The 276,843-nt window shown below is 38.3% G+C and overlaps 1 protein-coding gene, 1 long non-coding RNA gene and 1 other non-coding gene across 4 annotated transcripts; 1 reads left to right on the forward strand and 2 right to left on the reverse strand.

Moving 5' to 3' along the window:
* Positions 1-1,053: 1,053 nt before the first annotated feature.
* Positions 1,054-6,267, reverse strand: LOC127528405 (uncharacterized). Its single transcript, XR_007935294.1, has 2 exons — positions 4,048-6,267; positions 1,054-4,015 (listed from the first exon to the last, which is right to left on the reverse strand). It is a non-coding gene; the product is annotated as an uncharacterized LOC127528405 (long non-coding RNA).
* A 12-nt stretch (positions 6,268-6,279) lies between these two features.
* Positions 6,280-199,217, reverse strand: ccny (cyclin Y). Of its 2 annotated transcripts, XM_028804109.2 has the most exons (11): positions 198,575-199,217; positions 78,953-79,027; positions 68,318-68,338; positions 49,088-49,122; positions 41,856-41,956; positions 39,748-39,783; positions 28,651-28,708; positions 28,428-28,547; positions 26,613-26,779; positions 19,039-19,201; positions 6,280-8,893 (listed from the first exon to the last, which is right to left on the reverse strand). In XM_028804109.2, the coding sequence occupies exons 1-11, from the start codon at positions 198,726-198,728 to the stop codon at positions 8,777-8,779; spliced, it is 1,047 nt and encodes a 348-aa protein (XP_028659942.1). In that variant the 5' UTR covers positions 198,729-199,217; the 3' UTR covers positions 6,280-8,776. The 2 variants fall into 2 exon arrangements, with proteins under 2 accessions (XP_028659942.1, XP_028659943.1); XM_028804110.2 differs by lacking the exon at positions 68,318-68,338.
* An 11,732-nt stretch (positions 199,218-210,949) lies between these two features.
* Positions 210,950-211,022, forward strand: trnak-uuu (transfer RNA lysine (anticodon UUU)). The gene has a single exon. It is a non-coding gene; the product is annotated as a tRNA-Lys (tRNA).
* Positions 211,023-276,843: the final 65,821 nt, after the last annotated feature.

Here is a 276,843-nt window from a genome sequence, read left to right on the forward strand (position 1 = left end):
GCAATACTTACAATATTCTCCAAACAACGCTCAATCACAACCTGAGGAAAGATATATCATCCACCCAGTTAGAAAGGTGAACGGAGGTCCCTCAGGTGTGAGAATCATGGTGGCCCCACATCTTGGAAATTACACCCGCAGGACATATATAAACTTAAAGACACAGATCATAAATAATAAATTATAAACATAACATTACAGAAATTGCATTAAAATAATATTCATTAAAAAAAAAAACACGAAATCAGAAAAGTACACATAAATCTGGAAATCAACCCTGGCTGAAACATTACAGTAGTGGGAGCAAAACAGGAATCAGTCATGAATGGGAAGCAAGATACATACAAACATACATCCACACACTTACACAAAGGTAAACACACTATTAACCTAACTCACACATTTGGAATGAGGAAGAATATTGATTAATCATTATCCTGTTGGAAAATTTAAAAGACTAAAGTTTAGAGACTGACTGGTCAAGTTTGCTCTGTAATTGCCATTCTAAAGCCACAGATTCATCTCAGAAAATAGCATAAAATAAACTAATGTTCTTAAAATAAATTATACACTGCACTTTCTGCTGTAACTGACATACTCACAGCACAAAATAAAAACAGGAGCACAATGAAACCCTAATTAAATTTAAATCAATAAATTGGCCACAGATTTAAAAAAAAAAAAAAAAAAAAAAAACAGAAGCTAGAATAGTCCCATGTATGGAGTCTTTGGCCCTACATCCTACACAACTAGACTGAAGCTGTGCTGTAGGCCATACAAAGGAACCCAACTTCAACACCCCATCCTTGGAAGAATGTGTTGAGGTAGGCCATGGTCTCAGCTGACTCCAAGTTTATTAATAGCTGCTTTGCTTTATAGAACAGAAATATAAACCATATATGATCATCCTTTTTCACTCTCTCGTACACACACACACACACACGTGCACACACACACACACTCAACAAACTTAAAATTTAAGTTATAGCGTTAGTAGATATCTGAAAATATATACAGTATATACTTTCTAAAATCAAAAGAATGAGAATGCAGTTTAGATAAGAGATATTTTTATTGCAAGTTTAAATTTTTTTATTGTTGTTATTTTTAAAATTTCTGAACATTTTTCATGAAATGAACTTACTAGTCAAAATAAAAACTAAAAACTGAGGCATCATGCTTCTAATCAGTCTCTAGTCCAAATGATATGGCAGAAGGATCACTTTGTAAAACAAAATACAGTCAACTAATAATATAATATCCAATACATATACTGCTGTGTATTTGGCAAACTGAGAACATGAATAAAGGCTAAGTACTGTTGTGTTTACTCCCTTAAAAGAGGAGCATAAACCATCTGCATAACACAAATTGCTTTAAATTAAACTAAGGAATCCACATTTACAGCAGTTTGTTTTGTTTAGCACTAGAAACAACCAATAGTAATCTGACATAAAATGTTTTAAGTTCAACTAATTCATAGAATCAAAAAAATAAAATACCAAAAAAAAGGTAAAAACACTCTATTGAGAGGTAGAGTCCAGTGCACAAGGCTAAAACACAAATAACCAGCCTGCATCAGGTGAACCTGGAAGGACTGAATTCACTTTTAAATCTGAATAAACATCAGGCGCTATGTACATACATACAATAAATAGCATATACAATCTTTAATCTGATACACTTCACAAAAGTACACTTGTACTAATAAATGACCAGGTTAATCTCTAACAATCGCAGCAACAGTCTTTTTGAAAATAAAACTTTTTTTTTTACTTGTTTTAATGATGTTTGTTCTGTTATTCGTATACATGGTTTGAACAGTGCAGGCTGTGAAATCCAAACACAAATGACTTAAACTTTATGACAATTAAAAAATGGTTGCTGAAATTTCATTCACAAAGTTAAAATTGACTTTTACTCAGAATAGGATAATCAACATTAATCCATATACATGGTCAACTTTGATCCACTAAAATAAAAGTTTATTTTTTTATAAAAATATGAAAGATAAGCAAATTCCCTAAGGGTTCACTTTCAATTGCTATTTGGTCCTGCACAAAGCTCTGTTTAGGACGAAAAGCCTCAGAACAGGAGCATGTAAGTTTCTGTTTGATTTTATTTATCTATGGATTCACCACAAAGAGCTGCACGTTTCTGTGTGAAAAGGTTACTGCCATTGGCTTTATTCAAATATATACTAATCAAAACCCACTATCCTGGGTGTTCACTTTTCACCCATGAACTACACCCCTTGTCTAGCCGGTCTGCGCTTACTATGAAAGCATAGTCTTCTAGAACATTTTAAAAATAAAATAGCCCCAAACCCACTTTGGTTTCTTACTCAGCCTCAAAGCTCAGCTTACTGCATTTTCTTTAGAAGTACATGAAGGATACAGTCATGGTCATCCCTAGTCAGTGTGCAGACCACTGAAACTGCATGTCCTAAAATCCGCACATCTCCAGTATCTCAAGGACTTGCCCAAAGGACAAGAGATTCCTGTCTGCAACCTCCACCCATATTGTTTGAAGTTATTTACTCCACACACCTGTAGCTTCACATCACAAGAGAGCGTGACATGTTCAAGATGGCCTTGTGGCAATGCTATTTATGAGAAACAAATTTGTATGACTAGTTTTTGCGTCAGCTACAAATGTGGAATGCACTGCAGGATATCGGATATCTCATATTTGAGACTTCTAAAGACAATGGCTGACCTAAAAGATACTATTTTAATTATGGCACAGACATTTAACAACAGCTATTCAGCTAGACTTGATTTCATTCAGTAACATTTACAGCAAGGCCAGTGCTAAAACCTCAGTCTTTTTCAGATGTCGAGGTCTATTAGTCTTTTGACCATGGCAAATCCTGTTTATATAATGTGGACAAAAGAAAACTGAAACACTTCACTGGACTGTTTCTTTATTTTCAGATGCACTGCTTACTTCAGTGCCTTCATTTAATACTTCTGAAGCCTGAAATTTGTTTTCTGCTGAACATTTTGTAAAACAAAATAGAATGAGTGCAGTCTAACTTAAAATTAGAATGTTTTTGTCTTAGGCAGGTTAATCAGAAATTTCACATACAGATTATCAGCAAAATACCAAGTCTACAAGCCTAATATGACATGAGTTGAGACAGTGACCTTGACGCTAAAATCCATGTGGACGAATTCTCTTAAAACACAGGTTATAACTTGGTGAACTTAAAAACAGGAGATGAAAACATACATAAGCTTAGTAACCTGATGTACCATATAAAAGGAAAAAGAAGAGGGCAACATGCCACAAAGTTTCTTGATACAACAACTGATTGGAAGCTATTGGAAGACTTATAAAAATTCTCTTGACACTATGAGCATGTGTCTAAGAATGATAATTCTGGATTCAATGTCAAGGAATATAATAGAAAAAAGTTCAATTTATAGAAAGTCCAGAAAGAACACATCCAATCTTTGTTTTATTATGTGATTTTTGCACTTTCACTACTACACTAAAATAGTAAAAAGCCGGTGAATCCTCTCAACTATGTTTCAGATGAACATAAACACACTTTCATTTTGACTCTGGCAATGGTCAACAACTAAGAATATTCAATGTCCACTGTCACAAGCTGTATGCCACCATATACTTTCAAAGAAAAGATCTGCAAAAGTTATTAATGAATAGGACATATTCTATTAACTGAAAACCGTAGAAATGGAGCAAAACACACACATATAAATACAGTATAGTTTGATAAAGTAAAATGAAAACAAAAGAAATACATCAACTAAAACTAACAACGATAAAATAATTTCAGGTGAGCTTTTTGTAGCCTGCCAAATCCAAGAACACTGCCTTTAAACAGCACAATTTAAATATGAAAAATAAGCACAATATTCACAAAAATTAAGACTGATAGTACTTAATTTTAATTTCATGGTAGACCACTTAGTTTAATCAAAAGTATGTAAATATCTGACCTCTAACTACAGTAATTTTGAGTCATATCTTCAGGACTTTTGCAAACCTCTAACAAAGCTTAACAAAGCTGAACAAAACTTGTGAGTGAAAAATACAACACTATAACCTTTGTCCAAAAGAGGGTAATGGGTGGTGATCGTCAACTGCAGCAACAGCCAACCGTGTACAGTATGCCAACCCATCATAGGGCACACTTTCCAGCAGACGTAATCTGTACTGCTTGGGGAAGCAGGAGTCGTGGCAGATAACCCATGTGCACATGGGCTAAGCATATAAGTATCACACAGTGTTTGGGAATGGACTTGATCCCAGGAATACAGAGATATTATGCTGTAGTACTAACCACAGTGCTGTAGATTTTCATTACATTTCTACAGGAACATTTTTCTTTCACAGAATGTCCATTGTCATTACAAATCTAAATTCGGAAACCATCATTTTGTCTTCAGAAGCTATTAGAAGAACAATAATTATAAAATCTGCTTATAAATATCTCATTTAAAATATCAGCAGTTGTCAAATATACACACTTAAGCCTTTAGCCTTGCCCATTACAATTTTGAAGGCCCACAAATGCTTATTAAAAATTGTGAATTTCTCAACTTTTCTCTGTGTTGTCAGTATATATGCACTTCACCAGTTTTCTAGCATTACGTATGCCTGGGACAGTAAGAAAAGTTAAACTTCAAAATTTATATTTCTTACAGCATGCTTAATATTATATTGATATTCACATTACGGTTGATCTCCTTTGTTACAATGATATATATGTCATAGAAAAGTGTGTTCCTGGTAACAGCAAACTAGCTTCCACATACAAATGACACCCTCTGCACATAAGAAAACAGTAGGTATATGTATGCAGTTAATTTATTTTAAAGAATCAATAGGCAGGGTTTGCAAAGAATTATTAGGAAATAAACGGGAAAAAATGCTCCTCTCTGTTAATTACACTTTTGCCAGGAGTTCTGGGAGAAAATCAAGATCCAAATAAGAATGGGATGCCAGTCTATCCTAGCACACTCTTGCTCCCACCAGACTAATTTAGAGCTGCCACTCTATCTAACCTGCAGGTGATTGGGCACACACACACACACAAGCACACACCTATTTAACAAGCTTTCAAATTAATACGGCCATCCTTTGTTTTGTCTTTCTGAAATAAATAGAAGGACTTGTACAATTAACCAAATAATGTGCCACCTAATTAAAAGGATAACACCTTTAAGCAGCTCCTTTTCTTCAATTACTAATGCGCCTTTTTATTAAAGTTTAATTGGTAAAAAGGTGTTAAAAATATGCTTCAAAATAAACACTACATAAATCAATGGTCCTTGCATATTTTTCTTTCCAGAGGTTCCCAAAAATTATGCTAAGGATGAAAAATTAACAGAGTAGTAAATTATAATGAAAAAAGTTATTTTTTAACAGAATATAAATTGTGGAATAAATACCTTTAGATTTTTGGAGTCTATAATTATTTTACATGTGTTCCCGGCATAAAGAATCTACCTATTGACAAGAACATCATAGTAATACATGACAAACTGCAAAGAAAACTATATGTACATACATCCAAATTAACTAGAATCAAAACTGTTAATATTTTTCTTAAATATCTGTTATTATTCCCATATATAAACAGCATAGAAGTGATTAACTATGAAAACATTGCACTTGACAAAATATGTTCCATGACATAGTGCATATTATATGGAACTCTGATATAGCATAGATAAATTGACTTCTACTGCAGAATTTAAATTATAATAAAAAGAACGCTAACTTTTAAATGTATAAAAAGTAAATGTTTTAAAAATTATTTTTCTTCTTTGGCTGTTAAAAGTAATTTACAGAGCAGTAAAAATGTATACTCCAATACCCTCAAGATATGCAGGACAACCAGCCAACCTGGGTGAACCAGTAAAATGGCTGTTAATCAGAGAGAGAGAGAGGAGAGAGAAGGAAGAGCATACATTACCCAGAAAGTTAACTGGCGTGAATGTCAAAATAATCACATTTTCTATTATATGCAGTCTACATCTGATATTCTTACTGATAATTTAGTATATTACCAGTAAATCTAAAAAAATGATCCTAGAATTCTTTCCTGGTGAACTAAGACTTGGTTAAAAGAATGAAAATTAAAAAATGTGGAAACATAAGATGGCCAATTAAATAATATTAATTTTTGTCCATTGGCTGCAAATCTGATTTTAGTAATAAAGACTAGGGTAAAAGATCTACCATAGACATAATTGTGCAGAAAAATAACTGGAACTAAATGTCACAACAGAATAAGTGTTATTATCAAGCCTGATCTTAGGACAAAACAGAGATTTATGGCAATTCATCCTTCAACTGATGAGTAAACTTAAGGTCCTTGATTATTTCAAAATTTTTGCTCTTCATAGTTTAAGCCTTGCTTGTTCAAAAAGATGTGTAGTTTCTAAACAAAACCATTTTTGAGTCTGTATAGTTACTAAAGTTGCATGTTCTTCCTCTAAAACACATTATAAACAATGAACTGAATGAGGACAACATATAATAACACAGTCTTATATACTTTTTTCACTATATTTTAGGACAAATATGAATTAGATGGACCATTACAGGTAAATAAATGATATTATAGATTAAGAAAGAGCCCACATCTTATGATTCTTTAAAACGAAACAGTACTTGCTGAAACTACTTACTTACTTCATTTTAAATTGTGCCATTAAAAAAAATTACTGAGCTTTTTTTTGGAATGTTTCAGGTTAAATGGTATATGAGTATATTATAATAAACTGTCATCTGAATGTGCATATTCATTTTTTAAAATCACTGGTTTTCTTGATATCTTGTAATTAATTAACAAAACTGTATTTGCAGAAGAACAATGAACTTTATCAAATAGCAAATGAAAGATGGGTTGTAATGATTTGAAAAACACTAAACATAATATTCTGCACCCTATGGTAAGGTAAAATGTGTTTGATTTCAAATTCCTACTGTACACTGCATTCTTCAATCAGAATATTTTCTGTCCGAAGTACAAATTTAATGGCCTAGCTTTTTGAATATTTGTAGCATGATTAGAAATCTGCAAACTGTCAAATATATTTAAAGAAAAGGAAAGTGCTTCAGTAATGATGTCTGAACTCAGCAAAATTACATACTGCATTTCTAAAGTGACTAAAGTTCATTTGAACATCACCTCTCATTATCTGAATATAACAAACATAATTAAAATGTATATTTCTATTATGTAAATATAATTTTAAAATTAACATTTCAATGCTGTTGATAACACCAGTTATTGAATTATCATAAAAAAATCCCAGTGACCTTAAACGAACAGTTAGAGAACAGATGGATAATAAATCATATTGTATCATTTGCTTATTTTCTTCTTAAGCAAAAAGACAGATATGTAATATTTGTATATCTTATTGTTTTTTGTTATTTAGGAGCATTACTGTTTGCTAAGCCCCTACCACCCCTGAATAGGTTAAATTATGGCTTTTTTTGCTCCTGATATTTTTAAAAAGCTATCAATAGAATCAAGCTTTTGTAGAGGAAAACTCAGTTATTCAATAATGCCCAACATGAGTATCTGCCTAGGTTAGCCTTCAGAGAAAAAAAATGGTTTTCCAAAAAAAAAAAAAAAAAAAAAGTTTCTACAGTGCTTCTACTGTAGACCCAAATAACAACCAGCATTTAATACAAGTAAAGTCAATCTTTACATAATGGTTAGAAATACCTTTTGAAAGAAGGCAAATCTGTAGGGGAAAGGGGACCAATGAGTGCCTTCACCCATAATAATATTTAAAAAATCATTTAGTATACAAAATTGCAGAACATTAATAGGCCGAATTCCAAAGTCTAATGGCAAACTTAGTACTCAGACATTTGTTGCCTAAAACCATGCCTCCTAAAATAATGCTATTCCAGTGTCAAGTTGGTAAAGGCACTTCTGCACTATGCACAGAAAAGGACATATTGTACATCCCCAAGTCTCAAACTCAGAGATATCAATTTTGACCCATGAGATGGATACCTGGAATTGCTATCACTAGGCCACAAAATAGCATTTTCTACAATTTAGTATTACTGTATGCTCTACTATAGTGTCGGAGGACATATAAAGTAAAAAAAAAAACAAAAAACCTGTCTCTCTTCAGTCTATAAATGGGAGGCAGCAAAAGAAACGTTGGTCCCAAAGCAAATACTATACTCAAAAGTGAACATGTGAGATTTGTTTAGCTTATCCAAAGAAATGCCAAAACTGAAGATTAAACAGTTAACAGTAGAACATATTGTTTGTGATGCTTGTGCTTGGAAAAAGATGCAAAATATGCAGTGGCATAACAACAATATGCATGGTTCAACATGTCAGAGAGAAATGATTAATCAGAAGAACATATAATGTTCCAGTCTGGCACCACTTCCGAGTGTGATTCATCAACCATTCATAGAACACACTTCATAAATATGTTCAGACAGAAATGAAATGGCACAGCTGCATTGTTTTATGGTCATCCTACATTTTGTTACCTTAATTTTGTTTGTTGTACAGTAAAAAGATAATTTTTAGCAGTTCCAGGGAACATAAAATAAAAATCAATGTTTATAACAGAAATTCTCTTTACAAAAGATGCAAGTTAAGTCTTTTCTTTAAAAAAATCCACTGTGCTGCACAAGATGGGAGGCACTGTAAAGGCATCTAGCTCGAAAAGGTGTCTGTTTCCCCCAGGCAAAAACTGGATGGATGACAAAAAAAGTTCCTCTTAACAAAAGCCACTTTCGACTCTCAAAACCGTTATGGTATAATGGCAGGAGACCATCTAACCACAGTCAGATTATCTGCACTGGCAGACCGTTTTTTTGCAGATTTCCTTAAGTCCTTATACTTATCATCACATAGCCGAGAAATTGCCTGCAACAGAAAGGGAAAAAAAGAATATAAATGAAAAGTCTTGTTTTTCCACATAGAAACATATATTTCATTTTCTCTACAGTGCATTTCCTGAATTAACTTAATTCACTTCAGAATCATTAGGATGCTGGAGCCTATGTCAGCAGCATAAACTGCAAATCTAGTTCAATACATGGCAGACACCAACACATATTCATGTCATGTAATTTTCTAATCCACTTAATAAAAACCATTGGTCATTTGGAAGGGGGGCTAAAGCCTATCCTAGCTAGCATAGGACTTAAGGCAAGAATAAATCCTGAACCGGACACCAATCCATCGCAGAGCCAATACGCATACAAGCCATGCTCATTTACAACAGTCAACTTATCCTACATGTCTCAGGGAGAAATCTAAAGTACATGGAGTGAACGCAGGCAGATGATAGGAAAACATGAAAATACCACACAGCCTTGGTTTGGAGCTCATTGTCCCTGTAGCTATGGAGGCAGCACTGTGTTACTCATGTTTTCATAGGTTTATAGAGCACTAATCTAAGTTAAAGCCTAAACAATCAACATATAAATATTCTGTACACCCAGTATTGTACTTAAATAAACCAGACTCTAAGGCCAATCCTCTTGTTTCCTGCAAAGGCTCATCACTTAAAAATATACATTTTTGTGGATACACATTTCAAGCATAAATATTACAGTCACTTTTTCAATGTATCTAAACATAACCTATGCTTTTTCCGTATTAATACAACGTAATGCTGATGCACTACTATAAATACATCTTCATTATCTGGATCAAGGCACTCTTTAACTAAGGGAGCTACTCTCCATCACCTGTTCAGAGGAAGCTATTGTTTTACTGGAGAGAACAATAACCTCTGATGTTTAAGTGCCTATTTTCATTCTGACCACATGCCACCTGGCTGCAAATACTTTACAGGTCAGTCATCGGAAGACAGCTCAATAATATAATCCATTAACAGCACAGATGTAAATCTCAACTCCTCAAAATGTGTTAATCCTGATCTCAAAACTGAAAGATATGTGATTGGGTAAACACCAATTGCTAATAGTTTTGCTGTACTAGTAATAAATTATAATATCATTTAGTTCATTCAAATACAAAGCTAGTAAAATGCCTTTAACTAGTTAATGCTCATTTTGCTGTTTTAAAAGTACAATTAAAGCACATTTAAACAGGATTTGTTTTTCTATTCATGTGGAAGTAACTTGGAAAATGTCAAAATGAAACCATGTATTTAGATGTCTTCAAATTACATTAAAAAAAAGGCTGAAAATTTCTTAAATTAGTATTTGTTCCCTTTGTTTAAATAACCTAATCTGGATGAGGTATTCAGTTCAATGATAGATCATGCTTCTTCTTCTTTTGACTGCTCCCATTAGGGGCTGCCACAGCGGATCACCTTCTTCCATATCTTTCTGTCATCTGTATCTTGTTCTGTTACACCCATCACCTGCATGTCCTCTCTCACCACATCCATAAACCTTCTCTTAGGCCTTCCTCTTTTCCTCTTCCCTGGCAGCTCTCTTCTTAGCATCCTTCTCCCAATATACTCAGCATCTCTCCTCTGCACATGTCCAAACCAACACAATCTCGCCTCTCTGACTTTGTCTCCCAACCGTCCAACTTGAGCTGACCCTCTAATGTACTCATTTCTAATCCTGACCATCCTCGTCACACCCAATGCATATCTTAGCATCTTTAACTGTGCCGCCTCCAGCTCTGTCTCCTGCTTTCTGGTCAGTGCCACCATCTCCAACCCATATAACATAGCTGGTCTCACTACCGTCTTGTAGACCTTCCCTTTCACTCTTGCTGATACCCACCTGTCACAAATTACTCCTGACACTCTTCTCCACCCGTTCCACCTTGCCTGCACTCTCTTTTTCACCTCTCTTCCACAATCCCCATTACTCTGTACTGTTGATCCAAGTATTTAAACTCCTCCACCTTCACCAACTCTACTCCTTGCATCCTAGCCATTCCACTGACCTCCCTCTATATAATAATCAGTAATGAGTGAGTTGGATAAACAGTATACGAATGTAATTGAAAACAGAGTAACCAAAAATAAAATAACCAAAATGCAAAATCCCCTATAAAAGGTTGAAAATACTAATTTATGTGGGGAAAAAAAAAAAGTACATTTATCTTTTTACATCAGTCAATTGTCATGAAGTGGCTGAGTTCAAAATGCACAGCTGCAAAAACACCCTCCAAAGTTGCCCACGAGAGGGGGAAAACACCATCAAAATGCCCGGACTAGAATCCCAAAGGACCAAGATAAATCTTGATAATAATAAAAAGTTTATTTTCACAAAAGCCTGTGTGGACACAAAGCTCCAAATAGCAATTGCCTGAAAGGCAAGGGTAAACACAGAAAAAAGTCCCAATATAGTATCCAAAAAAATCAAAGTCAAGACCAAGCAGAGGTTCAAAAAATCAGTTACACAGTCCCAATACAAAAATCCACAAACAAAGTCGAGGAACAAAGCACACGCTTCATATCCAGAATATCAAAAGACAATAGCAAAGACACAGATACTCAGAAGAACTCTCCACTCAAAGCGCATTCAATGAACCGCCAGAAACTATCGGAGGCCCTCCCTTAAATAGGGTGGAGGGGCAGATCCTAGTGGTGATCAGCAGGTGGCCATGTCCCTTGTGGGACCACCCACAAAGCACAAGGGACATAACTAAGGCCCTTCCCCTTTTACATACAAACAGAAAAATGTGTATAATACTTAAAACAGACAATGCGACTTTGATCCCCAGGATCTGAAAACTTCCTGAATACACTGCATATACACTATATCTCTATTCTATAAAAAAGGAAATTTATTAAATCTAAATACATTATAAAATACTGTTGGATTTCATTGTTCTGTCCCCATTAGAACTTAGTAAGTGCCACTAATTCTAAATGAACATGCACTTTTTCAAAAAATAAAAAAATCTGATTTTACTTCTGTAAATATATGCATTTTTATTAATCATTATTGAATGCATGCAGATTCAAACTTCAGACTTTTCCAGTCTTAACTTGGCATTTTCTTTTCTTCAAAGTTTTTTTTTCGATAAGTTAGAGAGATTGTTCCTCCTTTTTCTCTAAATACAGCAGCATAGAACATGAAATATATGTAATAAATAAAAAAAAAACACGCAGACTACACACATCCAATAAAAGGTGGTTCAACCCAATCAGTTCAACCTTGATTAAACAGATTATTATAGAATTATTATAGTGATGTGTCCAACTTATTCACTCTAATAAAACACAAATTGAAAATAAAACCATGTTTTCATTACTGTCAGTTTTTTAAGTGGCATAAAATAATGCTGGCAAATAATATCTTTAATTGGCAAAAGACTATAATTTTTTTTGTTCTGCCAGGGAAGATAGAATCTGTTGAAAGATCTACTCCATAGTTCTTAAGTGGCAGTCAGTCAACTGAGCAAACATTAGTGTTGGAGGTCACCACTTTCTATAATTATCTAAGCTAAGAATGATGAAAGCAGGTGGGTATTTCAGTTATTATGAAGTACATGCAGGAATGTTACACTCGATGCTTAGCACAACACAGGCAATTCAAGAAAGTTTTTTTCTTCAAGTTCTTTGCTGTCTACTTTAATCTTCCCATTTTGTTTGTGCTTGCTATATTATTAAAATGTGTATCAGATATATTACATTATGAATGAATGGATGGATGTATGACCAGATGATATATGGACACATTCATAATTTACTTATGTTTTCAAAGTCAGGAATAAAACATACACTTCTGTTGCATCCAGGGCTTCGCATACCTATAGTTAAGCAAATGCCCCAAAACATCACCAATTTTTATCTAAGCTTCAAGGTTATTATAGTTAACGAAAACTAAAATCAAAACTGAAGCTATTATTAAAAAAACATTTTCGTAAACTGAAATAAAATAATTAACAAAACTGAATTGAAAAGCTAAAACTAAACGAAACTATTAAAGTAGCTGGAAAGACTAACTGAAATAAAATAATAATTTACTAAACATAATTTTAGTTTTCGTTTTTGAATTAATTTTCTTGCTGTTAGTTTTTAACCCTAATAACTTTTAACTCTAAAACTGAAAGCCATCCACCACGAGCTGCCAGCACATATTCATCCAGTAAACGGAGGCTGGTGATGGAGGCCAGGTGTTCACACAGCATTTGCGGTGACAGAGTGAGCTGAATACACGTGTAAAGCATGTGGAATAGAAAGCGACTTACGTGTCGCCTTTCTTTGCACTTGTTGTATATCAAGATGTAATTCAAACGCCTGAAATCGGAATGTGCTGATCAACAAAAACTTTATCGTATGGCCAGATAAATCACGAGTGAGTAACTTTTCAGTTTATTTCTCAGGTGCCTGCTTTTTGTTGACAGTAATTCACCTGCCACTCTGCACTCAAAGTATATAAAGTATAGAGAAAGTATACTAATCATGAAAAAAAATTCGACCTTGACATTTTGATGAATCTTGACATTTTAGAACTCCCCGAGTCCGAAAATACTATTTTTTGGAATTATGTCTGTGTGTGTGTGCGTGTGTTTGTGCGTGTGTGTGTATAAACACAAGATCTCAAAAATGCAACTAGATAGATGGATGAAATTTGGCATGTGGTTGTTACATCAGAATTGTAGATCTGTATTAACTTTTGGGCCAAATCCATTAACCTGAAGTGTTACGTTACTTGAACACATACTCGATTTTTTTTTTTATTTATGCAGCTGCAAAGTCCAATTTATTCAACTTTACTTTTATAATAATTGTTAAATATATTATTAATTTGATTTGATTTGTTGTTGGTGGTTCTTTATTGTACATAATATAATCATTGTCTTGCAGTTTACTCCTCAAATATCCATCCCCATATCTGAGTACTCGAGAAAGTCTAGGGGAGACCACTCCCGATTTTTGAAAATAAAACTGAGAGACTGACAATGTCATCATACAAGATCAGCATATTGTTGCTGACCAATCACTTTTGCTTTAAAAACATCATTTAACAATGAAGCAATGCAAACCTTGTAAAATCCCTGAGTTGGCAATGTCTCTACTGAACTACAGGTAGGTGGGGGAAACGAGTCTGCCAAGTGGTGAAAAGCTAAACATACTAATTTGTTTTTGTATTTATTCAATATTTATTAATTTATCTTTAGTTCATATTCACAGCTCAAAATACCTGATATTGTGACAATAATCCAGTAGCAGAATTATGCTTTAAAATATCTGTTTTTTCAATGTTTCTCTCTCTCTCAAAACAGATAGCTGAAATATCATATTTTTTGTTCTTAACATCAGCCATATCATACATATTGCATACCAGGGAGTTTTCCTGCCTTGCATCTAAACCTGCTGGGTTATGCTCCAGGTTCCTGTGATCCTGCTCTGGATAAACAGGTTTAGATAATGTATATATTGTTCTTAATCTCAGATGCTGTCTCTGTCATTTTGTGCCTGTCCATACTCATATTACCTGCAACTCTTTTCTTATTTTTTTTTATATCTTTCCAGGACTGCAGGTGCAAAATTCTGTCTATAAATTGTTTGTGCCTGAGATGGAATCATAGATCAATATGGCTGGTAGAAAATAACAAAGCTCAGTGTTTTGTTTTTTTTTTTTTGAGATTTTTGAATGAAATATTGAAGGCATTCATTATAAGCACATTGTCGTTGGAGCAGGATATGTTGTGTGGTGTAGACATTTAGAGTAAAAAACTCTCAAACCTTAAAATTCACCTAAAGTTCATTATTAATTGGCCCATTCTGGGCAGTAAAAGGAAACGAAAAAAGTGCCAACAGTCAACGCAGATTTGTTCAGCACAAATGACATAAAAATATTTTACAAATTATAAAATTGTGTAAAATTGTTTATATTCAGTACCTGGTTTTGATTATGCTTGTTTTTATAAGACAAAAATAAAACCAAATAGTAAAGTGTGTTGTGTAGTGTAGCAAGCTTCTACTAACATTAAATTCATATTATATCCAAACCCATTAAGAATACAGTTTTGTCTCATTGTGACACAAAAACTAAATTCCATAGTAGCTCTTTAACCATACTATAATCACTAAAACTGAAACTAATATATATAAAAATAAAATAGAAATGTCTTTGTAAAATACAAACTAAACTAAAACTAAAAATACACGATGAAGGAAAACTAAAACTAAACTGAATTTCCAAGTAAGGTCAGAAAAAATACAGAAATAAAAACTAATATAAAAAGGCAAAACTATAATAACCTTGCTAAGCTTATTATGTTCGCACAGAAATAAAAAATGACATTCATCCATCCCATCACGAAGATAACCTTCTTGAAGGTCCAGTATTTTTTCACAATCTTGGCACTCTGTTCTTTGCCCCAGACAATTCCCTTTTAAGAGAAGCTACATGAATTAATTTTACATATACAAATATAATATTCCCTGAATAGTTTATAAATAAGGCCAATGAAGAACTAGTCCAACCCTGACAAAAGCCTTAAATGTTATCTATTATAATCAGTTTAGTCAGCAAAGATCAATGTTTCAAGAAATGTCTTTTTACATTAAGATATGGTTAAGACAACAAAGTTGGAAATAATTTTAGCACAGATCTTTTCTGAGTTAAAAATGCTAGTTCTTGCTACTAGCACGAGTGAAGTTTTCATGTAAGAAACAGCACATGCATGGACACAGATGAGTCTCTTAAAAGCTCTATGTGGTAGGAATTCACAAACCATCCAATAATAAACAGTGTGTCTTTAGCTGGTGAAAACAAAATTATGCTATAGCTAAATAGTGCATAAGTGTGCATATCTCAAAATTAAAATAATAGCATCAAAACATTTTAGGAGTTTATATCAATTATGTCAGTATTAAATCACAAAAGGATTTCTAAATCAGGAAAAGAAAAATGCTATGAAATAGCCTTTGTATGGCTAATTTGTTTACAAATATTTTACTAAAATATTCATATGGGTTAACTCAAATGGTTAGGGAGGAAAAGCATATCAGTCCTGTTGGGTACTGTGAATGCCGCCACGGGGTACTGTGAAAGTGGAGAAGCAATATAGCACAAGATTTCCACCTAGCCAGGACCGTGGCTTACAGACCACGTGGGAGGAATAGCAGAAGCACTTCCATGTTGGCCAATATAAGAGGACCTGACCAACCTCACAGGGACAAGCTAGAGTTAGGTGGACGGTGGACGAAGCTTGCTGAGAGGAGCGGAGGAGAAAGAAAAAGAGAGAGAAGAATAGTTTGTGTGCTGAGCCTGTTGTTTACTTGTGGCTGTGGTAGTGGGAAACACTTGCTGAAGAGTTTTTCTAAAAATAAATAAGCTCTTGGTGTTTTAACTTGTGTGCCCTGTGTCTGTTGTGCTGGGTTTGTGGAGCAACAGTGCCCCCTAGTGTCAAATATATATATATATATATATATATATATATATATATATATATATATACACACAGTGGTGTGAAAAACTATTTGCCCCCTTCCTGATTTCTTATTCTTTTGCATGTTTGTCACACAAAATGTTTCTGATCATCAAACACATTTAACCATTAGTCAAATATAACACAAGTAAACACAAAATGCAGTTTGTAAATGGTGGTTTTTATTATTTAGGGAGAAAAAAAAATCCAAACCTACATGGCCCTGTGTGAAAAAGTAATTGCCCCCTGAACCTAATAACTGGTTGGGCCACCCTTAGCAGCAATAACTGCAATCAAGCGTTTGCGATAACTTGCAATGAGTCTTTTACAGCGCTCTGGAGGAATTTTGGCCCACTCATCTTTGCAAAATTGTTGTAATTCAGCTTTATTTGAGGGTTTTCTAGCATGAACCGCCTTTTTAAGGTCATGCCATAGCATCTCAATTGGATTCAGGTCAGGACTTTGACTAGGCCACTCCAAAGTCTTCATTTTGTTTTTCTTCAGCCATTCAGAGGTGGATTTGCTGGTGTGTTTTGGGTCATTGTCCTGTTGCAGCACCCAAGATCGCTTCAGCTTGAGTTGACGAACAGATGGCCGGACATTCTCCTTCAGGATTTTTTGGTAGACAGTAGAATTCATGGTTCCATCTATCACAGCAAGCCTTCCAGGTCCTGAAGCAGCAAAACAACCCCAGACCATCACACTACCACCACCATATTTTACTGTTGGTATGATGTTCTTTTTCTGAAATGCTGTGTTCCTTTTACGCCAGATGTAACGGGACATTTGCCTTCCAAAAAGTTCAACTTTTGTCTCATCAGTCCACAAGGTATTTTCCCAAAAGTCTTGGCAATCATTGAGATGTTTCTTAGCAAAATTGAGACGAGCCCTAATGTTCTTTTTGCTTAACAGTGGTTTGCGTCTTGGACATCTGCCATGCAGGCGTTTTTGCCCAGTCTCTTTCTTATGGTGGAGTCGTGAACACTGACCTTAATTGAGGCAAGTGAGGCCTGCAGTTCTTTAGACGTTGTCCTGGGGTCTTTTGTGACCTCTCGGATGAGTCGTCTCTGTGCTCTTGGGGTAATTTTGGTCGGCCGGCCACTCCTGGGAAGGTTCACCACTGTTCCATGTTTTTGCCATTTGTGGATAATGGCTCTCACTGTGGGTCGCTGGAGTCCCAAAGCTTTAGAAATGGCTTTATAACCTTTACCAGACTGATAGATCTCAATTACTTCTGTTCTCATTTGTTCCTGAATTTCTTTGGATCTTGGCATGATGTCTAGCTTTTGAGGTGCTTTTGGTCTACTTCTCTGTGTCAGGCAGCTCCTATTTAAGTGATTTCTTGATTGAAACAGGTGTGGCAGTAATCAGGCATGGGGATGGCTACGGAAATTGAACTCAGGTGTGATACACCACAGTTAGGTTATTTTTTTAACAAGGGGGCAATTACTTTTTCACACAGGGCTATGTAGGTTTGGATTTTTTTTCTCCCTAAATAATAAAAACCATCATTTAAAAACTGCATTTTGTGTTTACTTGTGTTATATTTGACTAATGGTTAAATGTGTTTGATGATCAGAAACATTTTGTGTGACAAACATGCAAAAGAATAAGAAATCAGGAAGGGGGCAAATAGTTTTTCACACCACTGTATATATATATATATATATATATATATATATATATATATATATATATATATATATATATATATATATATATATTTGCAGTTGGAGATCCACAAAGGGAGAAAAAACGAATCACGTATCATAAAATAGTTTTATTCCTGAGCTTTCAACCCCACGGATCATACGGTCTTAGTCACCTCCACCCACCCCCCACTGAATGTGTTGCTATATATTGCCTTTGATTCTTGTAAGTCTAAGCATTATCCTCTGATGAAGACCCCTGACAGGGGTTGAAAGCTCAGGAATAAAACTATTTTATGATATGTGATTCGTTTTTTCTCCCTTTGTGGATCTCCAACTGCAAATATGCAAACCGTATCACAGACCTTCTCTTCCATATATATATATATATATATATATAAATATAAAATTTATATTTAATTCATCAGGTATGAACATTTCCTTGCTAAACTTATTAAAAGAAAACAAAACTGGACAACTTCTTGCTTTCTTTTACTTCTTTAAACAGGACTCTATATTAAGTGAACAAAGCTCTATAACACATGTCTGATGACAATGTTACGTGCAGTACAGGGCAGAAATTTCAATTGGCTTAGTTAAGTATTCAGCTGACCTAATGTGTTATAAGGAAGAATGCTTAAAAGGATCTAAGAAACAGTGAAGAGAATACATCTTTTATCAGTGTGGAAAATTTGCAGATGTGCCCAAGACTGTTGCTGCTAAAGATAAAGTATCCTGGCTCTTTGCCAAAGAATCCCTCAACAAGGCTATTGACTGAGAAAGAGAGATTGTCGAAAATGTAATTAAACAACCTATTTTCATTAAACTGAATATGCTGTTATAAAATTAAAAGGAAAAAAGTACGGTAGAATTTAAACTGTTTAAAAGAGAACACTCCACATTACCTTCACCTTATTTTTAAATAAGTGATCAATTCTTATACCGTGAGAAAAACATAAATAAAATTATAGAAATATATTTTACCACACAGAAAGGTAAAGAAACAAAAGAAATACAGAAAAGCCACCAGGATCTCACCTCAAGTTTCTGTGCCTTATCTCTACTGAGGGGCTCCAATGGTAAGCTTAAATTGTTAGCTTCTGCCAAGGATCGAAGATCAAAGTAATACTTTGCATAAACACTAGACGGGACATTAATGTTGAATTGCAACATCTCAAGAAATTGACGTTCAAGTTCATTCCTGTAATAAATGTAAATAAGGTAAATGAAGCAACAAATTCCAGATACATGAAAATCATATAATAAATAAGCGTGTAGACGTTGCAATTTTATTCTTAAAACAATGTCACTATTGAGATATGGTATATAGAGTATATATCATGTAGAGTAATTCTACATACGATACTGAAAGATAATGTAAAACTATCTTTGTTGACACTGCAAGATTAGTGCATACGGCAGCAGTGTAAACAATCATATTAAGAATTATACAGTATATTATATATTATTATTATATAGTATATACATAATTTCACTAGTAGAAACTTAAATTTGATGCCTTACTACCTACCAGGGTTGCCGCTGGAAATTGTAAACAGCTATTAGTTAAATTTAAAAAATACTATAAATTCTGGGCTGTGGGACAATAATATTACTCTAAGAGGAAGCTCTTCAAAAGTGCTGGCTACAGGGATTTTTGCAAGATAAAGATGGTTGTGGCAGCCTTATGTATAAGCTAATCATTTCTTACAATATCTGGCATTGTTACACAATAGAAGAACATGTTTTGGATACTGTAAACTCCTTTCACAGGTTCTTTAAATATTATAATCACTTCCACATAGTGAAGTGCATTCCAATCTCTTAACATCCAACTTATGATCTCAACAGTGACAATTTTAATCAACAATACTCTTCTTTCAGGACAATATGAGTTAATGAGCAGGTATTTCTTTAAATATGCATGGGTCTACATTACAGGTGTCTGTTAACATGTAGAATGATCTAACAGATCTTTGGGTATTGAAATAGTCCTTAACCTCAATGTAAAGAATTTTAATTATGTTTAGGCATACATTGTTAAAAAAAAAAAAAGGTTTGAATTAAGAAGTCAAACTTTACATTACCCTTTAAGAGTATATTTGAGACAAGATGTATTAAATGATAATCTCCCCTCTCTGATTTGTAAGCTGGTTTTATGAATGCCAAAAAGACTGCTCAAACAATTTCTTACACAAAACAGTTTAATCCGCTTTCATAAGTAAAGTTAACACAAAAATCAAATCAAAACTGAAATACCTTAAAAGACATTAGTGTAAAATAACTAATGAACATGTTGTTTACCACAGGGCAGCTACTCATGTAAAACGATTATGAAAACTGCCATTGTGTTTTGTCCTAATGCAACAGGCTGTAGCAGTGATTTTCTTTTTGTTGTATTGATTATATGTAGAAGCAAGTAACGTTCCATACAGTCAAGTAAAACTTAATGAGGCAAAGCAAAATTGAACCCCCACCTGAGAGAAAGAGAGAAGAGCCTATAACAAATGCTACTTCAAAAAAGGAACAAGAAAGGAGGGGTATCCTTTTCCCCAAAATGTAAGTTTATTCTAAAATGTTATTGATTAGATCCTGCCATATTTTTTAAAAGCTTTGAACAAATCCTATAAGTGAGAATTGGATTTTTTCAATTTCAAGTAGTATAGAACATCAGTTACTCATGGGGTGGATTTCTTTCAATTGAGCAACATAAGTCTGTGTGCTAGTAGTGTAGTAAAGGAATTACAGTTTGCTTGTCCTTCTTCACTTTAAGCTGCCTAGGAGTACACCAAACACATCTACTAATGGGTTTGGACTGATTGTGACACAAAGGATGTCTGATAAGCATGCAAAGATTTTTATTCAAAATGTTGTTAATTTGGTGCACACCCAGAACATGAGGCCTGAGCTAGACTGCAACATTCGCAGGTTGAATCTTGCCCTGGAAACATTTTGGACAATTTTAATCAAGATAAATGCGCTTGGTAAAAGATTTTAAGTTGAAAGATTGAGTGGGTTGCACATGTGGAGCTAAAGTGTATTCTATGCATGGCTGCCTTCCACTACTTGTCTGAAATATTAAGTGACAGATCCTTTCCCCAGTGAACTCTAGGGAGGCTTTAAATATTTTTATAAATTGTAGAGATGCTATCTGAGTCTTCAAGACTATTCAATATTTCCTCTGGAATAGAACATGGTGGCAGTGGTTTTCAAGTTCAATCCTTTATATGTGGTTGCAGGCTTTTGCTCCATCCAAATACACAATCAGCAAGCTATGTTTACTTTTTAATTAGTCTTATTGTTTAAATAACTTTCTTTTTATTTCATCATGTATTTTGAATAAAAAAATACCTTAGATATACATTTCAATTTAAAGGAAATTAACAAATATTTGTATTTTTGCTTTATCTTTAGATGTTTAACTGTCATTTACTTTTTAATTCACTTTTTCTGTGGAATTTGGCTTCTAAGTTGTACCTAAACATAGACAATTCATAACAACGACACTAACTGCTAAAGGGTAGCTATTTTAATGCTGCTCACCTATGTGCCTATTGGTAAATAACAGAATAAATAATCAGAAAGTTTAACAAAGAAACAAAATATTTAAAAGCAAATAAAGAATTCTTATGCATCGAAATTACTGTTCCATTCAGTAAAAATTTAGCATGCCCAGTTGGTAATTTCTGGAGTGATACAAAACAAATGGAAATGTGTCAGTAACACATTTATTAATGATTGAAGGAATTCAATTAAAGAAAAAATTGGTTAGGATGAAAACATGTAGACAGAGGGGACTGCCAGGATTGAACTTGAGAACCACTGGACTACAGTGTTGTGGTGGTTCAAGAAATGAAGTAACTTTACAGTGTAATTTTAAAAAGTCTAAAAATAAAATTCACATTATCAGCAGAAGGCTGTGAGGCAAGAAAAGAGGACTAGTTGCTGAGAGAAGTCTGATGAACAGTTGTTTGCAGGTAAGGGAGGTGAAGAGGAATAAAAGGAGCATATCCACTTCTTCCACATTCGTCTCAATGGTAACTGTCATTTTTATAGGAACATCAGGTAACATGTAATAAAGCATTCATGCAACTGAAAATGTACACTCAAAATGTGCTTCACACTGAGACTACACCAAAGCCAACAACGGACAATCCTGAATTAAAAAATGCTATTTACAGTGGGGCAAAAAAGTATTTAGTCAGCCACCAATTGTGCAAGTTCTCCCACTTAAAAAGATGAGAGAGGCCTGTAATTTTTATCATAGGTATACCTCAACTATGAGAGACAAAATGAGAAAAAAAAATCCAGAAAATCACATTGTCTGATTTTTAAAGAATTTATTTGCAAATTATGGTGGGATATAAGTATTTGGTCACCTACAAACAAGCAAGATTTCTGGCTCTCACAGACCTGTAACTTCTTCTGAAAGAGGCTCCTCTGTCCTCCACTCGTTACCTGTATTAATGGCACCTGTTTGAACTCGTTATCAATATAAGAGACACCTGTCCACAACCTCAAACAGTCACACTCCAAACTCCACTATGGCCAAGACCAAAGAGCTGTCAAAGGACACCAGAAACAAAATTGTAGACCTGCACCAGGCTGGGAAGACTGAATCTGCAATAGGTGAGCAGCTTGGTGTGAAGAAATCAACTGTGGCAGCAATTATTAGAAAATGGAAGACATACAAGACCAATGATAATCTCCCTCGATCTGGAGCTCCACGCAAGATCTCACCCCGTGGGGTCAAAATGATCACAAGAACGGTGAGCAAAAATCCCAGAACCACAGAGGGGGACCTAGTGAATGACCTGCAGAGAGCTGGGACCAAAGTAACAAAGGCTACCATCAGTAACACACTACACCGCCAGGGACTCAAATCCTGCAGTGCCAGACGTGTCCCCCTGCTTAAGCCAGTACATGTGCAGGCCCGTCTGAAGTTTGCTAGAGAGCATTTGGATGATCCAGAAGAGGATTGGGAGAATGTCATATGGTCAGATGAAAAAACTCTACTCGTCGTGTTTGGAGGAGAATGCTGAGTTGCATCCAAAGAACACCATACCTACTGTAAAGCATGGGGGTGAAAACATCATGCTTTGGGGCTGTTTTTCTGCTAAGGGACCAGGACGACTGATCCGTGTAAAGGGAAGAATGAATGGGGCCATGTATCGTCAGATTTTGAGTGAAAACCTCCTTCCATCAGCAAGGGCATTGAAGATGAAACGTGGCTGGGTCTTTCAGCATGACAATGATCCCAAACACACCGCCCGGGTAACGAAGGAGTGGCTTCGTAAGAAGCATTTCAAGGTCCTGGAGTGGCCTAGCCAGTGTCCAGATCTCAACCCCATAGAAAATCTTTGGAGGGAGTTGAAAGTCCGTATTGCCCAGCGACAGCCCCAAAACATCACTGCTCTAGAGGAGATCTGCATGGAAGAATGGGCCAAAATACCAGCAACAGTGTGTGAAAACCGTGTGAAGACTTACAGAAAACGTTTGACCTCTGTCATTGCCAACAAAGGGTATATAACAAAGTATTGAGATTAACTTTTGTTATTGACCAAATACTTTTTTTCCACCGTAATTTGCAAATAAATTCTTCAAAAATCAGACAATGTGATTTTCTGGATTTTGTTTTTCTCATTTTGTCTCTCATAGTTGAGGTATACCTATGATGAAAAGTACAGGCCTCCCTCATCTTTTTAAGTGGGAGAACTTGCACAATTGGTGGCTGACTAAATACTTTTTTGCCCCACTGTATATGAAGTTGTCATTTTGTATGTCACCAGCAAAGAATCATGGACATCTACAGTATTTGTTTATTTCTTTATTCTATAAAGAGTAATTTTTAAGCACATAGTAAAATAATTTCCTTAGTTGTAAAATTGAGCCACAGGAAAACTAAGCACTCTTTTTAGGTCATACAGCATGGCAGTACACAGGACTGAAAATGGCAGTATTCTGGTTTACAGGGCAAACTCTTATCCTCTAGGTCATAATGTCTGCCTTTCTGTTATTTATCCTTTCCTCTCTCTATACAAGAATAATAATAATAATAATGCCATTTTATTTATAGGGCACTTTACATTAGCAGTAAATCTCAAAGTGCAACATAAAAGTTTAAACAAAGGCAAAGCAAGATAAAAACAGAGATAAAACAACAATAATTATAGCATTCTTGTTAATAAGCTTTCCTAAATAGAAAAGTCTTTAGCTGTTTTTTAAAACAGCTCACAATCTGCTGTGTTCTTAGGCTCTCTGGTAGGGCTTTCCAGAGCCGTGGACCAGCGGCTGCAAAGCCTCGGTCACCCATTGTATGAAGTTTGGTCACAGGGGGGCGAAGGCGGTAGGTATTTGCAAAACAGAGGTTTCTTGTAGTTGATTGTAGTATAAGGAGTTCTTTAAGATATTGTGGAGCATTTCCATGGATACACTGGTGAGTAAACAAACAGTTTGTATTCGATAAGGAGATGGATAGGGAGCCAATGAAGTTGCCCAAGGATTGGTGAAATGTGTTCATATTTCCGCACCCTAATCAGGATTCTTGCAGCACTATTTTGAATTTGTTGTAGCTTTTGAAGGCTCTTGTTGGGTATCACGATGAGGAGTGCATTACAATAAGTCCAGTCTGGATGAGACAAAGGTATGAACCAGCTTTTCAGCATCACAGAGGGAGAGATAGGGACAGAGTTTGTCTATGTTTCGGAGATGAAGAAATGCAATTTTACAAAGGTGATGGACATGTGTATCAAATTACAGATGGGAGTCTAACTTGACACCCAGATTTGTAACAGAAGGGGAGAGGGTAATGGTACAGTCAGAAAAGGAAATACAATTAACAGAGGAATTAAGTTGATGGGGGGTGCCAATTAAAAGAGCTTCAGTTTTGGTGCTGTTTAGCTTGAGGAAGTTCTTGGACATCCAGGCCTCAATCTCATCCAAGCAAGAGGAAAGAGTTGATGGAGGTGTAAGAGAAGTCGAATCCAGTCTCACATAGAGCTGCATTTCATCGGCATAGCAATGGAATGAAACTCCATGCTTGCAGATGATATGACCCAGGGGTAGCATATAGATATTAAAGAGGGTCGGCCCAAGGACTGATCCTTGTGGGACCCCACAGGTGACAGTGTGGGTATGAGATTTAGCAATGCCAGAAAATCCAATTGTATAGTGAAGATGATGAAGGCGAATATTATGATCTACCGTATCAAATGCAGCTGTGAGGTCCAGGAGGATAAGGAGTGATGGAGAGCCCTGGTCAACAGCCATCAGGAGGTCATTGGTGACTCTGACCAGGGCTGTCTCTGTACTGTGAGAAGTTCGGAAACCAGATTGAAATTTTTCAAACAGATTGAATTTTTTGAGGTGATCCTGAAGCAGAACCAAAACAACCTTTTCCAAAACCTTAGACAAAAATGGAAGGTTGGAGATCAGACAACACAATCACTTCAGGATCCAAACAGGATTTTTTTTAAATGAGGTCTAATTTTTGCGGTTTTCAAGGCCAGTGAGACTAAGCCGCTCTGATGAGAGTGATTAATGATATCAGCAATAAGAGGCTTATATCTGATACATTAGCTTTTAACAGAGGAGTAGGAAAAGGGTCCAATGAACACGTTGAAGGCCTCATCCTCTTTATGATGCCCTCAACTTCTTTAACTATGGTACAGAGGAACTGGGAAAAGCAGCCCATTGGCTTTGATGTAGAAACATCCAGCAATGGAGGGCTTGTGGCAAACAATGAGGAGCAGATGATGTCCACTTTAGAGGTGAAATATTCAATAAAATTATTGCACTGCTCATCTGTGAAACTATTACAGGCATAGGTGTGAGAATTGAGTAAATGATATATCACGGAAAAAAGTTCTTTGGAATTTCCAGGACTGTTGTTGATTAAATTTAAATAGTATTGAGATCTGGCAGTGGTCAGGGCCCTGGAGTAGTTTTTTTGGTGTTCCTGATAAGCTAATTTGTGGACTGTTAAACTGGTTGCAACAAAACACAGCTCGAGGGCTTTCATCTGTTGAAGCTCACTTGTAAACCACGGGGCAGATTTTACAAAAGAGACCACTCGTGATTTAACTGGGGCATGGGTCTCAAGGATGTTGTGGAGCCCATTGTTGTAATAATCGACTAATTCACTGACAGAAGAAAGGTGGGGAGTAATGGAGAATTCATGTCATTTCTAACAGTTTAGGAGCCACATACAAAGTTATCTATTAGTATTATTTCAAAAAAAATGTAACCGGCCATATATACCTGAAGATGTTCCTCCACTCATCTAGGCGGCTTTTTCAGTTCAACTGAATGGTAGGGAAATACCCTAGCATTCAAAACCTTATGGGTAATCAGTTCTTTAAATGCTAGAGAATTTTACCTACCACTTAGATGTAGTCAAGAAACCACTCAGATGAAGGGAGAAATAGTTTGATGTGGGCTATTGAAAATCTACACAGATAGATACTGTATAAACATGGCAAATTAAGGGCATCTCCATTATATCACCAAACATTTCTATTACTATTATTTATTTATTATGGTACTGTTTCTTTGTTTAAGTATATTGAATTCAATCAGAAAAAGAGCAAAAAGTTAATTTGCAACTGACTCACATATCTTCTACTGTTATATCTTTGAGGATCTGGCAATAGTCCACATTCCACACTGCCTGGTCATCCCATACTTTAGATGCCAGTAAGATTGCACCTAAAACTATTCGCTTCCAGTTTGCTGGGCAGATGTCTATCTCTGCATAAGTTAGTAGTCTTTCAAGATACACCTGTGAAGAAATTAAGCAATTATTAACAACAACAAAAAGAACTGAAAATTAGAACAAAAATCCCTTTTCACCAAAAAAGAACTGACCTGTGTAGTGCACAGTATTTCAAAGAGAAAAGATACTAAAATAATTTTTATCATTTAAGAAGTTAATTACGGTTTATAACTTTGTTCCACTATGGTTTGCTAAAGGGTACTTTATTTTGTACACAGCCATTAAGATTGTATAATACTTTCCTCAGTTTTAACAGATGCATGCATAGACACCGTATTTTTTAAGAGGCACTATACATAAAATGTACTGTACATTAAGCCTATTGTTTGTACAGTTCTAGGTTGTTGCTGTAGTAAGATTGGTTAAAAATAAATGAACAAACGAAAAATATCATGAAAGTATATCATTTTAATATAGTCATATACAACAGAAAGAAATGTTAAATGCTGAATGTACTGGAAGCATTTTCTCAGTAATATTTCAATTAAAGTAAGTAATTATCAATATACTAACACAGCAAAATGCCTGTTTAGTAAAACTGGGCACAATGGAAAGTCCATCTGTTTCAATCACGTTCTGCATTTGGGAACCTCTGTTCACCAGATATGCTAACTCTTATATCTCTCTTTCTCTGAGACACTTGCCTTTGCTCATTGACATTCTAACCCTTACATCTCTCTTTCTTTGTGCATTGTCTTGCCCTTGTTCATCAGACATTCCAGCCATCTTGTGAACGATGGAGAACATTATGCCTAACCACAGACGGACGCTGGACATTTTGTAATTTTATATATAGAGTTATTACTGGGTTATCTTAAAAAATCACATTCAAGATCGATTTAAAGCATGCAACTCTAACATACAACAAAAAGGACCGAAGTAGTAAGCTTTCCAAAAAAAGAACAGCTTCTGATTTTACTAAAGCCTGCTTCCTAATGGATACAGCATAGGATTAGTCTTTAAGGATATTCAAAATGCAAGTGAAAAAAAGATTTTATTTAGTTACAAGATAGCACCAAATTTGATGCAGCACTTATATTTTTTTTCCTGCTTTTTGGTATATTATTTTAAAAAAATCATACTTCGCCTTTTCCTTGCTATAAATTGTTTTCATTTATGAAAGTAAAACTTTATTTCACCACATCTGTGTTAGGATCATTTTTTTAATATAAATGATTAGGCATATACTGGAATGCTACAGTCTGCGTGGGTTTCCTCCGGGTGCTCCGGTTTCCTCCCACAGTCCAAAGACATGCAGGTTAGGTGGATTGGTGATTCTAAATTGGCCCTAGTGTGTGCTTGGTGTGTGGGTGTGTTTGTGTGTGTCCTGCGGTGGGTTGGCACCCTGACCAGGATTGTTTCCTGCCTTGTGCCCTGTGTTGGCTGGGATTGGCTCCAGCAGACCCCCGTGACCCTGTGTTCGGATTCAGCGGGTTGGACAATGGATGGATGGATGGAATGCTACAAACACAATGAAAACATGCATCAGCTCTTTTCAATGTATTTCTTATTACCTTACATATCAATTTATAATTGAACTATATTAGCAGTGTCAACTGGCTTGACATTCCTTTCATTCTTGCTTAAAGAGTAGGACTAATCTTTCATTCCAAAAATCACAAATTTAAAAACCAGCATCTTTTCATATACCCACCAATGTAACAATGGCACATTCTGCAGTCAACTGAGCAGCACTAAAGAGTGTTCGGACAAATCGATAGATCTGTTTCTGTTCGGGATCGTGTTTATCATAGTCTGAGGGCACTTCTGATTTCTGGAAAGGAAGAAAAACAAATAACATAATAAAAAATAGTTCCAACTTTAAATCACCTTAAACACAAATATAATAATTCAACACAGATGAGAATAAAAACTACCGATAGAGGATGAAGTTTCTCATCAAAAATGTCTAACAACATTCTTCCGTCGGCATCCCTAGAAGAAAGGGAAAAATAAAGTGGGCATAAAAACATAGCCATAAAGAAAGCACTAAAGCATTTGTGAACAAAAAACGGTTGGATGCAGTGCTGTAAGAATGCACAACACAAATTTCCAATCAAAAATATGCTGGCAAATAGTACCAAATGCATCTAATTTTTCAGGAATACATTTTATGTATAAGAGAGTCATGGTTTAAAAATTGCAAACTAATCAGAACAGCTTTTTTACTAAAATAGTACACATCTAGGCTGTATCTAAATTTCACCAAAACTAGCAGTAGCTTAACAGGACATTTGCAAGTCAGATAACAAAACCTAAGCTGTTGATTGGTTACACACACACACAAATATATATAATTCTAAGAAGGCAACACCATTATGCTCCATGGCATTTAAAAAATGAAATAAAAATGCTATAAATGAAAATTGAATAGTGAGCTCCATCTAGTGGACACTAATAGTAGTAGATTTATTCTCACTGCTCTCTTAAAATTAAATTGTCTTTCTGTATTTGTCCTGATGAACTTAAAAAACATTTACAACTATATTCCAAAGGAAAGATGCGGACATTGAAATTTGATTTTGCTCATTTCCGTCTCCATAAAACAATTCATAAATGCTCTGCTACTGGGCTTCATTTATTTCCAGACATATGCTTGACTACTCTGGCTTGCTGTTTACTCTGTTTTAAATGGTGTCTTCCTTTCTATTTAGTTTTCATGCTCCCAAGTCCATAACATTAAAATAATCTCTCATCCTTCCTAATGTCTTGCAAAAACATTTTAAGTTGTGACTTATTTTTCCAACTTGGTTGTTATTTATTCAAACATGTGGATTGGTAAACAACATTTCCAATTCAACTGCTTTGAGTCTGATCCATTTTTTGACTACAGTGCATTATGCACGGATTTTTAATTTTTCCAAGCCACTTGTGGATTGAAGAAACCACCTCCATTCCAAAAGCTACATCTAGTGTTGCATCAGTTTCTTTCAACAAACTTGTTCTGTCACATTCTTTCATGTTTATGTTTTCTTTCCTTTTGTAATTGCTGCAGTTTTTTGACACTTTATGTCATTTCCTCTCTGGACCTTGACTGCTATGCTTTTTCACCATGGCTCTGTTCACTAACCACAATTTTTTCCCATTCTGGTTGAGCCTTTGGTTTCAACTTATGCCTTATTATTCTTAATCTTACCTTATTATTCTGCTTCGTTTTCACTCCCTAACATGACCCCATAATGTACCTTCAGCAAGATGTGTCTCACCTTTCATTGCTTTAATAAATACTTAGAGTGACTTTGTGTGCAGTTTGCAATAGGTACAAGAATGGATGGCTTAATCATATTGAAACTGTTTACAGTTGCATTATGACAGTTTTCATAAGAAATGTGCTATGTTGAATAAAGATTGTTATTTGATTTATTTTTGCAGACTCCATAAGGAAGATCAAAATATGCATATTTCATCAGGTGTTATATATCTCCGACTAGAAAATTTTATAGTCAGGGAAATAAGCAATTTGTGAATTATGTCTCTCTCAAATGAAAACAAGCAAACAAAATATAGCATAATGAGGCAATCTATGTTCCATCTTATGTTATAGTATGGTTGGCAAGAAGACTGACCACTTTAAAAAAAAATGAAAAACTCCTAAGCCAGAAAAGGCCACTCATTATTCTTGTTCTCTACTTTTTACTTTTATCAGTGAGGAACTGTAACAATAAGTTCCACCTTTAAAGGAAGCCATTGAGAATGGTTTAGACAGATTTCCCTGAATACAGTACCAAAGTGCACTAAAGACCCCATTCCAAAAAGTGATTAAATGCCTTTTTAGAAAGACAATTAAAACCCTTAAATTCAATCTATTGTATTTAACTTTTTCACTTTATCTCGTTATTGGTGTACATCCCATTATTTTATATTGATTTTGGCCATAATGAAAATTCTATGTTTTGCTGATCGTATAACTCCAAAGGATACTTTCTAAAGCACTTTTATATATCAGGCACTATGAAAAAAAAAAGTGTGTAAAGCTTGAGTGAGTGACTGGGATAGTTCAGAATATGTATTGCAATTACATAACTAAAATGTATAAAAATAAGGCAACAATTTTGGCAAAAAAATATTCACTAACAATTAGCCTCAGGATCTATGTTGAAAAGTTTTGCCCTTTGCCTCTTTGACTTTCAGCTGTCTTTTACTGACATGTGGAATGCATCTTTAATTCATACTTTTTCACTAGTTAACAAGGAGCCTGGAAAGAAAATAGCTGAGCTAGATGCTTTCCTTAGTTAACTAGGTTCATATCGTACAGAGAAGAATTTTATGGTCAAAGCCTTATTTCACTGTCCAGACAACTAACACTGGGAGCTAGCAAGTACAAACATGTAAAATTCATTAAGGATATACAGTATGAACCTACTTTACAAGTGGTTAAATGATTAGGTCCTTTCATGGGAAAAGCATTTGATGTGACAACTGTACACAGGATATCAGTTTCAGCACTATTAAGACAGCTGCTTTATTTCTATAGTATCAAGTACAAACACAAAATATGCATATTGATTATAGCACACACTACTCAAAAATGTAACATTTTAAAACGGCTTAATTCAATAAGGGCGGAGTGGTGGCTCTGAGGCTAGAGATCTGCGGCGGGAATCTGAAGGTGAGAAGTGACTCTATTTTTTTTCCTTAACCTGCAATTGCTTCATCCTGGATATGATGTTAATTTGCATCCAGCCCTGCAAGCAGGTCCTCCAACTTGCAGGGAAAACTTGGGGGTTGGTGACAAGATTGGCACTTCAGCCACCATAAAAAAAAAAAAACCAAAAAAAAAACCCTCACACTGTTCCAGTGTGGTGCTGAGGTGCCACCCATTGCATGGCTGCACTCGGGTCCCAATCCGGGTGGTTCATTGTGTGCCTGGAGCAGCAACATGCTGTAAAATTAGCGCATGCTCTTAATTCAATGCCGAGTGGGAATTACCCAGCATAACTGAGCACAAGACAGTAACCAACAGGGGGTCCTATAAGACAAGTCAGGTCAGGTCAGGGAGCATGCACTGGTACAGCGTGTTGCTGCACCCACCACATGACGAAACAGCTCAGGTTCCTGGTTGGCAACGCCCCAGGCAGACACACGGTCCATGTCCCACCCTCCGGAAATGGCCCTCTATCTGCCACAGCCAGGTCCAGATCCTGGTCCTGGTCCTGGTCTAGCCTCTCAGGTCTTCAACAATGAGGATCCTGCGAGCCAAATCATCCTTGGGAAATCGCGCCACATGGCTGTACAACAACAACATTTATTTATATAGCACATTTTCATACAAAAAATAGCTCAAAGTGCTTTACATAATGAAGAAAAGAAAAATAAAAGACAAAATACAAAATTTAAATAAGACAACATTAGTTAACACAGAAAGGAGTAAGGTCCGATGGCCAGGGTGGACAGAAAAAACAAAAAAAAACTCCAGACGGCTGGAGAAAAAAATAAAATCTGTAGGGGTTCCAGGCCACGAGACTGCCCAGTCCCCCCTGGGCATTCTACCTAACATAAATGAAATAGTCCTCTTTGTAGATAGGGTTCTCACGGAGTCACTTGATGGTGATGGTGATGGTCATACAGACTTCTGGCTTTTAATCCATCCATCATTGTTGGAACATCATGGTGCTTTGGGTAGATGGTGGTGGCGCAAGCCACCACCAAAAGGACACCGGAAAAGGAAACAGAAGTGCCGTAACTGCTGCTCCCTCACAATGCAGATAATGTATCTCATTCAAAACTCCATGAGCAACTGCTCAATCGACACAAAGTGAAACCAGCGGTACCCAAGGATTCTCCAAAGACACATAGTACCAAAGGAGCCCTGTCTTCATCTTAGGTTACTGGATAGCATCCTTGTCTTGTAACCATATAGCAAGACATGAAGCACCAGTAAGACTTGGACCTTCGTTCTTCTGTATAGATATCGGAAGCACTACAATCCCCTTTCCAATGACTTCATGACCCCCATGCTCTCACAATCCATATACCGACTTCATAGGAAGAGTCACTAGAGACATGAATGTCACCGCCGAGGTAAGTACTGTAAACCTCTCTATAAGGTCGATACTCTCTCCGCAGACAGATACAATGCTGATGGCTGTGCCTAAGAGGTTATTAAAGGCCTGGATCTTGGATTTTATCCAGGACACTCGCAAGCCCAGACACTTAGACTCCTTGCTCAGTTTATTACGAGCCCCAATCAGAGCCTTGATTTACTCCGCAAAGATCAAGCATCGTCAGCAAAGTCAAGATGTTGACTTGACAGTGAATCTTTCTTCACCAACAGATGCCTCACAGTCGCTGGACCCCACAACCATACCCAATACCCAATCCATGCAAGGATTGAACAGAGTAGGAGCAAGAACACACCCCTGACGAACCCCAGAATCAACTGGGAAAAATGGAGAGGTTCTGCCTCCACTTTGCACAGAACTCGCAGTACCAGTATACAGGCCAACCATGATATCCAACAACCTTGAGGGGATCCCGCAAAATCTCAGGATGTCCCACAGGGCAGCTCGATCAACTGAGTCAAATGCTTTACAAAAATTGACAAAGGCTCCAAAGAAACTCTGCTGATATTCACGTTTGCTCTGCATAAAAACCCTTAGTGCCAGTATGCGGTCGACGGTAGACTTCTTAAGCGTAAAATTAGACTGCTAGAAAGTGATCACAAATCCTATTGAGGACAACCCTAGCAAGGACCTTATTCAGCACCGACAGCAGTGTTATCCCCCTCTAGTTGTCGCAATCCAGGCAGATCACCCTTCCCTTTCCAGATAAGGACGACAAGTCCTGTTTTCCGGTCAGTTGGGATGATCTCCATCTCCCAAAAGGAAGCAAAGATTGCTTACAATGCAAGGAGGACAACCTTACCACCAGCCTGGAGAAGTTCACCTTGGACACCACAGATCCCTGCAGCCTTCACTACCCTCATCTGGTTCACCACCTGTGCGATCTCAGTGAGACTGGGTGGTTCACAACTAATTGGAGGATCAGCCTCAAGAACCACGGACCCAGATATATTCAACGTGCTAGCTGGAGGATAAGCTTTAAACAACTGCTCAAAGTAGCCAGCCCAGCAGGTCACAACTGCAGTGCCATCAGTAAGGACCGTTCCATCGGCTGCCTTGACTACGACTCTCCGAGGAGGAGATTCAGAAGTGCGTAATGCTTTGATTCCACTGTAAGCAGGATGTAGTCACTAGACAATAGATAGTATGTCACATGCTCACAGATTCCTCTAACAAATACCTCCTTATCTGCCCTTAGAGCCCTCGCAGCCGTCCTACTCAGTCGCTAGTACAGTCCGCAGCTGCCATCAAGCCGTGCGCTGCAACTCCTCTCGATGATATCCAGAGTTCCCTGCGAGATGAAACTCCTCTTTCTGAGAACACTGGTAACCCCGACAAAACCCTCAGCAACCTTCAGGGTCTTATCTTGGAAGGTATCCCACATCACTTTAGGATTAGAAGTTGCACCCAAATCTGTAAGTTTCTCACACAAACTGTGTGCAAACTCATCAGAAACAGCCTAATCTTGGAGTCTGGCCTGCTCCAGTCTCATTTTCCTAGTAGGTGGTAACCTACTGGACTTAAACTGGATCTTCACAGTAGCAACAACAAGTCTCTGTGGTCAGAATTCACAAACTGGCACTTCTGTAGACCCTGCAGTTTTGTAAGAGCCTCCAGCGTCTGCCCATGAGGATGTGATCAATCTCCTTCACTGCACCACCAGTATTGGAGTACCAAGTCCAACAATGTGGCTGAGGCTCCAGCAATTCGTAGCCCCTGACTTTGTGCAAAGTCAAGGAACATGGAGCCTCTTTCACCACAGTCACCAGACCCATGGGGACCGAGACAATCCTCATAGTCAGCTGTGTCAGTGCCAGTGGCTACACTGAAGTCACCCGTGACAAGAGGAGTGTCACGTCGCGGTCACCCATCAACCACCGAGCAAAGCTGCGAATAAAATGTCTTCCTTACCAAGACATCACTCACCGAGGTTGGAGTATACACTGAGACAACAGACAAGCACCCAGAGAGTGGACAAAAAGGAAGAAGCCACCAGGCATAATATAAATATTGGTAACGCACTAAAGAAGGACCTTGAGAAGAAAAAAGGATACTAAATTGAAAAGAGTAAATAAAAAACGCACAAATAGGTAAGGATATGAATTTCCAAAGTGTAATCAGAGATAACCTGGAAATAATTCCAGTAGTAAAAGGAAAACTATAAACAGCAATGTAAGACCTAGTACTACAAACTGTTCTGTAACTGCTGCATTACTGAAAGATAATCATAAACTAATCTATTGAGTCTGAATTAATTAATTATGCACAAGATCATCTATCATGCCGCGAACTATAAGTGGCATTTTCCTTTTAATCTTTAATACATTTTTTGGGGCTTTAGGGATGATGTTTGTGTCCTTTCTGAACTTTTTTCCCCCTCAAAGATTTACTTCTGATATTATTTATTCTCTATCATTCTCCATTTAAAAGTTTTTTTCAAATTATAACATTATGCCATTTTGTTTGCATATGGGCAGCACCATTTTAGACTTCTAGCATACCCGTTACTATGACATTTTACCCCAAGAACCTCCTGGAGTGTGTGACACCTGACCTCTTCAAAACAACAGTATTTAGTTAATGCATATAATTTCTTGGTGTGCAATTTATTTTGTGTGTTGTTTTCTGGATTGTTAAACCTCTGCTTTGTTATTAGGAACTTTAATTTTTGGCTAGTGTTCAGGATTTGATGACAGATCAGTTTAGTCTTTTGGTGAAAACCTTGTTATGATCATTTTGACCACCTTCTTTTCTCCAGGTCTTCCTCATAAAATCTTCTCTGTCTCATTCAAGTTAAAAACATGCCACAAGCCAAGACTCAGCTCTTCTTGCTCTGGTGCCCTTCAGGACATCCATCACAGTACTGATACACTATGTGGTAGACCTCTCCTTTTGCCACCAAGGGTCTTGGCAATTTTTAATTGCCAAATAACCTATTGTGTTTGTCTTTGGGATTTGGGAGGAAAACCAGAGAATCTGTAGAAAAGTCAACAAAGATACAGGGAAAATGTTCAGATTTCTCAATCATAATAACTGGGATAGGTTTTAAACACAGCAAATACTATACCACCACACTGCCACTAGCAGGGAAATGTTGGAAGCATCATTCCAGAAACTTTATTACAACTACAGTTAATAAATTACACAGTAAGGTTGAAATTCTTTATAGAATGGTAATAAAAAATTAAATTCAGCTGCCGTTCAGTTTATCTGTACATTAAAAACACAACACAGTACTAATATGTTGAAATGTGTCAAGTGAAAAGGAAGAAAGACATAAAACTACTAAACAGTATAAACCTTTAAAATTTGGACTAAACAATATGTAGTTGCTGCACTGGAAAGTGGGACAGAGAACAATGCTCACAAAATGAACAACTAAGAACCTGTGTAGATCACCTAGTGACTGTGTGATGTGTGTGACAGAGAGGGATATAGGGAGTGAGAATGAACTGGGTATAAGTTAGTTACATGAATACTCACACTCCCATCTTAAAAACCTATTGAAAAACAGTAGCTTCTAATATATTAGTCTTGCATGTGTCATTTATAGGATATAACGGCAGAATATTTCATTTATGTGCATGAGCTGGTAACAGACATGATATAAATTTACAGAAGACATTAGGCTTTTTTTCTAATATATTATGCTCCAGCTTTAAGGCATTATATAAATTTGCCTCAAACAATGCAGTACTGATAAAGCTGGCATATGAAATGCAAATACCTTTTTAAATACTTATTTATAAACTTGTAAAGCTACATACATGCACATCCTACAAGAAATGATGGTAACTGCTGTTTTTACTCATGTGTTGGGAACATACTCAAATTGTTTGCAGAATGTGACTTAAACTCTGCTTCTTTTAGCAACCAATCCTGTATGTCACTTGTGCTTTCACAAAACTCTGCATAAACTGGAAAGTCTAATAAAAATGACTGGAACCTGAGAAGATATGCAAAATATATAATAGATGCATGACGTCATAGATAGGAAAACACACAGAAAGCCCATGTTCCCACTTCTGTCAGTTGATTTAGAGATGCAAGAAATACAGCTGGGGTAAATACAAGTTATTGTGAAACTACTGTTATTCAGTAATGACAGTACTCAAAAGCAAGCCTGAAGTAATTTTAAAATCAACAGGATTAGAAGGAAGCTGTCAAGGAAAAGCGCCTCAGAGTAAAAAAATGTTGAGCAGAAACCAGACAGCCTGCAGTGCACTGTGAGAAACAATTGTAATTTAAAATACAGTATATATAAATAGTATGCAGGGTTAGTTAGTATGGTAGCAACGTGGTTACTGTTGCTATCTCATAGCTTCATGGAACTTTATTGAATCCTGGCTTGGTCACTGTCTTTGTGGAGTTGGGCATCTAGACAGTAGGTTTGTGAGTGTGGGATTGTGTAAGATTTTGTCCTGGAACCGTGTACTGGAAAATAATATCTAGAATACACTGTAGTTTATTTTTTTATTATTAATATCTAACTTTAAAAAAATGCACTTACAGCTTCATATCAGATAATAATTTTAATTTTTAATTAATTTTTTGCATTTATATAGCGCTTTTCTCACTACTCAAAGCGCTCAGCAAGTGCAGGTTAAGGGCCTTGCTTAAGGGCCCAACAGAGCAGAGTCCCTAATGGCATTGACGGGATTCGAACCGGCAACCTTCCGATTGCCAGTGCAGATCTCTAGCCTCAGAGCCACCACTCCGCCCTAGATAAGAGCTTTTGTTATAGGGAGTTTCATTGATCAGAAGAGCACCTGGGCCAATTTATGACTTTCTTCTTCATCAGATACTGCATTTGAACATTGCTTTGAAATGGAGGAAAATGATGACAAGAATAAACTTGGACTTGTGGTGAGGGCTATTTCATTGGTGAATAGCCCAGGAGGGGTGGGTGTGGGTGTGTGTGTGCGTCAGGAGCTGCAGAGCAACAACTAGAGGGAGGCTTGCAAATGCAGGCTCTCACTACCATTTTACATCTATGGACAAAGCTGCAAAAAATGACTAATCAAACAGTGCCACTTGGGAGTCTATGTGAGATGAAATGGTTCTTATTATTATTTTGGAAGCACTCAGTTCAACTCTGTTTATTGTTTTTGGGCATACTATAGTATAATAATAAATGTGAAAGTGCTACCAGTTCTTTTACTCTAACTGCATGATGTTATAGATATAAAAATGGAAAAGGATGCTAAATTACAGTACCTGAGAGTGTGGTAGATGTAGGAGATTTGAGGCATTTTCATTAAGTCTACAAAATAAGGAAAGTAAAATTCGAAATAAAGTCACCTAGGAATCTATCATGACAAAACAGGCAGACTGACACCCAGGTATGTTTCCTAACTCCATCGCAGTGCTGCCCAGACAGACCACAACTAGCTAAAATCCTATAAATGAAGTATGTGGATTGCAAGATAGACTGATGGCTAAACAATGTGTATGTTGGTTAACAATTTTGTCTTGTTAATAAGCATTGAGAGTGTCTGCTGGAGACAGCTTTATTAACTAATGTACTTATCATGAAGAAATATGTACAGACAAAATGTATTATATATTTTTTCATTTTTAATGTGATGAATGTATGTATAGTAGTGCTTCTTCTTTTCATTACATTTGATTACAATAACATTGGCACTACATTTAAACCAGTTATCTTTTCTGATCTCATCCCTATGGAAGGTACCTGATGATGAGTTAAGCAGCAGGTTTTGATACATTCAGGATGTCAGAAAAACAACAAGCTTTGAACCCCAGATGTTTATTTCTCTTTTCTTTCTTTAATTTTTTATTTCTGTCCTCTCTCACTTTTATTACATTTTTTTAAAAAGTCTTTACAAAATTTGCAAAAAATATTACCAAAAGTTACTCTGTAGTGCACTGCATTTTGTTTGGTACTTTTCTATTAAACAATTTTGAAAAACAAAAGTGTGGAAGAGTGCTATCCCAGGTAAAGTGAGAATTTGTCATTCCTTTGCAACATTAGACCTAATGTTACACTATTAATAAAACATATTTTAAGATCACAAATGTGCATTTACCATATCTGACCAGGAAAAAAGTAACAGAATACAATGAAAATTTCACTTACAATATTTGATCAAGACACAGTCAAACTCTTTTACTCTTGTTCTGGATCTCAATGGCCTGAGCCAATCTTGGCAAGATTAGTCATAAAGTAGTAAACCATCTTAGGATACAATGACTTTACAAAAGTATTTTTCATTGCTACAAGTGAGTGGAAAGAATGATGGAGCAAGCAACTTCATTACCTCACAGAAACAAGGGCCTATTTTAGTTCCTAAATGAGACACATTTTGCACTGGGTGCATTTTCTCTCCATACTCACACAGGTCTCATACTAATCCCCCCCCCCCCCCCACCACCACCACCATCCAGTTGCATGCTATTATGTTTATTGATGATGCTGGATTGTCACTGTGTTAAAGAATGCGGTTGTTGTATGTATGAGAAGTGTGGCCTGAGATTAAACCATATACCATTTAGGGCTGACTTCTGGTTTGCCCTTTTAGAATATACCTAGTCTCTTCATAATCATATTTCACTATATAGATTCAGAAAGTGAATACAGGAAAGGTTGCTCAAAATATCCATTATTATTTTAATTATGCATCAGCCAATTATTACCAATTTTTCTAGCATGCAACACTAGAATATGCTTGAAAATTAACTAAACTCTGTTGGCCCCAGGAATTTTCTGAAGGACTCTCATTTATTCAGGAGAATTTGTATCATTAAGTTGCATATAACAAAAAGTTACTAAATAAGCAATAACAAAGGCTACAAAATATGAATTTATAATTTTGGCACACCCCACCATTTCTAGATAGCCAGTCTGAACTTAAAGACATTCAAGATACAAATTATGTAACATGCACATACCTGTTTTTGATGTGGTAATATATTGCAAGAGCTACACTGTAAAAAGAAACAACAGTCAAAACCACAAAATAAATCATTAACAGTTCATAGGTTCTCTACTAAAATTTAAAAGGAAATTTCTAAGGAATGACTTTTTCACATGTTTAAAAACAATTTTATTAGATGGACTATACCTGTGACTTTTTGAAGTACCACTATAAGCACTGACATGATAACTCTTACTCTTACAAATATAGTAAGAGTATATGTTTCTAAGGCCTGCTCACAGCAAGACAAACAGTTTTTAATATAGGAATGTTACAAAATTTTAAAACAAGCAGATGCCTTTTAATACTTCATATATATATATAATAAGTAATAAGGTTAAAAGTATTAATATAGTCTTAAAATTTGTAAAATGGCACAGCCACTGTTTGCATTTTACATTCAAATCTCTGTGATTTCTAATTTTACCAATCAACATACAGTACTGTGCAAAAGTTTTAGGCAGGTGTGAAAAAATGCTGTAAACAAAGAATGCTTTCAGAAATATAAATAATGATTGTTTATTGTTATCAATTTACAAAATGCAAAGTGAGCGAACAAAAGGAAAATCTAAATCAAATCAATATTTGGTGTTACTACCTTTTGCCTTCAAACCAGCATCAATTCCTATAGGTTCACTTGCACAAAGTCAGGGAATTTGTAGGATTCTAGTCAGGTGTATGATCAACCAATTATACCAAACAGGTGCTAATGATCATCAATGTCACACGTAGGTTGAAACACAGTCATTAACTGAAACAGAAACAGCTGTGTAGGAGGCTTAAAACTGGGTGAAGAACAGCCAAACTCTACTACCAAGGTGAGGTTGTGGAAGACAGTTTCATGTCATGGCAAGATTGAGCACAGCAACAAGACACAAGGTAGTTATACTGCATCAGCAAGGTCTCTCCCAGACAAAGATTTCAAAGCAGACTGGGGTTTCAAGATGTGCTGTTCAAGCTCTTTTGAAGAAGCACAAAGAAACGGGCAACGTTGAGGATCGTAGACACAGTGGTCGGCCAAGGAAACTTAGTGCAGCAGATGAAAGACACATCAAGCTTATTACCCTTCGAAATCGGAAGATGTCCAGCAGTGCCATCAGCTCAGAACTGGCAGAAACCAGTGGGACCCAGGTACACCCATCTACTGTCCGGAGAGGTCTGGCCAGAAGTGGTCTTCATGGAAGAGTTGCAGCCAAAAAGCCATACCTCCGACGTGGAAACAAGGCCAAGCAACTCAAGTATGCACGAAAACATAGGAAGTGGGGTGCAGAAAAATGGCAGCAGGTGCTCTGGACTGATGAGTCAAAATTTGAAATATTTGGCTGTAGCAGAAGGCAGTTTGTTTATCGAAGGGCTGGAGACCGGTACAATAATGAGTGTCTGCAGGCAACAGTGAAGCATGGTGGAGGTTCCTTGAACATTTGGGGCTGCATTTCTGCAAACGGAGTTGGAGATTTGGTCAGGATTAATGGTGTTCTCAATGCTGAGAAATACAGGCAGATACTTATCCATCATGCAATACCATCAGGGAGGCGTATGATTGGCCCCAAATTTATTCTGCAGCAGGACAACGACCCCAAACATACAGCCAAGTCATTAAGAACTATCTTCAGCGTAAAGAAGAACAAGAAGTCCTGGAAGTGATGGTATAGCCCCCACAGAGCCCTGATCTCAACATCATCGAGTGTGTCTGGGATTACATGAAGAGACAGAAGGATGTGAGGAAGCCTACATCCACAGAAGATCTGTGGTTAGTTCTCCAAAATGTTTGGAACAACCTACCAGCCGAGTTCCTTCAAAAACTGTGTGCAAGTGTACCTAGAAGAATTGATGCTGTTTTGAAGGCAAAGGGTGGTCACACCAAATATTGATTTGATTTAGATTTCTCTTTTGTTCATTCACTGCATTTTGTTGATTAATGAAAATAAATGATTAACACTTCCATTTTTAAAAGCATTCTTTGTTTGCAGCATTTTTTCACACCTGCCTAAAACTTTTGCACAGTAATGTATGTGTTCTTTGTATTTCATTATTTACTTCTATTTGCATTGTAAATCACACTTCATAAATCAAAACACTCACCATTTAATGGTGTATTTGAGGTTAGGTTGACTGACTGTACTGTCATCCAAGAATATAGTTGAACAGGAGCTGTATTTTCTTCTTATTTGCCCTGGTGGGTGCTAAATTAAACATGACATCAACAAATGCAAGTTAACCACCACCCAAGGTCACTTCATGTACAGTGTGTATATGTATACACACACATGTACACAAACACACACACACATATAGATATATAAACACATACTAACAAATATGTATTGTATAGAAATAAGATGCATGCTAAGCATCATTTTTGTGTGTGTGTATGTTTATTGGTGTGGTATTATTATTGTTCTGTGCGCATGCAAGTAACAATTTCAATGTATTATGTATACAACACAATAAACTTGAACTTGATTGAACTATTCCGATTCTGAATCAGATTTCTTTCCAACAATGCTAGCTATTTCTTAACTGAATGAAATTTTATGTTTTGAGAAACATATTCAGCTGGCATAAATAAATGAAAACATTGTCAAAATTAGGCAGGTTTAGATGTCTTATGTTTTCAAGAGAGGGTATGGACTGACTGCTATCCTTGCTGGAATGGACAGAACTTTACCCAGATGAGAGATCTTTATAATGGATGGATAGGTATCCTACCTAGGATCAATGTTTTTTTTTTTTTTTTTTTTTGCTGGTTGGGATATCTTTATTATGGGTGGCCCTAATGGATGGAAGTCTTGCATGGTATGGGTAAACCCTTGCCTGGCCAGGAGGCCATAATAATGAATGAATGAATGGAAGAGGACTGACTCTTGGGGTCAAGTACATGCAAAATGCAATAGTTGTGGAGTATTCCATATGATGGTTATCCTATGGACATACTCACCAGGCGGCAAGATAGTTGTAGTCCCAATGTGTAACCCCTGCTGGGTTTCACTGAAGCTGTCTTGGGGTGGCTCCCTTATTTTAGGTAGGTTCTGCCTGGCCCAGAAGTGTTTCCTATATGTGAGGCTCTGGCACCTGAAGTACTTTAGGGTCTGACATAAAGTAGGGCACTCCGCCTAACAGTCAGTTGTGGAGGAAGTATGACCAAGTATTATTGCACTTGTGTTATTTGATAAAGGAGCCTCTCTAATGGTACTGCATCAAATAAATAAGTTTATTTGAATTTGGGACAGTGCATACAGGGCATCCGGAAAGTATTCACAGCGCATCACTTTTTCCACATTTTGTTATGTTACAGCCTTATTCCAAAATGGATTAAATTCATTTTTTTCCTCAGAATTCTACATACAACACCCCATAATGACAACGTGAAAAAAGTTTACTTGAGATTTTTGCAAATTTATTAAAAATAAAAAAATTGATAAAGCACATGTACATAAGTATTCATAGCTTTTGCCATGAAGCTGAAAATTGAGCTCAGGTGCATCCTGTTTCCCCTGGTCATCCTTGAGATGTTTCAGCAGCTTAATTGGAGTCCACCTGTGGTAAATTCAGTTGATTGGACATGATTTGGAAAGGCACACACCTATCTACAGTGAGGCAAAAAAGTATTTAGTCAGCCACCAATTGTGCAAGTTCTCCCACTTAAAAAGATGAGCGAGACCTGTCATTTTCATCACAGGTATACCTCAACTATGAGAGAAAAAATGAGAAAAGAAAATCCAGAAAATCACATTGTCTGATTTTTGAAGAATTTATTTGCAAATTATGGTGGAAAAAAAGTATTTGGTCAATAACAAATGTTCATCTCAATGCTTTGTTATATACCCTTTGTTGGCAATGACAGAGGTCAAATGTTTTCTGTAAGTCTTCACAAGGTTTTCACACACTGTTGCTGGTATTTTGGCCCATTCCTCCATGCAGATCTCCTCTAGAGCAGTGATGTTTTGGGGCTGTCGCTGGGCAACACAGACTTTCAACTCCCTCCAAAGATCTTCTATGGGGTTGAGATCTGGAGACTGGCTAGGCCACTCCAGGACCTTGAAATGCTTCTTACGAAGCCACTCCTTCGTTACCCGGGTGGTGTGTTTGGGATCATTGTCATGCTGAAAGACCCAGCCACGTTTCATCTTCAATGCCCTTGCTGATGGAAGGAGGTTTTCACTCAAAATCTGACGATACATGGCTCCATTCATTCTTTCCTTTACACGATCAGTCGCCCTGGTCCCTTGATGTTTCCACCCCCATGCTTTACAGTAGGTATGGTGTTCTTTGGATGCAACTCAGCATTCTTTCTCCTCCAAACACGACGAGTACAGTTTTTACCAAAAAGGTCTACTTTGGTTTCATCTGACCATATGACATTCTCCCAGTCCTCTTCTGGATCATCTAAATGCTCTCTAGCAAACTTCAGACAGGCCTGCACATGTACTGGCTTAAGCAGGGGCACTGCAGGATTTGAGTCCCTGGTGGCGTAGTGTGTTACTGATGGTAGCCTTTGTTACTTTGGTCCCAGCTCTCTGCAGGTCATTCACTAGGTCCCCCCGTGTGGTTCTGGGATTTTTGCTCACTGTTCTTGTGATCATTTTGACCCCACGGGGTGAGATCTTGCGTGGAGCCCCAGATCGAGGGAGATTATCAGTGGTCTTGTATGTCTTCCATTTTCTAATAATTGCTCCCACAGTTGATTTCTTCACACCAAGCTGCTTACCTATTGCAGATTCAGTCTTCCCAGCCTGGTGCAGGTCTACAATTTTGTTTCTGGTGTCCTTTGACAGCTCTTTGGTCTTGGCCATAGTGGAGTTTGGAGTGTGACTGTTTGGGGTTGTGTACAGGTGTTTTTTATATTGATAACGAATTCAAACAGGTGCCATTAATACAGGTAACGAGTGGAGGACAGAGGAAGAAGTTACAGGTCTGTGAGAGCCAGAAATCTTGCTTGTTTGTAGGTGACCAAATACCTATTTTCCACCATAATTTGCAAATAAATTCTTTAAAATCAGACAATGTGATTTTCTGGATTTTTTTTCTCATTTTGTCTCTCATAGTTGAGGTATACCTATGATGAAAATTACAGGCCTCTCTCATCTTTTTAGGTGGGAGAACTTGCACAATTGGTGGCTGACTAAATACTTTTTTGCCCCACTGTATATAAGGTCCCACAGATTGACAGTTCATGTCAGAGCACAAACCAAGCATGAAGTCAAAGTAATTGTCTGTAGACCTCCGAGACAGGATTGTCTCGACGCACAAATCTGGGGAAGGTTACAGAAAAATTTCTGCTGCTTTGAAGGTCCCAATGAGCACAGTGGCCTCCATCATCCGTAAGTGGAAGAAGTTCGAAACCACCAGGACTCTTCCTAGTGCTGGCCGGCCATCTAAACTCAGCGATTGGGGGAGAAGGGCCTTAGTCAGGGAGGTGATCAAGAACCCGATGGTCACTATGTCAGAGCTCCAGAGGTCCTCTGTGGAGAGAGAAGAACCTTCCAGAAGGACAACCATCTCTGCAGCAATCCACCAATCAGGCCTGTATGGTAGAGTGGCCAGACGGAAGCCACTCCTTAGTAAAAGGCACATAGCAGCCCGCCTGGAGTTTACCAAAAGGCACCTGAAAGACTCTCAGACCATGAGAAAGAAAATTCTCTTGGCTGATGAGACAAAGATTGAACTCGTTGGTGTCAATGCCAGGCGTCACGTTTGGAGGAAACCAGGCACCGCTCATCACCAGGCAAATACCATCATGCTGTGGGGATGTTTTTCAGCGGCAGGGACTGGGAGACTAGTCAGGATAAAGGGAAAGATGACTGCAGTAATGTACAGAGACATCCTGGATGAAAACCTGCTCCAGAGCGCTCTTGACCTCAGACTGGGGCGACGGTTCATCTTTCAGCAGGACAACGACCCTAAGCACACAGCCAAGATATCAAAGGAGTGGCTTCAGGACAACTCTGTGAATGTCCCTGAGTGGCCCAGCCAGAGCCCAGACTTGAATCCGATTGAACACCTCTGGAGAGATCTTAAAATGGCTGTGCACCGACGCTTCCCATCCAACCTGATGGAGCTTGAGAGGTGCTGCAAAGAGGAATGGGCGAAACTGGCCAAGGATAGGTGTGCCAAGCTTGTGGCATCATATTCAAAAAGACTTGAGTCTGTAATTGCTACCAAAGGTGCATCGACAAAGTATTGAGCAAAGGCTGTGAAAACTTTATGTACATGTGATTTCTCAGTTTTTTTATTTTTAATAAATTTGCAAAAACCTCAAGTAAACTTTTTTCACGTTGTCATTATAGATGGATGGATGGATGGATGGATGGATGGATGGATGGATGGATGGATGGATGGATGGATGGATGGATAGATAGATAGATAGATACTTTATTAATCCCAATGGGAAATTCACATTTTCCAGCAGCAGCATACTGATACAATAAATAATATTAAATTAAAGAATGATAATAATGCGGGTGAAAAAAAGACAATAACTTTGTATATGTTAAATGTTAACGTTTACACCCCCGGGTGGAATTGAAGAGTCGCATACTTTGGGGGAGGAACGATCTCCTCAATCTGTCAGTGGAGCAGGACAGTGACAGCAGTCTGTTGCTGAAGCTGCTCTTCTGTCTGGAGATGATACTATTTAGTGGATGCAGTGGATTCTCCATAATTGATAGAAGCTTGCTGAGTGCCCTTCGCTCTGCCACAGATGTTAAACTGTCCAGCTCCATGCCAACAATAGAGCCTGCCTTCCTCACCAGTTTGTCCAGGCGTGAGACGTCTTTCCTCTTAATGTTGCCTCCCCAGCACACCACCGCGTAGAAGAGGGCGCTCGCCACAACTGTCTGATAGAACATCTGCAGCATCTTATTGCAGATGTTGAAGGATGCCAGCCTTCTAAGGAAGTATAGTCGGCTCTGTCCTTTCTTGCACAGCGCATCAGTATTGGCAGTCCAGTCTAATTTTATGGGGTGTTGTGTGTATAATTCTGAGGAAAAAAATGAATTTAATCCATTTTGGAATAAGGCTGTAACATAACAAAATGTGGAAAAAGTGATGCGCTGTGAATACTTTCCGGATGCACCGTATACAGGTATAGTTGTGTCTGGGGTTTTGGGCTCTGAAGTACTCCCTTTGGGCTACAGTCTGAAATTTATATTTTAATAATAATAACTAATGAAATTTGACTAGTGTAACAATGCCTTAGCTTATGTGTGCTAATGATATAGAATAAGCACAATCTTCAGAGTTGTTGTTCCATGTCTATTAAGTATGGGGTTCAAACACGGGCTAAGGCAATGTCTGTGTTTTTCCCTGTAACTGCACAAGTTTTATTTATTTATTTATTTTTTTTAACTCTGGTCACTCTACAAGCATGTATGTCAGGTTAACTGGCAACATCAAACAAACCCTGAATGCATGGAAGTACAAGTGGTAAGTGTGTCCTGGCACACCATCTAGGACACTCTGCAGCAAAGACCCCAAAATGGATCTCGTTAAATAAATAGACAAATGGCCCCACAGCAGACTACTTAAGAGTTTTTAAATATATTTTCCTATCAGGCCCTGAAAGTTACCAAAATTTTAATTGGAGTACCAATGACATTAAAAAAAAGGTTCTGTAGTATTTCTAATTTTCAATAATTGTAAAAATAATTTGGCTTATAATTTACAGAATATCTTATAATAAGTATTTAGTTTTTTTTTTTTTTACTAAATACATTTTCAGTACACGTGAGCAAAATGCTAACTAAACATCCCAGTTGTTAGGCAAGTTCTATATCCCCATTTCATAATATTTCGTTAGAAAATGGCTAAAGATTTCTAGTTTGAACTTCAAACATTATGAAAATTCCAGTTTTCTGAACAAAAATAGCCTACTAGAAACCAAATCTTGGTAAAGGTACTGTTACTGGAAAGAAGCATGGGCCCTAACATTTTCATTGATTATACAGTATTCTGATACTCTGCTACACAATGCAAATAAAGTATAATATAAATATGTGTTTATTAAATGTTATTGTTAATATTATTGATTCTTCCTGTATTATTATTATAGATCCTCAGAAATGTTCACCTTATGGTAGCTACAAAGAGGCATAACCCATCTTAATGAACTGTGTACAGTCCTATGTTCCTATAAAAGACATACCTTCACAGTACAAGCCACCAGTCGTGGGGCAGGTTTTAAGATGGCCTGCAGATTCATAATACATTTCAACAAATACTGTTTTTAATGAATGCATGACAATGTAGGGTGGCATGTTGGGGCTGTGGTAGTGCTGCTGCCTCACAGTATGGAGACCACAATTCAACTCCCAGGTCCCTCCTGCATGGAATCTGTATGTTCTCCCCATGTCTACACAGGTTCCCTTTGGGTGCTCCAGTTTACCTTACTGTCCAAAGACATGCAGGTTAAGTGAACTGGCAATGCTAAATTGGCCCTAGTGTGTATGTGTTCGCTATGCGATGAACTGGTGCTATATCCAGGGTATGTTCCTGCCTTGCACCCTGTGCTAGCTTTGGATAGGCACCATTCCCACACTGTGCAATCTTAGTCTGAATTAAGTGGGTTAGAAAAGGACATTACATGACAAAATTTTTATTAGATTTTATATATTATTTTATTATATTTTGGAAGTGTGTGATTTGTTTATTCACATTGTTTTTAACTATCATTGTGACTTAGAAATTAAAATTATCCACAATTTAGATGGCACTCAAGAATGACATTTTTTTCCTCACAGCTTTAGTGGGCACTTAACTTCCCCCCACCCCCTCAGATCCAATACCCTGGGGTGTGACTGTAGTATTAATCTGAACCACCTATAGATAATTTCCAAGGAACCATGTTTGCTCAAGATACTAATTGTTAATGAGCCCCAGTCTGGCATCTGAGCAAATGTGAGGGCTTCTAGGAAATTCTCTATTGCTCTAGGATAAGCAGAGAGAGAAATAATAATCCATAAAGTATGTGCTGAGTATGCCACTGACAGTTTATGTAAATATTATAACTGAGACCTTGTAGAGCAGCTAAATTTAACCTAAAATGTAGTGGAAGGCTGTTTCTTTCACATTTCTTCTTTATAGAAGGGTCATAAAGATGACAAATAAATATGAATTTACTTCATGCCACTGACTAATAATTCCTCACCTGTATTAGTCAGTTAAAATTTAATTTCACATGGCTAATTCACTTCAAATAAATGTAACTAATTAGACATGTTAACTAAACATTAAAAGCAGTTTATACCAAATTCATGCTTGTCACGAAAACAAAAATTAATAATTGAATCCCATTTTAGATGTTCAGTTATACTTACATGATTAATGTATAGGCTCTTCCGTTTTTCTCTTACTATAAAAAAAATAAATACAATTATTTAGTACGGTTTCCTTGTTATTTTACTTTCAAAAATTTAGAAAATCTGTTGACTTACACAAACATTTAACAAAAGACAACATTGCTACACTTACTATATACAGCTGTACATTGAGAAATTTGGTCTTTCATTAATCTGAGTTATCTGATTATAAACACTTTTACCAATGAAAGGAACATCTTTGACACGTTTTTCATTCTTTGCACCTGTAAACGTTAGTTGATTTAACTAGAAAAAGCAAACTTCTAAATGCTACTAAACTTTCAAAATCTATAAAATGCAGAGTTCTGGCATAAATGTGTTCATATTTCATACCTTCTTAAGAAATATAGGAAATAGAACAGTACAGAAACAATTACAGTTACAGTAACACAAATGTTCATTACTTCAGTGAACAATTCCAAGAAAGCTAGTTTAATGTTAAAGCCTTGAGGCAATCGGGACACTAATCATGGCATTAGCGGTCTTCAGCACAGTGAAACTATTTTTGTTTGTAATATACTTAAAAAGATCTTGTCAGAAAATACAGATTGTTGAACAAAGTAAAAAAGAAATACAATTTTAAAAACAAATAATAGAAGATGAAACTTCAGTCTTTGCAATAAACATGGTAAGAAAATGTCTGTGCTTATGAATGAACCAAAGAGAAACCAGAAAGAATATATTACCAAAGACGCCTGGACCAAATGACTCTAAGGAGATATTATAGGTTTACGGGATCATCACTGTAATGTGTATAGAGTATAGTGATTTTTTTTACTCAGAGACCAGTTTAAAATAAGAATTAAAAAGTTAAACAAAAAACAAAGCCAAACCTCCACAGTATGGTTAAAACATATGAAAATATATGTTTTAATACCCAAAAACACATGAACAAGTAAAAGCCATCAGAGATGGAATTGTAAACAGATAACTACAAACATCATACTACATACCCATTCTAAGAATGGCTTTTCAGTATCCACGTACACATTAGAAGCTGTGTTTGTTCTACAGAACCAATGTCATGCTTCAAACCTGAAAATATTTCTCAGTTCAGAATGATACCAAAGCAAAGGAGATGAGGAAGTTCCCCACAAAGCTATTCTTTTTTTACTTTACAGTATCAGCAGTAACTAAGGCTGAATTGTCTTTAAAATGAATTAATCGGTGCTTTTGGAACAATTTACTGTCAAGGAGAACACCCTTTGGAAATACATGTAATATATAATCAGAAAGAAAGTCAAAAATATAGCAAAGAACAACATATTCAACATCATGCTGACAGCCCTTCAGGGGACTTACTACATCTTCAAAGCTCTTTTATTAATTTATACAAAATGTTAGATAAAAACATGAATAAAATCCATGAAACAAATGAAGTCTTCTAAAGTCAACCTATTCCAAATTATAAAGCTCCAGTGAAATTCATTCAACTACTGGATGTGGCAACTGTTCTGTGCAATTCAATCCCAAAGTCTAACAAAGAAACCTACTTCTGAAGATTTTACAATTAGGAACCTAACACTTATTGAATTTTGAATATGCAAACAATCTTAAAAGTATGCAATCAAAAATTCTGCACATTATCTATAATAATAAAAGGCAAAGTCCTCACTGACTGACTGACTCACTCACTCACTGACTGACTCATCACTAATTCTCCAACTTCCCGTGTAGGTGGAAGGCTGAAATTTGGCAGGCTCATTCCTTACAGCTTACTTACAAAAGTTAGGCAGGTTTCATTTCGAAATTCAAAGCGTAATGGTCATAACTGGAACATATTTTTTGTCCATACACTGTAATGGAGGAGGCGGAGTCACGTATCGCGTCATCACGCCTCCTACGTAATCACGTGAACTAAAAACAAGGAAGAGATTTACAGCACGAGTCACACGCGGGAACGAAGGTAAATGACGTTAATTTTTGACTGTCTTTTAATACTGTGTAAGCATACATATTAACACATGTGCAATTAAACGTGTGCATTTACGGGGTGATTTCTCAGGCTTAAAAGCTCACCTTTTATCAAACGCGGGAACAAAGGTAACTGACGTTGTTCACTGTCTTTTAATACTGTGTAACCATACATATTAACACATGTCCAATTAAACGTGTGCATTTACGCGGTGATTTCTCAGGCTTAAAAGCTCGCCTTTTACTAAAAAGGTAAATGCAAAACTATTTTCAATCAGTTTATTGAAACGCTCCCGTTAAGGATTGCAATAACATATTCGCGAGATAAAACAACGAAGTAGGGGGAAATGGAGGAACAGCCGCAAACAGCGAAGAGCAAAAAATTTATTAAACAATTGAGAACGGAGCGAGTTAAGCATACAAGCATGTTCATAAGGGAAACAAAGCACGGTGTAAAACGTAAGTTTAAATTAAGTTTATAGAAACGCTCCCGCTGCGGATTGCAATAACATATTCGCGAGATAAAACTTTAATGAGAAGACACGAGGTATAAACGAACCACACGCCATGGCGCAACGTTAGGGGCAACAGTTTCAACCATTCTATGATCTGCTTCTCGCAACTGAAAGACGGCACATGGCGGATGTTAGCCAACTTGCTGACCGCAACGTTAGGGGCTTCAACTATGGCGCTGACGCCACATCTCAGTGCCAACACTTTGCAGACTGTACTTAAAAGACACGCCCCTCCTCACTGGACAGTTAAAAACACCAATCAAACTAACGATGACATCAAGTATTACCCAATCAAAACTAGGAAAGGAGGCATCTTCATAAAATGCGTGTGGGATGATTTGCATGAGACGCTGCTTTAAAAAAAAAAATGATAAAAAAAATACGGGATAAATCCCGTCCAGTATTGATTCAAAACGGGACGCGCAATTTCATTCTCAAACGCGGCACGATTCCGTATTTTAAAGGACGGGTGGCAACCCTACAGTGCCAGGTAACCACCCATACAATCAGATTGTGATTCAGACTAGGAATGCAATGAATGTAATTACCCCGATCTACATACAAGGCGAAAGTCTTGCAACATTCAAAGATGATGGTTTGGGATAATTAGTACTTATTAAGTACACCATGGCACATAAAAGAGCTTATGAAGCCTTGAACCGAAAAAAGCAAGATCTCTGAGATCGTAAAAAAAAAAAAAGGAGGTAATGTCGTTTTACTCGCTGTACATTTTAGTCAAACATTACCAGTTATTCCACGAGGGAGACCAGCAGATGAACTCAACGCGTGTTTAAAATCCATGCTTCTCCCACGCTCGGTTATATGTCGCGTGTTCTCGGGTAGGTACACCAAAAAATGTATACATTTAAGCATGTAATGGGCAAACAAAAAATGAGGTATACCCGAAGGCACTGCAGTAGTACTCAATGTAACTTTACTTCTTAAATGTTAATGTTTTACTGTTTAATAATTTATACGCTTCTTATATATTGTTCAAATTCTTTTATCAAAATACCACTGACAGCGCAATGCACGATAACATGGAGTCAATACACCATACGCATCTGCCCACGGCCGCCCTGGTGTGCGCAGATAGGAGTTGATTCTAAAATAAAATAAACATAAAAGAGTAATACAATCATCACCCATAAAGCGGATAGCAGACGTGACGTATTATATGTGTACCAGATTTCAAGTCAATAGGTGAAACGGTTTGCAAGCTACAGGTGATTTAAAATCCTGGACAGACCAACGAAAAGCCACGGTAGCAAATTATACAAGAAGATTTTACTCTTTAATAATTTATATTTATATGAAATGTGCTTCTTATATATTACTTCATATTCTCATATGATAATGATGTTAATGTTGTTTATATTGATTTCTATGTTATTGTAAGTGCATCTATGTGTGTATATGTATGTATGTATGTATGTATGTGTATATATATATATATATATATATATATATATATATATAAAAAATATATATATAAAAAATATGTGTATATGTATATATAATATATCTGTATATGTGTGTATATGTGTGTGTATATGTGTATATGTATATATATATATGACAGCAACACTCATAACAATGACAACACAATTACATTGACAATCATGTTACATTATTTTTAAAATGTTTCCTTTACTTTTTCATAACCTCTTTAACACACTACTTCTCCGCTGCGAAGCACGGGTATTTTGCTAGTAATCTATAAGACACAAACCCACTAATTACGCATTTCAAAAGAGAATGACACAGCAAACGTTTCACTTCATTTTCAGAAAATTCTTTCATTTGAAGGTGTAATGTCAAAAATGCACTGTAAAACATTATTGATGTACACCAAATAAAAGAAATGTGAAACCCAGCCACAGAGGATGCACAAACCAGTGTGTTTCTTTGTGCCGGTCCCAAGCCAGGATAAATGGGGAGGGTTACGTCAGGAAGGGCATCCGGTGTAAAATTTTGCCAAATCAATATGCGGACAATACAAATTTCCATACCGGATCGGTCGAGCCCTGGGTTAAAAATGACCACCACTAGTACTGTTAGCCAACAGGGTGCTGCCAGAAATTGGGCTACTGTTGGCCGAAGAAGAAGAAGAGGGAGAAGAAGAGGGGGGAGACGTGTCCAGAGGCAGGAGGAGAGGAGGAAAGTAAAGAGAGTGGAACTGAGGGAAGGAACTTTGAATGTTGGCAGTATGACTGGTACGGGGAGAGAGTTACAAGATATGATAGAGAGAAGGAAAGTTGATATATTGTGTGTGCAAGAGACTAAATGGAAGGGGAGTAAGGCCAGGTGGATCTGAGGTGGATTCAAATTGTTCTATCATGTTGTGGATTGGAGGAGAAATGGAGTAGGGGTTATTCTGAAGGAACAGTATGTCAAGAGTGTTTTGGAAGTGAAAAGAGTGTCAGGCAGAGTAAAGATTATGAAGCTGGAAATTGGAGGTGTGATGATGAATGTTGTTACTGCATATGCACCGCAAGTTGGGTGTGCAATGGGTGACAAAGATGATTTTTGGAGTGAGTTGGATGAAGCGATGAACAGTGTACCCAAGGGACAGAAAGTGGTGATTGGAGCAGAAGGGAACAGTGGAGACAAAGAGGTGATGGATAGGTATGGTGTCAAGGAGAGGAATGAAGAAGGTCAGAAGATAGTGGATTTTGCCAAAAGGATGGACATGGCTGTGGTGAATACATATTTTGTAAGAGAAGGGAGGAACATAGGGTTACGTACAAGAGTGGAGGAAGATGCCCACAGGTAGATTACATCCTATGCAGAAGAGTTGGTCTGAAGGAGATTGAAGACTGCAAAGTGGTGGCAGGGGAAAGTGTAGTCAAGCAGCATAGGATGGTGGTCTGCAGGATGACGTTGGAGATCAAGAAGAGGAAGAGAGTGAGGGCAGAGCCAAGGAATAAATGGTGGAAGTTGAAAAAAGGAAGACTGCAAGGTTGAGTTTAGGGAGGAGGTGAGACAGGCACTGGGTGGCAGTGAAGAGTTACCAGACAGCTGGGAAACTACAGCAGATGTAGTAAGGGTGACAGCAAGAAGGGTGCTTGGCATGATATCTGGAAAGAGGAAGGAGGAAAAGGAAACCTGGTGGTGGAATGGGAAAGTACAGGAGAGTATACAGAGGAAGAGGATGGCAAAGAAGAAGTGGGATAGTCAGAGAGATGCAGGAAGTAGACAAGACTACAAGGAGATAAGGCGCAAGGTGAAGAGAGAGAGGTGGCGAAGGCTAAAGAAAAGGTGTATGATGAGTTGCAGGAGAGGCTGGACACTAAGGAGGGAGAAAAGGACCTGTACCGATTGGCTAGACAGTGGGACCGAGCTGGGAAAGATGTGCAGCAGGTTAGGGTGATAAAGGATAAAGATGGAAACATACTCACAAGCGAGGAGAGTGTGTTGAGTAGATGGAAAGAGTACTTTGAGAGGCTGATGAATGAAGAGAACGAAAGAGAGAAGAGGTTGGATGATGTGGAGATAATGATAGTGAAAGTGGAGTTTTTAACCAGATTGTTTAATGGAATCTTGGAAAGTGAAAGGATGCCTGAGGAGTGGAGAAAAAGTGTACTGGTGCTGATATTTAAGAATAAGGGGGATGAGCAGGAATGCAGTAACTACAGGGGAATAAAATTGATGAGCCACAGCATGAAGTTATGGGAAAGAGTAGTGGAAGCTAGGTTAAGAAGTGAGGTGATGATTAGTGAGCAGCAGTATGGTTTCATGCCAAGAAAGAGCATCACAGATGCAATGTTTGCTCGGAGGGTGTTGATGGAGAAGTTTAGAGAAGGCCAGAAGACGCTGCATTGCGTCTTTGTGGACCTGGAGAAAGCATATGACAGGGTGCCTCGAGAGGAGCTGTGGTATTGCATCCGGCGCCGCCGTGAGTGGCAGCCTTTTCAGCAGCTCCGTGTATGACTGTATATGTATGTGTACTTTTCTACTTTTATTTTTCTATTTTTATTTATTGATCACTCCTACCACTTTATTTTATGTGGATTCCTTCCCTGGACACACTTACTTTTTACAACGTGGGCATGGATTTTAACACGCCGAGACTCGCCTATTCAAGTACTCAACTTCGGGCGCTGAGAACAAATGCCAGTGCCGGTGTGGTTCCATATTTACCCGACGAGGTAAGAAGGCGGTATCGTGGCAGCAGAGCCGGCACTAAGCTAAAAAAGAAGCGGCTTGCGAGAAAGTGGCGTTTCAAGCCTTCGGTGCCTTCTGTGATTCTGGGGAATGTAAACTCAATCTCAAATAAGATCGACGAACTGGCTGCGCTGGTGAAAAATGTAAGGACCTACAGAGAATGCAGTTTGTTGTGTTTCTGCGAAACGTGGCTAAATAACACCATTCCAGATGCCAACGTGGAGCTATCCGGGTTTAGCACAGTTAGAGCGGACAGAGATGCAAGTACCTGTGGTAAGCACAAAGGAGGAGGACTCGCTCTCTATGTTAATACACGGTGGTGTCACTCTGGACATGTTAACGTCAAAATCTCCACTTGCTGCAGGGATATCGAACTGTTGGCCGTAAGTTTACGTCCCTACTATTTGCCCAGAGAGTTTGGACACGTCATTGTTGTTATTGTATACATTCCTCCTCGGGCAGACGTGGAGTCAGCGAGTGACATCATCCATTCCGCTGTTGCTAAGTTACAAACGCAGCACCCTGAGGCACTTGTGCTAATCGCTGGAGACTTTAACCATGTGACGCTGGACAAAACATTGCCTGCTTTTTCCCAGTATGTGGACTGTAACACCCGGGGAAATAAGACTATTGATTTACTGTATGCAAACGTTAAAGATGCATACAGTGCCACCCCGCTGCCTGCGCTTGGGAAAGGAGATCATAACCTGGTTCAGCTTCAGCCTCACTATAAACCAAAAGTTAGAGTCCTACCTACAACCACACGATCATTCAGGAAGTGGACCCCGGAGGCTGAGAATACTCTGAGAGAACTTTTTGGAACTACAGACTGGGATATCCTGCAGGGATCTCATAATGAGAACATTGAGGAAGTTGTTGACTGCACTACTGACTACATCAACTTCTGTATGGACATTGTAGTTCCAGTAAGAACAGTACGCTGCTATGCTAACAACAAGCCATGGATTACAAGTGACATCAAGGGCCTTTTGAATCAGAAGAAAAGGGCTTTTAAAGACGGTGATCAGCATGAGCTCAAGCGTGTGCAGAAGGAACTCCGAGTCCAACTCAGGGCGGCGAAGGAGCAGTACAGGAGAAAGCTGGAGCAGAAGTTGCAGAATAACAGCATAAAGGAAGTGTGGGATGGGATGAAGATCATCACTGGCTGCAGCTCGAAGCGGGGTACCACCATTGAGAGAGACGTGAAGAGAGCAAACCAAATGAACAACTTTTTTAACAGGTTTGACCACCCTAACCCACTCTCACTCTCACCTCGGAGTACTGCACCCTCCACACATCCTTCTGCTGATACCAGCATAGGAAAAACATCCCCACCCATAATAACAACAGCGCAAGTGAGCAGAGAGCTGAGGAGACTTCGTGCCAGCAAAGCAGCGGGTCCAGATGGAGTATCGCCACGACTGCTGAAGGTCTGTGCATCGGAGCTGGGGGGTCCTCTACAGCGCATCTTCAACCTGAGCCTGGAACAGGGGAGAGTCCCGAGGCTTTGGAAAACATCTTGTATCACCCCAGTCCCAAAGGTATCACGTCCTAGTGAGCTGAATGACTTTCGGCCTGTTGCTCTGACATCACATGTGATGAAGACCATGGAGAGGCTGCTGCTTCACCACCTGAGGCCACAGGTTCAACACGCCCTTGACCCTCTGCAGTTTGCATATCAGGAGAAGGTGGGAGCGGAAGATGCCATCATCTATATGCTACACCGATCCCTCTCCCATTTGGACAGAGGCAGTGGTGCTGTAAGAATTATGTTTCTAGACTTCTCTAGCGCCTTCAACACAATCCAACCTCTGCTCCTTAGGGACAAGCTGACAGAGATGGGATTAGATTCATACCTAGTGGCATGGATCGTGGACTATCTTAAAGACAGACCTCAGTATGTGCGTCTTGGGGACTGCACGTCTGACATTGTGGTCAGCAACACAGGAGCGCCACAAGGGACTGTACTTTCTCCGGTCCTGTTCAGCCTATATACATCGGACTTCCAATACAACTCGGAGTCCTGCCATGTGCAAAAGTTCGCTGATGACACTGCTATCGTGGGCTGTATCAGGAACGGGCTGGAGGAGGAGTATAGGGACCTAATCAATGACTTTGTTAAATGGTCCGACTCAAACCACCTACACCTGAACACCAGCAAAACCAAGGAGCTGGTGGTGGATTTTAGGAGGCCCAGACCCCTCATAGACCCAGTGATCATCAAAGGTGACTGTGTTGAGATGGTGCAGACCTATAAATATCTGGGAGTGCAGCTGGATGATAAATTAGACTGGACTGCCAATACTGATGCGCTGTGCAAGAAAGGACAAAGCCGGTTATACTTCCTTAGAAGGCTGGCTTCCTTCAACATCTGCAATAAGATGCTGCAGATGTTCTATCAAACAGTTGTTGCGAGCGCCCTCTTCTACGCAGTGGTGTGCTGGGGAGGCAGCATTAAGAGGAAAGACGCCTCACGCCTGGACAAACTGGTGAGGAAGGCAGGCTCTATTGTTGGCATGGAGCTGGACAGTTTAACATCTGTGGCAGAGCGAAGGGCGCTCAGCAGGCTCCTATCAATTATGGAGAATCCACTGCATCCACTAAATAATGTCATCTCCAGACAGAAGAGCAGCTTCAGCGACAGACTGCTGTCACTGTCCTGCTCCACTGACAGATTGAGGAGATCGTTCCTCCCCCAAACTATGCGACTCTTTAATTCCACCAGGGGGGGGTAAACGTTAACATTTAACATTATACAAAGTTATTGTCTGTTTTTTTTTTTTTTTTTTTCACCTGTATTATTATCATTCTTTAATTTAATAATATTTACTGTATCAGTATGCTGCTGCTGAAGAATGTGAATTTCCCATTGGGATTAATAAAGTATCTATCTATCTATCTATCTATTGTATGAGGAAGTCGGAAGTGGCAGAGAAGTACGTAAGAGCTGTACAGGATATGCACGAGGGAAGTGTGACTGAGGTGAGGTCTGCAGTAGGAGTGACGGATGCATTCAAGTTGGAGGTGGGATTACATCAGGGATCGGCTCTGAGCCCTTTCTTATTTGCAATGGTGATGGACAGGTTGACAGACGAGATTAGACAGGAGTCCCCGTGGACTATGATGTTTGCTGATGATGTGTGATCTGTAGCGATAGTAGGGAGCAGGTTGAGGAGACCCTGGAGAGGTGGAGATATGCTCTAGAGAGGAGAGGAATGAAGGTCAGTAGGAACAAGACAGAATACATGTGTGTAAATGAGAGGGAGGTCAGTGGAATGGTGAGGATGCAGGGAGCAGAGCTGGCGAAGGTGGATGAGTTTAAATACTTGGGATCAACAGTACAGAGTAATAAGGATTGTGGATGAGTGGTGAGAAAGAGAGTGCAGGCAGGGTGGAATGGGTGGAGAAGAGTGTCAGGAGTAATTTGTGACAGACGGGTATCAGCAAGAGTGAAAGTGAAGGTCTACAGGATGGTAGTGAGACCAGCTGTTATATGGGTTGGAGACGGTGGCACTGACCAGAAAGCAGGAGATAGGTTGGGAAACAAAGTCAGAGAGGCGAGATTGCGTTGGTTTTTTGACATGTGCAGAGGAGAGATGCTGGGTATATTGGGAAAAGGATGCTAAGGATAGAGCTGCCAGAGAAGAGGAAAAGAGGAAGGCCTAAGCGAAGGTTTATGGATGTAGTGAGAGAGTACATGCAGCTGATGGGTATAACAGAGCAAGATGCAGAGGACAGAAAGATATGGAAGAAGATGATCCGCTGTGGCAACCCCTAACAGGAGCTGCCGAAAGAAGAAGAAGATAAAAGAAATGTGAGTGATGTGATGGTAAAGCTAATCTCTCATTTTCACCATACTCTCCCGCCTCCCGAGTGGATCCATGTTGTCATCACTATGAATTCTGCAATCCACCCTAACAGTTTAACAGACATGTGTGAAAGTCAGATGGAAGAGAGGTAAGAAATCTGCCACAAACAGCATCCCATTCTCCAATGTAATTAGTACAACGGTTGCCCCGAACATTACAGCCACTGCTCCAGCTGATCTGGTATGTATAAATACTTACATGAATTGTGATTTAGCAATATTCTTCGGTGTAACACAAGACACCCATGAAAACTCAATTACTAAACATTTTAAAATATAATTTTCCAAACATTATGACTACCCAAATAAGAGATCTTTACAGTTACGATCAACTTGTCTCACAGTATCGCATCACATTAGAGGCACTAAAGGTGCTTTAACTGATGTTTACAAATTTACCAATGAGTCCCTGCTTATCAACTAAGTAGAGTGCACTATTCAAGACACATTTAACCTTATGCCAAGAAAATTGTTTGGGATGGAATGAAAAACCCACAAGCAACTTCATTTGAAATATAGGTTTCTTAGAAACAATGTGGTGTGGCTGTTTCAGCATTCACAATAAGGAGGTACTTGAACAAAAAATGGGGGAGCATGGTACAGTTGCCAGATAAAAAGCAATTGCTTTGGCAATGAAAGAAAATAACCCACTTACAATATGCCAGTCTCCACCTAGCGAAGCCTCAAAATCATTTGGAGTATGGAATGTGACATTCCATGCACTGGCACCCCTGCATACACTTGGGTTCTGGGTGTCTGTAACATAACCAAAGTGGTGTATTTGGAGGTGCAGAAATAAAAATATTCAAAAGAAAACAAATCTTTATTAAAGTGCCAGTAAGAAAACAAAAAAAATTCCAGTGCCATGCACTTTAATTAGGTGCAGTATTCTGCAATGACACTGTTTGAATATATATGTACACAACAATAAATAAAAATAAGTGAAGGTGGATCTGCACAGTATTTACACGGCTCAAAAATAAAGTTGATGAAAAAAGGTAAAATAACAAGAACACAAGATTAGAGAACTTTTCTTCTTCCTCCTTCTCACAGGACAAAAACCAAGAGGACAGAAAAGCAGTCATCAAAATCAAAAGTGAAAAAAAACGCATAAGCACAAAATACAGAAAAGTCAGTGAAAAAAAATCAAACCATGCTTTGTATACTTTCTCATTTAAAGTTTTACCAATGTTGTTTCTTGTCCTAGAGTGTGTATATATAAACACAGGGAACTCCAGTTTCTGTATTACATCTTACCTGAAGAACGGGCCTGAGTTGCCTCGAAAGCTTGCATATTGTAATCTTTTTAGTTAGCCAATAAAAGGTGTCATTTTGCTTGGCTTTTCTCTATATTCATAATGGCTAACACGGTACAACACCCTAGTACTACAGTAATGTTAGAAAAGGATCGCTCTGTCACAATCGCTCAGCTACCTTTTCTCTCCTATGCCAGCTGGTCAAAAGATGACCCCTTCTGGATACTTCTCAGTTTTATCTGCCGAGCAAAACTACTTGGCCAATCATTAACTCCGGCCCAACACCAACCTGTCAGTGACACCGCTTGTGACCTTTCATCCCTTATAGCCTCGATCTAGACAGAAGTCTCCCTATATTTCTGGCATCTCGTTTTCTCCACACGTGCGTGGCTGCTGGCAACCACACTCTCTCACGTGCATGCAACTACAATTTCAGGGCAGCTTCTTGAAGTTGCTTTCATTTTTCTTTTTTTTTCTCTTCCTTCAGGCCTTACAAATTTTTTTGGCTACTTTGCACGCCCATCTTACATGCCTCACTTTTCAGTAGATTATTCTGCCGTGGCTCCTGTGGCCACAGAGACGTCATTCCCCAGTATGGCATAAAGTAACAGTGGGATGTCGCCATGCTGGCGCACATGTATTAAAGTAAATGAAGGCCTCCTCACCCACATGTCAACAACGTTTACACCCATAGCACGCCTCAATTCCACCACCACAGCTGTTTGCTCCCAAAGCCTTATCACCTTCCCTTCATGTAAGTTCTCTAAAAATCAAATAACTAACCTTTACAAAGATTAAATTGCTCAACTTAGTTATTAGTCTCCCAAAGTCCTGTGATACACCTTATCACATAGAATTCTGCTGTTTTGGGGTGTGTAAGCTACAGCAGCATTGGGAATTTAGTCAGAATTGATGGCAAAATGAACGTAGCATAAAAATGTTGGGAGGAAAACCTGCATGATTGCACTTTTACAGTAAATTTATAACATGACAATGATCCAAAATATAAGGCCAAATCAACTTTTTAGTGGCTGCAGGAGAAAAAAAAGTGAAGGTTTTGGAGTGGCCATCACAGGCTCCTGACCTCAACATCATTGAGCCACTTGGGGGAGATCTCAAACATGCAGCTTATGCAAGACTACCAAAGAATTTACAGAACATGGAGGTTTTTTGCCAAGACGAATGGGCAACTTTACTAGCTGAGAAAATAAAGGGCCTCATTCACAACTATCACAAAATAGTGTAAGCCATCACTGATGATGAAGTGGGTAATACATGATATTTAATAACTATGAAAACTTTTGAACGGGGCCACTTATTACTTCCTTTATTGCGTTAGTTGGTTTAATCACTTATGCACCACAATATTACAAAGTTGTTTGTGTACACTGCAATAACGGTATTTTTACATACCCAAGTGTATCTTCTTTATCTTCTCTTGTTTACTCTCTTTCATTATTAAAATTTATGAGTTTCATACATATATATGCTGAGGTGAGCATTGCATCACTGCTGATTGAATCTGCTTTTATCTAAGATCTCACTTACACCGAGCCACACACAATGAAAGGCTCATTACCATTGGATAGCTGAGTTTCACACCTCTCCAATGATGTATAGTTGTCTATGATTGATAATTTGTACTACATATCACTGCTGTGCATAAAAGGCAGAAAATAAGTTGCTTGTGTGAATACTTATCTTTATGACACATTACACACACAACACTGGAGTCAGAGTCTGACAGTGTTGACTCTATTGAGAACACTGCATTTGCTGAAGGATTCAGTGCTGCACTTGAATTGTAAATACTGCTTATAACTTTTAAGTGTCGTGGAATGCAGTTTTACAGTTCAAGAATCATGGTGTCAGTTGCAATACCAGAAAACTGTCAGCTGCACATTCTCTACTATTTCCCTATGTCAGTTTTCTGAGCAGTGATCTTTCAATTTCAACTGATATTATCTGCAACATATCTTAGCGTACCAGTTAGTTCTGTTATGCTAACCTGTGCCTCTTTAGTAGTTCCACATTAGTCTCCCGTTACATCGAATGTCACTGGCTAGAGCGGGGTGGGCATTTTCAGCTTGTGACTTGTTCATTGTATAAATGTTCACAGTTCACTTGATCATGGCACTTGCAATTACAAAGGGGAAATGAAATCAGAGAAGCCATGGCTTGAAGGAAGCACAATTACTTGTAGAAACAGAATAAATAACACACAGCCTTATCAAATCCTTCAGTAATATAGGCAGGGGAGGATTATCCTGTAAGCAAGTCTCATATCCTCGCAATGCAGCAACAGATGCATAAAACCAAAAGGTGGCTGAGTATAGGTGTGTGAGTGTGTGCTTGGTGTATGTGACTAGCTCTATGGGGCAACTGTAACAGACATACTATATGTAAAATAATCCAGGTGATATTTTTATATTTTATTATAGTATATTTTAATTGTACCAACCTGTATCTTTAAAAAAAAATATGACCACAAAATGCTGTTTATACTAGTACTACAGTGTATCAGCAGCACATCTAACAGAATGTTTAATGATCTTCACTTGGTTTGTGATTATACACTGAATCAAGAAAAAATGAAGAAAAATACTGGTAGATAAGATTAAAAGATCAGCATCTATGCTTTTTTTTAGAACTGTGATTTTTGTGCTTATTATTTCATCTTACTTTTAATTCCACTGGATGTTTCTAAACCTCAAACTCAAATGCCAATTCTGGTGGATTTAACCTTATTGTGACATGGAAGAATAAAACAAGTAATATAAATGCAAAAACAATTTTATTTAATGGTGGATCAAAAGTGGGCTGGTATCTGGAAGTTTGCCAGTTCGAATCCCATTACTACCAGAAGGAATCCTGCTACATTCTTGAGCAGGGGAGCTGCACACTGGCTGACCCTGCACTCTGACCCCCAAAGGTCATGCAAAAAGACAATTTCCCCTCTTGAATTAAAGTATATCAAATCAAAAATTAAAAAAAGAGTTGGAGGTGATCATTTAGAGATTTAGTTCATATGCTTTACCTGTTTTTAATACGTAAGGTAATGTATTCAAGAGAATAGGGAAGAACAGAGGAGGTACTTCTCCAAAATACCAGAAAATACATACGACAATACTACTAATAGTACATCTGCATGTGCACAATTGTTTGGGGCACACTATATATAATTATGGGAGTGATATCATCACAATTACAAACTCCTGCAGTGAGCAGCTCAAGGGAGAGGCTAAACAACACACTTCCATCTATATTACTCCAGAAGGACAGTAAGAAAGCAAGAAAAAAGAGCTCAAGGAAAACATGCAAGTCATCCTATTGTATATCAACAAAACTATGTTAATAATAAAAAAAAAAAAGCATTTAACACATAACAATCAGATGGTATAATAAAGTAATTTAGTTTGTAGTAGCAACAATCCAACAAAGCTATGCCAAAACCTTTCAAGCTGTTGTTGACATTCAATATAGAAATAGTAAATAAAAGAGATACATTTAGATACAGTATACTACCTTGAAGACGGGAGATAGTATTTTAACGAGGGAGGAGACAGACGTTAAGTCAGGATTCATGGCAAGTGCATTAACAGGAGGTCACACCAATCTTTTCTTAGTGTCCAAAACCCAAAAATCAGTCAAGAGAGAATGACGGTCACGTCTTATGCTAGGAACGCTACAAAAATAAACCTGCACAAAATGTCTTTATCTCTGCAGGTTTGGATGACTAAAAATTTCACAGCTTGACCTTTACAACATCTAGATGGTGACATAGTATCATACATAAACTATTTCTTTTACATGGCTGAAGTCATCCATTGGACACAAGGGAAGAGATGTGGACAGAAAAACATTACTAGTTGAATACCCCTGACGTATGGAAATCACCCAAAGCTAATAAAGCATAAAAAGGATCATTTTAAGCAGACTGAAAAAGTAAAAATAATGGAATGCCTAATTCCTTTTGGTGCATCAATTTTTATAACCAAACATGCTGGAATTCCAGACAAAGACAAGGAAAAAAAATCACAAAACTTCCAATAGAAACTAAATATTCAATGCAAACTTTCTGAAAGATATTCTGATGAGATCCTGACTAAGGTACAAAAGTATTTGCATGATATCAAAAATAGGCTATTGTGTGAAAACGGTTAGTTACCTTTATATCTAACACAACTTGTTACATTTCATTATTTTTAATAACTTGCACATATCTCAGAAACACATGAAATTTGCAGAACATTTCACTATAATTTCAAAAATAGCCTTGGGATAATCAAAAAGTTATCTAAATTCACTTAATATGGTTCAAGCGATTTATGGATTATACTAATTTTTATGTGTTTGCTTTGGCTCTAAAATTTTTCTACTTAAACCCTGTCTTGTACCAGAGTGAGAGTGGTTGCCAGTCTCAAACCTAATTAAAGTAGGAGGACAGATGGTAGGTTGCTACATTATTGTAAATGAGTAAAACAGTATAACAATCGGAAGTATGAAAGAAAGATATACCAGCTTTGTCATCATCCTGAACAACAAGGTCCTCAAAAGCAGGCAATCTTGGGGTCTAGGGGTTGTAGCAAAAAGTATGCTACGGAGTCCCAAAGTGGAAAGGAGGAAAACTTGAGGTTGACAAGAAGAAGGGAAAAAAAAAAGGACTTACGATCATTGAATGGAATGTAAGAACATTCTACCAAGTCATCAAATATATCTTATTAAAAAAAAAGCTAGAGAGACTGAGATCTGATGTGATTGTGCTTGTAAAGTGAGGTGTACAGAAAGTGGTGAATTGAAGAGGGAAGGATGATATAGTCAGGGAGACATCAGTACAATGCTTAAATGGTATCAGGAAAGAAGGCAGTGAAGGTGCTAAAGGGTTACAATCCAATTAAGTGGAATTCCTGGACTATCTAAGGAATATGATAGTGACAGGTTGCACATGCATGTACTTGTGAAAATGATAAGAAGATTTTTAAAAGCAACTACAAGGAGTCATGAAAAACATATCAAAGAGTAATGTAAAGTTAATTACTACAGAGTAGAATACAAAGATATAAGACATGACAATGGTTAATGAAGATGTAAGAGGAAAATACTGAATTGGAAAACAAAATAAGAGAGGTGAGCGGCTCCAAGACTTTGCACAGCAAAACAGCTTATAAACAGTAAACACTATGGTTTTAGGATATAGGACACTGCTAGTGGATATGGTGGTCAGGTGTTCTGGTGGACAGACAACAAATATGATGGGTTTAATTCTGGTGGATTTCACTGAAATTGTGACATAATGTCAAAGCATAGCCTGCGTCAACACTACATCTGATCACCAAATACTCTTGCACGAAATCAAGAATGGGATGAGGACTAAAGTAGCAACAATGTGAGGAGTAAGAACCATGATACTGTATATGACAGGATTAAACTGTTGGAAGAAAAAAAATGATGAGGAAGTGTGTAGTTGAAAGCATGGGAATGGGCGACGACATAAACCTGGAAAAAAGAACTCATAAGGTTAACAGAGCACCTGTGATAAGTTGCAAAAGGAATGGATGATGTGAAAAAGCAAAGAAAACAGTGGATAAGGAGAGAAACATAGAGGTTGGAAGAAAAGAAGAGATAAGTTAAGAAGAAAAAGAGAGACAAGCATTCAAAGGTAGAAGAATATAGTCAATTGTGCAAGGATATTAGGAGGAATGTAAAATTTGACAAAAGACATTAGATTTCCCAGCAGTGTGATGCAACTGAGATGCCAATTTGAAACTACAAACAACAAGGCCTCCAAGCTAATCAAACACCAAAAAGGAGAATTCAAAACAGGCCACAAAAGCCATTAAAAATAAAACTGAAAACGTTATCACAGGTGGTGATCAAATATCATAAAGTACGCCTGGCTACATCAAAGAGTTGCTTAGAGATATCAATATATACATCATCATTATACAGGAGGAGATGAAGAAAACAGCTGTTACAAAGGAGGAAACAAGTTGAGATACAGGCAGACTCTAAATACTTGAGGAGGTATGGAAAATCTGCAGTGAAACATGGGAAACAGTGAGAATGCCAAATGACTAGTGCAGATTCATATGATCATATGATCCTATATTTACGCAAAATAATGCTGAACATTATGCAGTACACTGAGGTGTGCACTCAAAAAAATATAAGTGAGGAACAGAAAGGTTTGAATAGATTGAATGGATAGAAGTATCATTCAAAAGATGGATGATTCAATCACTGCTTCAATGATTTTAAGAAAACATTTGACTTGGTTTTTTCACAAAGGATTGTGGAGCTCATTGGCAAGTACCCTAATCAGTTTTTCTGATGCTTGCGTAATGTATACACATTAAGGATCTGCAATTTGCAGATGACATCAGGATGGCAATGACATTAGATTTTACATCAGCAAAGATAAGACCAAAGATATAATAACAGCAATGCACATGTGTACCTGTAAGGTGGGGAACTGGAATGTACAGAGAAATTTGTACCTGATTAGACTGATAACATTATACAGTATACAATGATTTCTGTAAGGAAGTATGAATGAAAACTGCCACAGAAAGCAATTCTTTCAGAGTATGGAATGGAACAGCAGGAATATCAACATGACAACTAAACTGTATGTACTGAAGGCATGCATGATATCTACTTTGCTACCACGTGTGAATCATGGACAAGAAAAAAGGCAGATATTGGTAAGTAGTAAAATGAAGTGTTACAGGAAAATAAACAGAAGAAGTTGGAGAGACATGTTGAATAACAAAAAGATCTAAGAAGATTTAAAAAGACAGCACTGTTTTCCTTGCTTATTGGTTAGACAAAAGCAAGGAAATTAGGATTGCTGGGGCATTTATGCAGGATCAGTGAAAACAGATTAATAAAAATAGTGATGTTTGGAAGAATCAAGGTAGTGAAGAAATAAGGACAACAAAAAAAAAATGGATAGATGATATCCAGAAACAGAGAGAGCATTCAAAGAGCAGTCCAGATGATCCAAAATGGAATATAAGCAAAGAAGAATGCTCCCCCAAATACGTATAGGGATTATGGAGTTCAATGATCATGATGAAAACAAAACAAAAAAAAAATCAGTTTTTGTTTCCCAATATTCACTAAAATTCTCATCAACACTGATTCATATTGATCATGAAATACATACACTTACATTAGACACAATTTGTGAACAGAAAATCGCATTTGAGGTTCAACAAACATTCAGTATATACAAGGCACCACTATTTTGCACATGTATGACTTAACATGAAACACATTCTTTAACTTTACAGCAAAGACAGCCATACTATTGCTTAAACATCACTGATAAAGCAAACAAAGATTTCAGACTTACTGAACTCACACAGCCAATTTAGCAACTCCAAGCAGCACATAATGGAGACAGTCATAGCTACAATTAGAAGCGCTCAGCCTCATGACACATTGCATCTAGCCAAGGTCTTACCTTTTTTGTGTGGAACTGCAACTGAAAGACAAAAGGTAGTGCTGTTTCTTGTCTCTTATGCAAGCAAAATAAAGATGACTCACCAGTCATAAACATGGTAAACATTATGTCTCCAGTATATTAAATATGATCACATCCTACAACAGATCTTTCTTACTTATGCAACCAAAGCACACATTTTTCAAGCACTTTATGAGCTTCTTCTGAATAAACTTTGTCATACCCTGCTAAACTACTGGTATGCACACCTTTCTAATGTAAATACATTAGTTCAAATTACTGAATAAAGAAACACTTTTACCCATATTTCATTTCCAGGTAAAACAGTGAACTGTAACATGAGAAAGAGGTGTCTTATGAAAATTAATTATACAACCTGACAATGAAAATATCTACTCAGATAGCACTTTAAAATGTATCATTTGGTACTGTCATTTAAACGTAGGCATAATTATTTTCCTTTCATTTACAAAAATTTTTAATTTGAACAAAAATTGGGGGCTATTTTTTTTTTGGTAAAAAATACCAGTACACTTGGTTGTTTAGGAAATAAGAGAATATTCTGGATGCAATGAGGAAAAAGGCCTAGACAAGTAACAAACAAGCAAATGCAATGATGAATGACATGGGAAAAAAATAAGTTTCACAACCAATGAATGACTAGGCCCATGGAAAAAGCAACAAGGGGATTTACATTTTAATTAGTTTTAATCCAGTGGGTAGGTGCTGTCTTTCCAAACTTTTACTGAAATTTGTTTGTTGCAAGCTCATACCTGCTAATCCACTGGTCAAAAAACAATCTACTGAACAGAAAAATTACTGTTTTCTATTCCATGATTCATTTCATTCACTAATGATGCTCCACAAAATCATTTAAGGCTTAGGTTGGGACAAAACTGGTCTCAGATGTGATCAGAATTTTGTTTGGAGACTGACATTTCTGATTTGTTTATGCTGAAATACTTGTTTAAAAAAAGAAGGAATTGTTTAGGCTAAAAGCCTGGGGAACTAATTTAACAGTCTGTGAAGTCTGGTTGAGATGCAACAAGTTAAAAAAATACCACACAAGCATGCAAAGCACGTAGACCATTATTGTTCTTCTTTTTTTTTTTTTTTTTTTAACCAATGTACCATGAATTAATAACTAGCTGCAAGAAATGTATCACAATTATAACTGCTTGTACTAGTGGCTTTGAATTTAGGAAAAATACTTTGTTTATTATACAACATGATTGCATGGTCATTCCATTTTAATTCAACAAATGGTTGCATCACCATTCCTGATTTTCATGAAACTTGGACATGGCATGTGAATTACACCTATCTTCTAGAGCTGAGAAAAACAGATGCATTTTATAAAACTTCCCCTTGAGATAAAGGCACCTTTTCACTGTGGACAGCATACAATTACAATTTAGACTGTTTTCTGACTTGTAACTTTTTTTCCTATCAGAACTACATAACTCAGCTATAGCTCATTAGAAAACTCAAAAATGTACTTTCAAATTGAACTTTTGCCTAAGTCTAGGTTTCTTTCTTTAAAGCCAAAGTTTTTCTCACAAACCAAAGTTTTTAATTACTTTTGGCTATTAAAAAGCAATGAAAGGCTTGGAGTAACAAGTCAGTTTTTCAAACCGAAATACATATGCAAGTGTACGATTTGCATTTAAAAACATTGACCTGCTATTTAGTCCCTTCATCAGATAACCTCCCCAAAATTGTTTAAGTTAATTAAACTTGTGGGAGATGGCTGGCTGTTCATCCTGGCCAATACCCCCAGGCCACTAGATGGAGCCCTCCCTGTAGCATAGGAGTGCCCCGAAGACCAGCAGGGAATCATGGACAATGGAGTTTTTATTCCCAACCCTGCTGGACACCGTGAGGCCCACCAGAGGACGCTGCAGGGAGGCTCAAGGACTTATACGTGCCCTATAACCTGGAAGTACGTCCTGATCACATGACCAGAAGGAACGACGTGCTTCCGGGATTAATAAAAGGACTTTTAATCTGACCCAGAAGTGATAACAAGTCATTGACTGCAGGGTTGGAACCACTTCTGGGTAAGGGACTATAAAGGACTGTGGGAAACCCCAGACGAGTGAGCTGAGCTGGGTGTAAGGGTGGCAACGCGTCTGGGAGTGGGGGATTGATTGATTGATTATTGATTTATTATTGTGTCTATTTATGAGTATAGTGGAGTGGAGTGTGCTTGGTGCACATTATTATTATAAAAATAAAGTCATATTGGACTTTTATCTGGTGTCTGACGTCTGGTCTGAGGGTTCAAGGGGTCGACAGTGCCTCTATCTTTCACAAACTTTTAGTTTTTGTGCCTCAAAAAGTGCACTTGGGGAAGAAAGTACTATGAACCTGCTTTAAAATAAATCAAAAATTGTGTTTTTCTCAAAGGGGTTTAGGAGCTACAAGGCTCTGAACTTAGAATAAAATTCACTGAAACAACATGCTAATCTCAATCTCTTAATTCTCTTATTTCATAAAAACAGCATACAGTGTAAATATGTTACACTCTTTTTGAGCTTTTCCAAATCTATTGCTGAGCAAGCTTTGATAGGAAAAAAAAGTTACAGTTGACTGTGGGCAATATATTTCAAGTGATTCGAGAAACCTCTTAAGGAGCTCCCTTGTTAATTATTTGTGGGAAGTATTTGGTGATTAAGGAATATGGCCTGCAAGACAACTGTACTGCTTTCCTGTCATTAGATTAATAAACACAAATATCATATTTCAAAAGAAAAATGGCAAATTGGAAATTTAAGAAAACTTTTACTATTTTATCCAGAATTGAATTTGTTTGAATAAAAAATGTACATATACTAATGTTATTAGTAGGAAACATGTTTTAATTGTTTTATAATGCAGCTTCAGTTGTAAATCCACACCCAGATAAGCTTGTCAATGTACAATGGCAAGCTCTGCTTTGATAATAATCCAGCCAAGGTCCTCTGTGTAAACTCTGACACAGAAGTGACGGATCATTTTCCTTTGCAGTCGCCTTTTTTTTTAGTTAGGGTTGCATATGATGAATGTCACCATAGCGCACTCTGTCAAAGCTAAGAACTTGTCCCGTCTATCATAAAAGCTTAATTCTTGCTCTCTGATTTGCTCTTCAAGGTGAAATGTTTGTAAAACTGGTATTAAAAAGGTGGTATTGGTGCTTAAGAACAAAACATGCTCAGATGTTTTAGGATCCTTTAATGAGATTGAACTGCTGTTAAAGAAAACAAATTGCCAAAGGCCTTGAAACAATTCTTTATTATCTTATTCCAAACTTTTAACATTGTATAGCAGGATAATATGTTTAGAAATAAGATATTTTAAATATAGTTCAGAATTAAGAAAGTGATAAAAAATAACTGAAACAACTGCTCTTTTCACTAAAGATTTTTGAAAAGTAAAGGTTTATAGAACAAGGGAATAGTAGCCACTAGAAGTGAACTTGCTAAATACAACTTTACATGATTAAGATAGGTCATTTAATTTACTTTTGAAATGTGCCAGACAATGAACTAATACAGTGAACTAATCATAAAAAACAAATCTCAACACACTATTACAAAAGACATGTATTTATTTTAGTCAGTCACAGGGTAATGTAAAACACTGTCTTGAAAAAAAATGCTGAGAAAACTAAAATGTAACAGATAAGAAAAATGTAAACACCCTTAACATTACCATTTTAGGATTCAATATGAACTTCCAGTAGAAGATGGCATAAATTTAATAAATACATTAATTCATTTTCAACATAAGGAAAAAGGAAGCCTATCCAAAAGGAACCCTTTCACTTACTCGTATGTTTATGCATACCCCCACATTCATTGAAACTGGGACAATCTGGAGTCCCCAATCAAAATAACTATACATCTCTGAGATGTAAGCCTGCAAAGGCACTTGAGAGAAGGTACAAATCTCCCACCAGCAATGTCTGAGCAGGGATTTTGACAAAAACTTTGGAGCAGTCTGGTTGACACACTTAACACTGCAAAACCTAGTCACCTAGCATTCGATTTAGTCTTTCTTTATTTCCCTCCATTCATCCACTATAAAGATGTTTTTATTTTGTATCCATTAACCGACAGCTCAATCAAGAGTTCAGCAAAAAAAAATGATTCCTGTTTTGAAAAACATCTATTTCCACCTCAACTCATCATGCACTATGCACATGTGAATGCTTTGAATTTAACCAACTTGATATCTTAACTTAAACTTTCCCTATGCTAATATGATCCATATAAGGTGTTAAACTTGTCACTAAAGATGACTACATTACCAGTCAAAAGTTATAGAACACCTCAGTTTTTACAGTTTTTTTCTTCAAATGTAATCAGTTGAAATGTAATGAATGACCTAAAGAAGTTTAAAGGCAGGCAGTAAACTGCCAGAGGTTTAAATGTAAAGTTTAGGTTTGCAAAACCTGAAAAAGGATATTTCAAAATATTACAAATGGGCCTTCTTTGGAGAACAAGTAATAGGTTACAATCTACAGATTTTCTACAGCAATTAAAGTAAGTGAAGCCTTGCAAGTTGAGACAAACATTTGCACAGTTGTCAACTTCTGTTGATTACTTAAACCAGCGGTTCTCAAACTGTGGGGGGGCACGAAGTAACAAAAAAGGGGGCGCGAATGTTGCCATATGTGGCGTAATTTCGCTGTTCGTAGGGAAATTTTAAACTTGTAGTGGTGTATCGGCAGCAAAAAATATAGGAATAAATTTTATTAGGGTTTCAAAAAAACATTAGGGGGGCACGATTAAAACTGTTATGAAAACTCGGGTCACAAATACTTAAAGGTTGAGAAACGCTGACTTAAACAAAACCCCAGGTCTGTTTTATACCAAAGTAGGAACAGAATGTGTTATTACACGCCGTACACCATAGAAAGTTGAATATTCCAATGTTGATGGCCATAAAATGGCAATAGAGTGTGTAGTAACATACATGTCTATAGTATACATGAATGGTGACTACATGATAGTCTACTGCAGGCATGTCAAACACGCGGCCTGCAACAGAAATTTGTGCGGCCTGCATGACAGATCCTAGTTAGCACTGAACTTGTACAAAATGATTACTATCGTTTGTGATTGAATCATTCTGCATCTTCGGTGTTACTTATTGACTTTTCATACTTCTGCCTTCTGACTACCAAAGCTACCAAAACCCCACATCGCTCAAGACTAACCGTCGAGCACCTTTCATCCCTCATAAAAGTTGCAGCTGCACAAGATTTCAAGCCTGATATTGACGAACTGGTTACTAACAAGAGATGCCAAGTGTCGGGACAAAAGAAATAAATCTCACACTGTAAGGCTCCTATATAAGCAAAGAATATAATATAATGAATATCAATCATCAAGACACTATAAAAAAAACAGTCGGGATTGTCCTTCCATCCCGTGAGTGCAAAGCGTAGCGGTATTCCGCTTATCACAGACTTACTACTTGCGGCTTGCAGTACGAAGCGACACGATGTGAGCAGAGTTCTGGTGCTCCCATCGTTGCCTTGCTTTTGTGCGCGATGCGCTGGAAAAATAGACAAAAATTATGTCTCTGGAAATAATTCATGTTGATGGAGTACAAATGCCTCACCGCGTAGTAAATATCAGGGGAGATGGTGCTTGCTTATTCTCATCTATAGCTTATTTAGTGCATGAAACTCCGTCTTTAGCGGTACAGATTTGGGCTGACATTGTACGACATGTTTTAAGTAATTGGTCAAGGTTTCAGCCATTTACAATGATGCCGTCAGGAATCTCTTATACAAATGAGCTTTCAGTATCTCACTGAAATGTCAAAGTCTCAAACTTATAGGTACCATTTCTGAGCTAATGGCAGTGGAAGAGTTGTTCCCCAATGAGTTTCAAGTATATTATAATGGAGTCCTACACTCCAAGTTTGGACAGGCACTCGAGGGGATAAAAAAACTTAGGTTTTCAGGAGATGTTTATGAATGGGCACTTGATGTTCTCATTCCCTACACTTACATGCCTGATGTACACATGGAGCGCACACAAATTGAGGATAAAAGTCGGTCGCATTAAAAGGCGGGTGAGCCTAGTAATATAATAAGGACCTAGCTAAGAGGTTAAGACTCTAATTCTACACTGTTGTATGGAGACTGCATTGAAATAAATTGCTTTTCTTTAAACTTTAAGTGTTACATTTTTTAAAGTTTCAGTATTGGAAAGAAAGCTACAGTAACTTTGTATAATAGTATAATAGTATTTGTTACAGTATGGCCCGCTGACGCACGTATGGCAGTCGAAGCAGCCCACCAATGGTAGTGAGTTTGACATGACTGGTCTACTGTAAACAAATAAAATTAATGGAAAAAGGGAATAAAGCTCAGACACCGATAAAATTACATTAACAGAAGACGGTGATCAGAGAAACTTTCAGCCATTCTAGAGTAGAATTTGACTGCTCAAATACAATATACAAAAGGGACATGTGCCATGCATTCACCATCACTAAAGAGCAGGGATATCAGCCTATTAGCTTCCACTGACTGTTCCAACCCAATACTTTATATGATTTTTATTGAAATTAGGAAGAAAAAGTAAAAAAAAAAATTTTAAGTCAATTATCAAAAAAAGTCATTATTTTTAATACACACTCAATTCAACACTCTCCAAAATAATAATATATTCTGCACATTTTAAAACAAAAGACAATCTTGATAATTATTCCAGTTATTCCTGTGACGAGTTCATTGAGTGTGAAGTAGGCCACAAATATCCTGCATGTGTTTTCTTCACCCAGACAATGGGAAATTTAACTAAGCGTGAACTACACAATGCACAGTTCAGTTATCACAAATCAGCATTGGTAATGAAGACCACTTTACAGGTTCAGCCATCCTGAACTGCATAGTTATTACGAAAGTGACTGCATTCTCTTCAATCAAAACCTTCTGACATAGTGAAGAAGAATGAAGCTATGTTAAATTAAATGACGGCATACTCACCTTACTCACAAAACAACATAAGCATCTTTTTGAAAAACAAGGAAACAATTTTTAATATGTACTAAGGTACTAAGATTAAGGTCCAATTGAGTTAGAATATCTACAACAGCAAAAGTAGGTAAAGGTCCGTGCTGAAAAAATAGAAAATAATGCAAGATACACAACATTTTGAATATATAATTTCCATCATGTTTGTATTACCATGGAAATAAAGTAATCCTTTTCCTATAATTTAGGTTATGCTGACAAATTAATGTTTACTAGGTTGACTATGTTTCTATAACAGACATTAAAAGCACAATACCATATACAGTGGTGTGAAAAACTATTTGCCCCCTTCCTGATTTCTTATTCTTTTGCATGTTTGTCACACAAAATGTTTCTGATCATCAAACACATTTAACCATTAGTCAAATATAACACAAGTAAACACAAAATGCAGTTTTTAAATGATGGTTTTTATTATTTAGGGAGAAAAAAAAATCCAAACCTACATGGCCCTGTGTGAAAAAGTAATTGCCCCCTGAACCTAATAACTGGTTGGGCCACCCTTAGCAGCAATAACTGCAATCAAGCGTTTGCGATAACTTGCAATGAGTCTTTTACAGCGCTCTGGAGGAATTTTGGCCCACTCATCTTTGCAAAATTGTTGTAATTCAGCTTTATTTGAGGGTTTTCTAGCATGAACCGCCTTTTTAAGGTCATGCCATAGCATCTCAATTGGATTCAGGTCAGGACTTTGACTAGGCCACTCCAAAGTCTTCATTTTTTTTTTTCAGCCATTCAGAGGTGGATTTGCTGGTGTGTTTTGGGTCATTGTGCTGTTGCAGCACCCAAGATCGCTTCAGCTTGAGTTGACGAACAGATGGCCGGACATTCTCCTTCAGGATTTTTTGGTAGACAGTAGAATTCATGGTTCCATCTATCACAGCAAGCCTTCCAGGTCCTGAAGCAGCAAAACAACCCCAGACCATCACACTACCACCACCATATTTTACTGTTGGTATGATGTTCTTTTTCTGGGGGGGGGGGGGGGGGGGGGGGGGGGGGGGGGGGGGGGGGGGGGGGGGGGGGGGGGGGGGGGGGGGGGGGGGGGGGGGGGGGGGGGGGGGGGTGTTCCTTTTACGCCAGATGTAACGGGACATTTGCCTTCCAAAAAGTTCAACTTTTGACTCATCAGTCCACAAGGTATTTTCCCAAAAGTCTTGGCAATCATTGAGATGTTTCTTAGCAAAATTGAGACGAGCCCTAATGTTCTTTTTGCTTAACAGTGGTTTGCGTCTTGGAAATCTGCCATGCAGGCCGTTTTTGCCCAGTCTCTTTCTTATGGTGGAGTCGTGAACACTGACCTTAATTGAGGCAAGTGAGGCCTGCAGTTCTTTAGACGTTGTCCTGGGGTCTTTTGTGACCTCTCGGATGAGTCGTCTCTGCGCTCTTGGGGTAATTTTGGTCGGCCGGCCACTCCTGGGAAGGTTCACCACTGTTCCATGTTTTTGCCATTTGTGGATAATGGCTCTCACTGTGGTTCGCTGGAGTCCCAAAGCTTTAGAAATGGCTTTATAACCTTTACCAGACTGATAGATCTCAATTACTTCTGTTCTCATTTGTTCCTGAATTTCTTTGGATCTTGGCATGATGTCTAGCTTTTGAGGTGCTTTTGGTCTACTTCTCTGTGTCAGGCAGCTCCTATTTAAGTGATTTCTTGATTGAAACAGGTGTGTCAGGCAGTAATCAGGCCTGGGGGTGGCTATATGGAAATTGAACTCAGGTGTGATACACCACAGTTAGGTTTTTTTAACAAGGAGGGGCAATTACTTTTTCACACAGGGCCATGTAGGTTTGGATTTTTTTTCTCCCTAAATAATAAAAACCATCATTTAAAAACTGCATTTTGTGTTTACTTGTGTTATATTTGACTAATGGTTAAATGTGTTTGATGATCAGAAACATTTTGTGTGACAAACATGCAAAAGAATAAGAAATCAGGAAGGGGGCAAATAGTTTTTCACACCACTGTATCCATACATGCACACACAGTTTTATATAATAAATATCTAATATATAGAGTAGATTTTACTTTTAGCAAATGTTTCGTGTGACTAACATGAGATTTCTTATATGAAGATTGTTCAGAGGTTGAAAGTTAGCAAAATTATGAAAGCTTTATTTTTTTTTATCAATACGTTTGTTAAATATACTGTAATTGTATCATAGATGTTGTAAGTCGCCTGGGATAAATGTGTTACCCAAACATGTAAATGTATTACCCTTGTTTGCTGTTCCCAATCTTTATATATAATCTTCATTTGGATCTTGATCTTTGTTTGTCCGTGAATTCACTGCCTTGTGTGGTGTTCCTGCTGTGTTCAGTAGAGGGCAGTAGTGATGGAGGAGGAGAGGAAGTGAGGGGGAGGATCGTTGGATGAGGTTGGAGTGTGGTGATAAAGAGGATTGAACTAAAGGAGACTACGTGCTGTTTGTACTGGCTGAATACACAACACCTTGGTTGTTTCTTTTGTTTACAAACACTGTCGATAGCACTCTTTGTGTTTAGATCTGGCGTCGACACCGTGCTTTGTGTTTAGATCTGGCGTTGACACCTGCTTAGTTGTCGAGACTGTGGTATTTTGTGTTTCTATTGACCGTCGTTGGCAGCACTTTGTCCAAATCGAATGTTCACCCACTTCTTGGAGTCAGCAGTCAGAGTATATAAGTCAGGCACACTTCTGTGATTTTCCATCAGTCGGCGTTTGGAGTTCAAGGAAGAAGCATTGGTTCTTCCTTACTCTTTGGATTGCCACAAAGCAACCTGCGAGATTGGAGAAAGGTTGAGAAGAGATCGTGAGAGGAAACGACAGCGTCATGAAAACGAGATGGACTGTGAACGGAGAGAAGCAGAAATGCTCCTCCACCACCACATAATTACTATTCGGACAGTGATTCCGAGTAGGCTGTTCCTATCGAATCAATGTCCAAGGGTTTTGTTTTGTAATTTTGTTTCCCTTATAAAAAATCATAATGCTGTGCAATGAAGGGCCCAGTTCACGACTGGCAGCCACGTTTAAACAGGGAACCCTTCACAGACAACTTTAACACGCGCAACGTAGTTGGGCGCACATGGCTAGTTAACTATATAAAAGTACTGGAACACACATCCTGGTAAAGTTTTAAAGAGAAGGTAAACCTCCCTAGCAATTAGGTGGCTCTGAGGCTAAGGAGCTGCGCTGGTATCCCGAAGGTTGCCGGTTCGAATCCCCGTCACTGCCAAAAAAAGGCCACTGCTCTGCTGGGCCCTTGAGCAAGGCCCTTAACCTGTAATTGCTCCAGGGGCGCTGTACAATGGCTGACCCTGCGCTCTGACCCCAAGGGGTATGCGAAAACTACCAAATTCCTAATACAAGAAATTGTATTATGCGAAATAAAGAACAAACAAAAAAAAAAATTTAAAAAAATTAGTAATTATCTTGAGCAACCATCAGCTAATCAGCTGAAAGGAACTTGTGTTGTTTATCCCCCAGCTATACACATTGTTCTTACTTTGTAAGCAACAGTTGATCTATAGCATGCATGGATTATCTAGGCAAAAAAGACAAAATAACCAGAGTTTTTTGCCCCTCCAAATAATCTTAAAATGTAATCATACTCACCATCAGTTTGTGATTTGCTGAGAAATATTGTACTTGCCCGTGGATGATCCGATGGGTTAAATTCCATGTTCAGATCTGTATTAAAAATGGATAGAATAAAAATTATATAAGAAATTGCATATAAATTATCAAAAGAATGTAGAACCATAGAATGACAATTGTGTAACATTTTATAAAGCCTGTTCCAAAAAAGGTCTACAATTCTTTCCCTAAAATACTGCTTGTCACCCATAATGATTTCTGGATTGGTATCACTCTGCCCTACGTCTTTCCTAAACAATAGCTTATTCTTATTTTTTGCCTTCCTGGTGCTGACCATGGCAGGATTATGATAAACATCCATAACATAAGCGTTTCTACATCATGAGGTTAAATGAATGCCTTAGGCATTTTGCTTGCTGCTCATATTTTCCAAAATATTTTGTACCACAAACATGAATCAGTTTATCTATGGTGTGTTGTAAACTACCACTTCTAAATGTACTAAGGTTGAAATGCACAACTCACAAACTATTTAATGCATCTTTCATGCTGTGCTATATTGTAACAAGTCTTCTTGTTATTCCCCCTGAAACAAACTTACCAACTGCTGTTCATTATTTTAAAAAACAAACAATAATTCCAAGTGGCACAAATACCTTTTTTTCTTCAATTTTGAAACATTTTAATATGAGTCTTGGCTTTTTTAAGTGCAAACATCTGTCTCCAAAAAAAAAAAAAAAAGAAGAAGCTGAGCTGAGTTCTTAATGGAGTAGTTCATAGTAATTTAGTCCCTTTTTGTAGTCACTCCTGAAGAATGAGTTCTAATAAGTTAGTAACAAAGTAGTAATGTGTGATGACTCCTAATACTGAGCAAAATGTTTTCACGTATTTAGTAGTAAATTTGCTAAATATGTGAATATGTGATATCCAACATGAAGTTAAAGTAAAAAAAAACACAGTATGTGCATGGCAGTGGTTAGTTGCTGAAAACAAAAGCTGCAGCCAACCAGATCTCAGATCACTGATTTTTTTTTTTTTTAATTTTGTAATTATTCATTTTCATGCCACATAATCTATTCTTAATGACAGTACATTAAATGAGCCATGTTAGGTGCATGTCAACAGAGAAAATATTTTTTCAAGCTATACCTGATCATGAAAATTACTACTTGCCTTTTGGCTTGTTCATGATAGTCCTGCACTATTAAACCAAATAAAATTCTAGAGAAATATAAGTAATTAGATGACATTTCCATAGAATAAATACATGAAACTGGCTTCAACTTTGAGATCCTTGCTTTCAAAATCAGTTTTGATTTGTATCTGAAATCAAAGGTATACTATTAAATTAGAGGAGTGAGTTTAAACCATTCCATCTATTTACATTGTTTTCTATCAGCTTTTAAAAATTTTACATATTGATTTTAAATTTAAATCGCAGGTGACTTTTCCATAATTCAACACTTTGAACTAGACTGCAAACATTCAAATAACACCCCCACCCTAGGAATCCATACTTGTACTTCAGTAGAAAGGCTGAATGCTGTTTTGAAGAAATAAATATAACAAATGGAAGAAAGATCTGGTGACTGTTACTCATCCTTTGCATCTTATTTTAAGTGTGACTTTAGGCTACTAGCAACACAAGGGCTTCTATCAATTCCCATCTGCTTGTTTGTTTAGTTGGAATGGGAAAAACTACAGCTCATCAGAAAATAAGGGCTGTTACCACCGTGAGAGAGAAAAGATTTAGCACGGTATTCTCCAACCTTCAATTGATGATATGAATATTAAATTTTTCATTCACCAATTTTTCATCTTGGTCAAAATAAAAAATAATAAGAGGAATACGTTTCAAAAGTTATTTTACAAGTGGATCAATTGCTGCTCTTATAAAATATAAGAAACTCCATAGTAATATGACAGAATTCCAGCTGAATATTTTAATGAATGTTCCATAATTGTATTTTTTTCACCACTCAATAGACAGTGTAAAAGTGGTCAGCACAAAAAAAAATAATAATGAAACAAGTACATTTTTTATGTTTTGTAACTTCCAAATATTTACAGCAGTGTCCTTCAAAATGCTTCTGCAGCACTTTCCAGGTCCTGTCAATCTGATTAGCCCAAGTTTGTGTAGTCATTTCAACCCAGTGTTTCCACTGAGCTTCAATATTCTTTAGGTCAGTTCTTGAAATGTCCTAATCGTGAGATATTAATAGTCTTGCTTCAAAAACTCAACTTCTGGACCATTAGGGTTACAAACCGCTCTCCTTATTCTGATCACTCTTGTTGGTGGATACATCTATGCACCAAGGTGCAAATTCATAAATAAGCAAAAGATCTCAACTGACAGGAGTAACAGATCACAAAAGTGGATTTACCATGTGACTATTGATCAGGTCACTAGGGTAAATGAAGATAAACATCACGTGTGAGCTGAAAACTACACAAAAATAAGGTTGCTCTGTTCTCTCTATATAGCAATAGTTGTAGAAGCAAGTTTCCTGATTTGGTCGATTTTTTTTTTCACAAAGCCTCAAGTATACAGCTGAAGTTTACAGCAGCAGTCACATGTTCTGTTTAACCATGGTTCACCAAAGAGGTAAAGTTTTTCTGAATTTATGCAGTTCAACATTGATCAGAATATTTTTCTTAGAGACATTAGCTGCTGTGTTCAAAAATGATAGCACCTGCTGACTCAGCAGTCCTATAGTTAACACGCACAGGACCAATCAAGGGGAAACCTGAAGGTGCACAATTGGGAGGAATGGCAAGCCTGATTTTAAATCCAGTTGGTGAAATTGGACTACATTTCTGTAGCACCTTCACCCAAATGGCAATGTCTGACTGAGTAATCATGGTATCTGATCTAACGCGTAACGTTATAAGCACTTATGTAAAAGGAAGTAATGAGCCAGTAACTGATTACCATTTAGTAGCAATCTATTTCAGACAATACAAGCATTGGCTACACTGACCTAGGACATTTTAACATGTAGTAAGGGTGTTTCTGTTGGGACTTATTTCAAATACCACCCATAGAAGACCTTCATCCTCATTGAAATGAAGGTCAAGGACCCCATGTCTGTTGCACAGTGTCTTCTAGACCTCAACCATTTAACGTGCTTCAAATAGCTTTTGCTAAGAAGAAAAAAAAAAGGTTAGTAACTTTCATGGCAGCAAACATATGATACGCTGGTTAGAACTTGAAGGGAGACTGACTGGCACAGGTGTTATTATGTATGACTTTATCTTTCTACCTTTTTATCTATTTCACTGATCACTCCTTTACCTGCATTTTTATCACTCTTTAATTTAATATTGTTTTTTATCAGTATGCTGCTGCTGGAGTATGTGAATTTCCCCTTGGGATTAATAATCAATCAATCTATCTATCTATCTATCTATCTATCTATCTATCTATCTATCTATCTATCTATCTATCTATCTATCTATCTATCTATCTATCTATCTATTACCCAAGGGAAGCAAGAGCATGGTTTTATTTATTATGGAATTACAATATGCTGGGGTGCTTGAACAGCAATTACATTGCAAATTAATACTCAGATTTTACCCTTTCTTTACAAATTTAATTGAGGGATCACTTGTGATTGTAAATTCTACTTATATATGTTTAGTGTACTTAACGAATACATACTGTTAATGGAAAGTGCCACAGGAACATGGGATTCTGTGTTCACTGCTGTGTGTTATTTAGTGCCTATATTCCTAAGGCGGAAATTGCTATCACATTAGTTTGGGTAAGGTGGAGTTAATCTGAATCAATTTAAGTTGAACAGAAGATTTTTCCAATGATTCTTGCATATCCAGTTTGGCAATTTGAAGACTGAATTTTTGAAATTTGTGAATAATATTTTCCTCTTTGCATCATTTCATTTAAAACATCTGTTATACAATCTAGCAGTGTGATTTACTCATTCTGGTCCTTTACCAGAAAGGAGTTCTCTGCATATCTTAGTGAAGCAGAGGCCCCATGTGAAGGAATATAAGTGCTTCAGGGCTGACATGGGAAATAGTAAATATAGGCGCTTTTACATTGTAAGAAACTTGTTTTCAGAAACCAATCACTTACTGTACGATGTAGGCCCCTGGGCTACTTGTGGTCCTTAGCCAATTTTGTGTGTTGCATTCCCACTGCACAACATAAACTGATGCCTTTATGCAAGATATGTGAAGTGCAAAGAAGAGTGATGTGGCATGAAGTGAGGTGCTTTGGGGAGTTAGGGGGACCTAATATTGCTTCTATGTGGTGCATAGTGCAAGCTCACTAAGGAGACAGTTATGAAGAGTGATATCTTCACTGATAACTCTTAAAACTCCGAGCTACTAACAAATGTGCAAGATGGTGCCAGTGGTTGTCATCAACCAATCAAGCACAATTCATCACCTGAACCCCACTCGTGGTAGTTCCTTATTGAATGAAAAGTAAAAACTCTGGGGTAAGAGCTATAAAAAAGTACCTAGAGATACAAATGGCCAGAGCACCTACAAGTAAGAATGCCACAAAAGGTCCTCAGTCTCTGAAATGTACCTGGTTCCTGAAAGAAATTCTAGTAAGAAAGTGCCTTAAGAACATACGAGGGGGGACACAAAAATAACTGGAATTTTGTTGTTGTTAGGTTGGTACTTGTAGTACGTGGTTGGGCCGCTAGGGCCTCACAAGTCAGTCTGCCAAGTGCCATCAGTCTGGAAGGTTGTGCTTGTGTTCAGTGAATTGTTTTGTAAAAGTAGGTTGCGCAACAGTGTGAGAAGGAAACGCCCTGATTAGTGGGAGTCAGGTGATTGGTTCTTTCATCATGACAACGCTCCATCTCACACTGCTCTCAGCATTCGCCAATTTTTGGCAAGAAACGGTATGACAACCCTGAACCACCCACCCTACTCACCAGATTTAGCTCCGTGTGATTTCTTTTTGTTCCCTCGGATGAAAAAAGACTTGAAAGGAAGGCGTTTTGCTGACGTCGAAGAGGTAAAACAAGAAACAACCAGAGCATTAATGGGCATTACTTCAGACGAATTTAACAAATGTTTCGAACAATGGAACAAACGGTTAGATAAGTGTATTTCCGCCAATGGAGAGTACTTTGATGGAGACTAATTGTAGTTTGTACAGAAAATTAAATTAAACACGTTTTAAAAATATTTCCGGTTATTTTTGGGTCCCCCCTCATATGACCCTAATGTGGTGCCTATACTATAATATGCTGGTGGATTAACAACAGCAACATTTATTTATATAGAATATTTTCATAGAAATAATGTAACTCCAAGTGCTTTACAAGATGAAATAAAAAACACAAGTTACTATAAAACATAAACAATAATATTATACATTATGTAACAAAGAAAAAAGGTATGGTCAGGTGGTCAGGAGGACAGAAAAAAAAACCCTCCAATTAGGCTGGAGAAAAGCAAAATCTGCAAGGGTTCCAAGGCCAAAAGACCTCCACTGGGCATTCTACCTAATCAAGAGTCAAGTTCCTGGTAAAGCACATTTCAAAGTCAAATTTCAATGTTCGTGAACTAATTACTGTAGTAATGAAGTTCTCTCAATACAGCTCCCCAATGCATAGACTTAATGGTAAGTGTCTTAAGTGTATTGCCTATTTTTAAAAAAGGAGAGCTATGCATTATAGAATATAACGCGTAATGGCACCAGTAGCTGTTTTGGAGGATATCACCAATGACAGGCTCATGATGATGACTGGCTTAATAAGCCAAGTTAGACTTCATAGAGCCATCCTCTTGGAGTTGTGTGCTGAATTAGGATTTACAGTACAGAAACCATTATGCAGAAATTTTGCAGTCCCTGTTACGTTACAGGTTTTACCAACCATAGGGTATTTGGCAGCCCAAAAAAAATAAAAAAGAAAGAAAAATTCCAACTTGTCTGTCACAGTGAGGCACTATGCAGACTTATTGCTGTTGGTATAAAGGAGCTCCAGTAGCATTTCATGACACACTTCTGATGTGATCAAAAGGCAATTTTCAGTGATTGCTTATTTTCCTAATGTAATCAGTATAATTAACTGCACACATGTTGCGAAAAAGGCACCAAAACAGAAAGAACTTTAATACAATTATTATACAACTAATGTGTCATTCTGGGTGGAGTGGTGGCTCTGAGGCTAGGGATCTGCGCCGGCAATTGGACGGTTGCTGGTTTGAATCCTGTAAATGCCAGAAGTGACTCTACTCCATTGGGCCCTTGAGCAAAGCTCTTAACCTGCAATTGCTTCACCCTGAATATGATGTTAACCTGCATCCAGCCCTGCAAGAAGGTCCTCCAAGTTACAGAGAAAACATAGGGGTTGGTGGCAGGATTGGCACTTTAGCAACTGTATAATACCTCACACTGTTCCAGTGTGGTGCTGAGGTGTCATCCGCTGCACTCGGGTCCCAATCCAGGTGGTTCATTGTGTAGTGGGTGAGGCAATGCACTATCAGCGCATGCTCCAACTTTTAATATGTCATTCTTAAATGTGTTCCTTGTTCTGAGGTGGCCCAGCTTAACCTACAATTGCTTCATTTTATCAAATAGTGTTGGAAGCAGACTTCAGGGTCATGCTGTGTGTGATGGTTGCCTTCTTGGTAAGTAGGCCTATTTGCTATTAAGTTTAGTAAATTACAAACAACTTATATAATCTTTCTTTCAGGTGATAGTGGGTACACCACAAGAAAGTAGATCTAATGAAAGGAATTCCCACACACAACTGGCGATAGAAATGGTATGTATATATAAGTTATATTATATATGTAAAGATGTTATGCAGGAACCTTAGAAAATTTATACGGTGATTAGATTGAGAATAATTTTAAAAAAAGGTGTTTCTTAAGCCATACCTGGTCGCTGACACTATTAATCACCATTGTTTGGTTAAGAGCATTAACAATAGCAGTAATTTATGTAGTCACTGAGTACAAAAATAAAAAATGAGCCAGTAACAGATATCAAACATTTTTATACAACATAATGTTTTAAGATCCACATGTTCCTAAAGATTCACTACAAGGATGACAGCAAAGAAAGCTGTATATAAAGTATATCAGTTATATAACATGAGTCTTTTGCTCTGATCACATCTTTCAACTGCTGATTAATGTTTAAATGAAAACGTTTACTGATACCTTAATAACAATTTATCCTACAATATGTCTCTCACAATTAAAATAGAAAAAGAGCAATAAATTGCAAATAGCAACCTTCAAGATGAAAATCATCCATAATCCTTTCATATCATTACTTAAGGACATCTGAGTAACTGGACCAAAATATGAAAAGTGATATTAATACTGTAGTCACTCACATTGCCATTTGAAAGTGGTAAATGTCAGGATGATGCATTTAATTTTTTTTTTTTTATAAATAAAGCCATCTGCTTACGTTTAATACAGCACATCTTACATAACTGGCCAGCATCAACATTGTGGGTGTAAAGAGACTATTCTTCTATGCCATCTATTTTAACTAAATTATTCCATCATTATCCACATCAGATGTGATTTAACAGCATACAGTTTTGATGAATAACATTTTTGTCAACATTTTTTAAAGATCTTTCTGTTACACAGTCTGAAATAAAGAACAGCTAATTACAACAAAGAAATAGCACTTAAATAATCTCATGCTGCAAAAGGAGGCAGTTATTTGGATATTTTTGTTCTTAGCCAATGAAGAGCTATTTATTCACACATCTGACACTCTAACAGTGAAAATGAGAGGCTCTAAAAATTCAGTAGGCGTCTTGTCTGAGGAAGGCTTTGGTTTTCTGATGATGTGATATTGCTAACGATTATGGATCAAGCAATTTTAAAAAACAAAGTAAATTAAGACAATGGAAGTAAAGTGATACAGGAGCTTAGTCTGGGGAAAAAGCAAAAAGACTACACTTCAATGGGAACAGCTGCTTTATATGCTCTACTTTTATTATGTTAAAGAGAAATTTAAGGAAAAAAGGGCAATTCATTAGTAATTCTATCTAAAAAGCGCAGAAGGGTGCCTAACCTTAACAAAATAGCCACTCGGTTCACACATAGACAAAGTATGTGTATATGTGTGCATTCAGAAAATCTAGAGAAAAATGTGACATTAACAGAAAGCAATAAAGATTCAAATCAGCACCATATTTTTGCTTGCATTAACCAATTTTACAGATATAAAATAAAAAATAATTATTATTTTTCTGGCCTGAAAAACATGCAATCCACTCCCAAACTTCTTATTTCATACAGAGTCATGAGTAATCACTGTTTATCTATTTGACAGAAAGATGAGACAGATAAAAACTGTCCTGTGTGTGTGGATTTAACCCTATGATGAACTTGCAAACATTCAGAACAGAGAAACCATCAAGATTATACAATATTAACGTTTATGAATGTACATTACAGACATGGTGGCACAGATGTGCATAGATAGGTAGTGCTGCTGTTTTGAAGTAAGGAGACAAGAGTTCACATTCCAGGTGCTCCCTGTATGGAGTTTGCATGTTCTCCCCAAGTCTGCATGGGTTTCCTCCAGGTGGTCCAGTTTCCTCACACACTCCAAAGACTTGCAAGTTAGGTGAGCTGGAGATCCTAAATTGGCCGTATGGTGGCTAGGGTGTGTGTGTGTTTGTGTGTGTGTGTTTTCACCCTAAGTTGGCTTTGCGCCCTATGCTAGCTGAGACAGGCTCCAGCACCCCTCCCCAGCCCTGCCCCAACTGCAACCCTGCTCAGGACTAAGCGGGTTAGAAAATGACCAACTGACATTATACAATAGATGGCACTGAGAAGTTTTATGATTAAACAAAATTTTACACATTGTTTAATTAAAAAAGCATGCCTTATACCTAATAACTGCATCAGTTTATGTTAAGCTTTTATACTTGTTTTAAATTTTGCACAATGTAAAAAAGTAAAAGCATTTACTTTGGTGACTAAGATACATGTTATTTATATACTCTACCAAGTCTATCTTACTGAAAACTAGCAACTGACCCCAGTACTGCCCGTTTTGGGAGCTCCAACTAAATGTTTGAAATACAGGTAATTCTGTAGTGATTCCCCTGGAGAATCTGTGTTTTTTTTGTGGAAATAAGTTAAAAGAGTGAATCTGCATATGGGAAAAACACAAGCAGAGTACCCGGTGCTGCCCAGGGAAGGGGCACAGACAAAATTTTACAACAGAACAAAGCCTATGGTCTCCCCTTGTACAAATGGGGAGTCTGTACAAAATTCATCCATTGCTCAAAAGTATGGATTTGCATACCAGACAAATGCACAAAAGCTCACATTCAGCTTTATATTAAAAATCTAGTGTCATCAGAAAAGAACTTGGGGAATCAAGGATTACAAAATGGTAAATTAAATATGGAAAATTAAAAAATATGACACAGATCTACTAGATTGAGACTGTTAGTTGTGAATCAACCTCATAACAGAGAAAAATAGGAGGACCCAAAGCATTTTCTAACTCCTTCACCTCACCCTCTTTACTTACCCACAACCTACCACCACTATGGAAAATGTGGAAGTAGTTGTTGGCAATAATCCCTATATGTTTTAATGTTTTTTTTTTTTTTTTACCGATAGGAGGGTGTGAATATCATTTACAACCGATTTCTTCATTCAATCCCCTTTTGAATTGTGAATGGCCTAAAACAATACTATATAAAGAAGGGGTCATCCTCCTTGTAGTACTGATTGCTACAAAGCACCAACACATGAACTGATTGGGAGGTTGCTCCCATGGAGTTTTTGGAGATGTGGGTGAAGGTCAAGATAACAGCTGCGCAGGGTGGAGAGTGAGCAGATTGATAATAACTGTGTGGCACTCTGTAAAAAGGTGCGCAGCTTAGAAGGAACATAGGTTGTTGGTTGCTATATTCAGCCCATGCTGGGTATATAAATTGTTTTTTGAGCCCTCAGTAAAACTCAGTTTGACACCTCTGCTGTCATTCAATATCCAGTGTACCAAAAGAAAAGTAATTTCCAACCTGGACTGAACAGTTTCTGACCCCATCTTTGGCAGCAATAACTTTTACCAAAAGGAGTTACTGAATCAGAATCAGTCTTGCACCAATATATTAATGAAAGTTTAGCCCAACACTCCTTGTAAATCTGCTCAAACACTGAGACATTACAATATTTCCTGTGCAGTAAATATTTAGGTTGGGTCATGCCACAACACTTTAATGGGAATTAGTTTGAGACTTTGACTAGATCTTTCTTCTGCCTTCAAACACTTGGACAACACTTCTCTGACTCAATTTGATAGAACTCCAGTTTCAGTTTCCTTCTATAAAATAGAGGAACACTAGCATAAAGAATCCTGGCGTCACTTCTGCCCTATCTTTCGCTCTGGCCCTTCACCTCTGGACAAATAAAACTTATTAAAATAATAAACGTGGCAAATAAGAACAGACAATTTTCTTCTGCAAGCTCACTTATTCAACAACACATGGGAAACAGAAAACCAACAATTCACCAGCAGAGACTGCAGTTTGAAGATGGCCCTCCTGCTACTCTGTCTAAGTGGAGCTCTGACGGGTATTCCCCAGTGCTAATCACATCTTCATCAGTGAAACTTTTTTTAAATCTATTTTTGCCTCAAAAACCTGTCAATTAAACAGTGATCTTATGGATGGAGGCCCAGCACATCTTTGTCTTCTATTTACACATTATACTGATCCTTTTTCAGAGTCAGCTTTTATTATTTCTGTACATTTGTATTTATAGGCTTAGAATAATGGATCCTAAAGCCATTCATTCTGCACTGCAAATACAGTACCTGTAATGACTGTTCATTAAGTGCTCACAAGTGTTTTAATTTGACATTGAAACAACTGAATTTGTTTTGCAATTTTTAGAAGAAAAATATTTCTATTCATTTTTAAATATACCGAGTTATATATTGAAATAATTGTAATAAAAGCATGGATTTTCCAACTTATTGCTCACAGGTTATTGCTCACTGTTGCAATACACATTGCAAATGGCTGTGTTTCTATGTCTTAATCATGGGTTGCAGTAATTCTTCAACATACTTAAGTTAATATATTATGTTATTTTACCATAACTTTGAGTTGCTCGCCTTTATTGCGGAATGGTGCCGAATCCTCTTTTGAAGTGGTACAGTAAGCTGAGATTGGGACTGTTCTTAAACTTTTTAGTTGGCTTGCATGTTCTGAAGAGTTCAGTGCTCAGCAATAATTGTCAAGGCAATGTCAGTAATGTCTTATCCTGACTCAGTGCTGTTAGACAAGAGTGTGACAATTACAAATACCACTCAGAATGAAATGAGACTGTTGGCTGGCTTGCATCTAAAGGAACAGAACACAATCTGATAAAGAAGTAAATTGCAAGAATCTAATTTATCTCTTCTTTTAGCTGATGCTAATGCACCCAGCAATACTGCTTTCAGCCAAGAGCAAAAATATCTTTAGTCTGTACAGCACTGTTTGAAAGTTTGTTATAGTCAGCTTACTAAATAACCAACAGATTTCATTTTTTTTTTATAATTTGAAAGTCCAAAGACTGGAGTAAGGCTTTTACGGCTAAACACAGTTTACATTGTATGTGGATGAATAAGATAAAACTGTAAAAGGTTTAGGAGCACAGGTATCTATTAGACCCATTTATTGCTTAAGATGCAGATTACAGCCTGACAAATTGTTGTTTGTTTTTACTGATTTCTCTAATATATCTGCTGCCCATTACTAACCTGTAGAAAGTAAACCTTGTTTAGAAAAGTGTGCATTTCAGTTTTAAATGGAGAGAAGTTGTTATTTACTTAAACTGAATCACTGAGATATAGTCACTTACAAATTGTATGGTACAATCCTTATTATTTAAACCCTTACTAACTCTTTTCGCCTTTGGATACTTTAGTAATCATGTCTATTATAATGATACCTGTATCTATGTCAATGTTTTCCTGCAGTGGCAGATAGATTCAGTGTTATTTAACATTACATTTAATTTTTGCAACTAAATCACTTCTAAATTTGGTAGCCTCTCTGAAGAACTAAGTGTAACAGAGCAAATCATATGCAAAACAATTAGGCTGTTAAAAGTATTTGTAGATTAGGTTATAAAATAAATGGAACTTTTCAAATCTGGCAAAATTTAAAGATATTATATTTGATCCATAGCCATGTACCTCACATACATTTGTTCATAAAACCTACAAGAAAAACATATAAGCAGTGAAGCTCATATGTTTTTTATGTAAGGCATCATCTCACAGTCAACACAAAACAAAATTTAGGTTTAAAGAAATCAATGAGCACACAAAAAATTCATTAGTCCCTATAAATAAACTATAAAATGCATAGTTACTTCAAAGAATCCTTACTTTAACATACTGTTAAGCTTGCTGACAACTCAATCACAAAAGTTTGCTTTCAAGGCTGCAATGCAGGCCAAATTCTACTATTCAAAAAGGTTTCTCAAGAATTTTACATTCTAACCACAAACAGCTACAGCTGGGTTTCCCACTATGTAGCTTGCGGTTATATACAAAGAAATATACTCAACAATGAAAGAAAAAGGTATGCAGCTTCTTATTGTGTTATAAAGGCAAAAGTGTTTAATAGATACAGACAAGAGTCTTTTTTTCACAAGCCTACACCTTAAAACATTCTGAAATTAGTTGTAAGTCTGCTGAGTGATACACTGCATATACCATTATCATGACAAGGATTCCACAGTCATACACAAGAATTCCATATTATCATCTCATCAAATAGAACCTATGCAAAAACCTGAATCAGTCTATTTGGGGGAAACATACTTCCTGTTGGTCTGAAATGCTGCATACCCATCTGTCTGCTGGCAAAGATCCTTGGTGTGGATGAACTTTCCAATACCTAATCCCATCCCACAACTAGCACATCACAGGGTAAGAACTTTAAAGTATGGGGGGAGTGATAACCAACAGTTAAATCAATGTATTTGTTTCAATATATATCATCAATACACTTAGAACAAATATGAACCCTTTTTTGATATAAATGAATGTATTGGGATCTCTGTTGCAGTGCTAATGTTTCTGGTTTTCCATCTGTAATGATATTAAAATAATGCATATTGTTGTTTCTTGAACTGTTAATACAGTGCCATGAAAACGTTTGGGCACCCCTACCTAAAATGCCTGTTACTGTGAATAGGTAAGTGAGCAGAAGATTAACTGATCACCAAATGGCATAAAGTTAAAGATGACAAATTTCTTTAATACTTCAAGCAAGATTATATTTTTATTTCCTTCATTCAGAGGACAAAATAAAAAAAAAAAATGAAATAGGCCTAAAGCAAAAGTTCGGTCACACAACATGGTCAGTATTTAGTAACACGTCCTTTGGCAAGTATCACAGCTTATAAGTATTGTTTGCAGCCAGCTAAGAGTCTTTCAATTCTTACTTGGGTTATTTTCACCCATTCATCCTTGCAAAAGGCTTCAAATTCTGCAAGATTCGTGGAACATCTTACATGCACTGCTCTTCTAAGACCTTTGCATAGATTTTCTATGATGTTTAGGTCGGGGGACTGTGGCAAAACCATCAGCTTGCTCATCTTGAGCTATTCCACTGTAGATTTTGAAGTGTGTTTCGGATCATTATCTTGTTGCAGGAGCCATCATCTTTTTAATTTCAACCTTTTTAAAGATGGTGTGATGTTTACTTCTAGAATTTGCTGGTATTTATTTGAATCCATTCTTCCCTCTACTGATGGCATGTTCCCTGTGCCACTGGCTACAACACAAACCCAAATCATGACCAACCCAACCCCATGCTTAATAGTTGGAGAGGTGTTCTTTTCCTGGAATTCTGCACGTACCTTTGCACATTGTGACCAAAAAGTTCTATTTTTACTTCATCAGTCCAGAGGACTTGTTTGCAAACACATCAGGCTTGTTTAGATGTTCATTTGCAAACTTCAGGTGCTGAATTCTGTGGCCATGATGATCAAATTTGTTCAGCAGTCACTGCACTATGGAAGTGTGCACCACCACTCCAGAGTCTGCTAAATCATCCTGAAGGTCTTCTGCAGTCAAACGGAGGTTTTATTTGCTTTTCTAGCAATCCAATGAGCAGTTCTTTCAGAAGGTTTTCTTGGTTTTCCAGACTTCGTTTGACCTCCACCGCTTCTGTTAACTGCCATTTCTTAATAACATTACGAACTGAGGAAACTGCTACCTGAAAATGTTTTGCTATTTTCTTGTAACTTTCACCAGCTTTATGAGAATCAATTTTTTCTATTTTTCAGAGTACTAGGCAGCTGCTTAGAGGAGCCCATTTTTCTGATTGTTGGGACCAGGTCTGAGGAGTTACAGAATTTATACAGCTTTGCAATTTGTATCACCTGGGGTTTCCCAATGATGACTGTGACCAAGCCATAGCCCTATTAAGGTCTGAGGCCTTGATAAAAGTTATCTGAAACCTCAGATATCTTGGGGTGCCCAAACATTTGCATGGTGCTCCTTTCCTTTTTGGTGATTAGTTCATCTTCGACTCACTTAACTATTCACAGTAACAGACATTTTAAGCAAGGGTATCCAAACTTTTGCATGCCACTGTATATTACCACAGATATAGCACCACATGTTAGTGGTGCCACAGAGACTCTTTTACCAAATGCTGTGCAAATTTAAGCAAAGTGTTGGGGTTCAGCTTGGTTCTTACAATATTACAGCAAAGAAAGAACACGAAAAACACAGTTTGCAAGTATAATTACATTAAAATCAAAGTATTTCCTGCTCACTACAAACTAGGACAGTCTCTCCTACTACTGCTGACAGGAGTACTGGGAGACTGATTTGTACTGAATTTATCATTATCAACAAGCACAAACTAATATAATCAGGGGGGATGCACAGAAGAAAGAAAGCTCCACTAAAACTGCTAATTATATTCCAGTGTAGTATTGTCAAACTTTAGTAGACACTATGCTTATTCCATACGTTGTTCGCCAAGCTCATCTCTGAATGAAGTGTTTAACCAGCAGGGCTGATATTAAAGCTACACAACTAATGTAGCTCCTTAAGGAGGCTAATTATCATAAAATAATAAATAAATAAATAAATAAATAATAAAGGAGCATGTAAAAGATATTGAAATGGCTAAAAATAATTAGAACCAGGCAGAATCTCCTCCCTGGCCATCTGACCATGGCATATGTTATCAATACACACACTGACTTTCACCATTACAACCATAAGAGACTTACAAACAACCTACTGTAAATTCAATTCTAATCTATTTTCAGTTTGCATAGGGTTAGGGTTAGGGATTAATTTATTTTTACTTTTTGTTTTTGTAATTGTCATTTTTAGTTTGCTACTTGTAAACCAAATGGAGCCACACTGTTCGGAAGTGTGAAGACATTTATGCATATTGTAAAAAGAACTTAAGATATTCTCCAAAAAAAAAAAAAAAACAAACAAAGCATTGTTTTCATAGCAAATTTGAGAGAAATACTACGCTCATTGACTACTTTATCTGATGTATGTATTCAAAGTATGATGACAGGCTTTATTATTTTACACAAAAATGTAAAAGAAGGAAACATCTACAGAAGTAACAGAAAAATCTGATACTATTTAATTCATATGTCAAGAAATGTCATTTTTTTCCTTCCTCATGCAATTGTTCAGACAGTCAAACTACAATGGTCAAGGATTTCTTGAAGAAGTGTATTATGTTAGTACTGGCTTACAGGCAGCCTCATAGGAAACAACATAACTATTCTGGGCTAGGGCCCAGAATTTCTATGCATTTCTGTAAATTCCATAAATCACTGTAATCTCTATTACCTATCCTGTTAAACTAAAACAAATAAAAGTATACACTTTTATAAACGTGGCTAGCAATCTGCTATAATATTCATTATTAATATTTTCAATTAAATATTTCTGTGATGTTTTTAATAATTAATGATAGCAATCCATTTTGAATATGGATGGATGTTTCATAAACATTTACTCTAAGAGGTTATTAAGAGGAAGCAAACAAAAGGACAGCCGGGAACAAAACCCGTATGCCTTAAAGTACAATGATAAGACATACTTGTATGAACAATTGCACAATATGATTCTTGACAAAATAATACTGAGGCTGCTGCAAATACTTTTACAGAAAAAGAATAAAAACCAAATTGTAATCATTCAAATGTAATTTTATGAACATCTTAGAAATGTTTTAACATAAGAGTAAGGAAGCACTGCAACGCAGCACTTTTTCTACATGAATTACAATTAAATACTATGAATTTGCTATGAAATACAATAGCAAACCAATGAAAATAAAGGAATGTGAACTATGAGGTCATGACTTTATTCAGTATTTGAGCTACAAAAAAAATTAACAAAGTAAACTAAAAATTTTGCAGTTACACTAGTATTTGAAAGTTTGAAATAACCCAGAAATGTCAATGGTTTTGAAAGAAATGAAAACATTTTTATCAAGTGTCAGGCATGTGCGAATAGGAGGCATCCTCAAGTCTGTATTCAGGTAAGCCCTGATTAAACGTCATTATTTTGTATTAATTCAAATTCCAGTTTTAATTAAAAACCTTAAGGGAAGCAGGTTACAGTACTAATTCAGTTGTTATCGCACTGAGAAGGGATGTTGAAAGGTAGGCTCACCTGTACAGATCCGATGCTGCAAACACAGCTGCATCATGGGCACTTCCAGGAGTGCCAACGCAAATGTCTCGTATCATGCACCTGTCATCAACAAGGGCCTGGAGAACAATAGATGGCCACCCTTTGCAATTAATGTAATCGCGGTAGCCTTCCGTCGGGGGAAGAATAGGCACATGCGTGCCATCCAGCGCACCGTAAATCTGTGGCACAAGATGCACCAAGGAATTGCGGTATGCAATTTCATTGGCCTCCGCTACAGTCGGAAGTCTGATATAACGCTGCATTAATTTTTCTTTAATAGCGGTGCACACAGCATATACACATCGATGGACGGTAGTTTTACTAACCCCGAAAGTTTCTCCAACTACTCTATACTCGGCGCAGGTTGCCAGCTTGTAAAGGGCGATGGCAATCCGCTTTTGGGTTGGAACCGGTGGTCGGTGGCAACCTGTGATGGGCGCAACATCAGGACTGATGAATCCACACAACATCTCAAACGTCGGCCGTGTCATTTTAAAATGTTGCAGCCAGAGATTTTCTGTGAAGTGTCTCTCCACCACCTCCTCCCAGAAGGTCTTATTCCGTCGTCTCTCCCATACCCGTGGGTTTCGTCGCACTGGGCTACTTTCTTTGAGCTCTAGGGCTATCAGACAAGCAACTGCTTCATTCTGCTGTCGTCTTCAGATATTATGTACAATTCCAATTATTTGTGAAACTGAAATAACAGTAAGCTGGCAAATTTCAAAAAACTGTCTGAATAATCTCTCCATTTCTTTGTTTAGTGGAGGGGGTGTAACGTGGAAAACAAAAGGTAGATAATTTGCGACATACACAAAATTATGTATGGAAACGGCTCAAGGGCAGATTATTTTCGCGATACAACAAAACTTATGCGACAGTTCGTTTTGGGGGGGATGACATCATCACGCACACCATTTTATCGATAAAAAGCCAGTTGGATGGAAACAGGCTGGAGACAGCAAATTTCGCACATTTTTTTTACGTATATTCTGTTTGTCGATAACAAAACGTCGCAAAAAACTGGATGGAAACTTAGCTAGTGTGAGATGAGAAAGGTGAGAGATTCCTATAATTACACAGACGGTTTCCGTGATCTGATTCACATAAGGTTGTTTTAGAAATTTGTGCAGTAAAACTCAAACTAATGAGTACACATTCAACCAAGTAAACAATATTCGGCTTGCGGTACATCTTACAGTTGAATGAAGAGTTGCACTGTAAAGCTCAGCAAAAGTTTTCAGACACCTTTAATTGCTGATACACAGATGGAACACCTCTGCTTAACCCCTTCACCGCCCTCTGCCGGATATATCCGGCACCGCTGTTTTAATGCTAACGCCATACTGCCGGAATTATCCGGCACATTTGCCTGTGGTTATATGAATGCCTGGCAAGTAGTATAACTGACGGTTTGGCGTGGGTATTATTACTACTTGTATTTCGACAAGTCTGTGGTTGTTTTGGCCGGTCATGTGACGTGATTCGCATGTAACAGCTATGAATATGGCGAAACGTAAACTGACTTCAAGTGAGGCTTTGCAGGCGATTTTGGACAGTTCTGATCATGATTGTAGCAGTTCTGAAGAAGATTTTAGTGACAGTGATGAGCAGCAACGTGCGCTGCATGATATTGTGAATGAAGACGCATCGGATGACGGCGCTGAGTGGGTGTATCCCCAGCATCTCAGCTGGGCTGCTGCCCGTGGTGAACTACCTTTTCTGCATTCGTTTGAGGGAACGTGTGGCTTTATTGTTGATGTAAACAATTACACTGCTGAGCAGTTTTATGAGCTGTTTGTGTCACCTGATTTGATTAGACATTTTGTTCATCAGACAAATCTGTATGCAGCACAGTTTATTGAGAAAAATCCCAATTTACCTCCACATTCCCGTGTTCGTGCTTGGTTTGACACTGATGAAAACGAAATGAAAAAATTCATTGGGATTTTGATGTTGATGGGAATAATCAGAAAACCAGATATTGAGATGTACTGGTCTACAGATCCTATGTATGCAACACCTATTTTTGCAGCTGTCATGACACGTAACCGATTCTCTTTGCTGCTGAAATTCTTTCATTTGAATGACAACAGAAACGAGCCAGATAAGAAAGATCCAAACCGCGACCACTTGTTCAAGCTACGTCCTTTGATTGATCATTTATTTGAAGCATTTCAGTTGCCCTACATGCCAGGACCGTCAGTTGCAGTTGATGAAAGTTTATTGTCGTGGAAGGGCCGCTTACAGTTTCGACAGTATCTACCATTGAAAAGGGCACGGTTTGGTATCAAGATGTTTTGCTTAGCTGAGAATTCAGGTTACATTTATAGATTTCGTGTATACACTGGCAACTTGCACAACATTTAGTGGTCAATACTGCTTGAATAAATGTAAAAAATGTAAAAAAAATGTAAAAAAGTAAAAAAACAAAAATTGTTCAGATTTCGCCTGGCTTGGGGAATATTTAGAGAGTTGGCGGTTAAAGGGTTAATAAACTTTGGAAAGTTGAATTTTTTAAATATTTCATAGAATACAAATATTTACTGTATTTTAATGCATATGAATTACATTATAGAAAACAGAAAATCTCTAATAAATAATTTATCCCACAATTTAATGTGCTTTGTACTAACTTTCACCAAGTCTCTGTGTGCATTATTCTTTAGTGTGTACATTAAAGTCAATAGCATTCATATAGAAAAAGCAATTTTGGTTTCCCTTTTGGTACTGTATATACCTGTGTCAACAATTTAAGTACTTGAACTCTTATTGAAGCAACATAAAAATGATTTGTCTATATGCCCAAGGAAGATCATTAATGACAAAAATTAAATGCAATCCAATGTGTTAAGTACATTGCAATGCAATACATATGCACATGATGCATTTAACTTTAAACACATATGGACTACACGAGCGATTAACTTTCACTATAGCACCAGATTTTTGTATCAGTTTAAAATGCAATCAAAGTGTACTGCATTTTAACTCAAGCCTACACATTAATCATGCCAAAACAGACCAATCAGTGTCAAAAGGTGGGGAAAGAGGAGTCAACAGTTGAGGTAAGATAACACTTTATTAATCCTTGAAAGGAAATTTATATTGGATGCATTAAGTTGCTATGATAATTTTCCTAAACAGGATTAGTGACATCATACCTTCCTATTTTGTTATGTTCACACAAATCTGTTGTCGGAGTTTTGGGAGAAATACAAGACTGATGTTAATTTGCTACTCCATATTTACAAAAGCAACAATCTGAGTCCATTTATTGTAAAAAAATATTATATTAGCCAAATTCAACATCTGGCAGCAGATACTACAGTCAGGCACTCATTATTTTAAAGAAAAATTAGTCAAGGCTATATCTGTAGTGCTGCATATTCAAAAAAATCAAGTCCTGTTCTTCACAAAATAAGTTAATGCCTCACATACATTTATTAACAGATGCTGTATAATTAAAGGTCTACATGGGTTCTATTTCTAGGAACCACAATTAAACCACTCACAACCTGTGACCCTCAAATAAGAATTAATTTTAAATAAATGTAAATGTTGTTAAATAATTCCACAAATCAAAACAACCTGTTGGATTAAGAACTCCAATAAAAAGACTTCACATATTCAAAGTAAAATTTATCTATTTGCAAATGTGTACAGATGCCAAAATATAACCATATCCATTTCCATGGAGAAGGATGAGAGGTAAGATAATGCAGCATTCCTGTGCCTCTAGATAAGATCCCTCCTCTTTGTTGCTGCAAGCCACAGGTTTACAGTTATTTCCCCCTTGTGAGACATTTTGATATACTGTGGGACTTTCTTTCAAAGTCAGCTAACCATTTTGGGTCCTACTCTAGCTGAACCCAGCAGGTAGTAGTTGGGACTAGGTCTGTCACTATTCTTACAGAATCCCCAGATTGTGATTGTTTGAGTGGACTGCAATTACTTTGCATAATCATTAGAATTGGCTCCATTCATCTCTATAAAAATTGCTGGATGAAAGAGAAATGTCATACTTCTATCACTATTTCCACATTGTTTTCCACCATCTAATATTTGACTGGTGCTCATTTAATGACACCCAGTGTTGAGGAATGCTACTTCTGAAAGCAACTTACTTAACAATTCTCGTTACTAAGAAAAAAAGTAACTAAATATACATTACCAACAGTGTGTTACTTTTGCATTACTCTTTCTGCTTTTGTATGAAAAACTGCATATTTCACTGGTCGTTACTTGTTATTAAAAGCTTCTTTTTAATGTTGAGATTCTAATGTGCAATCTTAAAAGAAGAGCTTTTGAGTGAATAAATATTGACTTGAGTTATATCGTGATAACTATCGATATTGGCTGATATGAAAAAAAAATATTGTGATACAGTTTTTTTTTTTGCCATATTGCCCAGCTCTACTTTATGTTCAGTAACTTTAATGCCATCTGCATTGTTAATCTCTGCAATAAAATTTTTACTCCTTTTTATTTATTTACTGAAGTAAAATCATATTAGCCTTTTCTCTGAGCTCAATAAAAATGTGGTGCAATTTAAAGAGTAATTGCTCTGTTTTTCCTTTTGAAAGACTAGGGGGCTTCGCCCCCTGCTCACTTTGCTCGCCAACCCCCGTGTTTGGTTTTCTGGATACACACTTTTAAGATTTTTTTTTCTTTGAATTGTTGCTATTTCATTAGTTACACTTTTATTTCGGAACTTCTGTAAAAACAATATTTGTAATCTTGCGAGTCCCAATATGCTGAATCTTTTTAATGAGGTCAGAAGAGGTTTCTCTGTTTGGAATTTCAGCACAGACAAAACGATCTATATCATAGGCAGTTAATAATTTTTTTTTTACAAAGTAGTACAAAGAGTTCTGCATTGGACTCCTGTCTGTAAAGTAGTGCTATTTTCCTCTCACAGTTCCAAAAGTAAATGGGGTTACCAAGGTGATAACCCAGCTTTTGTCTAAGTTTTTGTACAAGGGCTAGACAGAACGTTTTTGACTCCTGGGGTAAATTTAGCTTTTTAAATAAGCAGACAGATAAATATATATACACTAACAAAGTAACCAATAAATGCATGTGTGGTTAACTCCGTTTTTGAAATTCTCAAGATTCTTTATTTGTCACATGCATAGTTATGCAGAACAACACGCAGTGAAATGCATCCTGATCCGCTTATCAAAAACTGTGCAAAGTTAGAAGAATATCAGTTAGATTTACAAAAAGTCATTGATTGAAAGATAACAGTATAGTAGAACATAATAAATAAGTAAAATTATGTGAATAAAGTAGAATTAAGTGTTAAGGTGCAATAGTGTAGTAATTATTGTGCAAAACCAAAGTTAGACTGGTGCATAGTTAAATGAGGCAGTTTGTTTGTTTGCGCTACTGCGATCTTTACTTTCTTTTTTTATATTTTCTAATTTTCCTATTTTCATATCCTTTAACTTTCTCCTCATGTGTATAGCGCCTTTTTTTTTTTTTTTTTTTTGTGCCTTTCTAATTTCACTGGCTTCATAGTCTCTAACCTGCTCTGCATGTGTTTAGCGTTAACGTTTGTAAACGTCTTTATGAAGTTCAACTTTGTCATTTTACTCATTGTCTTTTAATTCTGAGCTGTACAGTACAATACATAGAACAGAATAAATCCTCAATACAATATAAAAATAAAAATTCTATAAAAATAAAAATTCTAGAAGTACGGAGTAGAATTTCACATTAGATGATATCACATAATATGATTTGGATTTGTTTTAAGTCCTGGAGACCTCATTCATCAAGCTGCCTCCCCCATTTTGCCATTCCACATCTGAAATAGCACTAATACGATGAAAGGACCCCTCATTCCCACGTCCCCATTCATCAGGGATGACTTTACCTTAGGCAGGCAATCTACAAAAGATTGTTATTTTCTTGTAAATTGTTACATATGCATTATTTTCACTTTTACTTTAAAAACTTTTGTAAAAACAATAATTGTCCTTTATTTTCAGCCATTAGCCTGGTTACATCTCTTTCTTCCCAGACGCATAATACTGCTCGTGTTGTGAAGGGTGTTGCGGCTGAACGTACGCTATGGATATGCCTTTGGATCATTTGCTGTCTTTTTGCTGCTTGCTAGCTGCCTCTTCTGCCTGACGCATGTCGTTGTTTTAAGAGCTCGGAGCACATGATGCTTGCCTGCCAAAAGCAATCCAACACCTGCTAGCTTAGAGGTCTGTTGACTTGTTTTAAACGATGGCTCACTGCCTGGTCTCGCGTGATGTTGTTAAAGCAATACCTGTCTTTTATTACTGGCCCCGGGCGTTTTTGAATTCTTTCTTGCAGGATGTATAATGCTGCTCGCGTTCGGTGGGTTTGTTATAGCTGCTGTCGCGCTGCCCTTCGATTTCTTTAAAGCCTGTTCAGCCACTGTCCTTTTTGCTACAGCCATAGGACAATCTCTTGCCACCAAGTCTCATGTTTACGGTCCCCGCAAGACGCACCGTGGCAAGTCTCCTTGGTCTCGCGACTCTTTTAAATGTCTTTCGAGATTATCACGTATCGTAGCCTTGCATTTGCTTTCCATTCCAGGATTTCCTTTTATATATAGAGAGATTAAATTCTGCTTGTAGTGACAGCTATTTTTTACATAACATCTCATTAAGTGAGTCTGCTTTTGCTTTATCATTCTTGGAAATCTCATTAATTAATTCTGATGTCCTTCTTGTTTGCAATTAGTTTTTATGGGACAACTGTGAAATAATTTACCCCTTTAGATATGCTTCCAAAGTGTTCACACAGATATATGTAAAGTTCAGCTGATCTCCATGAAAAAATTAATTTATGATGAAATGAATTAAATTAATTCTTCATCCCCTAAAATTAGAGAATTTAATTGCCAAAAATTAATTGTCAGTAGAGCATTGTGATTAATGTTCCAAAATAAGAGGAGCAATACCTACGATAAAAACCACATCATATTTATGTCAAACAAGATGGAGAAAACTCCATGGGTCTGAGAGGTTAAGACTTTTCATTAAATGTATGATTATTGCAGCAATTTTATATAAAGTGGTGGTGGTTCGTGTTGACTCATTTAAAGCACGACATATACACAGTTAAAATCTCTTGCCATTATACATTGGTTAGAATTTTAGTCATTATTTTTTTATTATCCAAATTTGGTGTGTAAATGGTGTCCAAAGTTATATTACATTAATTTAATTTCTTGTCATCATAATATAACACCCTTCAGGGTCCCCTATTGTCTTAGTAGCAACAAAACGGCCTGTCCCATGGATCTGGATTCTCACTCCTTAAGTTCTCCAGTTATAGATGAAGTGAAACAACTGACTGATCCAATCTTTCTTTTCAACTAAAACTGATTCCTGGTAGTTACATTTGCCTCATGCAAAAAATGTATATATGGCCTCAGAAAGCTTTGTCTCTTTTTTATTAAATAAACATCTAATAATATTATCACCTTTGTAACTTTTCATTTCTTCAGTGCACAAGGCTACCTAGCTGCCTTTTTAACAGTGTTGTGTTGCAAACTGGTTAATCATTAACTTAGGTCAATCAGTTTTACAGTGCTAAACTCTGCTGGTATCCATATTTTCTCATATTTAACTTTTTTCCTCTGCAGGCAAGTATTCTTTATCTCCCCAAAATTATTTAAAGTACATAAAGAAATGACCATAAAATAAAAAGACAAAGACTCTTTTTTCTGTGTCATTAGGATACAAGACAAAAAATTATTTTTCACTGTACATTTTCTGCATTTCAGTTGGTCATACAAAATCCTTTATAAAAACATATACTGTAACTGCACAGTGAACATAACAGCTCATAAAATATATTATTATCAAGCCTGTCTAATGTAAAAGGTAATTACAAGAAACTTTTAGCTGTAAAGCCACAGTTCGTGGATCCTTTCCATGGCCATTATTAAAAAAAGCATCATCCAGGTCAGAAATTCTGTTTCTATCAGTGAAGGAAAATGCAGGCAACAATGAGGCAACAGTGGTATGATGGACATGTAGTACTCATGGGTGTAAAATGTGCTTTGGTCAGGTATCAAATACAGTAAAAATGCCCTAAGTGCATATCATTGGTAGCTTATCCATTCACATAAATAGGAAGGAATTTAAAGGAACTTATTTATCTCATTAAACTTCACCTTCCTTGAAAGAAGTACAGTAATGTACAAGTGGAAAGATCTATTACTGTTGTAATACATGCAATAAAATGTACTAATTACTCAGCTGGATCTGCAAATGGGCTTTTACTCCCTAGAAAAAAAAGCATGTTATGCTATTTCACAAGATTAAAGCTGAAAACGTCTGCACACAAGTTATTTTCCTATCACTCTTAAGATGCACATCAGGGTTAATATTATATATCTGCTGCTGGATTTGACGGTAAAGCTAGATGGTAAAACCCCCTGGTCAGCATTTCTGAACATTTCAAATAAACAACGAAACATTTGTCACAGGACATACACACAGTTAAAAGGTTCTATTAATTTGCAATGAAGTAATTCAATAAACAGAAAAATGGTTAAAGCGCTCAGGGGATCTTTTACAGCTGTAGGCTAACTTAATCAAACTCTTGAGTTACTGACTGATATATTCATAGTGTCTGCTATAATGTGACCCAATCCTAAAAAGGCCATAGAACCACTGCATCCTTTTAAAGGCCAATAATGATGCAGAAGCTTAAGACAAGGTAATAAGTGCGCCAAACAAAGTAGGTAACATCAGTGATGTCAAGAATCATCCTTTATTCAGTAACCTTTATTTTACTATGCTATACTGTCTTGACTAACACAGTAACTCTGTCTAACAATTAAAAACTCTTTTATAAGTGAACAACCCCTTTTGAATAAAAAACTGCTCACTCCACTAAAAGGCACAAAGTACAGTCTAAAGTAGTGCTGCTGGTAGTAAAAGGAATGTAGATCACCAGGATAGCAGGTATACTTCAACATTTTTAAAGGAATGTTGCATGTAAATGTTATAAAACCAACATGCATTGAAAGGGAAGAAAAAAATAGATCTTTGTTACATGGATAAATCCTCAGCTTGCCTAAAAGAGTAGTCAAAACAAGTTTCTCTTATCATACTGCCTCAACAGATGTGGCACCCTCAATCCTAACATTTTCCATATATTTGGGTATTTGTGCATCACCATATCACCTTGGGATAAAGAATGCAAAATTATAAATATGAAAAATTCTGTGTTGAACTAAAACTACACAGTCTGTATTAAATAATACCTCTACAAGTTAACTATGACTGGGGGCCATGGAAACTGGAAAAAAATGAATAATTTATTAATATTACATACAAATTGTAAAATAAGAAAATTGGTATGATTTTCAAACTGAAAAGCTAGTCAGATGTGCACAATATAATATGCATCATACACTCTATTATGTATGTACCAGTAAGCCCGCGATTCTCGAAAGAAGCGCAAATCCAAGAATGGCAATCAGTTTCTGTTCCCTCCGATATTTAGATGGATGATAGGTAAATGCCCACTTTGTCCATGGTTTGTCCTTGGGATTTGTTGATGGTCATGGCAAATGCAGCCTTAATGGGAAATTGCCGTCGTTTAAGTTTAAAGGGTAATTCCAGGTCAGAACTTGTAAGGTCAATTCCGCGAATCAAAGCAGTATTGGTAGTATGGGATCCCGTTAGCACTTGTGTCTCAATAACATGTTCTGTCATGGTGTTCACGACTAACCGTGTACCGTTGCATAAACCATGTTTAGTATTAAGGTTTCTTAATAGCATGACTATTGTCCCCACTTTAAGGTTAAGATTGTGATGTGGTAATCCGGCCGGGTTAATAGTGTTTAAATATCCATCCATCCATCCATTGTCTCCCGCTTATCCGAGGTCGGGTCGCGGGGGCAGCAGCTTGAGCAGAGATGCCCAGACTTCCCTCTCCCCGGCCACTTCTTCTAGCTCTTCCGGGAGAATCCCAAGGCGTTCCCAGGCCAGTCGAGAGACATAGTCCCTCCAGCGTGTCCTGGGTCTTCCCCGGGGCCTTCTCCCGGTTGGACGTGCCCGGAACACTTCACCAGGGAGGCGTCCAGGAGGCATCCTGATCAGATGCCCGAGCCACCTCATCTGACTCCTCTCGATGCGGAGGAGCAGCGGCTCTACTCTGAGCCCCTCCCGGATGACTGAGCTTCTCACCCTATCTTTAAGGGAAAGCCCAGACACCCTGCGGAGGAAACTCATTTCAGCCGCTTGTATTCGCGATCTCGTTCTTTCGGTCACTACCCATAGCTCATGACCATAGGTGAGGGTAGGAACATAGATCGACTGGTAAATTGAGAGCTTCGCCTTGCGGCTCAGCTCCTTTTTCACCACGACAGACCGATGCAATGCCCGCATTACTGCAGATGCCGCACCGATCCGCCTGTCGATCTCACGCTCCATTCTTCCCTCACTCGTGAACAAGACCCCGAGATACTTGAACTCCTCCACTTGGGGCAGGATCTCGCTACCAACCCTGAGAGGGCACTCCACCCTTTTCCGGTTGAGGACCATGGTCTCGGATTTGGAGGTGCTGATTCTCATCCCAGCCGCTTCACACTCGGCTGCGAACCGATCCAGAGAGAGCTGAAGATCACGGCCTGATGAAGCAAACAGGACAACATCATCTGCAAAAAGCAGTGACCCAATCCTGAGCCCACCAAACCGGACCCCCTCAACACCCTGGCTGCGCCTAGAAATTCTGTCCATAAAAGTTATGAACAGAATCGGTGACAAAGGGCAGCCCTGGCGGAGTCCAACTCTCACTGGAAACGGGTTCGACTTACTGCCGGCAATGCGGACCAAGCTCTGGCACCGATCGTACAGGGACTGAACAGCCCTTATCAGGGGGGCCGGTACCCCATACTCTCGGAGTACCCCCCACAGGATTCCCCGAGGGACACGGTCGAATGCCTTTTCTAAGTCCACAAAACACATGTAGACTGGTTGGGCAAACTCCCATGCACCCTCCAGGACCCTGCTAAGGGTATAGAGCTGGTCCACTGTTCCGCGACCAGGACGAAAAACCACACTGTTCCTCCTGAATCCGAGGCTCGACTATCCGACGGACCCTCCTCTCCAGGACCCCTGAATAGACTTTTCCAGGGAGGCTGAGGAGTGTGATCCCTCTGTAGTTGGAACACACCCTCCGATCCCCCTTCTTAAAGAGGGGGACCACCACCCCGGTCTGCCAATCCAGAGGCACTGTCCCTGATGTCCATGCGATGTTGCAGAGGCGTGTCAGCCAAGACAGTCCTACAACATCCAGAGCCTTGAGGAACTCCGGGCGTATCTCATCCACCCCCGGGGCCCTGCCACCAAGGAGTTTTTTGACCACCTCGGTGACCTCAGTCCCAGAGATGGGGGAGCCCACCTCTGAGTCCCCAGGCTCTGCTTCCTCATTGGAAGGCATGTTAATGGGATTGAGGAGGTCTTCGAAGTATTCCCCCCACCGACCCACAACGTCCCGAGTCGAGGTCAGCAGCGCACCATCCCCACCATATACAGTGTTGACACTGCACTGCTTCCCCTTCCTGAGACGTCGGATGGTGGACCAGAATCTCCTCGAAGCCGTCCGAAAGTCATTCTCCATGGCCTCCCCAAACTCCTCCCACGCCCGAGTTTTTGCCTCAGCAACCACCAAAGCCGCATTCCGCTTGGCCTGCCGGTACCTATCAGCTGCCTCCGGGGTCCCACAGGACAAAAGGGTCCTGTAGGACTCCTTCTTCAGCTTGACGGCATCCTTCACCGCCGGTGTCCACCAGCGGGTTCGGGGATTGCCGCCACGACAGGCACCGACCACCTTACGGCCACAGCTCCGGTCAGCTGCCTCAACAATAGAGGCACGGAACATGGCCCATTCGGACTCAATGTCCCCCACCTCCCTCGGGATGTGGTCGAAGTTCTGCCGGAGGTGGGAGTTGAAGCTACTTCTGACAGGGGGCTCTGCCAGACGTTCCCAGCAGACCCTCACAACACGTTTGGGCCTACCACGCCTGACCGGCATCCTCCCCCACCATCGAAGCCAACTCACCACCAGGTGGTGATCAGTTGACAGCTCCGCCCCTCTCTTCACCCGAGTGTCCAAGACATGTGGCCGCAAGTCCGACGACACGACCACAAAGTCGATCATCGAACTGAGGCCTAGGGTGTCCTGGTGCCAAGTGCACATATGAACACCCCTATGCTTGAACATGGTGTTCGTTATGGACAATCCGTGACGAGCACAGAAGTCCAATAACAAAACACCGCTCGGGTTCAGATCAGGGGGGCCATTCCTCCCAATCACGCCCTTCCAGGTCTCACTGTCATTGCCCACGTGAGCATTGAAGTCTCCCAGCAGAACGAGGGAGTCCCCAGAAGGTATGCCCTCTAGCACCCCCTCCAGGGACTCCAAAAAGGGTGGGTACTCCGAACTGCTGTTCGGTGCATACGCACAAACAACAGTTAGGACCCGTCCCCCCACCCGAAGGCGAAGGGAGGCTACCCTCTAGTCCACCGGGGTAAACCCCAATGTACAGGCTCCAAGTTGGGGGGCAATAAGTATACCCACACCTGCTTGGCGCCTCTCACCGGGGGCAACTCCAGAGTGGTAGAGAGTCCAGCCCCTCTCAAGGAGATTGGTTCCAGAGTCCAAGCTGTGCGTCGAGGTGAGTCCGACTATATCTAGCCGGAACCTCTCAACTTCGCGCACTAGCTCAGGCTCCTTCCCCTTCAGAGAGGTGACATTCCACGTCCCAAGAGCCAGTTTCTGTAGCCGAGGATCGGACCGCCAAGGTCCCCGCCTTCGGCCACCACCCAACTCACACTGCACCCGACCTCCTTGGCCCCTCCCATAGGTGGTGAGCCCATGGGAAGGGGGACCCACGTTGCCTCTTCGGGCTGTGCCCGGCCGAGCCCCATGGGTGCAGGCCCGGCCACCAGGCGCTCGCCATCGAGCCCCACCTCCAGGCCTGGCTCCAGAGTGGGGCCCCGGTGACCCGCGTCCGGGCAAGGGAAAACGCCGTCCAAAATTGTTTTTCGTCATAGGAGGTTTGTTTAACCGCTCTTTGTCTCATCCCTCACCTAGGACCAGTTTGCCTTGGGTGGCCCTACCAGGGGCATAAAGCCCCGGACAACAGAGCTCCTAGGATCATTGGGACACGCAAACCCCTCCACCACGATAAGGTGACGGTTAAAGGAGGGGGTGTTTAAATATTCTAATGGGAAATGAAGATGCTCAGTTTCGTCGTCAGAATCAATACTGTCAGTACTTAGAAAGACGTGTCTTTCTCCAGGAAGTAATGCAATCACTTGGTTATTTATGTGATCAACGTCAATATTCTTTGGACATAATATAGCTTGGTGCGTCAAACGTGGTATCTGGTCTAATGATATTGATTCACCAAAAACCTCTGTTACCAAGTCGTCGAGGTTAAAGGCGTGAGGAATTTGAATAATATCTGGGTGAAGCTGATACACATTGGTAAGGTTTCCATTTCCTAGTTGGTTGGTTCCATCAGGACGTAAATGCATGACAATATCACGGTGAAACGGAGGCTCACCGTCTTTACTTTGAAACACAATTGCCACTTCATTAACGATGGGAACATTGTATCGTCTCGGATCGTGTTCTTTGTCCTTTATTAGCACTAAGGCAATTTTAGTTGGTGCTACACCGTCCGCCTGTGCTTTCGTATTGGCTTCTTTTTCAACCTCATGTAGCATCTTTACAGAATTTGCTAATGGGTGATTGTTTATAACTTCAGCTACGTTTCTCATTATGAGCTCTGTGCATTGCTTGTTTTCAGGAAGGTTCATTTGTTGATAAACTGCGTCATCTAGATCTAACACGTACATTTGGGCAAATTTGCGTTGGTGATTTGGCTCAGGGTGCACTGTTCCAATCCGATGCAATATTTGTCCATACACGCGAAAGCAGTATGGGCCATTCCCAGGTGGTGGCTTGATATTTACCCCGGTAGATGCAAAAGCAAATAAACTATTGTAGGATCTAATGCATTCCATAAAGCTTTTACTTTCGGGTACATTGTTAGTCAAAAGCTTACGTAAATATTCAGGATATTCATCCAAAGCAGGCAGCTTAACTTGACCTTTTTGACAACAACGTGTAAACTGAGTTGTACTGCCAGTTTTTTCTTCAAGGAAGTTAAGTGAATGACAATGACTGCAAATGACAGTCATTAATCCCAATGAATTTTCATGAACAGTGGACTCATTATAGAATGCATTCTCAGCTAACTGGCGGAATTGTTCAGCATCTGTCCGTCGTTCCCGTCTTTGGCTTTTTCTTTGTTGGAATACTGAACGACTTTGTAGCCCTTGTGCAGTTTCTTTTTGGATCCGTGCCTCTCTTGCAGTTACTTGAGGTGTTTCGTTTTGGAGCCGTGAGTTCTTTGCTTCTGGTGTTTGTGAAGCGCGTTGCAGGAGCCTCCGTTTATTGTTTTTATCCATGCGGTCTCGTTTTTGTTTCTCTGATACTGAATGACCGTTATGTCTTTCAAACATGCCACACAGACTGCTGGCACAGTGGATTAGAGCAAGTTTAGTTTACTGGTTGTGTTGTTTGGGCGCCACCTACTGACTCTGGGAAGCCGCTGCATTTGACTCTGGGGCGCCACGGCGCAGTGCGCATGCGCTTCGGTGCGTCCGCCGTGCATAAATTAAACTGTGGTTTAGTAATATAGATCATACAATTTGTTGCATTTTAGTTTGTGAGGACACAGTTACGAAAATAATAAACTTTTTGTGCCATGTAAAATGTAATGCAATATACTGAAAGTTGATCAAACCTGACATTAAGTGACCTACAGTAGAAACATCTGGGATAAATGCAAAGAATCAGTACATTGTAAAATTGACACAATGCTATCATTTACCTTACACAATAACTTTTCGACCTGTGACTGTGTTCTGGTAGACATGTGAAGGTGCAGGTCAGTTGCATCCTGGGAGCCTCTTGAACCTGCTACTACCAATAACATACCCAAGGGATGAGCCACCATATGAGGATGCAAATACAAAAACATAGCAAGGGGTAGGTTCGAAAGTGCTCAAGTACTTTTATTAAAACCAGTAAAAACACAACACAGACAACCTTCAGTTCTGGCTTATGTCCCTGCCACCCAGCCCATAGCAATGACGATCCACGCTGCGCCACCAAGCCTCCACTCCCTCGGACTCCATTTGTCATCTCCAGCCTTGCAGGGAAGTCCCTCCAGAGCACTCTGATTGCTCCTGCTCCCTAACTTAGCAAGGGCAACCTTCAGCGCCCTCTTGAGCACCAGCCATGTCCCCCATCCTGTTGCTTCAATCCCATCTGCCTGTTTCCAGTCTTTCACTGGCTCTCTCTCGCTCGCTCCTGCTTTCCTTTAAGCCTTTCTTTTAACCTCTCTTTCTCTCCTGTCAGTCCTTTTTCTTGTGTCAACTCTCCTCTATATGCCTCTGTAGGCGCAGAACCTCAACTGCGCACCACAGAAAGCCAATGAAGCAACTAAGACAGACCACTCGCTCACACGGAGGTGCGTCTCTCCCCAGCTACTTCACCAACCTCCTAAAGCTGCGCAAGCACACACATCCATGGAGATCAATCCAGCCAATTAATTATGTAATAATCGGACACCTTTTTCTGAGCCGCGGACTCACTATACCACAACACAATTAAGATTTTTTTAAGAGATGTTTTTTCCATATGTTTCACAATAAAAAATAAAGTTTCCAAAAGTCAGGGATCCAAAATATTAAAGTACATAGAAACACAGATTAGGCTTTCTTGCTTTGTAAATGAGCATATGGTACATATACACATAACATTTCTTTAATACTGATAATGGTTTTTAACAGTAATTTTAAAACTATCATTTATGTCACTAAAGTTAATCATCAGCAAAACAGAACCCAAACTTTTCAAAAATATGTATAGATTACATTGTATCTTTTCATGATGTTTTCTACCTAATGGCACACATTTTAACTATATGATTTTCCGTTTGCTAACCTGTTGATAGATAATGTTAATGAGAAAGAACTTATACCCTTGTCATTCACATTTCAATCATTCATGCGTGGCTGAAGATTTTGACTTTACATTGTAGAAGCTTAGTTGTGGATTATAAAATAACCTTACTCTAAAAATGTTATAGCCAAATGCAATAACCAGAAAAGACAACGCATTAAAATGACATCTGTGTTATAAAGTGCAATGGCTGTTTGTGAAAGGACAAAAAAAAAGAAAAAGAAAACACGATTTCACTTAATCATGCCTGCTTAAAAGACAAAGACGTTTCATAGTTTGTCCTCTAGAAAATGTTTACACATTCTTTACAGAAGTATGATCAAGATTCTAGATGCTGCACTTGTTTCTAATTAAAATTTCCGATGTTGAAATAACCTTCAGAATTTCTAAATCTGTCTTTTGGGCCAGTCACCAAACTGTGTCATGTATAGATTTCATATGACAGCAGTCTGAGGTGGTATAATACAAAGGACAGCGGAGACAGCAGGACAGGTTGAATCTGTGGTTATGTTAGTCTTTCTGTCAGATTTAAGTAACATTTACGTGGCTTACAGAACTTGCTTAATGCAGTTGGTAGATGACAAACAACAATGCTTGAAGCTTCACCAGATACTCTAAACCGGTGATTCCCAACGTGGGGCGTACGCCCCACTAGTGGGCAATTTGATTTTTTAGGAGGTCAATTCGAGAATTTAGGTATGTTCAACAATTTATAAAATGTAAAAACAGAAATTGACTGTTAAAAATGATAGAAAAAAATAAATATTTTTTATTTTTTACAGAGACATTTATATATTTACATAAACATAGAAGGGATGGTGAAGAACCCTTTAATTTATGATTTTAAAACCGGCTTGGTTTTTTTCTACTTAGAAATCATTTTTACCATTAAAATAATATGAATTATAACAATGATTATAAAATTTTGCACTATAACAAAAATATAAAATGATCAAAATATTACAGAAAAAGCTGTCATTAAAGTTATTTTATATTTATGAATATCACATATCTTATTACATGTTTTCAAAACTGTATTTGCTGTATTTTCACATTACTTCATATTATATTATTTTTTTTAACAATTTCTTAGTGATTTCTTTGTCAGTACTTCCAACTATCCTTTCCCTCTTTTGTTTCCATGTTCTTTAGAAGCTTGTTTAGACCAAGTTAATGACATAATGGGCTTCCTCAACGTGAGTAGGAGTTCACTTTTTGAATAGGTAATAACAAAAATAAGGTATAGGTTACAGTGGGGGACATCATGATTTTAGAGAGGCCTAGGTGGGGCATGGCCAAAAAAAGATTGGGAACCACTGTTCTAAACTGAGTAAGATATACTACTTAGTAAATTGCCCCTCTACCTGCCATTATTTTAAGCATCCTAGGAATTACAGCACATCTTTTGAGATCACATACTACTTTCTGACAAATAAGTAATAACGTCACAATATGGTAGGGGTGAGCAAAACTTTTGCAAAATTCTGATCATGTATATTAAAAATAGATTTGAACATCAGTTCTATACTTAAATGAATGAAGTAATCTATCTGAAATATTTCTTTGTTCTTAATATGACAGTTGCTGCTTTTGTTGCCACATTTTTATAGATACAGGGTGAAGAGAGGACACTTTGAACTTTCTAAAACTAATCATTATAGTCAATTCTCCAGTAAACAAATGCCCGTATCTCTTTTTTCTGAATCCTCAACAATAAGAAATCATTTTTTTTCTACAGTGTTACTCAACTACATAAATACTGCTTCAAATACATTAACATGCTATCAAAGAACAGTTATAAATAGTTTAGATTTGATAAAAATGCGCTGCTACCCACAGAGCTTACACCCACTAGCATAATTCACTTTTTTTTCAAAGCTTAACGTAGGAAAATGTTAAAATCACTGACACCACTGGCCAAGGAAATTAAACCAAGCATATTGTTATATCTTATAATCAACTAAATAAAAAACTGTTTAATATATCATTAAGGGTAAAGTATAAAATTAAAATGCCTGGCTTCAACTAAAGTCACTTTAGAAGTCCAGCAACTACAACACATTCACTTTATGTTAAATTATTTAAATTGTATTCAGGTTTTTCTCTTCAGTAGATAAATGCCTGTCATCACCACAGCCTGCAATGAGACGATTCTTGAGCTTCCAGTATCACTGGCATTGAATATGCTTCATTACGCTCACTTGTTGTCAGTTTAAAAAAATCACATTTGTTGACTATAATAATTCTGCTTAAAAATTGCCTCTTCACACACATACAAAAAAAACTGGCCACCTGCTCATCATATCAAGTTTCAATAATGAACTCATTCTGAACCACAAAAGTAAAACTGAAAGTGCAGTACAGTACTGGAAACTCATCTTCATTTTAAAAACATATAGCTAATTAAGGTATCAACCTGAATGTTTCCTAACCAGTCTTAATTCTCATGATATAATCCCATATTACCCCACCATCCTGTATCTCAACCATCTTCTTCTTCTTTCTACTGCTCCATTTAGGGGTTGCCACAGCGGATTGTCTTTCTCCATATCTTCCTGTCCTCTGTACCTTGCTCTGTTATACCCATCGTTCTCTCTCACCACCTCCATAAACCTCCTCTTAGACCTTACTCTTTTCCTCTTGCCTGGCAGCTCTATCCTTAACATCCTTTTCCCAACCATAATTGTGTAAATTAGAAGGAGTGGAGTGTACATGAAGAACTTACTGAACCCACTTCCAATCAGGTTGTGAATTTAAACCACTTTTTAACCTCAGCTTGCTTATAAACATACAGAATCCAATATGATAGACTCACAATGCTGTACTCTTCCAACAGGGAATATTCTGCATGACCTGAAACAATTCATTTTCAGTAAATTACTAGGTTGAAAATAAATCCAAGTACAAACTGTATTGTTTAATGCAGTAGTTCATGGTTCTTGGTTCACAAATAAGTAGTGTCACACATGTAAAAAAAAACACACTACTTGCTCTTTAAAGCAGGTGATCCACCTGACGCTAAGCCTGTTTGGACATGGCCAGTACTTGGATGGGAGACAAACCAGGAAAAGCTTGGGTTATTGATGAAGGAGGTGTCAAAAAGGCGAACGGGAAGTGATTACCCTGTGGTCTACAGGTTGAAACCAATGCCTGAGTGCAGTGGTGGGGACACTGCGCTGTATAAATGATACACCTCCGATAAGATGTAAAATTGAGGTTCTGTCTCTTTATGAATTCATAAAACATTCCTGGTATCTTTCAGAAGAGAGACGTTTTTTCCAATGTCCTGGCTAAACTACCCACCATGACCTTATCCATTTTGGCTCCCAAATCATCCCCTCTCTCTAAATGGCTAACTCTTCCACCCCTTACCACCTAATAGCTAGTGTATGGTGAGCATACTGGCACAAGAACGTCTGCCACTGCATCATGCAGGTGGATGCCGCAAATTAGTGGTGGTTGAGTTGACTCCCCTTCTGTCTAGGTAAAGTACTTTGAGGTACATAAATGTCAAAAAACTCACTCAAAAAAAAATTATTCAACTCCTATACTGCAATAAACAGGATCTTTCTATGATGACTACTTAACTAATACAAGGTTTACTATGTTTATGGTATGTTCACTTCTGACTTTCTTTAATAAGTGCCTAGGCTCTGTTACAGGTGAACTTGCCTAAATCATACTGAGCACTATCATTATCTAAACCAAATCTGTAAGACCACAGCATAGACAGAGTCGACCGGTTTTTAGTTTCAGCTGATCTCCATGAATTGCGTGGTGGCAAAAGGGAATATGAGCAACCAGAACAACATTGTTAAATGAATCAGACAGACACGTATGCATTTGAGAAACTGTAATTAGAGCCAATGTCTAAAACTCAGAATGCTAAACCAAGGAGCTAATCTGAAAGTGAAGTTGAAAACAGAATTCTGAGGTCTTGTTAACTAGAAGGCAAGTTATCACCAAAACTGAGATGCTAAAACAATAAACAAAGCTGAGAAGTGGAATGCTATGAGCCGTGAAAAGGAAAACATAAAATACCTAGAGCGCAAGACTAAAGCTGTTTGAAGGATAAATACATAATCTCAGATGCTGCCTCAAATGCCATGCAGGGCTATAACTGCAAGCATCCTTTACATGACTAGAGGGCAGCTTCTAGCAACAGTGCAGTGCATTAATCAAAACGCTGAAACAACAAAATGGCAATGTAACAAACTTAAACATAAATTACAGTAACATTATTTTAATTACTAATTAAGTTATTAACACAAAAACTCATATGTTAATATTCTCTAATACATGAAGCCTGCAAGAACACGTCAAGGTAGTAGAAAAAAAAATATTTAAAAGAAAAGAAAAAAAATTAACATGGTCTCCTAAATCATAACAATACCGTATGTAGTTATGGTCCAAAGTATTTATTACTTATTTGCTGAAAAAGAAACAATGTAAATACAAACAACTAAAGTAAGTATCTAACTATGAGAGCAGAGCTTTTAATATAGAATTATTCTAATAAATATTGATAAAAAAGGTTGAAAACAATTTCTACCCATGAGATAACCATGGGCTGCACATAAAAATGTGAAATCACAGAAGCAGCAAAATTTTACAGTTGGTTCAAAAAAAAAATTAAACAAAATTGGGAAAAGGTTATGTCTAGTTCCTTCGGGTTCCTTTATTTCTTTTAATATAATTTTTATATCAAACTAAATGTTTTCTAAAGCTTTACACCTGCATTTTTTTTTTACTTGGAAAATTCTGATCTTCACGTATCAAATACATGTTCTCTTTTGTTAACAAACTTTAATCTATCCAGCTGGGCAGTAAGCACCAAGGCTATAGCATACAATGTGCATGGCATCATTTGTACTCTTAAATCCAAAGTGTTTTCTTAACTGTTTGTTCACCTGCGCATGCATTCTCATCCACAAACTGTGGAAACTATAACAAAATTCCAGTGCTTCAAAATTCACTGACCATTTGGTTTCCATGCCTGCAGAACATTAATTCAGAGTGAATCATGAATATCCTTTAACAGAACTGTGTTTTTCCCCTTTATCAGAAACTCCTACCTTTAACCTATGGCACATGCATAATGTTTAAATCCTGAAAGACTTATAAATCAACACAATTATGCAATACTCAAGCAGCTTTCAGAGAAATAAAACTTATTTCAAACACAAAAACATGTATTCCATTACCTGAAAAGTAAATACTTTTGAGTATTACCAAGAAACTACCACAAGAACACTTTCAGACAGAGTAATCGAAAACCTATAATCAAGAAATCTCAGATTTCATAATGCAGCATTAGGTTTAGGATCTCATAAACACATCTAAAGACAATCAGTGCAAAGTCATTCTACAAAAGCCCAATAGCTTAATCTCTGGAAAATATAGATTAACAGCTGAGGTGGGGGGAAAAATCAATTTAATATGAAATCATGTCCCTTGAGGGCAGCAATTCTTAGATGATCAAGTTGATCAAAAATTTGTACTGACTTATATTTTGGAATTAAGAAATTTGGGAAATTGATGAATGTAAAATATGTATGTACATAAAAAGTGTATGTAATTTATCCAACCCAATTACAGTGTTAAATTAGTATAATCACACAAATTAAATATGTGGTTGCAAATTTGTTACTTACTGTCGTATATGGCTGGGGGTCAGACCCGGCCGGGAGGGGCAACCGCCCTGGAGCAGAAGAGGGCCACGGAAGGAGAGCAGGGAGGCTCAAATCCGTGGAGGCCCGTATCCACCACCAGGGGCCGCCCCGAGCCTCATGGAGCCCGGGACTTATTTACTTCCAGCACACCCATGGAGGATGATCCTTCCAGGGTCACCTGGAGTGCTTCCAGGTGCTCTCCTGACGCTTCCGCCACACCAGGACGTGATGTCAGGTAGAGCACCTGGAGCTCATCCGGGTGAGGATAAATGGGGCCGCCTTCCTCCTATCAGGGAGCTGGAATTGGGAGTAGGAGCAGGACGAAGCTCCTGGAAAGAGATGACAGGTGGCCCAGGGACGAGGAGAGAGAAGGCCCAGGAGAAGGGTGACTGGGGCTAGAATCACTGTGAGTTGTGTGGGACTGAGTTTGTGTTGTGGAAAAGTAAAATAAACAAGTATCTTGTTTAAAGATGTGGTCTTCGACTGGTGGTGTCCAGGCAAATATCACATTACATATCACATAATTTATGTTTTTGTTGCACACAGATTTTGTTGATGGGATGCACATATGCTGACTTCAACTACTGAGCACTTAAGTTCCTACCTGTTTCACAGTTAACAAAAAGAAACCCCAGGTTCTGCCAGTGCCTTCTCATTTCAAATTGAATGTATGGACTCTCTCTTTGCATTTTACAAAGTCAGTGAAACGCTCAACATGAACACAGCTATATGCAAGATCTGTCATGGTAAAATAAGCTACTTTGGAAATACCACTAATATTCAAGCACATCTTACTGGTCACTAGAGCTGGGCAACATGGACAAAAATATAATCACAACATTTTGTTCTGTATCGATCGATTTTATCATGATATAGTTTCATATTCTTGTTTCAATTTTTAAAGAGTATCCATCCTAATATATTCTGAACAAACAAGTTAAAATAAAAAAATATTAATAAGCAGATAAGATTAATTTTTAAGAAATGGCACAACTATATATATATTGAACATTTCCTTTAAAAATTCTCAAATGTTATTGATTTTCAAGTTTTCAAAATGACTGCACTTACAGTATCTCAAATTAACAAGGCAATGTATCATTGTAGAAAAACAGTGTGCAAAACAGTTTAACATTGCAAATATGTTAAATTGCAAACATAACACAATGCAAACCAAATCTGTATTACTAGCTGCAATAAACACCTCTATTCTCTATCACTTAAATATCTCAGGTAGAGCATTATCAAAAATAATTTGGGATCTTTTCTTGTTTTCTTTCTATATAAAATCAGCACACATTTTCACTTGTACACTACAGGTTTTTTGTTAAAAAGATTACCTATTCACTGTTTCGGGCTTCACGTATTATTAACTAACAACTAGCCTAGTAGTAGAAGTAACTTAGTTGTAGTATAAAGTAATGTTAGTTACATTTAATATAAGCAACACAATATCAAGCATATTCACAATGGTAAATTAATTAACTAATAACGTTCACTTATCGATTGCTAGGTGCAATCTTATATAAAAGAACTGAAGGTAACTCCAATTCTTCAGCGACACAGCCCTGACAATGTTCGCTATGTTGTCTGTAGTAATACACACCTAGTGGTCCTCTCTAAGCCCCTGGGATAATAGGGAATCCATGAGCACCACTGCAATAGTTTCTGCCATGTGATTCACGGTAAAATATGAAATTTGAGCACATTTGCTCTGTAAATTCCATTCTGTGTCAATGTAGTGAATATTAAGACTTGAGAAAGGCTCCAATGTCCGACTTGATCATAAGTCTGTCGTAGTGGCCAAGTATATCACATCTTTTTACGCAGCCTCCAACTTCGCCAGACATTCATTATAAAGCTATGGAAGCATCGTTTGAAAAAAAATGTGGTTGATTACTTTCAAAAGTTTCCTGAAGCCTTCATTTTCGACAACACTCACTGGCATCTTGTCCTTTGCTATCATGTAAGTGACAGCGTCTGTGATGTCCTGATGCCTGTTTTTCCCTACTATTTGGCGTCATAACGGCAAATGACGACACAATCCACTGCTTTTTAGGAACAGCACCACTGCTCAAAGTCTTGCTAACCACATCACTCAAGGGATCTTTTTGACATTCAGCATATTTAACTGGATGATATTTTTTAATGTGGTGGAATAGGTCTGTTGTCTTTGTTGGGACCTGTCAGTGGCATATCTTGAATACTAGCATTATTTGTGGTTGGTCTGATTTGAGGAAGCCGAACCACTTCCAAACTTTTGATGACATGTGACCTTTCTTTAGTATTATGTCTTCCTGAGCAATTATCAGATTTTCATCCTCGGCTTCACCTACCCTGGATGTCCTTGTTGCACAATATAGTTCCAAAACACCCAACCACACTGCTAGTGTTTACAGCCCAGCTTCCTCATAGGGGATGGGCAAATTTTCCAAAGTGCATCGTGATTAGCTGTTGTGCTCGCGTTTCGCCAAGCCTACATGCTGCATGATAGACCACAGCCACTGTCTGTCGCAACACACTGTCTTTTAACAATTAATACAAGAAAAACAAGTTTTATCAATTTTTACAGGCTACATTTATCATTGTTATTGTCAAGTCTTTATCTCCGATCAAAAATCAAAATCGTATTATCGCCCAGCACTACTGGTCACCACCCAGAGTTAAGCTCTGATGAAGCCATACCTTTAGCAAAGTTCACTGGCCACCACACACTGGATGCATCTTTAAATAAACATCCCAGCACTTGTGACAAGGCAAAGTGGATAATGAAGTCCTTTGCATATTTTACATCCAAGCACTTAATTCTTGCCTAAGGTCCATGATCCAGCACAAGATTAGCAAAACTGCTGACACTGCACCAATTCATAAGTCAAGCTCACAACCACTTCTTTCCAGAATATGAGGAGACACTGTACTGTAAAAAAAAACACTGACATCAGATTAAGCAATCCCAATTTTCAGAGAATGTGATCACAAGTCTGATGACACCAAGAATATAATATAACCTGAAAATAATACTTATGAAGTCTTTAAGGGACCAAAGTGGATATTCTCCATACCCTGTCAGCACTTTGATATCCATGAAAATCATGAGCAGGAGAGAAAAAATTGACATGGACCACCTTTGGTGGAGTCCAACACCCACAATGAAAAGCAACAACTTCATATCAAGCACGTGTACGCAATTCTTGCACTGCAAATACAGGGAATCCAGTCTCTCTAAAATGGCTAATCACCCAGAATAGCTGTTAAGATGCTCAAAATGTATTCTCTCTGCAGCTCAAGTTAGTCTCAATTGGAAAGAAGGGTAGAGTAGTCAGACTGAGGTAAGGGAAAGAAAGCAGGTAACTGCTAGGCTTATTTTAATTTATAGGTTCCAAAATCTGTATACCTAAATACTATGCAGAAGCTATGGTTTTCTTTCAATTTAAGTGCCATTACCTTGTGCTCTACCACTATGTATAGCTTGCATTAGTAAATTATTGTTGTGGGTAAGTGAATTATTTTTACATCTCTTTGTTGAAGGTTAAACTAACAAACAGAGACACACTCCTCAGCCTCCCTGGAAAAGTCTATTCGGGGGTCCTGGAGAGGAGGGTCCGTCGGATAGTCAAACCTCGGATTCAGGAGGAACAGTGAGGTTTTCGTCCTGGTCGCGGAACAGTAGATCAGCTCTACACCCTTAGCAGGGTCCTAGAGGGTGCATGGGAATTTGCCCAACCAGTCTACATGTGTTTTGTGGACTTGGAAAAGGCATTCGACCGTGTCCCTCAGGGAATCCTGTGGGGGGTACTCCGAGAGTATGGGGTACCGGACCCCCTGATAAGGGCTGTTCGGTCCCTGTACGATCGGTGCCAGAGCTTGGTCCGCATTGCCGGCAGTAAGTCGAACCCGTTTCCAGTGAGAGTTGGACTCCGCCAGGGCTGCCCTTTGTCATAATTCTGTTCATAACTTTTATGGACAGAATTTCTAGGTGCAGCCAGGGCGTTGAGCGGGTCCGGTTTGGTGGACTCAGGATTGGGTCACTGATTTTTGCAGATGATGTTGTCCTGTTTGCTTCATCAAGCCGTGATCTTCAGCTCTCTCTGGATCGGTTCGCAGCCGAGTGTGAAGCGGCTGGGATGGGAATCAGCACCTCCAGATCCGAGACCATGGTCCTCAGCTGGAAAAGGGTGGAGTGCCCTCTCAGGGTTGGTAGCGAGATCCTGCCCCAAGTGGAGGAGTTCAAGTATCTCAGGGTCTTGTTCACGAGTGAGGGAAGAATGGAGCGTGAGATTGACAGGCGGATCGGTGCAGCATCCGCAGTAATGCGGGCTCTGTATCGGTCTGTCGTGTTGAAAAAGGAGCTAAACCGCAAGGCAAAGTTCTCAATTTACCAGTCGATCTATGTTCCTGCCCTCACCTATGGTCATGAGCTATGGGTAGTGACCGAAAGAACGAGATCGCGAATACAAGCGGCTGAAATGAGTTTCCTCCGCAGGGTGTCTGGGCTTTCCCTTAAAGATAGGGTGAGAAGCTCAGTCATCCGGGAGGGGCTCAGAGTAGAGCCGCTGCTCCTCCGCATCGAGAGGAGTCAGATGAGGTGGCTTGGGCATCTGATCAGGATGCCTCCTGGACGCCTCCCTGGTGAGGTGTTCTGGGCACGTCCAACTGGGAGGACTATGTCTCTCGGCTGGCCTGGGAATGCCTTGGGATTCTCCCGGAAGAGCTAGAAGAAGTGGCTGGGGAGAGGGAAGTCTGGGCATCTCTGCTCAAGCTGCTGCCCCCGCGACCCGACCTCGGATAAGCGGAAGAGGATGGATGGATGGATGGACAGAGATAGCCCCAAACACTCTATATAAAAAAGGTGCGAATCTTACTAACATCAAAAACTAATAAAGCTGTAGCATGCTATTCCATAAATGAATATATTGTAGATGTGCTCCACTGCCCTTGTTCGCAAAAAGTATTTTTTGTTAATCTTAATTCTGATACATAGATAGCTTTCAAGACAAATCTTTTTGTTAACTTGTTTCAGTTAAGTACAATATTAAGAACTTGACAGAATCCTGAATTTCAATCTGTTTCAAAAGAGCATATGGGGAAAATAAATCAGTAAATCTAATCTTACCAACTTGTTTGCTTACTTATTTGTGTCAAATCCTTGTGCTCTTATAACAGTTATTCTAAATTGGTATTAAATGTTTCCAACTGTAAATATCTAAAATTATATGTGTTACCTTTTGGAGGAGGTCCAGTTTGAGATTTAAAAGCATTAAACAAGAATCTAAATGGCTTACTAGCACATAGCTAGTTTAATCATACTTCTCACCTTCAGTAACTGTATATTGAACATGTTGCATAAATTATCCTGGGGGAATACAGCACGCCAGTAATGTGCTATGAAGCAGTAAAGACATAGGATGTCTTGGATCACTTTGTCAAGAGACTGGAAAGTGAACTTTCCACTGTGTTTCAAAATTAATTCTCAGTCTTCTCACATTCCAATTTATTCCAAGCTGCACGTGACAGAGGCGGACAGCCACAAAAGCACCATTTAGGTAAATTGGCAACTGAATATTGCCTCCATATTGGTCGAGCAATGTATATAGCACACAACATGCTTAGTTCTCATAACTCACCCTTATATTGAAAGAAAAATTACCTGTTTTTTCATACAGCAAGACAACCTTTGAATAAGAAAGCTAAAAAGCTAGATTCAGAGTGTCTAGTTTTACTTGAACAGATCACTAAACAAGCTAAATTTGATCAATCACTATTTAACATGTACATCCTTTACCAAATAACAATAAAGTTAAGCAAACCTATAACAGACACTAATTTCTTTAAAAACACACAGGCAACCACTTTTGCAAACAAGGACCATGCAGTAAAGTTCAAAAGCACTAAATGTCTCTCTAGCGACACGTTTTCCCTCCCACTGGTTTAATGGCCGGCTCCCCACCAAGCTGCTCTTTTAATGGTTATTTAATTCACTATTCCATTAAAAGGGTAATCTTTGACCTTCTCTCCTCATCTATTTGTCTACAGCTAAAGCAACACTTAACCTTTAGAAGGCTCCCCAATGTATCTTGCCTGAAAAACAAACAGTTAAAAATAAATAAAATTCCTGCTAATGTATACAACCAGCAAGACTTTTATTTTGTAAGTTTATACTGTGTATGAAAAAGTAAGAACAATCCTTAACTAACATAAAGCTGGTTCTCATATATCTTAGCACTTAAGTACAATAAATGTTTACATCAACATAGCACAGAACTGGTGGCTATCTGGAAAACAATCTAGACAAAAAAAAAAAAACGAATAACTGACTAAATAAAATATCTGCAATCCCTAAGAGATACATTTTTGTGTGTATTTTTAGAACATGAGTAGATACATGTGTTGTCCAAATATCCTGGACTGAACAATGGCTGCCATGAATGTATACCAATAAGGAGCTATACTTTACTTTAATATTATCACCTATATAACAAAGATAACTGGTCCAAGAAGTACTGGGCATAAGGCAGAAACTAACCCATTTTAATATTTTTCTATATACTGTACTTCCAAAATGTTGGGAGTAGAGAAATTATATGTACAGAACAGGTCATTATATGAACTTTTAACTCACTTATGATAAGCATACTGTTAAAAGTGAATTAAATGACTGAAACAGACAATCTGTGGTAAATAAAACATGTTAGGCAAAAACCCTTCGCTCTGTAGCTTTTGCCATAACTGAAGACAGATAGCACACTAACTGGTCCTAATAAGCCAGGTCGTCAGATGACTTAGAAGAAACCTTCCAAGACAATATTTTCAGTGAGTACGCCATAATTTAAGCATTTTAAGCAATGTTTTTAATGAGAAAAGAAGGTGAATAATTTCTGCAATTTTTTGAAATGAGAAACAGTAGATTTAACTGATGATTGTTTATGGATAAAAGTAGAAGTACCATTATTTGCCTTTTAAGCTTTCTTCTTTGAAAATATTTTTAAAAATATATATACTTCTAGTATTATTCATTTCCTGAGATACAGTCAAAAACAGAGAGAGAAAGAATATAAAAACACGAGAGGGGAATTCCCAAGATATTACATTTTACACTTTTTAAAAAATAAGGAATTAAATTGTTTTTAAACAGTGAGTTGGGCAAAATGGATCACTTTGTATCAGTAAAGAGATGACCTGAAAACTTCAAATACTGAGGCTTAAAAATATGATTCTCCCATTTGAACTCCCCATTTAAATATACTCAAGAATGGATATGAAAATTCAAATGCTCTTCACTAATGTGCACCAGTTTTATTTTAACACTTCAATTCCAAAGGGCACTAACGTGAACTGATTTCAGAGATCACACATTCAAAAAGACATCAGCTTGAAATGTCCAATTTCTAGTTGAACAAAGACATGCATAACTTTCTGAAAATAAAAATGTTTATTCAATAGATGTAACACCCATGAGAATAAGAAAAAGGCAAATATAGACAGTCAAGAATATTAATGGCAATGCTGTATTTTATCTGACTCAACTTCAAAGCAAGGCTATGTATGTTTTACTAGTAGATTGTCTCATAATAGTTAGCTGTAACATTTTCATCAGCAAGGTGATGGACTCGGAAGGCAAATGAATTTAAATTCTTTTTCCTGATACTTTCCTGATATTTGTGAAAAATACATTATACTAGTCCTAAATTCTGGTCCATTTATGGAATGGGACATTTTTATTATAAGGGTTGTCCTTTTCAAATAAATATCCTCCAAGTACAGAAAGATGCATCATGATTTAAGGTATTGTTCATTCAGATAATGATGCACGCAAACTAATCTGTTACTAATAGGGATTTCAAGGCTCCTGTAATATCGTTTCCTGTTCAGTAACAAGCCAGACTACTGTATAAGCAGGCTCTAACCTCAAAGCTGGCAGCAATCTAGAGGAGTAAGAAGACAATGATCTGATAAAATGATTGCATGATTAAGACTAAGCTCTTTAATAACCATGCCTAATGGATCTCAAAGGCAATGGAAGAACCACAAATCTCCCTGTAATCATAACAAGCAGTTAGTCTGCACATAATGTAATGGACTAAACACGGCACAGTAATCACCTGCTGGATGGCAGACACAGCAGCAGCGCCTACAGCACTAATAAACATGTGCCATTCACTCAACAAGCCAAACCCCCAACACCACAAAAAGAGGGAAAAAAAATTAAAACTCTTCTCTGAGCACCACATTATTCACAGCTCAAAATGGGTTAGAATAACAGCTGATTTTTGAACACTCGTATTTGTAACATTCATCAGAAAATGTAATCTAAACCTATTTTCAAATAGGTGCACAAAATCAGGTACACATTTACAGCTAACCAAAGATCTAAACTTTATAATATACCAGTTAAGAGATATGGTGGGCAATGCAGATATTGAACATTCACAGCCATACGCTGCTTTTAAGACCTTTTATTTAACAATGTGGAATTTTGTTAATAATGCACATCTTTATTTCATTAGTTTTCTTAGTGTTTTTCTATGAGGTGATATCTCCTTTTTTCATGACAACAATCTCAATTGATGTATACTTCAAAGCACAAGGATCTTTAAAAATCTCCTGAAAGTATCATGGACCTCTATGCCCTGAACAGGCAAACATTCACACTTGCCTCTTTTACCATCATGATTAGGTGTTAGGAGCAGCTACAGAGCTGTTCTTGCGCCGCTGCCGTTACAGATGATGACTCACTGGCAAACCGGTGAAAGTATACATAATTTCTCCATATTCATTATAACAAAATTTCTGTTATAAGGGAATATTTTTATGGTTCTATGAATTTCATTAGAACAAGATTCCACCTGTGTGTGCGTGTATGTGTACATATATCTTACATATAAACATCTATGCGTGGAAGTGTGTCTGTTTGTCCAGCCCGGAAGTGCGAGGCTACAGCATGAAGCTCAAAGAAAGCAACTCTATCGCCAAAGTGAAACCGCCGCAAGAATAGACTGGAGAAATGAAAGAGGTTTGGGGCAGCAATCAGTATTTTATTTCCTGGCTGCATAATTAGTTTCAAAGGATGTACAGTGCCTACAGGTTTGAGTCCAAGACAGAACTATGGTGGCTTTAGAGGAAAGTTGTGGAAGTGACGTTATCACTGGGGTTGGAACCGGAAGTGGTATCATAGAGGCCAGAACCGGATGTGACATCATCATTTGGCCCCATGACCGGATGTGACGTCATTGGGCCCGGAACCAGAAGTGACGTCATTGGGGCCAGGCGAAATATCTCATAACTGGTCTGCAGAGAAGCGAGAGAAAGAGTTAGTGCACTCCACCACCCCTTGGTCTGGCATGGAATTACCCTCACTCAGGAGGCAGCTAAAGGGCTTGAGTAAGGGCAGTTCTGAGGCATGCCGGGATGTGGCAGAGTTCACTGACTCTTTTTCTCCCTTTCCTGTAGACCATTCACGGGAGATTCCACCTGGCTCTCTTGACGTCACTTCTGGGACCGAGCCTAAATAAGGAGACCTTGCCAGCTCCGGCCCCTGTGATGTCACGTCCGGGCTCGAACCCATGGCTGAAGACATTCATGAGCCCGACCCCTATGATCTCACTTCCTGTCCTCCCCTTTAAAAGCCTGCACCTTTTCCCTATTCCCTCAGTTCTGTTTTGGACTCGGTTTTGTGCACAGCAGTGCTGTATTTATTTATGCAACTTTGCAGCCAGGAAACCAATTATACGGGTGGCTGCCCCAAACCTTTTCATGACTCTGTGTCAAGTTTCTGACAATATATATATATTAGCCGATGCCTGCTGTAGCATACGTCGGTGTAAGAATAGGAACGGAAGACGGTGAGAAAGGAATTCAGAAATCACGAAGAAATAAACACTTCTTGAAAAACGCAGTTGTGCATAGGTATTTCGGTGGAGAAGACAGATAATGAGTCAAAAGATCTAACCCTAGAACAAGACACGTACAACTGACCGTGGTTGAAGACTGGTATCAGGTCTGTGCTCTGGTCTCTGGGTATCCGACAGTGCATGTAGAATTTCCGGCCAAGCAGGATTACATGTGAAAGTGATAAATAAATCAGGCTTTCCGAATTTACGTACTATGGCCATAACATCCTGATAGTTTTGTTGCATGTATCTTGGACTTCTTGGAAATGTGGACGGTAATATGATCATTTTGCCTACATGTACGTTGTTATTTTCAGCGTTTGCTTGCAGTGCGTCTAATAGTCCTTTGTATTGTTCCACGCGCAGACCTTGTTGCTGTAATCTGAGATAGTTGAGACGCACGCCTTCTATTTTAACATACGCATCTACGATGTACTGTTGGAATAGTTTGCTGCTGGATTACAAAATACTAAATGTATTCCTCATTGCTAATCTGTACGCGTAAAATTGGCACTGAGTAAGCCTTATTTGCTTGGTGGTTCTTTTATCGGGAACATGTTGTAAATCTTTGTGCCAGCCAATGTCTCCGTAAGGGAATAAAAGTGGGTAAACCACAGGATCGCAATTCATAATGAGCGTGTAAATCTGTTTACAGGAGTTTACTATGGGATAGATGCAAATGTCACTTTCGGCAGGCAGTTCGCCATCTTCTCCGACGAAAATCGCTGCAACATCGGTGTGACATGTCGGGGCATTGTATCATCGTAAATCCTGCCTAGGGTTTTCCTGGAAAACCATTCGTACAGATGCTGTTGGATTGGACTGGGCGATTTCCTGCATGTGTTTGTATGATTTAGCAAAGGGGTTGATGGTTCTGAGCATGGGATCTAGCTGGAGAAGTAAATTTTCGCTGCATGCAGAGTATGCTTTATTTTGTAAGCGTACTTCAGTAGCTTGCGCTGTGCCAAAAACATACAACTGTCCATATCCTGGAGAGGTAGAAGTGTTAGCGTATAGTGGAGAGATTTGGTGATAAATTTGCCCGTGTATTTTAAAACAGTATGGTCCGTGGCCAGGAGGTTGAGTTATCTGTGCACCCATGGAAGCAAACGCTAGAGAAGAGTTGTATTCTCAAATGTGTTCACGATAATTTTTAGCTTCTGATGTTTGCTGTGTAAGATGCTGTTGTAAAGACACAGGAGCCGCAGGCAGCATGGGGAAGGGTTTGGAAGAGGACGAATAGGAATCGAGAAATGCCGTGTCGGCTGCGTGTGGGCAGGACCGGTTTTGAAATGGAAGCAGGACAAACAAGAAGAGAAATATATATAATATATATATTAATTTTTAAGTCTGAGCCGCAATCTGATTATTAAGTGGTTACCTACCAAGTAACACTTGGTCAGCCAGTTGGCTAACATCTGCCACCTCCTCTCAGTTGCAAGAAGCAGCTCATAGATATGTGATACAGTATCTGCCAAATTATACAAAGATTACACAACATGTGTTTTGCCCTTATTGGTACTCATCAGGTGTACACACTTTTGCACCCCCTTATGAGGATCAAATGGTATGGAAGAGTGTTTGTTGTAAATAAAATTATAAGCTACAAAAATATCCCATTACAGTATTTTTCTCTTTGTTTCTATTATTGCATTATTAAGCTAGTCTCATTAAATGTGGTTTAACATCTCATACTTGTGGTCCATCAGCAACTGAATTCACACATAAGGCACATGAATCTACAATGAAATTAGCAGTGTTTCATTTCAGTAAATATACAATGGAATCAGAAAATATTCAGTCCTCCTCACTTTCTGCACAGTTTATTGTGCTATAAATTTCATTTTAAATTATTACATTTGCATACCAGAATGTGGGCAGTTTATCCCATTCTTTCTGCTAGATCCTCTCAGGTTCCACTAGATTGGAAGGGAAACATTTATAAACTGCCATCTTCAGGTCTCCCCAAAGACACTCTAGGCTTTGGTTGGGCCACTTGAGGACAAGCAGAGACTTGTCCTGAAGCCACTCCAGTGCTGCCTTGGCTACTGAGTCTTTGCTGCGCTGCAAGATAAACCATCGCCTCAGTGTGAGGTCATATGCAATATGGAGTAGATTTTCTTGCCTGTATTCATCCTTTCCTGAATTCTGACTAGTCTTTCTGTCCCTTCCACTGAAAAATACCCCCACAGCATGATTCTGACACCACCATGCTTCACTGCAGGGATAGTATTAGGCAGGTAAACAACAGTTCCATCCATCCATCCATTTTCCAACCCGCTGAATCCGAACACAGGGTCACGGGGGTCTGCTGGAGCCAATCCCAGCCAACACAGGGCACAAGGCAGGGAACCAATCCTGGGCAGGGTGCCAACCCACCGCAGTAAACAACAGTTCTTTTGTTTGAATTCTGTCCAGTTACATTTTTGTCTTATCAGACAAAACAGTCTTTTTTTTCTCATGTACTCAGATTGCTTTAAATGTCAATTTGCAAACTGCAAGTGGACTGTAATATGCACATGATTGATGAAATTTTGCAGAGAGAATTATCATTTCAACAGGTACTCTCATCTCAGCAGTGTAATTCTCGGTTACAGTGATCACTGTGGTCTTGGTTATCTCCTTTGATCAAGAACCTTCTTGCCTAGAAGAGTCCTGGTGGTTCTAATCACTTACCATTTTACAATTTTTGAGGCCACTGTGCTCCTGGGAACACTCAAAACTTTACAAATGGTTTTTATACCTTTGCCCTAATCTATGCCTTACCATAATTTATCATGGAGTTCTACAGAGAACTTCTTACACTTCATAGCTTGTGTATGCTCCCAACATGCAGTGTAAATAGTGCAGCCTTATATACTAACCTTTCTAACCTAGGCACATGTTAAAGAAAATTAAATCAAACAGGACACACTAGACCACAATTACAGTCTGAATACGTATATAAATGAGAGACTTCAAGACCTTTCTGAAAACATGTTTTCACTTTGTCATTATGGGTTATTGAATGCAGACTGGTGGTAAAAATGGAAAATGAGTCCATTTAAAATTAAATATACAACACAGTAAAGTGAGCAGAAAGTGATGGGGTCTAAACACTTTTAGAATCTATTATAACTTTCGTTCAGTTTGTGCTGAACATAACACAATTAACATGATACCATTAGTAAATGGTTAAGGGTTATTAAAAGGACCATCTCAGGTAAGAGATATAGCATTAGTGTCTTACCAATATTTTAGTTTTTGAAAAAAGTGAGAAAAGATGACCATGTTCCCTAGTTAAAAAAGACAATGATCAGTGAATGTGGCATATTTGCCTTTGACTCAAGTTAAAAACACATCTCTCTATTATAAAAAAAAAGTCTTGGGAGGGAGACGAGACATGATCTTCTCGGAAGAAAATTTAACGTCCTGCAAGAGACACTTTAACGTCATGCGAGACAAGACAGTGATACAACACATGGACATCTAACCTAGCAGTTGTTGGCATCTCCTTAGCGTGTGTTCAGCAAACCCTCCTTCACAACACGAGCAGCATTATATGTCCTGCGAGAAAGAGAATTAACCACGCCCGGGGTTGGAAATAAAGGACAAATATTGTTTTTACAAAAGTTTTAAAGTAAAAGTGAAAATAATGCATATGTAACAATTCCCATGAAAATAACAATCTCTTTAAATTGTATATCTGGTAAACAAAACCTGGGAGTGGGCGAGCGAAGTGAGCAGGGGGTAGAACCCCCTAGCATCTATTAATTTTGATTATCACATATTGTCACGAGCACTGCATTTTGTTCTAGTAGTCAAAAAGAAAGATGGGATCTTTCTCTTGTATTGTGGCAGATTTTCATATCTGATAAAACAGAACAATAGAGAAATAAGCTACATTTGCAACATACATCTTGTATTAAGCTGTAAGAGTAGTTACTTAGTACAAGAGATTTTACATTCAGTAGCTCACCATTTCTGTTATCATCAGGTCTCGAATCTGGCACAGAAACACCATGATGCCATCAGCTTAAAAAAAGGTATATTTTATTGCCTTTTCTTTTGTAGATAACATGCCCAATTTTCTGCATTAAGTGCTTACTGGATATGTTTATTTAAAGACTTAATTAAACAAAAAGTATTCAGAGAACCAGACTGTGACTGAAATTGTCTCAAATGCGAACAAAAATAGGCTTTGGCAATTATTATTTCTACTTAGTTCACTAGTGGCAAATTAAATCACTGAAACTTTAAACTAATTATATTGTAACAGAAGCAAAAGGCCATTTTTTATTGTTGAGTGGATGTGCTATTAACATAAGTGTCAGTACAGGCAGAGATTCATGAAACTGCATTCTACTAAAGACTGGTTAATACTCGACGTGTGCATGCTGGAATCGAAGGTCACGCAGGGAAATTAAATTTCCCTAACTGTGTATACTCTGGCATTATGTCCCATCCACTGGGAGACACTTATTTCTACAACTGAAGCAGAACTATAGAAATGTGTGCCCCCTACCTGCTGCTTGCATGATGAATAATGGGATTATAAAATTGTCCAAAAATTATTTAAAATGATTGAAGGAAGTCTTCTATATCAATTTCATTTCTACAAGGACACAATTATTTCTATGCCAAAGGCCTAGCTGAGGAAATGAGTTTTCCAAGTTCTTCTGATTTCAAAATGAACACTTGACAGCTAATGATTGAAAAAGTCTGTGACTTAATACAGCTGATATGGAAAACATACCAGCCCCAAAATCAATTGTGACCTGTGAGCAATCGGCATGGAATTAGGCTGGTTCTATACAAACATCTTCAGCAGTGAAGACCCAGCTTTGGTTGCCCCACATTTATTGAAAACTTACAGTTTTTCTGAATTCAGATCACACAGTACAGCTGTGCATAACCATATGGAACAACTGACTGCAAGCTCAAAACCCACCGACATTAAAGGGAGAGCAAATCATATTGCACAGAAAACGAAGAGATTACCTTTTGTGGCAATTTGTCACTTTTCCATGACTTGTTTGGGGAAATCTCAAAGTTAAGTTTTACACTAACACTAAGTTTTACACAGTATTCTTTGATTTTACCTCAAGCTATAGCAGCTATTGACCGTTGTGTTTTCATAATCAGGGACATTTCAGACAGACCGTTAAGGAATTTAAAGTTTCAGGAGTTTCTGCAGCACACTAGGCTAGAATCACTTGCTCAGCATAAAAATGTGGTGCCCCACAGATCAAAGACAGACTGAAAATTAAAAAGCATGGAAAGTCAGTGAATAAACCCAATACAGGTATCAGAATATCCAACTCAAAGGCACAAGTCTCACCAACTTTAGAGATGACCTTCAATTGCATGTTGAGAAAACAGTGAAGGTTACATACAGTTAAGGAACTGGAAGGCCGGTTTGAAAATATGAGGAGTAATACACAGCAAGAAAGCTCACATGGGTCTGTGATCATTTGTTGCTTCTCAATCTTCTATCATGATTCGTGGCCAATGATTTAACAACTTTTGGAGAAAATGAGACTAATACTTTTAATTAACTGGTATCAAGAAGTCTTCTTGAAGAATGCATGTGATGTCAGAGCTGTAGAAATGGAATCGAGATTGCTAAAAAAATCTTATTAAAGGCAAATAATCAGACAAGTCTTATAACAGTATGTGGGACGTCTTTCTGTGCAAAGTTTTCCACAATATTCTACATCTTGTTGAGATCATGCTTGTTGTGCCTGTTTCAACAGCTTGGTGTGAAAGTGGCTTTTCAGCACAGAGTAAAATAAAATCAAAACTGCTAAACTCACTCAATGTCTCAACCTTGGAAGATTTAGTCAGGATCAGTACAGAAGGCCCATCCCTTGAGCAGTTTGATCCTAAGCCCCGTGTCAAACACTGCCTCATATCAAACATGAGTAAAAGACCACCAAATTACAATGGACGGCCCTCTGACACTGACATTCTGATGTTCAATAACAAAGACTCATACATGGTTTTTAATCGTTGTACATAGTATGCAAGTTATGACAACATTCAATTACCCAAATCAACAAGACGAACACAAGAGAAGAATGCACTGAAAAACAGAAGGAAAAGAATTTGGCACATATACATGGAGGTTAGAAAGGTAAGAGATTGAAAGGTTTATATTTCACAAATGTATTATTTGTCACCTAAATCAAAGCTATTCGCTTCTATTACTTTTTTTCTTTTAGGAGCCATTGGCTCCTTGAGGTGAATTTTTGTCTGGACAGCTAGGTAATAAAGTGACACACATTTTGTAGCAATTTACTGGATTAGAAATAAAGACCAACACTATGTTCCTTCTTTCTTTTTTTTGTATATTTTGTAGAAGCTGACAGGCAAGGGAACACTCCAGAACTGAGATAAGAGAGTCTTTGAATCTATATCCCCATTTTGTCGTTTACTGAATTTAACAATAACATGTTGAATCATTTAATTATTCTGCAAGACTGGTAAATACAGTATAATCAATTGCACTTAGGAATCAGTGATGGTCAAAAAACATCTTATTAACCACTATAATAGCAGCTGCCTAATAATGCATTTGGCAGCAAGTATGTGGTAAGATCAATCAATAAGGGAAATGCTGTTCATTTAATTAGAAACTCATTTTGTTCTCAGATATTTACAATTACAGTACATATAGGTCTTCAGCTGCGGAGAGTCTTTGTCACTCATAATGTACCCACATTTAGTATATAAACACATGCACATTTTATATCCATCATATACAGGTAGAGGCTGTAGAATGACGAATATGTTATATTTGAATACTTTCTAGAAGAGTAACTAGTAGACCCCTTTCTTATCGTGCTAATAAAATATGTAACAAATTATTAAGAATTTAAATTGTCTTATACTACAGGATGTTTTCTTGTTGCTTTGTATCATAGTCTATTGCATTTTATTAGTGATGCTTCAATTGATCGGCCATCAATCTAAATCGGATATTTTACACTACAAAAGACTCAATCAGTGATCAGTAAATTGGCTGATCATAAAAAAATATTTTTTCAGCATCTGCTTTTCTAAGCTTAATAGTAATTTAGTCATATTGCTCCTTAGTGTGAGGTTTTACAGCAGTTGAGCTATTAATGTCATTTTTGCTGAGAACATGCTGTAAACAGAAGTTACAGACATTGCCAGAGAGAGAAGACTGGAACATTAGCTTTTACATTATAAAAAGTGGAGTAATAAAGTGAGAAAAAAAGAATTGGTGGAGCCATCTTGTGTAATATGACAAAATGAAAGAGAAGCTACTTTAATAAATTGACACCTTTTAATTTCATCTTTTAATTAAAACAGGCACTGCTTGTCTGAGTTTGGACGGTGAGCAAGCTTGTGTTAAGTGTAGCAGCTCACATTTTCAATTAGGAAACAAACAGATAAAGAAGACTTTGAAATTACTACTTAGTAAACAATAACTTGTTAAGCATATTAGTCTTGTATCTTCTTGATACACATCTTATGAACATTTGACAGATTTGAAGCTTTTTGAAAGGTTTCTAGAGTGATCTTTGGTTGTGCGTCTGTCATACAGTATACGTTCAGCAAGAAACAAGTAATGAATAAATAAACTGGTAATAATTATTTATAATTATACCTGTTTAAAAAGAAAAAAACACCTGTATAAATATAGTAAATGTATAATAAGTGCATATATAGTTACTAGGGCTCAGCAAGTTAATGCGTTATTATACCGTTAACGCATTAACGCAGACAATTATTTTATCGTGCGTTAACGCAGTTTTTGTTATTATTTTGAAAGCCTCAGTCTCACTACCGATTGACAGAGATCAGTGATCTTCTTGTTACAGAACTTTTCAATACACTTTTGCTAGAAGGAAGGTTAGCTTTGTTGATTTGACCTCGATTCCCTGCACATGCATGAGTAGCGAAGAGCAAATAGCTTCTAAAATGGCATGTGGAGAGATACCAAAGTGAATGCTCAAAGCAAAATAATCCGTCGATGACTTTTTTCATATTATCACTGAATCGGACTCTGATTTGTTGGACTCCGATTTTGATGCAAGTGATCTGGAGATGTAGATCGAAAATGAAAGTGAGGTACCGGTATTAGCAGATCGTTCCCAGCTGATCGTGGTGCTGAACACGTTCATGTAGCTGACGCACCTATGGCAACGATGGCCTGGAAGGACAGACACGATGACAGGAGATACAAACCATATTGCATCTCACTGCAACTGCCACCCCCGCGCACCTGTCTCGCAAAGACAGCCAGCCCAACGTGCATTCCTGTTGGCCATCAAACTGCCACCCACACAGCCGCTGCTGTCGCAAACTGCAAACAGGTGCCGACAGCAAGCACAACAGGCAGCAACAGACGTCTTATGTTGATTTATGTGAGTTTTTTGGAAAAAATATTAGCTCTCAAAGAATTGCTACTGAACATAGACTGTTTATGCTACTCCCTAAAAAAAGAAAATGTTTCTGCTGGTATCTGTTCAGATAAAAAAGAAAACAGATTTGGAAATGTTAACTTACTGTTGCTAGGAAGGTGCCTGTTATAATGTTGTGTTCATGGCTCTGGACTCTGAGGGTAACTTGTTTTTCTATAACAAACTACATAAATCATTAATGCCCTGGCAGTGGGAAATAGCTTTGGTTTTATATTTGATTTGATTACATTAATGTTTAAGTTGAGATTTACAAGAAATATTTTAACTGCTATTATGTAAAGGGAATATTGCTGTTAAAAAGAACCTTATTTGTTTAAAGTGTTTGCAAACCAAATACTTGCAATACACTATTTTGAGTTCATTATTGAATTTTGCACATAACAATGTGATTGTTGTGATTGTCTGCAATTATTCACGATTAATCATAGACAATCATGCGATTAATCGCAATGTAAAAATTTTATCACTGCCCAACACTAATATTTACATTTAGGCACTGTTTAATTACCAGTACCACTTAATTGAATCAATGTGTGAGAATATATATTTGTTTGTTAAGGAAATGGTGAAAACTACTTTTTTAATTAAGTTTGTTTCAGATAAGTACATTACAGAAGAGCTTAAATAATGCAATTAATAAAGGAGTATTTTATTTTCTTTTATTCTATATATCTCTCTATTATAATAAAAAAAACTTGGAACCAGACGTGATCTTCTCGGAAGACACATTGACGTCCCGCGAGTGACACTTTGACGTCCCGAAAGAAAAAGCAGTGAGATAAAAGGGAAGCTGCTGTACAGACTTTTAAATGATCGATGTGTTGCGCAACAAGCAGAACATGCAGCTCGGCAGCAGGAGCAGCAGCTGATCCGTCCACATCTCCTTAGCTTGCATTCAGCCACCCAAACCCCCCCCATTCACAACGTGAGCGGCAGAGGCACGAAATGGCTGGCGCGAAGCATGCCCTGGGGGGTGGGGGTGGGCGAGCAGGGGGCTTTGCTCCCTAGTATTATAAATAAATATTTTCTGCATATATTTTGTTACTTAACTATGAATGTATTTTAAGGGAATTTTCTTTATATCACTGTTTCTATGGTCCTTGAATAATAAGCCAATGGAATTTCATTTGTTTCAATAAAAATGAAGAGGTAACACTTGTGCTTTATAGTTTAATTAGAATATAGATAATAGATAGAATATAAGGGTTGTATGCATCTGGTTATGCAGGAGCTTATTGCAAAGTTTTGTTAAAGGGATAAAGAAAAAAAATTATAATCTAATTGAAATCAGCCATTTCAGCAACATGTTTTCAGTGATCTGTATCAACCCAAAAAAAAAAAAAAACCTGATCAGAATATCCCTAAAATAAATTTTGGCTGTGCTTTATGAAGTAAAGAGTAACTAAATAAACATTATTTAGCAGTCAACATATTTACTGCTAAGAAATGTTTAATATATTAGGTACTTTAAGTAAATAAAGTAAAACTGAACATTTTAAAAATCTGCATCCACATATAATAAATAAGTCATCAGTAAACCCTATTCATTGTTTTATATGGTACTGTATTTAAAAAAGGAAAAAACGGGCAAAGTAATCACATAAATATAATAACAATTAATATTGTAAGCCCTAGTCAAATAGTTGGTAACATGAATGGGGTGACAGTAAGCTCACCAGAGAAAAAAACATGCATACTTTCTACTTCTCCTGCAATACCACAGGAGGCAGTTGTGTAGAAGTTAGTGGTCGGCATTCCGCATTCCAAGTCTTACCTTCGGCTTAATAGAGCAGGTTTTCAAAGTACAGCACGCTCACTTCGCTCTTTCCCCGGCAGCTGAAGCAATCCACACACAGTGCAGTTCCATTAGCACTCACAAGAGTGTTGAGAGCCCATTAAGAGAAAAGCCAAGCAAAATAACACCTTATATTGGCTAACTAAAAAGATTACAATATGCAAGCTTTCGAGGCAACTCAGGCCCCTTCTTCAGGCAAGATCTGCCTGAAGAAGGGGCCTGAGTTGCCTTCGAAAGCTTGCATATTGTAATCTTTTTAGTTAGCCAATAAAAGGTGTCATTTTGCTTGGCTTTTCTCTACATTCATAATGGCTAACACGGTACAACACCCTAGTACTACAGAGCCCATTAAGAAAGCTGTTGTTTTAAGGTGAAGGGTTATGTGCCTCACTACTCTAAGTTTGTCTTCCTCCACAGCATCATTTCACTTATAAGACTGATTGATTATAAATTAAACCTCCACAAAATACAATAAAAAATATTTATGTAGTTATACAATGTGCATGCTGGTCATGCAAGCAAGAAAAACTGCAATAAATTGCTCAACCTCATGACAATAACCAAATCAATCATTTTTAATGCCTACTGAAAAACAATCACAACACATCTTACAATAAGAAGCATATATGTTAGCAAAACTTCAGCTTCATTTGAAATATGTGCAGCAGTTAAACTTGTATAATGTTAGACAGAGGCAAAATATTCATATATTTTGCATAATGATCATACTTTTATCTATCTAACTGACATACTGGAGGAGGAGTATAGGGACCTAATCAAGGACTTTGTTAAATGGTGCGACTCAAACCACCTACACTTGAACACCAGCAAAACCAAGGAGCTGGTGGTGGATTTTAGGAGGCCCAGACCCCTCATGGACCCCGTGATCATCAGAGGTGACTATGTGCAGAGGGTGCAGACCTATAAATAACTGGGAGCGCAGCTGGATGATAAATTAGACTGGACTGCCAATACTGATGCTTTGTGTAAGAAAGGACAGAGCTGGTTATACTTCCTTAGAAGGCTGGCATCCTTCAACATCTGCAATAAGATGCTGCAGATGTTCTATCAGACGGTTGTGGCGAGTGCCCTCTTCTACGTGGTGGTGTGCTGGGGAAGCAGCATTAAGAAGAAGGACGCCTCATGCCTGGACAAACTGGTGAGGAAGGCAGGCTCTATTGTTGGCATGGAGCTGGACAGCTTGACATCTGTGGCAGAGCGACAGGCGCTCAGCAGGCTCTTATCAATTATGAAAAATCCACTGCATCCACTAAACAGGATCATCTCCAGACAGAAGAGCAGCTTCAGAGACAGACTGCTATCAGTGTCCTGCTCCACTGACAGACTGAGAAGATCGTTCCTCCCCCAAACTATGCGACTCTTCAATTCCACCCGGGGGGGGGGGGTAAACGTTAACATTATTCAAAATTATTGTCTGGTTTTACCTGCATTTTTATTACTCTTTAATTTAACATTGTTTTTTGTATCAGTATGCTGCTGCTGGAATATGTGAATTTCCCCTTGGGATTAATAAAGTTTCTATCTATCTATCTATCTATCTACTGTATGTGTATAGTCATTATACACTGCATACGTTTCAAGTTCTTCAAAAGTAAGAAGGAAAACAAACATTTTGCTTCCATTTACACGTTAGTTTATTAGGCAACTACCAAAAGGAAGTATTTGAAAGGTATTCAAAATCAAATTACCTCATAGAATGAGCTTAAGAAACTGTCCAGTCAAAGCTGGCATGAGCTAACCAGTCTGCTTCAAGATTTATCAAAGATGTACGTATGCATGATTTTTCTTTCTTTTGTGCAGAATCTTAGTCTGGATCTCAAGTAAAGCGAATAAACCTACAGGTACAGATTTTACTTTTCCTTCAATGACTGCAAAACATTAGCCTAAGCACCAACTGATGTCAAAAAAAAGATAGCCAGGAGTATTAACAGATGCAGTTTCATAGCTCCATAAGCCTCTTTTCACACCACTGCCCAATAATTCCATTAAGTGATGTTCACATATTCTTCCTGCACTTACATGGATATTTCTCAGAGTGAAGTTTAGGTTGACTGCTGACTCTAAATTGGGATTATATGTTTTAGTGATGGGTGGCACAATACTTAGTGCTATCTCTTCAAAACTCCATAGTCCTGGACTCAGAATATACATAGGCACAATATAAGCTGCTGTGAACTGCAGGTTCTGCAGGTTTTTAATGAATATGCCAAAGATGTGTATATTAGGTTAAGTGTTGACTGTACATTGGTCTTGTATAAGTGACAGTGGACATTTCAGTAAATGTTCATTGGTCACACAGGGTTGATTCATGCCTTACAAGCAATGCTGCCAAGATAGAATATGTGACCTTAGCTAGACTAAGTGAACTTGGCAACAGACTAATGGATTGATCATCTGTATTTATATTACACATGGCCATCATTACTATTTATAATAGAACTTTCTTCTGCCTATAATATGCTTATGATTTGTACATTTACTTGATTTCTACATCAAATAAATTTACCAGTAAATAAAATACAAGAAATCACAGTAATACATTAAGGTATGCATAAAGATTTACTAAGTGTTAAGATGTACCATTGGTGATTCATGCGGCTAATGATTTAAAGTTATCCCAACTGCAAATAACACAAGCCCATGTCTCTTTTAGCAATGCTTAACAATAAGGCTAGACGAAGCAATTCTCAGGGCTTCATTCATGAGCAAGAGTAACTGCATTTCATAATTAATATTATTTTATGATTTTCTTCGTCAGAGGCATACTTTTAATGTATCCCTCAAGATTTTCCTCTGTTTACGGTCTCTCATGAGGCTCAGATCCCGCTAGAAAGTGCAGCCAACCTGTGCTAAAACTACAAAGAAACTTAATGACTCATGATGATTAATGATTCTGACTTCTACAAGCAGTTCCTTAAAAAAAGACTTCTTCGAGCTTTTTAATGTGTCATACCACTGACTGAGAATAATTACTTTAAGTGGAGAATTTAGAGAGGGTCAAGGAGAGGAATATTACTCTCTCATGGTTTTAGATTATTAGCAAATTCCTTTATCAGTAATTCTTCAACATGCACTGCAGTATTACATTATGTAATAGGTTTATACTGTTAAAATTTTTAAAAAAGAATTACACCTATTATTTGAATGATTTTCTTTAATACTACAAACATTATGTACATAGTGTTCCTGAAATGCAAATGTGAAATCTGCAATGTCCAACAATATTCATCACGTAAACCAAATAAATTAAAAAAAATAATCTGCATTTGGTATCATAATAAAAAAAATGGAGCCAAAATATGTATACGTAATATTATTTGGTGACCAACTCTAAACTGAGTCAATGGGAATAAGTATGTCCTGTGATTGAATGGCGACTAATGAATGGACTGATGAAGTGAACATGCTGTTACTCATAAGATAATCTTACTTTAGAGATCCTCGAGTTTAACTGCTAAAATAACAAGTAAACTCAAATTTCTTAGTATTTATTTTGAAACTGTATAAAATTAAAGAAATGTATTTATTATTTTTATGTAAGCTATAATTCAAGCATTAAGCTTAAGTTTCAAATTTCTAATGAGATCTTATTTCTCCTAAATTATTAAAAAATGTGCAAACTATTTGTATAAACACAATACTACTTTTATTACTACTACTATTAATACTATCACTAATAATAATAATACCATATCATAAACATTTCTTTTCCCTATGCCAAAATCACTTTTATTACTAGCTAGGGTGAACAAGGGAATGATGGGAATGGGTTTTGTATCTGACACGATGTTAGAAAGTGTTAGTACCTAAAGGTGGGCTAAATTAACACATCGCAGACAGCATGGATAGTATTAAACATTAACCATGATGAATTCAAATTATTCTATCATCCACTTTTTTGCCAATGTCTGTAGTGAATCCAAGGTTAGTCTGGAAAAATAACCAACCTTCTCGATCAGGCATTTAACATCCCATAAGTTATTGCGAAATCCCCAAGCAGATTTCTAAAATTACATTTCTAAAAAACAGGTTTTACTAATATTAATAACACATTTCCAAAATACTGATCTCTCGATTATAAAAAAAATCCTGGAGAGAAACAGTAGGGTGTTGAGACATGATCTTCACGTTAAGATCACGGAAGACAGTTAAAAGACCCGCGAGGACCTTAAACATGAGACACTGTGCCAAGAGATTGACCCAGGATCGTCTCGCAATGACGTAGAACATGAAAGTCTTGCAAGACACGCCCTACTTACAATCAATATCAAATAAGACAACGGGGCAGCAAAACATTCAGTCTTGTGAAGGATTTGAGCACATACAGATCCAGGGTCTCAGCGTATATAAAGCGTATAAGGACAATACGTTATAAATGAAACATCAACGACTAAGCGAAGAAGAAAGCAGCGCGGAGAAAAGAGACTCAAAAGCGTTGGAGAGAAAAAAGAGCAAAAAAGAAAAAATAATCTAAGTGCAAATTCAGAAAATAAGGAAAGTAATTATCAACCCGTAACAAGTGGAATTGAAACAAAGCACGTCCAATCGGGCTCAGAATTAAAAGACAGAGTAAAGACAAAGTTGAACTTCATAAACACGTTCACAAATGTTGGCGCTATACACATGCAGAGCAGATTATGAAAGCAGTGGAATTCAAAAGGCTCAAAAAAAAACAAAAAAAAAACGTCTGCGCTATACAAATGTGGAGAAAGTTAAAGAATATGAAAATAGGAAAATTAGAAAGTATAAAAAAAAAAAAAGAAAGTAAAGATCGTAGTAACACAAACAAATGGAAATTATTACTCGAAAAAGGGAAAATAATCACCACGGACCAGGTGTCATTGAAAAAAAAGCAGGACAAAGTGAGGTCAGAAATAAAAGACAGAGTAGAAAACAAAGTAAAACATCATAAAGAGGTTATAAAACAATGGGGCGAAACACATGCAGAGCAGGTTAGAGATAATGAAAACTGGAATTCAAAACACTCAAAAAAACGTAGGGGCGAAACACATGCAGAGCAAGATACAGAATATGAAAGCAGAAAAAAAACGACAGTGCCAAAAAAGTAAAGTAAACATCACATTAGCGCAAAGAAAGAGAAATTATTACTCGGAGAAATAACTAAAAGGCGAATAGAGATTGAATATATGGACACAGGTGATATGTCAGAAGTATGTAAATACTGTATTATAAGGCTTTGAAGTTTAAGTCAGAGAATTTCAAAAACGTGGTTTACATCACATGCATTTATTGGTTACTTTGCAAAAAAAATTATTAACTGCTGATGATGTAGATCACTTTGTCTGTGCTGAAATTCCAAACAGAGAAACCTATCCTGAATTATGGTACAAAGTCATTAAACACGTCTCACTGACCTCATTTAAAATATTCAGCATATTGGGACACTAAAGATTCCAAATATTGTTTTTACATAAGTTCTGAAATAAAAGTGAAACTAATGAAATAGCAACAATTCAAAGAAAAAAAAAATCTTAAAAGTGTGTATCCGGAAAACCAAACACAGGGGTTGGCAAGCGAAGCGAGCTGGGGGCGAAGCCCCCTAGTACTGAAAATAAAGCAGTGACGGCTTTTAAATCAATATAAGACTAAATACAAGGCAATTATTATGAAACAACACTCTCACTGCTTCATACAACAAGATATCATATGGAATGCCTAGGTCTTATTTCCAACAGGTCAAAATGACAAAGTGCTTAATTCTGTTTCTACGCTCCAATTAACACCCTTGTCACAAAAATGCAGAAATGTTTTCTATGCTTAAATGCAACAATAAAAAATATATATCAGCCAAGCTCCCTGAAATTCCTTTATAATTAGCATTTCATTAAATAAGTAATATACAGTGGGGCAAAAAAGTATTTAGTCAGCCACCAATTGTGCAAGTTCTCCCACTTAAAAAGATGAGAGAGGCCTGTAATTTTCATCATAGGTATACCTCAACTATGAGAGACAAAATGAGAAAAAAAAATCCAGAAAATCACATTGTCTGATTTTTACAGAATTTATTTGCAAATTATGGTGGAAAATAAGTATTTGGTCAATAACAAAAGTTCATCTCAATACTTTGTTATATACCCTTTTTTGGCAATGACAGAGGTCAAACGTTTTCTGTAAGTCTTCACAAGGTTTTCACACACTGTTGCTGGTATTTTGGCCCCTTCCTCCATGCAGATCTCCTCTAGAGCAGTGATGTTTTGGGGCTGTCGCTGGGCAACACGGACTTTCAACCCCTCCAAAGATTTTCTATGGGCTTGAGATCTGGAGACTGGCTAGGCCACTCCAGGACCCTGAAATGCTTCTTACGAAGCCACTCCTTCGTTACCCGGGCGGTGTGTTTGGGATCATTGTCATGCTGAAAGACCCAGCCACGTTTCATCTTCAATGCCCTTGCTGATGGAAGGAGGTTTTCACTCAAAATCTGACGATACATGGCCCCATTCATTCTTTCCTTTACACTCATCAGTCGTCCTGGTCCCTTTGCAGAAAAACAGCCCCAAAGCATGATGTTTCCACCCCCATGCTTTACAGTAGGTATGGTGTTCTTTGGATGCAACTCAGCATTCTTTCTCCTCCAAACACGACGAGTACAGTTTTTACCAAAAAGTTCTATTTTGGTTTCATCTGACCATATGACATTCTCCCAATCCTCTTCTGGATCATCTAAATGCTCTCTAGCAAACTTCAGATGGGCCTGCACATGTACTGGCTTAAGCAGGGGGACACGTCTGGCACTGCAGGATTTGAGTCCCTGGCGGCGTAGTGTGTTACTGTTGGTAGCCTTTGTTACTTTGGTCCCAGCTCTCTGCAGGTCATTCACTAGGTCCCCCTGTGTGGTTCTGGGATTTTTGCTCACCGTTCTTGTGATCATTTTGACCCCACGGGGTGAGATCTTGCGTGGAGCCCCAGATCGAGGGAGATTATCAGTGGTCTTGTATGTCTTCCATTTTCTAATAATTGCTCCCACAGTTGATTTCTTCACACCAAGCTGCTTACCTATTGCAGATTCAGTCTTCCCAGCCTGGTGCAGGTCTACAATTTTGTTTCTGGTGTCCTTTGACAGCTCTTTGGTCTTGGCCATAGTGGAGTTTGGAGTGTGACTGTTTGAGGTTGTGGACAGATGTCTTTTATACTGATAACGAGTTCAAACAGGTGCCATTAATACAGGTAACGAGTGGAGGACAGAGGAGCCTCTTACAGAAGAAGTTACAGGTCCGTGAGAGCCAGAAATCTTGCTTGCTTGTAGGTGACCAAATGCTTATTTTCCACCATAATTTGCAAATAAATTCTTTAAAATCAGACAATGTGATTTTCTGGATTTTGTTTTCATTTTGTCTCTCATAGTTGAGGTATACCTATGATGAAAATTACAGGCCTCTCATCTTTTTAAGTGGGAGAACTTGCACAATTGGTGGGTGACTAAATACTTTTTTGCCCCACTGTATATTATTTATCAAATAGAAACAATCTTAAATCCCATGCCTGGAATATAATTAGCATTTGATGGAATAATGAAAATATCCTAAGAAGAATAATCTTGAATTCCAGTAGGTCTACTGTTATCATCCAATCATCTCAATTTCACATGTAAGTGGGCAGTTTATTCTAAGTAAAACACCTAAACATACACAAATGATACATAACTGAACCAAAATCTAAGTATCATTAGGTAGATTTGCTAACCTGTATCTTTTGAATCAATCTGCATATTTCTTATTATATGCATTTCAATGTTTTAAATTTGCTATTTTGCCTGAGCTGATGAATGAATGAAAATATAAATGCTAGCAATTTTCTTCATGTATTTAACTTCAGGGCAATGTTCTTTTCTACTGCAGACATATTCTAGTATCATTCTACACTTGAAAACGGTATTTCTAAAAATGATGGATGCTTGGCATAGACATTTAAAATAAAATCTATACTGTATTATGTATGTAATGTATTTAACCATCTCAACCCACTTTCTCCAATACAGGGTTGTGGCGAATAAGAAGCTAATACTGCAAAACTTGGCACAAGGCAGGTGCCATCCTAGGCCACAGCACGGAAAACCTACAGACATATCCACATTCATTCATACAGGGACAATTTAGTGTCACCAACTAATTTATCATGAACATCGCTGGGATGTGGGAAGATGCCAGAATACTTGGTGAAAACCAATGTGAACATATAGAACAACAAATAAATGCCAAATGTTCCTGGTGGAGCTATAAAGCCACCACCATGCTACAGCTTTTTCTTTGTTATCTGGTTGTTTAAAGAAACACATACAAAATACTACAATTAATTTCACTTTAGACTGTCTTTTAACACTTCATTAATAAGCAGGTCTGACCCAGCAAACAGTTATTTTAAATAAATATTTTTATTGCCTTTTTTCAAAATTAGCACCTGGTAATTTTGAGAAACAATTTCTCACGTAAAACTGTCAAGTAAACCTGTAAAAGTTTTTAACAATTTGAATTGTTTGCTAGTATTTTTTACAATGTACTGTACCGTATTCCACACAATCCAATTGGACTTCAGTTGACTAATGCTCACTTATGAGAGGATAACTAAAAGTGAAAACAAAAGTATTGATTCAATTTATTATTTACGTCTCCCTTCATTTTCTAACCCACAAATTCAAGCTCAGTGTTATAGTGAACAGATTCCAATTTCAGTAGCACTGGATAAAAAGGCAGAAATTAAACACGAAGAAAGTGCCAATACATTGAAGTGCTTACTTACATACAGCCATACATAAATTTGGTTATACGAGGGTAACGTATGGTTTTTGATCACCCTTTCCCGCATCACTGTGCAGCAAAGCCAATGTAGATGCACCAAGAACATGCAAACTCCACACCGACAGTGTCCTAGCCTGAGTTTCAAACCTGGCACACTGCAGTGCCTCCCTGATTCAAGTAATTATGTAGCTAACAGCCCCAGTGCAATACTATCAATAGATTCTGAGTGTTTGTCCTTTCAGTAAGCTAGAAAACACTGTCCACTACTCTTATATGTCTAACAATTCTTTGAACAGAAAAAAAAACCACATACATGGATTATTTTACTTATCTTTGAATGTTTATCTAAAAGTAAAAAATCCAGGCTTTTGGTAATACAGCATTGAAAACGTGTATGGCATCAGATTGTTTATAAGACTCTGTACAGTTGATTCAACAAAAAAGCTGCTTTAATTTCTGCATTAACATGAACTGGTGAGGAGACGGCAAGAGATTTCTGCTGAATATTGTGTTAACATTAGCATTTCAAAGGTGTGCACTTCAAATTTCTTAAATTAGCATATTCTTTATTCCATTAAATATGAACCTTGAATATTTGAATTGTGATTATTCATTATGTCTACTTTCAATAATGGCACTGTGCTAGTTAACAGGCAAAAATGGGAATTCTCCTAAAACATATATAAAGTGTTTTGTCAATTCCCATTCAACAAAAATGTGCTTAACTAATTTTAACTGAAGGCATTTATACAATATAGCTAATAAGAAATATATAGGACTTAGAAGAAATGTCTCTTTCCTTTTATTTCCAGTTTAAAGAACTTTAGAAAGATAAGCAAAAAAATTAGAGCATGTACTGGTAATAGATACATTATTGATGCATTTATTCACAAATGAGATAAAGTGTCTGTTACAAGAATGTGTAACTGTAATCTGTAACACAAAAATCTACAAATGTATTAACATCATTGCAGCATGTCCTTATAAAAAATACTAAATCCAATGCCACATGCCACCAAAAAAAAAGAAAACTTGCTTCATGTCTACAAGCTGTGCTAAATGGCTTTACAAAGAACACATACAGGTTAGAGAATATTCAGGTCATCTACTGTAGATAACTCTTGGTTAGCTGGAAGTTTGTTCATTTATGCATCTTAATTCAGGAATTTCCGGCTAGATGGTCAGGCATTGGCATAAACAAAATGACTAGACAGTTTGAACCAAACACCCACCTCCATCTGTTCAAAGAAGAGCATTTTGTGCTTTTTCCTAAATGTACTTCCTTCTACAGATTTCCTCAAGAGTGTATTCTGCACCACTACAGAACTCAAAAAAAATGTAATTAATGTGTTCATTGCTTTTACATTTCAGTTCCTGCAAACTTTTTATCTACTCAGAAAATAAACTTTTTAAAGTAAGAGTTAGGTCCTTTGGTTCTAAAATGCATCTGACTGTTTTCTTTTCTGAATCACTAAGTACAGCATATGAAATAAAACATAATGAAAGAGATCTAAGAAATGAAACAAGAAAGCACGGCATTCCTAATCTTCAAACTAGCTGCTCAGTTCAGTGAAGAATTTGGACATAATCCGATTTATTTTTCTTTAAAGATGAATCGGTTTAGAGGGTTAATGTGTTGAAGTAAATCAGAACACTTAATAAGAAGAGTGGATCATGGAAACCATATACCTTAGAACAATCTGCAGGAAAACAGGCCATTCAGCCCAAAAAAGCTTGCCAGTCATATCTACTTAATTTTTCCAAAAAACATCAAGTGTAGGAGAGTGAACCCCAGCGTGAGCACCCTGGCCATTGGGGAACCTAAGTCTCAGTCTGACGGAGCCAGGGACCGAAAGGCAACTGGACATGAAGAAAGACAGCTGCAGGTATGGCAGCTCCCCTGGTGCAAAGCCTGGATGGGAAAAGCAGGGGAGCCGCCAGTAGAAAGAAGGCACCGGGTTTTATTTTTAGAAGGACTGCTTCTAGCCATTGTTTTAACCTCGGTTTTTAAAGGATCTATTTATTTATTTCAACCACCACTTTTTCACTGGTTTTAACAGATCATTTATCTGACATTTTAGGAAACCTGTGTTGATTTTGTTGCTTTAAATAACAGCACTTCTGCACCATGCCTTTACTTCGTTGTGTCCTCACTGATCAGCTCATCCGGTTACATTATTGACGGAGTCGGGTTCAAGAGCTCCCAAAATGGAGATGGGAGCATGAAGCTGAACCTGCATCGTCACAGTCCACTCATACAGGGCTAACCAATAGGTCTTTCCGGAGGTACAAGAAAAACCAGAGTACCCAGACAAAAACCCACACAAAAACAGGAATAATATGCATCCTCCATGATGAATGTGACTGGGTGCTAACATTCAGATCTAGGATGCTGGGACAGGGCACCAGTTCATTAAAGGTCCACAGAGACTATCTGAAATAAGCAATTGACCAGACACACAATTCTGGATGAAACAATTATGATAATTATGATTAGTATGTGTCTTTAGAATTTATTTTTGTCCTTTGTCATTAAAAAGCCATTCCCCCAAGGCAAAATGAATGAAACACGGGAATAAATATTAACATATGTAAAGTGCATATAAAAGTTTGAAGTACAATAAGATAAGAGAGCAATGGTTTGCTGTTATTACTTAATGATACACTTTAGAAAAGTGTGTCCCTAAAAAAATGAAAGATATTAGAACAGGGCCAATATGGTAAGACACAGCAGGTTAACTAGGATTAAACTAATATATACATTTTATACAGTATATAAAAATCACACAATTCCCCTGATCTTAGATAAAAGATGTCTTTACATAAGCATTTTATTACTTGGTGTGTCTGAATCAGTTGTGGACATCCAATTTTGCAAAAAGGTTGAAAATTTCTTAAGAAACTGCAACTTCACCACAATCTTCATCATACTCTCACTGACTGGAAAAGTTTTTTTCAGATTACATAAAATTCAATCAAAAGCAAATAAAAACCTAAAAATGAAACACCACCTTCCCAGGTTGCATCTTTTCCACTCACTACACAATTTACAGTTAAAAGTGAAAATGTTTTCCATGTTGTTGCTTCTTCCAGCCTGATATTACCAACATACCTGAACATTACGGTACATATAAAAATAAAAGGTTCATCTTTTAAATTTCACCCATTCATTTCTAAAAATATTCCAACTTATCTATATTCTGTCAAACCAGCCTGATCTCATCTAAAGTGGAGCCTTTCAAATCACACACAAAAGAAATGATGGCAATATGTTTTGTTTTAACACTAATTATGTTAAATGTTACCATTTAACAGGGTAAGAACTGTATTTTTGTTAAAACTGCTGTTTGAAAACACTGCTTTCCTAAGGTAAAAGCTGCCTCAAAGTTCAGCTGGCAACACCCAAAGATTAGATTGCAGGATAAGGAAACCTCAATACAGAGAATACAGAGGACATATTTGTCCAGACTGCACATTGACACAAAAGGACAAACTTGCCGTTATCGGTTTCTTGGAGACACAATGACTATGGGCAGACAGCCAGGCTGACATAACCTCACTTTACTTGGGCAGTCCCTGTTGAAAAGGGCAGACCCTCTCTCACACTTGACAAATAAACAATGTACATTCTTGTGTTAATACTGCAGGACAGATGATCTCATTTCCTCTGGAACGATCTTGGGAATTTTAATGCCAGCAGAAACGCACAACACAGTACTAACTGACATTAATAAAACAAAAGTCATCACAGACAAAACTGAAGGGAAGAAAAAAGCCGTGCTTGGCTGAGGAAGCTAAATAATGGAAATGAAATATTCTTGAAATTCCTTTTTTTTCAGACAGATTGAATATTACAAAGTGCACCATCTGTAGTAGCCCAGAATTAATATACATTGAGAATTTCTTAAAAGAAGAGTGAAGACATAACATAAACTTCTAGAATAAAAACATATAAAACACTAAACTACTGGCAAGATGCACATTGCTTTCTTGTGTATACACAAATCCTAAACATACCTAAATGATAAAGTATATGCATACCTTTTCAACAATTTGCCGACTTGCACAAAACAATATAAGGTTGCTAGAGGTCACAGCCAGTCATTCATATACAACAATTATAATAGCTATCCATTCTCTGACCAACCTAAATCCAATTCAGGGTTGAAGAAGTCTATCATGCCAGAACTGAACACAAGATAGAAACCAACCCAATAAAGGTTTCCATTTCAACTCAAGACATACTCTAATCAGGGCAGCTTAGAGTTGACAACCAGTCCAACTGCCTAATACTGGGATATATGGGAGTAAAGCTGACACACATGTAGAACATGTAAACCTCATATAGACAGTGACCGGCGCACTTTTCAACCCAACTTCCAGTAAAGCGCCAGTACAAACAATTATACTGTATGTGTATATCACCGTGCTCACTGCTAAAAATTTTGACAAGCTATGTATAATATACATTAAATATACGCATACAAAATACCCTATATTTACAATGTAAATGTTGTAAATAGATGTGACCTAATGCCATTCACTCAAAGCCAAAACAGATGAAATGCAAGTGTTTTAATTTAACAAATGCCATTGCCAGTGTAAAAAGGAAATTACATAAACACAATATAAAACAATAAACACCTCAGGAAGCTTTCTCCTTTAGCTGATCAATACTCCTAAGATTTGTTAACTGCTTCTATACTTCTCCAATTACATTTATTGTCCTGTGTTTCTGGCCAACCTTAATCAAACAGGTCTACAATGTAAATCCCATTCTTCAGAATCTAGGTGCACCTCAAATTTACTGGGTCTCTTTGAGTTAATTACATTCATACCCTATAATTTCTGTGATAAAGTGAGAAAATAGACAGTAACAAAAATCAACAATGTAATAAAATTGATCCTAGTATTGGATATTCTTCCGCTTATTCTTACAGTTCATAAAAATCAACAAATAGCTGTGCTACCCTTCTAAAACAGGTTGATATCTAAGTAATCAACACAGACCTCAGCATTAACGTTTGCAGTGCTGCATGACCGTCTGGTTGCTATATGTGTTGCACACCATTTGGTATAGGATAAGTAACAGCACTGCTAATATTTCTTATGCACCATCTGTTGGATGGTACAGACATAGCAACCAGAAAGAAACATAGACAGACACCGCACCGATCCGCCTGTCGATCTCACACTCCATTCTTCCCTCACTCGTGAACAAGACCCCGAGATACTTGAACTCCTCCACTTGAGGCAGGATCACGCTCCCAACCCTGAGAGGGCACTCCACCCTTTTCCAGCTGAGGACCATGGTATCGGATTTGGAGGTGCTGATTCCCATCCCAGCCACTTCACACTCAGCTGCAAACCGATCCATGTTCCAAGTATGTTGACCTCCATAATTAAAATGACTTCATTATAACACCAACAGCCCACTTTGTAATGAAATTCAATTTTCAATGACAGTATATAGTCACTCCCCAAAATTAAAAAACAACACAGATGGCGAGTTAGCATTAACCTCTCATAAGAAGGGCTTTAAAGTGAGTTACTGAACTGCTGAAAGCTGACAGTGGATATAAAAAATGTCTGCAATAAATCTTTATTCCTATTTAGCTCACAGAAACTACTTATTGCAATTACACCTGAAAATCTCAAAATCCCCATGCCACTGTGCAAGTACAGAGCTGAGAAAACGGTCCAGTAGGGGACAGGCTAATTTCATTACCCTGTATTAGGATGATCTACCATAAGCAATTTAAGTAAAAATCTGAGCTGTTTTGCGCAGGCAATACAACCTTAAAGGAAAGACAAGAATTTCTCAGGCAAAAAGGTACTACACTTTTTTTTCATAACAACATCTGGCAGGCACAGAAGCCTTTGTAAATAATTTAATAATATGTATATCTATTAAGTTCAACAGTTATATATGTATATTTAGTACAAAAGGGTACCATGGTAATGTAGTCTTTAATACTGCTGCCTGTCAGCTCCAGACTCCCTGTTTCAATTTCCAGACTAGACTATCTGTGTGACCAAATGAAAATTTCTCTGGGTACCGTAGGTTTCCTCCAACAATACAAAGATAGAGAAGATATGTTAACTTGTGACACTAAATAGTATTTATGACTGTGGGTATGTGCATGAAGGTGATCTCTAATAGATTTGCACTCACTACCTTGTGCCTGGTGCTGCTGGAATAAGCACCACCTCCCAACAATACTTAACTGGATAAGCAGATTCGAAAATAATATTTAGTAAAATACACTGACTTTACAGAAGAAATGGAGTGCATCCACAAAAAGAAGTTTGCATGCACTGTCAAAATGTAAAACCATTTCAATTACACTGCATGGGGTAAATAATTCTAAATGCAAATTCATCTTAAAGCTACATCCCCTAAAATTCCTATATTAATATATTAACTTACTAATGCAAAGATAAAAATAAAGAAAACAAATGACTGAGAAGTAACAAATTGGGATTATGATACCCATGGAATTGCATAACCATTGCTACATGAAAGTGAAGAGGATATTACCAGTGGCTATGGCTAAAGAAACCATATTGAAGTAAGCAGAAGAAAAGGTATAGCGTGACAAAAAACAAACAAAAAAAAAAAAGAATAATAAAAACAGCACACTATTTAATGAACTAAAACATATATGCAGCAAAGATGATTTTGAGATTTCATTTTGTCATTCAAACAGAAACCCTTGCTAGAAAAAAAATGAGAAAACTGAAATCAGCCTTTGAAAATACACAAACATTGTATACATTAAAAGCAAAGATGTAGGTTTTACAAAAAGAAGACTTATCTGAGTTGAGAAAAGACTTTGAAATAAAGAATGCGAAAACAAAATACCTTACTATAATAAATAACAGATGGTCTCACTTCAGCGAAACCCTGGGTCCTATGTCTAATAAATATTTTCCTGTAATAAATAAAACAAAAAAAATTGCCTAAGTGGTTTAATAAAAAGTAGTAGTAAAAGACAATTTTATATATCCTTTGAGACAAGGGGACTCTGCCCCCTGCTCGCTTCGCTCGCCTACCCCCGGGGTTGGGTAACCCGAAATACATTGATGAATGTATGACATATATTGAATTGTAAAGGTGTAGATGACGAACAAAGGAAGTAAAGAACCCATAGCATGGCACATTAGAAGGATCTATTGGAATACTTCTTTATACACAACATTTGTAGTAAAATCGTTGATAGAGTGCGTCATCTGGATCTAACACGTAGATCTGTGCATATTTGCGTTCGTGATTTGGCTCAGGGAGCACTGTTCCAATCCGATGTAATATTTGTCCACATACGCGAAAGCAGTATGGGCCATTGCCAGCTGGTGGCCTGATATTTACCCCGGTAGATGCAAAAGCAAATGAACTATTGTAGGATCTAATGCAGTCTATAATGTTTTTACTTTCGGGTACATTGTTAGTTAGAAACATCTGTAGATATTCAGGATATTCATCTAAAGGAGGCAGTCCAACCTGACCCCTTTGACAACAACGTGTAAACTCATTAGTTGTATTGCCAGTTGTTTCTTCAGGTTCTGATGATTAATCACATTTTGTTTGCAGTAATGCAATCATTTCTATCTTTTCTTTGATACTGTAGTAACTGACATGACAAAGTGTCACAAAAGTTTTACCTGAACAATCGCTGACTTCCTAACCCCAAACACAACTTTCTAGCACCCTCTCCAATGCCCCCCCTATTACCGCTGAAATCAATACCCCGCTATCAGTCCTCCGTGTTGTACTCCGCCTTCCCTCAATCGGACCTAACAGTCACTTAAAACCAAAAAGCCCTCAACCTGGGTGGGACGCTACAATACTTTCGAATTTTACTGCTTCCATATTCTGTACCTTTGTCTGCATGTGTATCGCGCCATCGTTTGTTTGAGCCTTTCGAATTCCACTGTTTTCATAATCTCTTATCTGCCTTTTTTTGTCTCCAATGCCTTTGGGTCTCTATTCTCCGTATTGTCCTTATACGCTTTCTATGCGCTGAGAGCACATGATTTGTGTGTACTATGTGCTTTTACACGATTGATTTTTTTTTTGATCGGTGTGCTCTTATATATTCCGTACTATCTTTGTGGACCTTTGCGGACCCCGTAGTGTCTTAACTCGTGCCTGCTTTGCTTCCGCAGTTTCTGACGCTTGTTGTAGGCGCCTGCGTTCATTGATCTTATCCAGGAGGGCTCGTGTGTGTATCGTTGAGCTGTATTGTGTTTGAATTTGGTGTAAAGCATTCAGCGGTTTGTACAATCCCAAGCAGCACATTATTCCTAACCTCACTCCGCAGTAGTGCCACTCACAATATGGCGGTTGTTTTATGTGCTATTTCCGTTAGTTGAGCTGTACGCGCCTGCGCAGTACGTCTCATGGCCATGCGTCCATGCCATCCGGTTTACCATTCTCGGTTAGTAATATGGATGATTACAATAAAGTCATTGAAAATGAGTAGAAAAAACAAATTATCTATCTAATAGTGCTGGGCGGTATACCGGTTCATACCAAAAACCGTTTTTTATTTTTTTTATGATAAGGATTTTTCTTATACCGCAACACCGGTTTAAATTGCCTAAACAACATTCGGAACGTGGCGCAGCGGGAAACTGTTCAAGTGGGGACCTTTTTCACTGCTACACCGCTAAACACAGATTTGTTGCACAGGGGCTCTTTTTCACTGCTACTCCACTAAATAGGCAGTGGTAGTGTAGGTATTGCGCAGTGAAAATGGACAGAGAACATTCCGAAACTGAAGCTAACGATAAACTTGAACATAATGACACAAAAGAACTTTTGCCGAAAAAAAGGAATCACGTCCGTTTCCTGGAGATACTTTGGTTTTAAAAGGTCGGATGTGGACCAATTTGTTCAAATGTGTAAATACTGTATCTATGCTACTGGATAATACTGCAAGCCAAGTTGTACTTGTTTTATTTGTTTTCAATACAGTGTAATATACCTGGGTACTGTATAATAGTGTGATGACGTTGACTTTATTCTCTTCATTTCCACTTTAATCTCGACGCTTATGACGAGAATAAAGTCGACATGTTGACTTTATTCTCGAAATTTGTCATTAAACTAGAACATCGAAAGCTAAACTTCATCATAAAATGAATATTTAATTTACTAGATTTTCTCAAACCCCGTCATAAGTTATATAGTACATTAAATGCTTTGTGTTAAGTGTTCCCAGAGCTTCTTAAACTGACTTCCTCTTGCACTAAGAGGAGGCGCAGGCAGCAATCTCCACACAGAATACATTCACTTCATGATATTCCTGCTCTCTGACCATTTAGAATGCTAAGATAAATACTTGATATAATTTTCATGGTGAAATTCATTAAAGCATGCATTAATCATGTGGGGGCACGGCAGTGTGGAGGTTGCACTGATGCCTCACAGCAAGGGTGTCTCGGATGTACCCTGCCTTGCATTTGCATGTTTTTCTGGTGGGTTTACTCGGCGTGCTTCAGTTTCCTTTCAAAGTCATGTAGGATGTGGGGTTTTGTTATGCTATATTGACCCTGCTAGTGTATGTTTTGCTCGTATTCACCCTGCGATGTACTGGCGACTCGTTCAGGGATGGGCGCAACCCTGAATGGATGGCATAATTAAACATGTATAACGAAGATATTTTTTAAGTTCTGAACACTCCGTGTGCTAAGTTTATAACTGGTTTTAATTTCACAAAGACGTTTATCGTGTGGTGATTGGTTATGTGGAGAAAGAAAAAGGAAGGATAGGAACTGGGGTTTTGGTACGTCAGATACAGACAGCATGCGTGCAATAAAGAAAGCCCGCTCAGAAGAACATGCATTGAATTCTGTGTTCGTGTCTCTGACCACCAGATGACAAACCCAACATTTACACAATATTTAAGTTAAACCTGTGCGATATCCATTCATACATCCAGTTTTTTGGAGCCTCGTCACACCTGCCATAAAGTTCTCTACACTGAACATACACCTGGGGACTGCGAGGGAGCAGCACTACCACCTCACTACTGTGCATGTTTAATACCTGCTTTAATGCATTTCATCATGAAAATGATATCAAGTATTTATCTTAGCATTCCAAATTTTCAGAAAGCAAGAATATAATGAAGTGAATGGATTATGTGCGGTGATCGCTGTCTCATCTTAGTGTGGAGGAAGTCAGTTTAAGAAGCGTAGTGATTAACAACTGGATTGGGGAACACTTAACACAAAGCATTTAATGTGCTGCATTAACTTATGACGGGGTTTGACAAAATCTAGTAAATTAAACATTGATTTTGGAAGAAGTTTAGTTTACTACATTCTACTTTAATTATGAAGTAAACTATGAAAATAAAGTGGAAATGTCGACTTTAATCTCGACATAAACGGCGAGAACAAAGTGGAAATGTCGACTTTATTCTCGACATATAGTTTGTTTTTTTCTTCCCCGTGTCCGTATTTTTTTTTCTTCACCATGGCCCTAATATGATTCTGTAGGGCTATACCACAAATAGCATTATAAATGCAAGTTGCAGTCCGTATTAATGCAGTTTGCCTAAATGATTAAATGATGGTTTAGTTGGTAAAGATGTCATCACCAAGTTGCACTTGTTTTATTTTATTTTAATTTGGTGAATACTGTGTAATGCATCTGGGCTTGAAGCCTTGAAGTAATAGTGCAACTATCAGTAATAATTCTATTATTGATTTTATTGTTATTATTTATTAGTTTAAATATTATGCAGTTTAATGATGGTGAAGTTTTTTAAAAAGTCACTTTAACGTGTCAGTGAACAGAGATTGTTAACATTAACAGAAAGTGTAGTTGGTTTACAAAAAATATTTACTATTTATTCCTTTTCTAAGACATGTTCAGTGCAATACAACTTTTGACAAGCACTTCTGGATATTTTACTAAGTCTAAATGCCTCTTTGGATGGTTGAAAATATGTTGTCAAAATTATAGTTTAAGTTTTTGCAAAATTTGTTCAATAAAAAGGTTCTATATTTTGACTGCACCTGCCATGCAACGTGATTCCTTCTCTTCATTAGTGCCACCCCCTTGAAAACCATCATTTTATGGGGCCATGCAAACCTGTATTAATACTTGTGTGCACATTAAAATGTATTTTTTTGTACAATGTACAGTGCTCTTGACAGTGGAATAGGTTATTCTTAACCAGTAATTGCAGTGGAAAATGTGGTTAACATCCACTCATGCATGGGGAAAAAAATACCGTCGAATACCGTGAAACCGGGATAATTTTGAAAAATACCATGATATAGAATTTTGGTCATACCGCCCACCCCTACTATATAATCACAATGTTACAAAAGTATTAACTTGGAATGCCACTGGCGTAAGTAAAACCAAAATCTGTGTTAAAAGATTCTAAATTAGTAAAATCAGAATTGCTACCTTTAGGCAATAGGTGTGTAGAAGAATACTACAAATCTGAAGACCCGATGGCAGAATTTGACACTGAAGATTAATTCTGCAGCTGAAAGCCAATGACAACGGAGGAAACTTTTAAAACTAGATTTCAAGTTTGTTAAAAGGTAAAAAGGTAGAAGAACAACTGATAATTGGACAATTCTTGTTGTGAGATTTGTTCCTCAGTAGTATTCTTCAGTGATCTCTACAGAACTAGAATGCTTTCTAATTTACAAATCTTTAAGATATAAAAGAAGCTGATAACAGCAGTATGTACATTACTCAAACACTAGAGGACAGTGGTGGAAATAAAGGGAAAATGTATTCAGGACAAAAACTAGGAAAAAAATCCTTTACAAAGAAGATGACAGAAATATGGGACAGATTAGCAACAAAAAAGGGATTTAATAGTTATAATCTTATGAAAACACTCATATTTATTATGCAGCAATGGACAGCTCCACAACTTTCATACTATTAACACCAAATGAACTGTAAAGTCCTAAACTGGTTACTGCTGTAACTATGAAAACATTCTGATTTATATATTAAACAGTATAAACTGTTTTTCTGTTAGTGATTAAACAGGATAACAAACCAGTCACCTTGTCTAAGAAACACACATAAAACTAGAAAGTTGCAAGCAAATTTTATGATTTTGAGGTAAATAGGTAATAGGTAAAATTAAGCTCAATAAAGTATCAGCCATTTCTCTTAGTATATAGTACATAGCTGAAAAGATTTGTAAATCTATAATTGCAATTACATTTTTCTTTAATATGTAAGACATGTAATCAAACTGAATACTAAAAATGATAAATTCCAGCTTCACTTGGATACACTGAATTGTTGAGTTTATCTCACTTGTTTCATGCTAAATTACACAGAGAGGACATATATAGTAAAATAGTTTACATTTAGCTTTAAAGAATTAAAAATGTTTAATTATTATTTTTGGTTTATTCTTCATTTATGTCTGTGAAAAACAAACAGGACTCAATCCACATTTTCACAAAGGAAAGGATTCACCCACAATGTAAAAACAAATGGTAGTGGTTTTATATTCTTAAGGAATTTTTAGAAAGAATCATACAGCCATACTAATAAAACATTTTTAAACCCACTTAATATAATCCAGAGTCACGGGGGACTAAAGCCTGGACACACTGCTCTAGACACACAGAGCAGTAAACAGTCCTATGTAGTATCCAAATGAGATACACAAACGATACCCGAACACTTGAATCAAACAAAAAAAATCCTTCAGCGAAGCATTTAACTACCGTAGGGCAGGGGATTAGCATGACCAATGCAGCTATTCACCTGCTATAATGGCCAGCAGGACACAGGCAGAAGACACTCTTATTTGCAGTCCATTGTATGTAAGATGTGTTTGTGTTCATGATGAATTTGTGTGTACATTTAATTTTGGAGTGAATATGGCATGCAGAAGCACATATTTTGTTACACTGTATAGACTAGCTACTATAATTTGATGTTTGCCTTAACATAGCAGTATATTCATTAGTGTCAATGGATGAATGCAAAGATTATGTTCGCTTATCAAGACAATGTATTTTTTTTAATTAATAGCTAGTACTAGATCTATTGATCACTTGTAATTTTTCATTCATTTCCACTTACTAGCTTTTTAATTGCAAAGTGCTAAACATGAGATGGTTAGCCCTTACGGCTGATTCCTGTTTCAGGAAAAACAGGAAACATATTTTTACTCTTTAACTTACACTATAAATGGGTGAGATTATCAACAAATGTGTCCTTTTATTTCAATCTGTCTTTAAACAGCAGCAGGACTTTCCAACTTTAATAAGTCAACTTTAATAAATAGGAATTTATTACTCATGGTTTTTTAAGCCAAACTTAGAACTATAAAAAAGAAAATATGCTTGAATTTACTGATTTCTGAAGTCGCAGCTTCAACAGTTGTGACAGAATTGCATTTTTAAACGTGTAAATAAGAAAATAAAGAAAAACAAAGGGTAATAACCATAATATAAAGGCTTCGCTGTATTTTTAAAAGTTTCTAGTATAACACAAACATTATCAGGTATTAAAAGACATTCCTTTGAATAAGCTGTCTAAACTTCATTAAGTTGAATTGTTTGTAAAATACAAGCAATCAACGCTATGAAAGTTACAATGGTTTAATAAAGATACTGTATGCACAAATAAACTTCACATTGAAAAAAATGGTCTAATAAGACATAAAATAAGCCAAGAAAAGATACAAAAAATACGTTTTAGGCTTTCAAACCAAAATAGTCCACTGCAAGATCATTTTAAAGTGTTTCTTCAGACTGAAACCAATTATAAAACCCTCACTGAGGCACTGGCTATTTATCTTGTGAACAATCCTTTTTGTTCCCAGACCTGTCTCTGACAATGACACTGTGGTTTATCACATGACCGCTATCCGTTTCAACCCATTAACTCCAGCTGAATGCAGCTTTGAACAACTAGAATGGGACAAGGGAAATCTGCCACAGATGAAGTATTCCACTGAAAGGCACTGCAAATTTTCCAGTGGGGCCACGTCAGTCCAGTTATGCAAGACTATAAAAACCTTTAAACAGTTACACTTTGAATACTGCAAAATAGTACAGAAGGCTAGAATTCTGTTCATCTAGTATTATTTCTACATATATTTTTATCATCATACTAAAACACCATCACAAACAAGGAATGCCTGCCTGAACACATACACAAACTTTTTTTTGCTTCTGCAAACACATACTTTGGAAAACTGAAAATAAAACTGAGTAACACGTGTTTTAATGAATTTAATATAAACTAAAACAGACAATAAAGTAAAATATATCAAAATATATTAGGGACATTGGCTTGGTCAACTGCAGGATAATTAGATAGTGTGCAAATGAAGAGATATTGAGACTCTGTAAGTATCTTTCTATAATTATCACCACTGCTTTTGTTCAAAGGAAACCATCAGCTCCTCTTTTCTCAGTTTCACTTTTCACTTGATGTCTGCATGTGAGTTCATCCTTTTTATATTATTCAGCCACACTGTTCTTGGTTACCCCCTTGATCTCATTCCTTCCATTCTGTTCTGAAGTACTTCTCAAATTTGATATTCTCTCCTTCAAAGCTGTCAAAAAAATCCTTTACTTTAGAGTGCTGCTCAGTAGTTTACAATTTTTGGCTGATGTTTGCAAACCTTATTTTTACATCACGATCTTCCTAATCCACGTTTCAAGCCTTGTAATTCACATTTTTTCCTTGATCATTGCTCACAACAATTTGTATTACTTACGGAAGATAATTTGTGCCAAAATTAAATGAAATTCAATGTGTTATATAAATTGAATTGTAATACACATGCATGTGGTGCATTTGATTTTGGCAGGATTGTGCCATAATTAAAAACAAATGGGGAGTTTAAAATGCAATACAAAAGAGTGTTGTATTTTCATGTATGCCCATATTTCACATGTTCTAACTAAAAGCAAAGCAAACATATTGCATTGCTCTTAGCAGTAGCTCGAGTGTATTGAATTTTAATTTGAGACTATGCATTAATTGTGCTAAAATTAAATGTAAACAAATGACCAGTCAGCATCAAGAGGTAGGACAAGGGGTGTCAAGAGTTGGGCTAAGGAGCATTCCAATCACATGTGAGTTCATGAAGCAGGGGATCCACCATCTCATTGAACAGGTGGAAGCTTGCGATGTAAATGACGATTTCCTCTTCTTCCATATCGAAAGTAGGGAAAAATATATAATACCTGATTTTCACAGAGAATATGAATAAAAAGTTATGCAGAAATGAAGAAACCAAACTTGGTGATACTAACAAATGTTTCACTATACAGTACACCCCCAAAATTTGTGGGGGTCACATTCCTAGTGCACCCGCAAATTGTGAAAAAACGCGAATTTTGGATGTGGTTTAAAAAATGCCAATTTTTATAGTTTAAAACCTAAATATGCTCCCAAAACACTTTCATTTAATTTCACACTCAGATTAATACATTACCTAAAAAAAAGAATGCAAAGGTAAACCTGTATACTGTACTGCTCTGTCTCCCGCAGTGCTAGAATGTAAAATACCAATGTTACCGCTATATGTACTTGTAATTCATGCAAGCGTGTTTTCATTGCCAGAAGCCTTAGAAGGTGCAGGGCGTTTCGGAGGAATCTTGGGGCTTTAACCCTTAAACTGCCACATACTTGGGGGTTAATGTATCTCTGGACGCCAAATACTTTTTTGCTGCACTTTAAGTAACGTCACAATTCACAAAGAAAAAGTGAAATTTTAGTGGAACACATTTTTTTTCATGCAAAGAGCATCACAATTACTGCAACACTGATTATTTTACACAATATGTACAAGGTGCAACTGACGCCATGAATGAAACTCAGTAAATCACTGAGCCAACTGTGCTTGACCTGGCTGCACTCACGCACACAGAGGTAAGCGCTGACGCTGGCAGGCTAGTCTATTGCAGCGGCTCAATCCCAGGGACAGTGAGGCTGCAGTGCTGCAGGGTGTCATGCAAGGGTCACAGAATTGCAAAGAAACACAGGAGATTGTAGAGACAGGAACTTTATTCAAACACTTCAAACAAACATGTCTCTTTCAGAAGTAAAACAAGCTCAGTATGCAGTTAGTTCTCGATTAAAGAATAGACAAACATCATAGGGGAGCACAACGGGAGAAGGACCCCCAACAGGAGCAGAGGATGTCTGGAGGAAGAGAGAAACAAAGTAATCAGCCAAAAAGGACAGGTGCTGTTCAGGCTTTTAAGTATGTGTAGCGTCGCACGAGAAGCATATCACACAACAGAGCAGCCGCAAGTAAGCCCAGCAAGTAAGGAAGCAACGTGAAAGTAGTCTATCACCGTTTTTAAGAGGGGTTTTTTGAGGAGCGTCCATATCTTCTAGGGGTGCATTCAGCCCCCCTGCTCACAAGGGGCTGGCAGTGGTCATGAGCTGGCTGCTCAACGAATGTACGGCACTGACTGATCAGCTCCTGCGTGCTCGCAAATGACACTGGGAAATGACTATAGTCGGTTGTGGCGGTTTAAGGGTTAAGAGGAACAAAACAGAAAACACAAAAACACTCAGCTGGAGATGCATCACAGTCAATCAATAGCAAGGAGAAATGAATAACGCTGTAGCGGTCCGGTGCCGCTAAGATTCACACCGTCGAGATACAGTGATTTATTTATTTTTATGGTGGAGATTCCAGGGACGCACCCAGCCTTGGACCAACCTGCACGCACTCACAAACAGAGACAAAAACAAAGCAAACTGGTAATCAAACAGCAAATAAAGAATGTAATGAAAACAAATGAAGTAAATGAAAACAACGATACCAGCTCTATTCCCCTTAAGGCGATTACACATTAAATACAACAAATACAATCAAACAAAACACACACAGTAAATCATGAAAAACGTTCATGAAAAACGGCAACGGATGAAATATAATGATGAAAATAGATAGTCCAGAGATCCACACGTTGAATGGGAATGTAAAGATAGTCCTACCGCTAGTTCCTGAAATCGTGAAGACAGGTGGACAGGTTCAGGAGCGCTCCTTTCTTTGCAGAATGGCCATGAATCCACTTACAGTTCTCGTGTACACAGGCAGACGACAGACAATCCAGACGCCAACCACGAAACGATTCAGGACAAAACAAATAAGTACAGGTAACCCAACAGAAGGCAGACAGACAGGAACTTGAATAAAACACAAATTACAAAAACTTTTATTTTTTGTTTTTTGTCACCGGCCCCCTTTTAAAAAGCCGCGCTAACATCCTTTGACCCCAACAGCCCCAGCACCCTCAGCAGAAGACCAATCAGAGCTACTGCTGGGAGTTTTACTTTCAAAAAAAAAAAAAAGGAAAAAACCGCGAATGACTGAGGCCGCAAACTCTGAACTGCAACTTCAGGGGGTCTACTGTATTTAATATTTCGTTAAATCCAGCTAACAACCCACACCTCAAAAATGTAACATGTATAAAAATAAAACAACTTAACATAAGGGTTTTCAGCGAGTCCTAAAACATACTTTTCACCATTTCAGTTAATCACTCCACAGTCCACACCGACAAAACGTAAGCCTGCCATCAAAACACATAAATGTTTGGAAGTGGAACGCCTCATCCCCAACTGTTGACAACCCTTGCCCCATACCTTATGACATTGATTGGTCATTTGATCACATTCGGTTTATGCCATGATTAAATGTGGTCTTGATTCGAAATGCAATACACTTAAAATGCTGCTATGCGAAATGCAACATGTTTGCTTTGGTTTTAGTAGTCTATGGACATGAATGAAAATGCAATATGCTTTTTGTATTGCATTTTAAACTGACACAAAATTTGCCTGACATAGTGAAAAGCAATTGATCATTTAGCTGATATGTTTTTCATTACGACATAATAAAGGCGCACCAAAATTAAATGCACTATGTGTATACACATTACATTTCAATCTAGTTAACATATTGGATTGCATTTAATTCTGGAACAAATAAACATCCATAATTACTGCACCATTTAGTATCTTGGGATTTCCTCTGGCTTACTTAACAGCTCTTTTCTCTGATAAACATTCTTTTTGCTAAAATAATTTGAACCTCATCTCAAATTTCTGTCATATACTGAATAACAAATGAGAAATTACACCAACAAACTGTTTCACCTACCCTCTGTATTAGCTATAATTAAGCAAATTCTTTGTTCTTTTTATCAATACTTTCTAAACATTCAGAGGATTTCCTTCAAATAATCACTTTTTGATGAGGAAAATGGCTTAATAATCCACCAATTTTATGCCAAAGACAACAAGGACAATTTCAAATATGGCTACAACTTACTCACTCACATCATTACCTGAACATGATTTAACCCTATCTATTGTGAAATCACATAAAATGACTTTAAGCATTTTACCAACAGAAGTTACAGTGGTGAAAATATAGTGAAATACAGTGGTGACAGCAAATATCTATTGGCAGCAGCAAGCTGGAAGGACGGATGGATAGAAACCATTTTTCACTGAGAGACTGGATGTTTGAGTAATTAAGTAGCCTGTCTCAGCTATTAGTGAAATCAGAACAAATAGTGTTTCTTCTCCAAGAAAAATATAGATATATATGCTAAAATGCCAAAGTGGAGAAAAATAAAAAAAATAACCAGGTTGATTTAATTACAACCCATCTTTGCATGCCTCTTTCAGCTCTCAAGGCTGTCCAAAGTGAAGAAGAGATGTTCAAGCTAGTGAAAAAAAAAAAACTGTCCAGATAGCAGAATGTGTAAGCATACTCTTATTACAGTGCTGTATTTTTGTCATGAAAAGAGTTGTCTCCAGGAAAACTGTTATATTCGCCCATCAAAGATGAAAAGAGTGGGCTCTAGCAAGTACTGTTTTTTAATTGCAGAATAACCAACAGAGTACAAGTAAATCTTTAGCCATCCAAGTTTTGGTTCAGAGGTTTTTCAATTAAAGTAGCTGCTTTCTGTAGCAATTCTGGGCAAACTCTTCTTGCACTCATATCCACCATAAGCATGTGTAGTTAAAACTTTGAACATGCGCTTTGCTTGACTTGGATATCCTGTGACTCAAAAGCATGTGCAAAGTTTCAACTATGTGCATTCCCTCTACTTAGGATTCCCCAATCAAAAAACCATATTCACCAGAGCATGCCCTCTCAATTTTGACAGGTAAAAAAGACACATTCATGTCAAAGTGTATTTCATGTTGCATGTGATGCCACTGAAATAAACAAATGGAAGAATTTATTAAATAAATATGCAATAAGATATATTATATTTTTATTTTGGCGGCATGGTGGCGCTGCTGCCTCGCAGTAAGGAGACCTGAGTTCGCTTCCTGGGTCCTCCCTGCGTGGAGTTTGCATGTTCTCCCCGTGTCTGCGTGGGTTTCCTCCCACAGTGCAAAAACATGCAGGTTAGTTGAATTGGCGATCCTAAATTGTCCTTGGTGTGTGTGTGCCCTGCGGTGGGCTGGCGCCCTGCCCAGGGATTTGTTCCGGCATTGCGCCCTGTGTTAGCTGGGATTGGCTCCAGCAGAACCCCGTAACCATGTGTTAGGATATAGCAGGTTGGAGAATGACTGACTGACTTTTTACATTTATTGTCACATTTCACAATACATTTATTTATTTGTGTATATATGTGATGTGCGAGTTGGTGTCTTGCACCCCAAAGACAAGGCTGAGTGTCAGTACATTAGCAAAACCATCTTTATTCAATTCGAAACAGGAACAGCAAGGTTATTTATTGTAGTGGGATCTACTATTCTACTATACACAGACACAGCAAACAGGCAGGGTCGGGGCCAGGTCAGCCGCCGAGTTATAATGTTCCCTGCATCACCCATCAGGCAGCGGTCAGCTTGTAGTTGTTTCTGTGAAACTGGAAATCTGCAGTTGCCTCGGTAATGGACAAGCAACCTTCAACAGACACGGCAGTTGCGATTCTGCATGTCATCGTGTTGGGGAGGGCCTCAAAAGAGGCAATTGTGCTTGTGTGTGTCATCCCATTGGTGAGGGTCTCAAAAAGAGTTTAGAAGTCTCATAATATTTATTACATTTTGCCAGAACTTTTCAACTAAATTAGAGGCGTTGAATCAGTTTTGTGTAGCTGAGGCTCAGAAGATTGATAATCATAAACCTTTTAATTTGATAATAAACAATCAAGTTCTGTTTGCAAGTTTTCCCAGGAGGCCACTGACTCCAAAATAAGGTCAAATTGACTATGCCTAATTAGATAAACTTGTTGTAAGGAGCAAAGCAATAGTTCATTAGGCGGAGATGATGTAAATGTAAGAAAGCAGGTCAAATGCAAACCACTGTTAAAAGTACGAAAATGCTGTTTAGTAAAGGAGTAAAGTAAAACAGAGAAGGCAATTATCCATTGTTTTACTGCTGCTTTCTTGGTTCCTGATTTTTGATAAAATACATGCCACTTAATCATGTATGATTAAGTCTTACAACACTACGTGAGGGTTAGTGACATTATGATCTCATTAGTTAGTCAACAGGAATCAATTAACTCACTTCCTTAAATGTTCTTCCCCTTTTCATGTTCTTGCCTGTTAAGATATAATCTGAACTGTTCTATAAGTGCTTTAAGCAGTCTAAAAAAAGTTACAAGGAGTGGCAAAGTGGCTAATGCTAATACCTCACATGATCTAGCATCCTGTGTTGTAATCCTGCACAAGGGGGATTATAAACAACAGTTCCAAACTAGGGTATGTGCATTTATGGGCCCTGTGACAGATTGATACCTAGTTCAGGACTGTGTTCTGCCTCTGCCACGGTGCTGATTGGATAGGCTCCCCACAAGCATAAATTAAGTGAGCTTGAGAATGTGAGAAAAATGTGAGTAAAAACTACATATGAAAAAAGGTTACAGTAGTGATGATACAGCACCGCATTCAACACATGTCGAAAAGCAGAAGTCATGTCTGGCAATGCTGTGTTCGAGAATTTCGGCATGCCATTTGGGAAAATGTGCTTATTAATGAAAAAGAACACCAACACACAGACACAAACAGGAATTTGTAATTGCCAGTTTTATCTCTTTTCGAGTTACTTCAGAAACAGATTTGTGCAGCTTTGACAGCGCAATCAGATGTGATCAGGGTCAGATGTGAGTTGTAACAGTTTAGCTTGTAGTGTCACATATTTGATACAGAAGATGAAATGAAATGATAGATTACTCATTTTTAATACAGTGTACTACACAGTCCCAATAAAGGAACATATGCTTTGCAGTTATTCTTTGATTGTAATGAACAGATCTACATGTGTTCATCCACGAATCCACCCATTTAGGGTTGTGAATGAAACCACCTTGCATGCATCCACTTAAACATACGACATATTGCCAGTGACGACAACAGTCATAGCAATTAAAAATTTAGGCAAGTTTCAAATGAAGTGGCCATTTGGCTTGTCAACATCATCGATGAAATGAGCTGTTCCATTTGTTAATACTAACATAAAATTAATTTAGGATTTCAGTGCTTGAAATGCTTCTCCCAATTAATCTGATGTGTACATGTTCTGTTTGGAAAAACAAGACTGCTTCAATGCTGAATATGAATCTGCAAACACTAAATATGTGTTATCATTTTGTTTTTGAAGGCAAACTAATGTTTATGAGCATAGCCCCTAAAACGTGAAGTACGTAGTAAAAGCACTTAGTTATCCTGCTAGAAGATTTCACCTAACACATGTTGAAGGCCAGTATAACTGTGATGACAGACCAGAGCTTCCATTATCTGACCAAGACCTTTTGGAGTAAATCCTTTCTACACCTATTCTTCATTTTAGGTTCAATAATCACTACATGTGGTTTTGGCTCATTAGTGTACAGTATATGTTAGTATAATAGTTTAAAGGTATAGTAAATTTTGTACATATTCATATGTTAAACAAGATATTCCTCTGATTTTGACTATTTGACTAATTTACCTTTAGTCAACTAAAACTGATTTACTTTTTCTCAACTGAAATTAGACTAAAACTAACAATAATTAAATTCCTAAAATGTGACTAAAACTAAAATGCAACTTGATCATAAGACTAAGACTAAATCTAAATCTAAATGTATTGTCAAAATTAACAGTGATCAATAATGAGTAACTTTACAGTAGCAATCAAGTGTTTAATAGTAGTTTTAAAGACACAGTTAAGTATGAAATTGCCCCTTTGTGTAAGAAGCAATACATTCTAATGAACATCTTAAAAGGTTAAGCACTCTGTACTGGATTTTTTTGACTATCCACATAAATAGTGGAAACAAGCTGTCTGGTTAAGCAGTGAACTCGGTGACAGCCTATAACTGGCCTTTGGTAAACCACCTAATATGATAAATGACCCATTTGAAGTATTAAGAATAAAACAAGTTAGTTGGTATTATATGTATCTCTATATAGTTATGATGGTATAGCAATAATATGAACCTGGCTAAATTAGAGGGATGGTGATGAGTATAAAAGCAATGATTACACCTAATTTAGGAAAGACAGACAAAATAAGTTGCAGAAGTAGCCATTAATGCAAAAGAGAAACTGAACATTAGTCTGAATGATAACGGTGAATATCTGGATACAACTAGGATAAATGCCTAATAATACCAGGAGGATGTTGTAGACCCTGAAGGCTGATAGCTTCAATACACTTTTTGAATAACATTTAAAAAGAAAAAAACAAGTTTATCAGAGGTATAATAGTAATGGGAGGACTTAATTGACCCCAAATATTAACTGGATGACTTTACAAATGACAGACCATTAGACCAGGATTTCACAGATGTAATCAGGGTCTACTTTGAAGAACCAACAACAGGACAAGACTCTCTAGATGAATTATTGTATAAAATTCAAGACATAATTCTAGAAGCCAAGGTGGTGAAAACATTATGAACTTGAAACCATAATATAATACATTTCACAGTGCTCTTACAATTTTTACATTTAATTTTAGTAGCAGTGGGGAAGAACAATGTCCGATTTAACCAGGTGTGGAAAACTGGGACACATTTTTAAGTATGAAGCTAGTAGAGGATCAATGGAGTAGATTAAAATGTATTTTACATGCAAATCAGGGCAGCTTCATTTTGAAATTTAGAAGTGCCAAATTAAAAAGAACTCCAAACTGGAAAAATAAAATCTTAAAAATAAAAAAAACAGTAGAACTAACCACTAGAAGTAACCATAAGGCCTATTAGCACATGGCAGCAACGGATAAGAAGACATTAAGAAAGCTGAAAAGTATGTGGAGAAAAATACTAGAGAGAATGTGAAAAATTACCGAAAAGCATTCTACAGTAATCCAGAAGTAAATTAATGTTTAAGGAGTAGGGTGAACAAAACCACTGACAATGAAATGGCAAATGTGCTCTAAATTCACATTTTTCTGAAGTTTTCACATGTAAAGAAATTTATAACATCTCAAAAGATGCAGAAACTACTATGGATGTGGTTAGTGATTTGGGCACTTTAGCAAGAGAATTTCTACTAGGATCATAAAGGCTAAAATTAAACAAATTGCCAGGGCTAGAAAACACATGAGAGCATATACAAACCCTTAATGTGTATTTTTCAAAATTCACTGGGGACATACCTACAGATTATAAACTAGCAAATGTTGTCCCATTATATACAAAAGAGGATTCGTTTGTTTCTAGTAAATATAGGCCATTAAGATTAGTATTACTCCAAGCAGTGATAAAGAAAAATGTCAAACATCACATATGAAAAACAGGTGTATTACTGGACAGTCCACATGGGTTTAGATGGAGGTGATTGTGTTTGATTAATATGTTGGTACTGTGTGAGAAAGCAACAAAAGCATATGATCCAAGTGGTGCATATGGGATAACTTCTGTTGATTTTCAGAATGTTATAGGGTGAGGTCCTGTATGGGAAGCTTGAAATCAAACTAAACTAACAGGGTTTTCAAATCGCAGTGTTTAGATAGAGTAGGTGCCAGGAAGGAAGGACAGGCATCCTGGCTGGAATGAAGGGAGGATTCATGCCCAGCCAGGAGGCCATACTGGAAGGATCAGGCAAAGTGGCTCAACAGGAGCAGTTCATTACCCATAAAGCAGGTGGCAGTGTCACCCAGAGCTAAACCCGATCAGGTCATCTGCAGGATGACATGGAAGTTGGAGTCTGGAGAGACAGTCTTGTCGTGGTCTATAGGGACCACCAGAGGGCACTGCCAGGGGAGGAATGCCATGGTTTTTGTAGGTTTTTGTATGACCCAGAAGTGATTCAGAGGAATTGGACAGGAGACCAGAAGGAGTTCCTGGGTCTAGCTTATAAGAAAGCCCACTGATCAAATCAGAGGGCATTGGGCAAAGCTCTTTTGGAGGAGCAGACAGGGATGACTCACCAAAAGAATGAGCTGGCATTACATCACTAATAGTAGGGGCACCTATAAAAACGGCACCTCTGCACAGTCACATGTGCTTTTCCCAAATAGTGCAGAAAAAGACAAGCAATCCTTTTTAAGGATAGCGAGCTACCTCAAAAAGCCAATTGAACATCAGAGAATCCATCTATTGCAGCACTTGGCGCCAATGTTACAATACATAATAACATGAGTTTGAGTGATAAAAAGCTAATGTCTCTGTCTAAGCCAGCATCTGAAGGATCACCCCTCTGAGGGACATGTTTTCATCAAGTGCTAGGTTGACAACTGCTGGATCCGGAACCGATGCGTAGTCCTGGTCCGCAAGGATTTTATTGTATGAGTGCAAAAGTTCTACAGTATAGTTGCTGTAGTCTTTTACACCTCCTTTCTTTGGAGTAGGAATAAGCACAGATCTTGTCCAGTCTTTCGGCCACATTCCGGTTTTCCATATATGCTGCCATAATTTCGTGATTGCTTTGACAGCCACTTGTGAAGGCCTTATGGGCTCTGCTGGAATGTTATCATATCCAAGCCCTTATTGTTTGAAAGAAGTTTGACTGCAGCTGCAACTTCTTCTTCCAGAAAGTTTGTTTCATAATCAGAAGTAACAGTCATGTCTTCTTGCACTGCTACATTGTTCTTGTAAGGTTGCATACTCTTTCCACCTCTCTTTCAGCAATAGGTGAAAATCCACAATATAGAAAGACCATATACATGAACATTTTTTTTTTATAGTTTAAGCCTTAAAATACCCCTCCCACACGCTTTAAACACATGTAAACTTATTAAAACACACTTTGTAAACACATATGATATGTAGATGTCGGGCTAAGGATATGAGTAACATCTCTCAATTATAAAACATTTTAATATCACGCAAAACAAGGCAGTGAGACAGAAGTACTGCTGTACAGGCTTTTAAATGATGGACGCGCAGAGCGACAAGCAGAACAGGCATCTTGGCAGAAGCAGCACAAAGCCAGTAGCTGATCCGTCCACTTCTGCTTAGCGTGCGCTCAGCTCCCCCCCCCTTCACAAGACGAGCAGGAGAGACGCGAAGTGGCATGAGCATAGTGTGCCTCCGGGGGGGGTTGTGCGAAGCGATCAAGACCAGATCATCTCGGAGCGACACTGACGACACGCAAGAATTCTTTTGACAGACAAACTTCAGGTGCTCCCAGCCCTTAAAACAACGACAAGCAGAACAAGCAGCATGCAGCAGCTGCAGCAAGACAGCAGATGATCCGAGCACTTTTCCTTAGCGTGCGTTCAGCCCTCACACTCCCACCCCCCTCCTCCTCCTTCAGAACACTAGCGGCAGAGATGCGAAGTGGCAAAAGGACAGTTGCTGTACAGGCTTTTAAGTGTTTGACGCAAAACGTGTCAACCACAACACACAGTTGGCCAGCAGCAGCAAGACACCAGCTGAACCGATCGTGTCTCTTTAGCGTGCATTCAGACCCCCTCTTCACAACGCGAGCAGCATTATAAGTCCCGCGAGAAAGATATGTAACCACGCCCAGGGCAGGAAATAAAGGACAAATACAGTGATCCCTCGCTATATCGCGCTTCGCCTTTCGCGGCTTCACTCCATCGCGGATTTTATATGTAAGCATATTTAAATATATATCGCGGATTTTTTGCTGGTTCGCGGATTTCTGCGGACAATGGGTCTTTTAATTTCTGGTACATGCTTCCTCAGTTGGTTTGCCCAGTTGATTTCATACAAGGGACGCTATTGGCGGATGATTGAGAAGCTAGATTGCTTACTTTTCTCTTTCTCTTGCGCTGACTTTCTCTGATCCTGACGTATGGGGATTGAGCAGGGGGGCTGTTCACACACCTAGACGATACGGACGCTCGTCTAAAAATGCTGAAAGATTATCTTCACGTTGCTATCTTTTGTGCAGCTGCTTCCTGAAACGACATGCTGCACAAAAGCTCGAAGGGCACATATTGATTTTTGACTGAAAAACAAACTCTGTCTCTCTCTATCTCTCCCCCTGCTCCTGACGGAGGGGGTGTGAGCTGCCGCCTTCAACAGCTTTGTGCCGCGGTGCTTCGCATACTTAAGCCAAACAGCCCTATTGATTTGTTTGCTAGAGATTGTTTTCTCTATCTATGTGACATTCTGTGCTCCTGACACGCACTCCTTTGAAGAGGAAGATACGTTTGCATTCTTTTAATTGTGAGACAGAACAGTCATCTCTGTCTTGTCATGGAGCACAGTTTAAACTTTTGAAAAAGAGACAAATGTTTGTTTGCAGTGTTTGAATAACGTTCCTGTCTCTCTACAACCTCCTGTGTTTCTGCGCAAATCTGTGACCCAAGCATGACAATATAAAAATAACCATATAAACATATGGTTTCTACTTCGCGGATTTTCTTATTTCGCGGGTGGCTCTGGAACGCAACCCCCGCGATGGAGGAGGGATTACTGTATTGTTTTTACAAAAGTTTTAAAGTAAAAATGAAAATAATGCATATGTAACAATTCCCATGAAAATAACAATCTCTTTAAATTGTTTATCTGGTAAACCAAACCCGGGGGTGGGCGAGCAAAGTGAGCAGGGGGCAGAGCCCCCTAGTAATACTGATAATATTAATAAATCCGCGATGTAGCAGGGGTGCAATAGCTGAACAGCAATATAGTGGGGGATCACTGTAATGTAGGCCAGATACATACCTAAATTTGGAATTAATTATAAATTAAAAAAAACTCCACGGTGGATTGATACAAATTTAAAAAGAAGTTCCAAAGGAAAAAGCTGCTTTATACGGCATATAAGACTAATGACTGCAAAGTCATTCATAGAGCGTATGAGAACATGAGGGCGACCATTAAGAAGGATATCAGGGAGGCAAAAAGACGGAGAGGAATATAACAAATAAGGCGAAAGAAGACCCTAAGAGATTCTTTCAGTATTTTAGTAGTACAGTGATCCCTCGCTATATCGCGCTTCGCCTTTCGCGGCTTCACTCCATCGCAGATTTTATATGTAAGCATATTTAAATATATATCGCGGATTTTTTGCTGGTTCGCGGATTTCTGCGGACAATGGGTCTTTTCATTTCTGGTACATGCTTCCTCAGTTGGTTTGCCCAGTTGATTTCATACAAGGGACGCTATTGGCAGATGGCTGAGAAGCTACCCAACTTACTTTTCTCTCTCTCTTGCGCTGACTATCTGTGATCCTGACTAGGGGGTGTGAGCAGGGGGGCTGTTCGCACACCTAGACGATACGGACGCTCGTCTAAAAATGCTGAAAGATTATCTTCACGTTGCTATCTTTTGTGCAGCTGCTTCCTGAAACGACATGCTGCACGGTGCTTCGCATACTTAACAGCTCGAAGGGCACGTATTGATTTTTGACTGAAAAACAAACTCTGTCTCTCTCTCTCTCTCTCTCTCCCTGCTCCTGACGGAGGGGGTGTGAGCTGCCGCCTTCAACAGCTTTGTGCCACGGTGCTTCGCATACTTAAAAGCCAAACAGCCCTATTGATTTGTTTGCTCTATCTATGTGACATTCTGTGCTCCTGACAAGCACTCCTTTGAAGAGGAAGATATGTTTGCATTCTTTTAATTGTGAGATGGAACTGTCATCTCTGTCTTGTCATGGAGCACAGTTTAAACTTTTGAAAAAGAGACAAATGTTTGTTTGCAGTGTTTGAATAACGTTCCTGTCTCTCTACAACCTCCTGTGTTTCTGCGCAAATCTGTGACCCAAGCATGACAATATAAAAATAACCATATAAACATATGGTTTCTACTTCGCGGATTTTCTTATTTCGCGGGTGGCTCTGGAACGCAACCCCCGCGATGGAGGAGGGATTACTGTGTAAGAATAGTCAAGGAGGAAGTGAAATGCATCAGAAATAGTAAAGGGGAATTAAAAAGATAGAGACAATGAATTAGCGGATGCCCAAAACTTACATTTTTCTGAGGTGTTCACAAGTGAGCAAGTGGATAACCTCCCAGGGGTGAGCACGACTACTAATGAGGTACTGAGGGATTTGGAAATTGTAGAGGGAGAAGTGCTGCTCAGATTAAATAAGCTGAAATCAAACAAATCACCAGGACCAGATAATAGTTATCCTCGAGTTCTTAAGGAGGCTAGTGAGTACATATATAAACCCTTGACACATATTTTTAGGAAGTCATTGCGCACTGGAGAGATTCTGAAGGACTGTAAAATGGCAAATATCATCCCATTATATAAAAAGGGTGACAGGGCAGATCCAAGCAACTATAGGCCAGTAAGCTTAACATGCATCACAAGAAACTTAATGGAAGGAATTATTAAGGATAAGATTGAGCAACACCTGTCAAGGACAGCAATTATTCTGAACAGTCAGCATGGGTTCAAAAGAGGGAGGTCATGTTTTACTAACATGCTGGAATTCTATGAAAAGGCAACAAAAGGATATGATCAAAGTGGAGCAAATCATATTATTTATCTTGACTTTCAGAAAGCATTTGATAAGGTGCCACATGAGAGGTTGGGCATCAAATTAAAAGAAGTGGGAGTTCAGGGTGATGTTTTTAAATGGGCGCAGAATTGGCTCACACAGGAAGCAGAGAGTGATGGTGCGAAGAACTTCTTCAGAATTGGCCGATGTTAAGAGTGGTGTTCCACAGAGGTCAGTGCTAGGGCCACTGCTATTTTTAATACATATAAATGATTTAGATAGGAATATAAGTGACAAGCTGGTTAAATGTGCAGATGATACCAAGACAGGTGGATTAGCAGATAATTTGGAATCCTTTATATCATTACAGAAGGACTTGGATAGCATACAGGCTTGGGCAGATTTGTGGCAGATGAAATTTGATTTCAGTAAATGTAACATATTACACATAGGAAGTAAAAATATTGGGTTTGAGTATACAATGGGCGGTCGGAAAATTGAGAGTACACCTTATGAAAAGGATTTAGGAGTTATAGTGGACTCTAAGCTATTGACTTCCCGACAGTGTTCAGAAGCCATTAAGAAGGCTAACTGAATGTTAGGTTATACTAGGGGGCTCCGCCCCCTGCTCGCTTCGCTCGCCAACCCCTGGTGTTGGGTAATTACAAATAGCGTGATGAATGTATGAGATATAGCATAGTGTGAAGGTGTAGATGACGCATATAGGAAGCAAAGAATAAACTGCATGGCACAGTGTAAAGATTTATTGGAAAATTTCCTTGTACACAACATTAGTAGTAAAGATGGTGTCTTGTCCTTGAATGAGTTTTCATTGGCATGGATCATTTATAACCTTAACTATAACGTCAGATGAACGTCGAACTCGTGAGAAGGCCACATAAAGTTGTCCATGTCCAAAAACGGGCTCAGAGAGGTAGATGCCAACCTTATACATGGTTTGTCCTTGTGATTTGTTGATGGTCATGGCAAATGCAGGTTTAATGGGGAACTGTCGCCGTTTAAGTGTAAAAGGTAATTCTAGGTCAGAACTTGTAAGGTCAATTCTAGGAATCAGAACAGTATTGTTAGCATGTGATCCTGTAAGAACTTTTGCTTCAATAACATTGTGTGTCATGGTGTTGACGACTAAACGTGTACCATTGCATAAACCTTGTTTAGTGTTAAGGTTTCTTAATAGGATGATTATTGTTCCGATATTAAGGTTAAGATTGTGTTGTGGTAATCTGGCTGGGTTAATAGTGTTCAAATATTGTAAGGGGAAATTAAGATGGTCATTGTTTTCATCAGAGTCAACTTTGTCAGAGCTTAGAAAGAGCCGTGCCTCTCCAGGAAGTAATGCAATGACTTGGTTATTTATGTGATCAACATTAATATTCTTTGGACATAATATAGTCCGTTGTGTTAAAAGGGGTATCTGGTCTAATGAGATTGTTGTTCCAAATATCTCCGTAACTAAGTCGTCGCAGATAAAGGCTTGAGGAATTGTAATAATATCTGGGTGAAGTCCATCTGTATTGGTGAGTGTCCCATCTCCCAGTTGTAATAACCAATTGTTATATTCTGGATCTGGACATCGCATGTTTTGTACCAATTGTATCTTTTGAAAGCAATGCCAAATGTCCGCGTATTTTAAGGTGGACTGAACAATAGCTGAGCGCATGGCATGTGGAACAATAGCTAAGCACTGTCTAAAATCTCCTCCTAATAAAAGTACCTTTCCCCCAAAGGGAATATTATTATTCATCAACGTTTGTAGAAGTTTATCAATGGTGTTGAGTAAGTGACTGGATGCCATTGTACATTCATCTATAATTAACAGTTTTGGAAGACGGATGTCACGTGCATTGTTACTGTTCATTTTCATAGTGGATACCGATGTTTCTGTGATTGGGACCGGTATTTTGAATAAGGAGTGACATGCGTTTTTGGAGCCGAGACATTTTTTCTTCCGCGGTTTCAGAAGCGCGTTGTAGGCGCCGACGTGTATTGTTTTTTTTCATGCGGGTTCATGTTTGTGGTCCCGTTACTCGAGCCGTATCGTTTTGTACCCGTGATCGTGAATTCATGACTTGTTTGTTCTTTATCGTTAGTAATATGGATAAGTAATAAGGAGGATCGCACTCACTGTTAATATGGAGCCTTTTCTCTGGTTGTACGGTTAATAGTGCATCATTGTAATGAGATTCACCTATGCTGTATAGTTTGAACGTGTTTAGATGACGTATGTTTAATACGAACTGTTCGTTTCTTCATATTATTACCCATCAGGTGTCGCGCCTGTATATGTATTGTAGTCCGGTCTCTTGTTGTTTATGTATGATGTCGTTTGTCGGCGTGCGTCTTTTTAGAAGTGCGTGGAATGTGCTGTATAGTCTCTACGTTGATTTCAGATGCGAGTTGTAGGCGAATGCTTCTATCGTAGTATCTGCCGTTTTCCGAAACACAAATCTCTTTCTGTAATATGTTGGGTTTGATGTGTGACCCTTTGAGGACTCCGTAGTCTGTCCCGTTTAACTGTGGTGTGGGGGTGTGAGTCCTCTTTTTCAGTACTATCTCGGGCTTGATTTGTGAAGTTTTGTGGACTCCTTAGACTGTCCCGTTTCACTGTTAGGTGGGGATAATCTGATTCAAATATGTTGTGTTGTCCGTATGTGTGGGGTTTTTGTATGATCTCGAGTGTTCGTTTTTGGTTGCTCTTCCGTTTTTGAGCCTCAATCTCGGGCTCGATGGGTGACCGTGTGTGAAATCCGTAGTCTGTCCCGTTTCGTGTGCTATGGGCTTTGTGTGGCGCTTGCGTGTGACTCCTTGTTTTTGTGTGCTAGGGGCGCGTTGCCTCATTATTTATTTCTGTTAGTGGAGGGGGGCTTTGTGTGTCGTGGTTCTGAATCCTCCTTTTTGTGTACGTCCCGTTTCGTGTGCTATGTCCGTAGTCTGTCCCGTTTCGTGTGCTATGGGCTTTGTGTGGCGCTTGCGTGTGACTCCTTGTTTTTGTGTGCTAGGGGCGCGTTGCCTCATTATTTATTTCTGTTAGTGGAGGGGGGCTTTGTGTGTCGTGGGTCTGAATCCTCTTTTTTGTGTGCGTACCGTTTCGTGTGCTATGTGGCGCTTGCGTCTGACTCCTTTGTTTTTGGTGTGCTAGGGGCGTGTTGCCTCATTTCTTATTTCTATTAGTGGAGGGGGGCTTTGTGTGTCGTGGGTCTGAATCCTCTTTTTTGTGTGTGTCCCGTTTCGTGTGCTATGGGCTTCGTGTGGCGCTGTGTGCCATGGGTTTGTATGGCGCCTGCGTCTGACTCCTTTTTTTTGTGTGCTATGGGCGCGGCGCCTCATTTCTTATTTTCCGTTGCTTGGAGGGGGGCTTTGTGTGGCGCCTGCGCACTACATCTTTTGCGTCCACGGCCCATGTCCCTGCATCCATATCCAGTTTACCATTCTCGTTTAGTAATATGGATAACACGATGTGTGGAGTACAAGTCCAAGGATGATATGCTCAAGCTTTACAAAGCACTGGTGAGGCCTCACCTTGAGTACTGTGTGCAGTTTTGGTCTCCAGGCTACAAAAAGGACATAGCAGTGCTAGAAAAGGTCCAGGGCAGAGCGACTAGGCAGATTCCAGGGCTACAGGGGTTGAATTATGAGGAAAGATTAAAAGAGTTGAGCCTATACAGTTTAAGCAAAAGAAGATTAAGAGGTGACATGATTGAAGTGTTTAAAATTACGAAGGGAATCAGTACAGTGGATCGAGACTGCTATTTGAGTTCATCAAGAACACAGGGACACAGTTGGAAACATGTTACGGGTAAATTTCACATAAACATTAGGAAGTTTTTCTTTACACAAAGAACGATAGACACTTGGAATAAGCTACCAGGTGATGTGGTAGACAGTAAGACGTTAGGGACTTTCAGAACTCGACTTGATGTTTTTTTGGCAGAAATAAATGTATACGACTGGCAAGCTTTGTTGGGCTGAATGGCCTGTTCTCGTCTAGAGTGTTCTAATGTTCTAATAACTTAGACACAGCTTATGAAAACTTATGAAATGGTCTTTATGCCTGTCCATAGTTCTTCAAGTTCTTTTTCCTCAGTGTCTAACAGTGAGAAGTGATTCTGTAAATTGTTCCAGAATGCTTGTGGGATGTTAACCAAGTCTAACTTTGGAGCTAGCTGTTCTTGTGTCATTTTTCATAATTAGACATTGATCTTACATGTCAAAAGTTCATGATCAGTAGCACAATACTGCATGGAATATCACACTGGGCATCACAGGGTTATAGAAGATGTTGAAGGATGTTACTTCCCACATTAAAGGAATGCAGTCTCCCAAGGAAAAACAGCCTACTCTGCCCTTTCTTGAATAGTTCCTCTGTGTTCCAAGACCAATCCGACCTGTCATTAATGTGGACCCCAAGAAGTGGACCACTTCTATATCCACTTCTTGAATAGTGACCAGACATCGAGGCTCTTTGGTGTGTAGAAAGTCAATAACCAGTTCTTTGGTTTTGCTGATATTAAGATGCAGACATTTCTCTTTGTACCAAGAAACAAACTTTTGTCAATAAAAAATGAGCATGCAACACCAGTGCTCTATAGTTTTACTTAAAAAATTACCAAAATTAACAGTTTAATATAGAACAATAGGTTTTTCATGTCTGGTCATGCAAGAGAGAGAGGAGAGAGTTTGGGAGCATGTGCGGAGAGTGCGTTGCTGCACACACCATACTACGAACCAGCTGGAATGGGAAACGTGTGCAGCAGTGACACTTCAGCACAACACTGGAACAGTGTGAAGTTTTTTAGGGTGACTGGAGCTTTGTGTAAAAAGTTTTCTAAAGGGATAAAGAAAAAAATTCAAAATTGGCATTGAACTCGATCGTCTCAGTAATGTGGATTCAGTGATCATTATCAGCCCTAAATAAACCTGATCGGAGCATCCCTATTTTTCACTCAGTCCAGGTTTTGTGGTCATTTACGAACCAAATGATACCCAGGGTTTAATCTGTGCTGGGTTTAAAGAGCATGGGGCATTTAGTCTAAAGCCCATCAGAATGTACATATACACACTACCATACTCAAAATAAATGGGCAATTTAGTGATTACAATTAATCTAATATGTATACTTATGAATGTTAAGGAGATGGAGAAACTCCTCACAGACAAGAGATGAACAAATAAACTGCGCAATTACAGTGACCAGACCACCTATGTTCTTACCCATTTTGAGTATTTCAATAACTGAAGTTTCATTTTGAAAGTGTAGAGTCTTTTTTTTTTTAAGTATTTAAACAGCAGAATGAAAAAAACTGAGTAGAGACACTGATTAGGCACTGCTTAAACATTTATTATACTTAAAGCATGTTACTTATTCCAAAAGCTCAATGTGAAGTTAAAAATAAAACTTTCTAATGTAGACATTTAAAACTTTACTTTCACAATGTTGGTGCCACTTCTCTCATATGTCAGACTCACTAGCTGTGTGTCTGCCAAATTAAACTAAAGCCTTACAAAAGACAATTTTTCTTACTTGGGTTAATGTATTCTCTTTTAATTTTTGTAATCTAAAGCCTCTTTATTTTATTTAAAAGCAGTTAATGTGGAAAATAACTGTGACTTAAGACACTACAGATTTTCAAAAGACTGACTCAGCTTACTTCTTCCATATGCCAAGAACAGACTACGCATTTTCTGTTTTGTTCCTTTCAGAGGAGAATTGACCACACTGGTTGGATACATGATCAATGGGAATGCGTATTAGAGCAATGGACTGGTGGTCTCAAACTGTAAAGAAGCAGAACAAAGAATGACCCATGTCATGATCTAAAAGCACATAAATTCTGACTGTAAGGTAGCAGACCCATACAAAAATTGTAATTATGCAGAACTGCCAAAACTCACCATTTTATTGCCAGACAATTTTAAACACAAACAAATGTGGTGAAATTAGGCAAATAAGTCTGACAAGATTTGTTGGGCTGAATCGCCTATTGTCACTGAACTTCAAGCTAGGTGGTGAAACTAGGCCAGTCGCAGAGTGGACTTGAGGGTATGGCCAACAAGCCAGAGGTCACACTAAGCAGTCTATAATAGCTCTGTTGCATCATGTAAATTCCTAAACTGTGTCCAAAGGCCCCAGGGTAGACTCTGTCTCCCAAAAACTAGATAGACATTATACACTAAATTGCTCAAGATATGTATTTTATTACATTTTCAAAACAAAGTGTGTTAAGTGACATGCTTACAAATAGTGAACAGTTAACAGAACAATTTGCACTTGCAGCCTGGAAATTTCAGATATGTGTCTTCAACTACCAGCTATACCTTCGACTTACAGGTTCTTAAGGTCGCTGTTATGACATGTACAAAATACAATAAAACTGCATGCAATAATCATTATGCCACACATCGTCATTCTCATGTGCCAAGATTAATGAGTATAACAACCTTACCTAGTTTTGAGCCCACCTTTGGTCCTTGTTTTCTTAAAATTCCTATTTCTTTTTTTCTCTTTTTAATTATTTTCTTGACTTCAGGGTTTGTTTTTGTACAAAGCGTAACAGATTTGTAAAGGTAGTGTCAAATTACTCAACTTTTCCAGTGATTTTCAGTTGCACACTTAGCAAGTGGCGGATTGGTGGCTCTGAGGCCAAGGATCTATGCTGGCATCCAGAAGGTTGCCGGTTCGAATCCCCGTCACTGCCAAAAGAGATCCAACTCTGCTGGGCCCTTGAGCAAGACCCTCAACCTGTAATTGCTCCAGGGGCGCTGTACAATGGCTGACCCTGTGCTTTGACCCCAAGGGGTATGCGAAAACTAACAAATTCCTAATACTAGAAATTGTTTAAGGCGAAATAAAGAACAAAAAAAAAAAAGTTGGGAGCAGTGAGGGGCACATGCTCATGCCCAGCAGTTGTATAGTGTGGCATTCACAGTGACTCAGTCTAACAAGTCAGCAACTCGCTCCTGCAGAATCAAAAAAGGTTTCATTTTGTCTTAAGTCATGAGGTGCAGTCTGTGTGTATGAGTGCAGTCAACCAATCAGCACTCACCTGGAAGTACAATCTATACTAATAAAAGGCAAAGCCCTCACTAACTCACTCATCACTAATTCTCCAACTTCCCGTGTAGGTAGAAGGCTGAAATTTGGCAGGCTCATTCCTTACAGCTTACTTACAAAAGTTAAGCAGGTTTCATTGTGAAATTCTATGCGTAATGGTCATAACGGTCGACAACATCTGCCATGTTAAACTTTCTTATTTATGGCCCCATCTTAATGAAATTTGGTAGGCAGCTTCCCTGCACTAACCAAAACCAATGTACGTACTTATTTCGGTGGTATGACGCCATTGTCGCCCGCCATATTGAACTTTCCAACGGTCTTTGTTAGTTATGAGCCCATCTTCAAGAAATTTGGTATACGGGTTCCCAACGCTAACTGAATCCTACTTACGTACATTTATACATCCATAGCCTGCAGCTCGGTCGCCGTGTGAGGCGGTGTTGGGTCCCCCATCCCCATGCATACCCACGTAGCTGGCTGCCTGCCTATATAAGCCTGTCCGTCGCTCCGGTCTCTTCATTCCTTTCCTTGCTTTGCCACGGTATTCACGTCTCCCTGCTGATAACTGCATCCCTTTTATTTAATCCACGGCTTCTCCGCTGTTTTATTGTTCGTTTATTACGATTATAGTTATTGTGTAGGTATTTTAGACTTAGTTTACATTGTTCAGGTACCCATTTCCTTTATCGTTCCAACCATACCCCCAATTACATGTCTATCGAGGTGATCACCATCGATCAAAGAACTGTCACTTACCGAATGGTTTCCATGCCCGGAGATGGCGACTGCCTTTTCCATTCTCTGTGTTACATATTGCATGGCCATATCAGGCTCACTCTTGATATCCGGAGGAACATTGTGTCTTATGTATTGAATGACTGGGACAGATTCAAGGTGTGGACTGATGACGGTACAGGAGATAATTATACTACACAGGAGCACTATAAGAGTGAAATGCTTAAGCCCTTCACCTATGGTTCTGCATGTGAGTTGATGGCTGCTGCTGAATTGTTCGGTTGTCGCTTTCAAGTGTACCGAAATGGGCAAATATTTTACACCTTTGGACAACCGCCAATGCCTCTTAAATATCTTAGATTCACATGTGACAATTTGAGTAGTGGACACTTTGATGTTTATGAATGTTTAAACTCTGAAAAGCTGGATGCGAAGTTATCGATGAAACCCATTTCAATTCAAACGCCTCCAATTTCCAGTAAGGCTCTGCTTCGCAATGACAATAAGTCTCAGAGACAGACCCTACAAAAGGTTGTCATTGATTTGAGGCAAGATTGCTTTTCACATGGCCAACTATACGTTGCATGCTCAAGAGTAAGCTCAACACACAGCTTGGTCATATTACAACCGGAGGGCCGAACTGACAATGTGGTATACAAAGAGATCCTTAACAAATAATTATTGGTATATTTTCCCTCAGTTTAAAAAGGTTTACTTTTCTTCTTAATAAAAATTTTAAAGCAGTACTTCACCACTGCGAAGCGCAGATATTTTGCTAGTATATATATAATACAGCAACAAGGAATAAGGAGCACAGGTGTTTTGGAGGTCACAAAGAGAAAACAGGCTCATCTGACTGACATCCTCTTTTTCTATGTACCACAACATAATGGAGAAAATAAAGAAAAACAGACATAAGTTTTTCCTGAACTCACAATAACTGTGACCCATTCACATGGACACCAGCAACATCATGCAGCATATTATTGGCTGTCAGAAAAAGGGGTGAACTTGTGATACACTGCAAATGTAAAATTGTGCTGGAAAGTCGTTACACAGTCATCTAATTTGTCATGACCTACAAACTTCTAGTCATATAGCAAACTGACATGCTCAGATGACAATATCAATAACTTCAGTTGTGAAGTTTGACATTCCCTCTGACTATAAGTTGTGTAATGTGACATCAGGGATGCACTACTACATCATCCTCATTTCAGATTTACTCAGCTTGATGTGCAATTAAGTTAAATACCACACAAGTCTGTTCTGAGCAGTAATTGTTATTCACTTTCCAGTTAATGTTGTACAATTTAATAACTAAATAAAAAATGACCTGAAAGAGAGACAAAGACTAATGAATCCTGTACCCATGCAGCTAACTTGGTGTAAATGCATCATTAAATAACCGCTTTTAGACACTTATAAACATTTAAAAGGAAATAACAATGTAAAATTTTAACAAGTAAGCACAGAAAAAATAATTACATATATAGCAGAATATATACAGCAGCAAATAAAGCACACATATACACTATCATGCCTGTTTAATGCAACTCTCAGTCATGGTGGCCAAGGCATATACTGGCAACACCGAACGCAAATTGAAAAACAACCCTAGGCAGGGTGTCAGGCACATGGGGTCAATTTAAGGTCACCAACTAGCCTAGCCTAGCCTAGCCTAGCCTGCACGTCTATGGGGACAAAGCAGGTTAACTATATAGAGTATCTGCAGAAAAACACACAGACACAGGAAGAATACACAGACTTCACAGTGACAATAACCAGTCACAAGGTTCAAATCTATAATAGATCTACTACGGCTCTGTGCTAACTTGTCAGTCTAAGGGAAATCCCACTAGTACGACAAATCCTCCCCTTTTTTAAATTATGTATTCAGTGACACATGTAAATTAATAAAATCTGCATAAAATGTTTAAGCAGATAGATGTGTTCTGATTTAAAACAGGAATTAGCCTCTGTTAAAACAAAAGTTGGCTCTAGAGTCATACACCACAAGGATGCTTAAGGGCTAGGGGCCCCTGCAAAATATTGCATAATTTATAAGTAGTAATTGTTGAAAAACATTAAATACATTGTCATATGGTATCTAGAGATTAAAACAGTTGACTGTTTCTCAGTCTTGGCCCTGATAAATATGCCCTTTTGTCTGTGACTTTTCTTTAAACTTGCCTCCCAGTAGCAGAAAAATGCACTGAATTAACATGATAATTGACTCAGTAGAGACCTGAAAATTGGTCTTAATTATCTGAAATCAAACAACAGCTCAGAGCAGACCAGTCGTCCAACAGGAAGAACAGAGGTTGCCAGTAATCAAGGAAGCACAAAATTCCCTATTACTGTTAGTATACCTGAAGTAAGAGACACCTCTTACACAGGCAGAAAAGGGTGAATGGAAACACTATTTAATGTTGGGATTTAATGTTGGGATGAATAATTAGTAGTAGTACTGTCACCTAAACAGAGTACAGGATCCTCAGTAACACATTTTAGGAAAACAACAGACCATTTTTGATTAAGCATTCCATGTCTTTCTTGGTTCTGTGATTCTAAGCAGATTCTGCATTCAGAGATCAGTACATAGACTTGTTTTTTCTCTTCTGTTTCATTTGAGATCTCACTATAGAGAACTACAATAAATACCAGCCATTATCAGACTTTCCATTCTATGCTTTTCCAGGTCCAGATGGTAGCTTTATCTTTTCTCTCACTGGTGATATTTGAAACAGCCATCAGTCATTTCAAAATGTCTATCCTTTTTCAATATGAATTTTTTTCATTCCCTTATTTTTCTGCATTAATTGACTCCTGGGTGCACTTAATGTTATAACGTAAAACCACTTCACAACATTCTCAAACCCACTTTTTCAACATATTCACCTCCTGGGGATTCCTAAGCCAATCCTAGCACCACTAGGCAGAAGATTGGAACCAACCCTGGATGGGATACGAGTCTATTGCAGATAATATTTATGCACAAACCTACAGTCCTTGAGCCAGGGGACAGTAACAATTACCAAATAATCTTAAACACAAATTTTAGAATGTGGGACGGAAGTTGAAGTTCTCTGAGAAAAAACGCATACTAACAAGGGAAGAATATGCAAACTCCAGGCATAGATGAGGAGGTCAATGCCAGGATTGCCAAAGCCAGTACCACCTTATGCCAACTCTGTTCTTCAGTGTGGAAGTAGTGAGGAATCAAGCAGGCAACAAAACTCAAAATATATGTTCCTGCAGTCTTAACTTCACTCCTATATGCATGTGAGACATGGACAGTCTACAGCTGCCATACCAAAAAGCTCCCCCATTTGTATATGAGATGCCTTAGGAGATTCCCTAACATCAGATGGGCCAACAAGGTTACAGACACTGAGGTGTTTACCCATCTTGGCATTACAAGCATTTACACCATGCTATTCAAGGCTCAGCTAAAATCAGCTGGCCATGCTGGGCATATGCCAGAGGAATGCCTGCCAAAGATTTTGTATGGTGAACTGTTGTTTAGCAAACAATCTATTGGTGGACAGCCTGAAGATCTCCCCGAGGAATTCTGGCATCAGCACAGATAGCCGGGAGACACGTGCCTTAGACAGTGACAACTGGCACACCAAGATCAGCATTGGCGCCTTAACTTATGAGAAAAGAAGGCAGTAACAGCAAATCTCAGCACAAAATCAGCCTCCCAATCAGAGCTGCCTACATTGTGACAGAAACTCTAAATGGTAACATTATGGTCCTCTTCAATGGCGAGGGACAAACTCTATACAAATTCCACATTGGCAGCAAGTAGTTGTATGATTTAAAGTCAGGATTCTGGATATATAAGGCTGCTGCACTAACCACTCCATCACTGTACCACTACATTGAAGTGGTTTTAATTATGACAAAAGCTTACGTAAGTATATCAAACGAAATACTAAAAAAAAAAAAACTTTCCAAATCAAAATCCACCTCTTGTAAATGATCATTAATACTTCCCACATGAACTAATAGACATGCCAAGGATAAGTAAAATAAAAATATGAATACAATGAACACTGCTGACTACAGTAATCCCTCGCTATATCGCGCTTCACTCCATCGCGGATTTTATATGTAAGCATATTTAAATATATATCACGGATTTTTTTGCTGGTTCGCGGATTTCTGCGGACAATGGGTCTTTTAATTTCTGGTACATGCTTCCTCAGTTGGTTTGCCCAGTTGATTTCATACAAGGGACGCTATTGGCAGATGGCTGAGAAGCTACCCAACTTACTTTTCTCTCTCTCTTGCGCTGACTTTCTCTGATCCTGACGTAGGGGGATTGAGCAGGGGGGGCTGTTCGCACACCTAGACGATACGGACGCTCGTCTAAAAATGCTGAAAGATTATCTTCACGTTGCTACCTTCTGTGCAGCTGCTTCCTGAAGCGACATGCTGCACGGTGCTTCGCATACTTAAAAGCTCGAAGGGCACGTATTGATTTTTGATTGAAAAACAAACTCTGTCTCTCTCTCTCTATCTCTCTCTCTCTCTCTCTCTCTCTTTCTCTGCTCCTGACGGAGGGGGTGTGAGCTGCCACCTTCAACAGCTTTGTGCCGCGGTGCTTCGCATACTTAAAAGCCAAACAGCCCTATTGATTTGTTTGCTTTTCTCTATCTCTCTGACATGCTCTGCTCCTGACACGCACTCCTTTGAAGAGGAAGATATGTTTGCATTCTTTTAATTGTGAGACGGAACTGTCATCTCTGTCTTGTCATGGAGCACAGTTTAAACTTTTGAAAAAGAGACAAATGTTTGTTTGCAGTGTTTGAATAACGTTCCTGTCTCTCTACAACCTCCTGTGTTTCTGCACAAATCTGTGACCCAAGCATGACAATATAAAAATAACCATATAAACATATGGTTTCTACTTCGCGGATTTTCTTATTTCGCGGGTGGCTCTGGAACGCAACCCCCGCGATGGAGGAGGGATTACTGTATACTTTATCAATAAAAGATTAGAATTACAACTCAGTCACAGCAGCATTTCCACCATTCATTTTCTGAAGATGATTCATCCAGTACAACTCAAGTGGTGCTCAGAACACAAGGCAAGAACCAATCCAGTATGAGATACCAGGCTGCTGCAGGTCACATTAGTATACATACTGACTTTCTCATGTTAGAGCCATCTTAGTATCACCAATCAACTTTGCAGTTTGTTTTCAAATTGTAATAAGAAACCAGAGAACCAATATACGTTACCCTAAAAGAAATAAAACTAGAGCTCAAGCATTTTGAGGTAACAAAAGTACCATAGTACCACCAACAAGTCAAAGTATACTGGTAGAGAACAGAAAATTGGCTTAAATTTGTCCTTGTAATGTGCCAGAGACTCTCTGATTGTAGCAGCAAAGGGAGCAAGTCAAGAACTAATAATTAATGGGCTGCCAGGAAATATTTACACTCCTCTCAGTCCAGTTTAGAATGGCCAACTAACCTAATGTAACACAAGTTTAAATGGTCATTATTGAAACATGTACAGAGCACAGTGATATTCTCACTGCATGTGCTAATCAGCAGGCAACACATTGACACACTCTGGCACCATGATTAGTGAATACAACTTGTTCATCTTGAAACTTCTGTCTTCCTTACCTTAACCAACCAATTAACACGTTTGGTATGTAACCAAAACTAAGAGTAGCTGGAGAAAAGTAGTGTTAAAGAGTGTGCAGACCCCACAGAGACAGTAATCCTACTCCTCAGAGTCAGTTATTTATTGGAGTTAACCTCTATGCCTCTCCTTCCTGAAAATGTGTCCTGAAAAATCTGTTCCTTCTACCCAGAAAGCATCCACTTAAAGAGTGTTGCAACTCAGAAATGTAAAATTATTCTACAAGACAAGGCCCACAACAAAGAAGAACATCAAGTGTGTCATTTATGTTTCATTGTGCAGTCTGCACTTTTTCCCATTACAAACAAATAAATAAATAACAGAACGTCCAACAGCTTGCAATCAAGTACTTAACTGTCTGGTGGATTAACCAGTGCTTTCATGTCAGCTTTACATTTCTAAGCTCTGCTGCTATTTTTTAAATGACACTCAGCCTGCCTTCTGTTGTAGCTTTCCAAAAGGAAAGGGAAGCGTCATTACATTATGTAAGCTCCAAAACTTCTAAAATGACACCTGTACAGCAGGTATCTGTACATATCAGGCAGGCAGAACTTGTCCTGTACTGCTGTGCCCCCTGATGATTTGTACAATTACACATGTACTTATCCTTCCAAACTACAAACATTTCTTAACAAGCATTGTGCATGTAAGAGCATTTTGTTTAATTTAAAATATCTAATTCAAATAACATAAGACCAGTTATTAAGCCTAATACCAAAAAGAATGTTTTACTTAAAAAAGCACCACTATTTTCAGCTCTACTGAGGAAGAGTAGCAGGACTAGTGTCTGTCAGACCATTGCAGGCTGCTTAATATGTGTTAACATTCATCCATTTCAAGATTCATTTCTTATGTCTAGATGTTTTTACTTAAGTAGACTAAGGGGCTTGCCCCCTGCTCACTTCGCTCGCCAACCCCCCCAGCCTGCGCTACGCACCTTCGACCCCTGCTCACTTTTGCTTGCTGAAACCCCCCCGGCTTGGTCTACGCGCCAGCCACTTCGCATCTCTGCCGCTCGTGTATGTGGGTTTCACTTTCCCCAAACAACAAATCTTTTAATTCTCGTGGATACGCCTCTTCACTGGGAAGAAACACTACTTTTCCCTAATGGCAACACGAATTAGATGATCTACAAGTCTCTGACTTAACGTTTAAATCCAAACAATATATTCGATCTCTTTTCACTGTTCCATTATTTCACCAAGTAATAATTTCCATTTGTTTGCACTAATGCAATCTTTAAAATTATTTTTTTGAGACTTTTTAATTTTAGTACTTTCATTATCTCTAACCTGCTCTGCATGCATATTGCGCCAACGTTTTTGAATTCTTTATGACGTTCTACTTTGTCATCTACTCTTTACCTTTTATTTCCGGCCACGGGTGTGGTTAAATCTCTTGGCTCAAAGTCCCATCTCATGGGACATGAAAGTATCCCTCTGAAAATGTCACGTCTCGTCTCAGGATTATTTTATTATAATAGCGAGATGTAGTTTTAGAGGTTTTTTTTATTGCAGTGCATTCATCCATTCCCTCATTTCTGAACCTGGTTTCATTTTCTAGTTTAGGGTAGTGGGGCACTCTCAAAAGGCAGGGACCAACTCTGGGCAATATTCAAGCCCCTCTCCCGGGTGTTCTATAGCTTTGACATTATGTAATCTCACTCAGCATTAGTTCATTATTCTGTTATCCTCACTAGAGTTTTTCTCAGGTTCAATCATCTAACATTAATTTTCAGTTTCTATGGTTCTGTAAGGTGTCTATAAAAATCAGCCACCCTACCATTTTCTGAACCCATTTTTCCACTATTGGGTCCCAAGGATCTGTGGCTCTTCTAGCAGCTTTAGACACAAAACAAGAAGCAACAATGAGCGAGTTGCCAGACCATTATAGGGTACATCCACAAACAGTGACAAATTCCGGATCAATGTTTAAGTTTCGGAAGAGAGATCAAACCAGAGCACTCAGTGAAACCCAAGAGACAAGTCAGGATTCAAAACACTGCATCCTACATAAACCAACTGCAAAGAAAAAATAAATTATTATTAAATCTAAATAAAAGTGAAATTTAACAGAAAGTTATAATGTATTTTGTTTTATACTAACCTAAGGTCAAATACCTCTAGGGAGGTGGCACAGAGCCTCTCTGCACTCAAGAAAGCCAATCTGTTTACACCTTTTGGTTTGCTTTATATCTGGCAGCAATTGACATTTAACCACTCAGCATACTAACACATTTCAAAGATATGTCCCTAACCACTTAAGAACCACCCCCCCCATTTAAGTGTCTAACAATTTCTCACTATTGCCACTTCAACGACCTATTCCTTAACCTCCAATATTAGCTTAAACACCCTTTATTCATTTGGCAAGTCTTTAAAAGCTCTGCTTTGCATAATTAAGCTCTCTCCTATTTTAAATACCATATGTGCCTACTGAGCATGACATAACAAAAGGAAGATAAAAAAAGATCATGGTAATTAGTGAAAGAAATTGTAATCATCTAAGAGAAAGAAACAATGATATTCTGTTCTGGAAGATAACTAATAGTTCAGCACCTTACTGGGTCAGTATAATCCTCCCACAACAAAACTGTTACCCAATTTTGAATTTCATGAATGCAAAGCTAAAACAAAAATAATGTAACCATTGTGTCAAACTACAGTAACTATAAAGTGCACTTTAAGAAGGAAAGAAAAAATTTAATATGGTATCAGTGTGCCATATTAATTCATTTTTATTCTTCAAATGCTAGTGAAAGGCAACTGCTAGGTCAGGCTTGTTAAAGATCTGGATATCAAAAAAGTACATAATAAACAGAATTTTTTTGATCCAAAAACAACTTAAATCCACTGAATTTCTGTCATGATAAAAATTTAGATAAGTGACCATATTAACACAAAAATAAATATTTGTTCACCTTTTTGTTTTTAATTCAGCTTCTGTAATAGTAACATTTTCAATTTAAAAATCTGCAATCAGATCAATGTGTGAGGAGTAACATGGTGGTCTACTGGTTTTTAGAACCATAACATTTAACACCATTACTGGTCTCATTTCTGGTCTCAAGTTATATTTGCTGCCTTTTATCAAAAATGCAAAAGGATTTGAAAAAGAGTTGAATGTATATAACTTAATGCCTTTTGAACGGTTATCTAACCTGTTTCAAGGTTAAGCAAGTAACTACTTTTAACTAGAGCTTGAATAAGGAATTTTTTTCTGATATTCTATGAAATCTACAAATGAAAGGATGTATTAGTAGGTGAACATTTTTATTTATATTATGGAGCTGAACTAGAAACCACAAGAAAGTAGATTCAAGCCCTAGCAGGGGCTTGTGGGACCATGAGCAAGTGTGTCTAGTCTTATACTTTATAAAAATGCACTATGGCAAGAAACTGTACTGTACCTGTGACTGTGTCATTAGAACAGGCACTATATGCAATATCAGTGTACGTGTGCAAAGGCTGCACAATCCAGCTGCTTAATGCTATGGGAGACTTCTTCCTTGTTCATCAATAAAAAACAAACTGACTTAAAACAATCAACCTGCTAGGATAATCACAGCCCACACCAAGAGGATCCAGACTCATCATCTCATGAAAGAAACCGTAAGAGGCGCTGACAATGTGTCATAATTAAACAAACTCCACATACAAGCCAGTTTGTCAAAACCTGTGTGCTGTATACATATATATTTATAAGGTGCTACAAAAGCGCTCTTCTTGACTTTTTCCTACTGTTTTAAGTTATTTTAACTTGTATTTACCTGTACACTTCTCCTTTACTCTGTTCCCATGGCAGTGGACCTGTTACTCTTTTTTTGCAAAAATATACGTGCAATTTTTTAGGCTAGTAAAGCAATTCTCATTTGACTTTCATGCAGACAGGGAACAGAATTATTTCCCATAGTGGAAGTAAACAATCCACTCCCTCACAGTCACCTCAATGTGAATTATACAAGCATAGTTATCTTTTTAAGCAGCGTACTGCATACAGTACAGGATCTGTGGTACAGGAGCAAATGCAATGCTAGTAATTCATTTCTCAAATGCAACTTACTGTCAGAACCACAGCACATCGTTAAATCTGCTTGTGGTTCAACTGTAAAAATACAGTAAATATGTAAGCAATTGCAATGTGTCCTGCCCTATTACTAACTTTAGAGAGCATGATTATAAATATAATTGTATTAACATAAACTGATCAGTGAAGGGCTTTGTGAGCATGCAAACTTGGAAAGGTGAAAGATAAAATAATGTTTAATTCCCACAAGTGAAAAGCAAAAATGTTTCCCAAATGACTGCAGACATTTAACATGTATTGGGATAATGGATGGATGGATGGATGAGAGATAATCAACAATTGCACAAGCAAAACTTAACTGAATTTCTGCTGTTGTGATATATTTCTAATCTATATTGAAGTCACCAACTACAAGCACTATGAGCAGTAACTACAACCACCAATACAAGATGACTTTTTAAACACCCTTAATGGGTGTGTACTGAAGTTATGGGCAAGACCATTAAGGGCATTAATGGTACTAGCAATTATATAAAAGTTTCATATAAAATCTATGTACTTGTTTCAAGATAAGGAAAAATACCAAAAACTAAAACAACATTCAATTAACAACAAAAATCACTAACAGGGCTCTAGGGCCAATGCTAATCCCATCAGCATCGGGCACATGGTAGGACAGGGGTCTTCAATTACAGTGCTGGAGGGCCACGGTGGCTACAGGTTTTTGCCTCAACCAATTTCTTAATTACAACCTATTTATTTTCTGTTAAAGCCAGATGTTTTTTTAGACAGAACATTTAAGCTGACCCACTTGTTAAAATTCAATTCCCTTAACTGCTTATTATATTTTAAACAGTTGTATTTAAGTTTTAACTGTTTCCTTAATCAGCCACTGGTTAATATGTACAAATAAATGACAAAGGACCCACCAGCTTTTCGGTTAACCTGGCTCCATTTAAAACTGTGTATCATGATGTATCTGTGTTAATAATGCATTTAAATATATATAAATGAGTGAGAAAAAGTACAAATGTGGTTAACTGCTTATTATATTTTAAACAGTTGTATTTAAGTTTTAACTGTTTCCTTTTCCACCCACCAGTTAATAAGTACAAATAAATGACAAAGGATCCACCGGCTTTTCGGTTAACCTGGCTCCTTTTAAAACTGTGTATCATGATGTATCTGTGTTAATAATGCATTTAAAAATATATAAATGAGTGAGAAAAAGTACAAATGTGGTTAAGTCCATAACATACAGATACTGTTCTCAGAAAAGGAAAAATCTACAAAGTGATTAGGATTTGTCTTGGAAAAATAAAAGCACCAACAAGCTACATAATTAAATACCATGTTTATCATACACTAGCTGTCCCCCGCGACTCCACCCATGTAGTAGTGAAACAGGACACGTTAAAAATCAATAAAAAAAATTTTAGGAAAAAAATGTAATAATTTGTATTGAGAAGAATTTATATCGATAACTTTCGTATCCAAGGGCCTTTTGTTATACAATATTTTTGATTTTGCTATCAGGGGCAAGAATGTCGCTGTGATCGCTTTCTGAAAAATGTAAAAAGTTGCCATGATATCTCCAGCCAAGCAGAAGGTAGGTACAATTTAACGTCAAACGTTGCCACTAAATCTGATCAAGTTCAGCTCTGATGGGAGAGCGTCCCCCGCATGGGGAGAAGAGCACGGAGTCATGATATCTCTGCCAATCATAGGCTACCCTCTAAAACACACGTAGCTGTGATTTTTCTTTCAAAAACGTCAAATGTTATTCTTTAACAATCTCTAGATGATAATGTCTGCTGAACAAACAGGTATCGCTAGTTAAGCTGAGGCAAGGTACACTCCAACACATGGCGAGAGGTAGACCGACATGAACGGAGTCTGGCGTGTGAGTGAGGATGGCCCCATCTGGCTCCCTACAGCCAAGGTTCCGCCTCCCCCTCTCCCTCTCCCCGGCCCACAGCCTGTCTCGTAACCAAACTATGATACTTAGTGCAATGAGAGAAGTCACAAAATCAACCGGAATGTTCAAGCAAATTATAAAAAAAAAAAAAACAGATCTAAATATATTAAGTAGTTCTCTCATGAAAAGCGGAAAGACATACAGACGTTGGATTTTATAGAGAGAGAGAGAGAGAGAGAGATGTGTGCAGTTGAAATAATTCCAGTAGTACCCCGTACTTTGAACGATTCTATCTTCTAACATTCCAGAGTTCAAATGCCAAATTTGACAGAATTTCGATCTAGAGTTTTAAATATGCATCTACATTCAAACTGTGCATAGAGTGAAAAAGCAGCAGCAGATGGTGTTTACATGTGGCCAGGTTGTCTCTCATTCTCACTGTGAAAGCATCTCTTGTGCTACACTTGTGTGCTTTCAGTGTTTTTTTCACTTTTTTTTGGAGTGTTTTATATATGTAGGGGGAGGAGAAAGAGATCAGACCCAGAAGGAAGGACTAGAAGAGATGGATGGACAGCCTACTAAAGATGGACAATGTCGCTAGGGGCTCTTTACTCCCCCAAGACGCTAGATGGCAGCAGCCCTCCATGAAGGCACCTATTCAAGAACCAGCAGGGAATGCTAGGAGATGTAGTCTGGCAATACAACCCTGCTGGGGACCATGGGTGCCACAAGGGGGCACTGTAGGGAGTTGCGTTCCCCAATTTATGGGACTTCTGTATGATCCGGACATACTTCCATCGGGCAATCGCCCTGGCACAGGAAGTACTCCCGGGTCCATAATAAAAGGGGCCGCACTCCTTTATCCAGGCAAGTCGGAGCTGGGAGGACATAAAGCAACACTCGACTGGAGGAGGGCAGGTATAATGGAGAGAGAAAACTACTTTATTTGTGCTTGTGCGACTTTGTGGAGGAATTGTATAATGAATCTTCCATTATTTGAACCCGGGGCTTGGTGTCATCATGTTTAGGGGTTTGGGGTTCAATCACTATATATATATTAAACCCCTATCTATTAACCATGGCATCTAAGAAGTATATGTGTGGCATATCTGGCAGCCTTCAACCAGTATTGCTAAGATGCAGAAGGGATAGAGAACACCAGAAGTACAGTTATTTGGTGAGTTTATGGAAGGTGACTCCCCTTCCAAACAGCAACCTTTCTCTGCCTCACTAAGGTATAGTAAATGCAATTTTCATTTTATACCAGTATTTATGAATTTTATTTATTGTTTTCATACTTTATTATTTAAGGCCTTTAATGGTGTTATTTTTACCTTAAATTCTGCATATTTGCAGTTTATCAAAATGGGTATTATGCAGGGTCTGGGAAACAGATTAATTCACTTTCCATTATTTCTAATGGGGAAAATTGATTTGGATTTTGAACAATTCAGAGTTCGAATGGCCACCGGAATCCATTTAAATTCGAAGTACGTATCACCACTGTATTTTGATTATTTCACATGATATTTTCGGGTGCTGAACTCCAAAATGAGAACCATTTTTCTCCATCACATAACATTTTTCACAAAAACACACTGTTTAGCTGTCAATTATAATTTTTTGTAATCATTTCATGCTATAATTTATTACCAAAACTATGTTAATGATAATTTGTTTGAATTTAATATTTTCTAATATTAAAATCTAAATTTAAAGCAAAAAAAAAATTAAAACAATTATTAAATACAATATAAGTCGATCTATGTTCCTACCCTCACCTATGGTCATGAGCTATGGGTAGTGACCGAAAGAACGAGATCGCGAATACAAGCGGCTGAAATGAGTTTCCTCCGCAGGGTGTCTGGGCTTTCCCTTAAAGATAGGGTGAGAAGCTCAGTCATCCGGGAGGGGCTCAGAGTAGAGCCGCTGTTCCTCCGCATCGAGAGGAGTCAGATGAGGTGGCTCGGGCATCTGATCAGGATGCCTCCTGGACGCCTCCCTGGTGAGGTGTTCCGGGCACGTCCAACCGGGAGGAGGCCCCGGGGAAGTCCCAGGACACGCTGGAGGGACTATGTCTCTCGACTGGCCTGGGAACGCCTTGGGATTCTCCCGGAAGAGCTAGAAGAAGTGGCCGGGAAGAGGGAAGTCTGGGCATCTCTGCTCAAGCTGCTGCCCCCGCGACCAGACCTCGGATAAGCGGGAGACAATGGATGGATGGATGGATGGATGGATATTAAATACAATGGGAACTAATGGTTCTTATGCACGTACTTGAAAGTTTTGTATATCTTACTGGGACAGCAGTTAGGTGCCAAAAACATCTTCAGACCTAGCTTGGTGAACCCCAATAAAATGCTACTACCACTACTTCATATTAAGATTGGTTTAATGAAGCAGTTTGTCAAAGCCCTATCAATAGATGAAAACTATTTTATGTATTTGTCTGAAAAGTTTCCAGGTTTGACTAAGACTAAATTTAAGGAGAGCATTTTTGATATCAAAAAACTGATTTCTGATGAAGAATTTGATGGTGCGATGAACAACCTGAAATGAGAGGTTTAGGTATCATTCAAAAATCAAAATTATAAAGAAATTGTGAAAGATCTAACAGTTAACATTTAGGAACATGGGTGGCAATATGACTCACTTTTTGGATTTGCATTTGAAATTTTTCCCTGAAAATCTTGGAGTGGTGAGTGAAGAGCAGGGTAAAAGCTTCATCTGAATATCAAATACGTGGAAAAAAGGACCAGGACTTTGGGATATCAGTATGATGGATAGCAGACTACTGTTGAATGATTCGGGCCACCAAACAGAGTTTAGACCAAAAAAACTAAGAAGTAACAAAAACTAGAGAAGTTAGTGAATATGCATTATTGCTTTCTTTACATATATGTATGGCTGTCTGTTTGCTGTGTCTTTGTCATTCCAACAGATGACACATCACAAACACTTGTAGTAATAAAATGCATTGTATTTGTCATTCCAACAGATGGTGCATCACACATCTGTAGTAAAGCCTTTTATTACTACATATGTTTGTGACATGTCATCTGTTGGAATGACAAATGCAATTCATTTTATCACTACATGCATTACAAAATACATTTCGGAAGATGTTGTACTGCAAAAGTTACTTGATTACTTTTCAACCTTTTTGTTAGATTTCACCCGGTCTTATTACACTAATAAATAAAAATTACAATTTCTTTTCAATTTTGTACTTAAAGGTGACAGGAAGAAATCATTTTAATTATATTTTTCGTTTTCATAAATGCACAAAAAAAATTATTCACAATTAAAATAATTTTTTTGAGTTAAATTTTGCACACTTGTGTTATTAGTAAGGAATGGCTTTGAATTATGAAGTTGGTTGAAACAAAAACCTGCAGCCACTGTGGCCCTCCAGGACAGTAACCATGGACATCTTACAGTAGGAAGCAGCCACCCAGCCAAAGGCCAAATCAGAATCACCAGTTGGGCGGGCAACAAAACATGGACACCTGAGGATCTAGGAGAAAAACCAGAGCACCCAGAGATAAGCCATAGTGACAATCTCCAACATCGAGAATACTGGGCATGGGATTGGAACCCAAAATGCTTGCAATATACATACAGTATATGCACACTTCTCCTTATTGACTCCTCCCAATGACTATCACCCGTGTAATTACCTCGTATTTGAATAACCACGTAGTGCACCTTGAATTCTGGACTCTTGCGTGCTTTGCAAACCCGAGGAAGGCGCTACATCAAATAAATCACAGTATTCCATATTGTATGAGCACTGACAAAATGGCAATACACAATTCCGAAAAGGCTCGGTTTGTCTTGTCATTGAGCATATGGAGAACCATGAAACTACCACGCACAGGATCAGACAGACTGACAACCAAGAGAGACATATCGCCATGGTGACTGAAGCTACTGAGCGCGAGGGCGGTTTCGGCAGAACTTTTTATGAATGCATTTTTCCCTCCAGGGTCGCATTTGCTTTAGTTCTGATCTCTACTATCTGCTGTACATGAACATTTCTCTGTCAAGTCAACTTTTCCACATTTAGCCCTGCCGAGACAGTGCTCTCTAGGCGTCATAAACGGGGTCCCCCACGCCCTAATCTCCGTCTCTTCTTCCGTCACTCACCATCAATGTTCTCCCGATCGCTGATGTGCTGCAGGTTGCAGCCAGTGTCCTCCCTGCTCAGCTCTGGCTCCGGCCGGTACGATTCCAGTCTGGAATGGGCATTTCTGCGCAGCTTGGGGCTCGAAGAGACGCAGCACGACGTGGTGTTCCCCATTTCTCAGACTTGGGGGAGGGGGCGGTGTCCGTCGTTTACCCGTCTTTTTTGATATGACTCTTTTTTTATTTAGCAGCACAATCCTTGTTGAAATGATTAGCGACGCGTGCGTGCCCAACGAGCCAGTATCCAATCTGCTACACACCCTCGTCCGGTCCCAGTTAGTAATCCCAAAGCAAAGCCATCTGCATTATACAAAAGAAAAGCAGATCTCCACAGCTGCTTTTCCGTTTTCCTCCCTTTCAGAAGAGCCACCAAACAAATTCTCTGACGGCTACCCCGATTGTCCTCATGAACAAAATAGTAATAACTGCGAAAAAAGAAGAAGGAGGAGGAGGAAAGCGAATGGGCGCTGCTACAGTATCCTTGTCATCCCCTCATTCTCCCATAAATCCGCCCGCGCCAAGTGAAGGAAACGAGAAAAGCATCGCAAGCTGCGCCGCTCCTGGCTGTGCACATCGCCAACCTCAGCAGCCTCCCACAGAAACATTTCCGGGTTACACAGGGGTCACAACTAAAGTCGCATGAACACTACAGCTTCAAACCGAATCTTCGAAGCGAACTCTAGAATTGTATGACCGAATTTTTCCAGCTTCTAATGGAGCATTTTTATCCTTTTATAAGTGGAATGCCAAATATACTGTAGACTAAGAACTACCAAAATGACACAAAAGACATGAGAAATAGAAAATAAATGTTTTCGTTTCGACTAAAATGCTTAAGCAGGACTTCATTTCCCGTTATGCAATGGTTTAGGTTGCCGAGCAACGGCGCAGACGGAAACGTTCACTTGCCTACAGCAATTCTGCGTTTTCCACCAATAACATTAAGACTTCCGGATTTTTCGGGCCTACCTCCTTTTAATTGATGGCTCAATTGACCTGTTAAAATTCCAAATGTCAATAAAGGGTTGTACAAATCGGATTGACAGCTCGTATTCTTGGAGATGGTTAGAAGCAGTTGGTATTATTTTACGTATGGTGATAGTTTAGTGCAATTAAACCAAATATGAAACGTTCTTACATAAATCTGTTATTGTTTTAATTAATGCCCCCATTTAGTGTTTCTGCTTAATTCATGAAATAATTTGCTGTTAGCAACATCGCTTGCACGTGTTTTATTGGTTTCATCATTTATTTTATGCTGTAATATCGTATATTTCAGTGACTTATGTTTCATGATGGTCAGTTCCAGAAAGATCATATACAATAAATATGATGTATTAGTTTTACCTTAGGAAGAGAAGAATATGATTGTCAATACGAGGCAGAAAATGCCCTTTTTGCGTAGTAATATTCGTTACAAAAATACGAAAAATGCATAAAGAACGGTGATCTTATACATCCAAGGTGTCGAGGAATAAATACACTAGGGAGACCACAAAGAATCCTGTATCAATGCTATATTTTGTTAGAAGACATGTGTAGACACTGCGACCAAGTGTACTAAGGTTTTGCGGTCAAATTAAAGATAAGGTGTTACCGTTACGTTCAGAACATGTGACATCACACAACTTCCTAAGAATGCTATTCCCATTTCGAACCATGGTGGTTGCAACCTCAGCACATAAGTGTGAACGACAATATATAAAAATCGGAATGAAATAGTCCAGAACCTCCATGTACATTTAACTTTTATGTTACTGCAGAATCAAGTGCATAAACCTATATAAAATGTATTATGTACAGAATGAAATGTGCAGACTGCAAAAAATCAACTGTTCTATTGGATTTAGGTCAGGCGAGCGTGGGAGCCAGTCAATGGTATCAATTCCTTCATCCTCCAGGAACTGCCTGTATACTCTTGCCACATGAGGCCAGGTATTGTCATGCACCAGTAGGAACCTAGGACCCACTGCACCAGCATAGGGTTTGACAATGGGTCCAAAGATTTCATCCCAATACCTAATGACAGTCAAGGTGCCGTTGTTTAGCCTGTATTGGTCTTTGCGTCCCTCCATGGATATGTCACCCCAGACCATCACTGACCCACTATCAAACCAGTCATGCTGCATGATGTTACAGGCAGCATAACATTCTCCACGGCTTCTCCAGACCGTTTCACGTCTGTCATATGTGCTCAGGGTGAACCAGCTCTCATCTGTGAAAAGAACAGTGGTGCCAGTGGTGGAGGTCATTTTGTAGGGCCCTGGCTGTGCTCATCCTGTTCCTCCTTGCCCAAAGGAGCAAATACCGGTCCTACTGATGACTTAAGGACCTTCTATAGTCTTGTCCAGCTCTCCTAGAGTAACTGCCTGTCTCCTGGAATCTCCTTCATGCCCTTGAGACTGTGCTGGGAGACACGGCAAACCTTCTGGCAATGGTACGTATTGATGTGCCATTCTGGAGAAGTTGGACTACCTGTACAACCTCTGTAGGGTCCAGGTATCGCCTCATGCTACCAGTAGTGACACTGACTGTAGCTGAAGGATAAGTACTGGACCAAATTGAGCTTGTAAGAAGAAAAACACGATGTAACTCATTTGAAGAAGGTAGGTCCATCTTTTGGCAGCTTTCACTGTTAATATGCCTTGATGTTCATAGCAGATATGCCAGAAACTTTGTTCTACAACATTCAGTTTTTGCTGGGATGCAGTAATCCAGGACATCCACGCAACACAAAAAAAATGCATTTCTCTAATTAAAACTGTAATTTCAAGAAATTAAGATCAATTTTGTTTTTCCACAGACATCATCTTAAAGTCAGTTTTTTTCAACGCTTTGAACATTGTAGAATTAGAATTCATTCTAATAAAGAATATGTGACTGAAGTTGAAAATTGCTGTTCACAAGCAGACTTGAGTAAAACTTGAGTAAAACTTACACTGTACTTACACTAGACACATTTGTTCCTTACCATACCCAAGCGCAATTGTCCCCCCTCCCTTCTCCCCCAGTGGCCTGCACTCACACCGCGCTTAACGTTCTGGGCCCAGGCACGCTTTCGTCATGACCATGAGACTTTTTGTAAAGCCAAAACAAGTTCCGAACATGGAGTGACAGCATGCATGTCAAAATGATTTTAATTAATTTGTGGTTGTTTCACGGCCGTCTTAAAAGCATTATAGGCCCCCGGGCAAAGCAGTGCACTGGGGCACCTACCTACACAACCACTCAGCAAGTCACAACATACATAGATTAGCAACTACCCAGCGTGCCCATGCGTTAAGATGGCCCTGGGTTGTTTTAGAATCATGTAGGGCAGGATAACACTCTACCCTATTACAGATTTGTTTTGATGTTAATCATGATGATGTTTATGGCGACAAATGATGTTAAGGAAAGACTTTGCAGCTTTTTTCCCCAACTACAATTCACATTCAAGTTGTAAGGTGGGAATAAAAACCTGTTTTTAATTCAAAAGATATTGAATGAAGTGAGATTTGCACTATCCAGCCAGATATTTCAAGCATAGTCCTCTCTAAGAAAGTCTTACTTACCTGCACCATCTAACAGTTCATCTAGTTTCCTTCTATCTCAATATAATGTGAGATTATTGATTTCCCACTGAACATTCAATGCCTTCTGAAAATATTCAAAACCCTTCACTTTTTATACATTTTTTATGTTGCAACCTTTTGCTAAAATTACTTGAATTCATTTTTTCCTTCATAAAGCAACATTCAATAGCTCAGAATGACAGTGAAAACAGGATTTTCTGAAGTTTTGCAAATCTATATATATAAAAGCCAAATACCACTGACCCACACATCACAAAATCTCCCGAACCTTGAGGACTTGATACTTAAAATTTGGAATGTAGGTTACCCTTGGCCCATAGGTTCTCGCTATGAAACAGTTTTAAAAATTTTGTGGTCCAAACACTAAATTGCTTATAGTTTTTTAGACCCATTTGTATGTCTGTCCGCCTTTCACAAGAGAACTACTTAACGGATTTAGATTGGGTTTTTTTCTATAATTTGCTTCAACATCCAGTTGCTTTTTATCATCACGATAATTATCATAGTTCTCTTGCTGTACCTACTTATTAGCACAAATCTGAAAGAGACTCATCAGGCTGTGGGGCCCTTCTCACTCACATGTCTGCCTCGGGGCGTAACCTTAACTCCGCTTAGTTAATGAGAGAACTACTTAACAGATTTAGATCTTTTTTTTTCTATAATTTGCTTGAACATTCCGGTTGATTTTGCGACTTTTCTCATTGCGGTAAGAATCATAGTTTGCTTGCAGGAGCGATTATATTTGCGCTGATCCAAGACAGAGGTTGCGGGCCATGGGGAGGTGGAAGAGTGACATCAGGAGTAGAGAGCCGGGTGGGGCCCTCCTCACTGTCCTATTTCACTAATATGCGGGCAAAGCCGCAGGGGATGGCTAGTGTATTAATAATAATAATAAAAAAGTGTTCAGATCCTTTGTTATGACAATTGAAAGTTCGCTTAGGTGCATTCTATTCTACTTATCATCGTTGAGATGTTTCTACACATTGTTTTCAGTCCACCAGTGGTCAATTCAGTTATTGGCCATGGTTAGGAAAGGAATACACATGTCTATATATGGTCCCACAGTTGAATAATATGTATCTGAGAAAAAGACAAACCATTAGGTCGGAGGAACTGCCTGCAGAGCTAAGAGACATTGTTATGTTGAGGCAAAGATCCAAGAAAAGTTACAAAAATATTCTGCAGCATTGAAAGTTCCCAAGAGCATACTGCTGTCTATAATTCTTCAATTGAAACAATTTGGAACAAGCTCAACTACTTCTAGTGCTGGCTTCCCGGTCAAACTGAGCAGTCACAGGGAAGGGCTTCGACAAGAGAAGTGACCAAGAACCCAATGGGTACTTTGGCTGAGCTTGAGAGAACCTCTGTGGAGATGGGAGAAATTTCCAGAAGGACAACCATCACTGTAACAATCCACTAATCTGGCCTTCATGGCAGAGTAGCCAGACGACGCATGAAAGCTCACTTGGAGTTTTCAAAAAGGCACCTAAAAGAGTCTTGGACTATGATAAACAAGATTCTCTGCTGTGATGAAACTGCGATGGTATTGTTTGGTCTCAGTTCTAAGCATCAGATCTAAAGGAAACCAGGCATATCTCATCACCTGCTCAGTACCATTCTAACTGAAACATGGTGATGACAGCATCATGCCACTAGGGTTGTTTTTCAGTGGCTGAAAAGCTGAGGGAAAGATGAACAGAGAAACTTACACAGATATCCTTAATGAAAACTTGCTCCAGAGTGCTCTGGAAATCACATTGGGCCAAAAGTTCACCTTCCATCAAGACAAAGACCCTAAGCACAAAACAAAGACAACACATGAGTGGCTTAGGGACAGCAAAAGCCCAGACTTGAATTCAATTGAACACCTCTATAGAGACCTGAAAGTATCTATCCACCGGTGGTCTCAATCCAAACTGGCAGAGAAGAATGGCATAAAATCTCCAAATCCAGGTTAGCCAGGCTTGTCACATCATAACCAAGAAGACTCCAGGCTGTAATCTCGGCCAAATGTGCTTCAACTAAGTACTGAGTTAAGGATCTGAGCACTTGTGCCAATGTGATATTTCAGTATTTTATTTTTTAATAAATATTAAAAAATTCCTAAAATCCTGTTTTCACTTTTGTGTAGCATTTGATGAGGGTAAAAATGAATTTAAACAATTTTAGTGTAACGCTGGAACATAACAAATTGTGTTAAAATACTTTCTGAAGGCTCTGTATAATTGCTATCATCCTGTGTAATCTCTTCATGATCATATGGTTTTTAGATAATTTATTTGAGGGCCACCGTTCTCAGTGGTTGTCCAAACTCTCTCCACACCTTGGATTTTGCTTCAGAAATGTACAACTGCCTAGCTCAACAGTACCTTGCTTTACATGGAAGGATTGTAGTTTTTACTTGATAGTTACTGTATTACAAGACATGTAATCACTGATAATGTTACTCCTTTATTCACAGCTCCTTATATCTCCTTCATCTACCAAAGTCTTGAACATTTTTTCACTTAGACTCTTCACCCCCGGTTTTGTAGGAGATGCATAAGAAGCTCTTTGTCAGGTGAGCTGAATGAACTTTTAGTGGAGACATAAATGGTAGTAGGTGTCTCCAGAAACTTTGCACTTACCTTTTGGGTCTCCTAGGTGTGTCCTGCTCTTGCCACAAGACATGATCAATTCATAGCTGTTTACCTTTGCGTCCAAAGCATACAGGTAAAATGTGGATGGCAAAAGTATAAAAAAACAATTAAACAACTATTCACATATGGACCACAACACTATGATATTAGGTACACATATAAGCAACCATCTGTTTGAACAGTTTTTGTACTCACAATTAAAGACTAGCACAGATGTCTAATAACAACAAACCTACCAGATTCAAAGTTGCCAAATCAGACAGGTCATTCTTCCACGCATGCTCCACATAAACACTGTAGTCTCCTATTAGGATTGCAAAGTCAACCTTTCAAATGTTGAATATACAGTCATAGAGAAGGAGTAATCTTCTATATATCTAAAATGCTAAGGTCTGCCCATCTGTCACGCAATTACTCCCAGACAAATGTGGCTAAAACCTTGATCTTGGTCTTATTCAAAAGCATATGACCTGGTATATTCTGGAAATTTAAAACAATTTAGATAAGAGAACCCTGGTGATCATACAGGAAAGGTGATTTAATAAAATCTATTGATAACCACCATAATAGTAGAAAGAAAAGAAAAGCAGTGGTATCTGATGAGTGTCAAGCACATTGCAGAAGGCATGTTTCTGATGAAGAATAAGAAAGAAGAAATAGACAAGGTGCTGAAGCACACAAACAAGCAAGAAGTTATCCTGAATATACCCTAATATGTTCTGCATATTCAAATAAAATGTAGGTCATAGCAACTTGGTGGCCAGAAAAGTATATCATAGTAATAAAAAAACATGGCCCCTGCAAACCCACCTATTGATAATCCCTAAGGACTCAGTACATACGTGTTCAGAATTCATAATCAAGTGTAGTTATTGTGTTTATTGCTCATCAAACTTTATTAGACATACTGTAAGTAAAGGATGGCCAATTGTCCTGTTGTCATGTGTTTACAGCAAAGTGAACACTCAGCCAATTGATAACCAACATAGAGGAAGACAAATAAAGAAGAGCAGCAACATCTGCTGAGCATCAGGTAAATAAAAAAAAAGCAATTAAGTAATGAAGAACAAGAAAGAATAAGAAGACAAGATGTAATCCTAAATACTGAGCAATTGATCAGCAGACAAACATGATGGCTCATAGGGATGCAAGACAAATTCCCAAATACAGAATGCAAGAACACTCCCAAGACAGAACTCACAGCGATAATCAAGAAGATCGTCAAATAGTGAAAACCTACAACCACATCAAAACATTGCTTTTACACCCTTGATGTTTTGTTTTGAAGACCACCACTTATCAAAGTTACATCAGCAATGTGATAATTGTGAAGTTGTATTTTTTAATGTTGAAAACCAAAGAATGCGTTTCCAAAATAGAAAAGTTCTGTTTGTTCAAAATAAGCTAAAAGAAGTAATAAGGTACAGTATGATTTGTAGTGGAACTAAAAGAAATAGCTATTTAGGAAATATAAGAAGTACGAGCAGCTCCTTATCTTCCATCCATTTTCCAACCCGCTGAATCCAAACACAGGGTCACGGGAGCCAATCCCAGGGCACAAGGCAGGAACCAATCCCAGGCAGGGTGCCAACCCACCACAGGACACACACAAACACACACTAGGGCCAATTTAGAATCGGCCAATCCACCTAACCTGCATGTCTTTGGACTGTGGGAGGAAACCCACACAAACACAGGGAGAACATACAAACTCCATGCAGGGAGGACCCAGGAAGCAAACCCAGGTCCCCAGGTCTCCCAACTGCAAGGCAGCAGCGCTACTCACTGCGCCACCATGCCGCCCAGCTCCTTATCTTTAACTTGGTAATCACTTGCATTGTATTTTAGGGCCAAGGGGCCACTATCTAATCAATTGATCTAATCAATACTAATCAGTCAGTAGAATCAATATTAATCAGTAGTTTTTAGAAGCATACATACTAACATCAGCCATAGGTTTCCAGTCTGTAGCTCAGAATTGAATTGAACTACAGTACAGTATCTCTTTCATCCGGTTAGTACAACCTTCAAAGGCACAACCCGGGGCTTTATGCCCATACCCACATGCTCCCAGGATCTTTATTTCCAACATGAGTCCAGAGAAAGAGAGAGACCATTAAAGGAAAAGAAGTCTAGTTCTAAAGCCAACTATGACCATAACGGTGAGTTTGATCTCTCTGCCCAGAATTTTTTAATGTTGTAAACACCCCAAAGTGTTTCTAAGTTTCCCAAGAGTCAAGCCTTAAGACAGTGATAAGGTCTAGACTAGGAGTGTCCAGCTCTGATCCTGGAGGGTCTCAGGGGCGTGCAAGTTTTTATTAGAACCAGTTTCTCAATTAGTAACCAATTTTTGCTGCTATTTAACTTCTTTTGCCTTAATTTTGATTGACTTGCAATTTAAAACTCTGACTCCTTATTTGTTACTTTATTTGCTAATTAGCAGCCATATCTCAATAATGAGATACAAAAGAAGTCATCACATGACCAGCTAACCCATCCCATGGAACGGCTGCTGCTTCACCACCTGAGGCCACAGATCCACCACACCCTTGACCCTCTGCAGTTCGCATACCAGGAGAAGGTGGGAGCGGAGGATGCCATCATCTACATGCTACACCAATCCCTCTCCCACTTGGACAGAGGCACTAGTGCTGTAAGAATTATGTTTCTGGACTTCTTTAGCACCTTCAACACCATCCAACCTCTGCTCCTTAGGGTCAAGCTGACAGAGATGGGAGTAGATTCATACCTGGTGGCATGGATCGTGGACTATCTTAAAGACAGACCTCAGTATGTGCGTCTTGGGAACTGCACGTCTGACATTGTGGTCAGCAACACAGGAGCGCCACAAGGGACTGTACTTTCTCCGATCCTGTTCAGCTTATATACATCGAACTTCCAAAACAACTCGGAGTCCTGCCACATGCAAAAGTTCGCTGATGACACTGCTATCGTGGGCTGCATCAGGAGTGGGCAGGAGGAGGAGTATAGGGACCTAATCAAGGACTTTGTTAAATGGTGCAACTCAAACCACCTACACCTGAACACCAGCAAAACCAAAGAGCTGGTGGTGGATTTTAGGAGGCCCAGACCCCTCATGGACCCTGTGATTATCAGAGGTGACTTTGTGCAGAGGGTACAGACCTATAAATACCTGGGAGTGCAGCTGGATGATAAATTAGACTGGACTGCCAATACTGATGCTCTGTGTAAGAAAGGACAGAGCCGACTATACTTCCTTAGAAGGCTGGCACCCTTCAACATCTGCAATAAGATGCTGCAGATGTTCTACCAGATGGTTGTGGCGAGTGCCCTCTTCTACACGGTGGTGTGCTGGGGAGGCAGCATAAAGAAGAAAGACGCCTCACTCCTGGACATACTGGTGAGGAAGGCAGGCTCTATTGTAGGCATGGAGCTGGACAGTTTGACATCCGTGGCAGAGCGACAGGCGCTCAGCAGGCTCCTGTCAATCATGGAGAATCCACTGCATCCACTGAACAGTATCATCTCCAGACAGAGGAGCAGCTTCAGCGACAGACTGCTGTCAATGTCCTGCTCCACTGACGGACTGAGGAGATCGTTCCTCCCCCACACTATGCGACTCTTCCATTCCACCCGGGGGGGTAAACGTTAATATCATACAAAGTTATTGTCTGTCTGTATACCTGCATTGTTATCACTCTTTAATTTAATATTGTCTTAATCAGTATGCTGCTGCTGGACTATGTGAATTTCCCCTTGGGATTAATAAAGTATCTATCTATCTATCTATCTATCTATTAATACAATATTTAAAATTAAAGAATGGTGAAGATCTCAATAATGCTGATCTGCTCAGATCCACAAAACATTTTAATGGTGCTCTTAGAAAAAAAGAAAATGAACAGTTTTGGAAATGTCTGCTGCGGCAAAATAGTAGCAGCAACAAGCCACAGAATTAAACAGGTTCAATTAACAGCAAGAATCAACTTCTAATTGAGAAATTTGTTGGAGTGAAATTGTTTGGAGTTTGAGGCCATGACTTAGTTGGAAAAATCTGTTGGCTCACTTTTGTTTGATTTTGACTTTGACTTAATTTGATGTACTTTTTTAATTTCAGAGAAAATTGTTTGGCAGCCTTTTAAAGAAAAAAGAAGAAATTTAGAGAATTGAGTCTTAAAAATCAAAGGGAACGAAGGGAAAAGAAGGCAGTTAAAAGCAGAAACCTGTCAATGATGAATGGCCCTGAAGGATCGGAGTTGGACGCCCCTCATCTAGACCGGGGTGGGCAGAGTCAGTCCTGGAGGGCCACAGTGGCTGCAGGTTTTTCTTCCAGCCCAGTTTCTTAATGAGAACTCAATTACTGCCGATGAAGCACTTATTGCTTAAGTGACAATTTGATGCTTCATTTTAGTGGTCTTGCTTGTTAAGGTTCCCCACCCTTAATTGCTTATTTCAAACCTAAAGAGCTGCATTCACTGTTTAATGGCTCCTTATTAGCAATAAGATGTAAATGACAAAGCAGCCAGCAGTTCCCCATCTAGCTTTTTTTCCAGTTACATCTGTGTGTGTTCATCTTGCATTGTTTGATTTAATAAAACATTTAATACAAAAATGTGAATATTATCCATTTTAGGCTTCAAATCATTTGGATGATATCTTTGGAAAGGAAAAAATCTACGATATAAGAGCCTTACATTGCGCAGACTAACAAGCCATAAAATTAAATAAGGTCTGAGATTGGCAAAGATTGGTTTCTAATTAATCAATTGAGTTGGAAGGAAAACCTGCAGTCAATGGCCCTGAAGGATCGGAGTTGGACAGTCCTTATCTAGACCATTCAGAAGTGTCATCTGACTCCCACCCTTTGCCTTGCAGCCAGCATTGCAGTATCTTGCAACTCCTTTGGAGTTAGCCAAACCAGTCTACTGTCTGTACTCAGGGGTGGGGGTCCTGATCACCATATGATTGCTGGCAAATTCCACCCCTAGGCCTGGCTTCCAGTCTTCCTCTTCAAGGCTAGGTTCTCATTATACTTGTTTTGAACCATCATGAAACTCACTTCTTGAATTTCTCATACTTTTGGCCCTCCCATTAAACAGATTAAATGCAAGATGGCTATAAACATCTATGGGACAGACAAGGTCCCCTGCCATACGAAGGACACAGTCCTAAAAGGTTATGTAATGTTGAGCAAGCAATTAATTTATTCAACAGAGATGTATAAGGAAGGTTGATCTGCAACGGTAAACTGCCGTCATTGTGAGTGTGAGTATGGACTTGCGTGTGTGCTGTGTGTCGCGCCTTGTGTCCAGTGCTGCTGGGATAGGCTTTGTCACCCTTATCACCCTGAACTGAATTAAGTGGGCTGGAGAATTTATGCGTGTATGTACATTCAAACAGTAGTGTGTTGTTTTGAACAAGTACCAAGTAAGAAAGAGGAAGAAGAAAAAAGAAACCTATACAATTAGTTTCCACGTGAATCTGCATGGTATTAAGTGAGCAGTAACACATGACAGATTGTTACTTGTGCTGAAGCGCTCCAAGGCAAATCACAAGGCTAAAGGCGTGAATGAAGGTTATTTTGGTGCAAAAAGGCCCTTGTGTTGTGATAGCACATTTTTAAAATAATGACCTATTCATTTTCAAATTGATAAAAAAATGAGGTACATGGTTTTCACAAATGAGTAAAGAAATTACTGTTTGGTCGGTGTAATGATATCTGTGAACAAAGCCACATTTATGTTTGGGACAGTGTTTTATGATACAACAGCTTCATCTTGAAGATATAATTTATAAATCCCAGCCATCTAACAGTGTCTTATTTGTTTAAAAATCCTGTCCATCTAACAATGCCTTATTTTTTTTAATGCCTTTCATAAAATTTAATCTGCATGGATACAGCATCCAGTATTGATTTTTGTAGCTTGCTGATGTAGTTCAAAGTAAAAGGAAGCTGATGCCTACCCAGTAGCCTTGGGTGTAAGGTAAGCTGTGGACAGGATGCCAGTTACCTTCAAGGTAAATCCACAAATGCACCGAGTAGGTCAAATTAGAGTTGCCACTTCAGCTAAAATGCCAGTCTTGATATCATGCACATCTTTTGAACCTTACAGGAAATCCCATATAAGCAGCACCTATGAGCCCGGATAGCTCAGTCGGTAGAGCATCAGACTTTTAATCTGAGGGTCCAGGGTTCAAGTCGCTGTTCGGGCGAAAATGCCAACTTTTTGGAGGCGGAGTGGTGGCTCTGAGGCTAGGGATCTGCACTGGCAATCGGAAGGTTGCCGGTTTGAATCCCGTAGATGCCAATAGGGACTCTGCTCTGTTGGGCCCTTGAACAAAGCCCTTAACCTGCAATTGCTGAGTGCTTTGAGTAGTGAGAGAAGCGCTATATAAATGCAAAGAATTATTATTAGCCCCAGAGTTTTAACCCAGGACTCAAGGCCTGTGAGGCAGAACTGCAGACCACTCTACCACTACACACTGGACTTTCTGCACACTTTATTGTTAAAGATTTAATTTTAAATGGATATATTTGCCCTTTTTTGCCCACCAATCTATGCTCAATAACCCAGAATGACAAAGTGAAAACATGTTTTCAGAGACGTTTGCAAATTTATTAAAATTTATAAACTGAAATTTCTCATTTATATCAGTATTCAAACCCTTAATTAAATACCTTGTAGAAGCACTTTTGGCAATTACAGCTTTAAGCCATCTTGGGTAACTCTCTACAAGCTTTGCTCAACTGGATTTAAGCAATTTAACTCATTCTATCTAGCAGGCCCTCTCGAGCTATTAGGTTTGATAGGAAGTGTCGGTAAACTGTCATCTCCAGGTCTCTCCACAGATATTTTCATGAAGTTTGGGCTTTGGCTCGGTCATTCAAGGATAGTCAGAGAGTTGTCTCAAAGCTACTCCAGTGTTATCTTGGCTGTTTGCTTCAAGTCATTGTTGTGGCCAGTCTGAGGTTGCATGCACTCTGCAGCCTGTTTTCTTTAAGGAACCTTCTTTATTTGGCTGCTTGTGGTATAGTGGGTCCACAGCTCCCGTCAAAGGCCAGTTTTAAATAAATAATCACCACACTCGTGGCTTAGTGAGGGGGCATGGTTGTGTGGCTGAAGCAGGTCCTGGGGAATTTGTGATGTGGGCGTTTCTCACCTAAGTGCACAGGTGATAGGCGGTCCGCATCCATAATTGTTCCCAGGAGTTGCTGATTGCCACAGCTGCCACATCCTCTTCATAAATAGAAGCACGAGGCGGTTAGAGGGGGAAGAAAAAGGAAGAGAAGAGAAAAAGAAAAAGAGCCAGAGGTTGCAGGAGAGCAGGAAGCTGAAGGAGAAAGCCGGTGCAGAGCGAGTGTGCGTGTGATCGCAGGCAGGCAAGCAGCTGGACAGTGAGCCCTAGCTGGGGTGTTTGGCCAACACCTAGGGCAATTTGTGGTGGTCTCTCCCGCTGAGCATTTAGTAGAGAGCGGGAGTGACCGGAAGAAGGACAACTGACCGCGTAAGGCCGAGAAGGTAGCGGGAATCGGGAGGCTTGGGGGGTGAATTCCCTGGTGTGAGCGTCCTGGTCGTTAGGGAACCTAAGTCTCAGTCTGGAGAGTGCGTGACCAAAGCCAGGGATTGGGTGGCCTCTGGACTAGATGAGCGGAGAGAAGGTCAGTTGCTGCAGAAGAGCGACTCTCCTGTTGCGGGGCCCAGATGGGAGAAGCAGGGGAGACGCCAGGTAAAAGACACCAGGCTTTATTTTAAAGGACTGCTTCCAGCGTTGTTTTAACCTCGTCGTTGTTTTAAAAGGATTTTTTTTCTATGGTGTTTTTAACCTCCACTTCAGCACTTGTTTTATGGATTATTTATTTAATGACTTTTTGGAAGGCACTGCACTATTTATTGGGATTTTGTTTTGATTTGATTTTAATAAAAGCACTTTTGCACTAATACACCATCCCCTTGCTCCATTTGTTATGCCTCACTGCCAAGCTCATCTGTAACATTACTGATGGTGCAGGGTTCAAGGGCTCCCAGAAGCTGAAAGGGAGCATGGAGCGAACCCGCATCATCACACTGCTTGCATCCTTTGGTTAGTACTAACTGGTCTCCCTGTCCCTGCTGCTGAGAATCATCACAATATCGTAATGATGCCACCATCATGATTCACCATAGGGATGGTATTACGCAGGAGATGAGCAGTCCCTAGTCTTTACCAGACATACTACTTGGAGTTCTGCCCAAAGAGTTCAATCTCTGTCTCATCAGGCAAGAGAATTGTTTTCCTCATGCTTTCAACAACAACAACATTTATTTATATAGCACATTTCATACAAAAAAGTAGCTCAAAGTGCTTTACATAATGAAGAAAAGAAAAATAAAAGACAATGTAAGAAATTAAAATAAGACAACATTAGTTAATATAAAATAAGAGTAAGGTCTGATGACCAGGGAGGACAGAAAAAACAAAAAAAAACTCCAGACGGCTAGAGAAAAAAATAAAATCTGCAGGGGTTCCAGGCCACGAGACCGCCCAGTCCCCTCTGGGCATTCTACCTAACATAAATGAAATAGTCCTCTTTGTATTTAAGGTTCTCACAGAAGGACTTGATGATGATGGTCATGCAGACTTCTGTCTTTTAATCCATCAATGTTGGAACATCATGGTGCTTTGAGTAGATGGTGGTGGCGCAAGCCGCCACCACAAAGAAACCGGAAAAAGAAACAGAAGAGAGAGTAGGGGTTAGTACGGATTTTAGAGCCACCATGAATAGTTATTACAATGAATTGGATATACAGAGTATCAGGATTAAATTACAGTGAAGTTATGAGAAGGCTATGTTAAAATAATGTGTTTTCAGTAGTTTTTTAAAGTGCTCCACTGTATTAGCCTGGCGAATTCCTATTGGCTGGCTATTCCAGATTTTAGGTGCATAACATCAGAAGGCCGCCTCACCACTTCTTTTAAGTTTTGCTCTTGGAATTCTAAGGAGACACTCATTTGAGGATCTAAGGTTACAATTTGGAATATAAGATGTCAGACATTCCGATATATAAGATAGGGCAAGATTATTTAAGGCTTTATAAACCATAAGCAGAATTTTAAAGTCAATCCTGAATGACACGGGTAACCAGTGTAGTGACATAAAAAACTGGAGAAATGTGCTTGGATTTTCTTTTCCTAGTTAAGATTCTAGCAGCTGCATTCTGCACTAGTTGCAAACAATTTATGTCTTTTTTGGGTAGTCCTGAGACTCCAATTGGGTGGTCATATACGTCTGTCTAGCCACTCTGCCATAAACACCTGATTGATTGCGTGCTGCTCAGATGGCCATCTCCCCAACAGGTTCTCACATCTCAGCAGAGGTCTTCTGAAGCTCTATTAGAATTTCCATTGAGTTCTTGGTTACCTTCCTGACCAAGGCCATTCTTGCTCGGTTCCTCTGTTTGGCCTGATGGTCAACTCTAGGAAGAGTCCTAGTGGTTCCAAATTTCTTCCATTTCACAATTATTGAGGCCACTGTGCTCCTGGGACCACTCAATGTCAATGTCAATGTCAATTTATTTATACAGTACATTTAATACAACATAGGAAAGCTGTGGCCAAAGTGCTTTACAATAATAGAAGAAAAAAAATACAAATAACATAAATAGAAATAAAATAAATGAACATAAATAAAATAAATAATAAATAGAAGTAATTTTACATAATCACAATGAGGAAAGCATCAGTATTACTGAAGGTCACGGAATGCAAGTGAATAGAAATGAGTCTTTAATCTTGTTTTCAACAGTTCAATTGTGGGCGACTTCTTTATGTAATGAGGTAAAGAGTTCCACAGGCGAGGAGCAGCAGCTGCAAACGCTCTGTCCCCCTTAGTTTTACATTTGGTATGAGGGACAACAAGAGACAACTGACCAGAAGATCTAAGCATTCTCGATGGCTGGTGTAAAGCACACAATTCAGATAAATAGGCAGGAGCAAGCCCATGTAAATATTTAAAAACTTGCAACAAGATTTTAAAATCAATTCGAAAACTGACAGGCAGCCAGTGTAAAGAAGCTAATATTGGAGAAACAGAATCAGACTTTCTTGCCCCAACAAGAAAGCGAGCGGCAGCATTCTGGACAAACTGTAACCTGCGTATCAGGGATTTGCTAATATCAGAATACAGTGAGTTGCAGTAATCAAGGCAAGAAAAGATAAAAGCATGAGTAGCTTTCTCAAGATCCCTAGAAGATAAAAAAGGCTTGATCTTACCTAATAGACGAAGCTGGAAAAAGCAACTCTTGACTACAGAATTAATCTGTTTCTCAAAAGAGAGGTTACTGTCAAAGATAACACCAAGATTGCAGACTTGAGGTTTGAAAAAGACAGAGAAAGAGCCGAGAAGTCCAAGACCAATTTGGGCTTTAGCTGATGGACCCACTATAAGTACCTCAGTTTTATTTTGATTCAGATCAAGAAAATTATTAGCCTCAAAGATTTAGAATCGGTTTTATACCTTTGCCCTGATCTATGCTTCACCACACTTTGGTCACAGAGGTCTACGGAGAGTTCATTGGCCTTTATGGCTTGGTTTTTGTCCTGACATGCAATGTGAATTGTGGGACCTTATATACACGGGTGTATGCCTTTCTAAATGATGTCCAGTCAATTCAGTTTGACACAGTTGGACTTCAGTCGTGTTCTTGACACATCTCAAGGACAATTAAAGCAAACAGGATATGCCTGAGTGCAATATGTAGTGCCACAGCATAGGGTCTGAATGCTTACTAATAATAAGTAATAATAATAATAATTGTTTGCATTTATATAGCGCTTTTCTCACTACTCAAAGCGCTCAGCAATTGCAGGTTAAGGGCCTTGCTGAAGGGCCCAACAGAGCAGGATCCCTTTTGGCATTTACGGGATTTGAACCGGCAACCTTCCGATTGCCAATGCAGATCCCTAACCTCAGAGCCACCACTCCACCCTAAGTGAGAGATTTCAGTTTTTGATCTTTCATAAATTTGCACAACTTTCTGGAAACATGTATTCACTTAGTCATTATGGGTTATTAAGTGAGATTGTTGGGCAAAAATGGCAAATTTATCAATTTAAAATTAAATCTACAGCATAATAAACTAAACACACAGTGAAGGGGTCTGAATACTACCTGAATTCTCTGTACACATGTTGACAGAACAAGGTCTTTTATGAGGCTCCATAATTATTATTATTCTGGATGTCAGGTACTTTTCCCTTTAAGTTCATATTTATTTTTCAATTTCTCCTATCATCAACTAAAATAAGATTTATCAATATTTTGAGCTGGTTTGAAAATATAACACATTTTCTATTTCATTACCGCCGTAAAAGACTAACACAGTGGTTAACACATTCACATAACAGCTCCAGGGCTCCAGATATGCATCCCAACCTTGGTTACTGTATCTGTAGAATTATCATATTCTCCCCTTTGTATTTTCTCTATATTTTCTAGTTTCCTTCCCCTTTCCAAAGATGTCCATATTAACCCATCCATTGACTCAATATTAGCCCACTTGGATATGTACTTGAGTGTGACTAGCATCCTGTCTATTATTATTTCTCAAATAATATAGTATAGTTGGGACACCCTGTGCAGTGGCAAGGTTGTCATCAGACTACTTGTACTTTGGAACTGACTGGGATCAGACTTGAGAGATGACAGACATGGAGACACAAACACAAAAAAAATAGTAGCTCCAAAACAATAGTGGATTTTATTTACAGGTGCACAAAAAAACACAAAAAAAAACCCCACAAAAAGCAATGTCCCGATCAAAAATAGTGAATAATATTATAGTGCTTCTTGCCAGTCCCAAAATGAAAATAATCAAAGACAAAAAATGTATGTACACTAAAACAGTAGTCTTCCTACATAACGAACAGGAAGACACTGCATAAAACAATCTCAAAAACATTTACAAGATTTAAAAAAAAGCAGCGTACAAAAAAGACAAAAAGTGCACCACAATCCCAACCTACACAAATACCTCCACAAACAATACTACAACTACTAGAGGTTTAATCTATACTTATATACACAAGAAAAACATTTACAAATAAGGCATAAGCCACTATGCTTGGTATATTTTGAAAGATAAACTACACCAACCACACTTTCCACAAGACTGTGTTTAAACATGACCCCTAGAGGCAGAAAGTGGGTTTAATACCTGGGCACAAAAATTACAGCCAATCCTGCGTCATGCCGTTGTCTTTCTCCAATACCAGTTGACGCCGTTGCGTTCTGTATATGTACTATGCTTAACCCCTGAAAGGCATGTAGAACATGGGGTGGTGGCCCTGCATGAGCGCAGGCGGGCTTGAGTACACTTACGATGAACTTCACTTGGACAAGCTGATGCCTTCTCCAGAAAGTAAGTTATTTTTCTTGTAACTTTACCTTGGGACTTTCTCTTGGGATCCCCTTCTCAAACTAATGCATGCATGCTCGAACTAAAACACACCACACTTATTGTTTTGTACACAGCAGGTGCTATGGAGATGCTCACCTTTTTGACAGGCAGACACATACCATCCACCAGGCCTGGAAATGAACGCGTGCCCAACCCATAGCCAGCATCACACCTCGTGATTCTGACGCAGCCAAAGTTAAAAATCTTTGCAGAAGCACACCCCTGCTTTTCGACGATATAAATAGGTAAGTGGTTTGACTGTACTAAAAGTTAATCAATGGTACACTGTTTTTAGCCCTTTTTTTTAAAGTGGTAATGCCTGGCAGGCAGATTACCATAAGGGAGCGAACCCCCGTGATGAAAGATTCAGATTCAAATGGATAAACTACTGTTAGAGCTCCTTGCATTTTTCACTGGCATACCTTGTATATAAGTTTTTGGGGTTCATTATTGACAAAGTACAGTAAAATTCTTACTTGTATATGCTTGTCAATGTACAACACTTCACCACTCTCCGATGCCTTCAGTATCACTGAGTAAATACATCTTGTGATGCTTCTGGCCTCATCTTCAGTAATGCTCATGAAATCATCAAGTGTTTCTGGTCTGACAACATCATACACTCCCCTCCAGGTGACCCAGCTAAAGTTGATCAGGCATCATTTTGTGAACAGATAGCAAAAAGTGTGCTTCACTCACTCCCATGGCTCTCTTCTCTTGAGCCACAGCCATCTAAAGGCTTTCTGTGCTAATTCAGTGGTGTTCATGGATTATTTTTCTTTTCTCTTCTTCCATACCCAATTAGCTGAGGCATGGCCTGCAAAACCCCTCCATCCTACCTCTACTGATACGCACCTCGCTCTCCCAACGTCTTGTCTACAACCACTTACCAGCCCCTCATATTTGGTAAGTTTTTTTTCTCAAAAGCCTCATCCTTCTTCTCATGGGACCATCACTCCAGCAGAGCAACTTGTTTGGCCTTAGGGTAGTGACTGCAATATGCTGGGGGACCTTCAACTTTCTCTCCAGGTCCACCATTAGCTGCCAGTCCCTTGTAGAGGCTAAGATTCCTGCAGATTTTGTATTCTGGGGATTTTAACTGCTTGCCAACTTTAATGAAGTTTTAGATTGACAAAACTGTTTGTTCCACTTGTTGGAATACCATCCATCCATCCATTTTCCAACCCGCTGAATCTGAACACAGGGTCACGGGGGTCTGCTGGAGCCAATCCCAGCCAACACAGGGCACAAGGCAGGAACCAATCCCAGGCAGGGTGCCAACCCACCGCAGGACACACACAAACACACCCACACACCAAGCACACACTAGGGACAATTTAGAATCGCCAATCCACCTAACCTGCATGTCTTTGGACTGTGGGAGGAAACCGGAGCGCCCGGAGGAAACCCACGCAGGCACAGGGAGAACATGCAAACTCCATGCAGGGAGGACCCGGGAAGTGAACCCAGGTCCCCAGGTCTCCCAACTGCGAGGCAGCAGCGCTACCCACTGCGCCACCGTGCCGCCTTGTTGGAATACTCCACCCAAAAACTATACATTTTTTTAAATGTTACTTATCCCATGTGGTTTGTAATGATGGCTGAGAAAAAAAAATTCATCTCATGTTTTCAAGCAGAATGGAGCTAACAAACCTTATGCTTAAATTGAAATGTACAGTGAACAATGCTGGGTAACAGCAAACAATATCAAAATGTCAATGAAAAAAAGACTCACATTACTCGGGTCACATAATCCACCTCAAGTCATCCAGTCATATACTGAAAATGTGCATAATGCATGCATTGTTAAATCAATTCCTCCAGTAAAATGAGAGCAGCCCACTTTTGAATTGAAGACCGACCTCATCATGCCCTTATACATTAGACATGAGTCCTGTCTTCCATTCAAGAGCACATAACGAAGAGACAGTCACAGGGAGATCATAAAATATTTAAATGGTCTGGAGTATTCTACGCACTGTAACCTTCCAAAGAACCATGAAAGCTCTTCTGTTCTCACCGTCTCACCAAATACGAGATAATCTTCCTTTCACCAGTAACTTTTTGATCAATTGACCTTCAGACTGTAGAGACAGAAATTAGATACCATTAGAGGATTACTTCTCCACTTAGGGTAACAAGTAGAACCTACAGGCTGTATCACACAGTGACATCTGGCTGTCCCTTAGCTTAGCCTTGAGCACATTGGTAAAGGCCAGATGTGCAAGGCGTTTTATGGGCAGCATGTTAACCTTAGATAGCAGGTACCCCCTTGCGCCTTTTCAGTGATCTTGCTACTTCATGCAGACGAGCTAGAAGAGCTGTGCTGGCTTTCCACCAGTTTCTTGAGGCCTCATTTAGTCTATCGGAGGGCCATTTTCTCTTAACACATGCTGGGTTGTCTGTCCACTAGTGTCCTAGTAAAGAATTACAGGCTTTCCTTCAGAGCCTAATGATTGCTTTCTCGTTCAGTCTTTCTTTTCCTTGTGCCCTTGGAATATTTACTTCCTGGGCGCCATTCACAAGAATAAGTCACTGTGTGTCCACATTGGAATTTGCAAAGCAAACAAGAATATAATACAAAGCAGCACATGATAGCAAGGAACATTTACATTTACCTATTTGGCTGACACCTTTATCCAAGGAGACTTACAACATTCATGATACAATTGGTTACATTTCTTTTGGTTTTCCAATTAGAACACAGGCAGGTCAAATGACTCATTCATGGTCACACAGTGTCAATAGCAGGATTTGAACCCACAACCACAGGATTTGAAGTCCAAAGCCTTAATTACTACACCACCAAGTTCAAATGCATGATCACACAGAATTGAGACAATAACAGAATGAGAATTGTTTGTAGATATCCTGGCAGCCAATCAGAATAAAAAAGGAAAATAAACAGGAGTTGACTGGCAGAAATTTTTGATTGACAGGATAGCAGAGTCAGCATCAGTATGATAGGAGCTGAAGATCTAAGTGATAAATGGAAAGCTGAAACATTTCAAGTACATCCAAACATATTCCTTAGAAACTTTGATTTTAATTGCAAGAATACCACAACTTATTTTTGCAATAACCACAGATCTGAAATAAACAGTTTGTGATCAGTTTAGTTCCAAAACAGGAAACAATAATGATTATGAAAATGTGAATTTTAATTTGGATCATAAAGATCTTGAATCATAATATACTGTATACGCCAATCTTTCTCTAATTATTGCTTACTGATCTTTGTTTATGTTTGTTTCCTTCACTTGTAGTAATATCATAACATAATATATAATTCTGCAATCTGTTTAATCCAGTTCAGAGACAAGAGGGGCTGCTAACTATTCTAGCAGCATCAGACACAAGGCAGGGAGTAACCCTGGATGGGGTACCATGCCATGGCATTTCCTCCCTCACACCACACCCACATGGAAATGACTTGAAATGGATCAAGTGTTTCTGGTCCACTTTTCCAGTGTTCTGGTTGTTTAAATTATCATTTGTTAATGAGCATACTGATGGGTGTGACACTGAAGTAACTACAGCCTTTCATCATCCATCCATTGTTGTTTGCCCATGTGTCTTTTCTGTTTGCCATGAACTGTCATAATTAATTAAATGGGACAGAAAGTTTGAATTACCAAAAAAATGGCAAAACAGAGTTAAACACTATGGCAAAAATGCCAAGACTTCTAAACTCCTTATGAATGCAAATTTCACAATACTGCTGTTTTTTAAATGCATAATAAAAGGAGAAAATAAAGACCCATTAATTACACAAAAAGGTCATTTAGGTCATACATGACTCACCGAGTGTGAAACTGGTTGGAACAAAAATCTACAACCACGGGGACCTCCAGAACTGAATTTGGGAACCACTGAATGAATTTTCTCAAATCTATGGAGATTTTTGAGCTCAAGTGGATGTGGCCAAATGTGTGCAAAGGTTTGTTTTTATGGCCAATTGCAGTGGGGTAAGGGGTCAGCTTCAGAGACTGATAATAAATGTTTGTGTGCTTTTTATGCCAATGGTTATCAAATGTATTTGGTTCAACATCATTTTACTTTTGAAACATCTTAGAAGAAAACATAAAAGTGAATTTTTTAAACACACACTACAGGTTATCTAGTATTAAGAAAAATTCAAACTGTGTCTTTCTAAGCAGGTTTTGTCTTTTCTATTAGGTATGATTGCTAGTTTCTTTGTGGTTTGTGAATGTGCTATGGAACCATTCATTATATGTGAGTAAACACCGATTACAATTTGATAGTTGTTTTTCATTCTCTTTGTTCCCAGGTAATACTAATGTCACAGCTGTATAAAAGGTAAATGACGAGAGTCTGTTACAACTTCGCACCACAGAGAAAAGCCACAGCTGGGTGAAGTGAATTCTCTTGTTTTTGTCCCTAAAGGAAGGCTTCAAGATCTGGGTTTGTAGCAACCTGGGGCAAGTGAAACAGATGTCTCTTATATGCTAAGAGTATACTACATTGTAAAATAAGGACACAAACACCATCAAAGGTTTTGGGGGGATCCCCCATATACTGTAGCACAAGCAAAGGACATGACGTCTTCACAGTCAGTTCAAAACAGAACTGACAAAAAGAGAAATAGAGGCAGAATGTATAGTAGGTTGCAGGAAGTGATGTCATGGGTGAAAGGCATTCTGGAACCAGAAGTGGCGACATGAAGAGGTGGGATCTTGAGGGTTGGAACCGGAAGTGATGTTATTGTGTGGATTCTTCAGTTGTTCTGCAGGGAGAGAGGAAAAAGAGTTAGAGGGCAGCGCCAACCCCTTGTTCGGTGGGTAACTGCATCTATTTGAGCCTGTAAACTGTCTCCCAAACGCACATGTGTGACAATATATATATGTGTGTGTGTGCGTGTGTGTGTACAGTGCATCCGGAAAGTATTCACAGCGCATCACTTTTTCCACATTTTCCTCAGAATTCTACACACAACACCCCATAATGACAACATGAAAAAAGTTTACTTGAGGTTTTTGCAAATTTATTAAAAATAAAAAAATTGAGAAAGCACATGTACATAAGTATTCACAGCCTTTGCCATGAAGCTCAAAATTGAGCTCAGGTGCATCCTGTTTCCCCTGATCATCCTTGAGATGTTTCTGCAGCTTAATTGGAATCCACCTGTGGTAAATTCAGTTGATTGGACATGATTTGGAAAGGCACACACCTGTCTATATAAGGTCCCACAGTTGATAGTTCATGTCAGAGCACAAACCAAGCATGAAGTCAAAGGAATTGTCTGTAGACCTCCAAGACAGGATTGTCTCAAGGCACAAATCTGGGGATGGTTACAGAAAAATTTCTGCTGCTTTGAAGGTCCGAATGAGCACAGTGGCCTCCATCATCTGTAAGTAGAAGAAGTTCGAAACCACCAGGACTCTTCCTAGAGCTGGCCGGCCATCTAAACTGAGCGATTGGGGGAGAAGGGCCTTAGTCAGGGAGGTGACCAAGAACCCGATGGTCACTCTGTCAGAGCTCCAGAGGTCCTCTGTGGAGAGAGGAGAACCTTCCAGAAGGACAACCATCTCTGCAGCAATCGGAAGCCACTCCTTATTAAAAGGCACATGGCAGCCTTCCTGGAGTTTGCCAAAAGGCACCTGAGGGACTCTCAGACCATGAGAAAGAAAATTCTCTGGTCTGATGAGACAAAGATTGAACTTTTTGGTGTGAATGCCAGGCATCACATTTGGAGGAAACCAGGCACCGCTCATCACCAGGCCAATACCATCCCTACAGTGAAGCATGGTGGTGGCAGCATCATGCTGTGGGGATGTTTTTTAGCAGCAGGAACTGGGAGACTAGTCAGGATAAAGGGAAAGATGACTGCAGCAATGTACAGAGACATCCTGGATGAAAACCTGCTCCACAGCGCTCTTGACCTCAGACTGGGGCGATGGTTCACCTTTCAGCAGGACAATGACCCTAAGCACACAGCCAAGATATCAAAGGAGTGGCTTCAGGACAACTCTGTGAATGTCCTTGAGTGGCCCAGCCAGAGCCCAGACTTGAATCAGATTGAACATCTCTGGAGAGATCTTAAAATGGCTGTGCACCGACGCTTCCCATCCAACCTGATGGAGCTTGAGAGGTGCTGCAAACAGGAATGGGCGAAACTGGCCAAGGGTAGGTGTGCCAGGCTTGTGGCATCATATTCAAAAAGACTTGAGGTTGTAATTGCTGCCAAAGGTGCATCGACAAAGTATTGAGCAAAGGCTGTGAATACTTATATACAGTACATGTTCAAAGTTCAGTTCCGGCGCCACCGAGAGTGGCAGCCTTTTCAGCAACTCCGTGTATGACTGTATGTGTATGTGTACTTTTCTACTTTTATTTTTCTATTTTTATTTATTGATCACTTTTGTGAATTTTCCCTTGGGATTAATAAAGTATCTATCTATCTATCTATCTATCTATCTATCTATCTATCTATCTATCTATCTATCTATCTATCTATCTATCTATCTATCATGTGATTTCTCAGTTTTTTTATTTTTAATAAATGTGTAAAAACCTCAAGTAAACTTTTTTCACGTTGTCATTATGGGGTGTTGTGTGTAGAATTCCGAGGAAAAAAATGAATTTAATCCATTTTGGAATAAGGCTGTAACATAACAAAATGTGGAAAAAGTGATGCGCTGTGAATACTTTCCAGATGCACTGTATATGAGTGTGTATACATATAGTCAGACACACAAGCATAAGGCATTGGAAATGGCAAAAAACACAGGGAAGACTTTAGCCCAATTTCCGTTTACCTCCGAGTGAAGGAGTATTTATTCAGGGGGCGCTGACATCACTTCCGCCCATAAACCCACCTCTTCTACTTCCACCTCCATAAAAATCACCTGATCAGAGAAGAAGTCATCAGTCTTAACCTGGAGCTCATAGAAGACAGACATCTGTGAAAGAGCTTCCAATATCTGCTTATCACTTTACCTATTTTTAAGCCAACCTTGCCTTTTATTTCAGGACATTAAACAGAATCACTCCAGTGACCCAACTCTTTTTCTCTGTTTCAGAGGTGTATTTACAATATATATATAGGGAACACTTAATCATCACATTTATTACACCAAGTCAATATCAATCTGTACAGTTAGGTAGCATATGCAATTGTAAATCAACTTCACTTGTTTAGGTGCAAATGAAAGTAACAACAGGTGCACTGGAGACACAACAGCAAGACAAACCCCAAAAGGAGTTGTTTTTACTGGTGTTGGCCACAAACAATTGCTCTCTAATTATCCTTCCTGACTGATTCTTCTCTAGTTTTGCGTTTGACTATTGTCCTTCTAACTACTGGTATCATGAGGCGGTACCTGCAACCGATTCGGGTTCCACAAGTAGTCCAGCTCCTCCAGGATGGCACATCCATACATGCCATTGCAAGAAAGTTTGCTGTATCTATTAGCACAGTCTTAAGAGCAAGGAGGAGATACCTGGAGATAGGCCATTACACGAGGACAGCTGGACTGGGCTGTAGAAGGGCATCAACCCAGCAGCATGACTGGTATCTGCTTCTTTGTGGGAGGGGAAACAGGAGGAGCACTGCCACAGCCCCATAAAATGATCACTTGGTGGCAGCTAGTGTGCATGTTTCTGACCAAACTGTTTGAAACAGACTCCTTGAAGGTGGCATGAGGGCCTGACATCCTCAAGTGGGAACCTATGCTCACAGCCCATTGCCATGCGACTTGATTGGCAGAGAGTACAAAATTGGCAACCTGATGAGAGCAGGTTGACACTTAGCACATGTGACAGATGTGAAAGAGTCTGGAGACGCCATGGTGAACATTATGCAGTCTGCAACATCATCCAACATGACCAGTTTGCTGGTGGGTCAGTGATGGTCTGGGGAGCCATACCTAGGAGGGTCACACAGACCTCCACATACCACATACTTGGCTACGGTATCCTGATTGTTGTTAGGTAACAGAATACCACTCAGTCCCGCTGTCAGACTTCATGCTGGTGCAGTGGGCCCTGGGTTCCTCTCGATGCAGGACAATCCCTGGCATCATGTGGCCAGAGTGCATAGGTAGCTGCTGAATGATGAAGGCATTGATGCCATTGACTGGCCTGCACATCCCCCAGACCTGAATCAAATTGAGAACATCTGGGATGTTATGTATGCATCCGATATATATACAGTATATAAGTATATATATTGTGGCTCGATGCAAGAATGACAGGCCTCCAAAGAAAATCTGAGGTGCCAACTGGGTCCTGCCTTTTAATTAACAGAAACTTCAAAATCAAAAAAGAAGACTCCAGAAGCATTATAAGTCTTGCCCTAGGGCTTCAAACAACAAAGAAACGGTTCAGCTTTGGCCATGGATTATATTCAGTTTGCTAGGGGTCTCCATCCAGTGGGTCACTCTTGCCAAAATGATGCAGTGTTCCAGTCAGTTTGTGTTCTTATGGTTGAGGAACCAGAAGTTGCGGAGTTAGGTGCCCTCACTGGGTACTTTATCAGTGCTGCAGGGACAGAAGGAGAAGACAATGTTAGTAATAGCTGTGACAGTGCAGGTCAGCTCCACACTACTGGTTCCCTCCAGGAGCCTCTGGAACCTTTATCGCCTGGATCATAACCGAAGGATGAGCCAATCAAAAGAAGACACAAAGCAAGGGGAAGGTGTAAAAAGTGCTTCAGTGCTTTTATTAAAATAAATCAAATAGTGTTCAAAACGTACAATTTAAAGATCAAGAAATAAATAATCCAATAAAAGAAGAAAAAGTGGAGGTTAAAATTCAAATAAATAGGTTACGCATTGCCTGTACCGTAACCGAGGGAGGGATGATCCCAGCAAATGAGGACACCACATAAAGCAATGTTGGCCCAAAAGTTAAACCTTCTTCCAGCTGATGTCAGAGTATCCATGTGCCTTTTGGCAAACTCTGGTGAATTCATTCATTTCTTGTATGCACAGTTTCTCTGATCACAGTTAATGTAGTTTGTAAATCCTTCAGAATTATTCCAAGTCTCTTGATGGTCTTCCTTATTACTCTTCTTCATGCATAATTCAGTGACTTAAACGTTTTCTTGTATCCATCTCCTGACTTGTGTTTTTCAATCTTTTCACGAAGTTGCTTGGAGTGTTCTTTTGTCTTCATTGTGTAGATTAGGCCACCATACTGACTCACCACAAGCTGGACATTCCACATGCTGGTGCATTTATACTGCAATCATTTAAAACCCCTTGAGTACAGACGGATGATCTCCATTGAACTTATTCTGTGACTTCTAAAACTTAACTGGCTTCCCCAGCGATGATTTAGGTGTGTTACATTAAAAGGGATGAATATTTATACTTATTAATTATTTTGTGCTTTATACTTTTAATTAATTTAGACCACTTTGCAGAGATCTGTTTTCATCTTTTCATTGAAAAGTCTTTTTCTGTTGATTAATCAAACTGTTAAGGTTTGGCTCATATTTAATATTGAATTTTTTGATTTGGCAGTATATGTTATTGTCTGAACTCCACTTTTCATTCCAAGTGTTACTTTAATTCCCAGGTGGTATAAGGCAATACCACCCAAATTTGCCATTGTGTCATTGTTATCTGTCATAAATGTCATTTATAGGTCTCACAAAATATGAAATAATGAAGACCTACACATTGACAGGCATCATGGTAATGCACTCTATACAGCCACCAGCTCACAGATACAGCATCCTAGGTTTAAATCTTATGCCTAGTCACTGTCTGTGTAGAGTTTGCATGTTCTTCCCATATCTACAAGGGCCTTTCAGTTTTTCCACCCATATCATAAAGATGAGCATGTGAGGTTAATTGCCCATTCTAACTTGTTCACATGTGAATGTGAGAGTGGGTGGGCATGAGTGAATCCTGTGATATAAACTGAGGCTACCTTTCTTTTGTTGTTGCCAGAAAAGGCTCCAGCTTGTCACAACCCTGAAATTAATTCAGCAGGTTTGAGAGTGTTATGCTATGCAGTTTAGTGTATACTGTATGTTGTTTACTACAGTCTACCACACTGCTTGGAAACTTTTTCAATGTATCTGTGCTTCTCTATATTAAGAAAAACTTATAAATGTTTGTATGAAATGCATGCATTTAAGTTCTTATTAAAAAAACTAAATTTAAAATTAACAGCTGGCATCCACTGTACAAATTCCATTCATATTAATGAGCAGTTTAATCATCATCATTTGTTAATCTTCGTTTGCTTAAACTACTTTAGTCTCTCTTCATTGCTCAAAAGTCTCAGTCCCAGATTCATCCTGGTCATTCTCCTCTGGACTTTCTCTAGCAGTGCTTTGATTTTTATTTATTTATTTTATTTTTTTTGTAATATGGAGACCAAGACTTTACAGCACTCCAGAAGAGGCATCACTATTACGTTATATAGCTTAAGTGTAACCTACCTTTAGCTGTTGATGGAGGAACTCATCACATGTTAATTATGCTAAAGTTTCAATAATGTAGGGGTAAGGAGCATATCAGGGAAGCTGATTCGTGTTTTGTTATTCAATAACATGAAGATCTGTGTTTTACTACATTCTTGCTTATACATGCAAGTAAGACAATTCTGTTACTATATATGGGCAAACTGATTTAAATTAATGTTGGCATGGGTTAAATAGAAATGGTAAGGTTGAATCATGTTTTTGGTTGGTCTCCAGAAATTAAAAAAACTCACACTATTGTAAATACACCTTGATTTTGGGGATATCCAAATTACAAAGCTTAGTTTATAATGGGCATGAATAGGATTTACCTTCAATGTTCTTCAGAAAAAAGCATTGTCATTTTATCATACTACCTAGCAATTTCTGGAATGAATAGGGTATTGCTACTGATGAAAAAAAAATCCAGTGTTAATTCTGTTCACTAAAGCCAAAGTATTTCCCTCTGACCCTGAATCAGTAAATGAATACAGATCAATGAATTACATTTAAATAAACTGTTCATTAAATCATCAGTCATCACCAGATTTTAAAATCGAAAGCAGCAGCAGCAATTAATTTTTTTACAAAATGCCCTTCACATTACTGTATTATTTGGCACAGTGCTCCGTATTCCCACTAAGCAAATAGATAGATAGATAGATAGATAGATAGATAGATAGATAGATAGATAGATAGATAGATAGATAGATAGATAGATAGATAGTCGTAGCTATATTCATGAATATATTACCTGCAATAATATGTATTTGAAGTAAGTAATGTGTCACACTCTGTCAAAAGGACTACTATTAAGAAAGCTGATAACAAAGAGCCACAGAAGATGCAGATTTCAGTACTCAAACCACCTGAATGAACAAATCCTCCTAACAAACTGTAACAAACTTCCTAACAAACAGTAGATGCACAGAAGAGGCTGCACAACATTCGCCTTCTGACTAAATGTCAAAATTAATAACTAAAGAAATTTAACATTACAGTCTAACTGGAAATGAAAACATGCCGTGACAAAATGGCTACAGCGTTTTAATACCTTATATATCCATAGACCACAATGCTTATCTAAACTCTGTTTGTTGATGTTATGCCATAGAGTGATGCAATAGTATCGTAGATATCATAGCAGACAGAGGTACTTCTTAAATGTGTGGAGCCCAGTAACTGCTGTGGTGTATGTGTATGTCTGTCTGTCTTTACTGTCACAGCACTCATTACAACATACAAATTCATTATTAAGCCTCAGTTGCCTTGTGCTACTGAGCTCCTGAATGAATAACAGCAATTTTAACTTTTTATTTTCTCACAGCGTCAAGTCTTTTGTGCACTATCTTTTGCTCTATCACTGAAACTTCGGTGATGGTGTAGAATACATGGACTGAAGGAATTGGGGGAAGATATTTTAGGAAGGTGGCCTGTGGGTGTAGCGTTTGCAGTGCAGGATTTCACTACTATTCACTATACACTTTTCAATGGGTTGTCCCCAGATATGTATTCTCATTTGAGAATCACATCTGGCCCCATGAGATGAAGAGGAAGTGGACGAGACTTTGTAGGTGGTGTGAAAGGAGAAGGAAAACATGTTACTTTATTGTGCAGCCTGAAAAGGAGGAAACTGGAACATTGTGAAGGTACTGTGTAGAATAAATACCATGTATTTGAAACTAGGATTGTGTTGTGTGGTTGTATATGAGGGTTTGGATCACAAACATTAAGCCATATCATGAATTCAAGGATATTATACCCTGTGACCAGTAGGGGGTGCTGCAGCCTCCCCACCACACAGACACAGTCCCGGGCTCAATTAAATGATTTATTTAACAACTAATTCCGTCACAATGGGTTTCTAATGAGCACAATACTTTTCTCTTTCTTTCCTCTCCTCCACACCTCCAGGCAGACTTTATCCTCACCAACTCTGACTTGCTCAGATGTGGCAGAGCAGTTCCTGTTATCTCTAACCTGGGAGTACTTCCGGTGCCAGGGAATAGCCTGATGGAAGTAATTCTGGGTCCATCAGAAGTTGTAAAATGACCCGAAGCACAGCTCCTCACAGCACCCCCTGGTGCAACCCAGGGACCCCAACAGGCACTGCAACTCCCAGCATTCCCTGTGGGTGTCCACTGGTGTGCCTGTCTTCCAGGTTGCTGCCAACTAGCATTTCAGGGGGCATGTAATTTAAATAATGCACCTCTCTTTCTTTCCAGCTGGCTGGGTAAGGAATTAGAACCTATCCTGACCAGGACACCTGCACATACATACTGACCATCACAACCCAAACACCTCATTTGGAGTACTAAGTTGTCTAATTTACCTATGCTATAAGAAAAGAATGGTTGTATTGAAAATAGTCTAAAGGAGAGTAAACAAGAGTAGTCTTAAGTGAAAGGAAAGACTAAGCAGAATTCATGTCTTTAGCAAAGAACACTTCATAGGAAGTTATTCCAAGCTTTGAAAATACTTATACACAGATATAAAATTAAACATAGAGGCTAATAATGAAAGGCATTGTCATGGACATGAATACAAAATTAGGTCAAATGCATTGAATATGGAAACCAGGAAACACCTGTCCATGCAGGGGATGGTGGGAGTTTGAAACAAAGTCTAAAAGTAGCATGCTGCCCTTTAGGAATTCAGTCTGCCACCAAACGTCTAGCTGTAAAATGCACATAAATAATACAATTGATCTTTAAATTCTGCCACCACAACTTCAAACCATTACAGCCATCCATCCATTATCCAACCCGCTATATCCTAACTACAGGGTCACGGGGGTCTGCTGGAGCCAATCCCAGCCCACACAATAAACAAACCCCAGGCAGGGCACCAGCCCACCGCAGAGCATGCATGCGCACACACACACACACACTAGGGACAATTTAGGATTGCATGTCTTTGGACTGTGGGAGGAAACCGGAGTACCCCCATGCAGACACAGGGAGAACATGCAAACTCCACGCAGGGAGGACCCGGGAAGCGAACCCGGGTCTCCTAACTGCGAGGCAGCAGTGCTACCCACTGCGCCATCGTGCCGCCCACAAAACATCACATTGTCTTCAAAATATGTTTAAGCAGAACCATATCTTGTTGATTACCAACACTGAACAAAGTGCAAAATCTAATGAATCTGTTATGAAACCATGCAGCCTGATAATTTAGAATGAACTGTGACCCCGTTTTCTACTTTAAAATGCTAAAGTGATAAATTTACGTAGTGTTTTCTGAAAAAGGTTCGATCTTCCCCAAATGTCTAGATATACAGTATTGTACTAGAGCACTATATTGTAAGAGAAGCTACAGATGTCAAACAATTTATTGTAACTAAATACAACAGATACATTATTGTGTATTATGAAAATGAAAACTTATTGAAGATCAATTACTTTACAAATTAACTAGTTTTCTTTATATCAGAAACTCAACTTGAAGGTTTAATGTATCCAGTGTCAAACATGCAAGAGCAGGGAGTGTTTTACAGGCTTCTATCACGCTGTTATAGGGAAGGTTTTGAGTTTGAGACTGCCCATAACATTTGCTCCATCTGTTTTATTGTACTGGAGGAAGAGAAATAGCTAGACAACTGCTGAGGTCAATTCCTGGAACCATGAAACACCACAGCTTCTGGTCCCAACGATATTTAACTGATGTGACCACTGGAAGTCAGCATTGATTTTTCTACCATCTCATAGGAACATGGAGCTCTGTGGGTCTGAGGCATATTTTTTCTTCAAAAATCATCAAGGCAATGAGCTCACTTATGCACAGTTGTGCAACTTAATTCACTTTCTAGACTTTGTAGACACATTTAAATGGGGAATCCTCCAGGACACCAGCATTTCTTAAATTGTTTTTTATTTGCTTTCATACCAGCCACTTCATATCATAATTAGATACATTTTTATTGCAATATTCTGAAGCCACACGGTGATGTTAGATTTGATTCTCGGCCTGACCAGTGTGTATTTTTTTTCTTATGTTCCAGTTTTCTCTTTCTTCTGTGGCGAGTGGCTGGCGGCAGTACCCAGCCGGGACCCCTGGACTACGCCTCCTCCAGACCACGAGAGGGCAGCTGCCCTGGTTGGTATGGGGACCACGGGAACAGAGCATGGAAGCTCAACCCTATAGGGGCCCGTGGTCACTGCCAGGGGGTGCCCAGATGCCTAAGAAGCCCTGGACATCAGGGACATCCGGGACAGGACACCAGGGACACCTCTCTTCAGTGGTGCAAGAATGGCTGAGTGTGGGATGAAAGCTGTCAGTCACACTTACTAACCTAAGCACCACCATAATATATACTGTATATAAGATGTCTGCAATGAAATTAATGAAACCCATGTTTTATGGCAGTATACAGTCCATACCTGCCTAGAAGTTTGTTATTTGATTGCACTCAGACACAACATGACTTGTGGCAACTTGCTTCATTATTTACAATATGAGTAATCGTGAAATAACTTACAGTATGTTAGACAGAGTTAGATGGATACCTTTAGTCATCTCTTACAGAGAGTTTTTGTTAGCAGATACACATATGTCAAATAAGTCTTTTGTGTTGGATGGGTTTCTGGTGTATTCTGTTATCATTAGTATTAAGAAGTGTGCTAAATGTTTTTTATGTAGAGAAATGCAAGTATACTGGAGTTTTTGTTCTGCATTTTTCGATAATGTTTCAGGAACAGGGAGCATAACTGATGTAATGGATGGACTGGCGTCCTGGCTGGAATGGACTCCATTCTGTTGTCCGGCCAAAACACCAAGAGAAATGTGGCTCATTGGGAGACTTATTCCCATGGGCAGATGGTTCCCCCATACACTGGGTGCTAGTATCCCTTATGATGAGCTTTGGTTTGGACACCCTCAAGGCAGCATGGTAGTTGTGGTCCCATAGGGCTACCCTGTTGAGTTTCGTGGGGGGTCACAAGGGGAAGCTTTTGAGAACTGACCATTGATCAAGGGGTTCTGCTTGAACCAGAAGTGCTTCCTGGGGACAATGACTTGACCAACGGTTGGGGTTAAAAGAGGGATTTTCACTTTGCCCGGCAAGTCATATTTGGGAGAGGAGATGGGCAACACCCGCCTAGAAGGACTGGAGAAGAAAGAATAGAATTATATTGCTGTGCTGAACTAAAGAAAAAGAAGACTGGGACTGGTGTTTGTGGAGTTGTGTCTGGGGTTTGGGGCACCCTGTAATGTTCACACTGGACAGCGGGAAACAGGGGAAAGGAGTACTTTAGATAAGTTGAATGGTCTTTTCTAGTATATAATATGAATGTATATATTTTAATACATTGCTTTTTATAATGGCACACAAGACTGGTGACATGTTGCATGTTGTTCGGACACGCAAGTAAGAATTTCACTTCATGCATTTCATACTACTATTATTATTACTTCTTCTTCTTCTACTACTATTACTATAAAGAAGCATACCTCATGAAGGACTGGGGTCCCTGACTTCACTTGGATGTTCTCTTTCTTCCCGCAATCCTGGAATAAAAAAATACAGACATGTAGTAATGGCCTGTATCTATGACTATATATGGCTAAATATATACATATATATACTGTATATTTACATACATATCAGTTTATCCATTTAAAATAAATTAAAACATGTTATTGAAAAATTTTAAAATGTATGAAAAACAATATTTATGTAATGGAAAAATATATACAAAATAGTATATACTGTAAATAACATAAACAAACAGCAATAAAGTTACTAGGTAATATTTGCTAACAGGTTTCATTTCTCTTAGATATATAAATTTATAACAGCATACCTCATATAAATAAATATCAGAATTCAGCAATTCAGTTTGCTGAAAGGAAGGGAAATCATAGCACGAGGGTGTCAGCAAAAGAGAAGAACCTACATTTATGGAATAGTATCTGAATATATATATAGTCACACACTTGCGTATGGGAGACAACTGAAGGGCTCTGGTGACGGTAGTTACCTGCTGAAGCAGGGGTTGCCACTGAGGACTAATGCCCTCTCTCTCTTTTTCCCTCTGCAAAACAGAAATCAGACAGCCACTCCACTGCTGGCGTTACTTCCGTTTTACACCCTCCTGGACTTGTCATTTCCTGCATAGTCACAACATATCCCGTGTTGGCTTCAGTTTTGTTTTCAGCTCTAATCTGAAAAGATGCATCTGTGACTTTGTTGCATGAATTTTTGTGTTTTCCATTCTTTTAATTATACAGTGTCCCAATTCTCTAACACTGTTGTGTCTTTTCTTTAATATATATATATATATATATATATATATATATATATATATATATATATATATATATATATATATATATGGTTGAAATAGTTTACTGTCAAATAAATGCAAAGAGTACGCAACACGTGTTTCGCCCTCATTCTGGGCTCATCAGGCGTACACACTCCACTGCACTCTCTCTCGGGAATCGAACCTCGGACGTCAGCGCCAGAGGCGATGCCCCTAACGTTGCGCCACGGCGTGTGGTTCGTTTATTTGACAGCATGTAGATCGGGGTAATTACATTCACGGCATTCGAAGTCTGTGTCACAATCTGATTGTATGGGTGGTTACCTACCAGGTAACGCTTGTGGTTGGCCAGCAATCTGCTAACATCCGCCACGGTGCCCTCAGTTTGTGAGGAGCAGATCATAGAATGGTTGAAATAGTTTACTGTCAAATAAATGCAAAGAGTACGCGACACGTGTTTCGCCCTCATTCTGGGCTCATCAGGCGTACACACTCCACTGCACTCCCTCTCGGGAATCGAACCTCGGACGTCAGCGCCAGAGGCGATGCCCCTAACGTTGCGCCACGGCGTGTGGTTCGTTTATTTGATATATATATATATATATATATATATATATATATATATATATATATATATATATATATATATATATATATATATATATATATATATATATATATATATATATATATATATATATATATCCATCCATTATCCAACCCACTATACCCAGACCCACAAAGGTTGCAGTTCAAAATAATATTTCTGTTAAGCAAAAACACCTTCCTACAGTACTCCTCCCAGGTGAACTTTGTTCATCTCCTGACTCTGACTTCCTAAAGTGAGGTGAGGCGACTCTCTTTATGACAAACTCAGGATTACTCTGGTGCTACAACACTGCATGGAGGAAGCACTTTCTGGTCAAGAACATAGAAAAGAACACAAGAAATCTGACAAATGAGAGGAGAAATTAATGACAAAGGTCCTTAAGTCCTGGAATGCACTTAGTTGCTCTCCTTTGCATAGTTTCAAGTTGTCTTTTTTGAAGCATGGTGACCAGAACTGCAAACAATACTCCAGATAGCTGAGATCCAAGCATACATTTAGCATAATTAGCATAATTGCTACCTTTCCTGCCTGTGGTTGGGGTAACTTAGTGGTGGCTTCTCCTTCGTTGTTTGCAGTCATGTCAAGCTTGTGGGCCAGAGCATCATGCCCTAGGGTAAAACCTTGTTCTTGAGTTCTCTTGTCCCAGTTTAAAGCAGGGAGTGATACACAAGGCTTGAATGTTCCAACATTTACCTTTTATTATACTAACTTACACAGTGCTTCTTTTAGTGTAACAAAGAACATAAAGGGAGCACAAATCAACCAATGACTTATCAAAAAAAATAAGAACTGAATTCAAGATCCCTCATATTACTTTCCTTTTCACACCTCCACCTACACCCCACCTTCAGAATGATCTGGATGTTGGGCCTGTTTTTTTGCAGTATATTTACATTCCAACACTATGTCCCTTGATTTATATTTAACATTTTTCACAACATAACCTGACATTTTATTTGCCTTTTTAATCACTTCTGCACATTGCTTAGATGGTGAAAATGTTGTGTCAACATAAACCTCTATATGCTTTTCAGAGGTTGGTGGTCTGTTTCAGTCAGGGTACACCCCTGCTTTTCAAATGCTATTTTTATGTCTGTTTTGTTCATTTTGATTCCTTTGTTTATGTTGTATTTTTTGGTGATTTAATTTCTAAGTATATGTGTATCTTGTCTTATGTACCATATTTTTCGTTGGTGGTGGCCCAAGTCATGGGACACTTGTTCATCGCTGTCAAGGGACTGCCCACAGCCCTATAAAGGCAGGGCAACCCACAGTCTCTTGTGTCTCTTGGTCAGTCTCTTGGTGTGGAGTGTTAATTGGATTTGTGATTATTCTTGTGCTTTGTGAATTACTGGAGGTTTGAACCCTGTGCTCTGTTTTTCAACCATTCTTTGGATTGTGATTGGGACTTGTTTGCCTTTTCAAGGATTTTCTGCTGTGCCTTTAGTGCTCTTTGGAACTTAGTTGTTTAACAGTGTCCATTTAGAAAAAAAATACGTATTTTTATTTTATAAAGACCCTTTATTTCCTGTTTTGTTTCTTGCTGGGCTTGAAAGTAATTCCTCCTCTAGAGTATTTTTTCAGGACTTTATGCTTTTGGACTTTGTAGTTGAGGATACCAGTAGGACAGTGTCTCCCATATTTTATTTATAATTGATGGTAATTCTAAATTGACCCTAGTGTGTGATTGGTGTGTGGGTGTGTTTGTGTGTGTCCTGCGGTGGGTTGGCACCCTGCCCGGGATTGGTTCCTGCCTTGTGCCCTGTGTTGGCTGGGATTGGCTCCAGCAGACCCCCGTGACCCTGTGTTCGGATTCAGCGGGTTGGAAAATGGATGGATGGATGGATAATTTGCCTGTGTGTAGCAATTTACACTTTTCTCAGTCAAGCTGCATTTTTCCAAGTGTTTGCCCAGTTCTGAATCTTGTCCAAGTTTTTCTGAATTGTTTTTGCTGCCTCCTCTGTGCCTGCCATTGTTCCAATGGTAGCATCATCTGCAAATTTCACAGTTTTACTAACTGTACCAGAATCAATGATGTTAATATAAATAAGAAAAAGTAACAGACCCTTAAGGACTCCACTGATGACCTCATACCACTTTAGAGCATTCTCCTCTCATTTGTACTCTTTGTCTCCTGCCGGTTAACCAACTTCTAGTTTCAGAATTAATCTTTGGTGTGGGATCGTGTCAAACACTTTATCATAGTCTAAATAAAGTATGTTGTACACTTTGCTTTCGTCAGTTATTGCAATTGCCTGTTAAAAATCTAAAAGATTGGATGGCACAACCTTCCTCTTATAATCCAATTCTGGCAGTCATTTAGTATGTTATTTTCATAAAGGTACTTTTATAATTTATTTCTTATTATATTTTCCATAATTTACCATGGCACATAAGAAAGACTTGATGATCTTTAATTACCAGAATCCATTTTGTCTCTCTCTGTTTGGAGTCCATAGCCTGAAAGGTGGTCACCACTGTCCTTCCATTATTCTTCCGGGCACGTAAAGGTCCATCTATACTATTCAGGAAATCCATCCAGACCATATATATATATATAAATAAAGTCAGCATCAGAATATATAAAGTCATTCCCGAATATATAAAGTCAAAACTTGAATATATAAACTCAGCGTTGGAATATATAAAGTCATTCCCGAATATACAGTATAAAGTTATTGTCGGAATATATAGAGTCAAAACTTGAATATATAAAGTAATTCCTGATTATATAATGTCAGCGTCGGAATATATAAACTCATTCCTGAATATATAAATTTAAAGTCAGATTATATTGATATTGATTGAAACGACTCAGGCACATTTTAAGTAAACTCAATGAGTTCCTAACACAACGTAATGAAATAAGTTAACAAAAACTTCTTCAGAAAAATATATATATAAAAAAAACACTGTTCAGTTAATGTATTCAAAATGATTTACAGTATGTGCCTGGCATTTTGAACCCTATATTTATTTATTCTTTTTGTATGGGCGCATTTTTGGACGAACCTCACAAGCCCGATTGACTCTGAGTGGCTTCTGTCGAAGTTTACCTTTCACTAGTACGAGTGAAATGACAAGCACAGAAATTAGAGAATATTGGACCATTTTATTTGTGAATTGTCCTAATTTTATATATTCGGGAATGATTTTATATATTCCAATGCTGACTTTATATATTCAAGTTTTGACTTTATATATTAGGGAATGATTTTATATATTCCAACGCTGACTTTATATATTCAAAAATGACTTTATATATTCCGACGCCGACTTTACATATTCAAGTTTTGACTTTATATATTTTGCCGCTGACTTTATATAATCAGGCTTTGGTGTTATATATTTAGAACACTGACTTTATATATTCCGAAAATCATTGTAATTGCCTGTTTGGCACCCCATAATATATATAATATATACAGTATATATATATATATATTTAAACATATGAAAAAGTATGGTACCAAATCAGATGCAAGTAAATCAAAACAACTACGGCAGAGCCAAAGCAACATTAAAAAAGGAAATAGTTTCTTAAGCTTGAAGCTAATTTTTTTGGTCTTATTAATTGCAAAAAAAGTAGCCTGCTGTCACATCATCCATGATTAATCTAACTAAGGAAGCAGGGTCATATGTAGGCACAGACGTCTCAGATGAATATGGGAAGATTAAAGCAGCTGAAAAATTTATTAAAGGATAGATTTAGATTAATGAGACAGCCAGAGTACATTGAGACATTGTTTATAGGAGAAGGTCAGTACCTCAGTGTAGAACAAACTTGGTACGTGAGAGCATTCTGACAAGTGTAGGCAAAATGATCAGAAACCTATCAAGCAATAATAGTCAAAGATCAGACCTAATATAGTAAACACTAGACTAGGTATAATTAAAAAGAAAAATTGGAAAGGATAAAAATCCTATTTAAATAATATGGCACATGGGCACTTGTCGTTACAGTACAACTAAAACTGGGGCAGTCTGGCCAGATACATAGCCAAGACATGGTGATAGCTTATCTGAGGGCATGGGATAAAACCTGCAACATGTTCTTCTGCAGATCCTCCTTTAAGTTAAGCAGGTTTGGCCTGATGTTTCCACGTGGACAGCAGGCTCCCATGTGTTTGAGAAAGTGCTGCCATATAAACTTTCTTGAAAAATGTACAAAAAACGAATTATGCATGCATTATATACTATTTTCATATATACTGTAAATCACATTAAACAATAAATAAACAGTATACAAGATCAAAGAACTTAGAATACAGTGCATTTTCCACTGATGTTTGCGGACATTGTGGAAGAAATTACCTGTATGTAGACAGAAAATGTTTGGAGAATGGATAAAAGGTCTACACGGCTCATGCCATTATCCAAGGAAGCTTACATTGCAGATTACAATTGATATATATATATATATATATATATATATATATATATATATATATATATATATATATATATATATATATATATACTGTATATATTTTTTCCAATTCGAGCACAGGTATGTGAAGTGACTTAATCGTGGTCATACAGTATTAGTAGTGGGATTGAAGTCTACTACCTCAAGGTTTGAGGTTCAAAGCTTAAACCACCACACCTCACTGCCTTCACATTGATCTGAAAAATACATATCTGTGGTTTTTCCCAAGAGGGAGCAAAGAGTGGGACTAAGGGTGTGTTCCAGTGCTATGAGAGGACTGACAGGAAATACAAGTTTCTCTGTCCGAATTTTCACTTGACTGCAACATTGAAATTGGATATATAGATGAGACAATTTGGAGAAAACAATACCTAAAAAAACCTAATTAACCAGAAATTGCATTTCTGTGATTGAATTGTATTTAGAGCAAATTAATACACCTTTAATACATTTACTTTGTTCTTTGTATCCATATATAAATTAAGCTCATCTTTAAATGCTTTTTCTGCAGACCAAGTAAACCAACAGGTTCCCCATGTTTCTCCAAAAAAATCTGTCTGGAAATTTACATGAATGCAATAAAGTACACATCACAGGTGGGGAACTCTGAAAATTCTCAAAGCCTGTGAATTCAGCATAAAAATGTGGGTCATTGTGTACAATGGTTTTATTTCTTCTGGTTGGAGAAAAAACAGACCCATTAGGGCTCTAGTCAGATAATTTGCCTTTTTCTGAATTACACAAGAAACATTGCTCTATGGAAAAAAAAACATTGTTCACATTTGTGATTACAAATATAGATGGGTAAGTGTATCTTCCTTTTTTGATCACTTTTTCAACCCCATGTTCCAAGGTTGATATCTCTTGTGATTGCTTCTGAAGTGCTCATACTACTGACTTCACTTGACCAAAAGAAGTCAACCACCACCTCCTTAAAAACAAGTAATAACAGCATTTTCACTGTAATACACACTATCACAATTAATACTAATCATAAGAGAATGCTGAGAAAATAAGAACAATAAAAGCAAGTAAAGTAATAGAAAGAAAGAAATGGGGTTAGCCAGGAATTCAATCCTAACAGACATTCAGTGGCCCTTTTCCACTAGGAACCAGCAGAATACGTTGGCTCTGGCTCTGTAAGTGGAATTTGTGCTGGCCTGATAACTCCTCACTGATGGCATAGCAATGCAAATGATAAGCCTATACCTAAATATTTACTTCTCTGCATGAAGTTCGATTTAATTATTTGGATTTGTTTTGCTTTTAATGAATATTACATTTACATGCAAAATGTAACTATAAGGTGTTGAACCAAAGACAGTATAAGTATTTATTAACAGTGGCCAAAATAGACATGCTACTTAGAATACAATAATGTCAAAAAATTAATAAAATTCAGTCAAGAGTAATAAAAGCAGGAAGATAATCACTGTAATCTCTCCTTTTAAGTTGTTTCTTGTAATGGGAATACAACTGGAAGCAGACTGTAAGGCTTGATTTGATTCCTGATGCTAGTGGAAAAAGGGGCACAATATACCCAGCTGGTGAGTCCAGGGCAGGTCTCAAACTTGTAACATGTATTGCCAATGCTAAAACAGGATTAAGCTGCTTCATGTAGTGGCAGTGAATGTGTGTCCAATTCCACATATGAGACAAGCACAAAAGACACAAAGTTCAAACATGGTCCCTATTACAGTACATTAAGAACTCAGGGCTAAGTAAGATAAAAGTAAATATAGGATTCTGGGTATGTTGCCAGTTGTTGTTATATATTTCTCTACACCCTTACTACATAGCAAATAGCATTACAGTAGTTCTCATTTAGTTGCATAGCTGTATAAGTCAGTGTTTATATTTCTGGTGAAGTGTGGTATGTGGTGAACAGGACTGACAAGATCCAGGACTGCCCAACGCATTCCTTCATGTAGAGTTGTTAGGACGCAGATAGAGATATTGTAAATAGCTGACCTAACATTAGTATTTGATTTGTACATACTCTCATTCAATCATGCAGAGGCTGAAATGCGACTAGTCAATGCTAATGCTGAACTTTAGACCTAGAACATTATGTATAATGTGACATTCATGTCATGCACTCTTTGCTCCCATTTTTTTTCTGATCTTGTGACTGGTGAAGTTTGCAGTGAATCTTTTTTGCAGTTCATACTGGATAACGCAAGTGCTGCCCCACTACTGAGGTAAAATGATTCACTTGTTTGATGTGGTTTAACATTTTAAACAGAACAGAACAGAATTTCCTTGAGAAAATATGTCTCATCACAAGCATCATCAAGACCTCAATGTTCACATTTAACGCTGTGTTCTTTAACAGACAGTGAACATCACGACAGAATAAGGGGACCTTGATGAAGCAGATATCCATTCTACATTGGATCTGATACTGCTGTCCCTGGAATTACATCAACGTTGCCATTCACCTTCAACCAGCTTTTTTTCCCCTTTATTTATCTGATAAAATAAACACAAAGTTCACTCTAAAGTACATTCACTTAAACAATGTAACAGTACAATTATTGTGTTCAAAGAAAAAAATCTAGCTAAAAAACACAAGCCAACCTTCTTCTCCTACCCACATTAAAGAAACACATGACAGAAAAGTGTAAGGCAGCTCCTGTATGTATCAAAACAGCAACAAAGGTCAAGCAGAGAACAGCAGGCTATTTCATCATAACATCAATGTGTCCTTGCCTGTCAGGGTCTCGCTGGAGTTTCTCCCATGACTTGTTATTAGTTTTCTTCTTCTTCTTTGTAAGTTGCTTTGTCAATTTTGCTCAAGTATTTGTCTTGGGTAATTGTTTTTTGTTAACTTTCTTTTAACGTATGTGATTACTGATTCTGTACTAACTAATGTATTTCCTTCCTTTTCTCATTAATTGAATCAAGGAGGCAGAGCCGCACAATTATTCAGATATGCTGTTGTTAGGACAGTCACATGAGGCTGCTCCTCTCCTTAAAGGTTTTCCTGGCTCAGTCCTCTCACTGGGGGATTGGCTTTATTTACTCTCAGCAAGTTTTTGCTCCTTGTAAGCTCATTGCTATCGGTATTGTTCTTTTTATAAGAGAAATATAGTGTCTTTAAATTATTTGGGATTTGCCTTTCATTTTGGGACGTCACCCTTTCCTTTTTATTCATTGTAATAGTGCTTTGATTATAAAAATATTTCTTACAGTATTTGAAGTTTAATTTTTGTTTTGTGGTTCGTTCCGTTATTCTAGTATTAAGAACATCCTTTATTCTATTACACTTTGGAGTTATCTTTTATTTTATCTTATTTATTGATTGTTACTGTCACATTTGTTCCTAATTAAGTCTATTAAATTTGATGTAAGTTATTGTGTTAAACAACTGTGAAAGTGTCTTTTCATTTTTCCCTGGTTCCTATTCATACTATTGGCAAATTCTAAAAAAATTTCAACCCTTACTTAAAGTAAGAATTTCATTTTCTCCAATTAAAGATTTAATAAGAAAACACTTCCAGTTCAATTCAATTTAGATCAGTTTATTTTTGTAAAGCGCTCTTCACTGAGTGCAGGCACAGAGTGCTGTGACAAATTCTCAGGTAAAATGCAATTACAAACTACATACAAAAAATTGCATAATGAGTACACATAAAGATGCAGACTTGTTTAAGCAGACAGGAAAACAAAGTAGTTTGAAACTGATTATCATAAACAGAGCCAAGAAAAATCTGTAATAAATAACTTATACAACTATGGCCAGTTGACAACAAAGGGGAGGAAAACAAAAACTCCAGTCATCAGACCAGAGACTTAGGTCAACTGGCCACTCACCCTCCTGGGCATTCCACAGTAAAGACTGTGCTAAGCGGTCTAATTATTGGGACTGATGTAGAAGATTTGGTAAGTTCACCATGGAAGACCCAAAGAGTGCCTGAGTTAAAGAAAACATGCCAGAGAGCTGAGCGTAAATGGAGAAAAACTGAAATGAATGTCCACTATGAAATATTGAAGGCTAAAATAACAGAATACAACATAATCCTTCTTGAGAGGTGGAGCTACTTCTCTAAAATTATAAATAACAATGCTAGTAATCCAAGAGTTTTATTCTCTACTACTGATTGTTTGCTAAACCCATGTCATTCAATGGAATGCCTCCATCACTTCTAGTGAAACTTGTGAAGCTTTTGCTATATTTTTTAATCACAAACATTAATAATATTAGAAATAACATAGTACATCTCCCAAATATCGATCCTATTAAATCCCGGTATCCCATTTTAAGCAAATTAAATTCTTTCACCAGGATAGATTTACCCAATCTATATAGAATCATTGGGCGGCACGGTGGCACAGTGGGTAGCGCCGCTGCCTCGCAGTTGGGAGACCTGCATGTTCTCCCCGTGTCTGCGTGGGTTTCCTCCGGGCGCTCCAGTTTCCTCCCACAGTCCAAAGACATGCAGGTTAGGTGGATTGGAGAATCTAAATTGGCCCTAGTGTGTGCTTGGTGTGTGGGTGTGTTTGTGTGTGTCCTGCGGTGGGTTGGCACCCTGCCCGGGATTGGTTTCTGCCTTGTGCCCTGTGTTGGCTGGGATTGGCTCCAGCAGACCCCCGTGACCCAGTGTTCAAATTCAGCGGGTTGGAAAATGGATAGATGGATATAGAATCATTTCTCAACTGAGACCCTCCACCTGCATCCTTGACCCAATACCTACAAGCTTTTTCAAAGTAGTATCCAACATGCTAATTGATAGTGTGCTTGACATAGTAAATTCATCATTAGATACGGGGTTCTTCCCAGACTGTCCTAAGACTGCTGTTATTGAAACCCCACTCAAGAAAAAAAATCTTGACTCCTCTGTTTTTGATAATTTTAGACCTATTTCTAACCTGCTTTTCTTAAGTAAAATCCTTGTAAAGGTCGTCATTATGCAGCTAAATGATCATTTGAGTAAACATTCTGTGCTTGACAAGTTTCAGGCAGGTTTTAGAACAAATCACAGTACAGAAACTGCACTCATTAAAGTAGTAAATGACTGTATTTATCAATAGCGCTTGATGAACCCAACTCTCTTGGTTCACTGACCCAATGTCTTACTTGTGTTTCTGAATGGATAAGTATTACTTTTCTCAAACTAAATAAGGAGAAAACAAAAATTGTAGTGATTGGCAAAAATGGATATAGTGAGGGTATTAGAAATAAACTTGATTTATGAGGCTTAAAAGTCAAGACAGAGGTAAAGAATTTAGGGGTAATTATTGACTCTGACCTGAATTTTAAGTCACATATTTAATCAGAATACCAGGACAGCATTTTTTACTTAAGAAATATAGCAAAAGTTAGATCCCTCATAACTTTGCAAGATGCTGAAAAATTAGTTCACGCTTTTGTTTTCAGTCGACTAGATTACTGTAACACACTCCTCTCAGGACTACTAAAAAAGGCATCAATCGGTTGCAACTAGTGGAGAATGCAGCTGCCAGAATCTTAACTAGGAAAAGAAAATCTGAGCACATCTCTCCAGTTTTGATGTCACTACATTGGTTACCCATGCCGTTTAGAATTGACTTTAAAATAATCCTTATGGTTTACAAAGCCTTAAATAATCTGCTCCATCCTATATTTCAGAATGCCTGTCACCTTACACTCCATATCGCAACCACAGATCTTCAAATGAGTGTCTGCCTATAATTCCAAGAGCTAAACTTAAAAGAAGTGGTGAGGCCACCTTCTGCTGTTATGCACCTAAAATTTGGAATAGCTTACCGAAAGAAATTTTCCAGGCTAATACAGTGGAGTACTTTAAAAAACTGCTAAAAACTCATTATTTTAATATGGGTTTCTTGTAGCTTCATTTTAGTATAACCCTGATATTCTGTATATGCATTTAATTATTGTTTTTATCATGGCTCCACAATCTGTACTAATACCTACTTTCTCTGATGTTCATTTACCGGTTTTCTGTGGTGGCGATCTGTGCCACCACCACCTGACCAGGGCACCATGCAGTCCCTACATTGATGGATTGAAGGCCAGATGTCCACATGACCATCATCATCTAATCTTCCACGTGAAGCCTGAAAACCATGAGGACTGATTTAGATCATTTATATTAGGTGGAATGCTAGTGGGAGTGGGCGGTCTCGTGGCAACCCCTGCAGATTTTGGTTTTTATTTTCTCTTATTTCTGTCCACTTGGCCATCGGACCTTACTTTATTCTTTGTTACTTAGTATTGCCTAATCTTATTTTTATATTTTTATTTTTTTCATCTCGTAAAGCACTTTGAGCTACATCATGTGTATGAAAACATGCTATATAAATAAATGTTGTTGTTGTGTGTCAGAGGACAATGCTAGAGAAACTGAAAATCGCCTCAACTCAAGGCAGATATCCATTACATGTAGAACTTAATTCCAGTAAATCAGGAAGGATTGTTGCTTTGAAAACCCACACAAATTGTTCCAGAAATTCCTTTCTTCCTAGTTCCATACAATATCGGAGAAAAAGACAGAGATCTGATATGTATCCTGTAACTATTTGTGGGTAAATATGCACTATGAAAACAGCCTTACTTTAACCTGTCTTGTCGCTATTTATTTGTTTTATTTTTTTCTGTCTATTAGATGCAAGTGAGAAGGCAAATTTCATGTTTTCTTGTGTAAAAATGACTAAATTAATAAATCTTGAACCTTGTGTTCCAAGGCACCCAATTTCTATGATGTCTTTTCCATAGAAAACATTTTGCCAGTGCCACAACAGGATCATGAGAAGAGAAATACAAAAAGTAAGGGTAGTAGCAGTATATAATTGTAATGCTTAACTAAGCAGCACACTAAAGCTGGAACTAAAGTAGTGAGTCTTCCGCCTGGATTTAATAGCTGTGTCCTAAGGGGAACCTCTTAGATAAATAGACTGGAATCACTAGGGGGGCAACACACATTGGGTGTCACTGTCGGAGGGGGTGACACCCAAGTGATTGTATATAAAATGTTTATGCAATGTTTTGGGCTGAAATTACCAAGGGGGATCTCCCACCACTTGATGAGACGATCGAGTCCCAGTGGGCTGAAATCACCAAAAGGGATCCTTTTAATGCTTTATATGTAAGAAGAGGGATTTTGAAATCAGCTCTAATCTTAAAGACTTAAGATATGGAGTTATGTGTTCAAACTTACTAGTTCTTGAAATGATTCTTGCAGTAGTGTTTTCATTTAAATGAACGATGCATTGCAGAAGTCAATTTTACCAGAAATAAAATGCATGAATAAATTTCTCGGTATCCTCTATAGTTCTAAATTGTCTTTCAGTTATGAGATGTTGGTTAGAATTTGCTATTAGTGAAATAGGTATGTTTCGATTTGCATACAGTTTTGCAAAACTGATAATAAAATTAGATTTGCTGGAAATTTCATAATTGCAAAATGTGAAAATCACTAAAATAGGTTTTTAAAGGTTTAAACAGTTTTTCTTGGAAGGGAAACAAAAAATATTTTATATGTAAAGTCTAATTCACATTTCCGTGATTTTTTATGCAGCCGTGTAATAATTGTAATTTGTCTTACACCAGTAAAATCAGTTTTATTTATGCCTGTCATTCACATCACCATGGAGGAGTGCAGTGCAGTCTTTAAAAACCAGTAACGGCACACTGCACGATAACGTGCAGTAAATACACTTCATTTGGGCATTCATAGTTTTCATACTGTTTCTCTGTACGTTTAGCATTTATTTTTTTCAGAGGTTGATGCGCTTGCTGCTTCTCCACCCTAGCGGCCCTCTACTTCTCTTTTTTCTTCGACATCTTTTCGTGTTAAAACTGATTAAGTCAGTGTTTGTGTTGCAATTACTTAGTACGTTTTCCTTAATTTTTCACATAAGCTGGCACTTGAGGTAGATTGAAAACTTAAGAATGATGTAAGATATGAAGAGGTAGAGGAAGTGATGGTGAAGGTGGTAGGGATGAGAACACCGCCTGTACACATGCACTGCACGGCCACCTTGCTGGCTGCTACAGAGAGTTGATTCTACAATAAAATAAAATAAAAAATAAAAACAGGAATAACCTTAGAGGTCAATCATCACGCTGAAAGTGGAGAGTAGATGTCACATACAAAACGTGTACCAAATTTCAGGTCAATAGTTAAAACAGTTTGCGAGCTACAGGTGATTTAAAATCCTGGACAGACAAACGGACAGCCACGGTTGCATATTATATAAGAAGATGTGACATGCTACATATTTCCCATGTGAAGACACACTAAATTCCACCATTATTTAGTTTTCTCCACAGGAAAATCTTTCAGCTGGTTCCTGCTTATCAATTCCTGCAGAAAAGGTTGAGAATAATCACTCTCCAAGCACCATACAAATACAAGGTTCTTATCTGTCTCCAATGCAAGGCCTGTCAATATAACTGGCAAAATGGGGATTGTATGCTAGAGTATATCTGGCAGCTAAACAAAATGTCTACACTTAACAGGAAAGGAGTCCATTGATGTTTTTAGAGATCATTATTTAAATACTAAATGATCAGCAGATACATGAAGAATTAATACATGTAATGGCTTCCAGACAGGTCTAAACACCTTTCAGTTTTTGTCAATGGCATAATATTTGCAGGAAGCTAAATGCTATCTGATTTTTATAATTAAGCAAAATAAATACATCTTTATGCAAGCAATATCACTGTCATGATTTGGTGTTAGTGCGTAGCGCTGCTGCCTCACAGTTAGGAGACCCGGGTTCGCTTCCCGGGTCCTCCCTGCGTGGAGTTTGCATGTTCTCCCCATGTCTGTGTGGGTTTCCTCCGGGCACTCTGGTTTCCTCCCACAGTCCAAAGACATGCAGTTTAGGTGCACTGGCAATTCTAAATTGTCCCTGGTGTCTGTGCCCTGCGGTGGGCTGGTGCCCTGCCAGGGGTTTGTTTCCTGCCTTGTGCCCTGTGTTGGCTGGGATTGGCTCCAGCAGACCCCCGTGACACTGTAGTTAGGATATAGCGGGTTGGATAATGGATGGATGAATTTGGTTTTATGCTAATTTTTTAGTATAATTTTGTACTTGAATTGGGGGTTTTTGAGGTTGAGGATATTATTTTTTATTAATTGCTTGAACTACTTAATGGTTTATAAACATCATTTTAGGTCTTTAGTCACTGCCATAACAATTCCATTGATAGGTCCGTTTCACTGCGTTAATAAGGACATGGCCTCTGAGGTTCGTGACATGTTCGTAATCTATGTGACGGGATAAAAGGAAAGCTAGGGACTAATTCCCTTATCCGATCTGTTAATACCAAAACTCTCAAAAAAAGCCTTATGGAAACTCAACTCAAGCGTTTCTTTCAGTTTTGATTTCTCTTGATTCAGCCAGTTTGCTGACAGAACAATCAAAATAGGTTTTTCCTTACATAATTTTATCTTGTCAGGTGTTAAAATACAGTATTTCTGTTAAGGGGTTTGGAATAATTTTTAGGTCTAAAGCCACTTGAGAGACAAACCTATTACCTAGTGAGGTGGATGTCATAGGTTCTATGGTTTTGGCATGCGTAGAATTAAACTTTTTACTCACATTTTGTCTATCTGCTCATTACGGTATATCAATAGATGTTAGCATTATAATTTTGATGTTCTTGTGACCATTTTGTTTATTGCTGTATTTATTTATTGCTCTATTTTATTATTTTTTCTGTGATGCCAGCCATGTTGTTGGTATTAATAGTTCCTCACTGCTACCGTGTGACGGCTGGAAGTGTTTCATATGATGTCATCACTGTCAGTTTTGAAGATGGTGATGCGCAAGGCCATTTGTACAAGTTTGTGGATATTGTGCAAAAAACTTTGTGTGTATTAGTTAATTAAAATCTTTAAGGGAGACAGACCTTTATGTTTATTTTGACTGGGAGTTTGGGTAACATTTTAGGCTTTGGCATTTTAGTTAAAGTTATTTTTTTGCTTTCAGATTAATGGAATTTACTAGCTAGTTTTTTTTCTCTTGTTTGTTGGTCTCTGTGCTTAATTTTTCAGACTGCTATTAAACAATGTCAGTACATTGGTAAGCTCATTTGCTACCTTTTTATCTCTGAGTGGCCTACTATGTGTGATACAGTTAAAATACAAATATTCTTATATATAAATTTTGCTATGTGAGTGATTCAAGATGCATGAAGGGTTCAGCTAACCTATTGCATTTGCATTTTATGCTCAGCTAATTTTTACTTACTGTTTCCTCCCACAATCCAGAGGTATTCTGATTGTTCTGCCATGGCCATGGCGGAAAATAAAAACTTTACTTTTAAATTACAGAAAAAAAGCAAGAAGTTCAGTTTGGTCACACCACAGGCAAGCCAAACTGTTTTTTAAACTCACACTTTCCTGCTTCAAAAAGGTACTGACAAAAAGGATCAGGATATGGACCAGAAGCAAAATGAAGTACAGATCAATACCAGGTGAAACAAGAATCAGTCATCAAAATGAAAGTGCTAAGCAACCACATCGTCATAATTGACAGCAAAGAAAAACTGGAATTCAATCTGGAACTCAAATTTAGTCTCAACAATCTTGGATGCTAAAACATTGTGGTTTATAAAGCATCACATCACTGACATCATACAATGCAACTTCTGTGACCAGGTGCCCTAGCAATTGGGAGCAGATCTCAACAACATCACTATCAAAATTCCATAGTGGAAATGCAAAAATGTAATAATAACAAAATATTTTTAATTCCAGAATTTACCTATGAATAAATCACACATTCAGAAATTATTACTAATATCTAAAACTCCCAAAACCACAAAGAAGATTCACAGAAAAAAATAATTACACACACTGAATTTTTAGTGTTGCCTAACTTATGTCACTTCATTGGCATGCCAGGTTCATTGCTGATTCTGTGTTGGCTGAGTGTTCATTATTGTAAAATAAAAAGGACTGATACAGTATCTTGTCCAATTATGATTTTTATCTTATGATCATTGGTCCTGCGGTTGTGCACTAGAAAACGGTTAATTGTAATGTGTGTGTGGACTGAAAGTAATGTTGTATACAAAGAAAGAAACTAAGAAACTAAGTGTTCAATATCGGCAGCAAAAGTCAGAATTGAAGTCTGGTTTTTCCTGCTCAGCCTGTTACCACCCAACCCTCAACCTGACAAAGCACAGCAGAAAATAAGAATGGATGAGATGAGGTGAGACACATGTCACAGTCAGCACTGTTTCAAAACAGATCAGAGTTATAACAATTTTAAGCCCATTTGTGCACTAGTGCTTTAAGTCAAATGTAACAGCAGACCTGAAAGAGACAAATACCCAGACACCTTCAGCATGAGCTGCAGGTTCAGCCAAGCAAACTTGTCAAACATGCGGTAACTACATCATAGTGCTGCTCTAGAAACATACCTTTAGTTTTACTTGAATGAAGTGTTGGTAGAAATCAGCATAGTCAAACAACACTTTTGGAACCCAATGTTTATCATGCAGACCACTGAGTGCTTCAAAGTACTAAGACCACCTTGGAAAAATAATATTAAGATTAAATTTCGATAAATTATTTATTGGTTTGAATATAATGAGTATTACCTATCTTTGTAAAAACGCAATTTCCCATTGAGAACAAAAAAAGTTAGTCATTATCTGACCCATTTATCCATCCCGTTTAGAGATGCGGGGGTGCCAGAACCTACCCAGTCCATCGCAGAGCGAACACACATGCACACACTAGGGCTATCTATCTATCTATCTATCTATCTATCTATCTATCTATCTATCTATCTATCTATCTATCTATCTATCTATCTATCTATCTATCTATCTAACTGAGTAAAAACACTGCTTATAATAATTTCACTCATTTAAGTCAAAATTTGTTTTTCAGCAGTCTCATTTCCAATGCCACAGCCATGTAATCCCCTTATAAACACAGCTTCCTTTTATTATTTTTGATTTTTAGCAGTGTCACTTACTGTATCTGCACTCTATTTGGCAGGTACAGACACCCTGGCCATCTGCATCCAGTTTGTGTTTCTTTTTCAGGTTTTGTGCATTTCCTGTTTTTTATCATCTTATCTGAGACAGATTTCTGCCCATCAGCCATTCCACCTGTTTTTGTTTAATGAAACAGTAATGATCTGTGGGGTCATAAATCATATTACAAGGTAGTAAATGCAGTTACAGTAAGCACTGGCCGTCATCACTGATTGATACTTCACTTTGTAGGCTGTTGTTCAAGCTGTCCAAAACCAAGCTGAAATTAGTCTAAGTTCTATGTGTTTTTTTTCTCAGGCTACTCTATTTTTTTCTACAATAGCACAAATATGTGCACATTAGGTAAATTGGAAATTGTTAAGTAAGTGTGGCTAAAGGTTTGTGTGTGTGAAAGAGGAATCATAATTCAAAAACGAGCCAAAAGCCAGAAGATCAAAATAAAACAGACCACCAAAACCCAAAATGCTTGCTAAGCTAAAGAGACATCTTTTTAGGAAAAAATGACAGATGAACTAGATGGTTTGTTCTAGGATTTATTTATTTGTATCAGAATTATATCTTTGAAATGTTACTGCTCTTTTGGAGGTATGTTATTGCCTTACTGTTGCTAACACTTGCATACCCAACCTTGTTTCTTTTTATCTTGCTTATCAAACTCCTTCTGTCAAGAAAGTAGGGAATTCCGCCAAACCTGTTATGATTTCTGTCACAGAGAAGCAAAAAGGGGAGCAGGCCACAATAAAAAAAAAAAGAAACACACTCACACACAAAAGGCCACATCTGTCATCTTTACAGTTCTTAGCCAACAAGATAGGCCTCAACCCAGGCAGCCTAACACCAAACTCAAATGGCAAGCTTCTTGCCTGACCAGGCCCAAAAATGGGGCTAAGGCTCTTTCAAAGTTTACGAAATAACTTGTGGAAAAGCACTGGTTCCAAATAATATAAAACTTCTTTAAATGTAAAAAGTTTAGTAAAGACAAAAAGAATAACAAAAGGCAAGGCAGAAAAAAGGCAAAAAGTTGAAAGCAAACAAATCTAAATATTGCAAACAGAACACAGTATTGTAAAAATAAGTATGAGACAATACACATACTGTATCCCACAATACAATTCATATTCTTGCAATATGAAATATTCATAAAAGAATTGTACTATATATTTAATGTCACTTACTATTTGACATTAATAAATATAAATACTCCAACATAAATACAAATACACAAGATGTAATGCATGTTTTTGTGATCTTTATCTTTTTTATACACATAAAATAAACTTAAATATTAACTAAAATATTTCCATTGTGGTAACATGAGACATGTATGTCAATTAGCACCTACAAGTAGGAATTACACTGTACTTTGAACACATGACAATGACCCCCATAAACTTATAAAGTTACAGAAGTGCAACATCACAGAAATTTAAATGTATTGTTTTGTTTCCTGAGATAACATCGAACAATGCCCTTCTCCAACAATGGCTGGCCTATGAAGGATCTATGAAGAAATTATAAACTGAGAATGTCAACCATGTGCTTGCAACTGAGGCCTCTCTAGTGTGACAATATCACCTGAAGTTGAAACACTCACTTACTGACTTACTGGGTACAAATAAAGCAGGAAGAGATGTATGATTTGAACAAAATAGGGTGCAAACTTTGGGAATTTTAGTGTTTTCTCTCTCCACTATGCTAAGAGACTACTCTTAAGAGCAAAGCAATATCCACTGCTCTATAATTTCTCCATTTTGTAATGTACCCAACTTTCTAAATCAGTGTCAGTGAAAATAAATTATTGTCTCCATCACTTGTTCTGACATGCGTTGCTCACAAGAGCTGCAGTACCTACAGCTATTGGTCCCAGTTCCATTTTAGTATATCATGAGAATCACTCCAATACGATAAGTTTGTGCTTTGCTGGTCCTGATATGAAAACAAGCCTGTGGATGCAGTGGTGTATTTATGAAACAATGCTGTAATTCACCACACTCGTCTGAGGATGTGACTCACTAAATTAAATGTATGTGCAAAACACTCAACCTGAGGACCAAGCCAATTTTCTTGTACGATGATGTTTGTGGCAAAAATTTTAATTTTGATAAAATTATATAGATTGTGAATAACAGTTCTGCTAAAGTTATACCTCATTTCTGTTTTTTCAATCAGATTTTTAAACTCCATGTTTTCAATGAAAGGCTTTTACGTTTGCCTTTGCATTTTATTTCAGTCATGTAGTAATATCACATTTCATAATGACATTATTTTGTATAGAAAAATTTGATACAATGAAATTTTGTCTCATGCCTACTTATAAACAAAAGAAGGGGTTAAAGTCAGTAAATCCAATAATCATATTAAACACAGAAATCCCAAAAGAGCAATACTAAAGCTGAAGTGAAAACTGTTGCTCTACCTTAAATAATAGCTAGAGACCAGAAACCCAGATTCCCTGCCTCCTTAGGCTCGCATATAAGAAACTGGGCAGTAAACAAAGGGAAAAAAAATGACATATATTACATAATACCTAATCACAAAAAAATAAACAACACAATATTACATAAGTATAAAAAGAGAGGGAACAAAACCAAAAGCCAGTAACATGATCTGTAAAATTATTTTTAAAACACAGCAAGACTGAATAAACAAATAATAACTTAAGCCAGTGCAATAACCCAGCAGGAACATAACAATACTCGTTCCAGTTACTTGGTACCTGAATGTGGTTTTTTCACCTGTTGTAGTTTGACCTGTGAGCGCTTGCCCCTTCCATACTGATGTCATCTTATTTTAGCATGACATTATGGACCAGTATCAGAACTTTCTTATTTGTTCTTTAGTTAAGTGATTGGGACTGGAGGGAGACAGACATGTTTAATGTCAATTTATTTATATAGCACATTTAAAACAACATAGTAATGCTGTGGCCAAAGTGCTTTACAATAATAGAATAAAAGAAAAACAAAACAATTAACATAAAACATACATAGAAATAAAATATATGAACATAAAAAAATACATAATAAATAGAAGTAATGCAATATATATAAAAATAGAAGTAATGTTATATAATAACAAAGAGGAAACCATCAGTATTACTGAAGGTCACGGAATGCAAGTGAATAGAAATGAGTCTTTAATCTTGTTTTGAACAATTCAATTGTAGACGACTCCTTTATATGATGAGGTAAAGAGTTCCACAGGCGAGGCGCAGCAGCTGCAAAAGCCCTGTCCCCCTTGGTTTTACACTTGGTAAGAGGGACAACCAGAGACAGCTGGCCAGAAGATCTAAGCACTCTAGATGGTTGACGTAAAACACACAGTTCAGATAAATAGGCAGGAGAAAGCCCATGTAAAGATTTAAAAACTAGCAGCAAGATTTTAAAATCAATTTGAAAATTGACAGGCAGCCAGTGAAAAGAAGCTAAAATAGGAGAAAGAGAGTCATACTTTCTTGCCCCAACCAGAAAGCGAGCGGCAGCATTTTGGACCAACTGTAACCTGTGTTTCAAAGATTTGGTAATCCCAGAATACAGCGAGTTGTAGCAATCGAGGCGAGAAAAAATAAATGCATGAGTAGCTATCTCAAGATCCCTAGAAGATTAAAAAAAGGCTTTATCTTACCTAATAGATGAAGTTGGAAAAAGCAACTCTTGACTACAGAATTTACTTGTTTCTCAAAAGAGAGGTTACTATCAAAAGTAACACCAAGATTGTGGACTTGAGGTTTGGAAAAGACAGAGAGAGAGCCGAGAAGTCCAAGACCAATTTGGGCTTTAGCTGATGGACCCACTATAAGCACCTCCATTTTATTTTGATTTAGATCAAGAAAATTATTAGCCATCCAGGATCTTAGTTCAGATAGACAGTTGTGGAGTTGATTTGTTGTAGAGTTGCAGACAGGAATATAAACCTGAGTATCATCAGCATAGCAGTGAAAAGAAATGTTAAATTTCCTAAAAATCACTCCAATAGGGTTAATTTTGATTGAAGTTTAATTGAAAAGATCATATTTAAAGCAAAATTCAAAGATTTTAATCAAGATGTCAAAAGATTAGTTGAAGTAAATCCAGTAAGCCAGTCTGATAACAAGTGAGCTAAACATGCCAAGAATGCATTCCATTAAATAATGGGTAAGTGGTCAAAATCACATAAAAAAGTTGAAAATATGAACTTATAGTACACAGCAAAAATGATAGTACAAAGTTAATAAATAAAATTTTAAAAATGAAGATGAGTTATACATGGTTAATGACAAGATGTAGGATGCAATGATACAGAGCACTGACTAATGGTCAATAAATTAAATTTAAAAAATTAAAATAAAAACAATTAATAACATGTTGTATGATGCAGTGATAGAGCACTGAATAATGGTGAAATACCTGTTAAACTTTGATTTGCAGATTATTTTTCTGTTTTTGATCTAGTCCATCTCTTTATTAATCATAGTTCTGTAATGTGTATAGAGTGCAGTGACATTCTTACTTGCATGTCTGACCATGCAACACATCACCACTCTCCAGTGCCATGATAAACAAAATTAATGTTATGATTTGACTTATTTTAACTCATACTCGAATAAGTTTTATTGCAAGTATTTATTTGTGATCACTTTGTAATTATGCAGTTCCCTTGACAAACATTTTGGCAAATTCTGTAATAATGGGAAGCTTCTTTAAAGAAATAATATAAGTGCTTTTCGAAAATCAGTCAGTAATAATAATACTGTATAAGATTTCCATGGAGAGTGGTTAGGTCTGTGATAAAGTCAAAGAATATTTCCTCTCAAGGTCACATGGGGATAGGAGAGGTTAAAGTAACCATAATAGGAGAATAACAGGGTTTTAATTATGTGAAGAGCGTGGCTGAGCGAGGGTCCTAAGTAAATGTTGGATGGTGTGGTAACGGTGCTGGCAACACAAAAATAAACAAACACATGATGGCACAAACAAGAGTGAAACAGTTATTAGGCTGTAGAGCCTCCAAAACAGAGGTTAAGGTAGCTTTGAAGAGTGCTCACTGGTGAAGTCATTGTGCATCTTCTTGGAGCTGTCGGTGGAGAAGAGACAATACCATTGGCGACAGTGCCCCCTCGTGTCCCAGCGTGGTAGTGCTTACCTATCATGAGCCTGGATGGTGACTCTCTGACATGTTTTTGTGACACAACATTTCTCCGGATAAAATGGGCCACCAGAAATTATTCCTGCATGGCAAGACAAGAGGAAATAATGAGCTCATCTTTGGACTTCTTGCCAAGAAGAGCCAGGGACAAAATAACCCCTTCTGAGATAATAGGTGGAGGGTAATATTGGAAAATTCACTTAGTTTTTCAGTAGGTTGATCCAGCTCAATAACTGCAATTAATATTCCAGAGGCTATAATGACTTCTGTTTTGATCTTCATTTTCAAAATGTCTAGACAGGGTGTCTGCCTTTTGAAGGCTGTGTGCTGAGCAGTACGAAGTTTTGAAATTAAAATGTCTAGAAAATAAGACCCATTGATACTGGCAAGCATTGAGCAGTTTTTAAATAAATTATAATTGTGTAATCAGTGTAAATAATGAAAGGGTGTTTATCATTCTCCAGTTAGTGTCTCCACTCTTCCAGGACAAAACTGATTACCAGTAACTCAAAATTACCTCCACCAGCTTAGAAAACTAGGCACAGGAATTAAGTTATCTACAGTATATCCTTATAATGTTGATAAATCATGGCCTCTACTCCAGCATCTGGGGTGTTTGCTTCAAATTTGAATTGTAAACTAGTATCAGAGAATCACAGAAGAGATCCCAGAAGTGAATATTTTTTTTTATATTTAATTAAATATATCCTGAGCATCAGTTGTCCAAAGAATTTTCTCAGAGGTTTGAAAGGTGATCAATGTGTTAAGTTCTACAATGGAGCCAACATTCTTGACAATCCTCTTATAATAGTTAAATCACTGAGTCTGTTTTACAGAAGTGGACGTCTTCAAGTCACACATTGCCTTTATTATGGTAGGGTCACCCTTCTAAAGATATGTCTGATGATCCATCAGTCTTCTAAACCCACTTATTCAGAGCTGGGATGTGGGGAAGCTGTTGCCTATCCCAATAAGCATCAGGCACAAGACAGTAACAATCCTTGGACAAAGCGCCAATCCATTGCAAGGTAAACACAAATGCACACTAGGACCAATTTAGCATGGCCAATCCACATAACCTGCATGTCTTTGAACTGTGGAAGGTAACCAGACCACCCACAGGAAACCCACAAAGACACAAGGAAAACACAGAAACTCCAGACAGGGAGCATCCAGGACACAAACCCCAGTCTTCTTGTAGTGAGGCAGCAGTGTTATCACTGTGCCACCCAAATACTGATGATGTTCATCAGAGATAATTTATTATAATTAATTTTGGTCCTGTTTATCTTCTGAATTTGTGGAAATATTATTTTTATTGTGTTAACATAATCATAATATAAATAATAAAAAGAATCATCTAACAATGAGCAAAGGATCAAAAGCCAGCCAAGTAACAATCACAATGTCAAGCCAAAACAAGTTCCAATAAGTTAGTTATGCATGGCGTAGCAATCAGGCAATATTAGAGGATTTGCATACGTGGCAGCCTTCAATGAACTGAGATCAGTATGAAGTTTCCTCAACCTTCTCAGTCCATTTCAGGGTTGTGGAGACCAAAGGCTGTCTCACCAGGATTGGGCAAAAAGCTAAAAACAGACCTGGACAGGACTCTAGTCCATCACAAAGACCACTCTCACTCACACACACATAAACTCACACACAGTGGCAAACTGCAGTTGGCAATTAATATAAACTAAATTAAAAAAAATAAATAAAAACTTTTGTAATTAACTCCTTATTTGCTTGAGTTTGTATGGCCATAGTCATTTTCATGAAAAGGACCTTAAAAAGCTATTCAGTTATGACAAATATTAGAGTACAGTACTGTGTACTGCACAATATACTGTAAACTGTATTACAGTAACTGATCAGTATGGACATCAGGTGAATGTGGCACTTTGATGGTAAATTATAGAGTGACCCGATTTTCAAAGGCCCAAACACTTGTGTAGTGTGTATGCCCATGCATAAATCCTATCTTCATTTGTTTATTGCCTGCTTTATCTCATTATCATCAATTAGGGTTCAGGGCACAGGCAAAAAAAAAGAAACACTTTCACAAATGAACACATGGGATTCCCACACATTTCTTGATGTGGAAACTAGTGGCATAGGGAGAGGTGGGCCTGGCTGGGCCCTGGACCATCCTGATTGGCCATAGGTCCAGCCAATCATTTAATTGAATATGAGATTTTCCATTAAATTTAGTAATTGATTGGGTATTTGTTATTTTATCTTTCCTTTGGTTTCGAAGTTGTATGTCCCATTGGTTTACTGAATTTTCAATAAATAAATGGGGCAATGTTACGATGTATGCGTAACCTGATTTGTAGTAGTCATTAGAGAGTTAACAAAACAAAAGTTTCTTAATTGAGTATTTTCAACGAACACCAAGAGAGAGTTTCTTATTTTGAGGGATTACTTCTGACCTGGCAAAACAAACAGAAATATCAAGGTTTTTCAAAAAGCCTCATTTAGGTGAAGAGGAATGCCCAGGCACAAAGGAGACACACAACATGCATCAGTGTGTGGCTGAGGAAATGGAATAAATATCCAGGCTGCAGCATACATAGTGTTTGTCTAACAAATTAGCAGAAAAGTGGAAACAAGAGAGCAAAAATGGTCATTTGTTTTGGAGGTGCTTGATAACTGACTTGCGTACATTTTCTTAATGTTAATGCTTTGTTGCGAGTAATGGTCACACTTCCAAGAACAACTTGCAGTGTTGCAGTGCTGAGAGTTTTTTTCATCCATAAATCAGATCAACACACGTTTGAGATCATCAATGTCATCAGTTTGTCTCAGCAACTTGACTATCTTAAAATCTAGATCGTGACAAAATCATCGACCAGTTCAATCTAAAGCCCCAACGCCTGAGTCTGGCATAAAACTTCAGAGGACAGGTAGGGACTGATTTTGTGTGTCTGTTGTGGCACAACAATGTTTGATTCCCTTGATAATTTTTGCTCAACATTTGCATGGTCCTAATAATTCAGTTATGTGAATGTACCACAGTATGAATAGATGTATTTTTTGGAAAAATGCCCTTATATATCCTACTAAAAACTAGAACACCCATTTTTACACAGAAGTTGGGAGCATGCGCTTGTAGTGCATTGCCACACCCATCTCACAACTAACCACCTGGATTGGAACCAGAGTGCAGGATGTGACACCTCAGCACTACACTGGGACAATGTAAGTTTTTTTTTGGGTTTTTTTACGGTGGCTGGCATGCCAATCCTGCCACCAACCCCCAAGTCTTCCCTGTAAGTTGGAGGACCTGCTTGCAGGGCTGGATGCAGATTAATGTCATACCCAAGACGAAGCAACTGCAATTTAAGGGCCTTGCTCAAGGGCATTTTTACATTAGGCCCACACGAAAATCTACTCCTGGCTACACCCCTGGTTGAAACAAAAAAATGGCAGTACTGTACGTTTTTGTCCTCTTCTTGGTCGTCCTAGCAATGCTTTTCAAATTTAACAAAAGTTGTCAATTAAGCTTCCCTCTTTTGGAGATTTGACCATTCTGTTTTAAGTATATTACTTGTAACTGGGATCTGGTGCATGGGGGTACTAATTGGAGCTTTGTATACGCTGTTCTAAATGTATTGTAAGGATGTTTAAATTATAGTGACAGTAAAATTGTGAATCATTACACTGTAACAACAAAGATGAAAGCTTGGTTTAGTGCAAGATAAATATACTTCTTCTTCTTCTTCTTTTGGCTGCTCCCGTTAGGGGTCGCCACAGCGGATCATCTTCTTCCATATCTTTCTGTCCTCTGCATCTTGTTCTGTTACACCCATCACCTGCATGTCCTCTCTCACCACATCCATAAACCTTCGCTTAGGCCTTCCTCTTTTTCTCTTCCCTGGCAGCTCTATCCTTAGCATCCTTCTCCCAATATACTCAGCATCTCTCCTCTGCAAGATAAATATACTGTACTGAGTAAATGTTGATTTACTGTGTGCACAGCGGCTTACACACCACTATGTAATTCATTCAAATGTGGATTACCCTTTATTTTCCTTGCATGCATTTTATACTTTTATGGTTAGTCAGTTCATTTACAGTAACTTACCTGTTACTAATTAAAGAATTGGGATGCAGGGCGATGTATTCAAAGGTGTCTGCACGCGCCAAGCAGGTCTTGCTGATCAGAGGACTGCAGACCTGTGCACCCACGCAAGCAGCCAGTAACAGCGACTTCCTACTCTGCTCACACTGTCTGCTGGTTTATTCATTAACCTGTCCTAAGAAAACTGTTTACTGCCAGTAGCATCTATGTCAAAAACAAGAAAATATACAAGTTGGCGTGACTGCTCTCAATGGTAAAACTGAGACAGAACGTTTCTGTTTTAAGTTATACGAGTTCCCAAATTTGGCAATGGTTTTCAATCGGATGTTTTGAGATTTTAAAACTGTGTACAGCGCAATCCGTTCAAGATATCTCAACAAAACATGAGCTGTCTCGACAAAGCTCCTTGAAAAAGTAGTGTGCCACATTTCAACATAATTTTTTCACGGGGTGGCCAAGATTGTTCATGCGGACAGGCAGACATGACTATTGAAACAGGATTAATGAGACAAAAGTTGAATTCTTTGAGCAGAACTCCTAGCACTATGTGTGGCAAAGACAGGCTCTGCTCATCATCTTCCTAAAGCAACCCTACTGTGATACATGGTGGTGGAAACATCATGCTGTGGGGATGCTTCTCAGCAACATGGGCAGGGAGACCAGTCTGAATTGAGGAAAAGATGAATTTAGCAAAATGCAGAGAGGTCCTTGAAGAAAACCTGCTCAAAAGCGCATGTGACCTTAGACTGCTGCAACAGTTCACCATTCAGTCTGACAATGACCCAAAGCAAACAGACAAAAGACAATGCTGGAGTGGCTTTAAGATAAATCTCTGAGAGTCCTTTTGTAACTCAGCCAAAGCCCAGACTTAAACCACTTAGAACATCTGTAGAGAAACCTGAAGATGAACATTTACAGATGTTTCATGTTTAATATAACAGAGCGTGAGAGGATCTGCCAGGAAAAAACCAGGATAAACTGCGGAAATCCAGGTGAGCAAAGCTTACAGAGACATACAGAAGATCACTTGAAGATGTAAGTCCAAAGGGACTTCTACAAAGGTCTGTATTAAGGGTCTGAATGAGAGATTTCAGTTTTTGATTTATAACACATTTGCAAACCTTTCTGAAAACATATTTTCACTTTGTCATTAATGGGTTATTGAATGTAGATTGGAAAAAATGGCAAATGAATCAATTTAAAATTAAATCTAACATATTACAGTGTGCAGAAAGTAAGGGGTCTGAATACTTTCTGAACCTACTCTATATATCCATTCACATATACAGTACTGTATGTGTGTGTAATTTTTATTCAAAACAACAGGTCTGTTTTTGAAATAACAGCAATACAATACTGCAAAAGAGTAAAAAGTAATGCTTTATCATTAAAAAGTAGGTTAGCTTACAATAAGTGAAAACAATCAATACTCTAAGAAACAAAATCAGACTAACTGTCCAGGGATGTTGTGTTTTCTTACTGCTACATGCTGGGCAATAGAAACCATTCATTTCACATACTTTTCCCCCTGTGGTGTAGCAGTCTGCTGTTTTATGACTTTGTATCATCTACAGTATCTTTTAACAGTGCATTGTGGAGCTACTGTATGTCATTCAGTCTCAGTAGTTATGCTATTTTTGTTATGAAAATGTAGTCAAAGAAATGTTTGTATTCCTCTTTGCAGTGTTTGCTGATGAAAAGATCCTTTGCACTTTAAGCTCTTAATGTGTTTCTGCAGAAGAAACAAACCAAAATATGAAATTCTGCACTGTGAAAGTCTCTATAGGTGACGCTCTGTGAGCCATAACAGGCTTACAAGTTAAGGGCTATTGTTAAAGCAAAGCATTTATTTAAGAGTTAGACCAAAGTGGGTTTTTGAGGTGTTCAGGTCATAGTTTTCAACTTCAGTTAAGGTGCACCCTGTACAATTTGCTGTTTGGCATGACGGAAAGTAATATCTGATATTGTAATTCCGGCAGAAATATGGCAACTGTAACTTTGACTTAAAGCTGAATATTCACAAAAATGCATTGAGGAAGTTAGTCCATGAATTGTTTAAGTGCCATATACAGTATATGTGTGTTAAAGTTGGTTTGTTCTTCCTGTAATTGGGTTGTTTTAATACTTACTCATCAAAAGTTAATTATTTAGACACGGTTGTAAAGGGCACATGTTCATCATAAAATGTAATTACACAAATTATATGCATTATTAGGATGCATACAGTATATTTAAGTCACTGGAAGACAACCATGCTGTCCTTTTATCATGGACTGATTTCAGTCTTTTAAAAAACACTTGCTTTGATCAGCTTCAGCTCATTCACTCACTTTCACTGCCATAATCCAATTATTTGTTCCAGTTTGCAGACATCTGTGCATTTTGAAAGGAAAAACATCATGGTTAATCTGCTATTTAGAAGATCATGGCTTTTATTCTTTTGTTTTTAATCAAGGCTTTATTATTACATATATATGTTATCTGTCTAAGGTTATTAAACTGGATGTGTTCAAATTAAAGACATCTTTAAATATTCAACTTTTCAGATGCAACTAACATAAGCCAACCTTTGGTAACCCTGTAATGAAGTAAATGGCCAGAGAACACTAATGTTTGGATAGATTTTACCCAAGGAACATAAATCCATTCTAAGTTACTTACAATTTGACATATAAGGATCTTCTCAGTGGAGATCTCATGCTTTCCCTTGCAGTGCTCGACACCACCTTTCATTCAGGTTATCCTTCCAGGAATTGTTCATTTTCTGCACTGTACAGGGTTTTAAGGCTCATTCTGGCAGCAATGGGTTAAAAACAGAAGTCAGTTCTGTATAAGACATAAGTCAAATGCAGGACACACTCATGGACATAAATGAGCCAATTCAGAGTCATCAATTAACCTAACACTTACGGTACATGTTTACAATGCTGGGAAAACTATGTTCACTGAGAAAATCTCCACAAATACTGTAAGTGAGAAAATGCAAATACAGACACTTTATTTTATAAATTGCTTTGGTATACTGCACATCTTTCTAAAGTGAGTGACATTAACAATAATAAACCTTATAGCAGAGCAGCTAAAGTGGAGCGCACACCAGTTAAGTCAATATGTCAAATGTGCAATGAGTCAGTGCTGCAGACTGAAGTGGTAGCCTCGTAGTTTAAGATCCAGTGGCTTAACTACAGGGCCACACTATCCCCTGGAAAGGTGTACCAGTGCTAGTGTGCTTACATATTCCAAAAAAAAAAAACCACTTCTAGTAATAACACAAAACACTGGTTTCAGGGCCACTTTAAGTCAGAATTGAATTGAGTCAGAATTTTTGAAATTGAGTAACAAAAACAAACAATTTTACTTAGAGTGACAGAACAGAATACTCCAGTAATGGTGTTGGAAGAAAAATCTGAACTTATTATAAGGAACACAATATATAAAAACATTTAAGGCATGTAATTTTCAAATATCTACAATTTAAATAACATTTAATAAGCTGTCTTTGTTTTACTTTTCATCTCATAGAAATAAACTATGAAATAATATATAATTTAGTTCATAGAGCAAAAAATGTTATGAAGATTTTGAGCATGGACCTCTGTGGTATAACTATTGTTTCCATGTTACTGAGGTGATAGTGCCACTTTAAAGTGTGCAAAAAAATAGTTTTTATGTGAAATGTACAGTGTACATGTACAATGTTCTGCATAGGTGTAATTCCTGACTTAATGAAGCAATCAGCCTTCTGAAAGGATCACGGTCAAGTATAAATATGCCAAACAAGCTTTGATACCTGTAATTATGCAGGACATGACAAGAAGCCGAGGACTTAGTGAATTTCCCCTTGGGATTAATAAAGTATCTATCTATCTATCTATGTAGTGAAAATGAAAGGGATAGCTGTATTTGGCATAAAGCCTTGAAAGAACATTAGTTCGTCTCAGTCACCATTGTCATATGTACAGAGTACAGTGAAATTCTTACTTGTATGTGCTAATCAATATGCAGCATGCTGCCACTATCCAGCAACCAAGATTACAGAGTGTAACAAACTTAACTTTTGAACCCTTACAATTTTGTTTGTTTACTCTTCTTCCTATATCTTTTTTTCTCTTTTATTGTATATTATTGGTGGGAAATATTGGCTTTTAGTTCCAAGGCCCAAAGCTGTGGAATGGTCTGCCTGCGACAATTAACAGGTGCCCTTTCAGTCTCAACTTTTAAATCCAGGTAGAAGACTCACTACTTCAGTTTAGCATAACTTGAGTAGAGCGGCCAACTAGCTGTTGCATATTTGATTTCGGATGTTTGTCATTAGTACTAAAATATATGTAATATGATATTTATAAACTGTTACTAACTATCCCCTATTCTATTTCTCTTCTGGGTATCTTCATGTGGCACTTGGTGCCACTGCTCTACTGCCAAGTTGTTTACCTGACATGGAAAAGTCATCTCAGATAAATGAGCACTGAAATCATCAGGTAGAAGGGTCATTTCATCAGATTGGACAGCCCACTGCTGACTCAGCTGTAGAATGGCCAGTGGGAGGGAGGCGGCTTGTTGGCCAAGATCTCCAGAACTCTGACTGTGTCTGGCTTGTCTCCGACTCCTTTTCTACAATATGGTCAATAGTTCTACCATTAACTGATGGACAGATAATGCTGTTTATTAGTTTTAATAATTAGTTTCTACTTTGTTTTTGAATATATTTGAACAAGTATATGTGACAGTTCTATATTTAGTGAGTGGTGTAATCTGTTCTTGCATTTTGCCTTGAGAGTTATTGCAGCACTCTGCACTTGCACTTGGTGGGGAGTGCTGTGCAAAAACAAAGTATTTTTTACATTGTATTGTATTTCTGAAGTTGCAATGATATATTGGCCATCTAGCTCTTTGAAGAGGATTATTTTTGTGTTGTGTTTTCTGTGTTGTATTTACCCCATTTTTTGACAACCATTGCATGTCCACCGTACCTGGATAGGGGTCTCTCACTGAATTGCTTCTCCCAAGAATTAAATTTTTCTTCCCTACAAGGTGTGGCCACCAAAGTGCACTTCAGCCACCCAAACCACAATACAGACAGACAAAGACACAAGTCTTGTCACACATTACAGCTTTATTACTATGAAGAAGCGTTTTTACTTTCGTTCCCCACGATAATACAACACACAGTCCTTCTTTCTTCCTTTGTCTTCCTTATTCCACCTTCACTCCTCTTCTGGCAAGTTTTGTCACTCTTTCTCCCGACTCTGGCTCCCCGAGTGAAGTGAGGCGGCTCCTTTTAAGCATGGGAGTGCTCCAGGTGGCTCATTAGCCAGATCTGGAATCACTCCCACGTGTGGTGGAAGCCCAATGTAGGGCTTTGGAACTGCCCCTCCAGCAAGACTGTCCCGAAGTCCAACTCTCATTAATACTTGTGTGGAATCCGTGGAGCCACAGCAACCCAGGGAGGCTGCCCTCTAGCACTCCGGGGGAGGCAGTGCCCTGTGCACATCTGATCCACGGCCATCCATCACAAAGGTTTTTTTTTTTTTTGGTAGTCTTTTCTTGTCTTCTTAGGGAGTTAAGGCTTGGGGGCTGTCAAAAACAGGGACTATTAAAGCCCATGATGTGATTTTGGGCTTTATAAGGAAAAAAAAACAATTGCTGCTGTTGTTTTGATTTTCTGGCCCTGGTCTGCCCGAGTATGCTAGATCAATTCCTCTTGTTGTGTCAGTAAGTGTCATCCCATCATGAAATTAATATGGCTAATATTGCCACAATAGCTGCATTTACACTACCACTTTCATGTGATATGATTAAGATTTTTAATCACATATCTGGCATAGATTGGATTTGCTGTAAACACCGCCAAAACCCACATGGTTTTAGATTTTTATTTTTTTTGAGATCAGATATTAGGCCACTTTCACTTGTTGCACTGAATTCTATTTCAATTTCAGTCACCCACATCTAATGTGAATTTAAACAGTAGGATCAAATTTTCGCTTAAAAATGATCTTGATTACTCTATTTTTGTGCCTCAGGCAATACATTAAAATAATCATGGCAGATGAAGCAAAAGGTCTGAAGTGCCACAAGGAAAACATTTTTAATACCCGGATATTCAAATATTGTTTTTCTTATTCGAAAGTTCTCCAGCCATTCTGGAGTCACCAAAGAAGCTATCTGTGCTGGCTCACCATATTTAGATAACAAGTTCTGCTTTTAAAATGTAGAAAATTTAAGAGCATCAGCAGAAAAACCATGTCTACATCTTACCCGTTTCATTAGTCACAATGGCATGCAGCCTATACATTTCACGTAAACTGCACACATAAGTAAATCTTGTAAATACCACACACAACAGATCAGATTTCTCCATCAATTTTGATTTGGGATCAAGATCTGGTACTGTAAACGTGGACAGTTTGTGGGGCTGACTTTCCTTCTTCATGAAGACTGACATTTCCAATAGCACAAGCAGCCTGTTTTTTTGAAAATACCCGTTTATGGTTAGCCACCCTCAGTTCTGGAGGGCCACAGTAACTGCAGATTTTTGCTCCAACAAATTTTATAATTACAGGTGATTCCTTTCTGCTAAGCAATTATTACATTTAATTAAATCGAGTGTGCAATGTATTCTGTATAATCAAAGGGTCCCAGTTAGTGCTCCAGTGTTTGCTGACCACTGAAATATTGCAAAATATTCAACAAATTAGAATGTCTTCGGGTACAATGTGCATGTCTTAAATAGATGAATTACATCATACATGAATTCACAATATGCAAACAAAAGCCACTTCACCTTGCAATTCTGACAAATTTCAGATAGAACAGCCAGTTTCCATGACACATCCATCCATCCATCCATTTTCCAACCCTCTGAATCCGAACACAGGGTCACGGGGGTCTGCTGGAGCCAATCCCAGCTAACACAGGGCACAAGGCAGGAACCAATCCTAGGCAGGGTGCCAACCCACCGCAGGACACACACAAACACACCCACACACCAAGCACACACTGGGGCCAATTAAGAATCGCCAATCCACCTAACCTGCATGTCTCTGGACTGTGGGAGGAAACCGGAGCTCCCGGAGGAAACCGACGCAGACACGGGGAGAACATTCCATGACACATACAGTAAATAATTATACTCTGTATGTAAAATGTGTGACACACGTGTGTTGGAGGTTCTCCTTGCAGGCTCTGTTGAGGTATTTAATGACCGGCCAGGTTGAGACAGGGCACTGTTACTAACATCATCATCCCCTACTCCTTCTCCACAGTGCTGAGAAAGTGCCCAGTGAGGGCAACAGATTCCACCCTTTCCTGTTCACTCTTCATAAAAGCCCAAGCTTCCCAGAAGGAGGCTTCATTTTGGCAAGGGCTACTCGCCAGATGGAGCTCTGCTATAAAAGTGACCTAACTTGTGGCTAACTGGCCAATTACTTTACTTTGATTTTCAGCTCTGTTTTGTGGGACATGTATGCTGAAGGCTGTTATTTTTGATTATAGTTTTGGACATAACAGGATGACACAGTTGGTGCCCCATATTTTTCCTTTTAGTGGCGCTATCATTCCTGCACCTGGCTACAAACACTAAAGGGTCTATTTAATCAAGTGGACTAAGGTAACTGCATTGTGAACCAATTTGCTGCAGCTATAGTTAGTTCTGTTCTTAGGCCATATTTTTTTTTTCCCTAGGAGGCATAGTTACAAGAGTAAACATTCTTCCAGTTATCCAGAACAATGGCAGAAACAAGATGTACCCATCGATGTATCACTTCCAAAGACTTTACCATTCTATTTTTTGTTAAGATTCTCTAGGTTTTTGACTTTTGCTTAGGCTTATTTCAACTTTCAGTTGAGGTTTGAGTTTGAGCATGTAATAATAATTCCCCTCGGGTGGTTCCCATAGGGGCGGCACGGTGGCGCAGTGGGTAGCGCTGCTGCCTCGCAGTTGGGTGACCTGGGGACCTGGGTTCGCTTCCCGGGTCCTCCCTGCGTGGAGTTTGCATGTTCTCCCCATGTCTGCGTGGGTTTCCTCCGGGCGCTCCGGTTTCCTCCCACAGTACAAAGACATGCAGGTTAGGTGGATTGGCGATTCTAAATTGGCCCTAGTGTGTGCTTAGTGTGTGGGTGTGTTTGTGTGTGTCCTGCGGTGGGTTGGCACCCTGCCCAGGATTGGTTCCTGCCCTGTGCCCTGTGTTGGCTGGGATTGGCTCCAGCAGACCCCCGTGACCCTGTGTTCGGATTCAGCGGGTTGGAAAATGGATGGATGGATGGTTCCCATAGGATCCGCTTCAGACACATTCCAAAGGTTGGAGACCCTGTGTCAGACCCAGGACACACTGGAGGGTTTGTATCTCTTGGCTGGCTGGGGAATGACTGAGAATCGATCAAGAAAAACTGCGGGAAAGGGAAGCCTGAGCTGACTTGCTTGTGACATAAGATGAGATTTTTGGCTAATATATTGGTTCTGATATTCAGCCTAGTACTGTTCTAGTTTTGATGTTTGTTTCTTGATTAACATCCATCTGCTGGTTCTTCTACGAGAGCCTGCATAGACTAGCATTGTTTCCATCTCTTGGCTGAACTACTCTACACACAATATTACCAAATTCCATACATACAAATGCATAAAGGCCAGTAGTATGAAATAATCACAGCACACTATTTGGAGTCAAAGCACATTTTCAATCAATATGCCTCCTTAGAGCACAAGGTGAATGCTAATTATGGCTAAATAATTATGAGTGACGGGTTTTATTCCATTTTGGGACACAATACATTTTGTCATTTTTCATTGCTGAAATGGAGGCCTGATTGAGTTATTTTTATTCTTAAGTGCAGATTATTGTTTTGGTTTTCGATTTCTTATTTTTGCTCATGTGATTCTGTGCTCTAACCTCTGCCAATTCTGTCCATGTCATGACTTGCCTCGGAAGTAATTGTCTGCTGTTTTTAGACCGGTACAAAGCCACTTGTGGTTGGCAAGTTGGGCAGAATTAGGGCCCCTGCCTTGCAACTATGAGACTAGGGTTTGCGCCTCAGGTGCTCACTGCATGACTTTTACATGTTTTCCCATTTGGGTCTCCTCCAGGTGCTCTGGCTTCTTCCAAGGATATACAGGTTAGGTGAAGTGGTGTTGTTAAGTTGGCCCTAGTGTGTAAATGTGTGCTGTGTTCACCCTGCAATGGACTGGCGCCCTGTCCAGGTATTGTTCTTGCCTTGCACTTGATGATTGCTGGAATAGACTGCAGCTTTCCTGTGGCCCTGCCCTTTAGTATTAGTTTAAGAAAATGGACGGATAAAACCACATCAGTAAGTTAGTCGTGCTAAATTGTCCAGATACGTCCCAGTGTCCACAGAAGTAGCTAACAATCAGCTGATTTTGTTTAAAGTTTGATAAAGTGGAAGATCATGTGAACACAGTGATTGCAGTAGTTATTGTTAACCCTCAAATTTGGAACCTGAAGCAGCCTTTAGTGCTTGCCTTGGTCTCAGTGAGGCTGAAGAGTATGATGGTGGGTAGCTTAAAGTGATGGTGATTGCTGATGCTGCGATTCCTACATCGTTCATGTTGCATGAGAGCTCTACTTTACCCTAGAAAAGACATGATTCTGCTTTCCATTCCATTTCCATTAATGACAGCTCCAGCACTGGTCTGTGGCTGGGTGGTGATTTGGATCACAGAACACAATTACTTTAATCTATGTACTGAAACCACTTTTGCAATGTACACACAGTGTCTAAATGTGCACAGCTCATGAAAAGTGACAGTTCGTTGAGGCTGTGGACAGAAGTACAAGGTGACATGGCTGTTTGCAGATTGCACATAAGTGTATGTATGATGCAGTATGTTTACCTAAGATATGCATATACTAAGTGATGGCATTCTGTATAGCTGCTTTATTGTATATTCCATAGTACCACACAAAGATCACTAATATGACCCTTTGGACAGGGTATTTAGAATATTGAATAAAAGTCATCCAAAACATTCAAATTAAAACTCTCTAACCAAAGTGATGTGCAGTAGTTTGAGTCTAATCAGTTATGCAGCTTTTCGACTGCTGGTAATTATGGCTATAAAGGGTCACATTTTACCTACACACTGAGACTACAGACTTAATATACAGTATTAGAATCCTCAAAGCCCTCTTTTAGGCACAGTAATTAAGTCTCTTATAAAAATATAATAACTTTCTCCCTTTTCATTCATTATTATTCAATCTTTTCTAAATTTCTGGCACACAATAAGCATGACATTGGCCAGCAAAGCCTTCTGATAGTCATCTGCCAGCAGTTCATAACTACTAAGGTGAAGCCTCTCAAAATTTAAAGTCACTTACAAGTATTGATAAGTCAGAAAAAGGCTTTGTATTGTCTTTCTTGCATGTAAGGAACGGTTTTAAGCTGTACAATGTCATTTTTAACTCCAATGAAGACCAAACAAGTGATCAAAACTGTTGTGAAATGACATAAGAATTTAATTGTACTCCATACATGTGACAGTACTATTACTAATGGGTTCTAGTAAGGAAGACAGACGTTCTGAGGTAGTTTTACTTACTAATCATGGTTCCAGAGACAGGTGACATGTTGCATGTTGATGAACAAATGCATATAAGAATTGTAATGTACTATATACACATAGCAATAATGATGCTATAAACCTATAAAAATGATAATAAAGAGAACTACAACCGAAAGAATCTGTTGTTCAATTTGATGTGGATCACATGACAGCCAGGTTCTTGATTACATGACAATCATATGTCAGTGCTTTTGAAAAGCTCAATTTTCTCCAGTGCAGTGTTATCAAATTTATATACACTTTGGAGAGAATTTCCAAAAGGTTTTATTTTCGGTAGTAGAAAACAATGTTTCAGCATGGATTGAATGTCAAAACTGATAAAATAAATGTGTTTTTAAGTTTATCTGTATTAATGTGGACTAGACATCAATTTGAGGATTATATCCTTGGTATAGTATTTATTCTTGTTTTTGGATTAAAATTCAAATGTAACCCTCAATGAAACACTTTAGAAGTACACTCTACTGAGAACAAGGTGACGCAGGACCACAAAATGTTTGAAATGACAAGATGTCATCATTTGAAAGAAGGCAAATGTATGTTTTATCTTACAAATGCAGGAGCATTATTGATAAACAGGTTGGACTCAGTACACAAGTAGTAAAAGAATCACATACCTGTACCAAATCATTAGAATAAAATCAACATAATAGGCAGATGTCCAAATACTTGAGTATATAAAAAAAAAGAGGGCTTTCACAAAGTAATGAAAAATATAATACAATATTTTCTCCAAGTCTGTGATGGCCAGATCAAACTATAGTGTACAATATAAAGATATAGTTGATTATCAGGCATACACAGCAGAGAAACACACGATTTATTTTTAATGTAATAATATGAAAAATGCAAGAAGGCAAATTCTCAAAATTAAATCACCACAAAATCTTTCTTGAAATCTCTGTACATCTCATGGCTTCCCAATACCTTCTAAAATAAATTTTCCTTGTGTGCAATGCAAACATAAATCCCACTGTCAAAAAGATTAAATTGCAACTGGGCTAAAGGGACTTGATACAACCACAGTTGATGGCCTGGCTGCTCTCTATCGAGTAAGCAGTAAGAACAGACCCAACAGATGGTACCATATCCCACAGGAACCAGAAACAGTGATAAGGCCACATGGGGAGGAAAGACAGCCTGGGAAAATTGTATTTTGACTTAACTCTTTGTGTTCTGCACAATAAATTGTACGAAGTATAGCACTGTTGATGGCCTCGGTCTCCTTCAGTATTTAATTATTAAAAAGTAAATTGAAAACTAAAACCTAAGCAATGGACTTAATTTTAATGAATATTAGTAACATTTATTGTCTAACTGTGCCTTATATATGTGCCCTGTAGTTTCTGCGTTGTACCTGATGCAGCTTAGACACTGATGCAGATTTACTGTTTTTTTAAATGGATGGAGTTTGAAATTTTAGGAGTTACTGTGGTACAAAAAGAAATATTTCTATGGCTTAAAGAAAGCATTAATATCCTTTATCTAATTACATATACAGGTGTGAAATGATCAGACTAAACACACTTTAAAAGGTTTGGTGCAGCCACCCATACATTATTCCTGGCTGCAATGGCTTTGGTGTTGAAGACAAAAGTCTCTTTGTTGGAGACATGTACTGCCTGAGGTTTGGGAAGATGGCGGTTTTAATTGGGAGGACCGAAAGTGACGTGGAGGAACCAGAAGTGACCTTCTTCTGACGTCGTCATAGGCACCGGAACCGGGAAGTGACGTCGTCTCAGGTGCCAGAACCAGAAGGAATGTTTTCAATGATGGGTCAGACAGGTTTTCCCATGGCTGGTCTGCCGAGTTAACAGGGGAAACTTTAGTGCACCCTGCCACCCCCTGGCCTGGCGTGGAATTACCTTCACTTGGTCCATACAACGTCCTCCTACTCACACATGTGTGACATGGCGCCCCCTTAGCCCAGACCCTTCAGGTCAGGCGTACTAGTCTGAGAACTCGTGGCACCAGGAAAGGGCATCAGCAATGGCTTGTAGTACACCCCGGTGATAAACAACCGAATACTTTCATGGCTGTCGGTCTAAAAACTACCTTGTGACATATGGGTTTGAATCCTTGTGCAAGGCCTTCCATTGTAAAGGTGTATGGTCCATTACAAGAGTGAACTCACGTCCCAAGAGATAGTACCTCAGCTGAGTAATCGGCCATTGATTGCCAAAGCATCCCGCTCCACTGCCGCATACCTGATTTCTCGATCCTGCAGTTTCCAACTCAGGTAAATAATGGGGTGTTCAACTCTGTTGACACTTTGGCTCAGCACGGCTCCAAGACCTGTGTCCGAAGCGTCCATCTGGAGGATGAAAGGCATGGAAAAGTCAGGTACCTTCAGTATAGGAGCGGACGTAAGGACCATTTTCAGGTCACTGAATGCAGCTCCTGCTTTATCATTCCATACCACGTGATTTGGTTTCCCCTTCTTTGTCAGGTTTGTCAAGGGCATCGCTCTCTCACAGAACCAAGGTATGAACCTGCTAAGCCAAGAAAGGCCTGAACCTGTCTTTTGGTCACCGGACGGGGCCAATTCAGAATGACGTCTATTTTGGAATGCTGTGGTTTCACTACACCACGGACCACTAGGTTCCCTAAATATTTAGCCTTAACCAATCCAAAGTAACATTTCTTTAGATTAAACGAAGACCGGCTTCCGCTAGCCACCATAATACAGCTTGAACCTGCCGTAGGTGATCCTTCCAGGTGCTGGAATAGATGACATCATCCAAGTAGGCAGCACTATACGATATATGAGGACGGTGCACTTTATCCACCAAAAATTGGAAGGTCGCAGGTGCCCCATGTGATCCAAATAAAAGGACACGATTTTGCCAGTGTCCACTTGGGGTACTAAACGCTGCTTTTTACTTAGCGGAGTCCGGTAAAAGAACCTGTCAATACCCTTTTGTCATATCCAAGGTGGTCAAAAATTTGTCTTGTTCCAGCCGCTCGAGGAGGTCATCCACGAGTGGCATTGAATACCCATTAAATCGAGAGACTTGGTTAAGCCAACAGATGACATTGCAAAACCTCCAACTTTCATCAGGCTTTCTGACCAAAAAGATTGTACTGGTCCAGGGATTATAACTTTCCTCAAAAACACCAAGGTCCAGCATTTGTTTGATCTCCAACTCCACTTCTGGCTTTTTGGCTTCGGGAATGGAATATGAGCGTTCTCGGACTATCAGCCTGGGTTCTGTCACAATGTCATGCTCAACCAGAGAGGTCCGTCCGGGTTGTTCACTCACTACCTTTGGAAGAGACAGGATAACTGCTTCGAGCTCCTGTCACTGATGGCGAGTCAAATTATTACCAAAGCTAAGGGTTAATTTATGAGCGAAGAGTGAGCGGGGCTGACCAGAGGAGGAATCAAGTTCCCTGTCCTTCCACAGTTTCAGCAAATTTGTGATATATCCATTTACTTGGAAGATGATTTGGTTGTTTAATCAAATAATCGACAAGCCTCTTCCTCTGCTTAACTTCATATGGGCCCTTCCAATGTACCAATAATTTAGAATGTGAGGTAGGAACTAAAACCATGACCCAATCTCCCTGGCGGAATTCCAAAAGAGACGTACCACGGTTATAGCAGCAGACCCGAACTGCTTGTGTCTTTTCCATATGAGATTTTAAAACTGGTCTAATTTTACCAAATCAATCACGTAATTGTGTGATATATTCAAGTATATTTACGGAGGGAAATGCCTCTTCTTCCCAGCCTTCTTTAAATATATCCAATATACCTCGGGGTGGTCGTCCGTATATTAATTCAAAGCATGAGAACCCCGTAGAGGCATGTGGGACTTCCCGGCATGCAAAAAGGACGAGAGGGAGAAGCTGATCCCAGGTACTTCCATTCTCATGGACTGCCTTGCGTAACATCGGTTTGAGAGTTTGATTGAACCTCTCTACTAGACCTTCGGTTTGAGGATGATACACTGAGGTCTTTAAAATGTTTTATTTTCAGTAATTTGTCCATTTCCCTGAACATCTCCGAAGTAAAAGGCATCCCTTGATCTGTCAGGATTTCTTTAGGGATGCCAACTCATGCAAAGACCCCGACTAACTCCTGTGCGATAGCTTTTGATGTGGCTGAGTGCAACGGAACAGCTTCAGGATATCAGGTAGCATAATCCACCAGAACCATTATATATTTATGGGCTCTGGCCGAGGGCTCTAGGGGTCCTACTTGGTCTCCCCAATTCTTTCAAATGGGACATCATTTAAGGGTAATGGAATTGGAGGAGCATGGTCCCTCCTAGGAATCTGCTGCAATTGACACTCCGGGCAGGATATGCAAAAGTGGCGGACCTCCGAGCCAAATAAATCTGAATTTGACCCTCTCCAGTGTTTTTTTGGGACCCAGATGGATTCCCAGGAGGTGAGTATGAGCTAGTTCACAGATCTGATGCCAGTAAGTCCGTGGTCCAGCATTCGTTTGATTTCTAACTTCACTTCTGACTTTTTGGCTTCGGGAATGCAATATGAGCGTTCTCGGACTATCAGCCTGGGTTAACATAACAGCAGTGACCTCACCTCCCCCTCGTGTTCGGCCACCTGATATAAAAGGTCATTGTTTAATACAAAGTGGGAACCTTGTGGCATAGGATGTGCTGTGCATTGGCCATCTATCAGAACAACTGCATTCTTTGCAAATTTAAGGGTGTAGTCGTTCCACTGCTCCCTTTTAAATGAAGCAGGGAACTATGTAAATTGAAACTGCAGACATGTGAGAGGGTTGGATTCAACATCCGATTAATGTCTGACCAATCCCTCCCTAGTATCACTGGGAATGGAGGACTTTCCATCACCACCACCACCAAACTTTTTAAAACACTGTCATGGCAGATATAACAACTGGCGGATCTATAATACCGGACACCCCTGTGAATACAGCTTAGACGGGTCTTAACTTTTACCCATTGTTGCGGTAACACTAAACGGCGAGCAACAATGGAAATGTTACTGCCCGAGTCAAATAAAGATGGAACTTTATGACTATTAACTTGCGCTTCTCCCATACGTGCAAAGGCCAGAGGATTAGCAAGTGCACACCGCCCCTCCCTCTGTATCACTCAACAGACCCCTTTGTTATTTCACAGAGCCCCCCAATGTGTATCAGGTTCTGCCCGAGCATGCTTCGCATTGTAGTCACGAGACTCAATGTTAGGGACACACACGTACCATTTTGGTTGTCTTAAGCCAGTTTCTGCCCTGAGGTGATCTATCGCTTACACTAGACAGATGATGTCTATGTGCCCCCAGGCCAGCTGGGCGATTTTTCTGGGAAAAGCACGAAGCAGAAAAGCACAGGCTATCTGCTCTGCTATTTGGTGGCTAGTATTTTCGTGTGGCCTCAACCACCTAACCACCTTAGCCCATAAAGCCACTGCCGGTTTTCTAGTTACCTTAGCGTGATCAAAAGTCCAGGCCATTATATTTCTCGCCTGCCAACTCGGGGTTCTCCCATCTTTTGCAAAAGGCTTTCCTTTTGTGGGACATTTAGGAGCAGTCCTCATACTCGGGAGCCCATAATAAGTTCCCAATGTGTCCCCAGCTACACCAGGCTCTATTCTGTGTGTCCCTGTTCTACACTCCCATGAACCTTTAACAGGTTGATGGGTAAAGGCATACTCAAGCTTTCCCCGACTGACCCCCACTTGGCGACTTGGGAGCAGTACTTACCCATCCGACCTTTCTTGGGTTGCAGGTTTGTGTAGTGTGTCGAGTCTTGGTTTAGGTTCGACTTCCGGTCTATCAAGGAGATTGTCTTCCTGCCGACTATGCCACTGTGAAATGATCAGACTCGACACACTTAAAAAGGTTTAGGGCAGCCATCCGTATGTTATCCCTGGCAGCAATGGGTTTGGTGTTGAAGACATAAGTGTCTTGGTTGGAGTCCAGACATGAACTGCCTGAGGTTTGGGAAGATGGCAGTTTTAAGTGGGAAGACCGGAAGTGACATAGGGTAACCAGAAGTTGCCTTCTTCTGACATCGTCGTAGGTGCTGGAACCGAAAGTGACCTCAGCCTAGGCACCGGAACTGGAAGTGACGTCTTCAATGATGGGTCAGACAAGTTTTCC

This window comes from Erpetoichthys calabaricus, chromosome 6 (assembly GCF_900747795.2).
Source record: "Erpetoichthys calabaricus chromosome 6, fErpCal1.3, whole genome shotgun sequence".
In the NCBI taxonomy this organism is placed as follows: Eukaryota; Metazoa; Chordata; class Cladistia; order Polypteriformes; family Polypteridae; genus Erpetoichthys; species Erpetoichthys calabaricus.

Bases quoted from the DNA above. Each gene is read 5' to 3' on its own strand.
- ccny (XM_028804109.2), bottom strand. From the start codon at position 198,728: ATGGGGAACACCACGTCGTGCTGCGTCTCTTCGAGCCCCAAGCTGCGC. The intron at 49,123-68,317 runs GTAAGACCTTGG...TTTTTTTTATAG, and splicing joins TGCAGTTCCACACAAAAAAG to TAAGAGAAAAACGGAAGAGC. The intron at 8,894-19,038 runs GTGAGATCCTGG...TTTCTGTTGCAG, and splicing joins ATAAGGCACAGAAACTTGAG to GCAATTTCTCGGCTATGTGA.